Genomic DNA, 288,358 nt, shown 5'->3' with positions numbered 1-288,358 from the left:
ATTATCCTAATTTTCTGTTTGACTTGCCCCTCATTGGGCTGCTTGGGCTGTGGCCTGTATCCACGCTGGGCACTGCCTCTGTGCCAAAGTTTCTTTCTCTTGGCTGTCCCTCTTTTTATCCAGACCTGTGTGGGTCACATAGCAGGGAGGGGAAGGGAGTCTCCCAGAAAAGGCGTTGGTGGCAGAAGCCTCCTGCTACCGAGGCCACACAAACTCATCTCACGCATGGTTTTCCAGATTTGCTGGGTTGGTGGCACCAGCCAGGCATGGAGGGAAAGCTGCTGCAATGCCAAGCCTCCTCCAGCAGCGCGCGAGATGCGTGACCCCCACACCCATTCACTTCTGTGCTGCCCTGAGCCAGCTGTCAGGCAGAGCTGAACCTGCAGTCGGCATGGCAGCAAAGAGCAATTAACAGACACGTGTGCTGACAGGGATCCTCTTCTGCCTCCCCTTCTCTTACCACCTCCTTGTGTCAGATCTGCTGTCTGCAGACCGAGCTGCAACTCTGGCTCCAGACTGGATTGCAATTCCAGCAGCACCAGGCTGCTACACCAACGTTGCTCAAAGGGGAAACTACACCCTACATTGCTACTGAGAGAACTTCTGGGTCCCCTTCACTGGGTTGATGCCTTAAGTTTCAGCTTTCATGTTTTTCAGATTCTGTGCTGCCTAGGGGTGTAGTTCTGAGCCTCATATTAAGTGCTAGTAAGCTCTCTTCATAGAGTAGGTAAACAAAGCAAATCCTTTTCCTGTTGAAGACCAAGGACAACTTTCAGGCCCAAAAGCCCAAACAACGGTGGACTGAAGGGAAGAACAAGAAGGATGAGACCTCACAACCTGAAGTTGTAATTGGACAATTAAACCCCAGTATGCAAATGGACCAAAACTTATAGAAGTGTGAGACCTCGTGACTGGGCGTCCATTTTGTGCCCATTTTGGGTCCACCTTGGGTAGAGCCCAGGCCAGGCTCCTGCCCTGCCAAAGGTGGATCCTAGAGGCTTTTCAATAAATATCTACTTTATTCTCTAGCTCTGTCCAGTCTCTGTTTCAGGTCAGCCTTCCCAAGGCATTAGGTGGTGGCAAACAGTAATGCCAAAAGTGCCAGTGGCAGGAGAGGGAAAGAGAATCAGATGACAGGAAACAGCTGCACACTTGATGAACAGGAATATATGCAAAGAGCACAGAGCCATTGTTCTTTGTTAGATCTTCACCCCTAGAGCAAGCTGAAGTCTAAATGAACACAAAGGTAGGCACTTTTTTCAGCCATGGAAGGAGGGCATCTTTAGCAGATCACCAGGATACACCATTTTGGAGGGGAAGTGATGAAAGAGGCAGAACTCAGACTACTGCAGCTATGTCTGACTGGGACAGATCAGAGAAAGTTACAAAGAGCACACATCACGACTCCAGGCATTTGAACATACTCCCTGATGAGTTTTAGTGCTTTGATAAGTGCAGGAGTACACAGGGACTAGGCAGCAGGAAAAAAAAAAAAAAAAAAAAACCAACCAAAAACAAAAACCAAAAAACCCCCACTGTTTGAAATACCCAGCACAGTCTAATCCATGGTCTATTGCTAGTTTCATGGCCATAAAAACACGTAGTGATGTCACTGCTGCAGACCTCCAGGACAACTACACCTTAACACTTCACAGCCCCTAGATCTTCCCATGAAAAATACAGAGCCAGAGGCAATCTCCTGTCTTCCAGCTCACAGGAAAGTAAATATTAAGGCTAAAAATACACCCATGACCAGCTCTTTTACCTACATCATGTGCGTGCATCTACTCTGTAGTCTGATGCTAATATAGCTTTCTTTCACTTCTAATACATTTCTGACACAAATGTTTAAGGATTAAAAGTCAGGATGCTTAGAGAAAGGCTTATTACTTAGGGTATTGTGACTGATAAAAGTTCTGCTTTTTAACACTGGTTGCTACACATTCAACACATTCTAGAGGTGTTTTTAAGCAAAAATTTTCACAAATTTGCATGAGACTGGGAGGTAGAGGTTTGTGCAATCCACAAAGTGCCCCTTGTGGAAGTTCCCATGCCGGCCACTGAACCAAATCCAGTAATGTGTCTGTGGAAACACCCCTTTAAAGCAGCACTTCAGCACATCTGCTTTACTGCTGGGGCTGATTCTTGCATGACCCACCTCTGCAGCTTCCCAAAACTGCTGCTCAGTTCCTCCTCGTGCTTCCAGAGTGAGCCATTGCAAAGACATCAGAGCAGAATCCAATGCATGTGCTGTTATATCCAGCACTGCTGGGCAAAACTCTCGTTCCCCATCCCAAATGCCATTTCACTTGACCTTTGGTATAGAGTAAGTGATGGGGCAGAACCCTCCAGTTTAACCTGGCTGTCAGTGACACACTGGAGTGAAAAACATGAGCTTGTACAGGACAGTGGAAGGAATAATTCCAGCCTAAACTGCAAGCTACATAAACAGTCCTAAACTGCTGCGAGCCATGGGATTATCCATCAATGTGAGGCACTGGAGCCAAGGGCTGTGTTTTGTTAGACCATATCTATCATCAGTAGCTGCAGTGTGACATTTCCGATTACAGCTGCTTTCAGAGGAGCTTTGCAATTTTGTTGGGCAGACAAATCTAATCACTGTTTAATACCGAACAACACTGCAGCAGGACATGATTGCTTTGCTTTAATAACATTGTTCCATTAAACTGCTCAGATTTAACCCTATTAGATAGATCTCTGAATCAGAAGCAAGGCTGGCAGGAATCATTGTACGAAACAGAATTTTTTATTTGACTGAGTCACAACTCTCAGAGTTTTATTGACCAGCTGCAGAAGGGACAGATCTTTGTTAAGAAGAGAAGGTACAATTTCCAGAGATGACTGAAACAGGATTTACCCATACTTTAACAAAAAACCTGCATATTTGGGAGCCTAATTGAGGAGATTATTGTGCAGATATTTACCACAGAACTTGTAACCAAAGAAGTTCAAATCTGAGAAGTGACAATGTCTCAACTGTACAAGAGAGCCAAGCTCCTTCATTTTCCTGCTTTTTATGTCCTCCTTTCCTACCTCCAAATTTGCCATACACAGAAAGACAAGCTATCAGCAGGTGACCAGATCACAATCTGTTTCAGGCTGACAGAAGAATTGAGTTATGAGCCCAAGAGCACAATCAGGTAGACAAAACTTGGAGACAAAGCTGGCTCCATTTCCCTGGTGCTCCTTTGAGGAAGGAAGGTCCAGCCCACTCCCCACTCTGGGCAGGAAGAAGCTGGGGTATGGTTCCCTCCACACTAAGCCTTGTACATACATCAGTGCAAAGAGGGATTATTGTAACTGCCCACTGTTGTCCCCCAAGAGCCTCACTCTGGGATCCTGTGGCACGAGTCAGTGCCACAGTCTGTGTCCCCAAAAGCCTTTTTGAGCTGCCTCCATGCTCTGCTCTGCACCACTCCTCACACTGGCTATTTACATATAAACACCCAGCTCTGTTTAAAGTGCACCTATCCAGGCTCACAGGTAGGACACTAGACTGGGATCCAGGACCTCAGAGCTGCTGCCAAGCTCTCCTGCTGCCCCAAGCAAACCCTTTTGCTGCTTTATGCCCCTGTCACCCTGCAAAGCTGGGGGTGTGTACTCTTTTCACACAAGCCACTGAATTTATGGGTCAAAACTACTACCTAAGAGCTGGACATCAGTGAAACGGTGTTTCTGCAGCCTGGAGAGGAATGACAAGATTTGTCTTTACAAACAAACCCAGGGTCTGCTGGTAGATAAAACTAGCACTGAGAGATAAGAGAAGCAATGGGAGGGATTCTGCTGATCGATGAATGGAAAAGAAGATACTTGCCTTTACAAGCAAATCATAGGTTTGTTTGTAAATGAAATTTAATATTGAAAGATGAAAGCAACAATGGGGAAAACCCCATAAATCCCATAAAAATTAAAAATTAGGGGGATTATACATTAAAAGGGGAATTTTAGGCATTTTGGGAAGTCTGTACCTCTCAAGTACCTCAGCCAATGGGGAAAGAGAGAGGGAAATGCAGCTGGGAAATTAGGATAAAAAGGAGGTTGCATCCTCCGAAAAACTGAGAGAGACCCCAGGGGAAATGCCCCATGGCCTCTCCCTTTATTTGAATAAAGTAAAAGGACTCCTCTGTCTCCTTTTCGGACATAAACCTCTGGTTTCGTGGATTAATTTTCTTAACAGCATCACATTTGCAACACCCACATTTGGTGAATTCCAGAAGACTAAACATTCTCCAGAAACTGACTATTCTGAAGTCATTACCCAATACTCACAAAGAATTTGGGACCACTGAAACCGTCCCCTCCTTGCATATTACAAGAATGTTATTTGTTAGTAAGGGCTTTATTCATTAATCATACATAGTTTTGAGATCCTAGCTTGATTGAGACTACTTAAATACCACTTTAAAATATTATTCTTGTATTGCTTGTCAGTTAGAGTACTGAAAAATAACTGAATGCTAAACCAAAAGAAAATCCAGACCTGAACCTTCTGCTGAAGAAAGTCATAAGGAACAACTACCTAAGTGATGTGTAAGGAGATATCTGTAGCATGAGTTTGAGGTGTAAATGGAATACCCAATATAATAGATAGATATTGCTCCATCAGCAGTTTCTGAAAATTTATTAATTTATAATCCTAGTTTTGCCAAGGACAGGAGAGCCGAGCAAGATGGGATGGACTTGCAAAAAAAAGCAGTTGCTACAGTTTTTCTGTAACAACAAAGCAACAGGGAAAAACAACCAAACAAACAAACAAAACAAAAAAAAAAAAACCCTCACAAGGAAACAATTTCTTTTATAGCCCTGTATTTCACAACAGCTTTCAGTGTACCCCCATGTCACTAAAATATATTGTACTGAAAGAGGTTCCCATCCCCTTTCTTGCAAATCCCAAACACCTTCACCATCGGAACTGCTCCCCTTAGATTCAGATCCTTCCCAAGTTCATTTAACCTGATTAATTTCTAATGGCTGTCACGGGTTTCTTCACCCAGTCAGTCAAAAGCTTCTACACTTCAAAACACCAGTCACCATCTTCCCACTCCGGCATAACCCAGGACTCAGGATCTACGGAAATTATTCATCTGCATCAGAAAGAACTTGAAGGAGCCGTAAAAGAGATTGATCCCTGGCAGCTGCACTAAACTTGAAAGCCCCTTCCCGGCTCTGAAGGAGAATTTTGACCTGAAAAGGGGTCTTGAGTGAGAAGCCTCAAAGCGAATAAAATATCAGCCTGTAAAACCAGCAGTCACTAGAAAACTCAGGTGATCTTTTAATGTAGGTACACCTCTAGCCTCAGGCACAACCGGCATAATTACCTGCCACCCAGTATTTCAGCTCAGGGGCTGAGATAACAGGCTGTGCTTCCCTTCCTTTGCCCTAAACACTGAGCAAGCCTCCAGAAAGGGTCTGCCAGTCCTTCTGTAGTCACCAGGCCCTGTAGCACGATGCACAGTGTGTCGTTTAGCCTCACATCCCATACGTATTGCCATGCCATTAACATTATATTTTCTTATCGATTCAGCTCTAGTTACAGCTGCATCTGTCCTGGGTAACATCTCTAATAAATCCCGTGGTGAGAGGAAAGCACCCACATTAATCAGCAGCACTGTTCAGTACAAAGATTTCTAACCAGAGGCAAAATTTATCCTGAAAGCAGAAGAGGGGGGAGAGAAAAAGAGGGAAGCCTTCCTTTATCTGACTGCAACTATGTCCAGAAATCCTTGGAAGCAAGAAGAGGACATTCACGGACATACCATTGGTACAGCAAACACTGTGAAAGCATTTCCTGCTGCCAAGATATGTGTTGGCCAAGGAGGGAGGTTACCAGGGCACAGCCACGTATTGTCATGCAAATGTGCCGAGTTATTGAAGGCACTTCCCAGCAACAGCCGCATTTTTTCACGAGTTTGATCCCAGCATTGAAAGAGGAACAAAACAACCGCATGAACGTGAAGCAGCATTAGTTAAGCCAGAATCACCAGCTATCCCAGAGCCCGGCGAGCACCGAACCTGCCTTTGGTGAGTTCCGCAGGCTTTACTGCTGTTTATTTAAATGGGAACGGGAACAGAAACCGGCCCGTGAGCCCCGAGAAACACGTGAGGTGCTTTATAACTACACTGCATTTCACGATCTATAAGTGACACTGAAAACAGTGGAAGAAAGTGACGCACACGGCATCACTCCGAAAAAAACACTGTGCACTTTTCATTCACTTTTTGCTATCTGGTATTGCAAAGCAATTGCAACTTGCAAGCGCTGATTTTGAGCTGAAAATTAAAATGCACAGTGGCAGAAAATGCAACTGGACACAAGCTGTTTTTAAGAAAAAACAAAGCAGCACATACTTGAAGCTCTACCTTTATAAATCCACATGATTTCTTGCTGTTTCTGATCGTCACTGCTGTAGCTTGGTTTACTATTTTTGCCCCTTTTCAGCTAAAGAAAGTCATGGTTTCCAGCATTGTAAATGACTTAACAGCAGAATAACTGGTGTTCAAATTTCCTCACTTGAAATAAATTACTAAGGTTTTTTTCACAGAGGTACCTGTAAACAGGATCTGTCAATCAGAAAAATTCAGGGGTAAAAGATGGTTTGTTTGCCTCCACAACAGAACCAGTCACACACCACCAAAGCCTTCAGAATAAAGAGATACGTGGCACTAAAAGAGTCCTCTGGTCATGACTAAATCAAAGCTTTCCTGTAAATCCCTGTCAAGGTTAATCCTTTTCATACTTAAGTTACCTTTCAAATGCTTTCCTAGAAATAGAGGTAGAAAGTGCATATGGCACCTATTGATTTAACCAAAGATCTTTACGGACTTACCATTCCAGGCTGAAGTGAAGAAAACATGAAGGTGTGTTCATCCATTTGTGCGCTGCCCTAGCTGACCCAAATCAGGGTAGGCTAAACTCATGTTACCTAAAGGAAAGGAAGGAAATTTGTTCGACTGATTTGCGAAAAATGGGGCTGTTCCTCTCTGGAGAAGGAAGGGCCAAGAGAGATGGAAGTGACAGAGGCTGAGAGTTCCTTTCTGATGTGTGCCCCAGCAAAGAGCAGGAAAAAGTTCCTATGAGGATAGGAAAGAAATAAAATGATCATCCTTCAGATTTGTACCTACTGGGAGAGCAAAAAGTGCCACTGGAGGAAAAGACAATGCTGGAAATTTGTACATTGCTGCTGTTAATAAGGCAAAACCAGTATATTCTGAAAGTTAAATCAAGGCAAGGGAGCCATGAAGAGACATGACAATGGCAGAAGAAAGAGAGAGGGCAGTGGGGCCCAAAGCCTGAGAACACCCATTGTGTTAAGGGAGACAGAAGCCAGAGTGGTGCCTGGGGATAACCATGAGGCAGGGACAGCTTGGGCTAGCCCTTAAAAAAAATCAACTTTGAGCAACTATATGCATGTCTGGGTTTATCCCCATTATCACATCCCTCCAGACAAGAGAAATTACTGTACCTTTACAGAGAGTGGAAGAAAGACTCCACTAACTCCCCTGCGCAGCTGGATCACCAGTCCTGAGCTGCCTAGGGCAGTCCTGGTGCTCAGAACATGGCAGAAAACTTAGCAGACTACCTGAGAGAGTTTCACAGCCCCGTACCACAAATGATGAACTTACCTGGCGCTTCCAAGTGACCCTTTTCCTCCTGGAGCACATCCCTCTGACACACTGCTCAGTTTCATCGGTTCCAGGGGTCTACCCCCAGGGAGGATTTAGCCCTGCCAGTGCTTGTCCCCTCTGTTCCCACAGCAGCTGCTGAGCAGAAAACCCTAGGGCAAGTGAGCCCAACTCCTGCTGTGCCTGTCCTGGCAACCCAAAGGGTAAGGGATGGACCGTCCCTGGGCTGCAACACCACCAGCAGGTCGAGGCAGGGGATTCTGCCCCTCTGCTGTGCTCCAGTCAGACCCCAGCTGGAGCACTGCATCCAGCCCTGGGGTACCAAATGAAAAAGTAATGTGGAACTATTGGAGCAAATCCAGAGGAGGTCCATGACGCTGGTAAAGAGGGCTGGGCTGGAGCAGCTCCCCTTTGAAGACAGGATGGGAGAGCTTGGGTTTTTCAGTCTGGAGAAGAGGCTGTGTGCAAACCTCACAGCAGCCTTCGAGGATCTGAAGGGGGCCGACAGGGAAGCTGGAGGAATACTTTGTCAGGAGTTGTAGTGATAGGACAAGGAGTAATGGCTCCAGAGAGGGGAAGTTTAGGTTAGGTATAAGGAACAAATTATTTGCTGTGAGAGTGGTGAGGCACTGGAATGTGTTTGCCCAGGGAGGTTTTGGCTGCCCCATCCCTGGAAGCGTTCAAGCCCAGATTGGACAGGGCTCTGAGGTGTCTCTGCCCATGGCAGGGGGCTAGAACTGGGTAATCTTTAATGTCCCTTTCAGTACAGGCCATTGATTTTATGATTAATCCTACTGAGGACAATCTACCTAAACTAGCCCATATGATTTACGGGAAATACAGAATTTTTAGCAAGATAAGCAGCAGAACTCTGAGTATAACAATACAATTGCAACATCATTACCATTCCTCAACAAGACATACGGTGTACGTCTCTTCTCCCCTCCTCAAGAAAACACCTTCAGCTCCAAGCAGCTCCAACAAGCTCGCAAAGCCCCTGGAGCAGCTGGCACCCCCGAAATCCTTTCCGCTCGCTGCCGGGGAGCGGCGGCCCCGCAGGCGGCGCTGCTCGGTGCGCGGAGCTGACAGCACCGCTGGCTCCAAGCGCCACCTCCCGCCCGCTGTCCCGACCTGCTCACAGCTCTGGGAAGCGGGCAGCCACGAGTGTCCCGGCTCTTCTGAGGGAGGGCGGCTCTCGATGTGTACCTGACAGCAGCACCTCACACTGCGACTGCAACGCTGCACTTTCCTCTCCAACTCTTAATCGCCTGTCTATATTTAGCTTCGCAATTTGACAGAGGAATCCCATTTTCTGTGAAACCCAGACCCCACTAGTTAAGATCTAGAAAGTAGCTACACACTATACAAAAATGACATGGCTTAGATGAATTTACTCAGCTTTTCAAGATGATGAAAGTTAAGTAATGCACCCAACACTTAGAAACACGTCACTACAACTCCAAATAACTCCATTTATAATTTTCTCCTAGGGAAGGAGCAGGCTGTCAGTCTGTTTTCCATGTTTCTTCAGCAGAAAAGTGACTTCAGGTCAAAGCTATCAGAAATCTGGAGACACATCAGAAACAATGACTAGGCAATAGCTCCTGCTCTTTGGGTTTAGGGAAAACCATTCCAGTTAAGACACAACTTCTGAGGAGAGCTAAAACTGCTGTCCATTTACCCAAATCTCAAAAGATTACTCTTAAAATTACTTAGAAATGACAGCAAGTTACTGCCAGGAACTGGCTGAGGTCTGCTTAAGCTCTCTCCACAAGCAACAGCTCCACATGACCAGTGATGAATTAACCTCTCCAATCTTGTTTTAACCCCTCACGTCCTGCACAACCCCATGTGCAATTTCTGTATTTCCAAATCTTCCTGCTGTCACTGTTTCTTCCCCAGTTCTTGGGGAGGACACCAGAGGCACAGCACCACATGAATAAAATGCATTTGCAGTGAATGAATAGGGCACTTCACTAACCTAAGGTTCTCACGTAATAAAAACCCAAACCAGTTTAAGCACAGACAGCAACATCCAGCTGGTGTAGCACTGCAACAGATTTGATACTGCAGGACAGTGATATGCCACAGCCACGTGCCTGCTCCACTTGGAAAAGGTCCTGTTTACATGCAGTTTCCCAAAAAAAGCAAAAGCTGCTAACACACTAACCATTCAGAGACAACACAAACTCAGGTAATGAAAATTTATTCTTTCAGTAAGTCACAGCCAGCTCTTATGCGACCAGGGCAGAAGCTGTCGATGATTCACTAAAAAGAGAGGAGAGAAAAGAGAGAAATATTAATTGCAGAGGCAGTTTCTCAAACTAGTTATAAAAAAACCAAAGCTTCAGTTAAAAGTTTTAACTATCAGTTAATTAGTACCAGCAGCTAAATCACAATTTAAAAAATCTTATGGCCTATGATTTCACTCTTCCTTTTACAATAAAAATCCTAGGGTGACAGCACAAAACCATATCTTTAAAACCCAGGCTAGCTGCACTGGACTCTCCTTAGAGAAACAAGGCTAATCCTAACATCTATGGGAATTCTATGGTGGTTACCTCTCCTAGAGAAAAGCTACAACTTATTTTCCTTTTTGTCACAGCTACTAAGCCAATTTTCACTAGGTTTTGAAAGTGACGTGAACTATAAAAGTACTTGAGAACCAAGACCACAGTTTAAATGTGTTATAAAAATTGCCTGGTAGTGACTTAATTTGTTGGAACCATGATTTTTATTCAAGAGTTACCAACAACAGTCATTTTACCCAGGTGTAAGTTCCACTGATTTTTCATTGATTATTTATGAAAACACTTGTTCTCTGCTGCCTGGTATGTAAGACACACCTATCACAATGCATCCTTCATCCTCTGAATAACAGCCTCAGCACAGTTTAGAAGACCTTGAAGTCTTCAGTGCCAAGAGGAATGCAGAGAAGACTTACTACTTCCAGTTGGGTGGTAGCACTCTCTTGGTTTTGTAGTAGCGAGCCAACCTATGGATCCTGCTCTCAATCAGAATCAGACGGAACTTGGCATCTTTGTCCTGGAAAACAAAGTTACATTACAACCCCAATGTTACAACTACTTGGACTTCTCAATGTAGGATTCAGATGAGTTTCAGTAAAGCAAATAATCCAAAGCTACTGCTAAAAACTTCACATTTCCATTACCAAACTTTCAGTAAAGTCAGAGCAGGACTAGAAGTACATGGTTTAAAGATAAAATCCTTTTCACAAAGACCATTCTCCTTGATCAAAACACCTCCCCAGCCCCAGAAGTTTACTCAGAGGGGTGTTAACAGCAGAGTCTTTGCTTAGTCACGCTGCACACGAACTACTGCGTAATTGAAAGTCACAGACACTGAGTTATCTAATTAAAGGAGCACTCACCTTTCTATTCCTCTCAAGATGCTTGCGAACAGCAACTGCCTTCTTGATCAAATGATAAAGATCCTCTGGGAGGTCTGGGGCCAGTCCCTTTGATTTAAGGATTCTCAGAATCTTGTTGCCAGTAACAAAGCGAACCTGGGCAACACCGTGGGAATCCCTCAGGATCACACCTGAAACAAAGACCTACATCTTACACTGGAAAGAACATACACCAACAAATCTTGTCAAACTGACCTTACAGTTACAAGCTATCAAAAAAAAGGTGTTCTCTAAGTTAAAAACCTTTCTAGTGGCAACTGAAGAAATAGACAATGAGTGAGTAAAATACAACTTACAGAAGCTGAAACACTTTTATCTGGGAACACTTAGAAAACAACTGACTCCCTCATCATGCCCAGGCAGGTAACACATGAGGTGCTCATCTTTTCCAATACTACTTGAAAATTTTTAACAGAGCTCATTAAAGCAATGTCTTCAATCACACTATGGATCCCTCTAGAAGGAATTAATATTGCTTTGAGGATTACAGTAATAAAAAAAATAATTTACACAGCACCTACTTATTCTGCATACACAGCTCATGACCATATAAAGCTGTGTCATGGCAACACTTCAGCTGTGGAAGGTTTCAAAGCCCAGAACCAGTCCATGGTGCAGCTGCAGTGCCTGGCTCAGTAAACCCAGGAAACCCCATAGGGCTCTTGGTATTGTGTCGGGGGCTCCTTTTTAGGAGCTTAAATTCCCCGGCATTCATTCCCTGGCCCTCTGCAAAGCTCTGTGCCAAACGCAGGAAAAGACGGAGTCTTCAAGGTTACATGCTTCGTTTATTAGTTCTTATCTTACAATTTTCTCAGTGTCCAAAAGATGTTTGCCGCGGCTCAGACATCTGGTGACTCCCCTTGTCTTTGGGCTGTCCTTATCTTTTATACTAATTGCTACGTATTCTTTATTTACTATTTATTACCAATGTCTATCACTATTACTAAAAAGGTCATCTTTACTCTGACCCAATCCTCACTAACTACTTTGTGCCAACGTCACTGCAGAAATGGAGTGAGGGAACAAGAAGGAAGAAGAAAGAGACAACGCCCTAAATTCTCCATCTTGCCCCATTCACTTCAATGCCAAGAGTCCCAAACTCACTGTTTTTTCACCCTGTGATACACTAAACTACTATTTTTACACTCTTGTGGCCTGCAATGCTTCCTGCAGTGCAAGAAGCCTCTCCCATGGACTGAAATCAAATGCAGTGTCTCTCTGAGCTCTGGGCTGGGGTCCCAGACCCCCCTGCCCAGGTCCCTGACCCTCCAGGGCAACCAAAGGAATGCCCTGGACTCCAACAGTATTGGAAAATCTCCTCCAGGAAACTAGGCACACCAAACCTCCCTGTGACACCTATTTATGGCCATTCCTAAGGACAGGCTATAAGATGAAACAGATGCTTCAAGTCTTCCACTTGAAACAAAACAAAACCAAACCAACCCACTCCCTCACCAAATATGCTCCCTGCAAGAACAACACACATAATGTCCTAGTGCTGGAGTTGCTGAATCCTGAAGGACTAGTCCTAGGACTCCCAGTAGTATCCGCAGTGAACACAGGTACACCAGAAATGCTTGTGTTTTCTTAGCACATTATTTAATATAGGTTGAAGGAATAATTACAATATTACAGTCAGAAAATGTGGGTTTGTCCTCATTCAGGAGTGGTTTATAATCCTTACCAATTTGGGAGGGAGTCAGACCTTTTTTAGCCAACTTGTAGATCTGTTCCTTTACATCATCAGAAGTAAGTTTCAGCCACTAAAGAAAATTAGAAAAAAAAAAGCCAACTGATTAACTACTACTTAATACAGAGGCACAGGCAGGCTACAAGAAAACTTTTAACAGATGGTAGAAAGAAATTCTTTGTAATGCTTGAAAAAACAATCAAGAACTGAAACTGCACTTTTAATGATATAGAAATTTTAAAGCATATGATAAACCTATACTGCTAGAGAAATGTCATGGGGGAAGGAAGATACAAAGATGAGAGTCTCCATTTAAAACATTCTATAAAACCCCCAACCAACTGCTTTATTATCATTTCACTTTAACTGCCACACCAGAAGCACAGACAGTTAAATGAAATGATGATACAGACAAACGTTACAGACAAAAAAAACCCCAAAACATTACTGCCCTGGAGAAGGAATTCTTTACCTAGGTCCTTTGAAAAATACAAAACTGAGACCCATTTAGCCACTTCTCAGTAAAGTACCTACACAGAGAAGTGAAAAATCAGACTTTAAGTACACTAATCAATTATAAAATGAAATTAACCTAGGACTGTGCCTTTTCTATTAATTCTATATTAAACAACACAGATAAAGCCACTGCTTCCATGATTATTAATGGGCAAACAACACAAACTAGCTATGATAGCCTGACTTTCCATGAGCTATAAAAGCTCCTGGGTTTTTTTTTTACTTTTTAGTACTGAGACAGTATGAAATAGAAAAGCACAACAAAAATGAACATGGAAGTGCTCTAAAGTTCACCATTTAAGACAAAATATAAATAAAACTAAGCAAAAAAATCCCCACAGGATTTTTTTAAACCAATATAGCATTTGATCACCTTAATTGTTATTGCACTGTTGAACCATTGACAGTATTTCAAACAGCTTCATAATACCTTACTTTTAATGGTATCTATTTAATTTCAGGTTCTGTGCTTATGTTCTCATTTCACTGGTTTTTATTCCATGGTTTTCCACAAACTGTTCTGCCAACAGAGAGATCCTCCAAGAAATGATCTTGCAAAGGAGGATGGAGAAAGCCATTTTAAGTGGAAGTACCCTTGAAAGAACTAAGACCAGAGCAAAACTACCTCATTTAGTCCCCTACCTAACAAATTAGTTTTAAGTATTTTTGAAGACAATCGATTTACTCCAGAATTGCAAACTCTAGTGTGAAAACAATGATTTTATCTCTAGGAATTACCAGCATACAGACTCGAAGTGTTTGAAGAAACACCTCAACAGAAAAAGGTACGGAGACGAAAAGATACTTCCTTGCCAAACGAACCGTCTGGACAGGAAAGGGCACTTGCTTCCTAAGTATACTAAGGATCATCTGAGAACCACGGAATTTCTAGGGTTGAGGGACTTCCGGAGATCATCTAATCCAACCCCCTCCCCAAGGCAGCGTCAGCTAGAGCCGATTACAGAGGAACGCAACCAGGTGGGTTTTGAATGCTTCCACAGACGGAGATGCCACGATCTCTCTGGGAAGCCTGTTCCATCGCATGCCAAGCAAGCATTTATGAAGGCCACAGTTTGAAAGTGATGACGCACAATACTCCAGATCTCGTTTTCCTTCCCTCCGTGGGCACCCCGAGCTGCGCTGTGGGTCCCGGAGCGCTCACGGGGCGGGAAAGGTTCTGGGGCAGTTACTCACCGTGGGCACGCTGCGCCTGTAGGGCAAGGCCGACTGGGACAGGCCCTTTCTGCGGGGAGAAGCACATTAGACACTCAGTGCCCGAGCTGAGGGACCTGGCCCCTCGGCCGCGGCCCGAGCCTTCCCCACCCCGCCGCCATGTCCACACGGCCGCCCGCCTCCCTCGCCAACCCCACTCACGCCGGAGCGCTCCCCCTGCATCCTCCCGGCCCCCGGCCCGGTTCGCGGCACCCCCCGATCCCCCTGAGCAGCCCCGGGCCGCCCCCAGGGCGCCGCCCCGGCCCGGCCTTGCGGCTCACCCCGGAGCGTGCATGCGACCCATGATGGCGCCAGGGCAGAGCGGGGAGAAGGAAGGGTTCCGCCCGCCCGCTTCCGCAGGAAGCGCCGGCCCCGCCCCCAGCCGCGGCAGCCAATCAGCGGCGCCCGGCCGGCGCCCCCTCCGGCCCCCCTCCGCTCTCCGTCACAGAGCTGGCCACGCGTTGGGTTTTATTCCAGAATAGTGTTTAATGTACGTACAGGAGAGTTACGGAGTAACAGCCAAGCCGCCCGGCGCGGGGCCATATTGTACATATTTATTATCGTTTAATTAAAGTATTTGGTTCTCAGAGATACACAGACGAAGGGAGGCGCCCTGCTCTCGCTGCCCTCCGGCCCCCGCGGCGCGGCACCGGACGTGGGGGAGCACAGCGGGCCCCGGGTCAGCGCCGGCCTTAAGGCAGGTGACGGGGGGTTCTACACAACCATACACTCGTAAAAACAGAGAAAACAGCGTTTACCAAAGGTCGCACATGCGTCCAGAGACAGGCAGCTGTAGGTCATACAAAGGCAGTGATAAAAAGTTCAGTGCAAAGTTGGAGGTTAGTAGAGGAAGAGGTCCTAGCGCAAGCTGCTGCTCTCACATACCACCCCTAGGTCTGGAGGGACAATTACACTTCTGGCTGCAGGTCAAATGGTGCATAAAACATTTTTTTTTCTGTTCATTAAACAAGATATAAAAAGCTGTTAAAACTACATTTTCAAGCTACTTAGCATACTGGTAAATTCCATCCCAATCAAATATTTCTCTCTTTCACATCCATCTTGGTATTTCTATGTAGTACAGTAAAATCTTATTGCAACAATCAGGTTTTTTTGTAACTGAGAATAGTGCAAAGAGGTGCAAGCTTGGTGCTGGTCCCCTACACGTGAGGAGAGGTCAAGGCCAAATCCCATAGACTACATAAAATCCATGACTATAAAAAGCTCCAGCCAATGACAGTTTTGATAAGGAAGGGAAAGGCACAAAATGAGTTAAGCTATGAAGAAGATTAAATCAGAAGTCAGGACATGTGCTAACAATAATACAGTACTATACTTTTTTTTTTTTCCCCCAGTCCAGACAACTGTTAAAACTGCAAAACATTTTTAAAATTATTTTAGTTTAATTGTATTTTGTGCTGTAAGACACTGTGCTTTAATAACAAACTGCAAAAAAGGCAGTCCATATTGCTTTCACTTTATCTCACAATGGAACGTTTCATAAAAACAGTAGTCTACTTTCCTGTGTTTCAGTGACTTGTGATTCTAATGATGGAATGGAATAAGTCTCAAAAGCATCAAGTGAGCAGGAAATATATCTAGTTATACAGTTTATTATTTACAGGCTATATACTAAATGAAAAATATGCAGAGGATGCCTACAACTGGGATTTGTTAGCGCCCATTAGTATTGGCCCAGTTTCTAACATTCAAGATTAGCTTTTTAATTGCAATAATTCTTATTAAATTGGACCATGAATCATTTAGGCACCAGGAGATTCAAGTTCACTTCTCTCTTCTGTATTGAAGGGAGATTGGTCAAGAACAGGACAAGGAAAAATTGGATTATAAATTAGGTTTTTAGTGTTGGGTATATTGAAGGCTTTCTCTGTATTGTGTCCTCATTCATGGTTGCATATTTCACTCTAAAAGTTTGTTTCAAGATTTTATACTAAAGAAGTGTGCAACTTTAGAGCTTTGTTTACACAGAACATGAACACCCTAAATCCCAAGTAAGGTGAACAAAAAGGTGACACCTGTAGTGCAGAAAGGCCTAATCAAGTAATCAGTGGTATTAAAGGGAGATAGTGACATTTGCACTCCACTGTCACAACACATTCAAATCTAATGTTCCTTGGAATGAAGTATTTTAGTGGGAGTAGTTCTAACTCGGAGTGAGAAACAGTATTGCTGTGAACTGCTAAAGGAAAAAAAAAAAACAAAAAAACAAACAACTAGCCAAGTTCCTCTCTCAAAGTTAATTGAACTAATTTCTAGCCTGCAATTCATCCAGCAGTGGTGCTTTTCATCTAGAGACCACCCTTTCTCTGGAAGCACAGATACAAATGCCACTTTGGATTAGTGTTTGAAACTGTTCCACACTTAATCACTGCAGTATTGAAAAGTTCTAGAAATTACAAAAACAACCCACACTGAGAAGCTGGACACATTTGCTACGGTACCACATTCAGCCAGTCTTCATTCAATTTTTGGAGACCATGGGTAGAAGACGGAGTAGAAAAAACATATTTAAGTTGAACAAATTGTGAAGATCAATGTAAGTGATGCTATTTGTAAATAACACATCCTGGGAAAAGGCTTCCAGCATACAAGGTATCAAATATGAGAACGTTCCCCCTTTATAAGGAGCTGAAAGTTAATATGTATACATATTTAAATACCAGAAATGAGGTAAAAGATAAGCATTTGAATTATAAGGCACCACTATTTACAACTACCACTATTGGCACTCACTCCAATAAGTGTCAGAGAAGCATGAATCTGGGATTAAATGTAATGCTAAGGAATTTTTCCAGCCCTTCAACCTTCATTTCTACAGGTGTGTATGCAGCCACCAAAATTTTACCCGTTGCTGTTTCTGTGGTGTCTCATTAGTAATGGGAATGTAATCCTCAAATACGCAGTTTCTTTGATGCTCTCCAGCATTGTGTCATGGATGACACAACAGCGGCAACAAATTAAAAGCAAAAATGCACTGCCATCCACAGGCCTAATGATTGAGTTATGGTTCAACCAACCAGCATGGTCAAACTGCTCATCTCACTTTCACTGATGGTTTAAAAACTCCTTCCTTTACCCACAACTCTTAAATGTTTACAAATGATGCTTTGATAATGTCACATGGGTATAAACCAGTTCTTTTTGCAATCCTCCAAATTAGGCTACCTGAACATTGGTCCAACGTATCTGTTGAAATGGACAGTCTCTTGTTTTAAGATGAACAGGTTATCTTCAAGTAGGAAGATGCACAAAGCACAAGTGAATACAACTGTTCTGTTACTGAGTTCACAGATAGGATACAGCAGTCAGTCGATACCAGTTAACAGTCTCCTTGCTCAAGTTGAAGTCCTTTAGTGGGAGTGTAATTCCACCCAGGAAGAAGTTCTCACGTAATGATTCTGCACTGAGCACACTTAACTGGAGCTCCCTCTGTTTCAGAGTCTCCACGCTGTATCCACTGTACACGAGCTAGGAGGTGAGAAGCCAAGAATTTTCTGGTTAGCCAAAAGAAATTACCCAGACTGCCCTTTCTTCTGACTGCCCAGCCACTGACAGATATCTGAACTGTACATTGTGACCATTCAGTACGTCCCTTTCTCAGACAGCGGACTGAAGGACATTCCTATTTTATTTTGTGCTCCCAGTGTTAAGTGTTTAAAAGGACTGGTGTTTTTTCACTGAAGTACTATTTACACACCAAGACTTCTGAATTCATTTTTCTCTACATCATGAGTCAGGGAATCCAGGGCAGGGGGATTTTTAGTTTAAGATTCCTTACCCTCTCCACATCACTCTCCTCAGAGTCAGTCTGAGAAATTTCTGCTTACTTGTAATAGCACACTGACTTCACAAGTTGCTTTATAGTTCAACAGGGTACAAAGTTTTTGAAAACAGTTCCTTTTCTGTTTATACATATTCACAGATTTTTTTAGAAAATACTCTAATTACTGCTTAGAATAAGAGATTATAGCAAGCTATAGGAAGTTGTCACATAAATTTTAACTTGCCATTTCATTGAAAGTTGGGTTTCTTGTCTTCCGGGAAATTTTGGTTTTGCGTTTGGATGTTTTGTGTGTGTCTGGAAGTAAGTAAGTTTTCACGTAGGGATTTGGATCTGCACCATCTTCTGTAACCTACAGCCAAACAAACAGGACAAGTTAGAAAACTTATCAGTGCATAAGTATTTGCATATTTATTTTCAAGTGTCTAGACTTTGTAATCAAGCTAATCAAAAGGAACAGGTAGTTAAGCTGGCAGCTGGAAAATTTGGAAGAAAACAGAGTTTCACCATTCCTGCATCAATCTAAGTCAAGACGGTAATTGAGAAAATGGAGTTTTTGGCAGTGAGTGCAGTATCTCCACTTACCAGGTCTTTGATGTGCATCACCATGATAAATAGAGTGCTATTTCTATAGGATATTGATAGCTTCACTTCTCCTCCCACTTTGCCTGAGGTAGGACTTGATGGACTTGTATCTGAAATAACAGACAATTATTTCTTCTGTAATAATGGTACAATTTCATCACTACTACAACTGACTTATCACATATGGGAAAAAATACAAGCCTTAGATCAAGTTCAGTTCATGACTTTATTTCTAGATCCCTAACAGGGGCAAGGCTATAAGCTTTACAGGTTTTTGCAATCTCTTGCAAGAACCAGCTTGGAGGTTTGGAGTGAAAACCTGAGTAATTTAGTCAAGCCATAAACGAGCCCCAGTGATCACACACATTATTGCAATTTTTGATATGTATGTCCTTGTAACTGTATGTAGATATATTTGGAAAGACAGTGATGCAGTTTTCAATGAGAGAAAACTACAGTTTCTCAAAGAGTCACACTGTAAATGTGCTGTACTATATCATCCAATTTATAAACATCCCCTACCTGCAGGTCTGGCTAGTCCATCTATTCCTTCCACTTTGTCATCACGAAGTAACGGATGGAAAAAAGTATAAACAAGATCACACTAAATTTGGAAGAAATGTTACATGTTAGTTTAAGTGTTAAAAAGCACCAAAACTTGAAAACTAGCATTTGATTTAAATTATGTGTACTCACTTCTGTCACCTCTGGGGAACTGTTCATCAGGCTCTGTATGTAGCTGTTCAGCTCCACTTTTCTTTTGGCTGCTACATCTTTGATATGTGTTCTTCCCAGAACCATCTTATTAGGAAAGCTACATGAGAAGAACAACACAGAGTTTTCAGTTAATTTATTAGAAGTAAGTACAGTAGGATTCCATTGTCATTTCCATCCTGAAGTGCTGACATCCATTTTGGGTTGGTGGTGGGGGTTTTTTTTGTTGTTTTTTTTTGCCAATCCCAAGTGGAAACACAGCATGCCAATAGGTTATGACACTCCAGAAAGGCAAGGAAATATATATAGGTAATTATTATATGTGGTCTGACACACAGACCACAACACTGAGATGCTCCTTTGGATCTCCTCCTTAAAACTAAGAGACAACTATTTTCTCCCTTAACTGCTAACTTCGAGGTTTAGTTTGCCCCTCAATAGCTTTGTCTCCATTTCAAGTTATTTCTTCCTCCACCCAGCTGGGAGCAGTTTTGCTGCTTTTGTAAAAGTGATGAGCAAGTTAGGAACATACCCTGGTAACTTCCAAAGAGGAAAGAGAATGCCAAGTTTGTTGTGGAGCTCCTGGAACTCATCAAATGTTCGGAAGACAAACGTTGGCTCAACTTGCCCTTCTCTCAAAACTCTCACTACATAGATCTGCCCAAAACACAAAAATAAAAGTAGCATATATAAAAATATTATAAAATGACTTAACATATTTGTCTTCATTATCAGCCCTTTCTCCTATAGTAATCCTTCTCCTGAACATATATCCCATTATTATATCCTTTATTCCACTATTTGCCTTTCATAGTAGAGTTACAATTATAAATACCCCTTAATGCAGAGTAACATCACATCATCTTGCCATAAGGTAGAGCCACAGCTGAGAGGAGGTTGATGAAGGTAGGTAAAGCTGAGCTTTGCACACTCTCCCTTTAAAGCCTCATTGGAAGTCCATACCAGGTATACAAATTGGTAACACTGGTGCAGGATTACATCAAGACATGTATCTGTGCGGCCAGAACTACCACAGAACCTTTCAGGTGTATTTTTTTCAATTTAATTCCCTCCTGATTCTAAATGATTCCACTTTTAAAGTGACAAATTGGTGGGAAGATGCAAGTGCACTGCATAATACGAGAAGAATTTCTTAAAGTATTGTGGGTACAGTCCCAAGATACATTTACATTATTAAAGGGAAATGAAGTTTGAGAGCTGCACAGAAAATTCAGTTCAGTGGCCTCATTTTATGGGTAGAGGGGTTAAACTTAAAACATAATTTAACTTTAAAAAACTAGATCATACTAACAGTTTCCTGGAAGAGGCAAGGCTGCTTTGTCTTAGACCAGGAATACTCAAATACATTTATTATAGAGTGATTCAGTACAAAGCTCTTCACTTCTAGCATTAGTCCAATTTGTTGGTGTCTTACCAGATTAAGACATTTACAGCAAACACAGATTGGAAAGAGATGTACATTTGCATCTATCAATATAGCTCACTTTATAAAAAAGTTCAGGACTTTCTGTATGTAACTTGAGCTAATTACTCCAGCCCAGCAAATAGTAGTAGAGAAATAAAACAACTAATAAAATTTGAAGGTTGCACATCTGCATAGGAATACAAGCATTAAGTTTCAAAGTGTAACCAAGGTCTATTAAAATCCTGAGGGCAAATTGCAATGATTGGTGCCTCTAGTAAGACTAAGGGTATAAGTGCCTTAGTACAGGAAACAATACTTTCACTTAGGAGGGACAAATCAAACTTTAATGGAAGGTCAGACCAAAATCAGAGTGTCTGATTTAATAACTCCTACTCAGGAGGGACCCGTTTTACAGAAGGCTACATAAAAGCCCATCAGCATGACTCAAATTCCCGTATTTTAAAATAATCTCCACCAACACTACTTCTACCCTTTCTACTTCCTTCTAGATGCCTTTCAAGAGGTGTTCATTTCGAAGGATATTATGGGATGCTAGAAATGCCAGTCTGTACTCTAGCAGTGCTGTTGCTGGTTGACCCTGGCCAGCAGCTCAGCACTCACACAGCTGCTTGCTCACTCCCAACCCCCTCACCAGTGGGACAGTGGGGAGAACAAGAGCAAGAGTGAGAAAATCTGTGGGCTGAGATAAAGACAGTTCTGGGGAGGGAAGGTGACGCAAGACAATCACCACAGCCCACAAGCAGATCCATGCTCAGCCAGTTCCCAAACAGCCACCTTGTAAGACAACATTTTCCTGTCCCCTGCTGTCTTCCTGTATCCCCAGTTTTTATTGCTGACAGTGACATTATACACAGTGGAATATCCCTCTGGCTGGTTTTGGTCAGCTGTCTCTGCTGTGTCTTGTTGGAAAGAAAATACACCATTATCCTCCCTGAGTGAAAACAGATCCCACATACTTACGTAATGCTTATCTGGGTTGTATCTCTTCTGATACGTAAACACAGACACTTGTTTGATTCGGCCGTCTTGTTTGAGAGAATAGGTTTTAGCAGAAAATGACAGGATGGGCTCATCATTAGATGGCAGACCTGAGAAACGCAGCTGGGCCAAGTTGTGAATGAAGAAATTGAACTTTGTGGCAACACTTCCCAGACTGGATTCGATCAGTCTAGAAAAGGAAAATATCAAAACACACAGAAGTGGTTCTAACAATGCGTAAGACTGAAGCCTAAGAAAAATAAACGCTATTTCTTACTGACAAAGAAAAGGTTTTTAAGAGCGTCAGATGGGCTATATAAATAGTATCACATCAACATTTAATAGAAGACCCAGTATCCAAACTTTGGAATAGGTTTTTATTGAACATGTGAAGGCTTTCCAGGTGCGCGTACAACTCTGGAGCCCTGGCAAGACATGGACCTGTTGGAGCAGGTCCAGAGGAGCACAACAGAAATTATCAGAAGGATGAACACCTCTCCTGTGAGAACAGGAGTCTGAGAGAAGGGGGATTGCTCAGACTGGAGAAGGCTCTGGGGGGATCTTATTGTGGCCTTTCATGGGGAGGCCATTCCTACTTAAAGGGAACTTATGCAAAAGATGGGGACAAACTTTTTAGAAGGACCTTGTGAGAGGACAAGGGATGAAGTATATGAGGATAGATTCAGATTAGATACAAGAAAGAAAATCTTTTTACAGTAAAAGTGGTGAAACACCAGAACAGGTTTCCCAGAGAGGTTGTAGATGCCGGGACAGGTCTCTGAGGAAGATCATGTAGTTGAGGATGTCCCCGCTCACTGCAGGGGGATTGGTCTTAGATGCCTTTAAAGGTCTCTTCCTGTGGGGGTTCTTTAGAGAGACCCAGACGTCCGTCGATTGGCAAAAGGAAAGAGTCTGCTCTTTGCTCCGGGAGTGAAATCACGGCTTTATTTTTGGGGGTCCTGCCCCTGCAGAGTCCGGAGCCCAGTAGCTCCTTCCTTGTCCTGATCCCATGCAAAAGACACCGCCCCACCTCCATCCCAGGGCTTTTTCCCAGGGGGGACGGGCCCAGAGGCAGGGACAAGTCACTACCCAATCAGGGACAAGGTGGGAGTGAAGCTGAGTTGGGTTACATTCCAGTGTGGGAGGATGGGCATGGCCGAGCAGGGACAAACCATGTGATACAGTTTCCCAGGGAACAGAAGAATCATTACAAAACCCAATATAAAAATGAAATACCATATAAACCCAAATAATGCACTGCAACATCTTCCTACCAAAACTTTTCTACAATTCTAAGTTGCATGCATGCCACTGCTATTTCCCCTGTAGATCTGAAGTACAGTAACACTTTTCTAACATGTAGCAACATCTCAGTTACACTGTATGCACTCTTCCACTTACACTGGTGCATCACCCCTCCCTCCCCAGTGTGGAAAAGTACCTCTGCAAGAGAACTTATTTACAATGCTTTCTGTCATATACTCTGTTATTAAACAATTTAGGATGTATTCAAAAGGTAAGTGGTAAACAGCCAGACAGAATTACTCTCAGCACTTTAAACCAATTTTTCACACAAGGCCACCCCTAAAATCCTCAAGGTATTTTAGCAAAAGCATTACTCTTATATGAACTGACCTTACTTATGTAGTTCACTGATATTTTATGATTGTGCAGTGTAACTGTTCGACTTGTACAGACACATCTGTGACCAGCTCTAGTACATTTTTTCCTATCAGAAATCTCCCATTAAGAGGATGATACTGGGAGATATTTTAGATTTCCCTTATCCAGTACCTCGTAAAGAAAATGGTGGCTTCTGCATCTGTTGTTTGGGGCTGAAGAGCATCCTGGACATACTTCAGGTCCTGAATCCCACTTAGTTCTGGTAATCCAGAAGAAAGCATCTACAAGGAATTGAAATTTAGTTTTAATGCAATAAACCCAGTGTGATTTTATACTGAAATGATTGACTTAGACCTTCATATTCACTTGTAGCAACACTAAATTGCTAAATACTAACAACAACAGACAACAATTACTTATAATCAGCAGTTATTCATTATTTCTGCTGAATTGAAAGCAGTTAAAAACTCTTTGCTGTCTAATTTGTGTCAGTGTATTAGTTTTAAATTTAGGAATAGGTAGGCAGTAAAAAAGCTTAAAAGATTCCAAAATAAAGCATCCCAAAAAGTAGATCAGATGTTTCTGGCTTTTAAAAAAAGCCTGAATTATAAATTTCTGTAGCATAAAAAGCATAGTTTTTAATACAACCCAGCATGACAGATCTATCAAGTTTCAATTGAATATGAAAAATGATTACCAACGAAAGTAGGTTAAGGAAGAGGCTGGCATGTTTCCTTATCAAGTTGTAAGCTTGGCAACAGAGATCCACAAACAGCTGAAAGCGAATTGTGGGTTTTTCCCCACCATTAATGACATAAGCCATATCTGATGTCAGCACAAAAGGAGCTCGATCCCTGTTCAAAAAGCACAGAATTGTGAGTCCATCATAAGGTCTCTTCATTGCCACATGCTCCCTGCTACCCCCATCCCCACCCGGAGGTGATGATATTTAACATGTCATTAAAGCCATTTCATGGGTTTGGGTTGGGTTCTTGTCCCAAGTTACACAGCACATTCACATGGTACTGGACCTACAGCAAGTCTCCCAGAGCAACAGCTGGAAAGAAAAATCACTTCATTCTCTACATTGCTTAGGTACAGAAAATACCTTTTAAAGCTACCAAACATTTGTGCATGTCCCAAAAACTTTCCAAAGTCGATGTGAAACATGTGCCCGGTGTTCCGGAGCATTATGTTATCATTGTGGCGGTCACAGATTCCCAGGACATAAGTGGCTACACAGCATCCTGCACAAGAGTAGATGAAGTTTTCTGAAGCCTGGAAGGGAAAGAAAATAAGTGAATTGAGATCAAATATTAGTGGAAAAACATAATTCATGTGTTCAACAATCAATCTAAATGAGTGCAAAATCCAACCCAGGCAAAACAGACCCTAAATTTGGGGTTTTTTTCCCCCCCCAAATACTCCACTTCAAATAGTTAGCCTTGACAAAATCTCTTGATATCCCACTCTCCAGCAAAAATTGTTATTTTGTTTTTTACATAAATGAAAGAGAAAAGAGGAGTTGAAGACAAATCACAAAACTGTGTTAGCAAAGAAGAGTATAAGACTTGTATTTCCAATGTATTTTAACGGCATTATAGCCCCCCAAAAATTTAGTTTTTGAACCTCATGTGTACAAGGAGAGGCCACTGTTCCTGAAATACAACTTAGAGAGGCCACTATTCCCCCCTCTCTTAAATTTAAAGAACATTTTTTCTATATCCAATAAAAATCCTTGATGAGAATCCATCTAGCTCCTTTTTTTAGGGGGGATTTTAATTTGCTCTTTTTCAAGTACAGAAAAAAATTATTTAATATATAAACCAAAAATTTCAATGTAAGACCTGAAATATGAATTTTATTCTTTCATCAGATTGTATTTAGCCCTAAAAAAAAAAAAAAAAAAAAAGGTACTGAAAAGTTACCTTTTCATACTCCTCCTCTGTAGGATTATACTTCCGCAACCATTCAGCCAGAGGCTTGTCCTTAAAAGAACCTGTCACTCCATATTCCACTTGAATTTTCCTAAGTGTATCTGAAGCAGGAACAAGCTCTACCATGCCTTGATACAGAATAAAATAAAGTGTATTTAGCAATCTCCTTAAGTTATGCTGCATTTTTATTATTCAGTAGAAACGTTCCTAATAAGGATGAATCTTACAGTCTTAGATCAACCTCCTTCAAAACCCAGTTAGGTAACAATAATTCTAGTAGTCCCCATAGCATTTCCATAGACTATGTTACAAAGTAAACCATGAAACAAATGTAGCAATCCAGCTTAGCATACTTTACTACAAGTAGTTACAGTTGCTAGAGTGCACACTTAAGTTATACTTTGAATTATTAGTTTCAACCACACAACCTCCCATTAGTCTAAGTTGGGCAAAATACTTTGATGGTCACATACTGACAGTGAAATAATCTAGTAGCTTTGTCTGCTGTCAAGTGTTGAAACAGACCAGACAGTGGGCTTTATATGTGGCCTTACTTTGGAGATATAAATTACTAAAAATATTTGTATAGCTAAATCATAAAATGAAAACATTTAGTTGATTAACCGAATTTTGCTTCTATCTTGGAAAGAGTTACTAAAAGTACATCTGTAATTTACATCCATTTTACTTCTCCCCTTTAATCTTCTGAGTATGTTAAGGACACTAATATTAGCTGCAAGAAAAGAAAAGCTACATAAATCCTCATTCAGAGTAGGAGGAAAAGCCATCTGTTTCTCTAAAAAGCACTTCTTATATAAATAGAAGCTTTTTGCTTAGTTTTTCCTACCTAGATCTCCATCTTTTCCATGTACTTAAGAGTTTTGGTCATGCTGTTCATCTGACTGAAGAAATACTTAAGTTACTCTTTATCCTCTTAAATAACTTTGGTTTCTATTGGCTAGATCTAGAGAATTAGCTAAAACTAGCAAAAAACATGTTCAAGGCGCAGGGCAGTATTTGCACTCAGAGTTTTGTGACCTACTTTCAAACCCAGAGACAGCCTCATATTGCCAAGGAACTTTCACCAGCACTACACTAATTCTGGGGGGGTTGTGCATGGCAAGGGTTTAAATATTTCCTCTTTTTGCACGTTTCAGTACAAGAACAATACTCCCTGACTCAACTGCAGCAGATTCCAAACACTTCAGCATTTTGGTTTGCATTGGAATGCCTTCACCATAATTAAATTTCCAGAATAAGGATTGCTACAGCACCATTATTTTCTTGTGTTGCAGTAAGAGCACCAAGAGCAACCTTAGCTTTTATCACTGTATTTGTTTGTTGCACTGTTCATTGACAACAGAATGCTCAAGAGAAGAACATTTAGATGCCACTCAGCCATCAGGAAATTCAGAACAACCTAACTTATTATACTCTCAAGTTCTGAAGTTCATTGCAGTGGCACTGTTCCTTGGCACTTGTGCCCAGAGGTTTTTCACTATCAATGTGATAAGAAATTTAATGAGGGGAGCAAAGACTCAAGGCAGCATCCAGTTTAGCACCTCTGTCTTTTCCAGTTGAGAGACACTTGAAGATAACCATCCTCAGATCCAGTCCCTCCTGCAGCCAGATCTTATCCATGATTTTAATCATTTGTAAAGCCAACATATCTTGTCTCAGATCTTCTCCAACCTTAAATGGAAAAAAAAAAAGTTAACCAATGACAGAGTAAACTCAAAAGTGAAACAGGCTGCAATTAAATGTTCACATGTGGTAGATTTTTATATTTCATGGCCGGTTCACGTGTTGCTTTCTAGATACACAGGAGCAAACTCACAGAATAATTAAGCTTATCGGTCTATGCTGAAATTATTGAGACCAATGAAACAGTGATTCAACTTCAACTTCTTTTCTCCAATACACATGTAAGGCCTACCTTAAACATCACATTAATTTCTTCTCCCAGTGGGTCTGCATTTATCAGTGCAACTTTGAGTGGTACTGCATTGGAGCTGAAGAAAGAACAGGCCTGCAAGTAGATTTAGTGTCAATGGTCAGAAGGGACTATTCCTGCTAGCCCAGAAAACAAGACATTCTGACAACAAGCAGGTTTGACACACAATGTGTCTATTCAGACTTCCAACATTTCAATTGTGGTGAATATGTGCTGCCTTTGAATAACGAGCCCTTAGGCTATTATTTGTTGAATTCTTGTACGAAAGCCAACAGTGCTGCACAGTGATGTTTTATACATTCTCAAGGGAAGAGTGAATAAAATATGACTAAATACTTCATCAGCAGCTTTTTTTTTGAAACCTGGAAGATGTATTAAAAATGTGTATTTTTGAGTTTCACAGAATCTTCTCATTTATCTGCTTTCAAGTCCCTGCACACAATTTAATAGTTACAGTAGAGAAGGAAAGTGAGATGAGCTGCCTCTTAAACACAGGATTAGTTCAAGCGTTAACAAACCTTTAAGTTTTCAGTCATTCACGATGATAATAATTAAGACTGCGGTTGAGGAGATATTGTCAAACCTTCTGTTCTGGAAAAATAATTTACCTGCTTCTCCTACATTATTACTTGCTGGACCTTCACAATAAAATAAAGCTACTGCCTCCTTCCCCAGCATCTCTGGACACAATCAGTAACAGGTAGCTTCATGTGTTTCACAGTATTTACTCACTGCTTGAATTTTATATTCTTGGTCAGTTTCCTCTTTTGATTACTAACGCACACAGGACTTTTTCATGCACTTTGAGTAGTCCCCTGTTCTGCTATAACCAGGATTGCTGGTCTCAGGACACAGGGTCTGAAGATGTAATAAGTTATTACAGATATATGTCTATATTTTTTAACCCAGGTGCCTTTGTTGGTTTGACACTGTATTTTTACACATTTTATCTTTGCTCAGCAAATTTTGCTGCTTTATTCAGTCAGCATTTTTGATTAAACCCAATCTCAACAGCATAAAGAACTTTCAAGCACTTGAAGTGATTTTTCTCATTTGTAAAAGCTTTACCTAGATGTATTTTTTACAAAAGGGTTTTGAAACCCTGAATGTGCAGTACCTTAATATTTAACTCTTTTGCCACAAGACTGGGATTGAGAGGCAAACGGCATTTGTTCTTCAAGAAAAACAACTGCACACGCTCCATACCGTTTTGCAAGGCAATCTGTAGACAAAAAGAAAATTCAGCTGACATTTTCCTAACTGAAGCATCTACAGAAAACTTCTGGACAAAGTTACCCTGAAGGCACTATTTTAACTCCTCAATGTCAAAGGAATGCTAGAATAGCTAAGATGCTGGCTTAGCTATTAAAAACACCTAAGCCTAGCAATGTAACACTCATCACACATGTTTGTGGGGTTCTTTTTTGATTGAACCACATGACAGCATCCCACGCCATCAAACTGTAAGCTTTATTATCAGCACAACAGTAGATATCCTGTTCCTTTGCATGATGAGATTATTCTTCAGCAGTAATAGTTTCAAATTCTTTTCCAGTTGATCAGACACAGAAACCATCCTATACTACCTTGCCATATCACCTCATCACCATATGTTTCAGGTAACAAACTTGACAAAAGTATCAACTTCATTAAGCTTTGCAGAGCAACAGCTTCATAAATCTTCCTATAAATTTATATAACATTTTTAATTTAGACAAAAATGACAATTAAGTGGATTAGTTTTGAATTAAAAACATATATACACACCTGCCGAGCAGATCCACTCGTTTGCTTTACTCTTTCTGCTACCATTCCAAAGAGCTGCACTAGCCTGGTCTGCTTCTCCAGCTCTTCCCTCAGCCTTTTTCCACAGACTGAAAGAAAAGCTCCAAGAATCTGCTCATACCTTACACCAAACTTTGTATCATACAGTGTATCCTTAAGAAGCCTGAAATAAAGAATATAAGTTAAATTTTCCAATAGAAAATACAACAAACAATGCAATGTTAAGACATTAAAATATTTTAGTGAATCAATACTACCTACATCTGAATTTAATGATATACAGGAAGAAAAGACAAGAAGTTTGTGCTTTGTAATGGCACTATCTGTTCTTTTATTAAAAAAATCCAACCAACCAGGATCTACATTCTGTATAATCACCCTTCATACAGTCATTGTTATGTTACTGAATGATGATGTTAAGAAGGATTTTTTATCTGGAAATATTCATCTTGTGGCACACGCATTACAGGAGCAATGGAACAAAGAGCCCCTTACCAGTACAGGTAGTGCGCAATCCGAATGTTTCCCAGTGCCCGAGCCAAAAGAAATTTCACAAGAGCGCTGTCAAGGTAGGTTTCATACTTCAATGCCTAAAATACAATGGAAATTACATAAATCAGGTCTGCATTTAATTCTTGATGAAGACATACTTTGTGACGAATGCACAGACAGAATTACCACAAATACTTTGGACAGTGACAAAGTGATTATTTATTCAAAATGTTTCCTCTACTGTGCATTACAGTTAGAGGCACACAACTGCACTTCTGTTACTAGTCAGAAGCAATATCTTCAGGTTTTCAAGAACCAGAAAAATTCAAACCTCTGTGTAGGTTGAAAGTTTTACCTGTACAAACTGAGGGAGGAAATCTGTTAACTCATCATCACTCAATGTCTCCATCCAGTTCACAGCCGTATTTCGTACTTCCTGATCAGCAAACCTAGAAAGTCACCACAAAACCACATCAAGTTCTCTCTGCTCATGTAGGATTTTTTCTTATTTTTTTTGAGACCAGCTAGATAGAAAAGCAACTATATAAAGTCTTTAAAAGCTCAGTAAGGGACCTACAAGTACAAGACCCTTCATCACGTAAGAAGCAACTGCATGTGCATGTCTAGGACAAGCATATTCAAAACCTCTCAAAACTCTGGATGTATAAACTCCTGTCGTGTTGCATGTTAAACCTCAAAACCCTAACCACTGTTGCTGTGCTTTCACTATATGACTTAGTTAAACCTACATCAATCAAGTAAGCACATGGCTCTTTAAAATTTTAAAAATATTTAACTTTTGCTGCAAGAAATTCAGTATTTTTTTTCCACAGAACACTATTCCAGGATGTTCTACCAAGAAGTCATTTAATGCTGACCAAAACACAAAGAGTTTATTGACACTTTGGTTTTCTTACTTTGAATCAAGTAGTTCCAGTGCAGCTAAGGGTGATAAAGGAGGCCACTGCTGAAGTAATGAATATATTTCTGGAAGACTTGCCCAGTCCCAGTGAGGGGCACTAACCAGTATTTTTGGTAGGCTATTAGGATGGCTATGACAATAATGTCTCTTCTCCCACAAAAATTCTTTATCTTCTTTTGACAGCCTGCAGACAAGAGCATTTCAGTTTATAATGCATATGACAAACCACCACCTGAATAACCCAAATGCCACTTATCGTTGTATTCATACAGATAATTTAACACACAAAATGGAATGACTCTGAAATTGCTCTTTCCTCCACAAAAGTAAAACAAGGAGGCAAATAAAGCCTCAAACATTAAGGAAACATTTGTTCAAATTTATCATTTGGGCAGTACAAAATTAAGTTCTAGTATAATCTGAAGTAAACAAAAGACATCAGTGTTAGTTTGGTAGATGAATAGGAAAGGCTGCCAGAAAAGCTTCCACAGTACACGAATAGCCACTGGTGAGACTGCCACTGCTTCCTGGAACTGAGGAACTGCCAAGCAGGAACAGGTGACTGTAACAGGCAGGCAAAAGAGAAGCAGTCTTGTAGCAAGAAACTATTGTAGCACCAGCCATGCAAAGCACAAGGAAATTCATTAAGTTAGTACTATGATTTCATATGTTTAATTCAATCCCTTGTTTAAGTCTCTACAGGTCTTCAAAATATATTAAAAAAAGTTACAGAAACTTAAGAATATATAAGCATTCCATACCCTAGTTACAAATTGTCATGTGCAAAAAGAGCCCAGCTGGAAGAGATGGACGTACCCTATGGTGCTATCCTTGGAGAGAATGGCAAGAAGACGTTCTCTCAATGGTTTTTCTAATGTTTCTACAGAATGATGCACAGTAGTCTTTGCAGCTTGAGGCATTTTATATTCAATATCAAATGCATGTGATGGGAAGTCAATCTAAAAAAAAAAAAAAAAAAAAAGAGGATGCAAGTCCTTAAGAAGAGAAAGCTCACCCTTCCAGCCATCTCAGATGTTTGGGTATCTGAACTTTTTAGTTACACAAGTGCAATAGTCCCCAGATACTGTTTGCTGAATATTTTTTTCCATCTCAATTCCTCTACATGACTACAGTTCCTAAACGTACAGCTGTGTTATTGCACAATGCAGAGGCTGTAGCACTCCTCAGAAGAGAAGTGAGAATGCTTAGAGCAGAGATAATGACAGAACTGTTCAAACCCCCACCAGAGGTTTCCCAACCCAACCACTGACAGGCCATGTTGAGACTGCTGAGCCATGCCTAGTAAGGCACCTTCTCTTTGGAGGGAAATTTGAGCTCTGAATTGAGAAAGAGAGGTGCTTATGTTCTGTAAAGGAGCAGGAATGGCTACTGCTTGTGTCCAGACAACTCCCATCTCAGCATGCATTTCTACTGATTGCTTTCAAAAACATCCTCTCCCAGTACTAACAACGTGTAATGCCAAAACGCTTCTGATTTCTCTTACTTCCAGACAGTTATTCAATAACAGCTTTGTACAGACTTCAAGGAGTTTCCCATTCTTTGCCTTACATTTTAGTAATCACTATTCTATACTGTGTAGGCAGTGTAGGCACTTTCAAATATTACTTAGTAGTACTTTCCCTCTCCCCAAAACATTCATCTAATATGACTTACAAGTCACAATATTCCAACAAAGCATGGAGTAAATCAGAATTATGTATCACCTGCAATACTATTCTTTCCATATTTCCTTTCTTACTGGCCATCCCTGACACATGATGCGGGTGCGATGAGGTCCACAGTTGCAACAGCTTTGTCCCACAAGTTAGCAATCTGAGAAAAGAACATGTACAGGTTATTAGTATCACAGTCCGTTTACTTCACCAAGGCATTACTTGTCATATTAATTTACTGATTTTTCACTGGCTGTCATCTGTACTTTAAGTGCTTTAAAGCGGTGCACACACCTTTTAGGTGGAAAAGGCAAAGGAAAAAGTTCAGTGTTGATTTAGTTGACCGATAAATTAGGTGGTCCCTGTTCTTTACGTCAGAAAAGGAATATTGTTGCCTCTGAGAAAAAAACCGAACACAAACACACACTATCATGGGTTGGTACAGTTTTATTCTTAGTTATAGAGAAATGTAGAATATTTTTCCCTGCCAGGACCTAAGAGAAAGCTAGCTAAGATATTGGTAGCTAGTTTAACTAATGAAGATGCCAAGTTTGGGAAGTCCCCATTTAAAACTCTTATCTCCGGCAAATCACTCTCTTTCTGTCGAGATGGCCATGAGGTAACATCCTCAGTAGCGGCCAGGGCTGGGCCTGGCCAGGCCTCCAGGAGCTGCTGCCTGCATGGGGAGTGGCCCGGGCTGGCTGGGCCCCTTTCCCTCTGTCTGAGCCCTCCTTCCCTCAGCTGAGCCCCCCTTCCCCCGGCTGCTGGCAGGGGAGAGGGGACGCTGCAGCTCGGCAGTGCTGGCCACATGCCCAGGGCCATGGCGGGGGCGGTGGTCTAGGCCATGGCCCGGCTTGGTGGCCACTGGCAGTGGAGAAAGGAAGCCTGCAGCTTTGTGGCCGGTCCGAGCCGCGCCACCCTGGGTGAGACCGAGGGGGAGAAGAGAGGTCCTCTACTGGCTTCTCCTGTTGGCGCAGCTTTGCATCTCTGCAGCCCCGCAGCCCCGAGCAGGGAGCACATGGCCACTGCAGGCTGGGCACATTTAACCCTTTCCTAGCAACATACAGCTCCTGAAGTACAAGACTTCCTTGAGAGAGAAAAGAAAGAAAACAGAGGGTATGTAGAACAGACACCGCATGAAGCCAGTGGATTAGAAGTGAAAGAACTGATAATATTATTGGAATAAGATTGAAGAAGTGGACATTTTTAACTGGACTTCTCTGGGGTAAACTATGGAGAAATAGACTGTTCTCTATAGCATCTTAGTGTTGTTGGGGAGAATGCTAACTCTAATCAAAACCTGAGGACTGATGTGATTGATATTTAATTGAGAACTTTAAAGTCCTCACTTCTGGGTTAAAATGAGGTCTCGGCCTTTAAGATGAAGACGATTTTAGACTAGAAGTATTTGTAAAGTACCCCAGATACCCTGAGACGCCTTGCTGATAGAACATCACAGTCTGCAAAAACTCCAGGCAGTTGCAGATGTGTGACATTAGAAGCCACTGGACTATTTTGTCTTATGGCAAACATTTCCATGAAACCCTAGAGAGACTATTCTCCTAAAGTAATGAATAATTATGTTTAAATAGTAAAACTGACTGAAGATCACAAGTTGTGTCTTTCTATGTTGTTTTATAAGAAAGTTAATAGTTTGTAGAAAGAGGGAAGAGCGTTTTAAAGTTTCATTCTGTTTTGGTTTAGGTTTTCTTTTCCCAACTTTCTTTTTTTCATTCGTTTAGTGTGTGTTGATAAAACTATTTTGTTCATTTTTAAGCTTGAGCTTGCTTTGCTTTTTGTCCTAATCTCTCTCCTGCAGAAAAAAGAATAAACACTAAATTTAGCAAACAGAATTTAGTGAACATAAAACCACTACACACACACACTCCTCTCTGCTTCTAGAAAAAAGGCTCAGGCATATGAATCTTACAGGCATTACCATTTGCTTGGACTTCCCACATTACCAGATTCTGCAAGGGCATATCAAATTACATTTGCATTTGTCAATGTATTCCCAACATTAATACCATTTCCAACTGTAGTAGAGCATGACAGACGACACTTCATAGATCAATAAGTGTTGAATGTTAGGTACAGAAAACTTCTATGAGTCTTGAGCAACATTTTGATTTTAAAAAAGAGGAGCTTGTCATGCTAATAAAGATTACCAAATCATGCCACTAAAGCACAACTGAACAGCTTATTATTTTTAATAATTCTCCAATTTAATACAGTTGCCACAGCCTTCTGTTTCATCCTGAAGTAATGACATTTAAAGCCACTCCAGATGCACTTCAGCAGAAGGAATTTTAACTTGGCCATGGATTCTTCCAAAACATACATGACCAGTTTCGTTCTCCCCATATTTCAGTTAGTTTCAAGTTTTAGCTCCTTCCTGCCATGGATGCTATTTTCAAATGTAACTGGAATATTTGTCTACCACCTTTAATTACCTAGGTCTGGATTTAATTTATGAGGACTGCAAGTGGATTAGACCTCTAAGCATCTCTACAGCTGCTACATACAAGTTACTCAGCAAACTCTAGCAAAACACATGCCATTACAGTGCTCTGCATAAACTGTATGGTTTTCTGCCAAACATACTCCTATGAGAACACCATGAAGACAAGATAAATTTGCAATTCAAATCAAAAGTTGTTCTGTGAAATGCAGTATTTAGATAGGAGGCTGAAGTGCATAATTTAAATAGAAGGTTGAAATAAGCATCATTAATGAAAAGAAATACAAGCTTTAGTGAAGACTGAAAGCAGCTGCAAGCCATCTTTGCAATGCAGGAAATCCTAAACTCTGTGACACCCTCAAGCTGTTGGAATCATCACCAGACAAAAGAGAAAGCAGAACAAGTTAAATCCAGAACCAGAGGACACAGAGCAAACAAAACAGGCTCAAGCAACACACAGCAGTAACTGCCCAGGAAAGATCTGGCTGCTTTTCTGCAGCCTTGCTTGACAATTTAAACTTCCAGTAAGACCTAGAAGTCAGCAGCACACATAAATAGGAAACTTTAAGCATAAATGCAGAAGCTGTGTTGCAATGGTGTGATCGCTTCTGCAACATGATGTCTAATTTGGGCAAATGTGCTTCGAGCCTACTGGTTAATGTCTCACTGAGTAGCTGCCTGAGTGATAAGCATTTTGGAATGCACTTTGTAATCAAAGTTGGAAGCACAAAGCAACTTGAACCAAGCCAGAAACACTCAGCTTAGGAAAGTTACAGCAGGCTTTTCATTCTTAGTGAAAAACGTGTAACAGCATCCAGCAGCTGTATTTGAAGGAAAGCCAGTTCAAACCAGAAATATGCTGTAAGTTTAACACACTTGTTAATTATCCCTGTATTTTAATTGTTTAAAATAAATCTAGCTCTGAATCAAAAGAAATAATTTTAGAATATTCTAGGATATAATCATCCAAACAATATTCAACTTCCTCCAGCAGTAAAGATTTTTCAGCCAATTAGATGAAAATCCTACAACACAGAACCACATTTTGTCCTCTATTTAATGAAATGTATTTTTTCTATATCACTGTAGTTTACAATTCTTACCTTTATCATGGCCTACTATATTCAATATCAGAGAGGCAATTTCTATAGTTATGGGTGTGGAGGAAGTTTTACACAGAGCAAATCATATTGATACTCTTACCCATGTTTTGGATACTTACCGCCTAAAATCAAAAAGAGGTAGAGAAACCTGACCCAAAATTTCTGGGCCCTTTCTCTGCCTATTTGAGTCAGGGGAACTCCCACTACTTTGATTTAGGATTCCAAACAAAGTCAGACATAAGAGTGATTCCAAAGGCAACTGTGAAATCTGGATGGGAAAAATTATTCTACAAAATAAAAGTATTAAAAATAAGTCAATTAGAAAAAAGGCAGCAGTTAGTAAGTTACAGGCTTATCCATATACTCCATTTATGCCTCTTGCTTTCAAAAAGTCAATTAACATTGAAGAACAAGTGTTAAATATCCATGCAATCATATTTCACTCCACTTCATCTCCCACACCAATAGCTTGTAAAACCTGCTAAATTGCATGCCTGCACTGTTGTCAGATTTCGAACAACCCTTTTTAATCTCTGTCTATTAAATCACATTCCTTGCACAGAAGGGACCTGCCCAGCATAACCAGTTTTCCCACTCCACTCACTAGGAAGAGCACACAGAATTCCATGTTAGCCACTTCCTAACTTTTCAGATTGAAAGGGTCAGTTGACAATGGTTTCCCAACCAAATGAAAGAGTCTATTAAGAACTACTCAAAGTTAAATTCTAAGTGGTACAAAACCTAAAAAGCAAGCAGCTGAGGAGTATACACCTCACTGAGCTATTCAAGCTTCCACTTTTGTTTACATTGCTTTTACTGCCTAAAAATGTTCTTTCAGTTTGATTTCTCTGTAAAACATGACAATTGCAGTATAAAGGACTACACTGTTGTCAGCAGCTTCTAAGCAATCTAGCAGACCTTTCACTGTAATACAGTAGCACTTGCCAACAAAAGATCTGACAATTAATCCCATGCACTACCAGAAAAATAAGGTAGTTGGAGTACTCTCTGAAGGCAGGTGTTCTAGAAACTCTCATTGCTGGTCTGAAATAATTTGTTGACCACAAACTTTCAGGGTATTCCTTAGGGTCTATCTCTGACCTTTAAAAACAGTCAGGAGAGTAGATACGGGGCACCATGGAGCTCACATGATGCTTCACCTATGACAGGCTGCCTGATAACTCAAGTGGCAGAGATTAAGTTCTGCACAGATAATGAAAAATGTTCCCCTTTCAGTTATCACCTGACATTATCTCCCTATCTTTTCTCTGCATGCTCTTCCTTTTTCCTTTCTACCCTCTGTGTTTGGAAGAAAAATTGATTCAACTTTCATGTTAGTAAAAGTGAATTGCTCTCCCTCTCCATTTACATAAATTGAGCAGTACATACAAGCAAGTTTTATTCTTTAATGCCTCTCCAAGCAGCACAAGCCATTCCCATTGCAAGGAAGGTTACGACCTTCCCAACTCCCGGTAATTGTATGCTACAAACAAATTAGCACAGGCACTTGTCCAGCGCTTCCATTCCCCCTTTTAAAATGAGTACTGAAACATCATTTGGAAAAATATTTCTGATTTTCATCAGTAAATTGTTCCTTGGATGCTTGAAATGGAATTAGAACCAAGAATTGCTTGAATGACTGTATTCAGCAGCTAGGTAAAACAAAACATTTTACTGAGTTTTAACAGGCTAAAGTCACTTACAGTTCATCCCATTTAATCAAGTAGAAGAAATTCTTGTACGTGCCAACCTTCTTGGACTGAACAGGTTTGAACAGATCTTTTCCATTATGGGTCAGAGAACAAATCAAGTAGTATTTTTCATAACTGGACACGGAAAGAAAGTTAAACATAAGAACCCATTAAAAGATTTTTAAAAATCTATAAAAGGAGGAATTTTGCAATAAGTCACTTACTTTGACACCCAACTAGAAGAAATTCCATGAGCAGCAAATATTGTGAATTGGAGATGTTCTGTGGCAGTCCAAGCTTCCTTGGTACTCTTACTCTCTTCTGGAGAAATTGCTGCTGAACTGCTACAGGAATTCGTGTGGAGTTGCAGAAGGGCCTCAACTGCTCTTGTTAACTGGTCTATACTCACTTTCAGAGGATTTTCAGGTTGCAGTGAACCTAAATGATATTTTATTTTGAATGCAGTTCTTCCTAAATTATCCACCTCAAAACAGGTTTTAAATAAAAATTGAAGAACTTCACTCACCAGGGAGGCTCTTGCTATTGTCATCACCACATTTTAAGGATACCTACACAATAAAGTCAGAGGAAATTTCAATACTGAAAATCCTTATTAATTTTCCCCAGCTATTAAGTATCTTACACAGAAATTATGAAGTATCTGAATTAGACTCATGTTTAAGTTTATGTAATACATCTTTTCACTCAAAGTTCCTCAAGAGTTAACTAACAGCATCACAATTTCCATATGACGCAGCAACTATGCGCCAAATTCAAAAGCTCATTTTTTGTCAAGTCAACTGTTTTGACACTCTTTATGAAGTCCAGAAAGACAGTACATTCAAATATTCTCAGGATAATCTAACTTCTCTAGGTAGAGATAAAACTAACTCAGGACTGTTATGGATGAAAGCAGAGGTCATTAGCTTATTGCCCAATAATTTAAATCTGAACAGCTTTAAACAGTTTTTCTTGTTTGTGGCATTTGGTAAGGTACCTTTTATTGGCAGAGTTATAAATTTACTGAATAAAAAAAAATCAACAACTGAGGAAACAAACAGTAAGGACTGTTACTTCATACTATCTTTATTTGTTTCTTGGTCTGATATAATGGAAGTCTCAACATGATGCAACATCATAGCAATGTCTAGTATCAACAAAGACACTGTTGAAACCTAAAGGTGACAAACAAATCATGGGAATTCATTCCCTTCTAATCAGGAAGGGTTTAATTCCAAATTCAAGTCCTGATAAAACTAAACTTTTTAATGAAAACTAAGCTTGTGGTTTAAAATCAAACCCCAGTGAACTTCTAACTTCCTTAAACGTTTGCCACAAGTGTTGCAGAAGAATGAATGCTCTCCTTACACTTTTCATGTACAGATTGAGCATCTTCAACTTGAAGTTTGAATATCGAGATTTCACATTCTTACAAAAAACACAGTCACTTCTTTCAACCACAAAGAACTACTTTTAAAAAAATAAAATCAAACAATATTTAACAAAATATTAGAATGCAACAGTCTCCAATATTTATAGAAATTTTGTTTCTGAAAGCAGTCCTACACACCTTCATATACATTACTGTGTAAGCCGGTGTCCATCATAAAATAATTGCAAGGTTTTTATTCATAAAACCCCACCTTTTTAAAATTCTACTGGAGCAATGTTATTTTGGGGAGCTATTTGTACACTATGATCTAATTATTTCTACAGCTTTCTCCTACCAAAAAGCAAACATTGAAAAAATATTTATACGCTGTATTTCACTATGTTGTCTTTACCTCTTCTGCACTTCCCTGTAAGAATTTTAGTCCTTGTGACAACTATATTTATCTGTCTTCTGCTCAGTATTACAAATACATCACTGAACTGATGAAGCCAAAAGTAAATAGAGCACCATGTGAATTGCCACTCTAGTAAGGCAGCAGAACAACAGAAATAGCATTATAAGATTATTCAGCTTTTTTATTTGCACACTTAATGACTGTTTTTGACAACATAACATGGGACCATCCAGCTCAAGTGAACCATTTGTTATAAGGCAGTTGCATCATCAAATTCTATGCTATTTAAGAGATTTTGGGTTTGTCTTTATGCTCAGGAATGCAGGACCATGAACGATTAAGAGTTTTAAGATGCGATTGCCAGTTACAAACACTACTGGGAAAATATATTATGTCAATTCCTCCTTTAAAGAATAACTGCATTAATTTTAGACAGCATGAGCTCCTGTCAGTTCCCCTCAGTCAGATTTAGTGGCATCTCCAGTGACACAAGTTTTTAGTTATAGAACCAGAAAACAGTACTTTAAAAGCTAGTTTTTAAACAGTCACTCTTTAGAAAAGGAAAATATTCCCAAAGCAAGCGATTAATGCATTAACAGCAGAGAGATGTCAAAATAAATGGAATATGTCAAGTAAAATAAATAAATAAATAACATCCAACAAAAAATCCCAACATAACCCTGACAGAACTATTGCTGCTATTCCCAGCTACTAAAGACTATGAAATAATATTTATCAGTTAAAATATGCAATTTACAGAGTGAAAGTTTACCTCAGCATTTTTAATCCTTGGGAGATTAACAGCCCTCCTGAGCTTCTTCACTGATTCCGTTATTGCAGGAGTCTCTACACAATCCAATGTAGAACAGATTTTTCTGACAGTCTTAATTACATGATCTACTGCTTTATGCTGGTTCTAATAGGGAATGTATGAGAGAACAGATTGATCTGATCACAATTGTGAAACCCAGTATTGCTTTAATGTTTTTTAATGAATTGCCAAGAAAATATCACTATGAGATGCATATCTCCATTACATTAAACTGTGGCGTAATGACTGGAATAAAGAAAATCCTCAATATTGAGAACTTCCTTATGAATACCAAAAACACAGTAATACAGTAATACACACCATAGAATGGGGTGCCAGGAAACATTGGGAGATTCCCAACCATTTTTCTATTAAAGTGATGGCAAACAATTATTTTCTAATGAGATACTAAGCTCACTTTCCCTCATGGCCTAAAAAGAATGTGCAATTCAAAGAAGAAATTTCAATTAGTGTGTAGGAAGCAATGCTAAAGAAGCTGTGTTTCAATTTCAGCCCACAGATATAGAGGTTTAAATTATACTGACACTTCTACTACTTACACTACAGTACTGCTTCCATGATGGAAATAATCTTTTTTACTTCACTTTAATATACTTTTGTAGGTTACTTAAGACAAAGTTGAGCTGCTCCTAATATTCACCTCCTTCTACTCTTCCAACAGAAGAAAAGCTACTTGAGTGAAATCTGAATTAGTCTAGGTATCCTGAAGTTTGTTTTTTAATGTAAAGAAAATCTTAAAGATTTTAAAGATTTAAAGACCCAATTTTAAAGAACACATGTAGAAAATTAGAATACTTGCTTCAAAATAATGGCTTAATTTTTTAAAGGCTTAATGTATAGGTTTCTTTCACAATAACTTCTGAGCACTTACAACTAAATAAGAGGAATAATTATTGCAATATTCTCTCAGTAAGGTGTAAATTGATTCCCAACCACCACTCTCCCACACATTCTTGTGGCCTTTCTACAACTGGACAGTGAAGAAGCCATGAAGGCATTTGAATCAGAGAGGTCTTAAATTGAGAGTTACCTGGCAACAATTAACTGTTCCGGTAAGAAAATAACCACAGAAGTCAGAAGACACTGTAAATATTTAAGCCATTCTTCCAAAGCTAACAAATTGAAGGTAACAGCTTCTTTGTGACATGTAAAGAGACATTTCCACTGCTATTTTCCTCACAGACTCTCAAATCTCAATAAAAAGACAACTGATGACTTTCAAAGCTTTCAATAATGTGAAATCAAAGCCTACATACAATTTATTTATGGATTACCCTTCTTCACATGGATTAGCAAGCTTCAGCTACTGAATATGTATAGGAATTCACTTCAGGAAGTAAAAAATTTCAAATGCAGAACTGTTGCTATTTGGACCTAACTATCACCACCCACAAACTACAATTCCCAACCTCAAAAAGACTACAAAGAGTAGAATGCAAGTCTGAATCAAGATGTTTTGCATTCCTCATCTCAGCCTGTGAAATCACAGCTAAACAAAGAAGCTGAAGCAGCTGCAAGAGCAAAGCAACAAAACCACCACGTCAGGGAGCACTAACAGCTCACTCTTCTACAAAAAGGTTGTGTTCAAAACTACCCTTGAGAATGTGGTAAATCACCATCAAGGGAATTAAATAATATTAGGAGAGTATGGAAATAGCAGACAGCAACTTGTTCAGACCTGCATTCCTGGAGAGGCAAACACAGTGGAAATGAAAATTATTGCAATTAAGTAATTAATTTCAAGACTGCTCCTACAGAAACTGGTTAAGAAATACAGTTATCTAATGTTTAAGCATTTAAGACTCCGAGTTACATTACTATCAGCAGTTAAAAGCAGCTTCTCCTTTGAGAAATGAGCAAAGCAGGTTACATCCATAAGCTTTTGCAGATGGGATATTACTACAAAATATTCAAGATTCAAGCTGCTTTAAGCTACCTGTCATACACTGAAAGAGAATTTTTTTACAGAGTATTTGAAATTAATTTAATAACGCAGAAAAAGACATTATTTTGCTTTGTGAAGAAATTACTTGTATGTTCCAAACATGCTTCATTTCTAACTCCCATTGTACACAACTATTTCTGCTCTCTATTATGCAGATTTTTATCTGTTAGTAAATACATCCTTCATGGCTGTCAACAATAGCCACAGTCAGAACTCAGGCCTCTTCCCTTCTCTCCTGAATTAACCTCTTTCCAGCATGTTTGAGACAGAGGCTATTTGGTACCCCAGGACTTGGAAGATACATTTCTAGCTGTGATGATCAAGTAATAACTGGTTTGCAAGAAGAGCCAGGAAGAACAGAAATCTAAATACCCATGCTTATAATTTCACGTTTGACAGCTTGTTTAGATTCTCAGTTTCCCCAAGAAAATCTGCAAGCTTTTTTCCCCAGCTACCTTATCAGTGAATTTGGTCATACTACTTTTGGTTCAGCAATAATCTACAATGAACTTACCCCATTCTTAAGGGCTATGGTAACTTGCTTGTGATACACCTCAAGAAGCTCTTCAATGGAAGACCTGCAAGAAATAATAGTTATTGAACAAGTACAAGCACAAAACAGAACACAACCGTGGTGAGGAATTCAGCAATGATCAGCACTTGATTATTAAAATAACCACAAAACATTACCTTATGATGGGTTCTCTGAAAGGCTTTTCTACTTTGTAGAGGTGTTTGGTTAGATGTACAGGTGTCCTGTCATCATCATCCTGCAATAAAATATTAGGTACTAAGTCCAGTTCTCACCCTTCTATAATATGCATACCATTTTAGAAGATTCATTACTAACACCTGGGGTGTTGAAAGGCAAAGATGTAAAGTGATCTCTTCAAAGGGGAAAAGAATAACTGCTTAATAGTCTGTGAAATGTGTACACGTGGGGACAGATGGAAGAAACAGCCATCAAGAAACACCCAACTATGTAGATACCAAATACTCCTTCCTTCCTCTTTGATGGTGATGATTAAATATGATGATACATATTTAATTGATTCAAAAACTGTTCCCAACTTTTATTTAACTCTGAAATTTGTTCCTTCTTTTTCCAAGCCTCAAGTTTAGACCAACTGCTTGCATGCTTTTTCCAGTATAAAATACTTGGTTCTAGTAAGAGTCAATATCCATATTTACGTAATTTTGCCTTGTGAAAATTCAGTTGCGTATTTCACTTCCTCATAGGATCAGCATTTCCAACACCAGGCAGAAATGCTAATTTGTCAATCACACAAGGTGGTCACACCTTGGGCCCAGCACTCTCTCGCAGACCAGGAGGTACTCACTGTTCGTGCCAGGTCGCTGCATATCCCGCTGTGGGTCAGGAGCTGCAGTTTGATGTCCGTGTCCCACTTCCGGCAGTTCTGGATGTACTCGTGACTTCCTATGCAGTGCTTGCTGTGAAATAAAAGCAAGCTACAGCCACAACCAAAGCAGTGCCTTCCCAAAACCTCACATTCCAGGCAACACCCTGTTGCTATGAAGTAAGGAAATGGTGAATCAACTCCACACCATCCTTGATCTGATTTTTACTTCTGCACAAGTTTTTATACACTACTGCGGATACACGTACTTGTGCTAAAGCTCATAACAACAGTGGTTAACACTGAAACCAAATATTCTAACCCAAAAAACTAATGGGGCTTTGTAAACCATTAGCTTTGAAAAAAAATTACAACAACAACAACAAAATCAAACCAAGAAAAAAACAAAAGCCCGCAAACCACAACTCCCCCCCAATCCCTTTTTTTTTTTTAGTTTCTGAGATTTGAAGGGTGGTCAAAAGCTACAAGATGTATCTACAGAAATGCTCTAGAAACATGCATCTGCATTAGAACAGAGTTGATGACAACCTGCTTTGCTGTATCCCAGAGCAATTCCAAAAACTTCTGATCTTTGTGCAAAAAGTGACTCCCTTATATTTTAAAAGTTTCTTTCACACATTTAATCACTAGAGATACACTTTCCAGGAACTGTGTCATGAAAAAGCATGACATTAGGTATTAATGGAAAAGAGTTTGCTTACTTCTGTAAAACTTCTTCTTGGCCACAGACTTTCAGGATATAGCTGCCAATGTCCACTTCATTCAAGTCATCATGCACCCAGCAAAGTGCCTGCATTATTATAAGCTCAACAGGGGAACTCACTGTTTAAAGCAATTACATCCAAAAGTTAAATACAAATCTACAGTGAGGGATATTAACTATTGTTCACTCAGAAATTGTAGTAATTTAATTAAATTGATTTTTATACTTGTAGAGAAGACTTTCATGCTTCTACTGTCACCTAAATGTCATAGTCTGCAATCTTCACTTTTCTCTCACCAAGAAAGGTATCTTGTAAAACTTGCCTGCCATTACAAAATGCCCCCAAAAAATCTTTTTAAATTAGGATACAGTGTAGTCACTTAACCAGAAGTAAAAACACAGTCTGCAGGACAGCTTTTTTATTATTTTTTTAATTATAAATTTTACCCTTTTTAGCAAGGACTTTATATAAATAAGTGATCCTAGTGACACTTAAAGTTTAAAATCACTGTCTGAAGAGTTGGAGATGGAACTCCTCTATTTGTTCCACTTTTGATGAACTGAATACCAGCTGCAGCTGAGGCAAATCCTGCTGAAAGTCCTTTTCCCTTTTTCCTCTCCACTTCCTCAGGTTGCCACTTAATACAGAGCAGATCTCAGCATCACCAAGCCTTTGCAAAATGCAGCTCTTAGCTACCAGTAATTTTGTATCGGGCTCCAAATGTTTTTTGGAAAATAGTCTTTCTTCCATCCAGCAACTACAGAGCAAAAGAATAATCTCAGTCAACCCCAAAATCCATTGCCCCACAGCCACCAGCTGTCACTGACTAAAAATACAGATATGTTTGAACGACACAAATGTTTAAATACAAAATACTCTCTAGCCTTCCCTACTCAGCTTCTGATGATTTGAATCATCCGTGAACAATATCACTAAGTGTCTCAAAATTCTGTTTAAAAAAAAGGCTGTATAAAAGCAATTTTATATTTTGTCAGTACCTTCAGAATGGGGTCTTTTCTCCCTCCAGGGACCTCCCTCATTTTCTCAATTTTTTTTAAAGAAAGAAATAGTACTACTATGATAGATATGGAAGAGAGATAATGCCACAACAATATTTTCCACAAGACAACACACGTGCTTCATCTCATTAACAAATACAAGCACAAAGGTAGCTGATTGCATTTGAAGAATGTGTGAAATTCAACAAGGAATGATAGGAAGTATGAATTCAGAAACACTTTAAGTCATCAAGACTGTTTAACTTATTATTGGGTGAAATCGCTGTGCTACCTTCAGCAGAGAATATATCTGGTAGTTGATAGAGAAGAAAGATGCAGTGTAGTTTATGCAGGGACAGTTTCTATGCTGTAGTCACAGGCTGCACTGCCAAAGGTCTGCCAGCCCTGCAAAGCCCAGTGCTGACTGCAAAAATGTTACCACCGTTTCCCTGCCATACATCTTATTCAAAGACATTTATTCCTTGCTGACACACAATGTTTGCTCAGGCAGAGCAAACTTCCACACAAAGTCTAATAAATGAATGCAAAATGAATCCAAATAAGCTCTGAAGTTTATCCATTTCCCTCCTGAGTCCTTTCTACAAACTGAGTTGTCAGAGCACTGAGAGGCTGCTGTTCCCTCTGAGCAAGACGGAAAGCCACACTGAAGTAAAGCTCTAGCATCAGGATGCTGAGGTATACAGCATTTTGACCGAGAAGGAATTAAAGGCAGAGAATAACTTTAAATACCCCCTATTACTAATCATATACCTGCCTTTCCCCAGCTATGGAAGTCAAGCAGTTTAATTGTGATTAGTTTCAGTGTCAGAAAAAAGGAAGGGGTAGAAAGTATAAAGAAGAAAATATGTGGGGTTAGAATGCAAAACACATTCCAAGCTATTTAGAAAAAAATACTAGAAATAAAGGGCTGAAGCCCTAACATTTTAGTTACCCTACCAAAGCCTTTTTTTAGGAAAGGATTAAGCTTGTAATATTAGACAAGAGTAGTCTTAAGGATTAAGTGCAGAAACCCTTCCTAGGCTATATTTACAATCCACCTGATTTCATAACAAAAGATTATTAAATCACCACAGAACAAATGTAAGCTCCAGCAAATTAATATAGAATTAAATCACTGATGCACTGAGAGCCTGGTTTTCCAACAGAGCAACCAGTTCATGTGAATAACAGAATGACTCCAGGTCTTTTGAGACTAACCAGCTCTGAAGCATCTACATTGTTAGAAGTTGAGATCCAAATGATAACCCTCACAAGTGACAAGAGATTACAGAAGTATAGAGGCAAAAAATTTTATTACCAGTTATTTTATCACCCACAACTGCCAGAAATTGACAGCGTGCAGTGACAAATGCAACCACTGTGCAGTCAAGACTTCACAGAGAATGTGAATTTTTATGGTACAACCAGGCAAGCCTCAAAGGTCCAGCCCAAACCAATATTTCTGGTTACCCACAAAATTGGGACAGCCAGTTGTGGCACGTCCAACAGTATTATTTTAGTGTTTTTGTTCATAAGCATGGACTGAAGGCAAGCAATAGATAGTTTTAGTATTTGTTCCTATTTTCCAGCAGCAGTTTGCCTGAATTTTTAGACAGCCCACAAAAATTTATTTTAAAATATGTTAGAGTGCTGAAATGAAAAATAAAACATTAAAAATCTCTGTCCTGGTGTCATTATCCTCTCAATAACTATAAAGTCAAAAGTCTTGAAAAACTGCTTTCTTCTATCCAGCTATGGACAGAACAGTGCTTCTGGTTTGCTGGACTTTCCTTTTTTACAGTCAATAGTTCAGTTTGTCAATTTCTAAATAATTTCTGATGGAGACACTGATCCAGAACTGGGCTTTTCCTCAGTTACCTTTTCCACCCATGCCCCTGAGACCCAGGGATTACAAAAACTGAAAGGCGTTGTCCTAGGCTGAGTGTACAGTCTTTAACAAGCACACTCCAATTCAAGAAGCAGGAACATACCATCGCATGTGAAAGTCACTGGTTGCTGGAATTCTTCAATTTCTATTGAAACCTTAATACTGGCACTCTCCCCACTTATATTTCTTTGCAGCATGATTGGACTCAGCACAAAACCTGGGTTTGTTTGCTGATCAGTATAAGGAAACTTGGTCCTCAGTCTGGAAGAAGAGAAGGTTTATGAAACATTGCAATGGAGAAGCCCAAGACTAAAGCAAAATAACATGGTAATAACCACAAGGCAGAAGAGTAAAGACTACCTTTGGTTCTCTACCTAAATTGCATGTACAAAGCACCATTTAATTTTTCTACTCTCAACAGGACATTGCCCACAATAATTATACAAGTAATAGTTAGACGGGAAAAAATCCTAGTATGTAATTAGGCAGGTTTTCCACATAGTTTAAAATATTTAATAGGCAACTCTTACAGGACATATCCAGCTTCCAGAAGCTCAGCTCTAAATCAGTTCTTAACAAGGTAATCCACACTATTTTCTAAAAGTTAGTTTAGGAAAAAACAAAAACAAAACAAAACCAACCAAACAAACAAAACAAAAACACAAACAAAAAAACCCCACACAACTTCTTCATGTTTCAATTTTAGAAGTCTAATCTGAACTTATATACCATGCAGAAGGTAGCTATTCCAAGCCATAGAGGTTGAGGAAGAGGTTTTTATTTAGGACACAAACAGTATTGGACATTTACCTACAAGTGAATAAACCATACTTGGAAAGCTGCTTTTTAATATGGATAAAATAATTTAACACTAAATTTCTGCCAATATTAAAGTAATACTAGAGGAGATTAAGAACAGAACTCCTCTATAAGGATCATTTATTTAATCATCTTGATTCTGGACAATACCAAAATTCTCCAGCAAGAGTTGTCCAGTCGAAAGTCCACCAGTATTTTAAACACTGGGTCTTGAGAGAAAGGGTAACAATTAGATTTAACCAGAAAGTGTTGCAACAAGCCTAGCCTATGTGAGCTTTGTCCTAATGTTGTTCATCAGTATGTTCCCATATATATACGAATTTTCATTGTTTTTGCAGAGTTTCCTTTTCATGTCATAAACATTCCTATGCTAAAAATCATAGATGCTATCATTGAGATTCAAAGATCTCTATTTAATTCATTATTTCTTGAATTTTGATTTTAAAAGGAAAAAAGGCAAGAGGAGTTTGTCTTCTCTGAGAAGAAAACAAAAAAATAATCTCTTGTTAAATTGTGGCAGTAAGAAAAAAAACCCCACACAATCTTTAAGGAACTTACTATCTGATCTAAGCAGAGACAAGTTTAAAGGCTTTATGTTACAAAATTCCAGTTGTGAAAGCAACAAAAATAAAAGCACTTAAAGGTTGGAAATTTATTGAGTGATAGATTTTGTGAGGTGTATCAGCTAATAAGAAAAAAAAACCAACTTCAAATTCTTTCAACAGAACTTGTAATAAAAAACCATCAAGATACAGAAAAATATTTTGAGGATAAAAAGGTTTTATAAATAAAAGGAAAAGTGAAAGTCACAGGACCAAAATAAGAAAGAGGACATATGGTAATACAATAATCTTAGTACTGAAGATTTTAACAATTCTGTTTCATTCTTGAAAAAAAATTAAACAAATCAGGACAAAACCAGGAAAAACTGAGATAAGAAAAGGAAAAAGGATACATACTGAAATTTGTCCCATCAAGCAAGAAAAATAGGATGGTTCCTGTCAAGCTAACTGAAAACTAATAATTTCCCTTTTTTTTCCCCCTCTTCTGAAAGTTAATTCATATTCAGTCATTTCTTACTTCGTAACTGCTTCAGAAAAAGCTGACAGTTCTTGATTCTGCCCTTCAACTGCTTGGAGAAGCACATTTTCTGACAGCATGCCAGTGGTCCCATTGTCTTTCTGCAACTCAAAGATAATACAGCATTTAAACAGCTGCAAACATATTCCTAAAGCCAGCAAAGCCACATGCAGGTGACAGATTTTCGTGAGTCTGAGGTTTACTATTAGTTTTACATCTACTTCTGTATGGAGAAAACCATATATCACTACTAACTTGAAAAGCATAGATTCACTGGAGCAGTCACTCCTTGACAGCAGGTCATTTATTTGTCAGCACCATTATCAGTTAATATTAAGTTGCAAGCAGTTCCTGAGCTCTCAGCAGTGACCTGTTGTATTTGGATTTGGCTAAATTCAGCTGAACCACAGATGGAAGAAAAACATATTTTTCCTCCAGTTCTGCAATTCGAATTCAATGTAGTTTCCGAAAGAACCACTACATATCACTGGTGCTAGTGATTATCTCTTCCTACAAAGCAGGAAAATGCAAGTTGGACACTGGAAGGAAATAGCATTCAGAACATGAAAACTTACAACTAACCCCATGGAATCAATTTACCACTGTTCTAATCCCTTATGCCAAATGCTCCCATCACCTCCCAAACCCCACAATCTTTAAAGTACCCAACCCCCCCAAAAAAGGCTGCAGTTTCAAACAGCAAAATCGAATAAACTTAAAAAATCAACAAAACCAAAATGACAAACACAACTGCAGCAGGTTTTAAATCCATATCTGTTTTCTGATCCAATTCACAATATATCCATACAAATGCTGGAGTGAGCAAAAAGCAGAGAAAAGTGGGAATTAGCAGTGGAACTCAGTAGTCCACAGTCTAAAAGCCACCATTAGCCTGAAGGATTCGTGAAGCTCCTGCCAGATCTTCCCTGGAATAAATTACTTGACCAGTTACATTTTTCATCCAAAGATTTTACAATGCTTATGGATACCTTTAATCCAACCACAAGACCAGGAACAAAACAGACTGCACTACAGTTTTTCTGAAATCACCACAATTTATTCATATTTGAGGCAGTGATTAACTACTTAACTAGTATGTGGGTTATTTATTATTAGCCGAAGTAGTCAGCTAATTTCATTACAGTGTATTAGACAATATAGTTAAATTAGATTTTCAGAAAAAGGGTCAAATCTTACAGAGTCACATACTGTCAGGTCTTCTCCTTTAAGCAGTTTTTTCCCTTCAAATTAACTTGTTTAAACAGTACAGCATAAACTTGGAAGAGATACAACCTATAATTGCCAGTTGAATTGTATTTAAACCTAATTATTTCAGCTAAAATATTGGTTGCATGAACACTGATCACTGAAAAGAACAAATTCTGTGTAATTGGGGGTTAGCCATACCACAGGAGACAATTAGAGCAGGAAGCTGTAAAGCCACAAAACTTGAAATAAGCTGCAGGACCATGCATAATACCTTAAATTTAAAAAGGTTCTTCTATTGTAAGATCTCAGACAAGTTTATCACATAAAAATAAAAGGCAGCCTCACAAGACCTGCTAACCTGTGCAACTGTATCTAGTAAACACACTCTAAGCAACTGCACAACAACCAACAACATCAAAAATCACAAGGAAACAGGCAGGAAACATAGCCAGGGAAAGGCAAATACCTCTTTGGAACCTCTGCTGGTTGGCATTCAACATAAAACTGAGCCACTGCAAATCAAGAAGCTGCCTCTACAAATGTCAAATTAAATTTTAAATCTCTTTAAGGAATACTACAAGTAAGTACACAAAGCACTATGCAAACGTGGGATAAAGGCACTAACCAAGGGGCCTATTTCAAATAAGGTCACACCATTGATGACACACCACTTCATGCTATAATGTGACACTTTCAAATTCCTTACAGAAAAACTTGCAGGTTATTCTACTGTTAAATTCAAAGTTTAGGGAGCTATCAAGGCACGTCAATACATGCAAGCTTAGCCGGGGTAAATAATAAATTCTAATCTAATGAGCAAAGAAAAAAAAGATTTGGTTATCCATGGTTCACCTCAGGGTCACATTTGGCTAAGGAGAGAAACCTCTTATTATTAAAAATATGTAATGATGGGAAAGCCCTCCTGGTAGAAAATTAAGAACAACAAACACCTCCTTATTTTTAGTTGAATTTCAGTATTAATTTATATTGCTTTGGGGAAAATAATTTCAGGACAACAAGCTCTGAAAAACTAAGAATTCTATTTAAACCCACTGGACTCAGATGGGTCTTGAGCAACAAGTAGAATTTTAATTTCTTTAACTTCCATTTGGGCCAATCTAGGAGGTGCAATAGCTATCAGTCAAACAGGAAATAACAGGACAGACTTCAGGCCAAATGAGATAAACAGTTCATGTCAGCACAGGCTGCAAAAATAAAAGTGATCTGTAAATACAATTAATCTGAACAATGGCAAACAAACCCAAACCCCAATAAGTTAACAAGAGTCAAGTTAAATAAAATTCCATGAGTATACAAAGCCACAAGACTCAGCAGCTCCGTGGAAAGCAAGAGAAAACAACACATAAAAGGACAAAACGATGCTTTTTGTCTCTGCTTTCAGAAATGAGTGACAAACACTGAAGTATTTAAAGGGGGATAAAAAATGTATAGCTACTTCAAATATGAATACATACATTAAATAGGCAAAAGTAAGAATAGACACAAATAGATACTTCATCAAAACAAAGCAATCTATTGATTTAGGGACTAAACAGATGTATAGTCATAAGTTTTGATAGAATCAAAATACTAATATTTTGTTTAAAGAGGCAGTGAAACTGAGTTTTAGGAAGAGCCTGAGGGAATGATCCAGACTTGTTAAGATGTAAGACTTAAAAATATACTTTGAAGAACATATAAACCTGGGGTAAATTAGGTAAAATACAAGAGAACTGCCAAACATAGAGGTTACATAGCTCAGCTTCCTATTATACTGGGTAGGAAATTATTTACACTAGAAAATAAAGTAGAAGCACAGGCAAAAGAGAGACTATCCAAGTTACATTTCCAATTGAGAGACTCATCTTTAAATCTGTTTAATTTCTTCTTTACTAACAGAAACAACCCTGCTAACTTAGTCTTTTACCATCACCTACCTTCATAACACAGGCTAGATCTCGAGTGTGATGCCAAAACAAGTCTGGAGGAGCACAAGTGGAAAGTGAATCTCAAACCTTCAATTGGGCATTCACTGCAGAAGTCTGCTATAAATAGAAGTCTGCTATAAATTAAGAACTTGTTTGACGAAGATGGTGACTTAATAAAAATTGACTACAGAATTGATGTTCTGTCAATTCTGATGTTCTCTCACAAATAAAGCAAATGAAATAAAAGAGTTCTAAGCAGGATGCCCCTGCCTGTAATCAGGGTTTAATCATGCTGATGTACAAGGCACGTGGTACGCTGTGCTCTCACACAGAGACCTAAAATTCTCAGAAGTCATCTCCAAAAAAATAAAAAAGGAAAGAAAAGTTCTCACACAGAGCTTGCAACGAAAGCTGACAGAAAGTCACCATCTCTTGTAGCATATTGAGGTAAATATCAAAATGATTCTTTCATCTTAAGTATCTGCTGTTCCATCCTGAAAGAAGAACATTTGCTAACAGTTAGTTACAAATGTGTTCTGCTGAAAATCAGATGACTGATGAGAAGGAGCTGGAACAGCCTTTAAATCAAAAGTGGTAGGAATAAAAGACCACATTGTGAAGGCAGAGCTTGAACTTGATTTATGAATCGGTAGTCAATACATCCTGCAAACAGCAGGAGACTGGACCTTATGAATAGGAAAGACCCTTTGAAATCCTACATTCTTGAAAAAAACCCTGGAATGTATAAAGCCAGATTTCAATCAGCAACAGTCAAACATTACTTCCTACAGACACCACCTGAGAAGCACTGATCCAAGGTTACTCAGTTATTAGTCAGGAGCTAACTACAGCCAAAATTACCACTGAAAAACTGACAAGCACATTGCCAGATGACATAGCAAACTGAGAAGCAAACTGCTGTAGAGCCCAAATTTACATGCTTCTCCAATACAAGGAAATAACAGAGCTAATGTATCACAGCTCAACAGCAAGTGGGGAAAAATAAATAAAATTTAAGACAGACCTAAGATCTGCACACATGGCACGGAACCAGAGATAAATGGATTTTTTTGGGTTTCAGGGTGGTTTTTATTCCTTCTCCGTTGGCATTCTATTGAATTTTTGCCAGAATACTGACTCCTAACCCAGAAAAAACAGGAAATCCTTCAAATGAGGGGCCAAAAATTTCACTTCAGTGGAAATTTAGACAGCCTTTTATGTCACAGTCTATTAAATATTCCTATTTCTGAGAAAAATAAAAAAAACTCCTCCAGTTTGGGAGGTGGGGACGGAAGAATTCAGGAATTATTCGGAAAATATCCTTGAGCGATAACAGTTGGTTTTGTATGGCATGTCCCTAGCCTATTAAAAACACCTAGAAAGACAATACCCAAGATTTAAAACAGCTGTAAAACAAAGTCTCCAAAGCAAACAAATCGTTTACTTCCCGTTCTCTAACCAGTTTCTACAAATACAATTTTTTTGGCCATTATCACCCCTGCCAGGGTGCTGGCTTTTCCACTGAAAACTTCTCCACTTCTCTTTCTGTATTTGTACTCCCCCCCCGCAAAAAAAACCACCACCCCAAGACCCAGAAGTATTCATATCCATTTTCTAGTGAACTGACTAGTATTTTAAAACACTTTTTTCTTTCTTTTTTTTTTTTTTTTGTGGTAGAATTATCATAGAAATAATTAAAAATATAGGAAAAGTTAATTAACCTACAGTCTTTTCCTGGACTTGGGAAAAAGTAGGAAGCCCTAATGGGGTGTAATTAAGCAGATGAGACTGTGACAGCATTGATGACCTGCTGCACAGTTTGGTTTTGACACAAACTGCCATGTGCTCCACGTTCAAAGATATGAGTGCTGAGAGTTTGATCATGAATGTTTCATTAAAGTAATCCTAAAGAAGAATCTCTGAAACATCTTTTTGCCCTGCCTTATAAAAGTAACATCACACAAAGATGTTTTGCCTTCTTCTAGAACAGAAGTACAGTGCTTCTGAATCAACAGCCACTCTACCACCCAGCACAGTAAACCCACAAGCTCTGTCTGGTATTCCCACACAGAAGGAAAGCTTTCTATCTACAAAAGAGAATTATTGTGGTCTTGTAAAAGGCAAGATAAAACTTTCAGTGCTTAGCTCACCCCCATTTTATTTCATAGATCATGTGAATTGCTCATAAAATTGAAATATTTATCAATACGATTTAGAAGCTTAATTGCACTGAGTATTATTTCTATTTCTTACTGCAGTGGTGAATTGAAAAACAGCAATTTCCTCAGTCAATGTACAAGGATTACACAAGGGTAGAGGTATTTTGGGAGATAGTTAAGTAGTAATGTTCAATTTTCTGAATAGCATTAATACATATGCCATAACATCATATTATTTGGACACTGCTCAAGCCAAATAATACACATAAAGTAAATAACAGACCTTAAAGTGTCTTTAAATACTGTTGCTAATCTTTACTGTTAGACTGCAATTTAAAGATACTGATTTACATACCTGTGATGTTTGGCCCTGTAACTTTGCAAGCTGAGTTGTTCTCATGTTCAAGGACTGACTCCTCGTGACTGCCACTCCAGAAGATTTCCCATTAACCTTTCTTTCCAGATGACAAGTTAGTAACAGCTTTTCTTCTAACAGAACAGCATCCCATGGGTCTTCAGCAGTCATACTTGAAACCCTCTCTCCATCATCCTCTGCCTCGTTTAAAGTCTCCATAGTGTCCACTTTTGGTTTACTCAGAGGATCCAAATCCAACCAGTCGAATTTACTGACGTCCCCGCAGCTCTCCGAGGCTGGCAGGTTGGACACTGCAGACTTTATGGAAGTCATTTCTAGGTCCGTGCTCGACTTCCCATTTCTCAGGAATTCCGAAGTGCTTGCAATTTTGTCAAATACTTTTGCCATTTCTGGTGTGAGCATTGGAGGGTATAAAGTTAGGCTTCCATGTGGATGGAAAGATGGGGTAGCTGCCAGTGGGTATGAAATGTATTGTGACTGTCTCGGAAGACCAAGATAAATAGGTTCTCTAGAGGGATAGGATGACATACTTGGACGGAATCCATTTTGAAATACACCAGTCTGTTTTGTGTAAGAAGCTGAGGTGTAAATAGGAGGTAAAGTGCATGTCACAGGTGCTGGTATTCCAGGTGCCCACTGTCTCGTCTGACCCGTGGGCGCAAGATAAAACGGTGAAGATAAGGATGGGCTCAAAATAGGACTTGCTGGTAATGTAGGTGCTTTACTAGATTCAAAATGGTCATCCAGCAGCAGTTTCTCTAGCTCAGCATGAGTAAGCTTCTCTATGTCAATGGTACTTAGTTTATCTTCTGTGCTCTTGGCATCAGACTCTGGAAACACCATGAGATCATGGTCCTGCTTGTTATGAGTCTGTGCTTTTTGTATGGGGCTGCTTAAAGAATGAAAGGTTTGTTTATTACCAGCTACACCTCTTTCTTTCTTCATCTTGGCTAATGCCTCAGCTTCCATCTGCAGTGCCTCCTCTTTGTCCACATCTTTTGACCTTGGGGCTGACAGAGAAGGTGAGGAGCGCTGTTTGACTCCATTGCTGCTGGATATCTGGGCCATGCCGCAAGAGCAGATGTTCATGTAAAGCAGCAACACTTCCCTTGCGCTGGTTGTCTACTCTTGGCTTCAGAGTGGATTTAGCAGACCTGAAAAGGAAACATTAGAAACACATACAACAAATCATACCAGGACAATTACTAAGTCACACACCACCAGCTGACAAAGTTGTACATGTCCTTCAGAAATCCAGGATGTAAAATTTTGAAGAGGCCAATCTTTGGGGTTTTTTTGGGAGGGAGGGAGTGTCAAACTTAAAAAGAAGCCACACAAATAAATTCACGGTCTTTGAATTATGCAAGACCCGTTTATTTTCTTACTCTGCCTACTGGTGCTAGTAAGCACTTGGTTTCTTTTTTGCACCACTAGACCCAAGACACACAAAAGCGACCCTCAGGTACGTAGCAGTCTTCAGACTTGAACAATTACACAGGTGCAATCTTGGGAGTAGAAGTCACTCTAAAGATTATACAAATATAGCATTGATAAAGTCCATTATCAAAAGGACTTCCACCTTACTTCACTAGATTACAAAACCAGACCTTTCAAACTGCTGTACCATGATTATAATGGTCATCATGACACTGAAGGACCTCTCTTCCTTTGGAAAATATTGTACTTTACCCTCTTAACAAGAAAAATAATGGTTATGAAATGATATTTCTTGGACAAGCAAAATAAGCTTTTTAAGTACAGCTGCTCATTGACTAATCTCTTTAACAGCCCTTTACAGGAAGTATCATTCACTACTAGGTAAGAGAAGAAACTATAAAAGGTCACTTTTGCTTAAGGCCACCACCAAGAAAATGGTATTTTACATTTCTCCAATTCCAGTCTTGTGCTTAGGACTATGATACAACTTCTCATATTCACCACAATATCTCTGCAGACTCTTTATTAAAATAACCTTGCAAGAGATTACCACAAGAACTGTGTTATTTTTCAGCATTACTTGTGCTTTATTCTCCAGGTTTTGCACAGAGCTGGGTCAGACCTGAGCCCAGGAGATGTCTTCCAGCAATAGCCAGTATGCACATCAAGCAGCAAGATAAAAATCAGGAATAATGAGTTTCTGCTAGGAGGGTTACATAATCAGCAATCCTCATTAAAACACAGTTTCACTGAAATAAATGAGCCTTATAGATGGAAATCATTCTGAATTTAAGTCATACAGCCATCTACAAATTAAGAATTCTCTGCAGCAAATAAGGCAGAGAACTCAAAATTTATGCTCTCTTTCAATTCACACCCATTAGAAGGGTTTGGATGTTATATAGGGTTTGTTTTGTTTGGGGGTTTTTTTCCCTCCTTGAATCAAACCAGCAAGATGTGCTTCAAACAAAGTGACTGTATTTCTCTGGACTCCCCACACAGACAGCAAGATTCTTAACAGATTTATAACAGATTCTTTAAATTCTTTAAGTCTGGCCAAGCTTTTGCTTTATCTACTTCATTTCAATCGCTTATAGTGTGAAGGACAGACATCTTTATAAGAGGTTCTATACATTTCAGCTCAGTCTGAAGAAAAATACAAGTGAAATCCTTCACAAAGCAAAATTAAATAAAAAATTATATTACAGTTACCAAGACAAGATTTAAACAAAAAAAGGTGGCTTTAGAAAGACTGAAACATTGACAGATTAACAAAATTATAAAACCCTGAAAAACAGACAACTCAGGTCCTGGGGCATAAAGTCTTAAGGAGAATCTTTGGAAATTACAGGTATGAATCCATTCCACAGCATAATTACATAAATATTCAACACAGACAAAGTCTACAGAAAAAAAAAAACCAAAAAAAACCCCAACAAAACCAACTGATACAGATCCTCTTCTGTACAGTACTTGAAGCTGCAGAGTTTGACATCCATTAAAGCCATAAATATTGCCATTATGAAGAAGTCTTGCCTTGTCTGCTGCTTACCCTACCTCCAGAGCTCAGTGTAGAATACAATCAGGGAATCAATTAAAAAAAAAAACCCCAAACTATTCTGCAGATCTCCTTTACAGACAGCGCAAGTGTCTGGTCCCATTAATGGCACAAATGGGGCCTTCAATTACTTACTGCGCTCCTGTTAGCAGGACGATCATACTAAAGCTTCTCCAGAAGACATACTGAATATTTCGTAGATCATCTAAGCCTATCAGTCACAGATAATATCCTAATGAGAACTCTCATATACTTGACACCACCTTCTCAGACTGCCTGGAAAGCTAAACCAGCTTTAATCTCTTCATTAACTTACAGCTGGTTAAAACTGCTATGTCAGATTTTTAGATGCAAGAACACCTTGACTCATGAAGTCCTCTCAAGAATTCTTACTTGGCTTTTCCAAGAAGCAGCAGCCTGAGGTAAGTGCAGTTTGCAGTTTTCAGAGTTTTGCTGCTGCCTAAGGATTCTAAAGAGCAACAGGGGCTTTTTCCCAAACTTTATTCAAAAAAATAAAATAGAACCATGCTTTCCGAGACTATGCAGGACTACTTGGGCTACAACTTACAAGATTATCAATCCATTCAGGTGCTGCTTGACAGTTACAATGGATTTTTTCTTAAGGAGATTAAAAAAAAAAGAAAAAGAAAAAAGAAGTCTTCGAAGTATTTATATATAACAACAGCCAGCTCTTAAAGAAAAAAAAAAAAAAAAAGCAAAAAAAGCCTTATTTTTCTGCTGAAATAGATGGCCTTGATCTCCATATCACCAAGCAGCCTCTTGTTCACAAGGAGAGTCACTGCTTGAGAAAGTCACAACTGCAGATAAACACATATTCCTCAGTTCTCAAACATGGTACACAGCTACCACAGCACTTTCATTCACAAAATCTAGAGAATCCCAAGTCACTCAATAACTGCCTGTTTATTTCACATTACAGTGCTGTACTTCTGTCAGTTTGTGACAGCACATTTGCACTGTCAAATCCAGTGACTTCTAGCATTCAAGAGAGGTTATTGGTAGTTGCTATCTGAAAAACTGAATTTTAGCCTTGTTCTTTGCAAGACAGTCCCAACATTATACATACACATGATTGCTGTATTCAAGTCCTGTCCTTGCGAAACTTCTAAAGTTAGTGCATAATTTTCTGTCAAATTTCATAGGCACGCTGCAGATTTTTTTCAGTTTGACATAAAAAAACCTGATACAAAAAAAATGGATAAAATTGCAATAATTTTGGTGCAGCTTTATCCTGCATGCCAGTTCTAAGCAGTAAATTCATATAACACATCAGAAGAAAAGCTCCCTAGGCATAAGCATGATTAAAATACTGACAGACCTTCTTTTAAATGGTAACCATACAGCATCAGTTAACTTTTTCACATAAGTTTAGCTCTACTTTGAACCTCTCACTTTGCAGCCCTCTAAGTTCAAAGGCAGGGAGGGAGCAGAATTTAAACTTTTCCAACATTTACAAAGAGAGGGGCAAATTCCATTAGCATCATCTATCAGCAGGGAACCCCTCAAACACTCAGAAAAATAAGCTTCATTTCAAATCCTGAACCATTACTGACCAAGCTATAGGAACTCACCAGAAGTTTGCAACAACTGGAGGTTATTGAAGACCCAGAAGTGATCCTTACAGAGCTAGGACTGCTCTCATCTGAACTGCTGCTCCCTATTTTAAGTAACAGTAACAATCAGTTTTCAGCTGTCAATCTGTTCACCTTCAAGAGCGCTCCTCTCACCAAGCACTCAAAGAATGTGAGAAACATTTTATTTTTCAAGGAAAGCTAGAAGCAATTGAAGAGATTATAACAGAAATTCAGAAGTGGTATTACTTGTCCCCTAATTTTGAATTTAAACAGACACATTCGTATTTGGGTGAAGTGGCCACATTTCTGTTGCTCTAGCAGAACCTCACCTACTTCCTTTAAAAGTGCGTCTAAAACCTCAACCACACAATTCATCTACAGCCCTGACCAAGGATAATGTCTCCTGCAGTCAGATTTCACTAACTTGAAGCAGTATTTCCTTTCTCAACCAGTTGTGATCAGACAGGAGTCTGCAGACCTCTTAGGCTCCTGTCTAGCAGTCTCTGCAAGAGCAACACTTCCTTGGTAACAATTTTATGTAACTATGTTTACAGTCTAAAGTTAATTTGATCACTTAAGTACCTGTGTATTGTTATATAATTTTGTATATTGAACATCATTCATTATTTCAGAGGAGTAAAATACTCCAAAAAAAAGCAGCAAGAAAACTTATTAATAACCAAGAACCAAGAAACTGCAAGATGCCTGATGATCTCCTTCAGATCAAAGTCTCTACATGGAATGGAAATTAATTTTAAACCAGATTTTCACTTAGAGAGACTTACATTAAAAACAAAACAAAAACAAACAAACAAAAACCAACACCAAAACAAACACATATACACTAGTCTAGCAAATACATAGGCAGAATTTTTCTTTCCAATAAGGAATTTACAGTTTTCTGGCAAGAAGCTTCTGGGAACCAATATGGAACATTACATCTCTACCAGGACAGACTCCCAAAATCTAAATTAGCTTCCTATCTTAATGAGCAAGGGATGACTTCATCAGACAAATTGTTTTACCTTAAACAGAGGTATCTGCTCATGTACATGTTAGCATTCTTCTCTATTTCAGATGGGTTGCACAGCTTTCTTTTCAAAAACACCCAAGGCTTGTAACACCCTATTTATAATTTGCTCTACGCAAGCACAGAACATATTATTTGGTAATTTCTTCACAAGAAGTATTTATAACTATCAGAAATCAGTGCACATGAATTCCCAGGAGTCCAAGCACTAAATACAGAAGCAATGATAACAAGTCAGGCCATTTCCTGCATTCCTTATAAAGTAAGGACCTGGCATACAGTAGCCAGCACTTCCTCAAAACAAGTGCAATTTTCAAAGTAACTCTGAGGTTATTTTGCCATTAAAGAAAACAAAAATAAAAATACTTGAAGGATTTGCCTCACATTGAATCATAGCTAACTTACAAATTAACAAATCTTGCCTGCATACCAGAGACAGTAGCAGTTTTATGGGAAACCAGGGAAAACTTAGCAAAATACGACAGCGGTAATATACTGTGGAAAATACTAATCATCTGCAAAGGAACTCATAGCCAGACATTTGCCACAGCAGGAAAACTCCTTAGCAAAAAAAAAAAAAAAAAAAAAAAAAGTCACAAGAACTTTGATCTTCAGAAGCTCTCTCTGCCAGATGCATTCAGATTGCTACAAACTGAGAAAAAACTGAGCACATACTCATGACGTGACTTCTTGAAGTATGGCTGTTATTCTTTTTAAATAATGTTACATTTAAACTGGAGGTTGTCTCAATAACAAACTGTTCTGAAAGGTCAGTTTTAAAGCTATACAGTTCTATCACACTATCTTTCCACTAAAAACTTAGTAGCTTTTTTAATCTAGTCATTTTAGCAAAATTAGCAAGTGCCTTCTTACAAATGAGATTAACAGAAAATTGAATCCATTTTGTTTCAGCTCATATCTACAGAACCTTCAAAGACTAGCTCAAATACAGGTGCAATTTTTAATTGGGCACAAACCCAGAACCAACACTCATTTCATTTGTTTTGCTCAAATCATTCAGATCATAAATACCTAAGCAGGAACCGCATCTCCTAACTTTGATTTTGAAATTTCTAAAAAGTACAATTTCATCACAAAACCTTTGATCCCAAGAGCTAGGCAAGAATAGGATGTTTCTAGCACTAGAACAGGAAGTCTCAGCCTTTAAGGTCTTTCAACATCAGCAACAAATGCCTTGAAAAATCCAACCTCAGCTGTTTCAGTGCTTATGAAAATTTATGAACTATTGAAATCAATTTTCACCCAGGACACTGCACAGAAATATGGCACACTTTGTAGCTGCTATTAAATTTGAATCTTCAGGTTTTGATCAATGTTTCAGGAGAGACAAAGCATGGATGTATCTCTCATGATGTTCTAGCCAGATCTCAGTGAGGGCAGCTAGAGATACCTACAGATCATGTGTTTCCCATGGCCACACTCTTCCCCGCAATGCTTTGCACCACTGGCCACTGCAAGCCCTGCCATCAGTAGATGCGGATACATGCAGATTTGGTACAGCAGGTTTGCAAGCTTACTGAGCACATTTCTGCTATTATACTCCACCCTTCAAATTTTGAACCAAACCACCTATTTAGGTCTGTTAAGAGATGGGGGTCATAAAGATAATCAAATTCCATGTAAGTATCACGAAAACAAAAACCCTGGCCCTACCAAGAACACTGGGTGTCACAGCTAGAAGAAAACCCCATCATGAGCTCATATCGCATGAACACTGCAGATTTATCAGCAGGATAAACTTTATAATTTATTGAATCATGGCAAGAAGTCCTTAAAGCCTATCAGCGGAAAACACAAATCAACAGGAAGCTTGGCATTGGTTTCATCAGCTGTAGAACTACTCACAAAACTTTGCATCCCTTTATTTCTTCTTATCCTGTTCTCAGTTCTCTAACAGCATCCTCCTATTCTGTTCCTGCTCAGTATTTTCTATATCCATCCTATTCTGCTCCTGCCCAGTATTCTCTGGATGCAGGTACCAGAAAAGAGCAAGAATGAAACTGATGGCATCCCAGGCTATTTCATTCCAATGCGCTTGGCCAAGATAGTTTTTTCCATGCCTTAAAGCCAAGCTCATTACCCACATTGTTTGACAAAGGCTAGGAATTCTAGCTCTGCTGCAATGTTTCTCCTTACAGAATAATGCTTTCAATTCCACTCCTCCCATTTCAAAAGTTTTCTTTTAAAAACTTTGTACTGGCTTCCTTACTCTACAGACACCTCTTAAGCTGTGCTTTTCTCCACGTCACCCTGATGTACACAATCACTCCACCAATCCCGCTTTTCAAAGGCTGCTTGAAAACAGTCATGCAATCAAACTTTTATACAGAATCAACATTAGCTGCCTGCTTAATGGCAGGCTTTTTCCTATTCTTTAAGTGAGGCTATTATCCCAAATATTTTGATTCCCCAGCTGAATAATCGGTGCAGTAATTCCTGACTTGCAAAGTAGTTTTATTCTGGGATATTACTTTCATGGAACAATTAAGACTGGAAGGGACCTTAGTCATTCATGCAGTGTGGGACCTGACCCCAGTACAGCATGACAAACTACCTGGAGCATGTAGCTAAACTAGTATTTCCATTAATCCCAAATCCCAGTGGAACTAAACAGAAGACAGACAACATTTTAAACTACACATTCTATTTTATCAAAACCATAGAAAGTGTCTAGTATAGAAAAGAGAAAGGGAAAATAAACATCTGTGCTGTCTGCTTTAATTACCACAACAGAGATGCCCAAACACCTTCCATATAGTTCTATAATACTTTGCACCATAGACAGAGGACCATGTTAAAATCCCAATTTTTCCTAAATTATGTGCCCAAAGCAAGCCCCGCAGACACCTTCCTAATGTCACAAAAACATGTAAAGACAACAAAAGGCAGGAGGCTCATGATGCAAGGTACAAAGGCTGTTAACACAGGGAGATGAAAACAACCCTCCCCGACAGAGATCTTATTTTACTCCCTGTGCAGTAGTGCACAACAGACACCTTCGACAAAATATCATCAAAAACATGCATGGAGAGGAAACACTGACACCTCAGTTCTGGCCTAGATTTAACTCTGTATCACTGTATTAGTATCACCCTACCAGTCAAACCCAATGCAATTCTGCTGCAGTAGCCAAATTATTTCCACCACTTGCTTCAGCAGCTGAGTTTCACCTCAGGCAGGAAATTTGCACAGTTTCAGTTATAACCAGCAGATGCTTCTTAGTCACACACCTCATATTCATAGGAGATCGAGCAGAAATGCTGATTACTAACTGACAGAACAAATGCACCGTTCATGTGTACCTCCATGCTTTATCCATTAGAAAATACTAAATGCTTATTTACATGTATTGATTCAACAATTATGGGGTTTGCTTTTTTTACAATACACAGGTAGAGAACTGAACAGGATGGCTACACTCAGACCAAAGGTTCATCTCATCCTTATCTTGTCTCTAAAGGTGGGTTTGGAAATGCAAATAGGAAAAAGCTAAACCAACACAAACACTTCCTCAAAATACCCTTCTAGTCTCCACTAATTTGGCATCCAAATACTTCCTGAATCCTGAGGTAACTTCTCTAAGATAAAGACTCTTGATGGACTTTTTCATCAGGAATTTGTTCAGAGGGATGCTGAACTCAGGCAAACTTCCAGCCCTCACCTTGTAACAGCAATGTCACCATGCTCTGGTTCTCTGCTGTGACTACAGCCTAAGGAGAAGATTGGATCAGATACTGAGGACCTGTTCTTGATCAGTCCCCTACAAACATCAACTACAACATTGAAGCCTACAAGCTCTATTATTTCCTCTGGGTCACAATGCAGCAAACAACCTCCAGATCTGAACTAGTGACATTCCCTTAGCACAAACACCATAAGGTCCTCACACACTACAAGTTGTGGTTGGGTTTTTGGAAGTGATGTTTTGTTTGCAACTTCAAATTACAAGTTTCATGAAACATGCAGACATACCTTCTCCCTCTTACTTCCATTTCTTCCCTCTGAAGTGACCATCACTTGGACAGCTTAATCTAAGGAAATACTTTCAAGCTGCATTTCTACAAAGTTATAGACTGAATTAATATTTCTCATAACTTTTTAAATGTGACCTTTGACAAAAGCATTTCATTTTAAATTTTTTATAGCTTAAGTGAGGTTTATCATTACTGGCACGTTTTGAAACATTTCCTCCTTCCTTTCCCAGTCCAGCATGGAAATAACTTCATCATTCTTCTCGCAAACTTACATCACACAAACCTCCTCACCTACAAAGGGGGTGGATGATGCTATATTAGATGACTGATTTTATTGACCACCATTGATAAAGACTGAACCCTGGTTCTGGTAATTAATTACACATCCACATCTTCTACTTAAAATAGAATTATATGTTTACACAGTTACACATCCATAAAGCAAACAACTTACATTTGTGTAATACTCTCTCATTTTTAAGCTTGTTGTATTATCTTAAAAACAAATAAATGCCAAATAATTTCTGTACTGACTGCAGACACTAAAAGGCAATACTTCTAACACCACCCCCACCCCCCCAACAGAAGATCTTTACTTGAATGTCTTTAAGGCTGATGTTATATTTTATGAATTTTAGTCATGTCAGTGTTGGACTTAGACTGGCCTACCCACCAGCGCTACTTCACTGCAATTTTCAAAGCTTCCATAAGGCCACCTTAAGACTGTTTAAGAGTTTAAAAGACAAACAACATACAATCCTACTCTAATAAATTTCAAATCTAGCATTCATTTTTCTAAATAACCCCATACCATCTGGTTTTGGTCCCACATCAAAGCCTAAGACAACAACAAGAAAAAGCCCTCCACACATCACCTCAGCATTTTTACTTCTTAAACAAGATTTTAATCCAAGTATCTTCAGCTAGGCAGCAAATACAACAGCAACACTGAGTAAGAAATATCACCACTTTCAATTAAGTTTGAGAAGCAAGAAACAAAGGAACACAAAACCATAAAGTGTTTGTTTGTTTTTACTTGACATTTTGAAATGCATCATTTTCCATTTAAGGCATTCCATTTTCTTTGTTAATATTCATAGAGCTACTCAAATTGGATAAAAAGAACAAAATCATCAATTTCAATACAATTATATGTCCTGATTAACCTTTATGTTTGCGTTCTCAGGGATGACAGCAATAATCCACAGGTAAGAGGAACTTCAAGTGTATGAAACAGGATTACTATTGCACTGTAATTAAGACAAATCTATTTCATCAAATCAATCCAAATTTTAAATATTTCTTAAGATATCCTTTGTATTTTTCATAAACAAGCATCTCGAAGAGACGTAAAAGCATATTCAAATACAACATACCATTTAAGAAGATGAGACTCTAAATAACTTATTACTTGTCTGGTTTGTGGTCCCTATCCCCAAAACGTTATTTAGCTTCAAGTATTTGTCCTTTCTGTCTGTGTTCTCTCCCTCTGCCTTTATTTTCTATGCAACTTTCTTTTACTGTCCCCTTATTCTTACCAGTTTTGCTCCAATGTGCGCTTACAGAAGAACAAACACAACGCCAAAAAACAAACAGCACTTGGTGGGAATTATAATCCCTTTCTCCCTCTCCCACAAATGTGCTAAGTGAGGCAAATTTAAGCAACTTCTCTTCCTTCCAGATGCATAAAGTTTTTTACAGGCCCACTCTCAGTGTTGGAGGAATGAAGCACACAACTGCCTTCAAAATCAACAAAGCTGTATAAAAAAATACTTTTGTCTGTCTGATTTCATTTCCCCTGCCCCATTTCTGCTTCCCCTTTGGATTCTTCATAAATCATCCATCACTACTACTCCTGAACACAGATTATATTCAAAGCAAGTATTGCACAACATCTCGTACAAACGTCAGAGATTTTTTCTTAAATTTTCAGTTCCCTTTGGGAAGAGATCTGCATTAAACATGCAATTTTATTAGTTAAAACCTCTGCATCTCTCCCCTACCCCAAATCAGTTTAACTGTGCTACGCTCTAATATCAGGCTTGTAAATAAGTAATACAATGAGTAGAAAGACCACCAGAATCTTCTCTTCTTCCAAATGCTTTTCTTTTGGCTGCATCTTGCTACCACATCCTTCTCCCAAGAACAGCATAGCTGAAGTGGGAGGTTACTTGTGCTAACAAAGGTGCAGCAATACCTTTTTTATTGCGTTGATAGAGAATAATAAATTAGATCGAGCCAAGAACAGCAAGGCAATCATAAACTTCCATGTACCACTAGAAATACCGGCAAAGCTCCCGGAGGAAACAGCAGAGCTGTTTAGGGATCAGCCTTGTAAACATCCAACTTCTCTGGAACCACAGCAACGCACCAGCCCGGGACGAGCGAACCCACTCCAAAGCCAAGGGGATGAACAAAAAGGAAATGTAAACCTGGAGGGTCTCTGCAGAGACGGCCAAGGTTCCCCCTACGCCGGGCACCTCCCGAGCTCCGAGCGGTGATAGCTCCCCGCCACCACGGAGACTTCACCCCCGGGTCCAAAAAGCACCTCTGGCACCTGCGGAGCGCGGGCAGCACCTCCGGACGGCTCCGCGCCCCGAGCGGCGCCGCTCCAGCGTTCCACACACGCAGTTCCCGGCTGGAAGCGCTTCCCGCAGGCAGCGCCGCCGCTCGGCTCAGGGAGCCCGCCCGGCTCCGGGAGCGGGACGGGCCGTGCGGACCGCGCTGCCCCGAAGCCGGCCCCGCCGCTCGCAGGTGCCGCCCGGCAGCGCGGGCAGCCCCGGCGACCGCGGAGCCGCGCCGAGGCCGCGCCGGCGGCGGGCAGCGCCCGGAGGCCGAGGGTCGCGGCGACCCCCAGGAGGGGCGGGCGAAGCGGGGCACGGCGGGGAGCGGAACGAGCGGGGCACGGCGGGGCGAGGCTGGGACGGAGCGGGGCCCGCGGCCGGCCACGACCCCCGGAGATCCCCCCCGCGCCTACCTCGGCCATTTCCTCTCCTCCCTGATACTCCCGGCGGGAGCGCTCCAGGCTGCGGGCAACTCCCCCCGCTCCCCCGCGCTGCGCTCATTTCCGCCCGGCCGCGCGGGGCGGGGCGGAGCGGAGCGGAGCGGAGCGGAGCGGGGCGGGCGCTGCGCCGGGCCCGGCCCCGGGGCCGCCTCACCTGAGCCCGTGCCTCCGCCGCCGCCGTGCCCGCAGCCCGCGCCGGGAGCCCGTCCCGCTGGGGGCGGCTGCCGGGGGGGCCGCGGGGCCGGGTGGCTCTGGGGTGACTCTCCGTCATTTCCTCCCCTTATCGCCCGATCTTCCCAAGAATGCTCGGCATGACTGGGAACTTGCCTAACGCACCAGAAATGTCCGTCGAGGGTGCTGGAGCCGCGCTGCGGACACAATGGACTTCCTCAGCCGCCGGCAGCGGGGGAAGGGTCGGGACGCGGCGGGGACGGGGCCGAGCAGTGACGCTGGAGAAACCGGGGAGCCCCCAGCGCGTGGGGCTGAGCTGCAGGGATGAACACCCCCATGGCTTGCCCGTGGACGACTCCGTTGGTTTGGAGCAACAGGTTCCACTACACAGAATTTTGCTTAACTAACTTCGGAAACTACTTGGCCGGCAAGAGCAGATCCCTGTTGTCAACTCCAACCTTCCTGACATACCAACACGTTTCAGAAAGACCAGATATTTTGGGCTGACCTTCACAATAGCTTCAAAAGAACGAAATGCTTTTGGTATGCCCAAAAGTATTGCATGTGGGACTTCATACAAAGTTTAGACAATGGGCCTTTCATAAGATCAAATTAAAAGTTGTCATGGACATGTAAATGCAGCAGTATTATTTTTAATGTAGTTGTAAAAGAATTACAGAGAGAATAACTTTATATTCCATCCACTCGGGGATTTACTTAAAATAAACAAAGAATTCAGTTTATGCCTTTTGGTACTTTATTCTGCACTTTTAGCACACTGAAATTCTGAAAAATACAAACACTTAATGAAGCATAGAAGACAAGTGAAAAGAAGACACGTCAGTTTAGAAGCTACAATATAAACGAATTATCAAAAAATAATCAGGAATACATTGCTGGCAGTCATATTTTTACTGTGGATATACATAACCATCATTTTAGCATCTAAGCATTTCCTATTGGATAGACCTTGACTTGACACCATTAAGGTCAATGAAAGCCCTTGCAGGTGACTTCAACACAAGCAAAATGGGTACTTGGAAGACTGACACAAATTGAGTTCCTGCGGAATAATCATAGACATGACTTTAATTACATAGATATAAAAAAATTACCAGAGTTCTTACTACCCTTGTGATCTAAGCCATCAGGAATTTTTCTGGCTGACAGTTATTAGGAATAGCAATTAATCCTTTCTAATGCCATTCCAGTTTTGACAACCAATAAGCAAATTCTGTTCCAATTTTGAACACAGAGTGGAGCATCAGTAGAAGAAATCTATTCAAAAAAAATAAAGCTCAAGGTTCCTTTCCAGTCAGTCTGTCCAAATACACCTTCCTTTCAGATTGCATTTTAGACTTTTTGTCCTGGTGGTCGTGTCTCCTGGCCATCTCCTCTGCTGGGCTCCTGTGGTGATCCCAGTCAGGAGAGTGCTGTATTTGGAGCAATTAGTGACCCACATAAATGATGCTTTACAAAGGCACAGTGTCTTTCTGACTGGGATCCTGCTACAAACCAGCTCCATGGGGTTTGTGCTGCTTTCCCCTTCACGTACAGGAGACATTAAACTGCTCTCAATTGCACCTATGACTCACTGGCCGTATGGTTTAGTCCTGGGATAACCATTCGCCGATGTTTCATCCTTTGCTAAGTAAAGAAGCATTAACCTGCTTAGTCGGAACAAAAGGCAGTTGCCACACCCAACAGTTTCAACAAGATCATGTTGGAATGAGATATCTAAGGTCCCTTCCAACCCTAGCCATTCTATGATTCCATGATTACGGCTATTTGATTGACCAACCTCCATCATGTTATTACATAATATGTGATAGTAGGTCAAATATGAATCTTACTAGTTAAGATAGGAAAGATGATTTCATTAATTCTGTAGATTAGTGATGAATTTTAGACTATTATCAAGCCTGCCTATCACTGTCACTATAACTGCAAGAACTGTCAGTGCTTTCACTTGGAAATGATTTCCTTCTTGTCAAATTTTTTTCTTGCTACTCTACATTTAAAAAAAAATATTTTAAGCCCATAGTTTTTAGCATTATCTCATTTTTGAAAGGTATTTTGAAGGTACTTTATGTTAAATAAGTGCTGATTTTATATTATCTCACTGAATACAAACTGAGTGTGCTATTCCTTCGCTTTCACGGTCACAGAATCATTAAGGTTGGAAAATACTTCCAAGATCACTGAGCTGAACCTCTGACTGAACACCATGCTGTCAACTAGACCATGGCAATCAGTGCCGTGCCCAGGGGTGGTGATTCCACCACCTCCTTGGGCACTCTTCCAGTGTTTGACACCACTTTCAGTGAAGAAATTACTCCTGATGTCCAGCCTGAACCTCCCCTGACACAACTCGAGGCCATTTCCTCTTGTCCTGTCGCTGAGAGAAGAGACCCACCCTCACCTGGATACAATGTCCTTTCAGCATTGTAGGAAGCAATAAGGTCTCCCCTGAGCCTCCTTTTCTCCAGGTTAAACAACCCCACTCCCTCAGCTGTTCCCCAGACCCTTCACCAACTTCATTGCCATTCTCTGGACTAGCTGCAGCACCTCAATGTCTTTCCTGAATTGAGAGGCTCAGAATTGGACACAGAATTCAAGGTGCCATCTCACCAGTGACGACTCCAGGGGGACAATCCTGCTGGCCACACTATTTGTGATACAGGCCAGCACTTTGTACTGAAGAGCAGCTCCAACACAAGTATTTTTGCCTCTGCTTTCATTGTTTCTCAGCTGCATCCACATTACCCAAGTACCAGGTATCAGGTGCACTTGGAAGCAGTATCAGTCAGTTTTAGAAACAGCACTTGTATGTCAGATGCCACATAGCCTTACCATATCTGGGCAGCCACAGCAGCTCTCCTTCAAGAAAGACAACAAGTTCACCTTGGAAGTTCAGCTTCCAGGCAAAGTGACACTATTCCCTAGAGAGCTGAGTCAAGAAGGGACAGGGGCATAGCCTGCAGACTTGCTTAGGAATGGATGATTACAAGTTACCCATTCCCACATGCAGAAATGACGCTAGCTTTAAAGTATGTCTCATACAGGAAGTTATTAATGTGCCCATGTAAAAGCAATGCACAAAGCGTGTGTCTCAGCAGCCTCACTGTCTTGTTCCTGTGTGTCTTGTCTGTGATACACAGATCAAATGCCACAGTTGCACTGACAGTTTTCAGGAGATAAAACTATGATAAAAATGATATTTTCATTTGATAAAAATACGTATTGTAAAAAACCCACAATTTATTAAATAATATTTAAATGAAAATTTAAATTGCATACCACAGACAGAATAAATGAGAGAATGTGGTCAAATATTTGGAGAGAATAAATGCTATGCTTGCTATGCTGATAGTCAAACATCCCAAAAGAACTGACAGACACCAGATGCAAAAACCAAATCAGCTTGTGTAACTAACAGTATTGACACTGGTATTAACTGGAAAAATAACCAACTGTCACTGGTAGATGCTTTTTCAAACAATATCTAGGATACAAGGAAGCCTGAAGTACACCTGGATCAAAAGGATGCCTACACATAACAAAACTGAACAAATGTGTCGTGGTGACTATAACATATGGGAAATAAAAAAACAAAAGAAAAACAATCCACACAAAACTCAAAAAACCTGAACACCCACCATAAAAAAAAAAAAAAAAAAAAAAAAAAAAAAAAAAAAAAAAAAAAACAAACACTTTAAAGCCAAAATTTCCTAATTTTCTTCTAAGCATAAAATGCATTTATGTTCCCTCCCAATTTAGCAGGTGAATGCCTTGAGCTACTGGAATTGCTGCTTGCCTTTAACTAACTGGAAGGAATAAACTTCACGTATATTGTTAAGAGGAACCTTTTTGTAAATGACAAATTATTAGTAGGAGCACAGGGATTATTAAAGGACAAATGTGCTTCCTGTGACAATAGGAAGATGGAGCATACCCTACCAAGGACAAAAACGTCTTCACAGAATCCATGCCATGTACCCAGAGCATGGTTTTAAATCCACACCCACTTTGTGCAGTGTGGAAATCCCCGGGATTTCATTCATTGGGGTGTGGACTGCAACACAAAGATTGGATTTGAAAGTAAACCAACTCACACTATGCAGGAAACTAAAATCATGCAATTATATCTACAATTCTAGTATGAGGCTGCTCTTAGCATGGCTGCTGGATTCAGAAATGTTCGAATCAAAGACAAAACAGCTTTTACCTTGTTATATTTATATCTATCTTGTTATATTTTCTTAAAGAAATCATGTTAAATATACTGAGAAACTAAGCCTAAACGGAGTAAACACTAAAAATATCCACCAATCTTCAGCTAATCAAGACACTAATCGCCTCAAGGTGACCTCTATATATTTAAAGGCAACAAGTTTTAACAGCTAATTTTGTAACAACTGGTAATTTGTATCAAAATTGCGGCCAGGGGTTAGTATTTGTAAACTTTTTTTTTCTCTGCAAACCAGCAGAGGGAGACAGGTTCTGTTTTACTCTGAAAGAAAACAGAAGGTTGTATTACTTCAAAAACTACACCTCCTGAAAATTCGCTATCTTTTCCTACCTTAGGCTTGCAATGCCTTTTCTTGGTCATTTTGAACTCTCCTAATAATACTCACTTTTCTTTTTTTTTCTTTTAAATGCTTATCCAAGCTTAAAAGGCTATTGCTAACATCTGAAGATGTTTAATCAACAGCATGTTCCTATTAATACTTCATGATGGATTTCTCTCAAGGAGAAAGGGGATATGATATCAGTGTTAACAATGACCTAAAGAAAAATTAGGCTGTGGTTTTGTTTTTGTTGTTTCACTGTCATGCAACAGCTTGCATGTGTTTGCACCATGTCTAAAGTCTTCATATGGCTCACAAAATCTAAACAATTATTTCAGCTGGCTTTACATATGAGTTACATATTTAAGGACTAAATATAGGAAGAAAGTTCTGTTCTAAAGTAAAAACCACAAAAACAACTCCTGGTGGTTTCAAGTGCAAGTAAAATGTTCTCTAGGGTTAATTTCTTAGGACCTAGGTCTTTCTTCAGGAAATGGGAATTTAGGCATTACAAGCCAAAATGTTACTACAGATCTTGGCACAGAAACTTAGGTATGTCTCATATAGTTTAGGCAACATTCTCTACAAAATGACATAACAGGTCATTCATTTGAAATTAATGAAGTATTTTTCATATTTGCCCATAGTTTTGCAGATAAGTTATGTCCAGAAGAGATACTAGAACAGGAACCTGAACAGAAATAATTTTACATATGTCACTACTTGTTTTACTGTAAATAGTCTGTGATAGTCTATTTTTTTTTTTTTTTCCCATAAACTTCCTTTTGCAGATAGTTTATTTACTCAGAAAAGAAACTATAAGAAATGCTTTTTGGATAGAAAGTGTTCTAAGCAATATGCATGACTCTTATAATTTTAAGTAAATCTTAAATAAAATGAAGTTTCTGAATATTCCTAAAAAAAAAATGGAAGCAGAAGAGTTAGAAAATGCATGCAGAAAGTGTAAGTGCTGCAGTGTACTCAGGAGGTACTGTGGGATAGTTTTTAGTCTGCAGTGTGTTGTGCTAAGGGCTATTACTGTAAGAGTGGTGCCAGAAAAACCTGTGTGAGAAACTGTGGGCAACAGGATACATGCCTGGAAATAACAATCATTCCTGGGGCAAAGATAATTGAGGTAATTGGGAAGCCTGCTAGTATTTAAAATCCCAATCACAACTAGTCATGCTTAATCAGATATCCAGAGACAGAGGATGATAAAACTGCATATGGAGTACTCACTTAGATTATCCCACGTCACGAAGTTCGAACAAGCCAAGCAGCACTACCAGTAGGAGTCCTATACAGGAGAGAGACTTCCACAGGCTAAGAAAGGGGTTATAAGGTCTTTTCCCAGCTGCCCATATTCCTGTAGCTCCATGAAAGATCCAAGCCCTTCCCAGCAAAATCTGGTTTTCCTTTCTGGTACAAGCTAATTGCATGAAGCTTCTTGTAGCTACCCTATGTTCCTCAGTAACAAAATGTCACAGTTCTTTAATCATTGCAAGCCCATGGAAATATTCTACTATTTTAAATGTATTGAAAAATTCCTTATGTCATGCTTTTACTTGTAGTCACACAGTGTATATTGGTAAAAAATAAATTATCCTATCAAGGACATTCACTGAGGTGTTTTCATGTCCCCACCCCTGTCCGAGTCTAAATCTGTCATGGCTCTGGCCCTTAATCCTTGTATTTTGGGATACAGTTTTTTGTAGTTTTCATAGGGGAAATTAAGCACACAATTCTCTCTTCCCTGGAGAACATTTGTAAAACCAGTTTTCAGGTTAAGTCAATGATCCAAATTCTGGAAGCAGCAGAATTATAAAATCCTTGCCAATATTCTTTGGTTGGTAAATAGGCATCTTCTACTTAGGGATGACAGTTATGTAACAGTAGATTACCGGCACATTATTTAAACAGATTTATTGCTTTCCTTTGCTGCTTGTATTCATGAGTAGAATGACACCTGTGCTTGAGGGACTAAACTGAAGAGAGCTTTAATGAAAATTATCTCTGAGTTTGGTGGAAAACCTTTCAGACAGGATTGCTGTGGTCAGCCCCTAGAAAAAAGAACCCTACAACATCAGAGGCCAACAACATTAATACGTGTCACAACTCACTGAACAACTTACCACAGAGTTTGTGTGCATGGGAAGGAAAAAAAGCAGTGTGTGGTCATGTGTGCACAGTTCACTGAGAAACTTCAAGGAGGGGCGGGGGGAGCAGCTGATGGACTTACCACACAGTTCTGGCCTTGTTACAAACCCCATCTTTGTGGCTACATCATTCAACAGAACAATTCCACCAAATGTAGCAGGAACACCCAAGTGTGGGTATGCACAGCACATTGGGAATGTCCCTTCCAATCTTCCAGGGTGCCAGAGAAATCACCTGTCAAGATCACCTTCTTAGGCTCCACAGTCATCCTCCTGCAATGAAGCAGTGACACATCAAACTGTGGAGAAATATAGCCCTTGTCCTAAGAACACAGGCAGTGCCGAAGCATTTGGAAATATTTATGTTAAGAAAATTACTTATTTTCCAAACATAAATGCAGTGTTAAGCCTTAAAGAGTAATGGCCCTTTGCTCGAGATATATACTGAAGAGCAGCTGAAGGATTTGGAAGAGGATATGGATAAGGGAATGAAGCCACAGTATTAGCCAATTCTGCCTGTGATACCATACCTTCAAACTAAAACCTTCAAGCGAAAGAGATTAGGTTTAGCTAATCTAAAAACTAAGAGATTAGGTTTTTTCCTAATATTTTTAGGAAAAAATTCTTCACGAGAGTGGTGAGGCACTGGCACAGGTTGCTCAGGTCCCGTCCCTGGAAATATTTAAGGCCAGGCTGGATGCCGCTCTGAGCAGTCTTGTCTACTGGAAGGTGTCCCTGCCCATGGTAGGGGTTTGGAATTAGATGATCTTTAAGGTTCATTCCAACCTCAACCGTTCTATGATTCTATGATACCTAATTTGCCACAGTGAAGCAAGTATCTAAGATTATGTGTGTGTGTGGTGAGAGTGGTCGAACAACTCTTAAAGACCTCTAAATCAAATCGGTTTTAGCTATCTTGTTTTAACTAAATACCAGGCCTTTCAGAAAAAAAAAAAAAAAAATTAAATTGTGTATATGTCACCTGCAAATGTTACTTCTAGTAGAATACTGCATAGTCTTTTGGGAGAGCAGAAATTCATTATCCAAGTCAAGAAACACATCATCAAGCATGATCTTGGTTTTGTGTTTAAATCAATGGAAGTTGTGCTCTTTTTTCACTTAAAGAATAGCATAAAAAGAACAAAATTATCTTTGCCTAATTCCACTAAAACCAGTGGATGGATCCACTCGCAGTGCTTCAGCATTCCCGAGGGTACCTGGCTGAATACTTAACCCATGGAAGCTACATATTAAAATACCACACTAATGAAAAGTTACGTCCTCCAGCTATTTATTCACTCTCTGTGCCTCGTGTCCACCTTAGTCTTACATTATTAAAAACAAGTCCTGGTCATTAGGTTATGATGTAAAATGCCCACCTCCCATGTAATATTAAAAACCTTTAAAAATCCACAAGGTTTAAGTCAGAAAAGTGAGAATTTTTCTACAACCTGGTAGCCTTTGTGAGATTTAAAACCTGAATAAAGATTAACTACATTTTCCTGAAGCAGCAGAGAATACACTGATCATCCCCTGACCTCTCTCTTAGGTTGAGAGATACTTTAACAGATTGTTCTAAGGACAGACAGAAGTATACTTTTTTCAACCCTGAAAAGATACAAAACATTCCCATCCTTTTAGAGAATTCCCTGGATATTTTTCAGGATGCACACTTTCACTAGAGGGGGAAAGTACAGATTGGAAACAGATGGGGCTTTTTTTTTTTTTTTTTTCTAAATAAATTGACTGCTATCATAAATCCCACACTTTGGAATAATCAGGCTAAAAATCCTATTCTCCATTCTATTCTCCATTCTACCACTTCTGCGTTCTTATTTTTTCTAATGTCACTGTTTCATGAGCTCTGCAGCCACTGCACAGTTTTCTAAGGAAAAGGACAGATAGCCTGACAGCTGTAGAGGGCTTACACTGAAAGCATTTGAAGAATCCTTCTTTAATCAGATTTTGGTGGAAATTAAGCTTTACTCATGTTCTATTTGAACTGAAATTAACAGGGTTGATCTCAAGGATGACTAAAGCATCCCTTGGGCCTTGGAACCTGTGGAAGGAAGGAAGGAAGGAAGGAAGGAAGGAAGGAAGGAAGGAAGGAAGGAAGGAAGGAAGGAAGGAAGGAAGGAAGGAAGGAAGGAAGGAAGGAAGGAAGGAAGGAAGGAAGGAAGGAAGGAAGGAAGGAAGGAAGGAAGGAAGGAAGGAATAGGAAGGAAGGAAGGAAGGAAGGAAGGAAGGAAGGAAGGAAGGAAGGAAGGAAGGAAGGAAGGAAGGAAGGAAGGAAGGAAGGAAGGAAGGAAGGAAGGAAGGAAGGAAGAAGGAAGGAAGGAAGGAAGGAAGGAAGGAAGGAAGGAAGGAAGGAAGGAAGAAGGAAGGAAGGAAGGAAGGAAGGAAGGAAGGAAGGAAGGAAGGAAGGAAGGAAGGAAGGAAGGAAGGAAGGAAGGAAGGAAGGAAGGAAGGAAGGAAGGAAGGAAGGAAGGAAGGAAGGACTACCTGTTTCTGTGACAATGTGTATCACAATACAATTTGTTGAGATTCCATCCAACCCCTAAATAAAGAGAATTTCCAGCAAGCCCTGGAGTATTTTCAGACACTGAAAATCAGGCCACATGGTGGGATGTGGTTAAGACCAGAACTGGAGTATCCAGCTTACCACAGGCTGTACCATAATTATGAGATTGTTTCCCAGAAAGTTCTTTTTAACACTAAGTTACTTTAGAAATACTAATAATGTTTTAATTTCTTTTCAGATATCAAAATTCAGAGAATTCACTAACCTTTTGGAGTTAATGAATTACATTCTTCCGCTGCTTCCCTTTATTCCCTTTCTTAAATAAGCATATAGGTTAAGGAAACTCAGATAACCTGATAGATTATGCCACCATCTACAGTTTCAGTGACCTAGCCCAAGGTGTTTAGGGTGAAAACAGACTAAGATCCTGGAACTCATTAGAAACCACAAATTTAAAATTAAAGAACAAATATTGTGTTACGCTCTCAGCTAAGTGCACACATGGAGATTAGAGAGGACTAATAGAGCATGACTGGCACCTTTGCAAACACAGGACTTCAAAGATAAATACACTGCCCAATGGCAAAAAGTAGACAGATGTGATGACAGAGGTAAAGCTTGTATTGAAAGCTTCTTTCTTTTTTTTTTTTTAACCCATGTTTAAACTGGATATCCGTCTGTGATCATTAAGCACTGGCAAAGAATATTTTTGACTGTTGTAGTAAGGGAGGATTTCAAAGAACGTGACACCGATGTTTTCACTTGCTTTGAAAACTCTGAAATCATTAAGTAACTTGACTGCTGTCTACTACTCTACCACAGTGGTATACAAATCAGAATATTTTGATGCAAGACATCAGTTCTTGTCACAAATTTGAGTCCTATGAGGGATCCAGTGCCTGCAGTCATTAATGTGAAGGAAGTTTTGCCTTGACCAGATGATAAAACCTTAAGACTGTATCTAAGAAAAATTCGTGTGGTCATTTCAGTGGGTAAAGTTCCTTAAAATCTCAGAAAATGGTATCAATCTAAAAATAACATGGGAAGCAGTATTTGTTTCCATCTGAGCAAGTAAAGCAATCCATTCAACATGGAGACCACATGATTTGTTGGGTATCCTAGGGAAGGATGATTCTCCAGGAGGACTTCCAGGGTGTCCCTGTGTTTCTTTGGACAAGAAGTTTTGGGAAGAGGCTTAGAAGAAGAAGTGAAAAGGGACTGTTGTGGGACAGGCCTTCCAGCTCCCTCGTAACGAGAAAACTGAGCCTGCTCTATTTCTAAAATGCAATTATACAGCTGCAACCTGAGGCTCATAGAAAGAGTCTGATAACACTTTTACAACAAGGAACACTTGCAGAGCACTTCCAGATAGCCTGATAAAAGCTTTTACTTCATATATTACACATTTATTGGAGGGGGGTTTAAAATACTGAAGAATGTGGGAATGAGGCCAGGAGATAACATCAACAAAGAAAATAAGGTCCAGAAGAACTGTTGTTGTCCTGATCTATTTCATAACTCAGTCTGTCCCTCAGACATTTCCATCTCCACTGCATTCCACGACTGTAAACACTGCAGCAATTGCAGCAAATACCATAAAGAAAGGCAGCATTAGCTACTGTAGGGGTTTTAGTATTTATTCTCTTTTTGTGGGAGGGAGAGATTAGGACAAAAAAACTAAAGCGGGCTTAAGCTTAAAAATGAACAAAAATAGTTTTATTAACATACACTAAAAGAACAAAAGAAAAAAAAAAGTTGAGAAAAAAACCTTAAACTAAAACAGAATAACACTTTAAAACACTCTTCTCTCCTCTTACAAACTATTAACTTTCTTATTGAAGAACACAGAAAGACACAACTTGGGATTTTCAGTCAGTTTCACTATTTACACATAATCACTCATTACTTTAGGAGAAGAGTCTTTCTAAGATCTTTTTATGAAGACGTGTGCCACAAGACAAAATAGTCCAGTGCTCCTAATGTCACACATCTGCTGCCACCTGGAGTTTTCGCAGACTGTGATGTTCTATCAGCAAAGCTTCTCAGTGTGTCTGGGGTACTATTTATGAATACTTCTAGTCTAAAATCATCTTTGTCTCAAAGGCTGAGACCTCCTTTTAACCCAGGAGCGGGGGCTTTAAAGTTCCCAAATAAATTTCAATTACATTAGTCCTCAATTTTGATCAGAATAGCATTCTACCCAACGACACTAAGATGTTGCAAAGATCATTTCTCCATAATTTACCTTTGAAAAGTCCAGTTAAAAATGTCCACTTCTTCAATCCTATTCCAATATTATTCGTCCTTTTACTTCTAATCTAACTGACTTAATGTGGTGTCTGTTCCATGTACCCATTGTTTTTCTTTCTTCTTTCTCTCAAGGAAGAGTTGTGCTTTAAAAGTTCCATGTTGCTAGGAAAGGGTTGAATCTGCCTGGGCCTGCAAGGGCCACATGCACGCGGCGGCGGGCTGCAGGGCTGAAGAAAAATGCAAAGCTGTGCTGATGGAGGAAGGTGGTAGATGTCCTTCCTTTCACCCCTCGGTCTCATCCAGGGCGGTCTGGCTCGGAGCTACCACAAAGCTGTAAAAGGGCTCAATCCAGGCTGCTCCCATGTGGGCAGCAGCTCTCAGAGGCTTGGCCAGGCCCAGCCCAGCCGCCCAGAGGGCAGTGGGGCCCGAACTGGGCTTCCCCTGCTCTGCATGCAGGCAGCAGTTCTCGAAGGCCCAGCCAGGCCCGCCCTAGCCGTCCGGCCGGCAATGGGGGGCCCGACCTGGGCTCCCCCTGCTCTCCATGCAGGCAGCAGCTTCCGGAGGCCTGGCTGGGCCCGGCCCGGCCGCCCAGAGGGGCAGCAGGGCCCGACCCGGGCCCAGCCCAACCGCCCACGATGTTACCTCATGGCTGATTCCAAAGAAAGAGGGAACAACTAGCAGCAGATTAGTTTCAAATGTCCCCTCCAAAGTTGCATTGACACATCCCATTGGTCAACCCAGCTGCCAATATCCCGGCCAGCTTTTTGATAGGTCCCTGTCCTCCCCCGCTCCAAACCACTGCACGGTCAGGGCAGGGAAAAACACTGCACATTTCTCCTTAACCAGAAAACAAAATTGTGCCAACCCATGATAGCTACCCTTAATCCAATGTCAACACCAGAGAAGTAGGCAGCAAGCAGCTAACCAGTTCTAGGAAGTTCTTAGGTGTTGGTTCACAGGGCAATTGTTTCACTTTTAAGTTGTATTAGCAGGTTTGAAATTTTACTGGCTTTTTATCTCCAATGTGGCTGCTGCTCCACAATCTGGAAGAACTTCTCTGCTTTACAGTCCATGGAACACTTGGGTTAATATTTCCCTATTTCATACAAGAAGTATGAACACAAATCACCACAAAATATTTCACATTAAAACTGCCATTAAGAAAGAGTATCTGAATAATTATAATGTGATGGTCATTTAGTTGCACAATTGATTTGAAGCTGGGCTTTCAAAATTATTTCAAAGGTATTAATTTTCCTATAATTTAGTATTTCATTACTGCTCCTGCAAAAACATATTCTTGAGAATATTAGTTGCAGGATAATGCGGCAATCTTGGTTTTCTTCCTCCACAAGGTTTTCTGTTCGTTTTACTTCAAACTGTCCTTCCCCTGCTCCCCCTCCACTGACCCATGGCATGAGTTGATCAGGTGAAGCACATAACTTTTCATCCAAATTAGATACTGTAGATATAGCTCTGCCGGATGGTTTGGATGGAATGTGGACGCGAGATCTCTGAAGTTAGGTTTTAGAAGATATGGTTTATTATAAAGGGTAGGAGCCTTGCTTAGAGTTGCCAGGCGCAACTTGTGGCAAGGCCTAGGAAGTGGGGGAAGGGAGAGGTAGGGAGAGGAAATCCCAAGAGGAAGGTCCTAGGGAAAGGGTGCCAGGCAAGACAGCATCCAGCCCCCCGGGGACCCCTTATCCGGGGGCTTCAAGGTGGGCTGGAACAAGACTTGGGCCAATGGGGTTACAAATAACCTGATACTTCAGGGGAGGGTTACAGGTGTGGGATGAACCATACATTGGTGGGTGAGACAGAACATTCTGTTTGACCTTTGGACTTATCTGTGGGTAAGGGACATTGTTTAATCAAGGGGGGATTACCTTCAGCTGGCCATATAATTGTTTTCCAGACATTCAGTAACTAGGACATCTCAGACATCGAAACTTGCTTTCGATTTTATCTCACTTATAGGTTTCATATTCTCAGAATCTAAGCAGTCATATTTATAAGGCTTTCTAGTTTCATACTCCCCCACAAGATACATTCAGTAAAACAGCTAGTTACGATACAAAAGTGAGTGTCTGTCACTTGTCTCTTTTGGAGCCACTGGCTCCGTTTTACCCAGGCTAGCTCAAGACTGTGACAAGACAGGAAAAGTCCCCTAGGTCCAAAAAACCCGGGGAATGGCAGAGGGGCTTTTCCCCTTTATCACGAGAGAGAGACACCACGTCGATGGCGGAGGAAAGGAGTCAAGACTTGGAAGAGGGTGAGTCCAAAGTCTTTATTCCGTCCTGTTCGGACATCTGCCTCAGCATCTCTTGCCAAGTCCCAGCCCGGGGCCTCGTGGTCTGGGCTTATATACAGGGGAGGGGCTAAAGGAGGGGACAAACCAACACGCAATGAAGGATAAGGTGGGAGTGGAACAGGGTTGGAGGGACATTCAAAGGTCCCAAGGGGGAACGTAGAGGGAAGAACCTCCTTGGTTCTCGCCCTATCATTTGATGTCTTTACCTGAACTCTCCAGAAGCTGGGTGGAACAGCTGAATGACAGACAGGGCCCACAAGAGGAGACTGGGAGGAGTGTGGGAGGATTGACAGGGAAGGGGAGCAGGGAAAAACCTCAGGATATAACATTCTCCAGGAGAGCAGGGGAGTACAGAACAAACCATTATAACATAAAACCCAATATAGAAATAAAATGCAATATGAAAACAAATAACACACAGCAGCAAGTGTCTATATAGAGTCAATATTTTGAAATAAAACTCAAGCTATGCAACAAAATGCTATCCTGATCTGAGATAGTCCAGGATACATAATTTCTTTTGAAAGAATTTGCATTATGATTTACTTCCATTCCTCTGCAGCATCGAGAAGCCTGTGTTTCCAGTTTCTAGACACACAGCCATGCAGAGGCAAGAAAATTACAAACAATGCTCTTTGAAATATTCTCACCCAGCTTTATTTTTATGAATACTTTAGGACGTGAGGAAAAATATTTCCAATGCTGCATTAAACACTTATGAATTCACAAAGAATAAAGATCAGTGGTTGATAAAGTACAAAGGGTGATAGAAGCAGAGTGAAACAACTTTTAATCTGCTTTTATGTTCAACTGGGGTTTATGTAGGTCAATGCAAACCTTGCAAATTCCCCTCCGGCACATCGTTTGTAGAAATCTCTCTTTAAAATTTCATCAAAGAAAGGAAAAGTTGGGATGATGTCCCTTTCTGTAACAAAGTCACTGCTTGCCACAGATTATTTACACAACTTGCTTATGATACTACTTCTGAAGAGAAAGTGTTTCATCTCTGAGATAGACAAAATGTTTCCTTATGGCCAAAGTCCAAAACAACACAGGATGGAGCAGAGCTTGCAACCACATCCTCCCATTCTTGTAACATGCAAATTTCCTCAGCAAGTTTTTCAGGAATAAGATAATGTTAGGGTCCAACAGGGACACCAACAATACTTTTTACTAAATATTGCTCTTTTTTTCAGTGTGAGAAACAAAAACCCATCCAGTCTTTATAACTCATTGTTACAATGAGCACGCAGATATATTTTTGGTGCTTTGTTTTCAATTTCCAAAACTGTCAGTATTGTCAGCACTGCCCTACAGATGTCCACCAACATGCATGTTTCATTTCAGCACAGTGGGATGAGACAGTGGACAAAAGGGTGCTTCATGCTGGGGAGAGTCTAGAAAGGCTGGGGAAATGGCTTCCAGACCAAAATACTCTTGCTACCCTCTGACTCAAAGATTCAGTCTTCAGCACATTCCCCATGGAAGCGCAGCAGGGGAAAATGACTCAGGCAGAGAGGGAACTGGGGATTGAGAGACACTTCTCCTCAAACAGCTCTGTGGTGTAGAAAAATGAAGGGCCATGAATCCTGGTTTAAATCCTCTGTTTTCTTATTTTACTGAGGGTGCATGTTTAAAAACTTAAAGGGAAACATAAATTCTTGGCCTGTACAATTCATGACAACACAAGGCAATAGCAGTTTTCATCCACAGTGCTTAAAGAACAGAACTGTACCTTTCACAACACACATAGGAAAGAGAAAAGTGCACCCTGAACTTTAATCTCTTAAATGTCTTAAAGATAAATCAAGATTCCACCTCATCTTTCCCCACAAAGCAGTTAAATATCTTATACTTTAACTCAGATTTGCAATCCAGCCCAAAAGGGGGTATAACTCTTCACAGAGCAGAAGAGAGTTGAGAAATTTCAGCATGCAATACCAAGGAAAGATGGGCACCAATGTTCAGCATTGAATCTGCCACAGGATTTCACTGCTTTTTTCTGCTATGAAAAATAGTGACAATTTCTATTTACTTCCAGCATGCCACTCTTCATGGGAATAGACCTGCATGTCATATTTATCATACATATGTACAATGTTGCAATGTAACAATTCCTTTCATTACATTCTGTTATTTTCCTAGCAATCCCATTATTTCTAGTACTTGCTATTTTGATATCCACTAAGCATTGCACTAACAATACCACAGAACCTTCTTACTGCACATCTACAATCTTAGCAAAAAGAGAAATAGATTAAAAAACCCAAGGCTGCCTTTTCTTCAAGACAAGTCAGTTTACATTACTGACATATCATTTATTCCTTCACCACCCAGCTACTGAATATCACGAGATACTCTGCAGATAGGAAGAAAAAGGTTTTCTTTCTGTGTTGTTCCTCTAAGTAATTCCTTAATTCTAAGTCATCAGCAAACCTTCTCACATCATTTTCTGCCCCCATTTGGGAATTTTATGATAACACTGAAGCACAGAGGCTGGGTATAAATTCCTAGGAAATACCACTGCTGACTCCCTCTGCCATTGGTCCAAGGTTTATAAAAAATAATAGCAAATAAACTTCCTCAAACCCTTAAACATCACAAAAATAAGTCCCTCACGCTGACTGCCCCTTTTTGCCCATCAGTAGCTGGGCGATAATCATGTGCATATAGATATGACAAGAAAGAAGCTGGTAGAATTTTAAAAGACAGACATTTTTAAAAATTACTGCCATGATCTCGTAAATATCTGGTGGATACTTTGCCTCTGCCAAAATTTCAGATGCCACTTATCACTTTGTGATGAGAGAGGCATTTATAAACTGCAGATAAGTTGAAAAACAAAAGTAATAAAATATTGATTTGCATGAGAAACAAATAAAAACTACATCAGGAATCAAGTGCTACATTCTCCTTTAGTGAGACATTTGTATTATTTCTTGTTGCATGTGAAATTTGTGTTATATATATGCACTGTATGTCTGTTACCACAAACCTTTTTGTTCTACTTCTAAAAAATATTTCCATTATTGGAAATGAGAAGCCAGAAAATTGCTGTAATACACTTCCTGCTGCAACCACAGCAGTACGTACCTTTTACTTCCTGTTTTTCTTGCTGTTTGTTATTATCTCCTTTTCAATGCACCCTCTCTTCAGTTTAAAATACCAAAATTGATTGTGACAACTTAGATGTCTTACCACCTTCTTACACAAGGTATCATTCCTCTTTTGCCTTCTTTTCATGCCTTTTCCAGTGGCTTCAATCTGAGATTATCCTCATGTCCCGTACCAGTATTAATACTTTTCTACACCTTCAGAACAGTTCTCCCTCAACTTTATTCTTTACTTCTAAATATGTTATGGGTCTCAATTCAGTTCTAACTCTTAAGTATTTTGGAGGGAACATCATGCCTGTTTCTCTGAACACATTTCCTTCTGTGTTTTTAAAGCAAATTTTTTCAGGCGTGATTTGCTCTGGCAAAGGCAGGTTTGGCAACCACCAATCACCTCCTTATTTTCCATGTGCCTTAGCATAGTTTAAGAATTACCAGCATCAGAGGGGTCATAGACACAGTCCCAGAAAGCTGGGGATGCACCTACCCAGAGGTTTTCCACCCTTCCATTAAAGGAGTTTCCAACCTGATATGAAATAAACATGCAAATATTTGGAGTGAGAAAAATAAGTAGCACAACTAACTAGGCTATGGTACTTATCAGTTTGTGATTGAGAGAGGGTCAAAAGAAGCCTGAAACGGTCAAAGCTATGATGGAAATCTCCACTCCAAGCATCAGCCTTGACAACAGCATGGGCCCTGTGAGAAGAAAACAGAAATTATTATCTTTCAGCCGTTATCTATTTGTTTCTAAAGCTACAAAATCACAGAATAAAAAAAAGACCTTCCACATTCTTTCAAATCCAAATTCACCCTCCTCCAGTTTAAAACCAATATTCCTTGTCCTATGACTGCCTGCACTTGTAAAAAGTCCCTCTCCAGCTTTCCTGTACGACCTTTAGCTACTGGAAGGGGCTCTAAGATCTCCGTGGAGCCTTCTCTTCTCCAGGCTGAACAATCCCAGCCATTTTAGAGGAGACAGCTAGCTGGAAAACAGTTGCAGCTCCAGGAAAACCAACTTACAGCTGCCCTGATCCTCAGTGCACGCACCCTCTGCCCAAACATGATTCACTGGCCATGAACACGTGCACCACACCAACCCTTTGCACACCTGCACTGCAGTGGCCATGGGTGTTTGTTGAAAATGCATCAATTTTATAATTAATTTTTAATTAATTGTTTTAATCAGTCATAATCGGCATGTTAATTATGAACAGTGAGCTAGTCACTTTTAGCCAGTATGTATGGTATGCTTCATTGAATGAGATCTGGGAGAGAGTGAAGGATTGTTGAAATTGGGTACAATCACAGAATCACAAAATAAGCTGAGTTGGAATGGACCCACAAGGATCATGGAGTCCAACTCCTGGCCCACCAACCCGAGGAGTCACACCGTGTGCCTGAGAGCATTGTCCAAATGCTTCTTGAACTCTGCTAGGCTCAGTGCTGGGACCAGAAGAACAGAATTTATAGACCACACAGATGTTTTGTAGAAATCAGAGCATAAAGAAAAAGTTAATGAGGACTCAGTATATGTATGTTGGAAAGTCCCTAATGGACGAAAAAGATACAAAAAAGACTAAAAATATGGACTGATTAGCATGAACAGCGAGAAATCAATACCCAGTAGAGGACAGAATACTAATGAAGGATTTGTCCTGCTGAACACAAGGCACATTGCACAGGAGTCCCATTCTCCTGTCCATGCCTAACCCACTTGGATACCGTGGGGGGTTGTGTCACATGTCTTGCTAAAGTCACAGTAAATGGCTGTCAGTGCTCTTCCCTTGTCCCATGAGGACACTCCCCTCCTCCAGGCAAGGTTCATGTTTGGTCCCACCACAGCTTATCCTCGCAGATGATGTCACCTTGTCATTCTCTTGCCTCCAAGCCACCTTCTGGCAGTTGTCTGAGAAGGGCAGGTTCTTCCTGGAAACTTGTAGGAAGGCTCCTGTACAGGAGCCTCTGGTTCTTCCTACAAAGCAGGAATGGGTAAACAAGGAGGCCACAAAAGCGGAGAGCAGCTTTGTTCTTTATACAACCCTTGGCATGTTGTTGCTGTAATCTTGTTGAGGGGATCCCACAGGATGAGGAGGCTCCTGAGGGGAGGTGGGGTCCCTGTGCCCAAGGAACAGCCTTCCTCGCAAGCAGCACCAGAGTGAACCCCAGGAGAGGGGCCCTCAGCCCCCATCAGCCTCTCGTGTCTCCCACATCTGGGCATAAATTAGAAAAGAATGCTGAGTCACCAAAAAACTGTTTCTAAAATGCACTGTTGCACAGGAAAATGATTTTCGAATCTGGAGCAGTATATCTCTGTGAGAGAAAGGGAAAGCTCCAAGTAGTGTCAGCCTGGTTACTTTAACAACTTTGCAACCACAGATATCACCATAGACAGTTTACATCCCCATTTTATTTTCACCTGCATTACCCAGAAGCTACAGTTTCAACTACCACTCTGCCTTCATTATAACTAACCCTCAACCCCATGGCAGTTTTCAGTTTCTTCCCTAGGCTGAGCAAATCCCTCGATAATTTATTTTTATCTCTGATTTGTATAAACTATTGCAATAGCTTCTTAAGAAAACAAAACTAAACTAAACTAAAACAAAACAAAAAAAAACCAACAAACCAACAAACAAACAAACCCCCAAAAACCCAACACCAAACCTTAACTTGTACCTACTTATCTTGCAAATCAGGATAACAGAAATACAGTGCACAGTGATGAAAGCTTTTCAATGATTCGTACATGTCAGTACATCTCTTTAAATAGGGGTACAGGTTTACAGTATTGAGACATCGTAAGAGGTTACAACTAGAATCTACACTTATTCCAGAAAACACTATTGTATAGAAAGTGCAGCGTGTTTGCTGTAACAGCTAGAATCTATCTATCCACTAAAAATAACTTTTCAGTATTTTTCTGAGCCCTTTCAGAGCCGAGTAAGTGCTTAAAGCCCACTGAAAATAAGAGCAAAAAACCCACCAGGTACCACAGCTTGAAACCAGGTCGGAATGAAAATCCACAAATCAAACCCCAAGCTTACACCAAGCATTAACACATGAGAAGGTCGAACATAATTCCCATAACTGTTATATCTGCACGGGTGTCAAGATTTTTGTCCTCTGAGGGGAAGGGAAAACCAGATCTGAATACAGCTAAGGTTAAATGAGTGAATAGAATAAGGAAAAAGGAACAGACCTGGGAAAGGATACCCGGGAATACATTTAGAATTCCCACACGGCAGCTCACGAGCGGACACGGGGCAGTGCCCGGCGCAGCGAAGAGCTGCGCACAGGACGCCGCTGTGGACAAGGAGCGAGCTGTCACTCGAGGCACAGGGGTACCAAGCCTCAAGCACGGCGCGGCCCCAGGGACCACGCCGTGTCCCGCCTCCCTCACGCCGGTGCCTCCCTCACGCCGTGTCCCGCCTCCCTCACGCCGGTGCCACCCTCACGCCGTGTCCCGCCCCCCAACCACCGGTGACGCCAGCGGCAGGCGCGGGCCCCGCCCCGCGGGGCCGCCACGTTCCCCTCTCGGCGGCGCGCGCGTCACGGTGGGGCGGGGCCCGCACGACCCAATCGAAGCGCTCCGCGACGGCTGCCTCTGGTCTGCGCCGACCAATGGGCGCGCGCCGGGGGGCGGGCGCTGTCCCCAAGGCAACGGGCGCGGGGCCGCTGCGGGGCTGTCGCACCGAGCCGCGCCGATACCAGCCAGACCCGCAGCGCCGCCGCAGCACGCCCGCCGGAACCCCCGCTTCGTACCTGCCATCAGAGTGCACCTCGTCCTTAGGAAGCAGCGGCTCCTGTCCTGCCGCAGCAGGACCCGAAGGTAGCGCCGCCCGTCCCAGTGCCCCCGGCGGCGGCGCGGAGGCCTGGCGGCGGGGCAGCCGCTCTCAGGGTCGCGGGGGGACGGAGGGGTCTTAGCGCGCTCCCGCCGGCCGAGCTGGGGCGCGGGGTGTGGCGGCGGAATCGCGGGGCTCGGGGCTGCCGGGCGTGCGTGGCGGGAGCGGGCGCAGCTGAAGTTTTCCTGGAGCGCCCTGGCGCCCGCCGGAAAGGCTGCTCCAGGTGTGGGGGTGTGTGTGTCCGTGTGTCCGTGCCCCCTCCATTTGTCCCTCCGTCCCCCCGGCCGGCCCGCGGCTGTGCGGGATGTGACGGGGAGCTGTAGAGCACTAGCAGAAATAAAGGCAGAGCTGGCAGCGGCGGCAGTTGCAGAAATGTTGAGCGGTTCGTAATTGCACGACCGCAGGGAAAACTTGGGCGGGAGACTCGACGAGTTTCACTAGAAAGGGCACAGCTCCTCAGCGTTACTGCCGTAGAGCCAAAGAACGGTTTGGGTTGGAAGGGACCTTAACGATCATCTGGTTCCAACCCCGTGCCTTGAGCAGGGACACCTTCCACTTGACCAAGCTGCTTAGAGAGCCATCCAGCCTGGCTTTGAACGCTTCCAGGGATGGGGCATTCACAATTTCTCTGAGCAACCTGTGTCAGTGCTTCATCATCCTCACAGTAAAGAATTTTTTCCCAATATCTAATCTAAACCTACTCTGAGTTTGAAGCCATTCCCCCTTGTCCTGTCACTACATGCTCTTTTAAATAGTCTCTCTTCATCTTTCCTGGAGGCTACCTTCAGGTAGTGAAAAGCTGCAGTTAGGTCACCCTGAAGCCTTCTCTCTTCCAAGCTGAACAATCCCAACTCTCAGCCTTTCCTTGAAGGAGAGGTGCTCCATCCTCTGATGAACTTGGTGGTCTCCTCTGGACTGGCTCCAGCAGATCACTCTCCTTCCTGTGCTGGGGTCCCCAGAGATGACCGCATCTTATCTATGCTGTTACTGTAGTATGTCTGGAGGAACTCAGGAAAGTAGTCCAGTGCCAGGCTGGCTGCTGCACTCAGAGAAAATTCCAAAAGTGGAAAAGTTAGAGAAGTAATGTTTTTTGCTGAAATGAACACGGCTAAGGCTTTCAAAAGAGGTTTGCATTTGGCAACACTATTTAGTAAGCCGGTAGGAGAAAAAAGCCTTCGTTGTTTGACTTACAAGTATTTGCTGTGGAAAGATAACATCCAGTAGTTTAAACATGAGACCATCACAGTCTCAACAGTGAAGTGCCTGTGCACCCATGGTATCAAGTTCAATGTGGAGGTTTGTTTTGGTTTGGGGTTTTTTTTGTCATTTTGTTTTCTCTCCGTGTCAAGACAAGTCCTGTAGCTGATTTAGTATTGGTGCACCTCTAGTCTGAATTCTGAAGTGACTGTCCCTGTCAACCAAACAGAGGAGCACAGGGAAGATTCCTACCATAAAGACTGGATAGGAGCCACTCAAGGACTTTGAAACCAGGTTTTGTGGTAACCTTTATGGACCTCTGCTTAAAACTCACGGAAAGTTTATGGGAGAAGTCCACATTTCTGCACTTAAGATCCTGGTATGTTTCTTACTGTCATTTACTACACAATGATCTTGTACGGTCACAGTGCTACATCCACCATAGGCCACAGATTACTACCCTGATTACATACAGGACTTCCTAACTGTCATCATCTATTTTGCCTCTTACTTGCTTCTGTAATCTCTAGAGTGGTAGCAGTATTTTGTTTCAAAATAAGAAAGATAATTATATTAAAAAAAATAACATAGGTTTAAGCAAATTGTGCTGATTAAAAACAATGTGAATCTCATTCACTTTTAACCAAGAAATTTAACATAAACAAAGAAAAGGGGGAAATATAATTGTAAATTAATATTGCCTGTTGGGTCTGCTTGAAATTTCTATTAGCAATTGGATGCAAAGGCATCTGATGTAAGTTTGTTATAACACTGCCTGATATACTGTTATTTGGTATCTGAAATTATATTAAAAAAACCCCCACTGGGCAAATGAATGAAATCAGAGTCAAAAGTCATGTTACTATCAATAGTTTTTGCTCTTCCATATGTGGGTTGTTTGACAGATGGAAGAGCAAAAGAAACTGCATTTCATTAAAACCATTTTAGTAGTTTTCAATTGTAAAAATTATTCTTCATCATAGTTAATTCAGGAGAAGACCCCTTTCATGACTGCATTTCTCCTGCTAGTCTTTATAAAACTAGAATGGGATGTTGATGCATGTTTTTGTTTCTAAACAAGTAGAAATCAGTAGAAATTAGCAAACTGTGAACATAAATCTCCTTAAGCAGCTATCTTTAAGTGCCTAAATATTTTTAAATCTGGCTCCACATTGTTAGATCTAGATTTATTCTGGATAACTATTTTGGTTTTTTGGTTTTTTTTTGAAGGGGGGAAAGGTACCTTGGACTCCTGGGGTATTCAGGGCTTACTTTAGCATGATCACTTGTTGACTAGAGCAAAATGCATATTGTTAGAATAGTTGAAATACTTTTTGATTTGTGTTAGGGTTTGAGCTAATTCATTGTTTCCATATAGTAGCCCATTTGAGGTTGCTTTTTACATCAGCATTGCCAAAATTGCTGTTTCCTATTTATGAAAAATGAATTTATGAGGCTCCAAGTGTACTGTTGTATTATGTTCTGTATGGGACCTGAAATCAGAGTGCGGGAAGCTATACTTGTAGCAGTACTTTTTTTTTTTTTTAATTTCCTTTTGAAGTTGATAAGATTTTTATCAGGTATATGTTGAATTTGGTACAAGTTTATGCTTGACTGTTGGCTTCATAAATCTTTTTCTGAGCCAACCTTGTTGGAAAGAATTAATAAAACCAAGCAAGTTGCTTTGAAAAACAAGGCTTATATTTCAACATTCTTCAGTTGGTAAGGTAACTTTGTAGACAGTGCTATCTATTTTTTTTGAAGCAAGGGTAGGGAAATTCCTTGGAGGCAGGTGATATTATAAATATGTGTATGTATCTGTGTGCACAGAGGTTTTTAAAGGATGAACCATTAACATTGCAACAAGAAGAAGAAAAGTTTTCAGACTTCACTTAGGACAGAGCTAAGCACATGTAGCATCAACCATACAATTTGCTTCTATGCCATCTTTCTTTCTGGACGTAGTTGTGTTGTTTTGTGATATTATCCTATCCACTGTATGTGGTTTGAACATAAAATTGCTCTTTCCCACTCGAGCATTCATAGTTTGTGTTACTATCGGGTGACTCACTTAATAAAACAGCTGAAGTGCATTTTTTAAAAGGAGGTTCTTTCAGCAAATGTTGTACTAGGCACAGTCGAGGCATGCTGTGTTTTCTGGGGAGCTGAAAAAAGCAGCTGTTCCATCAGCCAGCTTTTAGTTGTAAAGAGAATTAAGCAACTTGAGTGCAGTGAAAATGGAACAAATACAACTCAAAAGAATTTAAGTCAAGTAAACAGGATGGGGAAAAAGGATTCTGCTGCCTTTATGTACTTAAATAATACTGTTTAATAAAGAACTATTTCCATGCAAGATTAAAATGCTTCTTGAAAAAATAAAAAAGGTCTCCTGGTGCAGAGAACTGAGTGGGATGTGCTCTAACAAAAGATTAGTACAATGTGACCAATGTGAAACCTGTTGGATATTGGCCAGGGGAAAAAAAAACACAAAAACCAACATCTGAATCATGGGGAACAGCACTGAGAGAAGAGAAAAGAAAAATATTTGAAGGATAACTTTATATACAAAATTGTATAGCAATAATAGCTGATTTAGTTAGTAGCTTGCACGTTAACTTCTAAAAGGATCTGCTTTCATTTGGTAAGGGAAGGGTGCAGGTGTTTTTGTGTTTTGAATGTTAACTATTGCAGCTTGTAACCATTTCCCTTTGCATGACATTCCTGCTCGTGTCTTCAAAGAGCAAACCCTGTGTAGGGGACTGGTGTCCAAATGAAGAGACACCCTCACCATAACCAGAGGTTTACAGCTTAACAAAGTGAGTGCGAACAGGTTTTTCTACTTGCTTCTCAAAATTGCTGCCACATGTCAGCTGTGCTTATGCCAGATTAACCTCATTGGACAAACAGTGTGAAGAAAATGCATTAACTATTGATTCATACCTTGCTTAAGGTATGATAGCTTAGGGCATCTGTGCAGCAAGTGCTCCTGAAAAAACAGGGGGGAACTAACACTGTTTCCAAGCAGAATTTGGCAGAATAATAATCTGTTTCTGCCTGTTTAATGTAGTTTTTTTAGGGTTCTGTAAGTGGATCAATTTATAGATTTGCAAATAAATTTTAAAGAAATGGAAAAAGTCCATGGAATGAAACATTTCCTGTTTAAACTGTGACACGTGGACAAATATACTGCTGTTTCAGAGAGGTGAGAACAGATTGAGGATGCTAGGTGACTGGAGCAGACTGATGAGGGAATACTTTACATCTCATTCTAGTACTGAGGGTGGAATATTCTTAGAAAAATAAAAATCAGTAGATATATTTTATCTATTTCCTGGTTCTGCTTTTTTCTTTTTTTAATTCAGCGCTGCCTGTAAATATTTTCATTTCTCCAGTGTACAGCATAAAAATAGGAAGTCACATTGTGGTCATGACTGTAGAGAACATTACAGTTATCCTACACATCTGCACTGTGTCTCACGCAGGTTTAATTATTCCATATCATATCGAGCAGGCATATTGTGAAGTTTGTGAGTAGGTGGGTTTATTTGTGTATTATGTGAATCCAGATTTATGTTTTCATTGCCCATCATGGTACATATGGATTTGGCAAGTACAGATGTGTGATGTGACATTTAGAGCCTTGTGCTGTCTTGCATCATAACCATCCACTGTGCTTCTACATGTGCAGACATGGCATTCTGATATCACTATATTGCTTTGCCTCAGTTTTAGAAACTGACGTGGGGTGTTACTTATTTAAAAATACTTGTGCTTTGCTGGGAGGGTGATGGAGATGTCAGTACCTGCATTATGCTGTTTTCTGGGCAATGGATGCTAAGTTAATGAAAAGTAAGTATGGGGGTTGTATTATAACACTTGGCACCTGTATAAAATAGGTGTTTAGCAGCTTGTGTTACTGTTGCTAGAACAAACTTTAGAAGTAGCATTTTGTAGTTACCTCTCAAAGGCCTGTAGCTCTTTATAATTCAACTTCAAATTCAATCCTGTTTCTTTGATGTTGATAGAAATTTGTGATTAACAGATAATCAAGATTACTGGCAGGCAGCCTGCAGCTTTTCTTTTCCATTTGTATTTTTCTGTTTGTGCAAGTACACTGGTGACTGTTTTCTGCTGACTGTCTTGTTCTATTGGCTCTCGCTCCGTTTTTTGAAATACTTGGAGAAGTTATTTTTCCTTTTCCCTGAAATCTTAGGATATTTGCTTTGTTTATGAACTACAGTATTTGTCAGTTCTACAGCACTACTTTTATGATTAGTTCTCTTTATGTACTACAAGTGGGAATGTTTGTTTATCCCTTTTGTAAAGATAAGATTGATTTCTGATACCAGCAGATTACAGTTGTGCTACCTTTACATCTAGATGGGCTGCTTTTCTGACTAAAATCACTTAATTTCCAGATGACAATTGTAACATTAACTCTCTCCATCTGTCTTTGAGGAAATAGTCAGCTGGGCAGATCCATAACAGTTTTTATTTCTTTATTAAAGCTTATAGAAGTAGGAAGAATAGTAATAGTAGTACTACTACTAATAATAATAAGCCACAGGGAAGGAGTGTGTATGCTGTGTATTATGTACTGCTGATGGCAGTGAGCAAACTGACACTGCTCCTCTTCTGCAGCACCCTCTGTGATTGTTCACTTGGTGGCTCTAGTACAGAAGAAAGCCACATCTCTGGGTCAGACACATGGATGCACTCTAAATGCCTGGGAAGGGATGGGCATCCAGGAATGGGTTTTCAAAAGTCCTGAACTCTTAAAAGCAGCTGGCATCAGGCTGAGAGTGGAATGAACGCGCTTGGTGGACCACAAAGGGGAGCCCCACTTTTCTTCTCATCCAGCCTTTTCTCACTCTTCCCTACAGCTGCTGAACTTGAGAATTGTGCTGAGTTTTTCTGGCAAGTGATTAATGTTAGATTTTGCAATGGGCCTGGTTTCTTTCCTCTAATACATGTCAGAGTAGAAGGTGCTCAGTGGCTCAGGTGTGACTGGCACACTCTAAAGGTTGACTCACGTCTTAGTCACCTGTTTTTCCTAAGGAAATTTTGGTGAGTATAGTCTTGGACTGTTAGATACCTAAATAAAGTAACTCTGTCTTCACTAGGTAATTGTTTTTTATTCTAATAAATGTATTTCCAATGTACTTGTTATATCACAGTTGGGTTTCTCAAAATACTGTGGGAAATGCTGTGTTAGGCACAGTTGTCTGCAAACAGCTGTGGTGATAGAGATATTGTTTACTTACCCATTTTGGATTCCTCTGCTTTTAATTATTCCTGGTATGTGTGAATTTTTTTAGCTTGTTTTATCAAAAAAGGTACAATAAAAACATCCACTGCACAACCTGAAGCAAAACTGCCTGATGAAGTCTTCTCAGCTGCCTATTACATCAAATAGATATGAAGAACATACTGTCTTTCCCATTATGTGTGACAGCATGTAATTACAAAAGTTAAAAAACCCCATTGCCCATGAGCACAAATTCCACAGAATGTCAGCAGAACCAATGGCACTTATTCTGATTAGGTCTTTTGTTTGATCCACTCTGCTGATTATTGCAGAGGTAGTTGAGGATGATACAGCTCCAGCTGCCCATCCCAAGTCTGGAGGTGATTAGTGCTCCCTCGTATGGTGTTTGGCAGACCAACATGGTTACTTATATCTCGGTTGTTTCAGCTCATCATGAACATTTTATGTATCAGTATTCCTCAGGAGCAAAGAAAAAGTCTGAGAAATCGAAGTGTTCATAAAATTCTAATCTTCAGCCTAAACTGGCAATCCTTGTCTCCACAATTGTTTATGTTATTAGAAGTTGTAGCTTAGGAGCTTTAAGAGGTGTCTTTAAAATGTATCAAAGACCAGATGTCATAGTTGAAAGTGTTTGCTTTAGCAGTTGCTGTAGGCAAAAAATGAGTCAGTGCCAGACCTGAGGGAAGCACCTGAGTTTCTGGCTTTCTGTGCTTCTCTGCCATCACTTGTTGGGCTTGAGCATGCTCATGTCATAGCCACATAATGATTTTCTAAAACACTGTTTATACACCTTGCATAACTAGAGCAGTGTATAATAATAATAATGATAATAAATTACTTACTATAATTTTGTATATATGAAAATATTATGGTTGGAAAAATAACCATCTATCAGGTTCCAGATTTTTAGTATTATCAGAAGGCTATGCTGTTAAAAATGAATACTTCAAACACGCATAACCTTTTTAAAAATGTTTTTCAAAATGCTTAGAGTGTGTATAGTTATTATATCCTTGATAAGTATTTTTGGGTTTATTAGCTTTGTTTCACATGCATTTCCTAGACTTCAAGCATACTTACATCCTTTCACTTAGAAATTACTAGACAGCCCCATTCATATTCTACAAGAACTTCAGCAAGTTGGGGTTTTGTTTTACCTTTAGTACTGAGCTGAGTCTTGACATCTACATCAAGATTAGGTGACTTGAAGACCTAATATTTGTTAGTTATTGTCATTATCTCCTGTGATTAAATGCTGTTGAAATAACAAACCTAGGCACAGCATTTATACAACAATATTCTGTAATAAAAAACAACCAAAATACTGGAACTTTGTAATTTTTAAAAGCAGTGGTGAATAATTAACTCTTTCACTCATCAGGTCTGTAAGTCCCTGCAAGCCAACAGTTTGTGTAGAGGTGTAGAATTTAACTTACCAGTTCCAGCAAATCAGTCTGGGTCTGGTTTCTTTGTTTGTTTGTTTCTAGGCAGGACTAGTCAGATTTGTGAATCTTACAGCAGTGCTGACATCCAATTTCAAATTGGATCAAATTGGATTGCTCAATGTGGCAGCAACAATAGCTCCTGCTATCCCATCTGGTAATGATCAGATATTAGTTATTTTTAAAATTACAAGTAACAGGTATTTGCAGACCATAATCCATTTAGGCTCCTTTAGCTGAAGATGTGATTAAGAAAAAACAGTTTTAGAAAATTCTTCTAATTCTTGAGTACTTTTGTTTTCCTAGCAGTTGAATAAGGGAGAATAAAGGGTGTCAACAATGCTTAATATTAAGTATGTACCACTATCAACATTTATTGCCATAGTAAAGGGCAGCTTAACCCAAGCAAAAGCAATATATCTCTGTCAAGTACCAAATCATGTAGTCAGGAAAACTGGCACTGACACAATAATTAGTTTATCCCTCTCACCCCTCCCCCTAAAAAGAGATTTGGTGGTGATGGACGTAAATACTTTTGACAGAACTCGCATGACTGCTAAAGCACTTACACAGAAATTCTCCTTATAGCAAGTATACTTTCAATTTATTTGACTGCACATTACTTCAATATTATGTCTTAGACATATCTAAGCTAAATTTAGACAGTCCTTGAGTTGCAACTTTCACCTTCTAGGAGGTGATTTATATTACCAATGTAATACTGGAGTTTACTCAAATTTCTTCTAGAATACCCATAGACAGTGGAGTGTCACAGTCTGAACTGACCAAATTATCTCAAGAGCCTGACTTTGCTGTCAGATGCTGGATTACCATCATTAGTTTTTTTAGCTGGATTCCCTGTACTCACTCTATCTAATTATTCCACCTTTGTAGCTTCTGAATAAATTATTTTCAACTAAGTTTGATAGAGGGGAAGAAGACAAAGGTGAAGAACTCAAAGTGCTCAGTGCACATCAAATTGTGTGTGAGTTAGCTCCACCTAAGACACTAAAGAAAGGGTGCTGAAAACCAGCTTAATGAAGCCCTCGTCTCAGCAACAATTGTAGGCAGCAAGAAATCTGGTCATTTTTCAGGAATCTCTGTCTACCTGAAATACAGATATAACATGGATTGTAAAATATTCTTCCTGCAAATAAATTTTGGAGGGGATCTTGACTCCAAATTAAGCAAAGTATTTCAGTGTTGAAACATAAAATCTACTGGCATTACTACACTAAGATCTGATTTAATGTCCCTAACAATCTTTAGGAGTATGCCAATAAATAAAGTCATGATCTGAGTAGGAATGTCAGTATTATGTGAGGTTTGACCATCCTAAATAGGTGTTCCCATCTGTTACTGATAATACCTCAGCATGTTACAAACCTCTCACCATTTACAACTTAGGTTTGGCATGTAAGTGGAAGCCAGTCTGAAGAAATCTGTTTGCCTAGGAATGGCCTTTAAAAATTAAGGCTGTACTCACTTCTTTGAGTTTTCATATTCCTTGAGAGCAGGACATTGTGAGGAAATGTGTTATTACAGGTATCTATGTAGGAATGGAAAAATATTTTCCTCAATACAGTAGGATAACATGATGTATGTTAATGCTTGTGACCTGGTCTCATTTCAGATGAAGAGGTTATCTATCCTGCTCCAACACTGTCTTTTGCTGATGACATGTCTCCTAATGGCCTTGGAAGCTGTACCTATAGACATAGATAAGACAAAAGTCAAAGCAGAGGGCCATGTAGAAGGAGAGAAGGTAGAAAATCCAGTAAGTATAAAGAAACTGATCTGATTAATTATGTTAATTCTGTAATCTGGATATAGCAAACTCCTTTGGAAAGAAACTAATATTCCTCAGTGTTGTCAGTGTGTGCCATCTCTACTATGGGGAGGTTCTGTTTAAGTCTGCTCTTTGTTTTTTTTTCAATGAGCTGCTGAAGATGAGGTGGCACATGGAAAGAATTCCCAGCTTACAACAGGAGGAGCATACTGTTCCACAGAGACTTTTACTTCAAGTGATTGGGTGGTGCCTTAGAAAATTGTACTCACTGATTCCGGTTCAATGTTTCAAATAGAATAGTAACAAACTCATTTTAAAAAGCCACACGCTACATTAGTGTGACAGATGTTTGTGTATTACAGAGATTCCTAATCACTTTTCTCTTCTTCCTTGTCAGTTGCTGAAACAAATGGATCATAAATTGCTATTGGGCAATGATGCAAATCTGAAAACACAAAGATATGTAAGACAGCATAGTGCCTGTGTTGCTAAGATTAGATTGTCAGTTTGGTAACTGTCTTTAAACAAAACTAATTAACTATTTGCTTGTCAGTATAATCTTTCCTCAATTCCTCCCCATTTTCTTTTTTTTTTTTTTTTTTTAAGGATACAGGACTTTATTATGATGAATATCTCAGGCAAGTAATAGATGTCTTGGAAACTGATAAGCATTTCAGGGAGAAACTCCAGACTGCTGACATAGAAGAAATAAAGGTAGGTTTAAAAAAACCAAAACAGTTAAATGGAGGTTAACTAAATCCATAATCATGAGCCATGTATGTTGTGTTCTTTCTTCCTTTAGTTTGTGGCTCTAGGTAGTTGTGCATTTCCCCTTCAGGAGCTAGAAGTTTAGGAAGGGACAAGCCGGAAACAGTCTAAAGTGACAGTCTTAGAGGAGGAGATTCTGCCTTTTGTGTTCCTTTAATCCCTCCTGTTGCTGTTGGCAGCATGTGGTATCTTTTCCTTCTGTGCTCTATCTGGTGTCACCCACCCTTGGAGATTCCTCTCCATTCCCAGGTTCTTGCAATACACATCAGTGGCTGCTGCTGCCTTGTGCCATCCCTCAAGCCTAACAGCCGTCCTTGAGTGGGTGAGGCACTTCGTGTGTCTCTCACAGTTCTTTTGAGCTCAGTTGAGAATATTTGATCAAGAAATTTGTCACAAACCTTATTAGGCATTACTCCTTCAAGGTTATGGTCTTGCTCTTTGGACGAGCAAGATACTTAGAAATTCTCCTTTCTGAAAGCTTTTAGGATACCTCTCTGCTTTCATAACCTCAGGCATAAAATTTTTGAATCTGCTCTTTGAAAAAATGTTGGGATTCTTACAGTGTGGGCTACAGTATTGCCAGAGACTGCCATTAGTCTGCTGTCTTGCAGCTTATGTCTAATGGAAATCCTAAAAGCTTCTTTCTTCCAGTGTTTATGCATGACTTCTTTGTTTTTTGACAGAGTGGAAAGCTAAGCAGAGAGCTTGATTTAGTAAGCCACCATGTGAGAACACGGCTGGATGAACTAAAAAGACAAGAGGTAGCAAGATTAAGAATGTTAATTAAAGCTAAAATGGATTCTATTCAAGGTAAGAATACAGAATTTATCTAGGTGAGTTAACAGATAGAATTGTGTTAGAGAAATGTCAAAGTCCAGCAGTTGTGCACTGTTTGTTGTCACCAATAATGACTAAACTGTATGAGTGTCCTTTCTGAGCTGGCCTAGAGCCATTAAAGACCTGTCTTTATAGGAAACTGGGGAGAAGAGAAAAGCCATCTCTGTTTTATAAATAACTGTGCTTGTTTCTGTCACTGGATTTTTCAGATACTTCTACCTCTTGTTTTCAAACTCTTATTTTTGTAATGCATCAGTTCGTAGATTACTCATAGAGAACCATTAACATAGTAGGACTGTATTTAAGAAAAAAACATGACACTATTTCATATCCTTAGGGGGTAGAAAATGAATTTTTTTTGTCAGTATTTTACTGTTATAAAGGTGTTTGCAAGTTTTTGAGGGGAATCCCAAGGAATTGAATACATAATTCATCAAATAAAGTACTCCTAGAATAAGGATCTGTCTTGCAGGCTAAGCTAATTTAGATGTGGCAAATAGACTGAAGAAGTGTGCACGTGCAAATAAATGTTCATGGGGATGTTGTTCCTGTTGCAGACAAGCAGTCCAGTGACATCATGGTGACATTCATAGCTAGGTGACAGCAGCTAATGATATCTGGGTGTGTACACAATTGTTTTAGGTATTTTGAAGTTTAATGGACTGATTACTTCTACCCCTCTTTGCTTTCATAAATCAATAGCAACTAATGGAATGTGTTTCGGAAAAATAATTCCCCCCAGCACCTCAGATCTTACTGTGTAAATGTGAAATCTAACATTTGGGCTCAGATTATCGCAGTTCAGAATACTCGGATGAGTTACTAAGATGTAAAAACATTTTGCAGAGCTTATAGTCAGCTTTGCCCAAGAGTGCTTCACATCATATACAGGTATGGCTATAAAAAATACGGCTATATAAAATACAGCTGCATCTACACACCTAGACAACATCTTGGAATATGCACGGGGGAATTCTATAGCAGCAGCAGGCAGAGTGGTTTGACTTGCTTTTATTTGCTCTTGTAATCTTTTCCCTATAACACCACTCTTCTGTCTGATCTAAAAAAGAAAAAAAAGGCACACAAACCCCTCCTCTTTACTTTCCTCTCAGCTGGATCAGGTTTAAAAAACCTCAGACAACTAGATCTGAGATTATAGTCAGCATATATTCAGTCCTCACACAGATGTGTTTTTAAACAGTTTCATGAAGATCCTACTTGACTGATCAGTACAGGCCAGAGGAATGTTAGGTGTTGGGTCTCAGATCATGCAGTAATGTGGCAAGTAAATGGTGTCAAATAGAATTAATCTTTTCCCCTAAATGTAAGAGATGGAGAAAAATGGGTTTGGGTGTTGTTTTTTTTTTTACTGTTACATTTCTAAAAATGTTTCAAACACAGACAAAGACACATATTTAAACAGAAATTATGATCTCACCAGGGAGGAATGATGATTGAAATCTGCCCTGGCTAGTGTTTGCTGTTTTGTGTTAACACAAACACAGCATTGATTGTAAAGCAGATAGATTGTGAAAGAACAGTATGTTCAAAAATGGGTTTTCCAATTTTTTTTTTTTTTAACAAATAAAATATTCTTAGCTAAACCATCTAGTAAAAGCTTGTCACAACTGTTGTACTTATCAAAGCATGCATTTCTTAGGAAAATGTTATTTTTTAGCATTAGTGTTCAGAGACCGTGGTAACAGCTAGAAAAGCTGTGGCAGAAACCTGATGTTCGTGCATTGTGTGTTCATATTGGTGGGTATCACAAGGAAGAGAAAATGTTTCCAGCTTTTAGACTCCACACCTGTCTCTCCACTGTCTTTCACTTCTCTTTTTTCCACAAATGAAGTTTGAATATGTGCTTATTTGATTTGATACAATTTTACACCATATTGTACATAAATCTTTGGCCAGATGAGTGTCATTTGCAAAATCTCCAGGGCAGTAGAAGAGTTCTCCCCATGCAGGAAAAATATTCAAGTTGTTAGCTTTGGTTGAACACAATTGCAACTATTTAGATAAAAGAGAATAATTTTTTTTTTTTTTAGCTTGTAAAGCTCAAATTGATCTTACTTTCCCTTGCTGAAACAGGAGCTGTAATTTGTGCATGTAAAATGATTGTGTGCAATGCAGCACTGACCCATCAGAAGGAATATAGTGCAAATTGCTATCAAGTGTGTCAGCTTCCTCCAGGAATAGCAATTTTAGAAATGTTACTGTAGTTTCCTCCAACAACGAAAAGATTATTCAGTCCTCAGGGAACCTCAGGCACTTACAAGGCATAAGCTCCCACATGAAAGACTTCTTGACTTTTCTGGATTTTGAATTTATTTTAATGTTTTACACATGTAACTTGTTCTTCCAGACACTGGTATAGACCATCAGGCTCTCCTTAAGCAGTTTGAGCACCTGAACCATCAGAATCCTGACACCTTCGAACCTAAAGACTTGGATATGCTGATCAAAGCAGTGAGTGCAGATATGAACTACTGTGGCGGTTGGGGTTTTAATTATATTTTTTTACTTCTGGTGAAGGGAAGTCCTTTCCTATATACAACATTTTATAAATGACATGCAGTTTTCATTTTCAGAGAAAAGTCAGTTGTCTCCATGCACACTTGAAAACTGTTGCCAGTGTGCATGATGCAAAAGAGTCCATAAGTTTTGGGATGTCATCTTAACAGGACTTAACATTATATGCCAGTACAATCAGCTTTGGGAATAAAACACACCCTTCTGAGAGCCTTTAAATTAAATACAGGTGATATAAGAGTACATTTTTTCCCAAGTGTTTTTTTTCTGATTTCTGTTTCTAAATGATATTGGAATCTCACAGAATGATGTAAATAATCATCTCTAACCTAACCATATGAATTTTGGGATCTATTATGTACACATCAAGCTGAAAAACCACAGCAGAGTAGAATTTGAGATAGCAATATTAAAAATTGCTTATACTGGGCATAGCATTCAGTGTCTGTTCAGCAGATTCAGTATCAGTCACAGGTGTGTGGGGTTTATTCACGGGATGCAGTTATGCTAAGCATGGCATGGCTTTTTATAACTGCTAGAGAAAAACAGACTTCCCAGGGGGAAAAATGTCTCCGATACAATTTAGAGAGAACTACATGTCTGACATGTGAATTTGAACAGTTTTTTTATACTTTCAAAATAAATTGAAAGATAATTTCTGTGTGTTTTTTTTTTTTTTCCCTTGGAAGATTTTATCTCCTTTTTCTGTAGAATTATTTTTTATAGAGATACTATAATTTTTCTAAATATTTCTGAACATCACTTCTGGGAAAATTCTGGTTGCCTTGGAGAACCATATCCTTAAAAGGGGTGTTGTTTTTTATGATATATTTTATTGTCTTCTCATTTCTCAGCTAAGACACTGACAGGGTATAATGGATACTTAAGGGGGTTTTAGCTTTGGAATTATTTTTTAAAACATACAGTGAACCTGAAAAGTGAAATGTAGATAATGGAGAGACAATATCAGGTGTAAACATGCACTACTAAAACATCTTTTAATACTTTGGCCTATATGGAAATGACACAACTTTAAACTCTATACAAGAACTTGTCAGAAATTCTCTTCTCATACCCGTTCTCTCCATTTAATTGTGTGGGGTTTTTAATTTAATCTGTATTAAGCTGCAAACTAAGTCCTATTACTAATGAAGGCACTTTTGTCATTAAACTGTTGGATAAACTGCAAATGTTCTTATTCTGAAATGATCTAAGAGTTAATGGTACTGTTAGTGTAGGACTTGATTAACTTGAGTTCATTTATTGCACACTGATGAGAAAGGACACCTTGAAGCCTTCTTAGAGCACCATGTAATTGCAAAAACTGTCCAACAGATGAACCATTACAAATTAACTTCTGAGAAAATGACCAGGGGAGGAGAGATGTTTCTGCATCACTGTCATATGAAAGGAACCCCCAGCCAGTCTGCCTTGAATGGCAAAATGGCCAGCCTGATCTGAACAATGCAGTGTTATTAATGTCAGATTATGTTACATAATCATCTGTCTGCATATATCTGTATTTTTAGGCTACAAGTGACCTGGAAAACTATGATAAGACTCGCCATGAGGAGTTTAAGAAATACGAGATGATGAAAGAACACGAGAGAAGAGAGTATTTAAAAACGCTGGATGAAGAAAAGAGGAAGAGAGAAGAATCCAAATTTGAGGAGATGAAGAAAAAACATGGAGATCACCCTAAAGTTCACCATCCTGTAAGGCCACATCCTATTCTTACGTGACTGGGTGTGAGCTTTCTTTTCCAGAGAGAAAAGGGTAATACACACAGGGGTGTATTTTGTTTGTTATCATTTGCCTCCTCCTACTGACATGGGAGCAGAGAGTGGGCACACTGCTGAGAGCATTACAAACCCCACTGTACAAACCCCACTGTATAAACTCACGTTCTTTCTGTACAGATTGTTATTTGCTGCCAGAATTCTTACAAAGACACTGAAACTCATAAGGAAGAAACCAGAACAGTATTCAAAACTGTAGGGATGCCTGCATGGTATGTCTGGCCTACAAGGAACTGCATCTCCGTACCACAGATTTACTCTAGGAAAGGCAAAATAATTCAGCTCCCTTCAGCTATTGTTTCTGTGTGGCCATGACTGATCATTACAGGTGCTCCTTTCCACAGTATTAGACCTGACCAAAAGGGAATAGAGGAAAATGCCACTGATTCCATTTGCCACATGACTAATGGGCAAATAAAGCAAGCTTTTCAGAGAAACCGTTATGCAAAGGTTAATGCAGGGAAAATGACACTAAATTGTCTTTTGAATAGTTTTTCTTTGTAACCAATCTATAGGGAAGCAAAGATCAACTGAAAGAGGTGTGGGAAGAAGCAGATGGACTAGATCCTAATGAATTTGACCCCAAAACATTTTTCAAATTGCACGGTAAGAGGTTTAGTTTTAATCTGATGAACTAGTGAAGTGACTTTGTTACATTCTGCTGAGGACAAATTTGTCATATGTTAGGATGAAGTCTTATATCTCAAGCAACTTGGATGAATCTGAATAGTACAGAGGAGAAAATCTTTGTTATTGTTTGTAAATTTCAGGCAATGTTTTAAATCAAGTTTAAAATTTGAAAACATTCAGAGTTTTGTTTAACTACTCCTAGAATCATGCAGGCAAAACCCAGTAGTGATTCCTTAGGGAAGTGTGGGTACTTAGAGGGCTGTCCAAATCTATAACTTTGCTTGCACAGTATGTATTGGGGAATAAATCTTCAGAGGTTTGTGAAGGGGCAAAACCTGCTTTCTCATCATCTCTGCAGATAAGTACCAGACGCCCCTAATCTTTGGAGTGGTCATAGAAGGGCCAAGCCTCTTCAGAAGTTGCAATATTCCCTTGATAAAACAAAACCCCTCTAATCCTGCCTCTAGATTTCAGAGGAATGGGCAGCTAGAAACAATAAGTAGTAACAGTAGCAGAGATGAGGATGCATCGCAAGGAACACCTTGCTTTACATGTGGTGATGTCACCTTGTAACCTTATGTCCTGATACTGTTAAATGCTTCATCATAAAGTGTCCCTAAGTAGAGCCTGCCTGACACTAGGCTGCAAAGGGTTGAATTTGTATATACAGAATTTGACTAATCTCAAAGATGATGATTTAGATAAAGAAAAGCATTCTAGTTTGAGTTTAAACTTTTATCTCAGTTTATGACATATACAATAAGCATATATTACAGAATCATAGAATGGTTTGGGTCCAAAGGGACCTTAATGTTCATCTAGTTACAGTTACTAAATCTTATCTCTTCTTTCTAGAAAAAGATTTTAAAAGATAGCTTTCTTAAATTTTTTGGTAGCTTGTTTTTGCAAAATCAAAACAGAAATAGCTGAAATCACCTGTTACCTTAGGGCTTAGTATATAGAAAACTTTGAAGCAATTACACAAAAATGCTGGGTAATAATTTGAAGCGGATATTTTCTTTCCATTTCAGAGGTAGTGTAACAGTATTCAGAGCACAATGTAGGGTAAAAAAATGGATCATTAATTATCAAGTATTCTCCTCTCTGCATTTGTCATAAAAAGTCATCTTACACTTATCTCAAGTGCTGCACGTATATATAGATTTTCATGCAATTTTTAAATTTTTTGAGGGGTCATATTGTCAGTTAAAGTTTTTCTGCAGAATCTTGTTGCTCCTGAGTCTAATTACAAATTTAGTGGTTAAATGGGGACAACTTGTTCTCAGCAATATTTTTTGGCAGTTGCAGTCTGCGCAATCCTGTGGTGACCTATTTCAGTTTGCTGATCTAAGAAGTAGAGAGATTGCTCCAGACTTGTCCAACCAACCAAAAGTGAAAATAATCTCCAGCCAGTGCCTGATAAAAACCTAAACAGAAGAAACAACCTGTGTAACAAGCTTCTTGTTAAATGTGTACACTGATCCTTACTTAAGTCTTGGAGATTTATTATGTGTATGACTTTCTATATGTACTCAACTTGTATTTTTAAAACTTCTTTTTGTAGATGTCAATAATGATGGTTTCCTGGATGAGCAAGAATTAGAAGCTCTATTTACTAAAGAGGTAAAAAAAAAAATTCAAAAGCTTAGTTTCTTTCAGTAAATGTTTACAGGGGTGTCTGTTTTTCCCAAGTATGTTTAGGGGCTTTGGACTACAAAATAGAGTATTCATGCTGAGTTTCATGCATCCTTAATATTTCTACAAAAGTGTAAAACCTATCAGCAGGCAAAATAAAGTAGTTGAAGCATAGGAGTCAGACATCAGAAATCTAGTGCTCAAGTATTTCTCTGCCCCAGGCTTGCTGGAGGTTCTATAACTAATCTGCACTTACCTGTGTAAATTGCAATGTAGAGAGCTGCTCTCTCTAGATGCAGCCTGATAGAGGTTCTGAAGCTGGACACCTGTGCTCATTCAGTGTTCATCAAGTTCATATCAACAAGTGTTCATCAACAAGTCTGATGAGAAAAAAGGTCCCACTTGTGTGACTTGGCTCGAGGACAGCACTGTGGAAGTGGCTACATAAATTTCATATATTTTATGTCTGCCTAGTTTGAAGCTCATGTGCATCTGATAAAGTAGACAGACTCTTAGTTTCTTTAAGCCTTGGTTTTTTTTGTCTGAAAATTTAACTCTGGTACAATAATTTGCCATAATCTCTTTCACTACGATGAAGATACAGTGCAGTCTTTTTTGACAGATGTCTCACTGTTTTATAGTTTTGTAGTATAAAAACTAATAGCTTGGGGCCTTAAAATTGCCTGTGGCTAGGCAAGTGAAGCTCAATGCCTAAGAAAGCCAAGTAGAAGCACATAAGCATGAACTCTCCAGAAAGACATTGTGCAAGAAGAGAAGCGAGCCATTAAATCTGGCACTGAATTTGTCTTGTGATACCCTGAATGCTTATGGGGTCAACTGCATGCCCTGGTGAAAAAGCCACTCTCTCCTATTCCAGAAACCACGTGGAACCTCTGCCTGCTTTGAATCAAATGTAGGATCAGACTGTGCACACTGAGGTCAACTTGACTGTAACATCCACAGCACTGAATTGTAACAGACCACATGAATTAACTGAAAACTTCATTCTTTTGAAAGAAAGACTCACTTGTTGCTTAAGTACTGTGCTGAAAGAGGAAAACTGCACACACAGAGAACATCTCACACCACTTTTCCAGATATGCTCTGCCATTTGAATGAGCAGCCTTTTCTTCAAACTAACATGTATTAATTTTAAATTTCAGTTAGAAAAAGTTTATGATCCCAAGAATGAAGAGGATGACATGGTTGAAATGGAAGAAGAAAGGCTGAGAATGAGAGAACATGTAATGAATGAGGTGAGGGCTGATTCCCTTTTGTGTTCAAAAAATACAGTTCTCCTAACATGAAGTGTTGTCCAAGTGCAGCGGAAAGGGGTGGCCGGTCACACTGAGTGATGCTTGTGCTGGGATTCATGCTTAGTTACAATTCTCAAGGCCTGTCCCTGTGTTCTGATGTAATGCCTACTGACTAGTTTTTATTTAAGGAGTTCCGGAGAAGGAATTGTTCTATAGCTTCCGTTGTTTGCAGATACTGAGGTTCAACAGAAATTCCTTGTGAGTTGTGTGTCAAACAAGGAAGGCTCTAATCGTGCTTTGGCACTTGGTAAATGGGTAAGATTTAGGTGTGAGAAGAGGGAGTAGAGCAATGTCTTCTTTCATACAGTTTAGCTTTGTCTCTTTAAAAGGGGGCTCGAGCTATCACCTGTGAAAGTGAAAACCTTCAACTGGGTCTGATAGGTTTTCAGCTCAGGAGACACAGGAATGGAAAGAGAGTGTTCTGAACCAATGTGTTTTCCACCCATATTTCTGTATTCAACTGTATTCCTTAAACTTGAGGAACGGTGCAAGGCTGGTCCTTTATTAGTCATAAAGGAAAGCATTTCCTCCCTTCCCTTTAAATGATTCCAACACAATTCAGTTGGGTGGGATTTATGTTTTTCAAAACTTCCCCCTCCAACAGTAGAGATAATTTTGTAACTGTGAGTCAGAGTAATTACCAGAAAGCTACCAAAAAAAAAAAAAAAAAATCATCATACATTCCACTACTAGTATTTGGACTGTTAGCACAAGTGTTTCCAATAAAGCCAGTGAATTTTGAAGTAAAATGTCAGGATTTACTCTGTAGTTTTATTTTTGTTAAGCTATGTAAGTTGTGAGAGAAGTTTTCAGAAAATGTTGCGGCTACTCCCTTGAAACTGGGACATTTTAAAAATTGAAAATGGTTATATTTGATTGATGAAATTAAAACATTGGCTTCTCCAAAACCTGTCCTTTAGATTGAGCTTAATTTTTTGCTTGAAACAGGTTGACATCAACAAGGACCGGCTAGTAACTTTGGAAGAGTTCCTGCGAGCTACTGAGAAAAAGGAATTTTTGGAGCCAGATAGCTGGGAGGTAATGAAAATGTGTTCCAAGTACAACATACAGCACCATTACCAGCACTTGGAGCAGGAAACCAAACGGCATGTCTGTGACCTTTGGTTTTTTTTCAGCTCTGCTCTGGTATGTTAAGCCCCTCAGCTGAATGTAGCATTCAGCTGCTGCAGCCTAAATGTAATGCAGATGTGAACTCCACAAAAGGAAAAGGTCTGGCGCCACCCCGGGGATTGGGAAGAGCTTTTCACACTTGCTTTTCAAATGGAAATGGACATTCTGTTTATGAATCACTTCAAAGGGAAGATAAGAGCTCAGCTGGAAGAAAGAGGATATTTTCATCCTACATCTAAATCCGTAGTAGAGCTTTGTTGAGAAAATAGCTGAGAAATTGCTATTTTGCTGTTTTCATTGAGTGTACACAGTGTCATGTCTCTCTGTTTTGTTCAGGGGATTTTTAGTGAACTTTAGGGAATTTCAGTAAAAAAAAAAACAAAAAACCCATGCTTTCCTGTCTAACATTCATACTTGTATGTATTTTCTTTTAGACGCTAGATCAACAGCAGCTCTTCACTGAGGACGAGCTGAAGGAATTTGAAAATCACATTTCCCAGCAGGAAGATGAACTTAGAAAGAAGGCAGAAGAACTTCAGAAACAGAAGGAAGAGCTACAGAGGCAGCATGATCAGCTTCAGGCTCAGAAACAAGAGCTTCAACAGGTACACCTGTGAGGACAGCATAGATTTGTTTTAATCTTTTCTCTGTCCTTATATGTGTAATGGCTCTTCACAATTCCCAGCTCTGGAGGTTTACCTCTATTTCTCATATGAGTCCCAGCTGAATTCTAAACTAATGGCACCACAGCAAAACACATTCTGGTGTTCTGAATTAAAGCAACTCGGCACTATACCCAATAAGAAAGAACTTACATTACTGCAAAATTTGGTGTAGATGTATGCATTTATGTCACATCAGAGAAAGCTGACAAATTCAGCTGTTTCAAGTTTTTCAACTGTTGTATTTTATTTCTCACCAGGTTGTAAAACAGATGGAACAAAAGAAACTACAGCAAGGAAATTCTCCTGCAGGACCAGGTGGAGAACTGAAAATCCAACCCCGTATGTGTCTTTCTTATAGATACACAAACTTTAAAATAAGATCTGCAGAGTAAAAGTCATTACCTCCATATTTTCTGTTAAATCTATTAACTTAATGCAGCTTTAATGCCCTCTGGGGAGGGGTTCACTAAGCTGCCTTTCAGAGGGAAGTATGTAACTTTTCTAAGTACTCCTGAAATCTCACTGCTTTTAAGTCCATGGTAGGAAACCAGAGTCCTAACACAAGGTGACCAATGGGCAGAGAAGGAGGATTGTGTTGTGTTAGTCTAAAATACTGAAATCTAGAGCATCCAGGGAAGAACAGGAACATACAAAAGACAAGGTCCCATGATCCACGGCTGTATTGCAGTCTCAGGCCTCAGAACAAATCAAAGCATTTAAAATCCTCAGTGGCCAGTTTATGAGACCAATTAAAGGTCTCATAAAAACATGATTTATTTCAGAAAGAACATTGTGTTATGTGAGAATATTTCACAGAAAGCAGAAACAACTTGTAACCTAAGAGTTAACACTGACTAATAGTGCAGTCTGTTGGGTCTCAATCCAACTTCATTGTTAGGCACACAGAAAACGCTTGATTCCACTTATAAACCAGAAAATAGAAGATTTTGCTTGAGTGTCCCTGTGCTAGAAACATTCATTTAGAGAATCTTCATGTTTGGGGCCAGTTTACTGAGAAGTTACAGATGGTTCTGTTCTTGTTTTACAGCTGGTGAACACAAAGCAGGAGATGCACCGCAACACCCAGCAGGAGGTGATCAGCCTTTACCACCAGGACATGTCCAAGAACCAGCTGTCAGAACTGATCAAGTTCACCGTTAACCACTTGTGCCTCAACTTTATAACATCTTTATTATTTGGGGTGGGGAAAGGGTGGGAGGGGACAGGAAATCAGAGTGAAACGTGAACTTTCTCCCTCAGACTGTAAAATCATTGGGAACGTTACAGATGAAGTAACAGTCAGATCTGATTTATAAGTTAAATTAATTTTCTCTCCAGTGCATCAGTGAGGAACACAAGGGGATCATGTAGAGGCTATAACAAAGGAAGAAATTAAAGAAACCATTAATACTAAAGGTTTTTATGGCCAGGGGACTGAGCTGTGGAACTCCTCTCTGACAAAGAGGGAAGAGATGTCTACCATTCTGTGTTTAGGCATGAATCAGAATCTACTCAAAGAGGAAACAGGGAACAGGCCTGGATGTTAAATTAGATCTAGTTTGATATAGAAACTCTTTCCAGAAATGCTGAAACGCAGAGGCTGGGGGAAGAAAGACTGTAGATAAAGGCCTATTTCCAGCACTACCGAATCCTTTCTTCTTTGAGACCAAATAAAAATGAAACTTCTTAATCACAGGAAATTTGCACTTTCTAAAATTTAAACACAGCAAAGAATTATATGGAACAGTGAATATTTTTCATGTTTACAGAAACCTAAGAATTTCACTGAAAGCCTTCAAAAGGAATACTGGATTTGTTGTGTATTGATCTGAACTGTTATCCTTTTTGAGATTAATTCTGTGTAACAGTTGAAAGCTCAACTGGCCCTTGGGACAGTGCTTTTGTCCCTATTTCTTTCATCAGATGCCAGCTGATCTCAAAATTTTGCATGTTATTAAGTAAGCATTTTATGTTGATGGAAATATCGTGCAAAACAGAACAAGACACACTGTCTTTTTCTGTGCAGATTATCCTACCTCCTACAATAAAACCAGATTTTTCAAAGTGCACCATGTGCTTCAGAGAGCTCGTCTCAGACATGAGTCTGGGATTTGTTAAAGGTTTCTCTGTTGACTCTTACGAGTCTTTCAGCAGCTGGTCTAAGGTTATGAAGTGTCCTAAGCCAGGGGTGCTACTTGATTGTATTATTTTGGTATTGAAACAGGATAGGTCCCTAGTATTGCAAACCAAGATTTTACAAGAGTAAGTTGATTTTTATGTCAGTTTTGTTATAATGCTGAAAAGTTGTGCCAGTGCCCCTGCTTCTCACTCATTTCAAACTGAAACTATCCTAAAGTGTAAACCCTGTGTGGATTTCCTTGCTTGCTTGGGTTTTTGTGGTTGTTTTTAATTTGTTTTGTTTTTTAAACACGGGTTGTTCTGATTGTATAATGCTGGCTTTGAATGGTTACACATGCCTCTGCTAGCATCCTTTACATTTCCTTCCTGTTCTGTGGCTAACTGCTCAGTGGCATTAAAAGAGATGATTTGGGGCTCGAGCAAAGAAACAGAAGCACGCCTCTCTTACAGAAAGGTGTTCCTTTCAAAATAAAACTTGAATATTTTAGGCAAACTCAAAAAAACAGGGGGCAGTTGCTAACATTTCATATTGACATTTGGGAAATTTCTCACTCTGAAGAACATTGATAGATGGAAGCCAGGCACATTCCTTCCATGATCAAGGCTTCTTTCATCGGATCTGGGCATATTCACATTCTCCACACAGTGCAGCAGGACTCAGTGCGAGAACAGGTTAGGTTTTCTTATCTGTTTTGTCCTGTTAGTTGTCATGTTGCATTTCCTTCATTTATACCACTCAATTTGACTTATTTTGCCTTTTCTTTTTGTTCTTTAGGCAAGTAGATTACATTTTTAGTTTGCAAAACCAATGTCTCCACTGTTTGTCATTTATGTGCAAATCTAACAACAGTTTGATTTTGTCTTTGTCTGGAGACTAAAGTGTCTTTCAACAGCCTCATCTGTTTGCAAAGAGGCCCAGACATAGTTACAGCTACATAAACTTTCTCTGGGCACAGTCCTGGCTTTGGGGTTGTAGCCTGATAATGGGTAACAGGGTGAGGAGGGAAACAAAGAGGGAGTCATGCAAATGTCATGGTAAAGGTGAGAGGAAATCTTACTGTTTTCCCCATCCCACATGAAAGTTTATAGAGGACAAGTGCTACAGCCACAAATGCTTGTAGAGATTCAAGGACTGAGACCTTTAGTGCAAAAGCATTTTTGCCATACAAATCATTCCTTCAGGCTACTTCTGCCTCTTGACAAATGCCATTAAATGTCATGATGGCTTTGTAATGTAATGTTCAAGCTTCAGTTTCAGTGCAGTCTCTCACATTTGATTGTAAGGTCCTAACTGCAGTTGGCGATTGTCCCCCTTATCCCATTTACTTGGAAACATCCAGAGTTTTGTAAAGAATTGCTGTAACTTGGGAAGTAGAAAGTTATAACCACAGAGAAATAAGGGACTGGAATATCATGGGCACAAGTGCTTATACTTGTATTCTGCTTTTCATTTAGACAACAAAAATGTGTCTCACTTTCTACAGACACCAGCTCCAGCACAAAGATGCAGAGATTCAGTTTTGTATTTGGCTGGGTTTTTGTTAGGAAGATGAAGGGGTAAAATTTGGTTAATGTACAAATTCATATCTCCGGTGCAATATATGTAAAGAAAAAAAAGAGCCCTGCTCCATACTTTGGATTAGTTTTTAACTGGATTAAATGGAAACTCAGCACAGTGACAGAGGTTTAGTGTTTTATTTTTAGTGGGTGAGCAGGAAGTGGGTTTCTGCTCATAGAATCCTAGAGTGGCCTGGGTTGGAAAGGACCTTAAAGATCATCTTGTTCCAAGCCTCCTGCTATGGACAGGGACACTTTCCCAAGACCAGGTTGCTCAGAGCCCCATCCAGCCTGGCCTTGAAAACTTCCAGAGATGGGGCATCCACAGCTTCTCAGGCAATCTATGCCAATGCCTCACCACCCTCACAGTAAAGAATTTCTTCCTGATATTTAATGTCTAACCAAATATCTAATATAATCCTGCCCTCTTTAGTTTGTAGCCATTCCCCCTTGTCCTGTCACTACATGTCCTTGTAAAAGTCTCTCTCCATCTTTCTCATAGGCTCCCTTCAGGTAGTGACAGGCCAGCTAGGTCACCCTGCAGCCTTCTTAGGAGTCCTTCCTATATGCCCTCCACTGCTTGCTTTCTGGAAAGATGTGAATTTAAAATAATATGCAAGAGATCTTGCATCTTCCCTGTCACCAGCTGCCTCATTGCAGTAGCTGTTCATTAATTAGGTACTAGAATGCTCAATTTTCTATATTCATAAAAATACAAACCAAACTAATTAAAATCCTCCTGTGCCACAGCATTGCAAACTTGTAACACCACCCCACACTTCCCTGACTTGTTCACATTCAAAACAGAAATCCCAAGGAAGGTGAAGTGCGTATGAGCTTAGTAAAACATTTTCCTATAGGTTGCATTCTATGCCTAGATTTTGCGTTTGTAGACAGATGTTTGCCACTTCACTGTGTGAGAATGGCCAGGGCAAGGTGTGTCTTGACATCCACAGGATCTGATGCCACATCCAGCCACATTAGAATTTTTCATCTTGTGAATTTATCTGGATTGGGAAAAATATGATGTATGGTAGGGTTTTGTAAAGAAATGAATCTTCGAACTAGGGCTTGTCCTTTGGTGATTTATGCAAAACTAGGTAACAGATGCCAAGAGCTGTCGCTAAAGGTTGGTCCCAGTTGTACCAAGGCTGTGAAATGAGGGTTCCATCTGAAAACAGCAACACTGACTATAGTTTAGTTACATTTCTAAAAATGAATTATTTTTACATAATGACAAAGGAGGGAATGAATTTGAGTCCTGTTTTTTATGCATCCACAGACAGTAAATATCAAAACCATCTGCAGTTACCCTAATGTTACTTAATGCCTTAAAAAGCTACACTTGCCAGAATCAAGTTATATCCACTAGTAACAGTTTTTATAATTATGCTATCAAAAAAACTGTGCTAAATAACACCCTGTCTACTTATTTGTAAAGTACACTATCAGTGAGGGAAAGTGGTAATTTTTCAGTGGTAACTTAGTCTCTAGACCCGATGTATTTTTCAGTGATGGTGGCAGGAATAGAGCAGCACACCAGAACTGACCTCTCCATTCTTTGCCCCTTTTTTCCATCAATCCAAGCAGCTGTTAGCCTGAGTGACTGCACAGCAGTTGCTGCTCAGTCCCCATGCAAACAATTTGTATTTGCTCAAACATGTATTTCCTTAAACACATAATAACTCACAGCTGGTATCTCCTGAGAAACTGCCCACAGAGCTATTTCTGTGTTAAAGAAGGTTATACAGCGCACAGTTTCCCCTCAATATCTCATTTCACACCCTCTCTCACTATTTTATCATTGCTGTTAATAATATACTGAGAAGAGGTATATTATTATATTATAGAAGAGGTATATTTTTGTGCTCCCTGTCACCAGGGACACGGCAGAAAGTGGGGTGGAGGCACAGGCAGCCCTCCAAACTGTGCTGTGCTCATTCCAGGCTATCCCAATTCACAAATGCAGGGCCCACCTAGGAGAGGATGAGCCGCTCGGCCATGGAACAGAGCCCTCAGCCAACTCCTGTGCGCGGAATTCCCATTGACAGGAAGGCACAGCACACTGCAGCAGCCCTGAGTGCAGTCCCTGAACCCATGCCAGGTTGTGCAGACCTTGCCAGTGTTTTTAGTGTCGCAGAGAAGCGATCCAGCATCTGCTACAGCGCACAAGGATTTCTCACCCGAGAAATACACAGAGCTGCACGCCATTTCCTCACTAGAGGGAGCCTCAAGACAAGGATTACTGAGCCCCCTCCGGAGCCGACTAAGCAGCAGAGCTCTGGCATGAAAGAGGATGTTCAAAAGGGAATGATCCCTCAAAAGCCGAACAACAGCAGCTGCCATGTTTCAAAAGGGTTTTTGTTTTTTCCTTCTACGGAATGTATTTCTTAAATTATGTTGTTTGCTTTTGAAAGAGACCCTGAAAGTGCAAATGAGCACTAAGCTAATGATGTTCTTGCTGACTAGACACCCTTGTACCAGGCTTCATCTCCAAGTGCAGTACACCACAACTGAAGATTAGTAGGTATTTAAAACCCCAACATACTGACCCTGAAAACCTACTGTTTACATTTACAGCTTGAAACCACAGTCCTAGAGTAGGATCCTACATATTACTGAAACAACAAAAGCCAACATCTGTACTTTTTCTGGAGAAAACAAGATTATACAGGTACCAGCTCATGGTCACCCCTGAGGCTGCTCAAGAAACAGCTTCTTTGGAGGCAGATGCAAGTTGTTATTTTTTCCCTCAGGAGTTCTAAAGGTAAAAATTGCATAAGTTAAAGCCAGCTTAGGGATACTGCTTCACTTGCTCTCTGAAGCTCCCTGGGAAGTGTGATCACCAACAAGCAGCCATGAAAACTCATAAAAATCAACCTGTTAAATATGAGAACTCAGATCAAAGAACAAGGAGTTGCTATCCAGGTATACCTTAAATTTATGTGCAGTTTCTCTTTATCCCTACTTCAGTTGTCTGTGTTCAGTGTCATGTTGCTCACTTCATGTAAAGCCACAACTCAATTTCAACTACAATAGCTTTATAATTCTTAGCTTAAACCCCCCCTTTCTATGTGTTTTACTTTTTAACAAGAGGAAAGTGCTGTAAATATTCATTTATTTATGTTCACTGAGTATTATAAAATATAAAGGAACTTAAGAAATCACATACAGTATTCATAGTCTATCTGTATTTTAACTTTCTACTTTGTTTTCAGATGAGAAAAATAACCAGCCAGTTATCCATCCTGATGAGTAAGTTTAGTTCAATCTATAGGTAATGACAGTATCATCATAATAGTCTTTATTAATTTATCTATTGATTATTTACAGGTACCAAGCTGCACTTCAGTTGGCTCAGTCTTTGAATTAACAGCTGCTTTTCTTCCTCTTGGGCTGAGCTTTCCTGCACATTAAGCACTATCAACCACACCAGTGGCTTCCAGTGTCTGAATTTCAGTTCTGACTGTATTACAATTTCTTCACTGAAAACTGTTCTTGCAGAGGGTTTTATTCTGACGCTAATGGGAAGGATGCACAACTGCAGCCAGCACTGGAATCCTCCTTCCCATTACTGTGATTTTACCCCAGATCCCAAAAGCAACACTCGCACAGCTTTGCTCTCATTTGCTTAAAAGCAAAAAAGTTTTCCTTTGGTTCCTTGGCAGCGGCAGTTGGGCTGGAGATTGCTAAGCCATCTGTGCCTGACGTGGCACTGCAGACCTGGGCCCTGCCAGCTCATGCATGTTTCATCACGGCTCAGCTTTCAGTCTAGACGTGTCCTAAATGTTTCAGATGTCTCTTGGGCTCCTTGGAACAAAGCCAGGGTGGCACCAAGTGTGCACAGAGCATTTTTTTGAATTTGAAAACAAAACAAAATCCCAAACAAATAAAAGTCCCTCAAAAACATATTGCAACATAGTAGTTATAAAACATGGGAAAAATAGAGCTGGGACTTGAGGTAGTGCATTCACATCCTGCCATAAATGACAGGCTCAATAGATGCAGTTTGTCCCAAAAAATAGCTAATGTACATCCTCCTGCTCATGCCTGATGCACATGTGCCATCAGCAGAACTTCAAAGTGATAACTCCCTTGAGCTTGATGACATGGTTCATTATTAAACTGCAACAAACTTACGGATCTAAATAACCTTTTCACAAACAAATTCAGAGAACAAACTTCGGAAGCTTCCTGGCTGTAGCTGACTCTCAGTCACATTTTTGGCAACACTGCTGGACTAAAGGCTATTTAAATAATTGCAGCTTTTCAGTTAAGAGATTACAACTGCTCATTTTAAAGCAATAAGGCAATAAAGCACTTCAATGTACTATCACAGTCCAGTATGTAAACCTTTGTAAAGTGAAGAACCAACTGTAATAAATACGATAGACCAAATTCTATAAATCAAAATTTTAGAATTTTATTGAGAGACAAAATGACAGTCTCGGACAGCCACAATTAAAAGGACAGCGTCGAGCCCGGGATCAGCACTGGGTGAACACAGCAACACACTTAGCTAGTATGTCACCCCCCAAGTTCACCTTTCTGGTTTGGCGCCGTCTCTTTTTATACACTGGATCGCTGAGAGAAAATCGGGACTCCGAGGTTCCCTCTTCCGAGGCAGCCTCATTAGATATTCATGTTCAGGTTCTGATGTTTTGAATGGATTTTTTCTGGAAGACAATGTCTTTGATTGTTGTGTCCAGGTGCTATGTAGAGATGTTAATATCGGGAGGAGACGGATGAGATATCAATCTGATGTAATCATTTGGTTCTCTGGGTTCTCCATCTCCCTTTTCCGTTGTCTTTGTTTTCCTTTTAACGATTCCCGGCAGAGGTATCCTCGTGTCCCTTTTCATGTAATTCTTAGCATAGTTTCTTGTGTCCCTCCTGTGTAATTTCTGGCAAAAGAAATTCCTTGTACCCCTCTCCGTGCACCTTTTGTTTCAGTTAACCCATAGTATACTTGATTAGAAATAAAACTTATATTTATAGGGCGTGAATTACATCTTATATCTTTTAACACGAATTAACTTTAGGACATACATCACACAACTCACATTTATGAGTTGGGAAGAAAAAAAAAAGAAAAGGGGAAAAAAAAAAAAAAAAGCAAACTCCAGCTTATTTTAGGCAGGCACTTGCACTGTGTAAATGCAGCTCACTTCTTCCCACATCGCATCTCAAGGCTGCCCAGAAGCTGAGCAGGCTGTCCCACCCTTAGGGTGAGCGTACATCCAGACAAGGGTATCCTTTTTCCTTTACAGATCCTCAAAAAGTGGCATTGTTCAAAGGAAACATAGAAAATAGCATTTGGAAGAAGCTCTTCTGATTCACGAGCTTGTGGGCTTTCATCCTAAACCATTACTACTGCAACTTTTTATCTGAAGTATGCACAAGAGAGGAAGGTACATTTTCCTCTGACACACAAAGCAGTGTTGTGGGAGAAGGCAAAGCAATTCTGCTAAAGAACCAGGGGGATCTGAAAATTTTTCAGCTTCAGGCACCCATAGAGGGCAACGGCACTTTTGTGCACTATTGGTCACAGTGATTGGATCTCCCTAACCAGGAAAATCTAGCACATCTTGGGTATTCCTCCAGTGGAATTTAACATCTGCACTGGTGCAATCACAAAGCCCATTCTTTCCCAACCCTCTTCTTTTTGCCTGTGCTCTGGGGTTCCAGCATGGCTTCCTCTGGGGATCATGGTGCTCAGTGGCTGGGAGAGGGGGACACCCTCAATCAGCACCTTGCTGTGCTCTCTTCTCTTGATAAATCTTTCTATAAATCTGGTGATTTGCTTTTTTAGCCCCACCAGAGCTGGATGCAGTGCAATGTTTAATGGACATGCCAGCTGCTGTGAAGGCTCTTCGACTTGCACAGCCCATTCCTTCTTTCCTGAAGGAATTGAATTTGCTCTTTCAGCAAAAAGACGATGAGTAGCTCTCAGAAGGATCCTCTGCAGATCCTGAATATAAAGACAAAGATCTTTTACTTGCTGCTGGAGACAAAACTGCATTGCGAAGACAACTGACTTCCATTTTCACAACCCCACAGACAGCCCACTGCTGATGCTGCACATTCAAAGGGTACTGCAAGGAAATCCTCTCCGTTTGCAAGGTGATTCTCTTACCCTCTGTCCTTTGGGCAGTGTGTTTATGCTTTTCTCTTTGGTCTACTTGAAAACACCTGGAGTGGAAACACTGCCTTTAAACCTGTGCTAGCTCTGCCATGAGTCAAACTGGCTCTAAGTCTGCCCTGGAGGGAGGTCAGTGCAGCTGTGTCCTGCATGTCCAGCTTTATAAGCACTGACATGCCAGAAATAGAGAGTTTTGTGAGGGCTGGGCCTAAGGAGCATCACAAGTACTGCTCCTGATAAGATTTCACAGGATTTGTCACAAACTATCTTAACAAAGTATTTAGGAAAAAAAAAAAACCAAACAACCAAATGGAATCCCACACAGATCAGACTGTTGCACTATGAGACCTCTACAGAGCACTGCACTTGCAAACCAATGCATAAAAACAGAAGAAAAGTGTAGATGTAGATCTAAACCTAGCCTGAGGATTAAATTCATCTTAAAAAAGTGGAGGAAGCCTGAGAATTTCAAAGTGTCCATGTGTTGAGGGTTAAGTCTCCTGTAGAACTTCCCCCGCCCCCCCCCCCCAAGTTGCTAGGAGACTAAATGCTGAGTACTTAACCTGGACAAAAGAACTGATAACTTAGTTTTGGGGGAGGGGAAAAAAAAAGCTCCCGGAGAGAGCTGAGGGTGGGGGGATCTCGCAGCTCTTTTCTTCTGGGGGGAGCACCGATCGGGCCACGGCTGGCTGCTGGAGTCCACGGGTAACGGAGGGGTCTGGCCCTGGGAATTCTACCATCTGTTGGAGTATCCAGGAATTCGGAGTTTCTTCGCTGTCCTGCTGGATTTTGGGTGAGCCCGGGTCCAGCCGCTGCGGCTTCTCCGGCACTGCCACCTCTGCCTGCCGAGGACACCCCCTGCCTGCGGAGGACAGTCCACCGCGCCCGGCTTCCAGCCATCAGCGCCGGAGCCTCCACCGTTTGCCCTCGGGGTTCTTGGTTCTGTTCTACTATTGTTATAATTGCTGTTGTTTTTTTGTCTGTCCTGTTATATTTACTAGTAAAGGACTGTTATTCCTTTTCCCCATAGCTCTGACTGAAAAGTTTTATTTTTAATTTTCCAAATTATAATAACATGGAGGGAAGGATTCAAATTCCTCATTTCCTAGAGAGGCCTGCCTCTCCATAGCAGACACCTGTCTTTTCAAAACCAAGACACCATGGCATCTATATTCCTGTCTACCCTACTGAGAATCAGAGAGCCTTATCCATTGAGCAATGGTCTACTTATCTTTGAAGGTTTTAAGAAACTCTTAAAAGGAGAGGGGGGAAAAAAAGAAAGAAAGAAAAAAATAGTTCTTGGAGTTTGTGAAGTGTTTTCCTGAGGAAGAATATTTTAATAGGATGACACTGATCCTTTAAGGGAAAATAAATTGATTATTGCTCCTGCAGCAGGGAAGCTACTTGTACTTTGTAATTCCTAAGTTTTCAAATTGTGCTGGCATAGCTGTTTCAGGGACACAAGAAGGACTAGAAAGGAGAAGCTAGCAACTTCATAAGCCAGGGAAAAATAAAATATGTAATTACATGCTACATTTGTTAGAGAAGCCTTGTAGTTGGATGAGTACTAAATTAATACAAATAAATGCATTTTCATAGCCAGAGGACTACAGGTCAGTTGTGTTTAAACTGTCAAAAGAACATTATTTTTTGTATTTCTTACCAAGACTGAATTCCTCTTGCTTCCTTTATAAATAGCCAAGTACATAAAGACCAGGAGATAAATAATCAAGTTTCTTTGACCTCCTTTTCACAACTTTATCTGCTTGTTCAGCAGTAGAAAATACTCTATAGTTTCTCTGTGTGCAGAGACTAAGTGGTTTCTGACCTAAAGAGAATAAAATTCAGTGGTTATTGGAGGAGGATATAATCAATGTCAGACAAGAGCTACTGGGCCATTCAGGCTACTGCTTCTACCCTTATCCTGTGCTTCAGGTGACACTACAGCTTTCCTTTTTGTCAACTACTTTGTTTTCAAAGTAGTATACAAAGCCAAGAGAAACCTATTTTTAAAAAGAGTAATTTCTAAGGTTCTCAGGCATGTAAAATAAATCTCTGTTGTGCTCTCATTGGGAGGGCAGTACAGAGCACTATTTGATGCAATTTGTAGGGGACAATCTCGTTTCTGTTATACAGAGTCACTTGGGCCAGGAAGGTGTAACTCATGAGCCACTGTGCAAGCACAGTTCAGCCCTGGAGACACTGGTTGCAGCTTTCTATCAAATTAATCCATGCAGTGCTCCACAAGATGCATTCATTTGGCATGTTATTTTTGCTCTTGAGAGTCTCTACAAAAGCTCCAGCAAACAAGTATAAATAAAGGTCAAATTTTTACTTGGGTTTTTTTCTTTGTTTGGATTGTTTTATTTTGAGTGAGTGATGAATTTTATATTATCCACTATTAAATGCTAAAAGTAAAGTGGTTGGGGAAAAAAATAAAAGCCACAAATTGAGGTTCTGTTAGCTTTCATGCAGTCATTCCATCACCAATGTGCTTTCCATGAGATCACATTTGACAGGAAAAACTTTGCTTTCCTTCTCCCCTCTCAACCACAAGATGTAATTTCATATTTGCCCTGCTGTAAAATGTTGTAATGCATTAATTTGGTTTATATTTCATCGGATTTGCAATTTTTTTGCTATTTATCTGTCCTGTGATCTGTCCTTGCCCAGCAGTGCCCATTGCCCACACTGAAATGTAACCCAACCCTGTTCCCCTCCCACTTCTCCCTGATTGGGTGGTGTCTTGTCCCTGCCTCTGGGCCTTGACCCCTGGGGAAAAAGCCCCAGCACGGGAGGGGGGAGCTCTCTCTGACACCGGTGAGCCATCAGGACAGGCTCCAACCAAGCAGGGCAGGACTCGAGAATAAAAGCTGTAATATCCCACTCAGTGATAGAGAGCAGACTCTGTTACTTTTGCCATCGGCGGTTGTCTAGTCTTGTGGGGTAATACAAGAACTGGCACCTTATGTGTGGCTCGAAGCCACAAAAGGTTCCCAAAAAGCAGGAAGAACCACTTGGGGAGTATGTGGCTGAGGAATCTCATGCAGATACGAGAGTCACGAAATGTAGCCCACTCACACAGATACACAGACCCGTCAGGCTTGGCGTTCGCTGTGGTGTCTCCGAAACACAGGATTCTACAGGCCAGGGCTGCAGTTTTCTCCTTTGGACTTAAAGAACCCATCAGAGTGCTGCAAAGAAGCCCCCCAAATGGCAAGCTGCTCCCAGGGAAGGTGACCACATGTTCATGGAAAGCTGACCCTGGGATCAGAGACTGGAAGCTCTTTTTGCACCAAAAAAGGTCAGTCTCAGGCAAAAGGAGTGATTGGGAAAGAAAGGAAAGGAACGCTGGAATTTTGTGAGTACCACTTCTGGTTTTCTAAGGGAAAATCTTTTTCAGAGGCGGTGTTCCTCAGGGAAAAGGGTTTTTCCTCTTTCGGGGAAGGTTTTTGCTTTCAGAGTAAACCTTCAAAGTGCTTTAATAGCACGCTTCTTTTGGCAGCCTGGGCGGGGTGGAAAAGGAAACTGTTTCCCCTTTTGGCTTTTTTTTTCTCTCCAGCGAGGTATTTTTTTCCTCTCGGTTTCTCAGTCACCCTAAAGAGGACACAGAAACTCAATATCTGAGCCAAAAATGGGTGCAAGGCTGTCCGTGTCTCAAAAAAGAGTCTATTACCACATTTTAAATGCCTTGGATGATGGCAGGACCCATTGTTCAAAGAAACAGCTGAAAAAATTAACTCTGTGGTTGTTTTCTCAGTTTCCACATTTATCATTAGAGCAAATAAGTTTCCCAGAATTTTGGGAGGCTATAAGGAAAAAAATAGTTGAATCTGGCTTCTCTAATAATAAAGAAGATGCAAATTTTTAAGCTATAAAAGGCAAAATTAAGTTTGCATTGCAAAAGCAAAATGAAAAGGGAAAAAAGCCAGTTCTTCATGGATTTTCCCCAGCTTGTACCTTTGCAGGCAGACCGAGTGCTCAAACCTCCCATCTTAGTGGTCCCCAGGTTGGGGGGTCACAAGATGGAGGGGATTCCTTTGTCCAAAATGGCTGAAGCCATGTGCTCCCTGAGTCATTGAAAACCGATATAATCATGGACAAAGACCCTCTAACTAAAGTTAGAGTTAAAGATAGAAAGTGGTATGTTTATTCACCGGCGGGCGGCACGGGAGTCATCTCCGAAAGGCGTGGCCGCCCCAAACAAGGCTCTTTGCTCTCTATTTATTTTCTAAGATCTTACATACAATACATATGCATAACCCCAGCACCTCCCATCCCCGCTCTGTATTGACATGAGGCTATTAGTCCTTCACATGTGCGCAATTCTTCTCTTGAACTGGGTCGGTGGTCTCGAATTGGGTCAGTGGTCTCAAAGGATGAAGTCAGGAGAGTCTTCATCAGGTCTCTGTGACCCTCTGGCACGATCCAAAGTCCCCTGCTTCGTGACTGATTAATACCAAGTCCAGGTGCTAGCCATTGTTCTTAGTGGTTTCAATCTGTTCTTATGACGGTTCATTTACTCCACTTTTTCTATAAACAAGCTCATAATATAACAGTTAGCTCTAGTTTAGGCATCTAATAATCATTAACCTACAATTTACTAATCTAACTTACATCTTGAGCAATATAAATTGCTTCTAACTCTTAGCTAAAATCTTAACTCTTTAAAATCATGTTTCATTTCCCCACTCCTTCTTCAAAGTTAGTAAATTATTTTACTAATATGTAAATTCTTCTTTATCTAGTAAAACTGTGGTAGGGGTCCTTTAAAACTGTACTATATGCTCTTAATGTTAAAGTTAAAGCTGCTAGTCGCTTCAACATTTTCCAATTCCAAAAAAATATTATAACAAACAAAATCAAAATTATACCAACTAAATTAAACAAAACAATAATCAAATAAACCAAGGTATTGAGCAAACTGGTTGCAGCTGGTGACTACCCAGAAAGCACATCCCACCAATGATGGGATGGGCCTTCTACTAACTTTTAAATACTTTCTGTATAGTCTCTGTGGCATGATGCATTGTAATCAAAGTTCTCTTTCTTTCTATTTTTTTTTCTTTTTTTCTTTAATCCATGATGTTTCAATAATTGTGCAACTAAAGTTAAGTTCATCTCTATAGGCACAGGCAATATTTCTTGAACAGTAGTCAAGTTTACCTTTATATGTTGGTGGGATGCAACATGTGCCTAATAGGAAAAATCACATTCTTCAACTTTGACAAAGTTACAAATGCACAAGTTAAATTAAGTTTTCCTACACAGTTGCATTTGTAACTTTTAGCATCTGAATCAGAGACTTACAGGAGATAAAATCATAAGCTTTCCCTTGGCACTTATATTTACCAGTCACATTATAATGCAGTGGTACTGCATTAGCTTTGGCTATAGCAATGATCATAAATGCCACAACTTTCCAGGCTATACCTATTTGATTACCCATTACAATTACAAGTTTTTCTATTTTTCAAAAATTTATTATATTATACTTATCATTTATTTTTCCAAGAAAGTTTTAATTTTAGTTTATTGTCACCCAATATAACTTTCCAGAGTTTCTCAGGAGCTTTCTTCACTTGTGAGTGATGGATCCAGGTGCTTTGTTCCTTGATCTTGATTGCATTAAAGATGATGAGGAGCACTTGGAATGGTCCCTCCCACCGTGGTTCCAAAGTTTTTCTGCAAAAGACTTAATATATACAGAATCCCCAGGCTATACATCATGTACTGGTCCATTTAATTCTCTGGTTTGAGCCCCAGTTTTATAATTTGCTGCTTAATTTCCTGCACAATTTTAAAATAAAATATGGCCCCCTATCTAAAAACATTGTGGCTGGGACTCCAAAGCACGGTATTATTTCTTATAACACTGCTTTGGTTACCTCTTGCACTTTGGCAGTTCTGGTAGGGAAAGCTTCTGGCCACCCTGAAAAGGTATCTATTAATACCAAAAGGTATCGGTACCCTCCTTTCCTGGGTAGTTCTGAAAAATCAATTTGCTATTGCTGCCCAGGTACATATCTTTGCCCAAGCTTTGGTTTAAAGATATTTTTGGGATTAGTTTGGAGGCAAAGGCTACATTGGCAAGTCACCTACACTTTACAAATTTTTAGTTATAATTCTGTCTTTTAAATAATTATACAAATCATCTATTCCCCAATGTGTTTTTTCATGTTCCTCTTTCACTAATGACTATAACATGTAAAAGGAGATCATAAGCCTTCCTTTATTTTTAACTGTTCTAGCCTATCCCTCTTGTCTTTTTTTACTGTGTTTGGCTTACCTTCAATAAAAATTTGCTCATCTGGAATTAAGGCTGCCTCAACAGTTTCAACAGTTACTTCACCTTTAGCTGTTTCTTTTGCCTTTCTGTCCACCAGCTCATTTCCTTCCTCCAATTCAGAGCTCACTTTTTGGTGTGCCTTGATATGCATGATGACTATCTTTTCAGGTAGCTGGACTACCTCCAACACTTTTATTATCTCTTGTGCATGTTTAATACTTTTTCCTTGTCAATTCAACAGTCCTCTTTCTTTCCAGATGGCTCCATGTGCATGAAATACCTACCCCAAATGCATACCTTAAGTCTGTGTAGATATTAACTTTCTTTCTTTTTGCCAGCTCTAAAGCCCAAGTTAAGGCAGTTATTTCAGCCTTCTGTGCTGAGGTGTTGGTTGGTAATGGTCCAGACTCTATTACCTCTCTGCTTGTGGTAACCACATACCCAACATACCTTCCACTGATTACATAGCTGCTTCCATCGGTGGACCAGGTCTCAGTATTCTCAAGCAGGGTATCCTTCAGATCCGGGCAACTGGAGTAGGTGGCTTTGATGGCCTCCAGGCAGTCATGGATCACTGGTTCTCCCATACTCCCGCTGAGGAAGGAAGCTGGATTCACAATGTTAGTTACCACAATCTCAACATCATCTTGTTCTACCAGTATGGCTTGGTACTTCAGGAATCTCTGTGGGGAGGGCCAATGTACCCCTTTCACTTTTAGGACTGCAGACACTGTGTGGGATACTGGCACGGTCATCTTCTGGCCTAGGGTGAACTTGCGTGCTTCTTGGATGTTCACTGCCACTGTTGCAATGGCTCTGAGGCACCCTGGCCATCCCTTAGCTGCTGCATGCAGCTGCTTAGGCGACTGCCCTGCAATACAGGCCCAGGTTTTGTGCTAGTATTCCCAAGACAATACCCTGCTTCTCGGATGAAAACAAAAAGAATGGTTTACTCACATCTGGAATTTCCAGGGCTGGAGCTGACATGAGGGCCTTCTTTAGCTGGTTGAAGGCTTGTGTTGTTTCTTTTGGAGATCCCTGCTCCCTTCTGTGATCAAGGCATACAGAGGTTTAACAAACAACCCACAGTTATAAATCCACAGTCTGCACCACCCTGTCACGCCTAGAAAAGTTCTCAGTTCTTTTACTATCTGGAGTTTTGGGGTCTGGCATATTGCTTCCTTGTGATCCTGTCCTAAGGTTCTTGGTCCAGTACTAACCTCGTAGCCCAAATAAATAACTGTTTGCTTCACCATCTGGGCTTTCTCTTGGGATATGCAATACCCCTGTAGGCCCAAAAAGTTTTGGAGGTTTACCATCCACTCCAGACATGCCTCTTGAGTTTTGGTAGCTATCAGGAGGTTGTCCACATACTGTAACAGCTGTCCTTCTCCTGATGGAGCTTCCCAGGATTCCAGATCTTTTGCTAGTTGTTCTCCAATCAAGGTGGGCAATTTTTTTTTGAACTCCTGCAGAAGCACTGTCCATGTGAGCTAAGTTTTTTTTATTCAAATACAAAAATTTTTTTGGCTGTCTTCATGGAGAGGAAGGCAAAAGAAAGCATCCTTTAAATCTAAAACAATAAACCATGTTAATTCAGGTGTTAAACAAGCTAACAAAGTGTAAGGGTTGGGAAGCAGTGGGTATAAATCCTCAGTTATCCTATTAAAAGCTATGATACATCAGGCTTTTTAACAGGAAGAAATTTCAATCACTGGGCTAATCCCTTAACTTTTCTTCAGGGGGTATTGGTTAACTCTGACTAGTTCTTGGTTTGGGGTTTTTTTTTTTGTTTGTTTGTTTGTTTTGTTTTGTTTTTTTACGTAACTTGCACTGGGGGTGCATTCTTTGCTCTCCTGGTATGTTAGAAGCTCAAACCCCAAAAAATACCTGATCTATTTTCCTGTAAATCTCACCTTCACTTTTAACTTTAGCCTCATTAGTTATCTACATCAAGCTTAACAATTCCACATATTGTGGGTCCTCAACCTCCAAAGTAATCTCTCAATTTTTAAATAATTTTTTTTTTTTTACCTCTAATAATTCCAATAGATCCTTACCCAAAAGTGCTGATGGAGCATTGGGCATATATAAAAACCTGTAAATTCCCCATTGTTTCCCAAGTTTATATTTCAATGGCCTACAAAAATAGGCTTTTTCAGATTGGCCAGTTACCCCATTTACCATAACATAATCATCTGTTATTGGTATTAAAGCTTTATTTAACACTGAATATGTTGCCCCTGTGTTTATCAAAAACTTCATTTTTTTTCTTTGTTCCCTAGTTTCATTATAACTAGAGGGTCTCCTAGGGTAAGATCCTCCGGTCCATCTCAGTTTTTCTTAACATGAGCAACCACTGCCTCCCCGTTGTGATGTTCTCTTCTTTGGTTTGTTTCTGAGTCCGTTATGCTGTAGGAACCTTTGGAAAGGGCTCCTCTTCCTCACTGTCACTGCTGGGCAGTGGGAGAGATTTAAGAGTAAGTGGAGTAGTCAGAGTAGGGGGATAGAAATGGAGTTAAAATAAAAATTGCTTTGGTTAAAGATGGAGTTGGAGTTAAAGCTGGAGCTAAAGTTGAAACAAAAATTGTTTTACTTAATTTGTTAAAATCTTTGCTCTAAATCAGCTTGATCAAGGAGCTGTTGTTTACACTGGGCACATTCTCTGTACCCATTAGCAGAAGAACAATAGTAACATCCTGCACAAATTTTACACTGCAAAAGCACCCAGGCACAGTGACAACCTCTAGATGCACCAAAAGCTGCAGGAAAATTCCCAAAAATACAAGCTATTCCATTCACTTCTTCTTGACTTTCTAAATTCTCCACAGCCTGTTGCTCCTAATCCAGAGCCACTAGTCTTCCAACAGACATCTGATATAAACCTTCTAAATACATTCTCTTATTTCCTCTGTCTATCTACCAGTTTGCTGAATTCACAAACTCCTACAAGTCAAGCCCAAACCACTTAGGTAAAGGAATTCCTTTTATTCCTCTGGTCAGATCGAGTTTTCAGACCGAAGTTATCCTTATTTTAATTCCAACAATCTACAAACACAGTCTCCATACCTAAAATCACAACTAAGCTCTTGTCAAGGGTTTCTATTACTTCGTGGCAAACTGGTCCTGCCTTTGTCTGTCCTCAATCTACTTCTAAAACATTCACAACTCAGCTCTCAGAGGCTAATCAACTCTTTCACTCAGCATACGCTGCACTTAAAACTTTTAACACAAGATGGATGTTGCCTCAAAAATACAGTTACAGTGAATAACCAAAACACACACACCACAGTCACAGCAGGGAGGGGGCTTTAAGGGTTTTCATACACCCCACTCACTTTGTTTTCCCCCGGCCATTTCAGTCGCCCGCAAACGGAACTGCGGGTCCAAACTCCTCAATCACTTCGTGCTGGTAGCATGTCTCAACAAACTCTCTCACAATCTTTCTCACAGTCAGGACACATTCACACAGTGTAACAACCACAAATCAGGATTTGCCCTTACAATTGCTAGTCCCGGATTCTAGCAAACTGAGCCCTCTATGGCACAGCAAATGGCAAAATCCCCTTCTGCCAGCAACAACAATCCGAGCCCTCCATGGCCTGGTACAACAGTTTAACAGCTTTCTCTGCTGGCAACCAGGTACAACTGACCAGAAACCAATCCAGCTTGCAAGCACACTGCAGAGGCACAAGTTGCATGTGGAACGTCTCCCACGTTTTACCAACAGCCTTTCCTGACCATGCGTACGCCTTCCAGGTCAAATCACTTACAAGACAGACTCTTACAAAACACAACAAACACATGCACCAATAATTCTTCCACAGCCTAGACACGCAAACCCACAAAACACAAATCTGTGCACACTACACACACACCTGGCGCGCGCGGAGCCGCAATCAGGATTTTCTGCGACCTATGATGGGACCCTTCACGTCCCAAAACTCAGGCTAGCCTCTCGAATTATGGATGACCAAGGTACCTTTAAACCACAAACTGACAACAGAACGGGTTGTCCTACTGCCACTGTTGCCCCCACCATGGGACACAGATTATCAAGGCACAACAAAAACCGACTGCCGCTCCCCACCACGGGACACAGGTTACCAAACCAAACCAAGCCAAACCAGACTCTGCAGAGCTGTCACAACTTAGGCATGCGTTGTGCACGAGATGTCTCTCAGTGTCTTACCAACTGCCTATACCAAAAAGGTACCTATTTTTCAAGTATAAACATACCTTTTTGTCCGGAGTTTTAGTAGTCAGGAGTTCTTGTCTGCTGCTGGATGAACAGGTCGGGCAGTGGAGCCCCTCTTCCAGGAATATCCCGTGGGTGCCCTGAGGGGGACCTCCACCCGAGCTGGTCTCACAGCCGAGCAGAACCTTCTCCTGCCTGGCTCGCCAAATTGAGTCATTGAAAACCGATATAATCACGGACAAAGACCCTCTAACTAGTTAAAGTTAGAAAGTGGTATGTTTATTCACTGGTGGGCGGCCGCATGTACATAAACATACCACTTTCTAACTTTAACTAGTTAGAGGGTCTTTGTCCGTGATTATATCGGTTTTCAATGACTCATCCCGAGCCATGAGGAGTCTTTCCCTTTGTCTGTCCCTCCTTCTCGCAATCCCTTCTTCTCCCCAGACCCCTCCTTCTCTTCGGTGCCACCCCCAGCACTGCCCTCTCCTCTGACTCTGCCCCCTACCCTCAAATCTCCACCCTCCGACTCCTCCCCATGTGACTCAAGCCTCCAGCCCCTCCCTGCCCCTGGTTCCCACGGTTTCCCCGCCCACAGTCCCAGTTCCCACGCCCTGGGGGGGGCGCAGCTGGGAACCCAGAAGCAGGAAGTAATCCCAGCTTTTCTGCCACCCCTTTCACATACCAACAGTCAAAAAGAGGGGGTGTTGTCCACAGCAATTGGGACCCCTTCCCCCAACTAGCGATTCAGGGTTTATGCAAAGCTCAGGCCAAATTTGAATATGAAAGAGAATACTTTTGCAACCGTTTAAAAGCAAATTTAGCAAGGAATACTACAGTTCCCTTTGACCTCCAAAAAGATTTACTTCCGGAGCTTTGGCAAAATCCTGAAACAGCTGTTGATAATAAGAATCTGCCAATTCAATTAGCAACCCAGCCCGATAAGTCTTTCCAACCTTACAGTAAAATAAAGCAACTTCCATCAGAACCTTTAGTAACATTTGTGGAGCGATTAACCTGAGCTATCGAGTTACAGGTTAAGAATGAAGGACCTCAAGAACAGGTCCTGGAGGAGATGGCTCTGGCTGATGCAAGTGAACAGTGCAAGGCAGCTATCCTCAGCCTGTCCATAGAACCGGCTCCGACTTTACATGACATGCTCCAGGTGTGTTCCAGGAAGATTCCCTTCATAAAAGCTCATCAAAACCACAGTTCCAGAGTCAAGCTGCCACAAAAAGCTGCTGCTGCAGACACCGTGCCTCCTGTACCGGTGCCATGGCCACCACCCAAGAGAGGAACAATGTGTCTCCTGTGTGATAAGGCTGGACATTGGGCATCTCAATGCCCTTTAAGGAAGCAATTTCTGGACTTCAGGGACAATGGGGGCAGGAGGTCTCAAAGGTCCAAAGGGAATTAAAAAAAAAAAAAAATAGAAAATGTAAAAGTTAAACTAAATAATCCTGCTTTAACCAGTTCTGCCTTTCAGGAAAAGTCACCGGATATGATAGTAAAGGGTCCAGCGACCAGAGAAACAAAAAGTCCTCATGATCAGGTCACCTGGGGTTGTGGGTACGCCTATGTGTCCACTCCCCCAGATCTCAAGTAGGTTCCAGCTGAGTGGGTGAAACCTTTCATCCCTAAAACTGCAAAGCCACCTGCAGAGGCCCCACAAGTGGCCAGTGCTGCCTGGAGGAGGAGAAAGCGCTGAACCTTCTCCTTTTAATTATCATTATTCCTTAACAGTGTTTTTCTAGACAGTTTGTTTGCACTAAAGGTCATTTTTCTTTTGCAACTTTAAAGGTACTCAAGGTCCGAACTCTGAGCATCTCCCACGAACTGAGGCTTCCTCCTTCTTAATTTAATAAGAAAAGGGGAAATGTTGTAATGCATTAATTTCGGGTTTATATTTCACCCGATTTGTAATGTTTTTGCTATGTATCTGCCCTGTGATCTGTCCTTGCCCAGCAGTGCCCATTGCCCACACTGAAATGTAACCCAACCCTGTTCCCCTCCCACTTCTCCCTGATTGGGTGGTGTCTTGTCCCTGCCTCTGGGCCTTGACCCCTGGGGAAAAAGCCACGACACAGGAGGGGGAGCTCTCTCTGACACCGGTGAGCCATTGGGACAGGCTCCAACAAAGCAGGGCAGGACTCAAGAATAAAAACTGTAATATCCCACCCAGTGATAGAGAGCAGACCCTTTTACTTTTGCCATTGGCGGCCATCTAGTCTCGTGAGGGAATAAAACAGTAAAATCCTAGAGGCTAGAAAGCAGCATAGATTTTGCATTTCTACTTGAGGACTGTTAGCATCAAACCTTGGCCTGCGGTTGACATCTTTACTAGTTTGCCCTCAAACTATAAATCTTCTTTTTCTGTAGCAAAGAAACAGAATGTTTTAGCTGGTGGATGACGGTGACTGGGTCACCGCTTGAGTCAAGTGCTTTATTGCTATTATGTTGATAAGAGTCATACTTTGGTCTTATTCCTGCTGCCAGGAAAAATCTTTAGAAACACCCTTTTGAGAAAGGGCAACATTTCTCCCTTTTAATAAATCAGTGTGACACACTCTTTATGTACCTATGTAAGTGCAGTGTCTCACTGAGCCCAGGTAGAGAGCACCCAAACCCCAATACACACATTCTTTTGCTCTCTTACCTCTGCAATAAATCACTCTTGTCTCAGTGTCACGGGAGTATTTTACCGCAGCAGCTTTTTGAAGGAAGATTTTCTCTTTTGCTTTAGCAAAGTTTTCTGTTTTCTCCGTGAGGCGAGATATTTCTACACAGACTGCAGTCAACAGGACTGTGTGTCTTGGACATCCCATATCAAATTTTGCATCTGATAACATCACACATGTTTAGGACAAGCCCATCAACTCACTCTTGCAGGCAAACTGTATTATTTTATAATTATTTGTTACCTCTTAGAAGTTAGTTTTAATTTGGGTACAGTTTTTGCAAACACTCAAGCTTCTTTTAGAGTGGCTGGATAAAGGAATAAGAGACCCCACAAAGTTATTAAAGGTATTGGAGTCTTACCCAAAGGAGATCATGTCTTTAAACAAGTATTTCTGTACCTCAGAAAATTGTGGATGTTTTCAAAAATTTCCACCCTGCTGTGCCAATGAATGAGCTGTAGCACAAAGTAAACTTTAAAAACAAACTAACAAAACTTTCCTCCTCTATCTCATTAGGGATCAAGCGAAACCTCACAACAATTGCTGCTCAGTATCATTTCATTTATTTAAACTGTTTCAGGAAAATGAATGAAATGTGGGTGCCAGCCCACCATTGTAGCCAGGCGTTCTCTGAACTGCATCCAGACTTTTAAAAGACAGTAAGATGACATCTGTTGAATTTAGCACATTTTGGAACAGTTTCCCTGAGGGTCAATGTGAAAAGCAGTGATCACTGGGTACTGAGTAATGAGAACAATATTACTAAAAATTTTTGTGGACTGGTGTAAATTGGGAAATACTTTTAAATGCGAGATTGTGGGGTTTTCGATGGATATACTAACTCCCTTTACAACGGGTCAGTGTAAGTACATTACTATTGCAATGAACTTAATTCCTGCCTGCTTTGTAGGAGAAGCTTACAGGGCTGCTAATTAACTGCATCTACTAAGCAGCAAATCAAAGGCACATCAAGTCTTTATAGTTTTAGAAAAGAACAAAACTACAAAGGCCATTCTGATAATATCACCCCTGAGCATGATCCTCACCTCAGCAGGCAAACATCACTGGAACATATAAGTGAGAGTATTCAGCAGCTACTTGGCCCTATATTGGCAACAGAGCTCCAGGTTTGGGATCAGCAACATGCACATGGAATGGGAAAAAAGAGGCAGAATCTATATTATCTACCACCACCACAAGTTGTATTAATAGTTTTTAAACCAAGGTTTTTTGTTGTTGTTGTTTGTTTGCTGTTGTTTTGTTTTTGTCATATAGAAGTCAGCTGAAGATAAGGGATCTCTGACAGTCCAGAGAGGTGCAGAGATAAAGAGAAGGGTTTTGAACACACAAGTTTCACACTGGGCCTGCTCAAGGCCAAGTCCAAACAATGGGAATGAGGTAATAGAGAGTTTAGCTGTCTCTTCAGGTAATTATTTAACAATACAGGACATCATGGAAATGTAGAAATTACAGTTTGAATAGTAAAACACAAACCACATAGCCATAATATAACACGTTTATGGAGTGGTTTTGCTGCCAAAACATTTATTCATTTCCCTCTGAAAAAAGAAAGTAAACAATCCAGGTCCATCCAGCCAAGAAGCAGTTCCCACTTTGGAGATAAAAGTGCATTACTGTACATTCAAATGTTACTATGATGTGACACTTCAATTCTAGATGTGTGGAAGGAATAGAAAATGGGTGAGTTTAGTTATCTTGTTTAAGGGACTATTTCCATTTGAGGAAAAGACATAGAAAATAAGGACTGGACGAGGATAGGTCTGGTTTAATCTCCTATATAACTTGCAAAAAAGAAAATAGAGTGAAGAATGTAGGTTCAGATGTGAGTTTTTTCTAAAGACGAGACTTTTGAGGAAATAAAATTTAAAATTTGACTTAGCTCCACTTAGAAAATGGACTCTTCATTGAACACAGAGCTACACGTAAGAGTAGAAACACTTGTGATACCATTGAAATACCTTGAGTGTTAGTATTATAATTCAAGAGTTCTGACCATGGGTCACAGGGCTGTGGCATGCTGAGGAGCTTTTAATTCTATTTTTCTCCTTAAACAAGAGTACAACAGAAGTGACACGCTTTTCAGGCTACATAAAATAATGAGCAAAGAAAGTAGGAAGAAGAATCAATTTAATTAATGACAACTTTGGTGTAATTTAAAAAAGAAAGCATGAAAGAAGAACCTTTCAAACCAAATAATCAAATTTCACTGCCAAAAGCATCCATTTAGTAAAGCAGGTGGCTTCTGAATATAGAATATCCAGCCAACACTAGATAGAAGAAATATGTGAGAAAGTAACAACTACTTCCTACAAAGTCACTTCTAAAGACAGATACTGACTTTGGATAAAATATTTGTTTACTTATGCTTTAGATAGGAATTTGCCATCATTTTACACAAAGAAGCTGTTCTCTGGGCACTCTGCTCCATCAAAATCCATACAATTTGTAATAACATCACCCTGATCTTCCTGTTCATCTCACCACTTCTTTTCTCTACTTATCCCATGAGAGAAACATCACTTTGCTAATTTTTATTCCTCCAGTTGTAAAGATAAAGTAGAACTAACAACTTTATTGTCTCAGTTACTATAAGCATACACTCATCAGGAGACAATGAAAACTTACAATCAAAGAAGAGTTTATGTTGGAAAAGAACCTCAAGATCAGCAAGACGAACTGTTAGCCCAGCACTGCCAGCTCCAACACTAAACCAGGGCAGCCAGCAGCACATCCACACAGGTTTTAAATACTTCCCTGGGCAGCCCATTCAAATGCCTGAGCACCCTCTCAGTGAAGAAATTTTCCTTAATATCCAACGTAAGCCACCCTTGGCATAACTTGAGCCCATTTGCTCTTGTTCTGTCCCTTGCTGCTTGGGAAAAAGACCAACACTCACCTCACCTTTCATGCACAAGGCAAGGCAATGACATGAACATTCAACAGAGTCACATGCCTCAGCAAAAAGGATTATACAATATGCACCAGGGCCATATTCTCCTAAGCTTGAGAAAAGGAAATAAAGCAAGATTTTTACTCACAAGGCAGAGGAACTAGTTCCCAGGAGATGCTGAAACTGAAAAACATCACTACTGCAACAAAGACCCCAGCCAAGGCTATTTGAGACAGCTGCCCACTCCATTAACCTAATAGTGCCCAGCCCCAAGAGGGAAATCCTGGTGCTAATGAACTCCCTGGCAATCCTTCTCAGATTTGGAGGTCCAGGATTTAAAATGGGAGCTAGAGTTGTAGTTCACTGAAGTTAAGGGCTCCTGTTGCTGGCACTGATGCTCACTGTCAATTCCAGTGTTTCAACTCCACTCAGGGATAATACTATTGTGAATATAACAATAATGGTATTTATAGCCTGTGCCCCCTCTCTCTTGGGCAGAGAGCAAAGGCAAAACTTATAAGCAATTATTGGCCACTTAAAACAGTGAATGTACAACGAACAGCCAGGGGAGGAAAAGGGTGGCAGCCCTGCTCCCAGTGAGGGAAGGGAAGAGGGGACAAGTTTGTCTGTGGGGCCGCTGTCACGAGGAACCCCTAGGCCCCCTCCAGTTCTGAGGGCATTGTCATTTAAAGGGATTGCTGTTCAGCTCTGCAGTAAGGGGGCTGCTTAGGAGACCCCACGGGGTGGTGTCATCTGCATTGAAACTCCTGAGTAAGGCAGGCACAAAGGTCTACAGAGGCAAGTGACAGAGAGGGGCTGCAGGGTCTGGTTTTTGGAAATTCTGTTTAAACTGAGTCACGGCCCTGTGGCAACTCATTAAAGTCACACTATAAACTAAAACAGGAGTGCAAGCCAGAAGAACATCCAGCATATTCTGCAGGCACCCAGCAGTGCTCAGAGCAGGACAGAGCAGTCTCTGCAGCCTCTCAAGAATGTCTTCTGCTCTTTTAATAGTTCTCCTTCGTGGGACGTGGAGGTTTGTATCACATATCTTTCTCCCCTTGCTGAATCAAAAATAGCGCGCTGAGTCACAGGTTACAGGCAGCCAGGCAGTCCCCAGCCACACCAAGTATGCGTCCCTGTGGGCTCCAGCTCCCCCAGATCTCCTTCTCACAAGGCTCTACTCACCTCCTGCAGCACCTCTGCCTGAGTAAGGGCTGCAGGGAGGAGAAAATTTCCCTCTCTGCTGCAGCATGTGCTTCCAGCCGGTTGGCAGATGATGTCCCTGGGTCCAAAAATAAACTGAAAAGGGTGGGAATTTTTCTGCTGCCTTCCAGGATGCTTGGATCAGGGCTGTCAGGTTGGAGATGTCCACCTTGGAATGGGGCAGCTGGCCTGGGATGAATGAAGTTCCCCATGGGAGCATGCCCTGCAAAGAGCACTTATCCTGCCCATGTTTAGTGGGAATGCCAGTACAACACTGAGCACAGGAAAAGGGAAAAGGTGTAACCAGGGAGCCTAAAATGCAGTGATTTTGAACCTTAACCTCTTCTCCTTAGCCCTATTATGAAGAGCTAAAACACTTCCCCTTCCACTCAGACCTGCAAAAAGAATAGGGAGCATAAATCCATGGTGGTTTATCAATATCCTGTTCCTAAGACTAGGTATTTCCAAGCTTTGTGCAAATACAAATTTGGCAATTTCACAGAAGTTTTTGGGTTTCTAGTATCTATTTTAATTTTGTATTTTACTCCCCAAAACATGCTTGTGCTTTGCCCCAAATCAAAACTATCTGTGCTAGCACACCTACAATAATTACCTTCAGGGGGGCCTGAGATATGACGAGTGGAAAAGGAGGGAAAACATGAAGAAATAAATTCAGTTTTCAGAGAACTTGTTAGTTTGATATTATTAACTATTAGTACATAACTAACCACAAGGGTCAGACCCCAACAAGTCCTCCTAGCACTGCTTCCAACAGGGCTTTTTTGTGACTCATACCTTGCTCAACAAGCAACAATATTTACCCACTGGATTGAGCAATGCTGATCATGCCCAGTCTGCTGTCTCCCTTCACAGGGCAGCCTGAATTTTGACATTGACCCTGTTGCTAATCTATGCTAGCATGTAGACCTTGGCCTTGTTAAAGACTCTCATTCCAGCCTCTCATATCTGCTTTTCAGGGCTTTGTTCTCTCATCTCAGCATTGTCACACCTTTGCTGGTGCTTCAAAATAAAATAGTTTATTACTGCTTGACACTGTCTTTACACTGTGTAACTTTTGGATTTTAAATGTATTTCTTTTATATCCCTGACTCTTTTTTCCCCTATAATGCCATCTCTTAAGTTCACTTATGGCTTGTATCCATTTTATAGGGACGTGTCCCACTGAAGTTCACTGCTATAACACTACTTACCATGTGCCTTGGGGGATAAAGAGAGGAAGTTGGGCCTTGTTATAATCTAATTTTGTATACATATGTTTTGATTTCATTAGGAAATGCAACATGAACTGAGATGTCCAGTGGCTCACCAGCAGTCACTACAAGTATTTTAAATCCACGGCATATACGTGTTCTGCACGTATTAACCACTTCTGTGATCCTTCTCTCCATCCAAGCAGCTCCACAAACTCCAATTCGAAAGCACTGAACAGTATGAACCTGTGAGCACAAAATAGTAATGGTCTCCTGAAGCACACAAAAGGCAATTCCATGGACTCAGTTGGTTCTGTCACAGCCAAAATTCATCACTGGGCTCCCTCTTGTATCCATGTCCACACTTCAGCCAGAGCAAGCCATGAGCAGGTGATGCAGCCTCCAACTTCCCTCACACCACTTTCTGTGCCGAGGACACGTGGGAGCCACAGCTCTCCCTGGCTGCTCAGCAGGATCCAAACTGTGATACCACCTACCAAAAAGCAGATGTAGGCTGAGAAAGAAAGTTCAAAAGCCCACTCACTTCTGAGTTCAACTATGGAAAACACAGTGTTTGCTCACTGCTAAGAATGAGGACGTTTTTGTGTCAAGTGATAGCACTGGCGCCTTCTTCAGAGCCTTCCGATGGAGAATGGGGGTGGTCAGCACAAGGACAACTTTAGGGACAATTTCAGACACCTGTCCCAAATACTTCATAAATGACAAAATGAAAGTATTCCCAAAAAGAAGTAATATCCTTAGCGCAAAATAAATACGCTTATCCTTCCTTGCTCTTCCCCCAAAATTTTATATCACAGCAAGCCTGAGATTCAAAATCACCAGCACTTTGATTCAAATAATTCACTATGGTGATTTAAACAGCACAAATCCTGCCTTCCTCATAATATTATGATGCCTCTTTTTTGCAAGTCTTCAGAAAAATCAGGCATATTTTTGAAAAAGAAGTGACACAAAAGATGGTCCTGACAGCAGCCCAGGGAACAGAAGCTGTTTCTTACCATCTTTCCCCCCCATCTCACAGGGAACAAAGAGAATTTTCCACATCTCAGCCTCACAGATGTCGCTAGAGGACACAAAAAATACTCACAGAATCTGACTCTACATAGATGAAGTCTGAACAGCTTTTTATTATTTACAAAGACTTTGCTTATATAGGTTCTGAACAATGACCAGGGACTGGAGAACAAGGTTACCATTTCTCCATCCCACTGGCTAGACTGAAAGTCAATCAGTTGTCCCTCATCAGAAAGCAATGTAAAAAACACTGATTGTTTATAGTACAAACCGTGAGAACTCAACTACAGAGCTGTAAACATGTCAAAAAGCTCACATAATATTGCAACACACAGATTTCCCTGAGGCAAAAAAAGTTCCTGAAAATAGTTGCATGGTATTGCTGCTGAAACTGCTTCACATTTGGGTCAAATCTTGAGATGAGCTTTAAAACGCAACCAGAGCTGGAGTGGTTTTATGAGAGAACCTTAAGGTGCATCTTATGCATTGAAATAAGGCACCAAGGAGACTTATGGAGAGGCCAAAGACTACAAGTCACTGGAAAGCTAACAAATATTTTGTGTTTGACTCTTGTGAGAACAGAGCAGTGATTTTGTGGCAAGTGATGAAGAACGAGGAACTTCCAAAGGAACAAAGGTGCCTGGGAAATGCAGGGAGCTCGACTGTACGTGCCCTCTGACAGGGAATGGGAGATGGAACAGGGCAGCAAAAAAGGGAAAGCCAGAAAATAATGTGACAAATCAACTCGGTCTCACAGAAGAAATTTAATCATGTAAGGCATTTAGTCATGCCCTATTTAAAAAAACGGGGGGTTATGACTACAAATATAAAATGTGCCTTTCCAAATTCTCTTTGCTAACTACTTGCTAATGCTACTTTTACTGTCATTTTGTTGTGAAACTCATTTCACATTTTCAGAGCTGTTCACAGAATAATATAGGCATATTGGAAACTGAGCAGGCATTTATTCCTATAACTGGCAGTCTGATAATGCTTCATAAAACCAAAATACATTAACAACAAAAACATAACCAATATTTTTTCATCTTAACCTGATATTGATTTTACTCAAATACTGATTGTTTTATTACAGATGCCTGAAAATATTCCTTAGTCACTATGGAAATTTTCTTACCCTTTTGAATCAGTTTGTCATATACTACACTGACAAGGCATCAGAAGTTTGCCATATTATTGCCAACACAAAAAATTTTAGGTGCCTGTTGTGAACTACATAACACACAAGACTTGATACCAGATCCTCCTTGAATAATTATGTTTCGAGTAAGTTAGTGCCTCTCTGCACAGCCTGTGCAACCAGGTGTGGGGTCAGTTCTGTGATGCTTCCTTAAGTTTTATATGGACATGATATATTTTTTTACCTGCGTGGCTAATACTGGTGCCATCTCTTAATAACCCTGTGTAGAAATAAACCTGCTGTTGTTACCAGGATCTCCAGGGAGTGGATTTGCAGGAGTGGGCAAAGGGGAATTGTTCCTGTTGTCACTGTGGGACCAAGAGAGCGAACATGGCTCCTTCATGTTTGCTGGCAAATGACAGATCTTGGATTCAGCTAAAAACCAAGGCAGGCACCAGCTGCATAGGGAGGTCAGTATGAGATTGGAAAGGGAATTGTTTCCTCAGCAGCAGTAATATTTTTGACACAGCATCCCAGAAGTGACCACGCTGTCTTATACAGTGCCCCCCTTCCCCTAAGCACAAAAAAAAAAAAAAAAATCTCGGTTTCTTTTACAAAAGGGAAAGGAGTAAAAGGTTTTCCCTACTGCATGCAGATATATTTTTCAGCGTTCAGCACTGTCCTTTCATTCAAAATATGTAATTCTATTTTTATTCCCTTATTATCTAGCAGAATTCACCATGACTCAAGGGAAAGGTTTTGTACTGAATATCTTATTGCCATGTGGCTTGGGGAGAGGGAATGTTGCTTCTCTTCATTTCAAAATTAAAATGCAGATTTTTTCCTATTTATAATTAATTTCAACTGTATATTATCTGCTACTGCTTTGAAAGGCAGATCATTGCTTACACTCAGAAATGTACAGTACAAAAAAGTATTCCTGAATGTTTTATTTGGAAGTGTAAAGGCTTTTAAAAGAAACAAAAGTAAATATTCAAATACATTTCATACTGCATGTGGTAGGAGTGGCTCCATTCAACACAATATGGATGATGCAAATCCAGCAGTTAATTTCTTTGAGACATACAGTATAATGTAGAGACACTTCCAGATCTGGTCTTGTGTCATTGCCTGACCCTTTTTTTATCATTGAAATCCAGCCTACTTTATTAATTATTAATATTTTATGTTGCTATATTGATTGTTCAAGTTAGAAAAAAACCAAAACACGAGTTAAAAACTACGGTCTTGCGAACACTGCAAGACCCTAAAAACTGCAATCTCTGAGGATAAATATACATTTAATTTTTGACAAAATGTGTCATTACCTGCAGTTGAATCAATGCAGAATGATCGTGCAATTAAATAGTCTGTATTGAAATTTAAAGGTGCAGACCATGATTTTCCCTACTCCCAGTTCTGCTTGAAATCTCTCACACCTTTAAAAAAATATAATTAGCTTTAGATTTCCCCACAATAAATAACACCAGAACATACCTTGTGCTACCAACCTGAATTTTAAAAAAAAAGTAAGAGGCCACCTCAGTGTTTTGAGTTCATGAGATCTTTCAGACACAAAGCCCTAAAACAGAGTTTCCCAGTCAGACGGCATCAGGAAGGCTCTTCGCTTATGGTAAACTTGGGCTTTAGTTTGACAGACCTCTTCCTAATTGTGCCTTTAGGGGACAGTGGCATGGTGTCCATAATGCTCTTGTCCTCCTCCAGCTGCCTGGCAGTGCATGAGGGGGTGGGTACTTTCACTGTGTTGCCAAATTTAGAGTAGTCCACCGAGTATCGCCCATCTTCCTCCGCCACAATGGGCACAAACCTCTGGCCCCAGAGGATTTCATCTGCCAGGTAGGAGGTCCTGGCCTGGGTGGTGATGCCGGTGGTCTCCACCACCCCTTCCAAGATGACGATGATCTCCAGGTCCTCGTGGTGGTGAAGGTTCATGGGGGAGATGTCGTAGAGGGGGCTGTTCTTGTCTATCACGTGGTAGATGATGAGCGGGGACACGAGGAAGATGCTGTTGCCCCCTACGGGATTCTCCATCTGGATGTCGATCTGGTTGAGGGGCACCACCTCTCCCTCCAGGCTGGCGGTCTTCTTCACCACCTGCATGCGGATGGTGGCACTGATGATCATGCTCTTGCGGAGGTCGCCCACGCGCAGCATGAAGCAGAGCCTGCCCTCCCGCAGGGCAATGACCGCGTGCTTGCTGAAGATGAGCGTCTCGGCCCGGCGGTGGGCCTGCGACGTCTTCATGAAGATGCAGCCCAGCATGATGGCGTTGATCACCAGCCCCACGATGTTCTGCACAATCAGCACCAGGATGGCGGCCGGGCACTCCTCCGTCACCATGCGCCCCCCGAAGCCGATGGTCACCTGCACCTCGATGGAGAAGAGGAAGGCGGAGGTGAAGGAGTGGATGCTGGTCACGCAAGGCACGAAGCCGACCGCGGACCCCGCCGCCCCCTCCGCGGCGTCCCGCTGCAGCCGGGTACTGTGGTCTAGGTCCCCGTGGGCGAAGGCGATGAGCCACCAGACCATGCCGAAGAGCAGCCAGCTGCAGAGGAAGGACATGGTGAAGATGAGCAGCGTGTGCGGCCACTTGAGGTCCACCAGGGTGGTGAAGACATCCTGTAGGAAGCGCCCCTGCTCGCGGATGTTCTTATGGGCCACATTGCAGGCGCCGTTCTTGCCCACGAAGCGCGCCCGCCTCTCCCGCGCGCGGTACCGAGCGTGATCCGGCACATCCTCGGCCAGCCGGGTCAGCACGTACTCCTCGGGGATGATCCCCTTCCTCGAGAGCATGGCTCCGCCGCCGCGCACCGCCCCGGGCAGCGGGGGGCGGGCGGAGGGGCCGCGGAGCGCCGGGCTGCGAGCGCCGGTGCGCGCTGCCGCCTGCAGCCGTGCGTGCGCCGCGGGCACGGGGGCGCGGCCGCGCCCGGCGCCGAGCGGGGAACGGAGCCAACGCAGCCCCCGCCGCCGCCGCCGGCCCGGGAGCGCTCTCCGCAGGAGCTGGGGGCGTTCCTTTACCTTTTCACCTTTTTTTTTTTTTTTTTTTTTTTTTTTTTTTTTTTTTTTTTTTTTTTCCCCCCTCGGGAAGAATGGTTTCGGGCCGCGGTTTGTATGTAAACATTTGATCCCGGACGCATTTGCCGCCTCCCATTAACGTGGGCTCCTTTGTGGGATGGCTTAGTGTCGGTTGATTATTCCGTGAAATGGGGGGAGAGGGGGCGGAAAAGGTACTGGCCAATTTCATAAAAGGAGTTTGTAATAATAATAATAATAATAAAAACGACATAGATAATAATAGTAACAACACAAAACAACAACAATAATATTGCTATAACAGTAAAATAATAATAACAATAACAACAACAATAAATATTGAAATTCACTTGCATGTCTTTCATTAAGTAGGAGGAAAGCATTCATCTGATAAATCGGGCAGGCACCAGTAGAAAATTTACTTGAAGAAGCTGGATCCAAGGATGTAATGGCTAAACAGAGACTGGGAACTAAAGGGGCTCAATTCCACTTAAAATTTCACCAGAGTTATTTAGAATAAACAAGTGTGGGGGTTGTTTTTGGTTTTGGGTGGTTGTTGTTGTTGTTGTTTACCCTGCAGAGAGGAGACTGTGACGTGATGTGAGCTCTGGCTGCTCAGGAAAATTCTACAGTCCCAACAGCAGCAAAAGTTAAAATTAAAAATCTGACTGCAAAGGGTTAACCCTTAGTGAAATGAACTTCCAGACAGGCATCAAAATCCTCGGAAACAGCAACAAAGGGAGGCAGGAGGCTAGAACCTGTTTGGGACACTGGGATGTCTCTATGGATATAAATACATACGTGGGCATGCTTATGAGGATGTATCCTCCTGACAAAATGCATTATTTAAAAACATTCTGATGTGGCTTCACTGCTGTGTAAACAGTAGCATTCTCATTGATGTATTTACTTCTTCTGGTTTCAATATTTTGTTTCTGTTTCATTTTAGACACTAACATTTTGGAGTTGCTACAGCATCCCAGGATATTCCGGAAAAAAGCTTTTTCTTTAGTACCAATGGATTTGTGATTATTTTCTCGTTGCATGACATGTGTCCATGGACTTTCCCTTTAGTTTTGGCTCTAAGTGCTTTGGTACACACTGTAAACAGCTCTTGGCACTGATTCCTTGGGCAAGGCAATTGTCCAGTTTATGTCTGGGAATCAGCCAGTTGGGGTTGAAGTTAACTTTCACCACCTAGAGCTACTTAAAGCAGCCCACCTAGGGATTTTGGAATAGTGGTTTGAAGTAATCACTCTGAGCTCTCTGGGCAGTTGTTACAGGTCTTGTAATTAAATGTTTACTATTACTTTAGACTATTTATTTTTATGTATGAATAGTGGCATGTCCTTGCACACGTCATTTGCTTTTGGAGGGGTCAGTTTCCCAGTCTGGTTCATCTTTCTTGCTGCTTTGATAAATAAAGCTAGAATGGCAACAAGGTGCCCTGGCATGTGGCTGCCGGGCCACTGAGCTTAGCCAAAGGTGTTCCCCCTTTCTCTACAACTCTTTATCTCCTAGACTCTTTTTGTGTCCTCGGTGTGAATGTCACCTGCAGCTTCACTTTTAGTTTGTTAACGACGCAGTTTATATGACAGTGAATTTTTTTAAAAAAATTGGTGTTTTTTTTCATAAAAACCCCATTTTTCTTTCTAAACATAAAAAAAGGAAAACCCATAACCCAAAAGGATGAAGTAAGCTGAAGTTTTACTGGTCAGATGTGTAGTTCTGCAGCTGATGGCAAGTCCTACTTCCAGCATTTTGCAGTGAGCATAATCAGGCTTACAACCCCAGGCAACTCATGGGCAGCGTTTTACACTCTTACAGATAGACGTAGGGATTCAAGAGGCAGTCCTGACTTTTGTGCCGTTTTTCCTCTTTTTTAACCGTGGTCTTAATTCTGTGCATTTTCCTCCAGAGGGCGGTACCTCCATAAATGTGGAATGGATAAAAACCTGTGTCGGGGGAGAGGGTTTTAGAGGAAGAGTGAATTGCTGCATTGCCTGGTACTAGGAACGACCCAGGGAGAGGTGCTTTATGAACACACCCACCCCACTGCCTCTAGGAATCCTGGACTCTAGAACAGTGCTTCCTTGTTTACACTTCTATAATGGGACTCTCATCTGCCAGCTCTTTTTCTTCATCTCTGAGCACTTAGGGGCTGAGATGGGATAGCAAAGCAAGTGGCTTCCGCTGAAGAATTTCTAGAGCTGTCTTCATGGATCAAGTGACAGATACTCAAAAGAAAAAAGTGACAGATCTTCTGAGTGAGCCAACATATTTGTGTTAAGAGCTGCTGAAAAAAATTTGGGCTCATGGGAATGAACAACCCCGCTCTGTAGTATTGAATCATGAGGGGTAAGATCTTCCACCCACAAAATAGGTTTTAAACTTCAAAACATCCCCTCCCCCACCAGTTTATTCTAATTTTAATGGCTATCAAGCACGATCTTATGATAACAGTCAAATTAAAATTTAGTTGTTGCCATGATATTACTCTGCCTTGAGAAGCCAAGTAAAGCTTCAGAGGCTACAGAGTGTTAGTCTGACAGAAATTAAGCCTCATAAATCACCTTGCAGTACAAGTAGGTAGGCAGAAGAAAACAGGTCAGAGTTGGTTATGCAAAGCCACAAAGGGAGGCATGAGCAGAGCTGGGAGGAGGGCTGATGAAGCAGCCATGCTATGTTTCCTGGCCACACTAAGACAAGGGACTAAAACCTATAAAGCTTTTTGTAGAGCAGAAGCATTTATACGAAGCAACAAAACCCCCTCTGGTTGCATCTCCATGGGCAGCCTATCCCCTAACACCTTTGGGATTGAGACAAGTCCTGTCCCTCAGGAAAACTGAAAGTCTGGCCTTGCCTGGCACTGTCTTGCAGCCATTGCAGTACAGCCCTTAGGGATGCCTCACTGCCGTACAAACATATTTGTGAGCCTGGTTTAGCAGTGACTCCTGTCTCGTGGCAACAAGGTTTATTGACTTGGATAATGTCAGCAAGCCTCACACCACAGAATAACGTTCTTGGGTACTGCTTCTGGTCACTGGTGAGACTCTTAATCCTTTGGAGTTCGGGGCAGGAACTCCCTGGCCCCATATAAACAAGACCAGATGAAATGTGCTGTCTGACTGGCAGCTGAGAGTCTCCCTGTTCACACGTATTGATGCAGCAGTGTGGTAGCATTCAAAAGATGAGTAATTGTTGGATATGAATGAACTCACCCTACTCTCCTGCAATGCTGCTTTGGGAAATACAAGCCGCATTTAAATTGGAAATGTACAACACTTGCACTTTTGAGTTCTAATTCCTTAATACTACAAGATAAAGTACAGCCTCCTTAGCAAGATGCTGTCTCCTTTCCTCCCCTGTATTCCATTCTGAGTGAGGTTGTCAGAAGCTTGTGGAATAGGAGCGAGTCCAAATTGCAGTGTCAAATCCCAGGCACTTAATTAAAAGCACATGAAACCTCACTTCTCTGCCTCTCTCCCCATGCCATTAGAATCTCTAAGGGCTCCACAGATGGCTGCAGAGCCTCTGCAGTGTGAGTTTGCGGTGTCCTGCAGAGTGGAGTTTTCCTAAGCCTTTACAGGATGACTGCCTTACACCAGTAATGGGAAGCCAGGAGACAGCAGGCCCAGTAGCTGTAGCAGAAACCTGCTCTGTGCCTTTGTGCTCCCACCTCTCCTCTCTCAGACCCAGTGGAAGCCTGGTATTACAGGGTGAAAACACACCAATAGCTCTGCAGCCATTCTTTTTTGGACACTGCCCAGCAAACAATTTCCTGGAAGAGGAGAAAGCTCCCAACTACCCTTTTTCTCTCTTGAAAGGTAGTAGGCAATGACAGAGCTCATGCCTTTCATCTGCTAACCATATCCAACCTCCTGACTTTTACCACTGCTCATTCTACACTCTCCTCTGGTACCACTTACCTGCCCATCATTATTGCCCAAGTAACAGCAGGGGTATGTTGCAAATGCTCTGCTCTGGAACTGGTAACACAAGCAGCAAGAACCGTTCATCTTCCCTGGCTGTCTGCTGCAGTGCTAGAAGTAGTGCCTTAAAATATCACATATCCCATGAGAACACCGAGCTGTCTTTTTCTAGAGAATAAAGCTTTCAAAAGCAGGTTCCAAACTAATTGAGCAGGCTAAAGAGAGAGAAAAAAACCCCCAAAAAGATAAAGAGCTCTCCTAAGCACTAGAAATCCTTTAAATAGGGGAAGTAACAAAATTTTAAAATGGATGTAAAGTCAAACTTGCTGTAAAAAGAAAAAGTGAAAAACTAATTGGAGCTTTCCATTGGGTTCTTGACATTCTCACCCTCTATTAAAGAAAAAGTCCCGGAATGACTCATAGGGCAGGGATAAATAGCTGTTTAGCTAAATTAGAATAATTTCAGTGATTACAAAGTTACCCTAAGTGTATAGAATTTATTGGTAAGGGTCACAGTAAATCTAGAGACAGCACAACAGTGGGTGAAATACATGAAACTAGGAGATGATGAGTCAAGCTCTCATGGCCCTGAGCTGCAGTGAAAGGTTTAATGTTGTTTATTTACCAGACTTGGAGAGATAATTTCCAGATGAAGTGGTACATTTGCACTGGTCTGGAAACACTGTACATTAAACACTGATACTTTTATCACAGCCTGCCTCCTCTCAGCTTCTTCACAGTTTGGGATGGAGTCTGCCTCCATCCTGCTTGGAATCAGTGTAACAGTATTCAGTGGGCAGAAAGATGGAATCAGATCATGATTCATTTCTAGACAGAATTAATAGATAGTCTAAGGCACAACTCAGGCACTATCAATAAACCACAGTATAAAAAATGTTTTATAGATTTTTATATTTAGATATTAAAGCTTTACAGAGTTGTTTGATTGAAAGAGATACAAGCTTTTGAGAGATACCTTTTGTATATAATTTTTCCTTCTGCATTTAGTCAGTCACAAACATTATCTACAGTAGAGCTGATACAAAAAATAACGTGTTAATAAATGATGGGAGGGGGTCAAGAGGTACATAAAAACTCCATGCTGGTTAAGTTTGTTTGATGTGTATCCTCCTGTAGTTCACCATGTAGTTTTTTTCAACTATATTTCATAATTCTTTGGCAGCAAATAAAAAGAAAAGTAGTAGTATACAAAAAAAGTAAAGTACACAGATAATTCATTAATGCTTCAGATGGAAAAAATGGCTCATTTTATTAAAAAAGGAAAAGCTCAATTTATTATGAAATAATATTTATTTACAGGTATTTTACATTTTTAGAAAATAATAAAATTGTATTCTAAAATGCTTTATTTATTTTTATTACTTATCTGCTTGTACAAAAGAAGCAAAGACACTGTCTTCCTGTTCTAGCAGAACCTCAGGCTTGTCATATTCCAAAATAACCCCTCTCTTCATTACAATAACCAAATCTGAATTGAGGATCGTGTGCACACGGTGCTGAAAAACAAATAAACAAAATGCCAGGTCAGCGTATCTCTCTATTCAACATATTCCACAAATTAATTTTCCTATGCAGTTCAAGTTTGATTAAGGCTACTCATCCTACTTTTCATCCCAATTTCTGTGTAAATACTGTAGATAAATATATAGACCGAGAGGCAGGCGGATACTCAAGTACTTAAAAAATACACAAGTACTTGACTATGAAGAGTCCTACGAGTTACCTTTCAAATGTCCCCAGCCCAAAGTTCTGCTACCAAGTGAAGCCAAAAGAAGGCAGCCAGGCAGAGTAGGAACTGGGCAATTGAGTTTGGAACTGCCTGTGGGAAGTTGGGAATTCTCCCAGTCCTGGATTATATCTGGGTCTGGGGTGGTTCCTGAGCTTGCTGTGGTTTGTCTATTTAGGAAGCTGATCTAGTCAGTTCTACAAGACTTGAGACAAGTCCTCTCTTGAGCTTTCACAATTGTTTTGCATCCATATCCTTTGGAAAAGACATTTCCATATTTCCTCCGCACTGTATGAACAAGTAAGTACTCCCTCCTTTTGTATGCTCTGAGCTGTGTTGCACAGTTTTATCTGATGCCCCTTGTCCCGTGGCTTTGCAGACCTCTCTCACATGTCCTTACATCGTTCTTCTTCCAGACAGAAGAGCCCCAGGCTGCTCAGCTGCTCCCCTCGAGGAGCAAATCCAGCACCTCCAAAATCATCCTGTGCTTCTCAACATTTTTCAGTTGTGATGTATTGTTCTGGGCATAAGGACACTGCAACTACACACAGTATTCAAGATATGTGTGAACTATGTTCTTTGAGTTCAGCCTTCTTTTTTCTAACCATCTTTTTTATTTCTTTATCCATACCACATTTTTCTATCCTAACTCAAGCCTTACCTAAATGTGGTAGCGGCACGCAAAGAGATAACATGGAGACAGGAGGTCTGCAGCGCAGAGTTGCTCTTAAAAAACTAGAGCAGAGCAAAGAGCGAGCCTGTTTATTTCTTTTATTTTTATACATTTGTGGCTCTGGTTGTAGATTGGGTTCTGGGGCTACTACTCTTTTACTCCACTGGCCAGACCAGTTGTCAATTACATTATTTTCAGGCTAGAAGTATGTAAAAAAAGGTCAGGGAATGAAAACAAAAGGTTTGTTTACGCTCCCATGCGTGAGAAAAGCGAAAACTAATATTGTGCAGAAACTAAAGAAACTGACTCCATCTTATAAAGAAGTAGAAGGCGTTAAAAAAACTCAGAAAAACCAGGGTGACACCTAAATAAATAGCATGCATTTTTTCCACCTTCTTTTTAAATAAAATGCTTCAGTAATTTCCATAATCCCTGTCAGATTCAATCTCCTTTGCCTCTTCTTTTAGCTTTTATTCCCCCACCATTTATTTTTGGGTTAGGTTTTTGCAAGCCTCTTCATATTGACAGAATTCCACTTGTTAATGTTAACTGCAAATGCATGGGTTCTTTTGGATCTGCATTACTCCTTCAGGGATATTTAATCTCAGAATATTATGGCTGTTACACAGTTGCTCTTCACCCTTAAGGCTCCTAATCAAGTCTTGGGAATCCTCAGTATCAAAACAACTCTTGTATTTCCTTCTCTGGCTTTCCCTAGACAGATTTTCCATAAAATAATCACTGATGGCATCTACAAAACTCCTATCTACTGCAGTTTCTATGACATCTATCCAGTCCACAGGCAGGGGGGAAAGGGACTGAAATATCACATTCCAGTTGAATTTGCTGCCCTTGTCTGATCTCTTTCAGTGTAACACAATCAGTGCTGCCACTCTAGTAATTGTGAGTAACATAGAAGATAATAGAGAGCCAGCATGATAATTCGCACTATTCCTATTCTTCCTAAACAGAAATTAGAAATGTATGGCTTTTTCTGGGAAAAACAAAAACAAAACCAATACAAAACAAAACAAACAAAAAGCCCCCAAACAAACAAAAACAAAACAAACAAAAAACTCAAAACCAACAATGCAAAAAAAAAAAATCAAACCACCAAAACCTCTACTCATGGCACTGTGCTATGTTTCTACTACAGAATGTTCTGAATACAAACCCACCTGCTGTAAACCACATTTGCAATTAGAAGTAAACAAAAACATTCACAGTAAGTTTATTCCAAGATGTTTGTTTGAACTGTGCAGTTTAAAATTCACTAAAGGAGTAATAAAATAATAAAGTTTTTCCAGCCTGTCCCCAAACAAACTGAAAAAGATATATAAATGCAGAATACACTGCAAATCTGAATTTTCATGCAGAGAAATCAGGACATGTCATGGTTATGATTCCTTTTTTATTCTGGATGGATACCATAAGATACATCAGGCCCTTATTACACATTTGCTAGGTGAAAATAAATGATGCTCAGAGATTCCTGAGCATAGATTTCTTGTGTTAAATTTTTAAATGTAAGGAAGCAAACTGACTTCATTTCACCTGCCTGAAATATGTCTATTTACTTGTTCTTAGTTAAATGATTATTTTAGCTTGATGAAACTTATTCTTATATTTCACAGCAAAGTACATGGCATTTTACATTCGCTTAAAATGGGAAACAGAAGATAGCATACTTAGATTATATACTTTTACAGGTAACTTGACTTAGAATGTAGTGCAACACATTTAAGAACGTACTCTTACGGATTTAAGAAATTTAAAAATGGAAAAGCAAGCTTACATTTAGACACTTAAGAAAAAGATTAACGGCCTAATGAACATATTTATTAACACTGACAAGAAATGACTATTGAGGTATTTCTGATCCTTGTTTGCACTAGAAATGGCAGCAGGGTTGTACTTACCGCTATTGTAACCACAGTACGGTCAGCAAACGCTGTCATGACCACCTTCTGGAGAATGTTCTCCTAGGGAAGGAAAAACATTTGGTGCTTTTCAAACAACACAAGTTGCTTGATAGACACAGACACTAAGAAGGCTTAAGTAACCACTGACTGTTCCATGCTGTTATTTACTGTCCATTGCAGAAGTGCTACCTGTCTGAACTAAGCCAGAGCCCCTGGTATCTTCTGCCATTCCCACTGCCTCTGGGGTTCAGCAGACACTGGAGCTGTGCTGTGGCCCCAAACTCCTGCAGTCCTGGCCTCAGTTTTACAGTTAGGAAATCCAAGGTGAATTCTGGGTGCTGCCATGCTGCCCACGCAGCCTCTGTGGCACGTCCTTCACCCCACTGCAAGGCCAGGAATGTCCCAGCACGATGGGGACATCTAACACCAAGGGGTGGCAGGAACAAGCGAGGGACTGTGCTGTACCTGGCATATTTAACAGAGGAGATGATATTTAAGATGGCCTTAACATACATAGCTCTCACTCAACAAGTACTCATCCTTTGCTATTTAGGAGACACGTCATTGCATTCCAAACTGCCTGGAAGTGTCACAAGCACAAATACCTTCATCTGCTATTAGCTGCTCTTTAGAGAAGTGTCTCAAAGGAGGGACTCTATCCTCAATGAACCAAAATTCAAAATGTGTTTTAACTGGGCTGTGTGGACTATAGTCCCCTTATTGAAGCTCATACACTAGCACTTTACAGAACTAAAAATTGTAGCAGTTCTAACAAACCCCTCCAATTCTATTCTTTACTTAGAGCAGAAAGAAAACCAAAATATCTCCTGTAACAACCTAACAGCTGAAAAAAACCCTACTATTTATTTGGCTAAAACCCAGTCACCGCACTATTACTGAGTGCTTAAATATCTGCCTAGAAATTCCAGGCAATTAATGCAAAAATCCAGTATGTCTTTTCTGTGTGTGTTTATTTCCTTGACTCTGCTTTCAAGCTTTTTAACTTCCTGCCTTGTCCTGCCAACCATGCTGGGAAAACTTATCACTTGCCAATTCACCCTTCACTGACCATCCCAGGTGACCTCCCCAAGTTTTGTTCACTTTAGAAACACCCACTGCCAATTAAAAAAACACACTTCATTTTCATAATGCAATCAGTTCTGGAATAACTATTCAATCTCTAGTAAAATGGTTTAAAAGCTCTTTAGATTTGTTAGCAGTGACTCACAACTACCTGGGCTTGTAAATATGTCTGCACTAAATATGGTGTAAGCATATTACAGCATAGACAGAATTGGTCTCCGCCTTTTTCTTCACGTATCAGTTGTCTCCCCCTCAAGGAAAAGAAATCAGAAGCGCTTCAAACTCACTGTTGCCATGTCAATAGATGCTGTGGCTTCATCCATGATGAAGATGCTCGTCTTCCTCACAAAAGCTCTTGCCAGGCAAAACAGCTGCCTTTGACCCTGGCTGAAGTTTTCACCCCCCTCTGTGACTATTGCATCTGGAAGTGATACAGCAAAATCAGTACGGTCAGATCAGAATAGAGCATATGGTTGGAAAACAATGTCTCACTTTCAGCATAAAGTAATACTTCCTGGGCTTACAGCTGCTGTTGACACAGTTTTGCCTGCTTTTTTCCAGTGTTCAAAACAACCAGTACTTTCGTCTCACTATATTCTGCGTATCTGTTAGACATCAAAGTAGCTGAGGATGTTTGAGAGTGAGTTTCTCTGAAACATGTGCAGTCCAGGACACTGCACCCCTACTCAAACCAGCATCCCTCATTTCTTTACCCTAGGGCTGTATAACTTATCATTTTAACAGGGTTTATTGGTAGATTGTTTGGTGTTTTTTGGTGGGTTTTTTGTTTTGTTTTGTTGTTAGGTGTTTGGTGATTTTTTTTTTTCTGCATGGCCAAATGATTCACACCTTGAAGCTTTAGAAATCTTCCTTCTTGAACACAACTATTGGAAAATACAAAGGAACGTGTTCTAGCTAACACCTGATTTGTTGACTGCTTATTTGAATTCACGAGACCCATAAACCTCAATGTTTCAAAACAAAGACATACTGAAATAAAATAATTTTACCATTGATTTGAAAAGAAAGAGGATTCTGCCTTGCAAGTACAGTTGGTAAAGGAATTATATAAATATAGGACATTTGCCTGCAGGCATTTTTTTGTCACCTTCTACAAACTTTAAAAGCTCTTTCTTCATCAACTACCCTTCTAATAAATAAGAGTGAAACAGGAATATTGTGAATGCTGGAAACAATATTCTCAAAAAGAAGTCTCATTACCTAGGCCTCCAGGTAGTGCCTTCACCACATGCTTGAGCTGTGCTATTTCCAGTGCTTCCCAGAGCATGCTGTCAGTGCACTTCTTCTCAGGGTCCAAGTTAAACCTGCAGCATGGGTAATTCAAGAACATCAGTCAATAGAAACTGCTGTAATGGATTTATTCTTTTAGCATACTTAGAAACAAACCTGTAGATAATCAGAATCATATGTTGAAGATCTGGGCCTGATCTGGTCTATCATTGCTACAAATCCACTGAATTTCCCAGACTTAACGTATATGCCAACATGATTAAGATGAAAATTTGCCTCTCAGTTGACCAGAAAAGGGAAAGCTTCCTATTTAGTGGATATCTTTATGGTTTTGTAATTTATCTTATTCTGTAGAAACTAAAGAAATATCATGTTTTACTAGAAAAAGCTATGACTATACTCAGTTTAAATTAACATTCAATTTTAACAAAATTGGCCAAAATTCAACCCTCCCTCCTTTAAAATACGTCTCTTTGTTCTTCACTGCTGTAGAAACATTAACAGAAGAATCAAGCCTCATACTGCATGATGAAATTCAAGTCTTCACTGCAATTCAAAAAATCTTGGATTTATGAACAGATGAACATTATTTTAGCTTGCTGTGGCCCAGAAGTGACAGCAACAAATGTGAATCTCACATCATATTACATTAGCATATAGAATGACAATAAAAGATTCAATGGTGCATAACACTATTTTTACGTTTTACTCCTGCTGTATGAGTTGTGAAAATTTGATGCCAGCCTAAATGCATTTTTTAATAGATTAATTCATATCAAAGGAATACAATCACATCATCTTCTGATGTGAATGAATCATGGTCTATTCAGGCATGTCCTGAAGCCTGTACCCTTTTCAGTGAACTCTAATCACTTGCAGAAACTAAAACTGCAGGCGATGTAACTGTGCACTGAGGATTGCACTGTTCCTTCCTAAGGTAAATGGCGCAGACACAGGGAAAGACATTTGTTGGAAACTGGAACTTTTGGCCATTCTTTCTACTGCATCATCTTCTCAGAGAAGTAGGAAGAGAACACACAAAAAAACCCCCAACAAAAAAGGTATTCAGAGCTGCAGACGAAATGGCTCAGAAGAAACACAGAGGCTCCAGGATAAAACAGCCCAGTCTCCCAGTACTTCTCGTGTTGTTCTTTTGCTTTCTCTCTGTCTACAGAAATTTTTTAGTCTGCATTTTTTACATCTCATATTTTAAGGCAGACAGATGAAAACAGATATAGGAGAAAGAAGGTCACAAGAAATGCTGGGTGGTTATGGCTATTTGATCAGTCAGCTAAACTGATTACTAAACCCTGGAGGAATAAATATTGGCTTTCCTTGCTTCCCAGGCATAGGATGTCTTCTGCCAAGTGTCCTGTCCAGGCTCAGGCACAGGGAAAGGTTAGTCTGGCAGGGGTAAGGTAAAAACATAGACAGAAGACAGTGATGCTCCCTGTTCCAGCTGAGGAGACTGAAATTGAACAGCTTGGTATAAAAGTCATTATATAGTGCAATTATAATATATAATGCATATTGTATGACATATAAGCGATTACACGGGTTTTGTTTATTGCCGGTGCTTAATACTTGCCGGATTGTCCCACTGAATAAAATAGGATCTTGGAGAATGATTGACAGCCTGGACCTCAACGTCTGTAAGGGCAGCTTCGCGATATCTATGCCATCAATGATAATCCTCCCTATTCAAAAGAAAGAGGACGGTGTGTTTCTTGTGCCACACTGCTGGCACAGCAGCTGCTGGCACAGACATGGCTCACTTCCAGGTTGAAAGGCAGTACAGCAGGAACAGACCTTGTATTGCATACTCCCTCCTTCACTAAAGAAACATGCTTTGACTAAAAAGCAAGCACAGCCTTCTTGAGACTAAGCTGAGCTGAAAAGCATACAGAGTGTACATGAAGTGTCTTAGGAATGATTAGATACACTACTTAATTGCTTGACCAGTATACATCTATCGAACAACAAGCTCAGACACTCAGACATTACTCCAATCAGGGATTAATTACCAGGGGCAACAAGCTTTTCAGAAAGCCAAATTGCTGTTGGGCACTATGAAATCTTACTTCTGAGTACAACTGTCTGTCTCTGCATAGGGGCTCTGTGGGTGATGTGGCTGGGAAACAGGCTGACATCTTTTTGGGATGCATTCTGTGAGGCGTATGGACACGGCACACAGAGCAGGAAATGTGGCAGGAAATTCCAGGGCAGCAGGCCAAGCTGCAACCCCCAGTTGCTGAGTTTTCTGGGCCCAGTGGATCCTATCTGTCCCTTGAGCACAGATCCTTCCTCACATTTGAACACATTGCCCTCTTACGCTTTGCTCCTGCTGTCGTGATTTAACAGCACAAAAGGCTGTTGTCTGTCACTCTTGGACTTTTGCTTCTATCAAGCAGAATTTTTATTGATCTGCCTTATGAATGGCACAGCTGTTAGGTGACAGATGATATCAGCTTTAAAGAGGGCCAGAGAGCGTGTCCTGCAGATTTGAAAACCACACTTCAGAGCTGCTGTTGTTAAGGAAAAGACTACCAAAGAACCTCCAGGAGCTAAGCTTGAGTGACACATAAAAGCGTTATCTTACCCTCAAAGGTGTCAACCATTCTAAAAAACGCAAGAGAGAAGGAGGATTTTCCACTGCCTGTTCGGCCGCAGATCCCAATCTATGACACAGAAAGGAGATGAACATCAGGCAATGAAAATACAGGAAATGGATAAGATCTGTACATGACACTTCAGATGAGAGGGTGGTGGAGCTGTTCTGATTCTCTTCTCCGCCTGACAGATCAGTCAAACTGAACTAGCCATTACAGAATTGCTGGGTTCCCTTTTTGTCTTTTAGGGGTCTGAGCATTAAAGGATAAATCAAGGCCAGTCCTGTAACAGGAACAACAGGAGAGTGGTAATGAGAGGAATAAAGACAAGAAAGTCATGTGAGAAGGACAAAAAGTAGGTCTAGCACTGTAAGGGCTCAGTGTCACTTCTTTTGGCACTGTGTGCTGACAGGAGGGCACTGGGATACTGAGAGAGGGGTGTTTGCCTCAATACACCAAGTTAAGAATCCCCCAGACTCCTTTCCAGTGCACTACATTGTTTGAGAGAAAAAAAGAATCAACTGTATTTCAGTCATCAAAACAGTCTGTGTTATGTTTTAACTCTGATTTATGTGATGTGCCAGTCTAAAGAGCTTCTGAGAACAACTGCAGTTCTTTACCTTTTGTCCTGGTGAGATGTGGGCATTGACATGCTTTAGCACTGGCTTTAAGTTGCTGTCATATCGGACACTGAGATTCTGGATTTGGATCTCCCCTCGGTCTGGCCAGTTCTGGGGAATCTGTGAGGAAGCTGTACCACAAGTACAGGAAATAAAAAACCCCAGCATCAACCCTATTATAATAAATTAGTTGGTTCATTAGGTGATTTACTAAATTTTTCATTGCAATACACTGCAAAAGTCATTAAAATTTCAGCAAGCTCTTTCTGCATGCTTCACAAAACTGCACTTACAAAGGAGCCCTTCATAATTTTCAGCTTCTGTTTTGAGAAGGCCATTGATTCTTTTCACTGCCCCTAGCTGGATCTCCATGTCAGCCAGGTTACGAACCATCCAATTCAGATAGTTAGACACCTGATGTAAAGCAAATACATGACTGAATCCCAGATTTTAGTAGTTTGCATCACTTGACCAGCATGCAGTTTATATTCCTACACAGGAACGCCTCAGTAAGTGGAAGTTGTGAACACACTGGATGGTACAACACCAACAGGGAGGCAACAATGACTAAAGGTTAAATTTCCTAGCTGCAGTGCACACATACTTTAGTACTATGGAGATCTGATCTACACCAACAGAAAAGAGGGTGGGGGAACAATAAAGACAGGTGGAAAGACATAATTTTGGTCATTTAAGTTTGGACAATCTAGAATGACATACCGGGGCATTACAACTGATGCACTGAAAATGTATTCTTCACAATGCAAGACAATATAAAAAATTATGATGCAACTTGTCAATGTTTCATTGACATATTTGAACTAACACCTTGATAAGTTTTGATCTCAAAGCTGAAGAAAGCATACACTCAAATATGTCAACCATCACATATGAACTGAAGTAAACACATGGTTTCAGTGATGTTACAGTACCCACTATAGATGTACAGACACCTTCAATCTTCCTGTTCATCTTTTGCCCTGAGGAATTACAAAAAAATGTTTGGGAGAGACAGAAAGGATCCTGAGATTCTTACCATAAGAGCATAGGTTAGTCCCAAGCCTACAAGTCCTGAAGTGATTTTATTATACAGGCAACTGGTAATAGAAGTGACAGCTGCTATGAGTACCACACATGCTCCAATGTACTCCTGAAGGAATATGAATAAGCTCCATCATTATACATCTACAAAGGGTTAAAACGTTCTCATAACTTTGTATACCAAATAACAAACCCACTGCACAATTTCGAAACACAGGCAGAGAATCCCATGGAACTCCACACAAACTCTGCCTAGGAACTCGTCACTGCTTTTAGCAGGGCTGTGCTGGGGAAGTCAACACAGACACCTTAAGCATGTAACAGAGGTGGCTGAAATCATGCAGCTGATGTTACCTGGGACAGGAGGGAAATGCTCATGTATCCCATCTCTGTGGCTGATGATGAACTGCTGGGAGGCTCTGCTCTTGCTGCTGAGTTTCTACCATCCATAAACTGTTTAAACAAACCTTTCGTGCACAGCACGCACTTATTGCCTTAAGGACCTTTTTCTGCTTTAATTTAAATCGTTGATGATTTGATTTCCCACAGACAATTCTTTGAGTAAAACTGCATAACAGACTAGAAAACAAACTCTGTAGGAGGGAAATTGTAATTTGTCTGTGTTTGAACTGTTTAGTGATATAGGCATTGATCAGAATTAGGGACTTCAGGTGGTCTAGGCCTGAACATATACAAGGGTAATAATATTTTATTCAAGTCATATCCAATACCTGAACTAAATTAGCAAAAGGCACCAGTTAAGAAGGAGTCCAAATTGGAGCTATAAAGTGTGACATGAAAAACTAATTACCATACATTTAGCATATCTAAAAGAAGCCCATGTTACCAGAACAGCATTACTACACACACATTTAAAATTGTGGTACAACATTCCACAACATAAAATTCCTTGACTTGCTTCTTAGAGAATTATTTTTAATAAACCATTTCTCATGCTAGGCCTTTTAACTGAGCAGCAAACAGGCCACTGAGTATCTTTGGTGTTATTCAGACGAGCCCAAAACAGACTCAAACTAATCTACATCATTCTGCTCGTTAGGAGAGCTTCCAAGATATTGAAATGTTCCTAGGGAGCCACAAGGCAGAGGCTGCTGACACTGACTGACACGGTCCCACAATGACATGCTGGCTGGTGGCACAACTCAACTAGCTCTGATCACTCTTCACACACAGAGGAGCCAATGTGACCCGTGAAAACTATTCCTGTCTTGGGAAAACAGCTGCAGACTACAGGGAAAATTCATACCCCATTCAGTGTCCAGGATGGGTTGGACATATGTTCATCACAGTCAGAGAAACATAGAGGGTAAAGGTATAGCTTTGAGATGAGGCTGGAAAACTGCTGGATGCCTCATCAGATTACCTGGAACAAAGTCAAAAATTCCTCATGTATACACGACAATAATAATGTACTTGCCATGCGAACTTCCAGCCAGCGATTGGCTGCTGTGAGGAAAAGGGAGGCAATGTTGTTGGAGTCTGTGTATTCCAAAAGTTTTTGTCGGAATTTGGCTTCATACCTAAAAAAAGGAAATGAAAAAAGAAAGGAAGAGGAAAGGAGAAAAAAGGAGTCAGGCCTTGGGGGTCTCGGAAAAATACAAAGTAAAATTTAATTTCTGGGGTATGTGCTTACAGACAACTTGGCACAGGGTATAAATCAGCCTATCAATAGTTCAAAGTGACATTATTTGTAGTAGTGTATTAGACACAGGTGAAGTATATTTGTCTAGTATTTTGAGAACTAATTTATGGATATTATTGTATTGATTACTGTATTGAAATTCTGTGGGACTTCCAGATCCCCCTGGGCATTTTACCAATGTATTTTATGACATGGCAATTGAGAGTGAGAGAGAAATCTAAACCTAAAATATTTAAAATATGTATGAGAAAAATAATGCATGCATGTACTTATGAAAAGAAGCATTAATGCTGCAGAATTCAGTTTTTCTCAATCATATAAGCTCAAGTTTTAAAGTTTCTATTACCATAGTGCCTAGAAATTGTAACAATTTAAAAAGTATAAACTCAAAGAACTTCCCATTATAGTAGCACCCACATTAAAAAAAAGTATTTGTCCCTATCATTAAGCAAATGGAGCACTTTGGAAAATGGAAGTCCAAGTACATGGTGCAACAGAGAGTATCAGATTGGAAAGAACTATTTCCCTTCCCTCAAGGAATTAGCCACAGTACCCAAAAGAGGATGAAACACAAATAAGCCTGTTTACAGTTTGTTATAGTGAATTTGCACCTACTCATCTGAATAGCTGTACCAATGAAATCTGCCATGAATTCAGCAGGTATGGGAGACTATTCCCTGCTGGGATCTTGGCAAGTGTGCAAGTCAGCCAGTCACCCCTTCTAGCTGGGCATATTTAATTGCATAGTTGTAAATTAAAGTGATGTCAATAATCAAGTGTATCAACAATTACAGCTAATAATGCACAAGCCTGGCACAAAAGATTTTTCCAGGGTAGTGATATAAGCTCAAAGGCCTGAAGATCTAGTTTAAGCACCCAAATCTTGCCTTTTCCTCCCTTTTATTACATGATCAAGTTTAATTCACTTGATCTCCCTCTCTGAAACTTTATTTTATCTTTTAGCTATTATGGCTCTGACAAGCACAGATTATTTATAAACTCAGCTCTCCTAATACTGATATAGAAGAATGCCTGCATATGAAGTACATGGCTTATAGAAGCTTTCAAGTTTGTTCACTGCAGAGTAACTTAATCCTTCTGCTGAGCACAGTAAAATAATGACTTTACATAAAAAGTTTATGATTTTGAGGAAAAGAAATAATTCAGCTGTCTACAACTTAGCCATGAGCTAAGACATAAGAGACATGTCTGCTGTGTGCAATGGAGAATCATGGAATGGCTTGGGCTGGAAGGGACCTTAGAGATCATCTCATTGCAGCCCTCTGCCATGGGCAGGGACATCTGCCACCAGACCAAGTTGCTCAGAGCCCCATCCAGCGTGGCTTTGAACGCTGCCAGGGACAGGGAACCCACAACTTCTCTGGGAAGCCTGTGCCAGAGTCTCGGCACCCTCAAAATACAGGGTTTTCTCCTAACATCTAATCTAAACCTACTCTCTTTCAATCTGGAGCTGTCCCCTTTGTCCTGTAATTATATGCCTTTGTAAATAATCTCTCTCATCTTTCTCACAGGTTGTCTTTGAGTACTGGAAGGACGCAATCAGGTCACCCCAAAGCCTTTTCTTTTCCAGGCTGAACAAATCCAACTCAGCCTTTCCTCACAGGAGAGGTGTTTCATCTCTAATCACCTTGGTGGCCTCCTCTGGACTCACCCCAACAGCTCCACGTCCTTCCTGTGCTGTGACCCCACAGCTGGATGCAGCACTGCAGGTGGGTCTCACCAGAGCATGGCAGAGGGGCAGAACCCCCTCCTTTCCCTGCTGCCCACGATGTGGGCTGGCTGGGAGCTCACTGGTGTGTTTGCACAGCAGGATGGTTGTTTCTGAAGACATTAGTGTCACCATGTCAGAGCTGGGGAGCCCTTCCTTTCCTCAGGGCTTGCTGTCCTCAGCGCCTCACCATACAGACATGGGCATGCTGCTTCTGGAACCAATTCAGTCACATTTAACTCTCCTATCTCTATACCATGAGGAACTGTGTGACGCAGATAGCCTCAGAGAATGTGAGCTATGCGTCATGAGTCAGTCATGCATATGCACGTGGAACAGGAATGCAAAGTTACCACAGTTGCTGCATTGATGCAAAAATATCAGAATTTCTCTTCAGGAAGTGTCCCCACATTACCAGGTCTTCAAGAATACAGACAAGTCTTTGCAGAATTCTTCACATTTGCATTTTTTTTATGGTTTAGCACAAATGCTATCTGAAGTATCAAAATAAACCATAAATCAGGCCAGGGCATCTGCTGAAGGTGTTTTTGTAGGTGCAGCAGTAGCCGTCTTTCTGAACTCCCCCAGGTTTTTTGTACATTTCTTTCCATATGCATTCCGAATAAATCCAAGGCAGAGAGTAACCAAGGGTAAGGACACTACAGGAACAACTGGCCCCTCCTAACAGAATGAATTCCTGAATTAGTGTTATTTTTAGGGATGCTCACGCTAGCAAGTCTAAACTCCACTCCTGCTAATATGTTAGGCAGCTGAAAAGCTCCACAGTCCTAAAAATAACTGGCTCAGCAGCTGAGGCAGGCAGACAGATGGAACACAGAACTCACTAAACACACATGGCTTGCTGGGTCAGACACCTCACTTACTGCAGGATTTAAGAAAAAGGAGGCACCAAACACAATTCTTTGACAGAGGAATTAATTCCAAAGTGATGGGAAGAATCAAGAGGGAATGCTCTGACAGACTGAAAATATTAGCTAGATGGCATTGAATACTGGTTTCTGTATTAACACCAGAAAATATACAGCCATAAAGCTTCAAAGATCCTCTTGATCAAGTAGAAGAATTTAGGAATGAGAAAAGCAGAAATTAAAAGAGAAATTGATTTTCCTGCAAATTGAACATGACGTAAATACAAACTATAGAAAATCATTAGTGCATAATGAATTAAATATTCAATAACAGTAATTAATAGAAAACACTAAGCTGCTCTGCCACTCTTGGGTAAGCTACCTTTAGTCAAAAAGAGACTCTTAAATTGGTTCTTCTTTCTTTATTTATAACATATTTAAAATAGTTTAAGTTACCTTTGTGCATTACTTCTATTATAAAATCACAATTATATGTTAGGAGGAATAAACAAATACTACTGTTTTAAGGATAGAAGGGTAACAGTAATAATTAAGAGATAAAATATGTAGACATCATTGACATGAGAATCTAGTGGAAAAGTTGACCACGTTTGAGTCAACTGGGAAAAGACAAGAATAGCCCTAGTGAAGGGCAAGCAGGCGGTAAGCTCAGCAGTGGTTCTATTGGTACCTCCAAGGTATCAGCATACTGACACATATACAGAACCCAGGCACTTTATCAGCTATTCCTGGGCTGCTCTCCTGGGAGCTTACGTGGACGGAAAAACAAACCAAAACGAGCAAGGAAACACTTTGTCTCCAGCTTGAGTATTTCCAAAATCAGTGTAAACACACACATTTTCAGCTAGCAACCTGAAAAGCAATGTAGGGTGCTACTGTAGCCTCTGAAGTCACCAGCATGCACAACTCATTTGACCAGGACATCAACACAGGTTATTCTGTACCAAGTAGGTGCATATTAGTTCTACCATGGAAACTCTCCAAGCCCATCATCTCCCACACCAACGCTGTGCTAATTGTGGGCTAATTTAGCTTCTTAAATACATTTGCACTCAAGTTCATTTTTCAGGCTGCATGCGAGTGTCTGGACAGCAACCCTAGGGCAGATGATCCACATGAGCTTATTCTTTTTACAGTGATTCCTCTACATATACAAAATGCTTAAAAATCTTCAATGTTCAACAACCCCCCCCTTGCCCATGTTGTGAGGACTCTGGACTTGCCAGGCAGAACAGTTTAGGATGTAACATTACTTCACTTTTGAATATCCATGTTTCTTAAAAAAACCCGAATACCTGAAGGCTCGGATGGTGGTAAGACCTTCAACAGTCTCTGAAAAATGGGAGAGTAATGGTAGCTGAGTGCTGTCATCCAGCTGCTGCAGGTCCCTGGAGAGGGTTATGAAAAGAATTTTGTAAAAAACCAGTTTTGCGCTGCAGTTATTCTCTTGAATCATGTTCAGAGAGTCAAAAGGAATAGTATCACAATACCTATTTATAAGGTAATATATATTATATGTGTGTGTGTGTGTATGTGTGTATATATATATATATACACACACATATACACATAAGGTTCAGGCAGATTGCAAAGCAGTGACTGCAGGGGAATGAATTCCCCAGGAGGATTTTTCTTTTAACATTTAACTAGCCGCAGTTCTGAATGGGTCTTTTCCCTTCACTGCCTTCCCCCCTTTCTCTGATATTCCTTTTTCTCGTACTCAATTTTTTATTGATTTCAACACCATGCTGTCTCACCATTGACAATCAATTTAATGGAATGCTGCAAATAGGAGCTCAAGTTAAGCAGAAGACAAAGTGCAATCCCAGATAACAGCATTTCCTGCTGAGCCAAGAGTATCTCATACACTCAGTAAATGAGAGTCTGCACTCATTATTAGGTTGCATTTCTCAATGTCATATTTAGTCCTCATATCACTAAAAGCACATGTAGGGAGAAATCTATTTAGTCTCAGTTTCTCCCAGCAGGAAGTAAAGTGGTTGCAGACTCCCCCTCAATCTCTGCATATATGAAGGGATATGCATATTTTTCACTGCTGCAAAGATTTTACAAGACGGAAACTCATCTTAGAAGGAAGGTTTCAGATACAATTAAAATTTTCAAATTTTTAAAAACTATAAGGCACCTAGATGAGGAGAGGAGGCTCGTGAACACTGGATGCATAATGGCTAGCAGTACCACCATGGCTACACTGCATTCTGCAGCCTCTCCTTTACTTAACCTGCTTCCACTTTCACCTGGACAGGCAGACTTCGGCTTCCCTGTCCTGTCACCACATTTTCTTGGTTGTACCAAGCACACAGCCCTTGGAGGAGGACAGAATCCAGTTGGATTTTCTGTGTCCTGAGAACTCCAAAAACCTTTGATCATGCACAAACACCCTGTTCATGCCTCCCAGAAGTTCTGCTTGAAGAGCTGCCAACAAAGACACTTGTAAAATGACACATTTACACTGTAGTGGATTTGTCCCATTTGCAGACAGTGCCACAGCCTTGAAAGGACCAAATTTAAATATGAAGCACCCCTGCACTGCAACTCTGCAATGCACTCCTGCACTGCAGGAAATATTTCCATGGCCAGAATGGGGATGGTCTGTGCTCTCACCGGGATGCGACTCGGAAGTACTTCTGGATGAAGTAGCACATGATTGCCAGGGGAACCAGGGCAATGAGGAACATGGGCGTGACGTATGAGATCACAGCAAGGGCAGACACACACAGCAAGGTGGAACGGCTCAAGCACTCCAGGGTGGCTGGAATGTGCTGGACAGGGAAGAAGAAAGCACACAGAATCTTCCATAACATGCCAAGTTGAAAAACTTAAACACTTAAAACATGACTTCATTTTCCTTTCTTCTGCTTCCTCAAAAATTTTATTCCTTGTGTATTTTAAGCACGTTAAGCATACTTGTCTTCTCTCGAATTTTCCACTGGGTTTTGGGGACATCTGAAAGGATCTCTGTTGGGGCTCCTTCACATCTGCATTGTGGAGCACAATCCTCATGTCAGAGGATTACAGATGGGATGCGATGGATGATTTTAGCATCTGCATAAATCCTATGAACTGGCAGGGCAGTCTGGGGTAAGTAATGGTAATTTGAATTTCAGTAATTTCTATTCTGGGCAATAGCATTTGCTTTTTTCTCATTTCATTTCCTCAAATGAATGTGTTTACCCACTTACAAAAAAGTAGATACTCTTTAATTTGGGGATATCACTACTGATTTATTTTGCTTCCCTCTTCTATACAGGACATCTCAGCAAAATAAATGTTTTTCAATGTGCATGTAAGATAAGGAACTCATTCAGAACCGAGAAAATCATGAGGCAAACCAAAACAGTTAAAATTATACTTCATCTGTAAGCTTCACCTAGATTAAGTCTGTAGTAAATGAAACCACACTTTTTCAGATTAAGATAGGCTAACATGAAAGCTCAAAAATATTGAAACAGTACCTGGTCGATGGTATTGCAGTCAGCTGAAAACCTATTCAATATACTTCCCAGAGGTGTTGTTTCAAAAAACCTAAAATGGTACAAGGAATGGCAAAGGTTGCAATACTGATATTAGAACTGATTCATGAACCTAAGATAGGTACTATATCACAGGAACAAGCAAATAAATTGACAACCATAGTAAAATTCCACATTATTTACCAGTACCTACAGCTTTCCAATTAAATGAAAATGCCTTGAATTTACAACCGCAAGCATGAACCTACAACAACTTAGAACCCTACAACTGCAACCATGTCCTCAGCTTCCTCTACTGCCTAAGCCATGGAGATCACATGATTACACTTGAAAAAATCCTTTCAGATTTTAATTTGATGCCACTTCTACATGAAAAGTTCAAAACAAGTTGAATTGTAAAGCCTTACATCTTTCTGGGAACAGAAAATTGTAACAAGAACAACTACTGTTGGAATAATATATTAAAGTACATTTGGATATGCAAAATGCACACTACGTTATTGTTCTGCTACTATTAGCTGCTCCAGAACTCATGTGGAACCTGAAGTCTAATTTTATCCTGAAAAAAAAAAAATCTAAAAAAGAGTCTGAGGTTTTTCCTGTGTGTGATTTTTTCCATGATTTCTAGGTCAAATATAGTTAGCTAAAAAATAAGAAGTTTTTTTCCTAGAGCTGCAGGTTTAAATCAAGCTACACCTTTCCTTTCATGCACAGGAAACAAAAACTTATGGATGACAACCAAGGCTTTTGCTGGAACAAAGAACATCCCAGTGTACTTCAATGATGCCTGTAATGGCACTTGTCTAAGCTCATTACCTTTCCTAGACTTGCACAATCACTGCCTGACAGTAAATATTTCCAGTGATTAACATGATGAAGTCTGCTATGAATTGTCTGTACCACATCTTGATCAATAATTGTGTTTTCTCCATAATTAAAAACTGCAAAGAGAAATTAAACATGCAAGGAAGTAAATCTCTGAAGTCACAGTTGGGCAGGAGAGGCATTAGATTTCTGCCTAGGAACTCAAGCAGCCTGGTTGCCATTTTCAAAAACTACTCAGAAACTTGACACCTGGTGATTTTACACTGATATCTTAAAAAATATGCAATGCACAATAACTTCTTAGTAAAAAACTGCACTTAGAAAACTGTCTTGAAGTAAAGAAGACAAAATGACTATAATAAAATTTCTATTACAATCAAAGAAATACCTCATTGGAGCCAAAATAATTTTATTTAGTAAAGAAGAGTGTAGCCTTTTGGTGACTTTCAAGCCAGTCCACTCCACTGCTATTGATGTGACAAGACATAATACGATGCCAAGGCAGCAAAGAATGCTGAAAACTTTTGAATATGGAGAATGGTCAAATTCCTAAGAAATAAAGAGCAACACAATTGTTCACTTTAAATTACGTTTAAAAATTATTGTTAACACACAAGCACAAGAGTGAAAAAATGTGATAATATTTCCTTTTTGCTCCCTAAATTAAACTGTCCGTGATTTTCGCCCATCTCAAATCATAATTTATTATCCTTTGGAGAGGGAAAGGTTTGCACGAAAATAAGTGATAAATCGGAAATCTAAAATCACAGAATACCATAGAAAGCCCAGGCTGCTGTGAGAATGCAACAGTGCAAGGAAAACAAAAAAGAATTTACGTATCAAAATTAGTTTAGAAACCCAGTTTTAGGTATATCAGCTGGGTGACTAAAATTCAGTGAATCTAAAAAAGGAGAACACACCAAACTTAACTTCATTTTACTTCACTGTGCATGCAAAAATGCCTTGAGCTTCAAAATACTCTCAAGTGGCTCTTTTATGGAAAAATAGCACATTGCATACAAATCTTAGAACAGAGGTTGACAGTGGGAGAACAGCCCCAGTTAAATCATAGGGGGAAGGTGAACAAGGCAGTGCCTACCATGCACTGGGAGCAGTTTTTTATTTCAGGCTCTATCTTGATAGAAATGGCACGCTCGGTCCAGAGTGCCAGGCAGTAGTCGATGGCCACCATCACCGTGTGCTTCAGCAGCTGGGACAGGAGCAGCAGTGGCAGCAGGAGGATCCCTGCTGCACTCAGGTACTTGCCACAGGCTCTCCAGGGCATCTTGGCTCTCTGATGCAGCACTGAAGACAGGTTGTCCTCATCATCACTCTCTGTTACTTCTTCTGCAAGGTGCAAGAGAAAAGGAGAGCCATGCTGACGCACATATCAAAGGGACTGGCAAGTGGTAGCTACAAACCAGGTCTTAATATCCAGGATAAAGGGTGGCTTTAAAGTCAAATTACCTGCTCAGGCCTGCATGTATCCAGCTGCTAAGCTGAATAGTAAGGCACACTAAAAAGATCCAAAAACCCTCAGCACTTGGTGATCAATTTCTTAAACCACATTTTTGCAATGTGAAAGCACTGGCTAGATAAAAATCAATTGCAATCTTTTTCCTGTAGAAAACCTTAAGCAAATATGTTTAGCCATTGACAGGTGAAGTTCACCCAGCATATTGTTTAATAGTATTCTTCATTATTAAATCATATTTGCATATAAGAAAAAATCTCAAAAGTCTGCAGGAAGAAATGACTTGTGAATGCTTGCAATCATTCTAGTCCAGAGGTCAAAGCAATGGAAACAGCACTCTAATAAATAATGACCCACATGAAAAATGTTATGTTCTCTTGTCAGTTTGAATGGTGTTAATTCATTCTAATATAATTTAACCGTGAAACAATAATGTACTGGCAGTGGGCTCAAAGGGTGCCCTTTACCTTCATCCTCTTCATCATCTTTCAGCAATGCTTCCCGGGAATACATGGTCCTCCGGAGATTTGTTCTTTCCAAAACAGGGTTTTCCTCAATAGTTGTTTCCTGAAAAAGGGATAGTTCATGTGTTTTCAACCAGAGAATCAATACAAAAACATTGCTACTTGTGATAAAATGGTTTCCACTCCGTAAAAAAGAAAAGTGAGAATCTCACAGCAGGCAACTGTGATTGATTTGCTACTTCTGTGTAAAATCAAAGAACATAAATTTGATATCTAACATGCATTTCAGGCTGTCAATCCTAACCCTCCTGGAATCTTACCTTGGACAGTTATCCCAGAATTAATAAGAACTAAGATTAATATCTCATTCTTCTTGCGTTATAAGTATGAAAGATAAAACATCTTTATCATTTAAGGAACTTGATACAGGCATATTTGAAAAGCTTCCACCCGAGGCAACAAGTAAATTCAGGCATATTTATAGAACCAGTTGTCAATATTAGCAGAGCTTTTTCCTAAAATGGCTATATTTATATTCCTTAGGTGACAATATTTTGATAGAACTTCCTATCAAGAATGGAATAGAACAGTATCAAGAAAATATGAGATGTCCAGATGAAGGAATTTATCTTAAGAGATAAATAATAATGCTTATACTAATACTACATTCATATTAAGTTAGATATCATACACAGCATGTCAATTCTTGTTAAAGCTTTCAAACTAAGGCAAGAAAAGACATTTTCTTGCATATATTGATTGCCCTGCCCATCAGAAACCTTCTCCAGCTCTTGGTCTTGTCGATTCATTAATGTCTTCCAGTGTTCAAAGAGCTCAGTCTCTGATTTCTGAATGTCCTTGAGTGTTCCTTCTCTCTGGATGTTACCATCTTTCATCGCAATTATCTAGAAAGTCAGAAACACAAGTGGTGAGATAAATAGCTGGGAGTGTCTATTTATTTTAAAGCTATACTGCTGTGCTTTGACAGGATTTTCTCTTTTCCTAAATAAATAATATTTTCACAAACAAAACTGTCTTCTAAAAAGACAGTGACATTATCTCTCGACTCCATCCTCTTCATTCAATATGCTGAAAACAAAGAAACTTCCAGCAGTCCATGAGAAAAGGCTGCTTTTAAGAAGGAAGAATGGGATCCCTGTCAGCAGACAGGGGGGCACACCACTCTTCCTAAATACAAGTCATTAGCAAGATAAGATTTTAGAGTTCTCTTACCTTCTAAAACAAAACAGCTTTTAGCAAGACTTTGAGTGCAGGAGGCTTTGCCCTCATTCAGGCAATTAGATATGAGCATACTGGCTCCTTCTCTGATACCATGGACTGATAAGGAAGAGCTAGGGGATTTGAATCCCTAAAGCTTTAAAAGCATAAATAGTGGACACAGTTTGAAAAAGAAAAATATATACGCAAGACAAAGTCTGCAGGGAGCAGTGTCCAGGTTTGTGTCAGTGTAACTATGTTATACACACAGTATAACTACTACCACTCCTGATCAGACAGGGGCACCTGGAAAATGAGGAATGCAGATTGCAAACCCCCATCATTACAAAAGAGTTAATGCACTATTTACTCTTCTCTCTCCCTGGAAACTCAGAAATTTCCATGGGCAGGGAGTTGGGCAATTAACTATTTCATTTATTGCTAAGAATTTACACAGAGAGAAGGTAAAAATAAAGAAAACAAGGATCTTTTCGTGATCAATTTATTCAGGGAACCTGCAACTGAGATAGACCTTGAATTCTTCTGAGGGTTTTATTGAAAAGATTTAGAGGGACCATGACATATATTTCAAACTATATATTTTCTTAAAATTTCTTAATAAAATAAGTATTCCCTCTTCACTCATTTGAGTAAGACTTGCTAAGGATTAATGAAACCTACACTTAGGGAAAAAGCATGGACTATTTTGTAATAAATATTTTTTATTATAAAGTTCATACAAATCCTTCCTGTGCTACTGTTCGAAACAGTGTATTTCATTAAAAAATTACACATCTAGATGATAATAAAAATAAAGCAGTTTTTGTACAACATCTCCTAAACATGAACATCTATAAATGGGTCTTACTTTCTCAAAGAAAATTAAAACAATTACATTGATGAAAGGCCATAGCTGTAAAAAAAAAATTGAAGATACATAACGATAAGGAGGTCTTGGGATATATTTTTCATAGCAGAAAACTTCTGTATCCCAAGAGACAGTAATTTGAAAACCAGGACTGTGTTGAGGACAGTGGTAACTCTAAAGGTAAACAACTGAGGGACGAGGTCACAGCAAAGACCATAAATAACAAATACTGCCCACCAAAAACCCTATCAGAACAAGATGAATGTCTATCTGCAACTTTATACCAAGCCAATATAAAGCTCAGGAAGCAGCTGCAATATGATTATTTCTTGAGACCAGGAAACTGTTGCTAGAGCCTGTGCAAGAGATGAAAGAGAGAAGTCTTGCTAGGAGGTATAACCGCAGTCATCAATCACCATGGGCAAGGAGACCTGGGAGGCTGGAAAACTGCAGGAATAAGTGCAAGGCCAGTGGGAACTAATGGATTAAAAAAAAAAAAAAATAAAAATCCAAACCTCCAAAAATTCCCTCTTCATCTTTGACATTTCCAATTACAAACTGGTATAGAAAGCATACCTCCAGTTTGTTTTTCCTTTAAAGTAGAAGATACGAAAAAGAAACCTAAGAGAACAATCAAATACTATACATTTCTTAAAATCTTGCCCACGCACAAAGGACAAACATGCTCTTAAAACATTATATACTAGTACTGACCACAAGGAAATATTGGGTTTTTCCTTATATTTCCATACCTCTCAATATCCACGTTGCATAAATGCACCTTCTCCTGTGATAGCAGGAATTCCTAGTAACGTCCCAGCAGAGGCAAAGGTGTTAAACATTTCACTGTTTTGAGATCAAAAAATTAACCCAAATTTTCCAATATAACTAATATTTTGGGATACTCAATATATTTTGAATGTAACCTGCTTTCTTAAGAGTATTAAGTAGCAGCTCTACAAAAATCCAACCTATTTAGATATTCCAAGCTGGGAATCTCAAAATTATGGCTCCCCTAACTGGCTGATTTTCAAAAGATCTTTATTAGATATCTTCTCACTGAACTATTACTTGGTGGAGAGATGAAGTGAAAGCACTGTTTGCAGCAACACATGTTCCTGCCGTGTTGTTGCCTCCTCTGAAGAAGGGTCCTTACCCAGTCAGCATGGGGCAAGTACTGCAGCTTGTGAGTCACCAGCACAATGGTCCGCTTGTCCTCCCGCAGCATTTTCAGGATCCCTTCTTGCATGAGATGGTCACTTAGGTGGATATCCAGGGCAGAAAAAGGATCATCCTGTCATGACGATAAGGGGTCAGCTTTTGGAGCCAGAACTTACAGGATCCAAGGAAACTGACAGGTTTTAATGCCAGTAAACCCAGGTAGATCCACAGAGGCACACAAAAGAGTCCATCAGATCAAAACTCTGCTGAGGAACAGTTTTCTTAATTCACAGAACACCAACCTTTGAACTGTGTTTTTGCAGAGAGCACTGAGTAACGCCAGCTGTGTCAATTCTGCAGTTCTGTGGGATTTTCTGTGACCTGCTCCTCTCCCCAGGTATGTTCATGGCCCACACAGCTGCAGAAGACAGCTGTCAGGCTCCAGACAATGTGCCAGTGGCGGTTTGGGGCAGATACTGCATTACTGCTCCAGGGATAGGGACAAGCATATTTCTATTTCCCTTGAACATCTCTGCCTTCAGTTGATTGGTTTTGTTTTGGTTTGGTTCTGGGTGGATTTTTTTGGTAGGTTTGTTTTTTGTTTGTTTTGGTTTTCTTGTTCATAAATCAATGCTCTACTAACAAAGAATCACAAAAAAAAAAAATCACAAAAGAAGCAATATTGATCATTTTGCTGACTCAGCTGAGATGTTTGATTTGAGACCTACATTATCTTATTGAATCAATCAATTATATGCAATTAATTTAGGCATAAATTAATCTGTACCATCTTTAGGGAAACTTGTTTACTTAATCCTATTTATATGGAATCACAAACCTTGTGATTTGATTTGATATTTCTGCTTGCAATAGTGATACTGGCTGTAAGATTTACTTAGTGTTACTATTCCATACTATAATATTACATTAAAACCAGGCTTCATTAAAAGTCAAAAATATCTGAAATTATCAGTAAGGTAAGTATGACCACTCAGATTTTAATAAACCAAAGTATCACAACATAAAGCATCTAGAAAGTGCTTTTGAAAAACAGTAACTTCATGATCCAGAATTTTCTCTCAGAAGCATGTGTGCAACTGTGCATGCACTGTGCTCGCTGAGCAAGGATGTTGTCGGCTCTGCTGCTGCACTCTTCTGACCTGACACAGACCTAAACCTCAGCCACATGGCATTTATACTTGTGAGAGTGAAGTTTCGTAAGTATTTCTTTACAAAACCAGCCTTAAAAGAACTGAGTGTTTGCTAATACTAACATATAGGATTCCTGATTATTTTCTAAATATTAATATGGAAATAAAGTTTATTTGTAGGTGTTTTTCCATTGTCAAGCCCCAAGAAAACCTGCTGCTATTAGAAGGTTATTGAGTGTCTTTCACAGAAGAATAAAAAGGGCAAAACCAAGTTACAGACCAGTAGTGGAGCTGCTGATTTGCACTGCTCCCTACTCTCCTGCACTTTGATTATTTGCCTGGAAATGCCCTACACATGAAGCAAGCACAGGCTGATCAGCCTAATTACAGGGAAAGGTCTAAACAACCTCCCTTTCTTTTAGGGATTACATCTAATGTGTTCAGCTTTTCTAATCCTACGTGATTTATGTTGCACTGTCATAACAGCTGGATTCAAACCTTCTAGAAAACTGAGGTAAAGAAGGAAGTCCTAAACTGGAAAGCCAGGAAGCTCACTACAAGTGAGTGTGTAGGATGCATCTGTTTTCCCACCTGTGAAGCTGTTAGAACCTGCTGTCACTCTTTTTCCATAGCTGAAGCTGCTACAGGATAGACAGCATGCAGTTCAGGGTGCAAATGCAGCTTAATTTCTTGCAGAAAGGAAACACCCCAGACATGAGACAACATTAATTTTAGGCCTGGAACAGCTTAGGAATTTCATGAATACAATTGAAACTACTACATTTCTAAGACCCAAAGATAAATGCAAGGGTTAAATTGAATTTTCAACATTGTGAGAGGACAAGCATCAGCATTTCAATGTGCAATACCTATCTGCCTGCAGCATTTACAAAACAGCTAGCCCGCTTCCTTCCTGCAGGCTAGCTGACAAGAAATGCAAAATACACACAGTGTACATTTGGCTTGGCTCAGCGAAACACAATGTTCAGCATGTAACCCATGAAATACTCTAAATGAAGAAGCAGCTCGTGCTTCTGCATGGAGCATAAACAGAAGGTCACCTACTCACCAGGAACACGACATTTGTCTGTTGGTACAGTGCTCGTGCCACGCTGATCCGCTGGCGCTGCCCTCCAGACAGATTAATACCCTGGAGATACGCAGGAGAGAAACAATCAGACAGTTAAAGAAAACATCAACTGAATATTCATATTCTTTATTCTGATTGGATTATCCATAGAAGACTTTTCTGGGCAGAGGAATTGAATTTTCCAAAGTGCGGGCCTGTAATGGATCCTTGTGTTTTAGGGGGTTCTTTTGTTTGTGCCAGTGCCACTAGATGCTAGAGTAAACTGTTTACAAATCTATGATTTCTGTTTCCTTTCTCGTCACTCCCTAATCTTCCCATATGTGATAAAGCCATTGATTAAACACCTGCCCTTCTGTAAATGAAAGAGCTCTTAAAAATATATATATATGTATTTTTATTTTTCTATTACTTCTAAAGAAACCAAAAAATATCTTGTTAAGTCAGGATATCTGCAAGAGCAGCTGCAGAATAGTCAAACATTCTGATAGCAGCACATTTAAATCATTGCATCTCACATAAATGACAGTGTTTCCATGTTCACTGAGCAATGAGCTTTCAGACTAATGACCCAAACATACACTTAACTAAAAGATTACCTTTGTTACCAAATAAGCTGTAAGATTTTAAGAACCAACAAAATAATAAACCCCCCCTCTATATGTTCAAACCAAAAATAGAAGCCTGTAGTTGTTTACTGACCCTCTCTCCGATCTGGGTTTGGTCTCCGTGAGGCAGAATGTCAATATCAGGCTGGAGGGAACAAGCATCAATTACTGCTTTGTACCTGTGGAAACAAAAAAGGCAACAAAATCCACACAGATACTGCTGGAGAAGCACATTTCCTAATTGCAAAGGAAAAAAAATTAACCAGCTGGAAAAAATCATACAGTGGAAAACATATTTGTTAGCCACTAATTGTTCTAATGGGATCTCTTTCAATCACAGGCAAGTAAGTAATATTTCAGCTAAGAAAAAGATCTTAGGTCAGCTTCCCAAACAAAAATGTTAAATAGTTAAACCTATAAAAAACAAACTTAACTTCTTCCAAGGTATATTGCTATTTTTAGCAGTTGTTTTTCACACCCAGGGCCTTTGTTTCTTGTTTCAGTATGCAAGGATGACAGGAAAAAAAATAAGTGTAGGATGTAAATACATAATCAACCACTTCTTTTAAGGGTGGGGGAGTGGAATACCAGCAATTATTTCTAAATATTTTTAAATGTCTGGGTGGGTATTTATACTGAATAAAATGGCAGCCCACTTTACAAACAATATTCCCACTCCCAATCAGGTGATGTCTTTCCAGGAGAGGCAAACTAGTCTATCAGGTGAGAGAACACTGCATGCTAGCTAAACAAACATGGTCCTTGGAAACGGAAACATTTGTACACTTGAGTTCAAATGAGACAAACCCTGTCCCTTGTGCCACTCAGGAAAAACATAGTCATAGGGGGAGGCTGACACATTCAGGCAGGTGCAGTAGGTTTGTTCCTACAGGGAGATGGGGACCCGTGTGTGACCCACAAGACCCCAATATTTATGGAAGAGTCAAACACAACAGTGCTGGAACCTGTTACCTCTGTTTGTTAAAAGAGCTTTCAAATGTGATATTCTCTTCCACTGTGGCATTGAGCAGCCAAGGTTTCTGGGATGCATAAGCTACTGCACCTCTTTTCCTGGGAAAAAAACAAACACAAGAGTTCCCATCTTACCAGTGCAATAGTTGCTTTTGGAAACCATTTTCTTGTAAATGGAGAAACTAGTAATTAGTTTTCAAAAATGCTTTCCTTTCTTTCTTTAGGACAATCAATAGCTTTTCCATCAAGAAAATACTTAAGAGGAGAAATTTTCAACAGAATACTGAAATTGTTTACCCAACTGAATTTCACTTTGCTCCCTCTTCTCCTACAGTGAGGCGGAGTTTGGAGAGTCTAGCCCAATAAAGCTGCCTCTTAAGCAGAGTGGATGGCAGGAGGAAAATTACCAAAGACTAAATCCCAGCTCTGTTAGGATAGGTTAATTTAAAAAAAAAAAAAAAAAAAAAAAAAAAAAGTGTAGCGGATCACTAGTTATTGCAATACACTTCAGGAGGGACATTCTAAAAAGAAAAGTATTTGAAAAAGGTCCAAGCAACTCCACACATGTACAAAGGCAACTTTTCCCCCCATTCTAAGAAGAGAACTACAGTTAGAAAGTAGATGAATAAGTCATTTCCATGCTTATAAAGGCAAGAAAAGAGAACACAGACAAAAAAATATTTGCTAAATTTGCCCCAGTGAAATGGCCCTCATAATGCACCATGAGAAGGGACAATTTACCAGGTACAGTCAACAGGATCTTACTCACCATGCACATATTATTTCACAGAAATTATTATTATTATTATTACTATTTAAAAATAGAAGTATCTGCCTGCTGGAGAATTTGTGCTTTTGTTGTCTGTGGTGCATTAAGGATCCCAGTAAGGCAGAGCTGGGAGAAAGGCAACATCTTTTATCAGAGCAACTAGTACTGTTGGAAAACTCACTGGCATACCAACCTTTCTACAGAAAAGGGCCAAAAGAGGGACTATATGCCTAAAAGCATATCTATTTTCTTCCTAGTTCAATCAGCTAATCCAATAAAAAGATAGGACTTCCCACCCAAATGTGGCTTTTGTCTGCTGGACCGCCATTATGGCAGCCTGTTTCTAGTTGGACCTGAAAGCAATTCAAACCATGACTTGACAAAGTACATTTTATTTCTCTTTATAAATTAAGGTCATTTGGCCTACTCATTTTTTTCAGGCTTTTACCAATCTTGTTTAGAAACCACAATAGGATTCAATCTTTGTTGATGACCTGAAAGAACACGTAATTCCACTATTCTGCTACACATAATTCCAAGTTGAAATTTATGATATTTCACTGGAGTTTAATTATATGCGTTATGCATTTTCTTTACTGGAAAATGAAACAGAAATAGCTAAACAAAAGAAAAAATAAAAACAAAAATAAAAACTACAACAACAAAAAAGACAGAAAATATTCCCTAGGCAGTCCAGCCCAGAGCCCCAAAATTTAACTGAAAGAGCATTCAGGTCTGTCTCAAGAGAGAAGCATTTTTTCCATTAGTAAGAAATTTTCATCCCAATAATTGAGAAAAAATTGCTCTGAGCATTCCAAGATGAAGATGTATTCCCTTCCCCTCCTTTTCATTGCTTGAAACTGTGACTTTGCAGCTCTTAATTCTCAATGTGATCAAAAAGTGACTGCTAATCTAGTTTTTGAAAAATGGCAGAAAAGTTTTGAGGAAAAAGCTTTTACAGCTTTTGCAGAAAGTGTTCCTTGGTTGAGTGAAGATATGGGCCCTGCCAGTGTGATGCACTCCACACTGGGAACCAGCACAACGTCTGGAAATACCACTCACATTTGCATTATGTTCTACTTTTAGGACATCAGTGAGAATTCATTACTGCAAGGAACTTGGAAACAGGCAATGAGCTTGCAAAAACTGATTATGGGCTGAGGACTTAGTAAGTTCCTCTAAATTAATCCTAATTGGAAACTGACACTAGGATGGCATATCAGGCTGATCATATTTTGACATAAACAAAAAGCCTGCAAGTGCTTGCAAGCTTCTTTTTCATGTATTTGAAATCTATTGCATGTCAACAGTGCTGCTTACAGTAGAGAGACAATCAAAAAATTGTTACAAAACTGTGAGAAACACAGAAATAGCTGAAAATCCAGAGAACAAAATATTCTGTAATGGAGTGTGCAAGACTTGCTCTGAAAGTGTGCCTTCAACATACAGAAGGTTTCACAGTTTTAGGACTGAACACAAACTGATGGTTTAAGGAGACAAAGGCTTTCAAGGGACTATTCTGTGGGTGGAAGGGATGGCTTCCCGTCCCCTGTCTGCATAAATAACCACGTGTTTTCAGCAATGGAGTGTTTTCTCCCCTCTGATAACACAATAGACTAACCATAGCCTCTTCATTAGCTCAGAGATGCAGACAGAAAAATTCAGCCTTGCAATGAATAGGAAAAACCTTCCCTGAGCTCTCTGAAGACTATAAGCTTTGTCTACTATAGAATCAAGCCTGTTTACTAATTATGAATCAGATTAATTGATCAGAAACAACACTGTCAAAAGGAACAACAGTCACTTCTTTACAGTGTGGGTGACTGAGCACTGGAACAGATTGCCCAGAGAGGTTGTCTCCTCCAGTGGAGATACTCAAGAACCATCTAGACACAATCCTGTGCCATGTGCTCAAGGGATGGCCTCCTTGAGCAGGGAGACTGGACCAGATGACCCCCTGTAGTCCCTTCAACCTTACTCTTTCAGTCATTCTGTTGTGAAGATTGTTTGTTTGAAATTATTAATCTATCTCTACTTTCACATTTTCTTTTGAGTCCAGAAGGCACAGTAGATCTTCAAGATCAAATACAAATAGTTTAGAGACATTCATAGATGATTTTCAGTCGAAATCTGGGATGTTTGCAATTTTTAAAAGAAAATAGATGCACTTAAAAGCAATGGAATTAGGATTACGATGATAGAGGAAATAATATATTGCAAAGCCTTTCCTGTGTGTTTTGGGATTGCTGACTACAGTTTTATCCTGATTACTTTGTGCAATTCATTAACTTCCACTATCAGTCAATTCAAATTCAAATGTTTTCCAGATATGAGAGAAACCATGTACTGTTCTGTATTATCACTGCTTATGCAAAAAATATGCTTCTTGTATCTTCAGCCTGATGAAGAGTATTGGAGCATTCTGGTATTGCTCTAATGCAATTCCAGTTCTCAGCATTCAGGAAGAAATCTTTCTGCCATTGTTAAACTTCAAGGGTCACCTGCTTGTTCTTATTTTAAAACTTGCAGTAGCTGCATACAGAGACAGCCAGTTTGTCTTCTAAGGGGCAACATTGAGCTCATTAAAGTGCAGAGACTGCTGAACAATGTTCACAGAGTCACAGAATGGCTGAGGTTGGGAGGGACCTCTGGAGCTTCCCATTAGTTTTCAAAATGTTGTACCTGAATTCCATGTCAACAGGAGATTCTTTCTCTGGGCTGTAGAAAACAAACACAGGGGTTTTAAAAAAATTAAATTATTTCAGACAGTGCAAATAATGCCACAAAGTAGTATCACTATGCTATAATTAAAAATACAGCAAAATGACTGCATAACAGAAATAAAGCTCTTTTTATGCTAAAGTTCTCTGCTACGTGATATTGACCTAAAAAAGATACAGTTAAATCTTCAGTTTGGAGAAGTGCTAAACAATCTTGTAGAAAGCCTTCAACATCTATGAGTAAATGTTCAAGACCTCAAAAGACTTTGACCCAAAATACTCTTCTGAGAACACCAAAAATGTTTTACAGGATGTTAGTGCAACAAAACCACCACAGGTATTCTTATGGCACTTAACCAACTAGGATTCCCAGAGCACATGATCATGTAGGTAATTATTTCATCCAGTCTAATATTCTTTCCTACTTTTTAATACTTTTGCCATACTGTCATGCATGTTATCGCCATCCATTTCTATAACAGTTTCAAACATGAGACTGTCTAATTCTGATAATACTTCTCTTGTATCTTAATGGATTCAAATAGTTTCCCTTCAACTTGGCCCAGAAATTTCAGTCCCTCTGAACACAGAAAGGACTGTAAGATTCCTAAAATATCCTTTACCATGAGGCTTAGACACGAGGTACATGAAAGTTCCTCTTATACTACACACAGATGGGAGCAGCGGTTTTGCAGGACTCAGTCTGACAACCAGGCAACAAGTAGGAGAAATAAAGTAAATGGGAGAGAAGAAGCTGGCAAATCTAAAAAAAAAGTTGAAGAATCACAGAACCAAGAAAATATTCTGGTCAGTAAAAGCCACACAATTTAGTCTAAGTCTAGGAAAGGGAGGCCATATGACACTGCTGATTTCAGTAACAAACTTCTCACTGAGTCCAGCAGGAACAGGACAATCTCTTTTACAAGATTTATTATTTTGGAGGTTAGTGCCCCAAAGTCAGAAAGCTTTGTTCTTATTTTATTTGGTAGATATTCCCCAAATCAAAGCTGAGCTATGTTAATCAGGTAAAAATAATCTCTGCGCCTACAGATAGACTAATCTTTTACACTCCACACTTCTCTGTGTGTGCCTGAAGAATGGTAGTTGAGAAAACAAACGTATGACAGGATATTAAAAAAATGAAGAGAAGGGTAATGGGGAGAATTTACTTTAATAAATGAGACCTTTAAATACTTGATGCCATTTTTCAAAGTGCAGAATAATCTGGTTCAGATCTTCAGAGAAAGATTTTCAAAATCATACTAGGATTCAATTTTCAAAATCTCCAAATGGCAATGCTTTAATAACAGAAATCCATCTCTTATTTTCATAACTTGCATAAATGGTTACAGAAACTGTACCCTGAGATAATGCAGTTAAAATTTCACTGATTTTCAGAATTCTGACACTACACCTTAAGCACAAACTATAGAAACCTTTGGGTTTTTTCTACTGCAATCAATTTAGCAGGAAAACAAATAATTACATACAATACCATACCTGAAATCTTCCCCCGTCTCACTGTCAGAAGTGCAGCTACATCACAAATAGAAAGCAAAGACTGTTTACTTAAGTGAGCACAAGTAATCTGCCCCAGAAAGAAAAACTATTAAATTCCACTTAGTGCAGAGGTGGCAAACATTACTTATCACAGGGCTGCAGTGCAGCATCTGTTCCTTCCACACAAACTGACTTGATTTCATCAGGCAAAAAGATTTGGTGACCCTTTTTTACCTTATAAACATTAATTTGACTCAACAAATAAAATCACCTCCACCCTGTCCTGGAGGTGCTGGCAGAACTGAGAAGTCCTTCTATGATAAGAATGCAGTTCCATTATATAAAGTTCATTTTCTAGGAAAACAAAATGATAATTCCTGATACTGGCTTTTTGGGGTTTTTTTGTTGGTTTTTTTTTTTTTTCCAAGACAGTGACTGCACCTTTCCAGCATATAATGGGTTCATGTGTACACCAAGTCCCATCTTCCATCTTCAGCTGCCACGTACTGTGTTCTGTGTCAGCCCTATCCTTAGGGTGAGATGCACTTGTGTAAATGTAGACAGGTCCAAAGGACAGACAGGTTTTGGTTTTACTGTTTTTGAATGAGCACAAAGATGTTCAGAGTTGTTTTGACAGGATGACTGGGCATATTTATTACTGACGCTAAATTCAGTTCCATTCAAAAGAGCGAAAAATCTGTGTCAGATGATATAAACAAAATCAAGGAGGAACAAAGTCTTTCATGCTTTAAAGAGGACAGTCTCCTTAACTTTGTGCCAACACAACTTGCTTATAAATATCTAGGAGAGAAAACTATACCTTCAGATTAAAAGGTTTGTTTGAGACACTTCCATAAAGTTTATGCATAATAAGCAATGACAATATCTAAATCAAATTTACTGTACAATTTGAGAGCACCAGCCAGCCATCAGTACCTTTACTCCAAAGGTCTGTGTACTGAACAAAGCCGTTCCACAGTAAACTCACACTCAACTAGTCTCAAGTGACCATGTGAACTCAGCGGCCCATTCTCCAAAAACCCACAAGCCTATTGAGTATCATTAACTAGAAACACATTCTTTACATGAACTAGAGATAAGCTGAAATAGAAAACATCTTCTCCAGCCCTTCCATGCACAGCACAAAGAGACTGAACCAATTGTACATCAATTCCCTGATCACTGTTTCTGCTCAGTAGCAGGAAAACAATTATTCTCCATTTGGAGCTTTAGCTCAAACTTCTCAACCCACTTTTCTCCACTTGTTCTATCTCTTCTTTTCCCCTTTTTCTGCATACTCTTGGCAATTAAGGATGCCTTGATCTCCTACCAGTGCTGAAATGCTGAAGTAACATATGGTTGATAATGAGGTCTAGATCTAATTTGTCAAGGTATTTAGATGTCTAACAACGCAAGGTGAGCCTACTGAGATTTTCAAGCCTTCAGTTTTTGATTTCCCACTTAAATAAAATTAGCTACTTGGATGTTTCTGAAAACTCCAGTAAACGTGTATTTTTTTAAAAAAAAATTACTTTGTTGACATAAAAACAACTTTGATTTTTTTGATTTGATGAAAACAGTCAACTCCATATTAAGATGAATACCTACTGTTAACAACCTTAAATCTCTATCTTCCTTCACATTATAAGGACTCAAGGTTCACATGCAAAAATGTACGCTCTGTTTAAGACAAATGACATAATTATGTTTGAGCAAATGATTTCCAAATTAGGTCAGTTTTCTGGTATTACTTACTCCAATAAGACTTAAATTGGGTCTATTAAAAGTGAGATACCGCCCAAAAGAAATTAGCATGGCATATACTATATTTATTTACTCAATAACAGGTCAAATCATTACCATTTACCACCTGCACAGAATGTAAACAATTATTTATCTATTTTTGTTAAATCCTTAATCATATTATAAAATATTTATACTGAGATGTTCTCAGGCTGCTTTGCACAAGAGGCATTAATCTAAGCTGGATCTTCTGGACACACAGTGTAACACAAACAACAAAAATATCACAAATGAGCCATGGCTCACCTCTTATCATCTCCCTCCTAGCCCAGGAATAAATTACATTATTTTAAGGGATTGAAACAAATAATTTTTATAAGAAACAAACACAAATGATACACAGTTACTCCTGTTTTATTCATAAAGTATGGGGGCAAAGAGTAGGGAAATGACTTGTTATCCATTAGACCAAAGGAAGGGCCAAGAATAGCATCCAGATTTCCTGAGCACTGAGTGACATGTCAGCAGGATACATCCTTCATCTTCAGAGCTATCACCTTGGAGGAAGGGAAAGGGAAGGAAATTTGGATGAACTAATTCAGGCCTATTCTGTAACACAAACGACTGAAGCCAAGCAAGAAAGAGCAGTAACAAGGAACTTAAGTCATTTTGGTGACACTTTTCATTGTCTAAGCTGAGGCTATGAGCCCTGGTGATTACTTGATAAGCCTACTCCTTGAACCTGGGATAAGGTTGCATGTTCCCGGTCAGGCATTAGTATTTGCTTATCAAATTAATGGAGTTTTCATCTGATAGCTTTACAACGCAGGTGGGCAGCCCACACTGGCTGCATCCATCACCTGAATAGACCACAGCACATGGCAGCAGCTCTGAAAGATGAGACAACACATAATCTGTCCCAGTGCAGCCAGTACTTAGAGTGCTCAGATTGTTTCAGCCACAAGTCCCTTTCTACATATCTGACAGATAGCACAGCAAATGTGATAACAACTGAATTTCACCTTGTGATACTTAGGCACATATAGAAGACATGAAAACCAGCCCTGACCTTTCTACTCTTGTGAAGAACATACTTCTAAACAAGTGCTATTTAAAAACAGAGCACAGTTCCTGATTAGAAACATCATGTCTTCTGTTTTAGGTTAGCATCAGACATTCAAATTACACTTCTTAATCACTTTATGTCATCTGTAAAAAATTACAGCCTTGCTGAAATGAAATTAGTTCACTTAATAAGGCTGCAGGGATTCTATATGGCTCCTCACCACAGTCTGATTTTCTGCTTAGGGAAGTATATTCCCATGGATAGATCACCACAATCTGGAACTTTGGCTACTGTTCTTGTTTCCCTCACTAGCTGAAAGGGTCATCTTCTTATGTTTCATTTTCCCCACCTATAAAATAGACAGCCTTCCTTTCTTGTACTATTGCTATTAAAGCACGTGCAATTCTGAGCAGTGTGACTGGCTTACACATGAAGGCTGGATATAAATCACATCTCTTGACAAACACCCAAGGAATTTAGAGAACTGTTCTACAAAATTGCTGCAGGATTCATTGGGTAACAAGGACCCTCTGTCCATCAGAGTGTGTAGATTGGATTTATAGGTAGCCTAGTTTTCCTTCATTCCAAATCAACTGGAAATAAAATTGTTTCTCTAGGTTCTTCTGCAATTTGTTGAGCTTTACCTACAAATAATCACAGCCCAAAGGGCAAAGTGCAGTCTGTATGTGTATGAAGTCTGGTACTGTGAAATAAACAGGCCAAAAATGTTCACACACATTGATCAAACTGTGTATTAGAGATGACAGGAATTTACTGGAAACCATATACAGGAGCTGCAATATATTTCACCATCTGTCACCTCACCTGAGGGTCAAGAGAAAAAATCCAAACAGAAGCTGTTGGAGCCCAGTACCATTTTTTTCCCTGCCTTCAAGGCCAATAAGAAAGCTAGACACAAGTAGAATCTCTAAGTGGCTATCAGAGTCCAGGTCTTGTGTCCCCTTGGGAAAGGAGGAAGGACATGCCTGACTCACTCCTGCCAGATCAGGCAGGATACACTGGGGATGACTCTGAGGTCACTGCCACTTGAAAGACACTCTTCAAATTCTCAGGCATTAGCCTGGTGCTGGGATGGAGCACACATCTGAGCCAGGCACTGCTCCCAGTGATCGAGGACCTTTTTACAGCTCCATGCAAAGACATAAGCTCAGACCTGAAACTGCAAACATCATTCTGTATCTGCACAACACATCAAGCTCATCAATTCTAATTCCAAATTACTTACAATTTCACCCAGGTTATGTTGCTGGAGTGCAGAATGCCCAAGAATGGTTGTCCATTTCTGTTAATAGAATAGGCAGCTTGTTTCACCCTAGCTGGGGATTCATTCTGATCCCAGGGTAAGATTTTTATTTTGAGTGTGTATCTAGAAAATCCCCAAGTTCCCAGGAGAGATTTTGGGCTTTTTTTGCTGTATTGGATTATGTAACCTAGAAAGGTGTATTCTATTTCATCTGTTGAAGGCTGTTCTTTTGGGAGATGTTTTGTTCTTCTCTTGCCCCTCCAGGGGAGGAAGGAGGAGGATGCCTCCTGATAATGGCCCAGCCATTAAAACCAGGTGGGGCAGTGTTTCTTATCTCTTTCACCACCCCTCCATCCTCCAAGGGGACATCTTCTGATAATGGGCCTTTAGGGCCCACCAATGACATGACACATTCCATCATCCCATTGGGAGATGCTCCACACAGTGGGGGAGGAGCCAACTGTTCCTAGCTAGATAAAAACTGGGACTGAAGGACACAAGGTATCCTGTTTTTCCACTGGATCCTGGAGGAAGACTGGACTCATCTCGCCACCACTGGATTTTCTACAAGACCATCTCTACTACAGAGAACCACATCTGTTACACCAGGAGGATTTATTTGGACTGCTTCCAACACCCTGACCACCAGGGTGCCAGGTCATATCCCCGACTCTGTCAGGGTTTTTCCAGGATCTTTGTTTGTTTCCTTGCCTTTTTTTTTTTTTTTTTTTTTTTTTTTTTGGTACTACTACATTTGTATTTTCCTTTTTATTTTTAATATTCCTAGTAAAGAATTGTTACTCCTATTTCCCATATCTTTGCCTGAGAGCCCCTAACTGCAAAATTGTAATAATTTGGAGGGAAGGGGATTTATATTCTCCATTCCAAGGGAGGCTCTACTTTTCCCTGGCAGACAACTGTCTTTCAAACCCAAGACATTTGCATTACCATTCTAGTCAAGCCAAATTTTTAAATTAAATTAGAATTTTAAATTAAATGCTCCTACCTGCTCCAGGATATGATCCCAGAGATCTTCTGCATCTCACCAAGTATGGCCAGCAAGAGAGATGACTTACCACAGCCCACCTGTCCTACAATCATTGTTAGCTGACCTGTGAGGGTAGAAGGTATACATAAGACTATGATTTACCAAATAACTATGGAAAAATATTCTGTTTATCTAATGTAATTTTGTACCTTGAGGAATTCGGATATCAATATTGGACAATGTTGGAGGACCTTCAGGTGTCCAAGTGAAAAATCCATTTGTAATCTATACCAAGATGGAGAGAAAAGATAAAGAGAAACTTAGCTTTACAGCTCACTTTTTTTTCCAACAACAGTTCTTTTTTCATTACACTGAGGACAGGAACAGACTTAGCCTTTGCCCAATGCAGGAGATGGATCTTCAAGTGACTGACTTTGTAAAGGACTGTACTTCCATGGGCAGAAACCTCTGAACTCAAACAAGCACTACTAGACTATTAGAAAATTACAGTGAATGCATGAGGGGAAAAAATGTTGTCATTTAGAGTTTCTCTTGTTCTGTTGTTTGTAAGGTGGGTACATGTAATAAGTGAAATGATTACAACACAGTTAAATTACAGACATGCCCAGTTTGCTCTCTGCAGAGCCCTGAATGTCACTTGAGACACAGTGCAGTTTATACAGCAATTACACCACTCAAATTCCAAGCAGATCTGCAGAACCTCCCATGAAATTAGATGTTGCTACCCATTACAGCATTTTCCTTTGTATTTATGCCATGATTCTCAGATAATCTAGGTTTTGCTAGATACAGAAATTGTTTCATTGAAAAAAGACTTAAACCAGGAAACAATGTCTGTTCAGACTTTAAATGAAGATTTCCATGGTTACTGTGAGAATCAAAGAATGGGAGTCAACTTTAAAAGTCTACATTTATACAGGACCATCTTCTCTCACTTTTCCAGGGCCACTTCAAAGCCTTTCAGCTATACAACAATTTTTCGTCTAAGAAGAGTGGAAGGGGACACTTTTATCACAACCTTGAGAAAAATTGATACTCCTATCTTCAGCAAAAGCGAGCGTGGTCCTCCCTCTGGATTACCAAAGGCAACCAGAGGATCCTCAACTAATGCCCCTTCCTGGGCAATGAGCTGCAGACAGACAGAACTTGCACAGATTGCCTGACCCAGGTGCCACCAGTGACAATGGTGTCAGCAGATGGAGCCAAAGATTATCCCTGGACCTGGCTTTCTGTTCAAGCCTTGCAGAGATTACTGCACTGGCCTCTCCTTTGTGACAAACTCCTCTGTTGTCACCCTAGGCAGCCTTTTGACCCAGCACCGCTCCCAAAACCCTCTTTCATATATTCCTCTTATTTTCCTGGAAGTCTGTTCAAGAATGATTCTGCACCAATCCAGCATGTCTAAAAAAAACCTGAAAGCATTACCACTTGTCCTATTTAGTCCCATGAAATTGAATTATTCATCCTCTTTTGCTGGAAATGCAAATGTAATAGCAGACTTCCTAAATAAACAGCTTCATCACTATAACAACCATCAGGTTTTTTATTACTTCTGGCCATTTCCACAGCAAATCAAGAGCATCAAAGTGGCATGGGTAGTTGTAATTTTTTTCTCCAGACAAGTTAGATCTTTGCAAGTTAGTTTTTAATTTCATCTGGGGAAAGGCTACAAGAAATTCCAAAATAGGAAGGGAAGATCATGATGAGATTATTTTGGGAATGTCTAGAACAAATTCTTGATTTTCTTCATCCCATTATTCTATACAGACCCTGGAACTGGAAGAAAGAATCTGGCATACATAAAAGGTTGGGTCAGATGATCTTTTGAGGTTCCTTCTCAGAACTCTGTTCTGAGTTAAAATTTTTGGACCTGAGAACAGGGCTAATGACTTAAACACTTGAAATAGAAAATGGCTGGGTGAAATCTAGAGGAATAATTGCAACTAATCACAACTTAGATATTAGTAGTTAATTCTTAAAAAGGAAGACAGATATAAGAAAGGTGGAGATAATCTCTGATAAGTGCACAAGTGTCTGACAGCTCACACCAAACGCTTGTTCTCGAATTTGAAATTGCCATCAGAGTACAAAAGTAACCATTAGTGAGCTAATATAGAGTGACCTTCATATCACCTTTACACAAAAATCATCTGCTTCTGTGATGTTAATGGGTCTTCTCATGTGAGAGCTGTAATTGTTCCAGTCCTCCCTGGCAGGCCTCTTGCGGTTCACAACCTTGAGTGGCTGTGCAAAATCAGAAAGACAGAAATAAGCACTAATTGGTGGCAGAACCAGGAAAATGTCCTAAACCCTAGCAACCATTGTATGAATGATACAGTTCAGGATATTAGAATAGAGGTTTTGAAATTGCAAGAAATAATAAGTAGGAAATGGAAAATTGAAAAATTTATTCTGGGTACAAACAACTGCAGCCGCTTCACCGGCAATGAGACAGCTTTACTCACCACTGCTTGGTACTTGCTGTGATTGTCTGTACTTCTTAGCTCTGAAGATTTATCATGCTCTTCTCCAATTTCTTCACTTGACAGGAATTCACTCAATTTCTGCACACTGAAAGGGAAAAAGTCCACAGTCACACCTCAACCTTGGAAGTAAAACTTTTGTTCACTGCAATGTTTATTACAGAGCAACCCTTCTGGTATTTCAGCTGCTGTCTGCTGCACAGTTTGTTTACTTTGTTTTGTTACAGGTGTATAAAAATGTTCAATGGGAAGTTAGTGCAAGCAAAATTTCAAAACCTGTCCTGTAGCCTATTAAAAGTGGTATTTTAACAGTTTGTGCAGATGTTCCTCAAGTCCTGTCTCTTCCAACACCACCATAGAGATATCACACAAAAGATTTTTCAGGCATTTGGTGGAACACAGAAGGGCTACAACAGTGGCTTGTTTTGAAGTCACTCACCCAAGTAGAATTAATGTCATTTATGCTGATCAAGTGTGGCCCAATCAGTCCTACTGAACAGTCTTGTGAAAGCTGTACACCTTGAGCCAAATTCACCCAGCTATGGTGAAATATGATGTGCATAAGGTAACTAGATAAAGGAATATACCTTAACAGAATGGCATTCAACAAATGAGATATAAAAGGAATCCTGACAACCAGCAATAAAGAAGAAGGCATAAAATTTTCACTAGCTGCTTCAAGATTTAATTACCTAAGAGATAATGTGCCTTTATTAAGACATTTAACAGATCAGGGCATCAATTTTATCTCTGTACCTGACTTTATAAAATGTATGCCTAATCTACTCATAGGGACAGCAAATGAAATTTGTGAAAGAATTGGATTGAATCATGAACCCAACATCAAAGGAGCTCAATTAGCTGGAAATAAGTTAACTATCAGTCTTCAAAATGATAAAGTGCCAGAAGGCCTAAAAATAAATTTATGGACAAGAGCTGAAAAAATTGATTTCAATCTTCAGCCTTAGGGTGACTGGCAAGAAAGGAAAACCAATGCCACTGAAGCATTGTGATACGTGGTGATCTGTTAGGATGCCAATCTTATAAAATAAGAATAAACCTGCCAAGATTTATTTTGCATTTCACTAGCAGGGGTTTCTTCTTTAGAACGAGACTTAAGTTTCTCCTAAAAAGTTTATGAGACCCTCCCACTGATGCCAAAATATTGTTGGATCCAGACATTATAGCAGTGCTTGGGGCAGACTCCCTGCACAGATAACACTTGTCCTGCAAGCAGAGATCAAAGTCACCCGGGCACTCCCTAGGAAAGAACTGGCTCTAGAGTTTTACTGTCAACCTGCCTGATTGCTAATGACAGCTGAGGACTGAGATCAGTGGATCTCTTAGTGGATTCAGTGGAGGGAATTTAGCTAGAGTAGGTACTACAACCTAAGCAACAAAAAGGGGAAGAATAACTATTTGGGATGGGATAAGAGGAATAATAATTAAGATGGGATCAATTTTTGATCAGAATTCCTTAATGGGAAGGTCTTTTATCTCAAAGGAAGTGATTAGAAGCTCCATTGCTAGAGATATTAATATCTATTTGGACAAAGCTCAGGAAAATAGGGCTAGGAATCTTACCCTTGTTGTTCAGTGAACCAAACACTTAAAAGAATGCTTCAAATGTCTTTAAACTGAATGATGGTTTAGATGCTGCCTATATGGATTTGATATGCAGCTGCACCTATATTCTCTGCAAGAAAATTACACTGATATTTGAGAATTTGCCCTAAAGATAAAAGGAGCAGACAGAGAAGTCCCCCATGTATCTGCTCCAGGGTCTAGAGGGTTAGAAAGAGAAGACAGCAAACATTCTCAGACCATGCATATCCAAACAAGAGTATGTCTATTAAACCATCCAACAATTTGATTTTATTCCCTGATTGTGTATCCAGGTGTCTGTATGCGCTGCAAACCCCAGCCCAATGCTCTACATAATTCTGGAATTACTGCTCCTGAGGCAGTTACTGAAGAAACACAGTAGAGCTGTGAGAAATTCTTGTGTTAGAGTCAACAGCTCTTATTTCAGGATGCCAGACTGTTCTAAACTCTTAAAGAAGAGTAAAAGGACATTCTCTGCAGACCTCTTGCTGACGGCACAATTCCAATATCTCCACAGGGGAACTTCTTTTTAAGCCACAGAAAGGACATATTGATTAAAACATGATTATTTACACAGCTGACTGGAAAGATGGTTTGATATTAAACCCGGTAAGAGACATAATGCCACTCTTGCTGCTTAACCTTTGCTGATTGGAAATGGTACACTGCACCCTTTGTCTTTGAAGACTCACATTGAAGAAATACACCAATTGGCTCCTCTGTTTTAATTTTCAGTGGCAGAAACACTCCCTATATTAAAAACAAAAACACCCAAACAACAAAAACAAAAACCAAAACCAAAGCACCACTATACAAAGAGGTATCAGAATTTGTCACCTTCCTAAAGGCTTTGAACAGTTGCCCCTCTCAGAAGTAGACATTCAAGCCCATAACTTGGAAAATTTTCAGGGGTCCTGCATGGAACGGAAGTTTTAAATCTGTTAATGACAATCCATGGGGATGCTTTGCAATTGGGCATATGTGTAATCATTCAAGACACTGACAAGGTTATTGATCGACATCATTGTCCCTGGTAGCATCAAGCACCAAAGACTGCAGCCAATACTCAGAGCAGGGTTTGTGAAGTGCCTGAGAAGCAAAGCCAGTAACACTCTCTTACTATCCTTTACATGCTGGTTTCACTGCTGGATCATCTTCTGCTCCACTGAGTCCCTTGCTTTCACTCCAGGGGAAGCTGTCTTTGCACACTTGCTAAAGCCAGTTAGACTATCTCAGCCGAAAAAAGTTGAAATACAAGTTTGCCAAGATAGGTCACCTTTACCTGACCAGCTAGTTTCATCAGGAAGGTGTAACAGTAGGACAGAGTTGCAGCAAGCAAACAATATCTTTTCTCAATTGGTGCAAACTCAACTGTCTGCTTTTTAACATTTACTAAACTATTTAAGCAGGCACATTTTTGCATGGCTTGAAAATATCTGGCATGTGCTTCCAAAATATTCCTCTGAAGGGTGAGGTACTCCAGACAGCGGCACCACCAGCACCATGGAAAAATGCACTCTGGAACACTACCTGGGTGATACAGACAGCCAGGAAGGGAAGGGTGATGTCAGCTTTGATACAGTTTGATTCCTGCCACAAATGGCAGGGCAACAGCCTGCCAACAAGAAGATATCTCCAGAATAACCCGTGAAGAACTCCCAGCTAGTAACAATTAATACTTGGCTGACACTAATCACTCTCAAATTGTTCCTGTGGCATTAACAAGAACAATTCATTTGCAAAGAAATCCTTAGACAAGCCAAAATAAATGCCTGTTGGTAATAGGCAGTGCCAGTGTGGGCTCCCAGGCACTTTGCTGGCTGCAATCTTTGCACGACAATTTGCCATGGCTCTAGGGACTACCACAGTGACTGCAAAACATTTCCTGCCAGCTGCTGATGCTCTCAGATTTCACACTACTTAGAAGAGAGGACAAAGCTGTGACTTTGCACTATCAGGGAATTTTCAAACACTGAAGGCAATCTCAGCCTCACACTGCAGTCTCCCTTCCATCTCCAAAGCAACACAAAGGCAATTAAGCAAGAGCTGGTGTCCAGTATCTGTCCCATAGTTTAAATAAGCTTGGCAGATAGCTTCATTGGAGGTCATAAAGTTGTCCTAATAAAGAAGGAAGCCCAAACTCTGCTTCCCCTATCAGTCAGGTAGAGTTACACCACATAAGAAAAAGCAATAGGAGGTTTTTACACTAATCTGCTGATACTCAAAACCTCCAGTGAAACTGCAATTCTACTGGTTCTTATTTGGTTAGCTTTTGAACACTCAAATTAACATGCTCATCAGAAAGTAAAAATTCATCAAGGCTGGATTAGACATCTAGTCATTAACTTACTGTGACTCTTAGAAGTGATTTTTAAGGTTTTTTGTTTGCTTGTTTCAGTCTAATTCTGCCCCAACAGGCAGCAGCTGAAAAACAAGAGATACATGCTGAAACACATGTCCTTCTGTGATTACCTTTTACCTTTCTAGATGCTTGATGGAAGGGAAAAAAATGTTGGGAAGCAGTTAACAAGAACAGATAAATAATCACCATGATTATTTCTAAACCTGAAATCGTAAAATGAGCAATGGACACATTCTCAGAAACTGGGTAGGTGGTAGCAAAGATATTAATTTCACAGTTCTCACCTTACTAATGCTTTGACAGTGGATCTAACCACACTTGAGAGCAGGAACAGTGGAGAGACAAGGATATGAAACAGGGAGAGGGAGGCAAATGCCACTGATGGGGAGAAGTCAGCCTTTCTCGTCAGATGAGCATGGACCACAAATGTCTATAAAGAGACAAACATCACCATCAGTGCTTTGCCATAAAGAAAGAAAAAGACTTCATATTTCACAAACATTTCATTTACAGAATCTTAATTCATACTCTCTTAACAGTTTCGGGGAGTGCAGCATGCTCTGGGCTGCTTCTCGTCCCAGAAGGCAAGCGGGCTTTTTCCATACTCTCCGAGAGGAACTGCAAATGTGTATCAGGTTTGCATCCTGTTCTTCTCCTTTCTCAATTCCACATCACTTATACTTGAAAATGCAGTCATAATTAACACTATTTAGAAAAGTCCATACTTACTATAAGTACAGCTGCAATTGGTATTGCTGCATTCATAAAGACTGTGAAGGGAAACACATAGGAACATTTAGAAAAAATTTTCATTCAGACATGCTAAATGCTAAAATATTACTAGCAATGCTTTACAATGTTGTTTTCTACACTCTTATCCTGCATGTCTGTCCCCTCTATCACAACCTGAGGATATTATTTAATCCTCACCTTCTCATTTTGACCTTCAATCAACTTTATTTCATATAAGTAAACTACACAAAGAACATAGACTCTAGAGCTAAAATAGATTATAAGTACAGTTGTAACAGAAAAAGGCTAGACATTTCTTTTGTGTTTAAACTGTGCCTGTCCTTTTCTTCTCTCAGATATAGCAATGTTCAAACAGTAAAAACTCTCCCCAGTTACTTCATCTGAAATGTCATTGTTCGACTCCTCTGGTTGACTGTTTGACCATTTTTTCTCAGCATAGACCCCTGAAGGACTCTATATAGTGTCAGATATTTCACTTGCCTACATTTAGATGACCTTTAATGAATCCTTGAACACATTCATAAATTCTGTACTCATATAAAATAGCTGAGTTATTGCATGTAGCTCTAATTCCTTGTCAGAGAAGAGAATTTGAAAAGATGTTAGTGTGTGCAATGGCAAAATAAAAGCTTAGGTTTTGAAAGACTAGTATGTATTAAAGTCTAGAAATGCATAGTTTACGCCTCATCCCCAGGAAAAAATAAAAACAAACAAAAAAACCCCAACAAAACAAAACAAAAAACCAAAACCCCAACAACAAAAAACATCCCATATTTTTCTGAGAAAAATATTCTTTCTGCGTTGGAACACAAAACAGCTCTCGATGTCTCTTTAATGGTTCTACTTCCTGACCAGTTTTCACACTTTATATCAACTCAAGGTAGTTACAGCACAGAAACTGTAAAGAAGGGAAGCTTGCTGCCTGCAACTCTGTCCTTCTGAAGGCCATTAAATCCTTCCCTTTGCAATGTGCCTTTGAGACTGCTGCACTACACAGGTTTGCTTTTAGGGGTGAATCTGGTGAGAGAAACTAGCAAAGCTGATCAGCTTCTCAGAGATGGATCCTGCTCTACTCCTGTTCACAGTACAAGATCATACCTGTCAAATAGGAAGCTGGACGGAATAAATATCTCGCCGGCTGCAGTTAAGACATCTAATCTACTTGGTGGCTCCCAAGAAGCTGATCTGAATTTTATTATTATGTCCAGAATAATAAAATGTTTTCTAAAAAAACTATTTTGTAGCTAAGACTTTATGTTTAATTAGTTTTAGTCAAAAGGACTTTGTTAGTTGAAAAGGTGGACTAAAAACTGGGAAAAATGTTCAGTTGGTCTGGATATTTTAGTAACCACTGTTATTTTCCTCTGAGAAAGCCTGGAGTTATTTTTCTTCTGCCAGATTAGGCAAAAAAAATCATAGAAGTAGGAAAACCACTCCTTTCTTTCTCTGTCTTTCCTGAGTTTTAATGCATACTAAATCCTGTAAAGATGTCACTCAACTTTGATTCTGGTGGGGGCATTTCATTAAAATACAGGAAGAGATAATTTCTGTAATAGCTCTTTTAGTACACATGAATGATTCCATATACATATAGTCTGGATCCTGGCACAGGGGTGAGACACACGAGATCCAATTTCCATGTGGTCTTGAAATGAGCTTTTCTTGTAGTCTAGCCAACACTGCCCTGAAACTTGTAGGTATATTTTCTGTAGTCCAATGCAAATCTATTCCTTATAAATAAAATAGCTCCAACTACATTCTTTATTTCTGTTAGCAGCTATGTGCACTTAGAAAAGAATTCCAGAGTCTATTCCACACTGTTAAAAGAACTATATATAAAAATCTCTTTTCTGCTTTCTTAGTGTTCTAGTATCTGTCTGCCTTCTTCTAGATCACAAATAGATCCAGTAGTGGTCCTCTACTGCGTTTTATTTATTTTTTCTAAAGAAATTAAATCATGTGTTCACTACAATATTAGCTAATATGTTTTGGGCTGATTATGCCTCTCATTCTAATTATATTTAAGGTAAGAGAAAAGAGAAAATTCTCCTGTATTTATATTCCCCTTTTAGTCTGCAAAAGTGCAAGTTTGCAGAGATAAGTGTAATTTCTGCTAGAGTCTGAAGGTGTAAAGGAACTCATAGGCCGAAACAATAAGATCCTTTTCAAGACAAAATTATAAGCACCATCAACATAAAGCTGCACTTCTTTACCCCAAGCTGAGAAATTACCTCCTGTGTCTTGCACAAACCTAAATATCCCACATAATACAAAATAAGAATGCAATTGCAAACTTGGAATGTTTCAAAGAAGCATCAGTAAATATTTAAAGTTTTTCTAGTAACACAAATTCTTATGTCTTTGTTTTACAGCATAATCAGTACCCCTGGGATGAATACACTTTTTCCTAGCTGTTGCAAATGGATCTGTGAGGATTTAAAATCCAATAAGCCTTCACAGCCCTGCAGCTGAACCCTTGGCCCTGACTATAAACAGATTTTAATGCCACATGAAACACTGCAGACAAAGGGAACCCATGTTGATCCGGGTGTAAGACAGAGCTTCTGGACTCAAAGTCTGCAGGAAAATTCTGTTTTATGTTAAAGCAGAAACTCCTCTCCAAGCCCACAATGCTTAGGATCGCCAGAGAGAAAATCTGGTCTCAGAAGAGAATAAATACGTCAATTTAATGTCAGTTAAATTCAGTGGGATCATGATCTTTCCCCCTTAGAGTATGCTACCTATGTGATCATAAGAACTAGGCTTCCTTACTATACCAGGAGATATTTGTACAGGTACCTAGTAGCACTCAAAAACTTCTTGCTAAAATTTTCCATTTCATTAATGTCTCACAGATTATATATTCTTCAGTGGGACTTTACTAATTATTTCTAAAATATTACAGTAGCAATTATATAGGTATTGCATAAAATCTCCTCAAATACAGAGTTCAATTTTCTGTAGGGCTTTTCAAAAGCACAATAAAGTCTTAAAGCAGCTTGAAAAGTAACAGCAGAGGAAAGAATCTGGATATAGAATGATGAAATTGCCAGGATGCTCACATTTATCTTTCCAGGATATAGAAATGGTTTTAAGAATCACTTCTTTTAACAAGAAATCCAAGTTTTTAGTAAGAACATGTAAGTACTGTCTGTTGGAGCTTCAGCGCAAAGATAATGCCTGTCACATATAATTTATATGCTCTGAATTGTGCAAAATGCAGAAAAAACCCTCAACAAATAAATTTCAACATCAGTTTCCTCTTGAATGCCATGCTCTAGAAGAGAATATTGCTGGCTAAATATAGTCTGTGATACATTTGTCCCTTGAAAGCTTTTGTCCAGAAAAAGCCAATTCTTTGAAGCACTCATTTTCTCTTTTAGGCATATTTCTCATACAAGCAAAGTTCTACTGAATTAAATGGAGGATCTGACTAGATGGAAAGTGAGGAGTACACATCAAAGCCTAAAGCAACTGAAAAAACCTCAACAGAGAAATGGTAAACTCATTAGTAGCTAATAATTCAGTAGCACTTAGCTGAGCAGTGGATTAAAACGAAGGAACAGACTTACTGGATATGGAGGTATAAAGGGCAAAGGACTTGAGGCTAGTCATTTCTTTTTGTCTGGTTTCCTCCACACTGCTGTGAAATATGTGTTCCCAAGCATAGAGTTTAAGGAGCTTAATGCCCCGAAGCATCTCATTTGTCTTCTTCAGTCTCTCGTTGGAGTACTCCTGTAACATTTACACAAGCATTTACCTGGAGTACAATAAAAACACCAGTTCCCGAAGCATAAAGGATGGCAAAAATTATAAACAGCCCCCTTGCACAGTGCAGACACTTCTATCACGAACAGCACTGCTCTCATCTGCAGGAATTTCTAGGTGACACTGACACTATGACTGGATGCTGCAACAATGAAGGAACGCTGTCCACATTTCTGGAAGAGTACATACTGTTGATGGGAAGAAATTCCTCTACACACAGGAAGATGCCCAAATAACTCCCATTACTACCCATGATCTGTGGTGGAAGAGATTTCAGTAAGCTCTGGCTCCATTACAAGTTGCTGTGGCTTCCTTGGCAGTGCAACAGTTACTGAAAGGGGGAATAAGGTTCAGAGCAGCTGGGCATGGGAATGCCAATGGAGCAAGGTAACTTTTTCAGCAGTGATGCAGGTGATTCAAGTTGTAGACAATCCAAGTGAGGGATCAAGGAACAGCTTGTGTCTTAGCAGACCTCTAAGCTCCCCAGTTGAGGCACATACTGCGGGATTTAGGACTACATGGAGTTTGTTTAAATAAATCAGTTTGATAGATTTCCACATCTAGGGTCCAAGTGTGGATGCAACATTCCTACTTCCTTTCCCCTTGGACAGTTTGCCCTGCACAACTCACTTATCTGTGCACTGCCCAAAGCTACTCCAGTCAATGACTACTGATCATCTATATTTGTAAGTTAGAAGGTTTTTAAGTTTTTTTGCTCTTAGGGAACCATACTTGCTGAAAAATATAAACCCCCAAAAATATGTATTTATTACTTACACTTACAATCTCATTTTCTTGAACATTATGAAATGTTTGAGAAGCAATTCTGAATCAACATCCATGGTTAGCTTTGTAATTCCAAGCATGGACTAATGCATAATTACCAAATGTGATATTTATATCATGAATCAGTTTGAAGACACTTACCAACGTGCTTCGCTGGGCCTGTGAGAGTTTTGTTGCTACAAAGTACTGAACAGGTGCAAGGACTATGATTACTGCTGCTCCAATTAAGGCACTGATTCCAAGAAGGTAGTAGAGCAGAAGAACTCCTACAATTATCTGTTGGGATAAAAGAAGGTGAGGGAAAGATCTTGGCTTTGCTTGGAGTATGCACCACAAAGACCAATTTCAGGGTAAGGGATAATGTTCAACCAACAGCAGCTGCAGTTACAGCCACTCCAAATGTCACAAGTTCAGCATTGATCACAGCCAATGTGATTAGTCAGGGCTTCTCTCAGAGACCCAGACACCCACCCAGTGCTCCTCCCCAGCCTGGGCATTCTCTATATTTCTGTTCTTGTATTTCTCTTTACAGATCAAGATTTTTACTCCCAACTGCTTCATCATGGGCAGATTCTGTGGGCACTCAAAATACAGGAAAGCATTGTACAGTGAGAAGCCACGGCAGAACACTGACTCCCTGCTTTCCCTCACTATTGGTTGATTGTCAAGGACATTATGGGACCACCTGGCTCTAAAAGAGACCATCAGCTTCTCCTACAGACAAGGAGAAAGCTGTCCCAGTTGGATCCTGAGGGAGTTGCTAGCTCACAGCTGCTTTTCCAACGCCCATCCTAGCTACTGGGGGTCAGTCTTTGCAATAAAAATCCCATGTTTCCAATCGGTTAAAAATTTTCCCATTTTCATCTTCTTTATAATGTGATAATACAGGAAAACTTTTGAAATACTTTCAGCATGTATGAAAAAATAAAGAAGAATTGTATTTGAAAAGAGCTGAAATCTTATGGAACATAATTCTGTATCAGGTCACAAAGTATGGAGTCAAGAATAAAGAGTACACAGATAACATCTGCGCTCTGGGGGACAGTATCTGGCAGATGGGAAGACTCTCATTAATATTCCTGAGAAGGCAAAAATAATATTTCTTTTAAAAGCCTGTGTAATGAAACACTGCTTTTCTTTCATCAAAATCCCAAAGCTCTTCTCTGCCAGAGATATATATCCAGAGCGAAAAGTTCACCAATAGATCTCATTATTTTGTCTTGATTATTTATTGAGGATGGCAAATACTTTCAGCCAGAAACTGCATTGTGGGCAGTTTTGAAAGAGACAAATGTCCTTTCATTACAAGTGTAAGCTATCCCTACCAATGAGCCAGAGATATGAGAATACAGGATTTTTTAATAAACACAATGAAATCAAAAAAGAGTGTTTATAAAATGGAGGCATGGGGGGAGGGCCTTTATAAGACCTCATTTTGCTCCCAGGATTTGAGCTGAAACTACTGAGGGCATCTTTCAACTGATTGGCATCCCTGGGCCTCTTTTCATGGATTTCAATAACATTCAAACAGTAACTTAAGGCAATGATAAAGCTCCCATTGACTCCAGTCAGAGCAAAGATGGGGCTCAAATTATCTGTCTGTATAGAAAACCTAATTTGTCATGAACAGCTATTACAAAATCTATGGCAGAGGCTGACATGTTGATTGCTAGATTAAGAGCTATAAAACAATTAAAAAACCTGTTTTAAATAATAATGGAGTTTGTGCAATGTAGCATTAGCCATCTTTCAAGCAGCCAGTAATTGTTTTCACTGCCTTATAAAACAAGGTATTGTATAGGTACGAATGAATGCAATGGAAAAACATTTCGAACAAGCCTTTGTGACCAGCTTGACTCACTGATTTTGGCAAGGAGTGCATCACCCACAAAACAGGAGCACGCTCCAGCACTGATCATTCTCATCTGGTAAGGAGCATCATGGGGGGCGGGGGGGGGGTGGGTGTGGAATTTTATATGCAAGTAATTGTATTTTCTGCAGACTGTCAGGAAGTCTTTATGAATCTGTGACTTCTGGCCCATTAGAGCAAAATGTTGTTACAGAATATGCAGTGGAATTGGATTAATTCTCAGTTGCACTAAAGCACTCTCTACACTGAGCTGCCAGAGAAGTCTTAGAAAATAAGTGTACGTGAAATTGGTAGTTTGTACATAGTTTGTCTATAATAATTGATACCCTAAACATTATCATTAAGGGGGGTGAACTCTTCTTAATGCTTCATAGCTCTTCAGCAATATCATTTTAGCAGTCTACAATCACTGACTTATTACTGTGCTTCCAATAAAAGGAACAAAAGTACCCTGATATCCAAATTATTACCAACAAACTGCCAATATGTAACCATATTTAATATGATATTTCCTTTTAATTTATTTTCATTATAATTATCCTCTTTTCCAGTTAGACATCAATATTAGGACATATTCCTTGATAATTTCCCTGCCCTTCCCCCCCAGTTTAAAATAATCTGGTTCCCATTTTTCCTCCCCTACCCATAATTTCAGGGAAACCATGCCAAAAAATAAGTCAAGTTGCTTTCTGAAAAATTCCAGATGATAACTTCTATATCCATCACCCTCCTTTAATTCTAGAAAGCAAAATATTTTAAACTGCCATATAAGCTCCTCCACAGTAGATCAGAAAAACTAGTCCATACCTCTTGTGCAGGAGTAACTGCATTGGAAGAGAAAAACACCTTTATACTGTGTGAATGCAGCCACACTGTGACCTAAATATGGCTGCAATGACCTTAAATCTTAATATTTTAACAGGTATGGTTTTGTACATCTCACACATGTAGAAAGCACAGTTAAAAGAAACATCAGTTAGTAAACTGCTGATTGTTTACACCCTATTATGCTCACTATCCTGATTTGATGCTTTGTGCAAGTCTCGTGGAACTAGTAAGAATTTTATCAGAGATTCAGACAGCTTACTTCTTCCTCCATGTCTTACTGCAGTCTCAGCAGCAATCCACCCCCACAACCAGAGATACTAAAAAATCTGTGGTAACACAGCAGCTTTGAAACACGTGGCAAAAATGTGAAGATGCAGAGTATTTCAGGAGGACACTTACTGTTTTTTCAGAGAATGAATACTCCCCAAGACTGAGACTACACAAGAAGATACAAGATGAATTCAAGGACTCACTATAACTGACAATAAAAGACTTGCACTGCCCTCCTCCCCACATATTTTCCTCAGTGAGGGGAAAAAAAACTCAGTGTAAATAGCTAAATTAGGGTGGTTTGGGTTTTTTTGTTTTGTTTTGTTTTTCCCAGGTTAGGAAGTTAATTTGGTTTATCACATAAAATCAGGTCTTCAAATCATCTGATTAAGAGGAATTGCTCATCTGATCTCTAGCAGCTTGACAAAAACATCTTGTATTCAACAGGAATAATTACAAAATCCACCCCATTTTAGTAAATATCTTTATTGTCAGAAAAAATCCTTATGGCCAGCAGTTTAACACTTCACTCTTTAAAAAACATTCATACAGTTTATCCAGTTATCTGAATGGCTGGCTTTTCTTCCTCATTCCCAGCTTTTCAATATCATTCTCTTATATGCTTAATATTTTACAGAGGAAAATCACAAGTATAACATGCTGATGGACAAAAACTCCTAAGCAACACCCCTAAAGCCACATTATAAACTGCCTGGAAATATGATCTGCCAGTTGCAGTCTATACACATTTAATTTCTGGATAAGGGCAAGCAACCCAAAATGCAAAGCTGTTGGGTAGATTACTTGCATGTTTCTGACTTACACAACAGGGACATCAGCCTCTGTGTGGCGCTGGAACCAGACTGTCTTTGTGACATGAACATAATGAAGTTTTAATCGTGTTTTTGAAACTAAATTATATGTCTAGAAATGCCAAAATCACCAATAAGTGAATTTAAACTTGACTGTCTCTTCTGTTTGTATTTACTGCTAGCACTGAAGCACACCCCCAAAAAATGCACCAAGCAGCTGGAAGAAAGAAGGAAAACTTGCAGGGTACTGAGTATCAGATGAAACTTCATGCTTTACTTCCAGCTTTTTCAGAAAATTCTTAAATAGAAGTATAGGGTGATCCAAGTGGGAAAGGAGACTGAAGGAAGCAGACTGGTATTTATATACAGGAGGCCAAAGACACCAGAGGATAAAGCAGGAAAACCATTTTGCGTAACAAATATGTTATAACAACAACAAAACAAACCCCCAAAACAACAACAAACTGTGGTGTTTCTCATCCAAAAAGCAGCAGTAGTCTCAAGGAATGTCCAAAGGATCATCCCTAAATAATCATATTTATGCTACTTCTTTTTCTTCTGCTAGGATTCAGAAGACAGATTGCAGTATCTTCCAGTTAACTTCCCTGATGTAATAAATGAATGCACTGCAATCTGCTGCACCCTATAAATTCTTGTTACAAATGCAAAGCTTTTTTGGCAGCAGCCAAGATCCTAATACAATCATAAGTACCTAAAGTCCAGTCACAGATGTGGAATTTATTACGGGCAATGTTTCTAGATGTCAAAATTTTCTTGCTTGAAATTTTATTTCAAGTTATTCTTTAACTTCTTTAATATCCCACTTTCATAAAACTCACATGCAACAAACCACTGCAGACTGACGTGCATTAAGAGCAAAAGCACATTAAATCACCTTACCTGCACTGGCATAGCCCAAAGGTTAGGGCAGAGAAAGAAGAACCACATCAACTGATTTGTGTCTATAGCAACCAGGTTACAGATCTGGCCTGCTGTCATCTCCCCCATGGACATGTTAGAAGTTGAAAGCTGCATGATTTTATTGTATATTTTTGTCTGGAAGAGAGATCAGAAGGTACTAGGATATAGAAATAAAATGAGGCTTCTAGCTCCATCTAAACCCCAGTCCCACCATGTTGAGGGAAAATAATATTTCCAGTAACTTGAGTGAAGAGAATAAATTCGGCCTTTTACATTATTTTGTAAAATTTAAAGCTACTATTCTTCTTCAGTGCTGTTACCTGCATTGTGGCTGTCTAAGTACTCCCTTTTTGCATCCCTGTGCAGCAATAAGAGAATGAAACCTTTACTGCCCAAAAATGCCCAAGAACCACATCAGCAGCTATAATTTATACCTTCAGCATCTCCACAGAGTGGCCCTTCCTGTAACTAAGACATTATTACATTCAATATACAATCCTCAGTGTATTATAACCCTTGTTATTTTTCTCTGGCAATTGATTCAGGTCCCATCCAACCTCAGAACAATGCTCCTGGCTGAGAACACAGCTACATTTTGCTTAGAAAACTCAGTTCCATTACAAAGTTTAATTCACAGCCAGTCAATGTCACAGGTACAAGTCTCTACTGAATTAAGCAGTTGCCTCAGTGCAGAATCAGGCACCAGGTATAAAAATAACAGTAGAGAATAATGAAAGCATACTTTTACCAGCTAGTTTGGTAAAAATCAAATAGGACACACTGAACAGTGGCAGATTTACACAGGACAGGAAGACAGAAAAGATTTAAAGAAAAAAAATATAGAAAAAAAGTATAAAAATACTGGCACAGAGACTGTCATTAACACTGATCTGCTGCTTAAAGTGTTGACTAAAAAATTTCCAATTTGAATAGCCAACTGACATTATCTGGACCTCTAATATCCAGAACAGCATATACAAAGCTTTTCTTGAACAGAATTTATTTAGCATAATTTTCCAACTATTCTTCTATTGCACTTGTTTGGGTCCTTGTATTTTTCAGTCATTTGCAGCTCTTCCACTTGATATATGATTTTTTTTTTTTTTCATACTTTTTGGTCAAATTTTTTCTTCGTGTAGAATTTTTCTACTTCACTGTAGTCAGGCAAAACCAATGGATAGAATCCAGAAGCCCGTCAGCTGACAAGTGCTTCCAAGTGTAAGATCAAAAGGGAATTAAACAATTAGGCTGCTATTGAAAGCATCCATCCATCATGGAGACTCCCCACAGTATCCATGTGGCTCAGGGGATAAACAGTGTAACTTACAAGTTACACTAAGCCTAGCTTTCAGGCTGTCACAGGGTAGGTTTCAGTCAGTGCCTTTGGCAATGTCACACCATAATCTTACACCAAATTCTCTCGTTTCCAGGCACACAGCTTTGTATGCTACATCAAACGTGGTTCTGTAGTTGTCAGTTATTCAATGATTACAGACCTCATTTTTGCAATCTGACTTACGTTTAGTGATGGCAGACTCCACCATGCCAGGCAGACTTTGTGGCATGTCCCATGGAATAAAGCACTATTCCATGCATTGGGAATGCAACCCATCCTTCTGTCCAAAATATATTTACCATACATTCTAAATACATGTTTTTGCATAGGATGTGACGTTACCAAAAATGCCTTTGAGATAGGAGAGGTGCAGTTTACAGCAGAACTACTTCAAAAGTCACATTCAGCTTTACTGTCAGCAAATTTTTTATTGAGGGTAAGAAGAAATACAGCATTGGATAATAAAAATAAACATTTATATAAAACCATCTAAATAAGATGCAAAGGATACAAAACTCAGGGCTAACACAATTTCTAACAACAATGGTACATTCAATACATTTCAGGAGGGAAGCATTTCAGAATTTAACAACTATATAATTTATATTTACAACTACATTAGGTTAATTAATAATATATTGGGTACCTGTATTGCGCCTCTCAAGTTGATTCCTGTTTCAATTGCAACATAGTATGATGCTTGCAGAAACGTCCTTTGCAATAGAAGGGCAAAAAATAAGAGTACGGCCAAAACATAAGCATTGGACAGGAACTCTTGCGATGAAATAAAGAAAACACCAAGAATTTTAGTCTATAAAATAAAGAAAGTTAGAAATCAGGTGTAATGGCAATTTAACTTCCTACTTTGCATAATTAATGAGCAGAGATAATCACAGTTTATTACTTTGAAAGTGCTCACAACCTTGTCTGGAACCTCCCAGTTTATCACTTCAAAGAAACAAACTGTCTCATAACATGCCAACTCAGTAAGCTTCACTTAAATGCAAAATGAAGAATTTCTGATATCCTTCCAAAACTCTAGGACACTGAGTAGCTTCATATGGTTGTTTATTAAAAGATGTGAACCGCCCATCATCAGAAAGGAAGAGTTAACATCCTTTGGGAAAAATTACTCTCATTATTTTAACACCTTAAGTTACTGAACATTAAAAATGACCTTAGGAACTTGTAAAAAAAACAAAACTCCTGGAACCATGAAAATTATTTTGGCCTGCAGCATCCTGTTCACTTTTATTTATGGTCATTACCTTCTAGAAAGCTCATGAGAGCACCATAGTGCACTTTGAAGCATGTCTACAGCTTAATGGGAAAACAGTGCATTTATTTCAGATTATATTTAACAAGCTGACACCTGTGGTGCCACAAGTTGAGAGGTTGGCTCACCATAGGGAAGCCTTCTGTAACTAAAATGTCTCCATCCTCCCCTTTCTCCCCTTGGCTCTTTCAACCTTTGATAGCTGGACTGTGCTTCCATTAAAGGCACAATTAGCAAGAGGACTCTTTCTATTTCCTTTCAGAGAGATTCTTGCCATTTACACTCCTGTTGTATCCCTTGCTCAGCATGTTTTTCTTGCCTACATAATTTCTTTGCTGTTGAAGTTTTCACAACTGCTATAACACTTAATCAGCTATATTTCACAAACTCTCAGTGTCTGTACACTTTACTAGATCTGATCTGCACCTTGCAGTTAACTTTATAAAAACCCCATATGGTAAGTTCATACAGAGGCAAAACTTAGTTTTTAAAGCTGTTCTTTTGGGTGAGCCAGCTGGAAAAGGAACAAACTTCTCCATACTCTTATTTATGTCCAGGTTGCTCCAACCTGCATGCTTCTGTTGCTTACTGTGCACTAGCTGGGGAGCTAACTGAATCTCTTCCTGAGCCAATTCAAATCATTGAGATAAGAAAATCAGCCTGGAAAAAAAATAATACACCAAATGAACTTAAAAAAGCAACCAATCAGTGCCAGAGATCTAAAGAAAAGGAGAAAAGAGAAGCAGAGGTAACAATGAATGTAAAAGGAGGAAGATTTTAAAATCTTTATTAAATGCAAAACTCTGAACAATTACTGTATATGTCAGCAATTATAGTTCAGATAAAGGCACCTTTATCTGCTGTTTTACCTATTTGCACTCTAAGGGGATTTTAAAGCCCTAATTTATTACTTATCCCATAGCAATTCAAATAGGCTACAGCAGCATTTTATACTACAAATAGTCTATAATATACTAAAAATTAGTTTCTCTTCCAGCTTATGTACAGTATAACATGTTCAGGCTTTCAGTGCTGTCCTCCATCCACATCTGCCAGTCCTGCTAATATCTGTAGCTAATACCACTTTTTACCTTATGTAAAAGAATACTTTTTTGCCCCACAACTATTTGCCAAATCATGCTTATCTGGAAAGAAGTTAATTTCTGGTGCAGCACTGATTCCCAGCAAAACATTATATAATAGACGAGGAGGGAAAGTGAGATGAATATTCTCATTCTTTCTTCTAATATTCCCTTGAGAGAAATAAAGGACAACCATATATACATAAAGATCACACACTTGCTGATAGCATCAAGGTGTTTGCCAAGTCTCAGATGCATTATCAGGCCCTTATGGATTACTGAGCATAGCAGTGTTTAAGCTACAATAGCTGTCAACACACACATGTCAGCCTGTAGGAACACAGAAATACCTGAACACTTTCTGAACCTTATATGTGCCATATATAAGGCACAAAACGTTGTTTGAGAAGTAGATGGAAATAATTAGATGTTTTATTTTCAGAAATGGCTGTGGGAATATTCAGTGTCCCATCTTCCTGACAACTTCAGGGTAACACCAATTCTTAAAAGTTGCTCTAACCAGTAAAAGGCTGAACAGAAAGTGACTAATTAAATGTATAAAGACTGAAGATTCATACAATTTTAATGTCAATACTGGCCTTTTTGTTACACTGAGCCCTATGACTTCTAGAGCTTTTTAAATCATGAGTTTGCTGCATCTCTGAATGTGTTATGTCAGCAGCTACTCCTAATACTGGAACTGCTAATCCTAATGCTGCAACATGAAAGACAGTGCAAGCAAATTATAAAGGTTATCATTCTGTCAGTCTCTTCTTGGGTGTGAAATGATTAACATTCAGAGAAATCCGTGTCATAGGAATGTTTTGGGGTGGCTATAAATATTGATACTGGAGTTATAAATAAACATGAAGAGCATGACAGAATTTAAGATGCTGTCGTGCTCTGACTAACTACAGCACTAACTAGAGCAGTTGTTAATACTGCCTATGACATCCATGTGATCTGAGTTACAGCTCCATGGTGGGTTCCATCTGTCACAAAGGACCTGAGGAACAGAACAATTATAATATCTCTTTGCCTTCGGTTTCACAAAGAGAATTTCTGTTTGAAAGATACAGTTGACTCATTACAACACTTCAATCTAAACTATTTAAGATGTAGCTGGGTAAGAGATGGGGAAAAGACACCCTTCATTGCACACACAACTTACATTGCTTATTTGATTGTGTCCCATTGTGTGGCAACTCTTTCCATTGTGCCCTCAAACTCAGCAGCACATCAAGCACCAATACTGTTTCCTCCCCCACTTATCTTTACCTTCATATGACAGGATTTTAGAGAGTTTGTTTCTCACTCCTGTGAGGCTCACAGGGATAAACTATAAGGCAAGGTTTTCTTCTTTTGACTCATCAGAAGCAGGGATATAACATTCTGAGCAGAAGAACTGGTTTATTTCTTTCCAAAACAGACCAAGTTGGCTAGGTATGTGAACACACATGGGAGCCCTCCTGAACATCCCAGTCTGCTTCCAGACAGCTTGACTAGAAACTCTTCATTAGAAAGATATTTCATCTCATCCAGCAAAAGCAATTTTCAAACTTAAAGGTAGTTAGACCCTTACCAGAAAAAAACAATGTCAAAACATAAGGAAAAGCCTCTTGGAGACATTTTAGCAAAGCTAAATTATACCCTTAAGTGTCACTTGTGGATTACAACCATCAGTGAATAATGCTGTTAGGTGATCCCAAATTGGTGTCAATGACAACAGTGAGGTTACTGCTTAGTTTGTGAGTGAGGATAGGCTGGATGAAGCTCTGCTTATGACCGATCAGGACCAGACATGAACTTTTTCTTTTTCACGGAGAAGCACTAGCTGATGCTTTTATAGGAAAATTAAATAGGACAATCTGCAAATTATATCAAATCACAATTTCAGCTGAAAAACTCTTCCAAACAAATTACTGAAAAAGCAGAGCTCAAGAGCTTCCACAGTACTTTGCTGCAACATAATACTATAGTCTTAAGTTTCTCATTTCCTGTTTTAACTGGTTTCCACTGAACCTACTTGCTCTAATAAAGTTTCCAAATATTAGGATAAGGATTGCAAAATGGACAAAGTTAATTTTAGCCTGAGGCCTTTGTTAAATTTTCTGTACTGCAGCTGATGGACTTCAATATTTACATTGGACCTAATCCAAAGTGTACTTGAATGAATGGGTATATTTCCATTAGTGTCAACAGACTTTAGAAATAGTCTTATATCAGACACTAAGTGAGCTGCAGAAATAAACTGATCTATCTCATAGAAATCTAGCTTGAGTGACCTCATCTTCTAAAGAAAAGATGCTTCCTGAGTTACATTTTTACTTTTAGTTAATCAAGAAATATCTGCTTCTTCTTGGAGAACATTCATTTAAATAGCATCCTTTAAGAATGGGTTTCAGTTAATCTTTCAAAACTAACCTCCCCAAAGGCACTAGAGAGAATTCTTGGTCACAGTTAAATTACTTGGCATTTTCTGATGATGCCAAAAGTCTGCTTTAATCCTCTTAGATATTCCTCATTTTTGGAAATGAAAAGCCAAGCCTATTAAAAATACACTTTTCCTCTCTGAAAAGGACTCAGTCACATCCTTGATTCAATCTCTACTCAAGAGAGCACCTAAATTCCTCATGATATCGATGGGATTCTGGATATTCTTCACTGTTCTCTTGAATGAGGTTATTTTCTAGAATGTAAGGCTGACTAGATGCATGGCTCACATACTTTGCCCCCAAAAGAACCACAGAATGGGTCAGGTTGGTAGGAATGGATCACGGGAGGACATCTAGTCCAACCTCGCTGCTCAAGCAGGGTCATCCCAGAGCACATTGCAAAGAATTGCATCCCAGCTGGTCTTTAGTATTTCCAGTGAGGGAAACTCTACAACCCCTCTGGGCAACTTCTTCCAGTGCTCGGTCACCTACACTTTCAAGAAGTTTTTCCTCATATTCACGTGGAACTTCTGTGTATCAGTTTCCGCCCATTGCCTCTTGACCTATTGCTTGCCAGCACCAAGCAGAGCCTGGTCCATCCTCTTGAGACCCTCCCTTTGGATATTTGTATAAATAAATCAGCCTTGCAAGAGATGCCCCAGTCCCTTAATCACCTTCATTGCCCTGCAGTGGACGAACTCCATCACAGCATAAAAAAGGATACCAGGCAGTACATTCACACTGGCGCTTCCAGCATTCACACAGTGCAGAGTCACTTTCCTTACTGAGGACAAACAATACACAGTCACAGCATCACTTTTTCGACTCCTCTCTTTTGACGACATTTTGACAGTACCTGTGGGCGGATGGTGTTATTTCCTTTTCCAACATTGTGAACAATCCCAGAGATGCAGAGCGGCCCGGCAAATCCAAGCAAGTCAGCCAGAATACGGAATGTGCTGCTGAGAAGTAAGGGTCTTCCAAAAGCACAGCACAGAGCACGCCAAATGGATCTGGATCCTTGGGGAGATGACGATCTTTTGTTCTGGTCAGAATTAAATTTAAATTAGTAAGAATTATGTTATACATTACCCTCAGGTGTGATAAAACACTGGTATTTTTAAAGTATCACTGCTTTAATTCATTGACAACCATTTGTAATCTCTCAGGTAGAAAGCAGAGGAACTACAGCTATTGTTTCTTTTTATAGAGTCAGAACAAAGCAATAATTTGCACTTCCCTCCATGAAAAGAACCATGATTTCTTTCCTATCCCTAATAAGGGATCAAGTGAGTTGTTTGTGGCCTGCTGAGGGAGGAAAAAAAAAAAGAGGAAGGGAAGTGACAGGTTTTTGTTCTGTGGTGAACAGAGACTGGAAGCATACACTTTTTAGGCAGGATGTAAACAAGTTCTCTTAAAATCCTGTATAAGCTCAGCTCTCACTGAGGAGTGAAAATTAATTTGAGCCAAGGTAGTTTCAACCCTGAACTCTCCTATGGACAAACTGTAACTGAAATAACATGGAAAAAAAATAGCCCTGCAAGGCCTAATTAATACTGACTGTGTAACTGAATGTTTCCAGGGTCTTATTAGGAGGAATAATAGTGTTCAGTGAGCACAGTCCATGACTACTTTCCACATCAAAATAGAGGCCGTACGCATTTTACACACATTTAACCAGCAATGTGTTTGACATGCACATTTGATTAGAGAAGCTTCACTATTTGTACAAGATACAACGGAGAATATGGTCTCTTGGTATATGGACTGCTATGCCAATGAATACTTCATTTGCATCATATCTGTTTATATCTCTTTGTGTCATGCTTCTATGTTAAAAAGTAATGAAAAACACAAACTCTGGATATAAGCATACAGACAAAATTCCACGCTTTGCATACCTTCTGTGCTTCAAAAGCCTCATTAAGGCGGATGTAATTGGTCAGAGCTCTCATAGCAATGGGAAGCTTGCCTATGGTTTTCAAGTCTATTGGTTTCTTATGGGCAGTCTTGATGAATGTGTTCATCCACCAGTATGTTCCTTTGGATAGCAGATTCACAAATGGCTGCAAGAATCGGACACCAAGATCCTGGAGATCCTCAGGAGGTTTAACTTCTTTCGGAGTTTTGAAGAAAACATACCTCTGAAATCCAGAAAAAAATCCAGCAGAATCACGGTAAATGCGTAAAAAATACAAGTGCACAAAGAATAGATAAGGACACTGCAGATAATCAATGAATCAGTCTTGGTTTCCTAAACCAAATCCAAGTAAAACCGATACAGCAATCCAGTTTCCTCAGGTACTGAGGATAATCAGAGGCATCCAGTCTAGAAATAAATAATTACCAGTCACTATGACTCTGCTTATGGTGCAAAAATTTGCATGCTTGTAGGTAAAAAAAACACCCTACAGAATCAGAATCATCATGGACGGAAGATGCCTTCAAGATCATCCAGTTCAACCACCAAACCAGAACAACCATAATCACCCCTACTCCCTATCTCCAGACACCTCTGGAACATTTCCAGAAGTGGTGACTCCACCACCTCCCTGGGCAACTTATTCCAGTGTCTGCCCCCTGTTTCAGTGAAAAAAAAAAAAATCTGATAACTAATCTGAACCTCTATGGTACAACTTAAGGCCATTTCCTCTTGGTCTTTCACTTGAGACATGTCAAAAGAGGCTGACCCCCTCAATTATTTAAACAGTACAGCCCCAGCACTACTTTGAGTTCCAGGCAGCACAATATGAGACACAGGAGCTTAGGTACAGCCCTGTGGTCATCACTGGGATTCATCTCCCACAACTCACTGCTTTGCATTTGTTAGCTCAAAACATGGAGCTACAGCAAGAAAATTTACATGGGGATATTTCTTTCCCTCCAAAATGTAATTTGTGCACAGTTGGTGAGTGCCAGCTTAAGGGAACTTTGGCATTTATGTATCCAGCAGTCTCCAAAGTCTCAGTTTAGATTAGGACAGCAGACACTGCAGAGGGGAAAAAGAAATATAGCTGGGAGGAGCACCAGTAGCCCAAATAAATCACTTATTGTGACAGTCTCCTAGAAAATGAGAGATGTTATCGTGTGTCTAAGATTCTACCAGTCTTCTCCTGCATCAGAAATACTTGACTGTCATGACTGAAACAGAATAATTAAAAAATTTACAGCAAACTTGAACAGATGAAATTGATCTTAGACTAACAACAACAGAATCTGACATTTTTGAAATTACAGATTCATCTAGCCTAGTAAAATAGTATTAACTGTTGATTATCAAATAGATTTATTTCCAACTGGATTTTTCTTTCTCCTTAGTAATGCATTTTACACCAAGTACCTAGAAAAGGGAATAATAAAAGAAAAAGATACCAATAACTAAAAAAAACAACCAATAAAAACCACAGCAGGAGACTTCTATCATAGTTACTTACCCTCACCCTGATGACATTGATTTCTACAGCTAGTAGCATTCCATAAAGAACAACCAAGAGTCCCGTGAGGCAAAATCGAAGCTGAGAAAATCCAACCCCATTATCACAGAACTTCACAAATTTGATGGTTTTAGTTATGAAAGCTAAAGTCCAGTAGAACAACAATGCTGTAGAGAAAAAAAAAACAAACCAACAAACAAAAAACCCCAAAAACAAATTAACCAGCTCCATAGTTGCAAAAATATACAATGGATTTATGAAACATAATTAAGGAAGAATACAACAAAACATATAAAACCAGAGAGTGGCCTTTCTCATGTCAATCAGAAGCCTAATTTAATTCCACAAACATTAAAATATTAAGATAATGTTAGTTCTAAATGCCTTTTCTATTAGATTTAGTAATATTTCAAAAGTTTCACAAAGTGAAGTCACCTGAAGGAAATTTCATCTGCTGTAAACCTGTGTCCACATGATCAGCTCAAGGGAGGGTATTCCTCCAAAAGTGAAGGTGCTTGTGAATAATGTTCTTCAGATTTGGTTAATGCTACAAGACTGCTACGAATGTGGCTTGAAGAAAAATTCTTTGCTAATCTCTGGGATGTGTCAGGAACAGATACTAAAATACTTTGTCCAAACTGCAGCTGCATTACTGTTCAACACAAATTCCATATATATGTAATTCACAATGTAGATAAAGCAGTCACATCAAGGAAGGATATTCTGGCATTCATGGAATACAGCTTTCACTTTTTAGTGTTCTACAAAACCTCTTGTCTTAACATGCTCATGCTACCATCAGCTAACAAATAATCCCTGGAGTAAGCTCTGGAGACTTGGAAGTACTCTCCATACCATTAATCACACCATAAGCCAGCTCCTGTTCCCTATTCTTAAGGAAATGCCTCCCAGGGTTATATTCTTTTAAATAAATCTTTCATTGCTGCTGTATATGCCATGGTGCAACAGATGGAATGAGCTCCAACTGCCAAGAAAAGCTTGGATGTGTTTTCCAAGTGTCTCGCCAGAACACCAGAGAAAGGCTTCAACCAAGGCATTAGCAACTGTAAGTCTAACTTAAATATGGATAATCATCAGGAAGTTGCATACATTTCAAAGAACTGGTGGTGTTCCAGATACCCTGAGGCACCAGAAAACTCTCTGGAGATGTACTCTAGGGCTACCCTTTCCAAGCAAAGCTAAATTCAATGCAGATAATCCGTGTGAGATTTGGGACTGCCAGTCTTGCTTCTAGAGAAATCAAGTTAAAAACCACTCCTTTAAAGGCAGACAGAGAATGGAACAATACAGGAACATTGTGCATTAGGACATTTGCCAATGGAACATCTCTTCCTCTAAAATTAAGAGGCGAGTTCATAAAGAACTGGCCTCTGGAACACTCTAGAACTGGAACACTCTGAGTGTCAGAGTGGTCAGGCATTTGAGCATGGCACTTCTGTGGCCGATGCAGTTGCAGAGAGGGTTTAAAAGATATACTTACCAAATTTCTCTTATAAAACTTGAGCTTTTTTATGTGAGGCTTCCTACCATCTTCCCAACGTAGTTTGCTTCTCATCCTGTTTCAGACTTATTCCTTCCTTTGAGGCACTATCCCTCCCTATTTGCACTACTTCTGACTATAAAATCTCACTTCATCCAAGAATTGCATTCCATGCTGTTCTACTCTTAATCACCTTCATCTGTAAAACCTTGTTTTGTCTCTTTCTTCCAACAACAGGCTGAGAACATATCCCTCTTGGAATAAAAGGGACTTAAACATTGCACACTGAATATATCCACCAGTGGAAGACTTCCAAAAAAAACCCCAAGCCATCAGGCATTTATGTATGTCTTGGAATTATGAATAAGAACTAGCAGAGCCATTCTCCTATTTAGGGTTTAAATAAGGGTCTATATGACCTTTTATTATTATCGTTATAACATTAATTTATTTTTTTTTAAGAAGTATGATAAAGTGCCAAACACAACATTCTCAGGCTGTAAGTGGCCACTTGCTGTCACACTTCCGTAGAAGCATTTGAATTTACTTAGCTTGTCACTTTTGAATACAGTTGTATCTAATCTGACCTGGAGAATGTTCACAGGCCACTCAAGGGTCCTGGAAAAATACAATTGTGGCTCTACTCTTTATAGATGATGCTTTTAACATCTGGCTGGTGAGTACATTTTGGCTGAGAGTTTTTAGAAATTATCTCAGAGAACTTCCATTGGTCTTAACTACAAAGTGATCACACCATAGAGGCATGCTTACATTTACTGGATTTATTTAGGCCAATTCTAGATGCCTAAATGACCTCACTTTATCTTGGGCCATGTAAGAGACCTCAACTCACAACACCAGGGTGTAGATTCTCGTCTGGGCCACACCCCTGAAAAATAAGGCAATGTGCAACTCAAACTCTTCTACACCTTTATTGAATTAAGCCCAATCTACAAAGCCACACATTTAACTGGATGGGATTTATTGATTAACCTATGCCTCTTTGGAGAGAATTTTTTTGTACTAAGCGATAAGCAATATTTTTATGCAGGAAGTTCCATTTTAAAGAATAAACTAAATTCCAAGGGAAACAACTACAATGTAATGAGACAAAAATTTTGAATAAGAAAAATAGATTCTGGTCTAGTAGTAGTAAGGCAGTCATAAAATTAAGATTAGTTTAAAAAAAAGGACAATATTTTGAAATTAAAAAAAATGTGTTCCCACACTACCACCCGTTTCAGATTAAAACCCTAAAGTCCTGTTGTTATTTCATTGTTTTATCCTACTATTAATTTTTGAGGTTTATTTATCCTTAAAACAAAGAAACTAACTTTTCATTTGTGTATTTTAAACATCACAAAAGCAGCAGATTTTCCAATCCAGTATGAAAATTATTCTAAAAGGAGTCCTACTTAACTGTACAAATGTTATGTGACCATGAAGCGCAAAGAGCATCAAAATTAGCATTATTATGAGAGTGTCCTGGTAAACAGCACTACATGGGAACAGCTACATTTGCTGAAATATAATTACAGACCAAAATCATACCAAGAAAACCATATTCAGACCAGATCAAGGTGTTGCAATAGTTAGGTCACTCAACCACATTCATGAACTCAATCATCAGCTTCAGCAAATAAATATTCCAAACCTTGTCAACTTTTTTTGATGAGAAATACTAAGAATGACTACTTTAAAATAGCCAAGTGCCTGGGCTAAAGCTAAAAGGCAGGCTCAGGATCAGTAGAAGAATTTTGACTCCTTTTGCAAACCCAAGGAAACACACTAATCCCCATGTCTGTCAGAGTATCTGCCTCTTACTTGCTAATGAAGAATTACAAATGGATTTGGTTTCTCTAAGGTACAGAGTGAAAAGGATCTTTAAAAAAGAGCACATCTCAAAATTTCATGGGATTGGAAAATTTCACCCTGTTCAGAATTAAAGAACAGACCTTTAAGAGTCCACTGCACTGCCTCAGTGAGAGCTCCCCTGCTGGGTTTAATAGATTTTGGATAAGGCTCTCTTAACTTTGCTTTAAACAGTTATCAACTATTTGCAGATGTGAGCATCCACCCTGCAGCTGAGGCAGATGACACCCTGCAGTTTACTGGAAATTCACTCATGCTCAGAAGCAGCAAGATGTCACATCAGCTCTTCTACTTTGCTCTCCGCGTGTGCAACATTAGATCTGTTCTACATGAGCCCTGTTTCCCGTAAACCTAGCAAAAAGTTTATTACCAACTTTAGCTTTCCCTCCTGGTTCTTATTTACCTCATAAAATAAGGCTCTAAAGCAAAGCTGCTTCATGGCCACACTGCACTCTGGTGGGTTGAGAGCAGAGTAAAGGTATAATTTCACTATCTATACTGGGCTCATTTGCACAAAGTGCTCATTGCCTTGTCCCAGATATCAATACAGAGTAGTTGCAATTAAGATTGAAAGATGACAATCCTCACAGTTTGTGCAGTTAAGAACAAAGGATTGTAACTTACAGAAATGTCTGTCTTAGGACAAATAAAAGAAAAACAAAAGAAAAAAATAAAAATCAAAGACCATCAGTGTATGAAGATTTTGGACTAAAATTCAAATCAGACTAACAAAGTGAGAAAGACTGTGATAGTCTAATTTTCTCTTACACCCAAGAGCTATTAAGACCAGATTTTCTGAGGGAAATTTCCAAGTTCCTTGGAAATTCTTGCAAAATTAAAAATCATCCATAATAAGCAAGTGTTGATATTTGTTGGGACAACTTTTTAGGATTCAAGTATTGTCCAAAGTTTATCCAGCATCAGCACTCTAAACACTAAAAAACATTATCATAAAAAAGAAATCTCTACTGAGCACAAATTATGCAAAAATGGGTAATCAAGTACCAGCTGTAACTTTGTGGTACCCTTCTCAAAGGCTTAACAGTAGGAATGTGCTAGTGACACTAAATTATTTAAAGCTGCATTATACAACTGAAATAACAACAAAAAGCCCAAACAACAAAACAACCAAAAAAACAAAACCACAAAAATCACTGCTTGCTTTACAGGCAACAGTATCGGGCTACCAATGCTTCCTGTGAGAAGGCATTAAAAAGACTGTTGACATGCTTAAAAAACAACTGAATGACCTCACCTGTTCATAAAGGACAAAAAAGATCCTACTTAAAAGAAAGGTACAAGAAGAAAAGCAGTCCCAAATAAGAAGACATAAAGGTTGCTACACCTCAATAGAAACCTGTCTTTGGAGAAGAACTTTTTTATTAAGGAGTTACAGACTCCTTCTACAGAACAGGATTCTCACTTATCCCAACATATATTAAAAATAATTTTCAATATTTAAAAGCTTTCTCAAATCTAGTTATAACCGACTTTTCCTCACCTGACAAAAACTAGAACAAAACTTTAATACACAGAGCTACAACGGTACAAGAAAATTTTTAGCAGGATCTATTAATACAGAAATCCAGCTCAAATAAAATTTGATGAGCCAGGACCACCAAAGAAATAACAGGTAACAGGATGTGATTAAGCATGTAGACATTCCCAGCTTGCAGTCGACTTAAACAGATGACAACATGAGAACAAATTTACGACTGTCAGTAGCAATGGATTTTCTATAGCTATAGTTTATTCACAGTCTTGCAAAATACAGAGTAAACTAGGTAGCTCTCATTTATAGCATTTTTCATTCAAAAGGCCTTAAGGCAGTTTTCAAAGGGAGTTTTAAGAACATGAAGCTAGAGTAATATATCCATGACCAAAAGTCAGGGATGTCATTCCTCAACTCCCTGCATATTTCAACAGTCCATGCAGATGAAGATTTCTTCACTCTTACATCACACTTACACACAACAGGTTGACAAGCAAGGGATTTGGATTCAGAGTTAAAAATTTCCCAGGCTACTTTTCCCACAAAAGTTTTTCCCAGAGAAGTCTTTGGGTCCCTGAGAACACTACACAGAACATCATTAGAAGCTGACAGCATTAAAAATAAGGAAATATCTGAGCATACATAGAGGGATAGCTTTGGTCATACGAGACTGCAGTGACCTGTCACCAAGGAAGAAGACACATAGCACCGCAGCCACACTTCCTGGTGCATAGATTTTGAGACATACCTATTAACAGTTTGGGGAAATTGGATGTTTCAATATTGTGGTAATAGACGACTGATGTGATGGCTGCCAGGAATGCCATTCCAGCCGGCATGTACAGGTGTAAGTGGCGGGATTCAGAAACCCTTTAAAACAAATAAATATTTGTTAAAGTCAAACCTCTCAGCTATTTAAATGTTTCCCATTTAGTTCATTAATTGTACCCAGCTCTGAGGTAAGATTTTCTAGAATGAGTTATGGATGCAAACCCCTCCAAGTTTTAATTAATTTTTTTTCCTAAATCACACAGTTGAATTTCAAATTCCTCTCCTGTGCTGAAAATGAAAGGTGTGAACTCCTATTTCCTACTGAAATCAATTGGAACGTTGTTTAAATGAGGACAAGCAGCTCATCTCCAAAATGAGAAAAGTTAATTTAAGCTAAACTAGTTTGGGACCTGTCCATCAAAATATGCAGACAAGACCAACTGACAGCACAGTTCAAGATTTTCTACAGAAGCATTTTGTGGAAATGTTTCATTTTTTTCAGTTTAAAAGAAGCAACAGCACCACAGCACAGGAATTACTTACAGTGAGGTCTTCAGCAACTGCAAGCCAACAAAAAAAACCAAAAAAACCCAAACAAACAAACAAAAAAAACCACCCAAATCAAAACAAAACAAAAAAAACCAAACAAAAAAAAACCCAACCAAAACAAAAAACAAACAAAAAAACCCACCAAAACCCCACAACCTAAAACAGAATGAAACACCCTTATGTTTTTACTATAAAGCAAAATGGTGCTGATGCTTTGCTTCAGGTAGCAGCAGAAGAGGTTCTTCTAAATACAGCTTTTTGGGAATACTGGAATTTTTGGGCAATGTTGTTGGTTTGTGTAGCATTCAATAGAAACGTGGTTTCCCTCCTCTTTCCTCCTATTTATTTTCTCTTTCTCCCTTTTTCTTTCATAAAAAAGAATTGAGTGCCCTGTGCTATCAGGGGCTACAGTTTGCTCTGTCTCCCAGCCAGCTTTACCAGAAGAGGCACCAAGACGACTTCAGGACACAAACATTTAGAGAAATGCACAACTTGTCCTTTGAATGGATTTCTTTTTGCTGCATCAAACACTACTTTTGTCGAGGTTGGAGAGACAAGAAAAGCTGTGCTGGGAGGAAGATGAAAGATCATCACAGGACGTCATATTTCTGAGAGCAGAACACTCCACATGTCTAGCAGAACCACAGGAGATCAGGACAACCATTTCCTGCGTCTCTGCTCTAGAAAGGAGAGCCTTCCCTCAAAGAAGATCATGGTTAACTCTCTAGAGCTGGCTGGAACCATGCTCACAGCCTGTGATGAACACTGAATTCCTCTTGCTGACAATAGCTGGATGTCAATACAGCAAAATGAGAAAGGATTCTCTGAAATTCCTAGTAATGCCAGGAGGTTTTGTACACCAGGGCTGAATTCTCAGCAAGGACAAAAAAACCCAACAAGAATAGATTTCTTCAGACAGCCTAAGCTTCAGTAGGTAACACTGCTTATTTCACGGCTGCTGGAATTCTCCTATGTAACTGTACCTCCAATAGGCCACCTCTATTGCTGAGATGCCAAAGACTTTAGCATCCAGTTGCTGTCAAAAGGGCTCACCAGCACGATCCATTTTCATTCTTAGAAAGCTGATGGGTCTCAAAACTCTCTTCTATTCACTGGAGCCCTCACCAGCCTGCTGCATGCTCGGGAAGCAGGACTGTGGGTTGGCACACCCCCATCAGAGCTCTAAGCTTTGATTCCCATCAGGTGACACCTATTACTTAACAGCAGTGTTCTGAGTCAAGTTAAATAGCAAATACACATAATGAGACGCACTGCAAACGAGAAAAAATATGGAGAAAACTCAAAGCAGATTTTGCTCTGAGCATCCCACATCCTGATAACTCTGAATAAGCAAGAGAAAAATTCCTAAAAAAAAAAATTGACACTGACAAACAACCTATTTATATATGTTTAAGAGAAGTTAAAATAATAATGATGACATAATTTTCTACACCAGAAAACTGCAGTGCATTTCACACTTGTTGGTGGATACTTGTTATATAGATGGCGAATTGGGGAGATTTTGTTCTGTTTAATGAGGAGATTCTATTTCATAATCCTTGTGAAAAATCACACCTCTCTTCATAGGAAGAGATCATATTCATTGTTAGATAATTAGCTTTTTTTCATAATAAATTACTCTCCTGTATCTCTTGTTTCACTCGGAATATTTTTTTCTCACAGATTTCTGTTTAGTGACATCCTAAGTAGAATAACAGATGATGGCTCATGCACACATCATATGAGTTGCTCTGCTCCAGGTAACATAGGAGATACAGTGCACAATCATCAGAAGAAACTCTGTGATGTGTGACATAAGGCCCAGCAGATTAATTCCTTTTATTTAGATGAAAATAACTTGGTTTGGGGGGGAATGGTGTGACCTACTGTGCACATGGGAGTTCCTCCTAAGGACTGTATGACTGGGTCCTTGGACATAAAACACATCATGAAAATGTCACCATCTGCTTGAATCATTATGATTTATCTATGACTACTATTTGGAAAAACAGTGTCATTAAGCTGAACTAAAAATGATTAAGGTCAGTTGTGTGTGTGTACATCACTTGGCAAGGTTTATGGAATTTCTGATACAAGATTGGTAGGTTAATCACTAAGAAAACAGATTATGTGTTCATAACTACAAGGAATATGGTTTAGATGAGAATTTAGACAGGGAGGAAATATTCACCCTGAAACCTTTAAATTGCTCAGTGCTACCAGGAGAAGGCAGACGTACACTTACCCATCAGACACTATGCCCTCTGCAATTTCACACACCAGCACAAACAAGAGGATAAAAGTCAGTATCCAGCGTAAATTGTGGCCAGGAAAATGAAGCCATGTGCTGTGGTGTATATGTACTTTGGAACTCTGGCTTCCCCATCCTAAAAGAAAAAAGAGAATTATAGAGAGCTTTCTTAATAAGAGTGACACACAAATTTCCTGCTTACAAAAACCCCAAAACTGTATATGTAACAACCTTGCATACCAACATTGACACAGCTGTGTTGTTAAACAAATACGTATTTGAATATTATCAGAACTGTGCTCTCATTATCTCACTTCACATGAAATAAAATCAATAATTCAGACAGGACACAGCCTTAAATTCCTATACTTCTTGCAACTTACTATCAAGTAGTTACATGCACTAAATATTTTTCAAATCTATTCACAGCTTAAGTGAACAAATCAACAGTTTGACAAATAAACGCAAACACTATAATAAACGCATTGCTTCTTTCCCCTTCAATTACTTTAAAAAGTTAAAATAAAAATAGAAAAGGAAAAGGTGTGAAGTTTTATCTCGCTAAAAATTAGTAATATTGAGAGATTCCAGATAAATGCCAAGAACCCTAAGCAGCTCTTCAGCTGACCCCGTTTTCACAGTCGCGCTGGCTGCTATTTCCTCACCGGACCTTTTCCCATCCCTACGAGCGTTACTCCAACCCGTGCCGTGGCTCTCCGCGGGCCGGTCCAGGCTTTGGAAGAGGGTAACCGGAGCAGTGAGTAACCCCGTGAGCTGAACCACCGGGCCACCTACCGGCCCCGCCGGGCTTGCGACATCAAAGCCGTCTCAGGCACCGCAGAAGCCAGCGCCGCGGGGCAAAACCTGTAATGGGAGGGGGGTGCCAGGAGGCTGTGACCCCGCAGTAATTGCTGGGAGCAAAAATTCATAACGCAACACTTACTTGTCACGTTTCCTGGGTTTTATAGCACATTTATTTCTGCTTCCCGCGCGGCTAGTCAAAACCGACAGGGCAAATCCTGCGGTCTCCTCCAGCATCACCCGTCCCTGACCAGCCTGCGCAAGGGCTTTCACCTGCGGCGCGGGCTGCCCCGACAGACGGAGATGAGCCCCGCTGCCCGGGCGGACAGCAGGCGGTGCGGGGGCAGACCGGGGAGAGGCGGCCGCCGGAGCATCTCGCAGCTCGCACCGCATCCCAGCACCAGCGCAGCCTCCCCGCGCGGCTCGGGGGGCAGGGCCAGGCCAGGGGACATGGCAAGGGGAAGCCAGGCGGGTGGGGGGAAACGCGGCACACGCGCGGCAGAGCCGGGGAGGGAAACCCACGGCGAGACAAAGCCGAGCGGAGGGACACGGCAAAGCAACACCGGGGGAAGAGGGGCAGAAGGAAAAGGGGGGCAATAAGAGAGGCACAGGCGGAGAGGGCAAGGGAGAGCCGCAGGCACCCACCGATGAAGAGGATGGGGAAGGTGATGAAGAGCAAGAAGACGTGCGGCACCACGTTGAGAGCATCCACGAAGCAGCCGTTGTTGAGCACGCCGTGGTCCACGTTGTAGGCGGTGGAGTTGCCCTCGTCGCCGCAGAATGCCAGGGCCATGGCGGGACCCTGCGCGCAGCCGGGCGCTGCCTCCTCCTCCGCGCACATCAGGCGGGGCCGACGCGGCCGCAGCTCTGCCCGCACCTGCCGGGAGCGGCGGCGGCCCCGGCCCCGCGCTCCGCCCGCCCCGGCGCTGCCCCGCCCCCGCCCGCCCCACGCAGCGCCCCCGAACAGCCCCCGAGCGAGGCGCTGGGGGAGCGCTCGGCCGGGTCGTGGTGGGGCGTTCCTTCCCTGACGCGCTTGGGACCGATGCGAACGCACAGTGACAGCCCTGGGTACCCCAGAGCACCAGAGTCGTGTCCCAGGGCTCTCGGGGCTCGGTATTGAGTGCTTTATGCATCGTTAATATGACAGAACATTAAATATCCAACAATAAATTAGCGATGACAGAGGAATTACAGATTACGGGTAGTGTGTTCTTTCAACCTTGTCAGCTTTTGCTTCTTTTCTCCACTATGCTAAAGATATTATTGGATTAAGTTGCGCATTAAGCCATACAAAGGAGTCTTCAATATCATATCCTGAACAGCTGTTGTGTTCGTGCCTTACCTTTTTTACCCCTAAAAAGAGTTAAACCCTAACTGTTTTTCCCTCTCCATCAAGACTGTCTCAGTCTTTGAGAATCATAAATTTGAGTGGGCTCCAAATCACTCCCTAACCATTTTTCGGTACACCAAAATAATCTACAAATCAAACTTTCCAAAGTAGATGTAGGTTCAGTTGAGTAGAAGTTAGGTTCAGTTGAGTCAAAGCCAAACAAAAACTCTGATTGAATACCTCTCTGCTGGGGGATAGCACTGGAAAGTAAAATGTGATGTGTATCGCAAATCTGCACCTGGCACACACTTCCCAGCACAGGCTGAATCATTGTCCAAGATTCAAATATCTCTGGTGTGTAGCCATGAAATACTCAACAAAGAGATGCATAACCAAATCATTTCCCTTGGAGCTCCTTTCATTCCTAGCCATACTTTCCCATTGTTTTGCTGAGTATGTAACACAACTTGCTGCACCATACAAAGAGAAATGCAAACAAATAATGCTCATATATATCCAGGCTTCACTCTTCAGAATGCAAAGGCTACAAGGTGGCTAAATGCCTTCAAGGGAAATGAACCCATAAACGAAAAATTTCCTTCTTCCTTCAACATAACAGAGTACACTCAATTTCTAGGACTGACAGCTTCACTAATAGACCTGAAAATTACTTTTGTCATGCTGCTTTTATTGATCTTGCTGTTGGACAGGAACAAAGAAAAAGAAAGTCTCTGCATGGAACCTTATTTCCTATATTTGGCCTTTTGGAGCTACAACAGTGTGGTTAAGAATAAAAATGAAAAGACAAACCCCAAGCCAAATCCAGTGCATATGTATTCTCAAATGTGAAAGTTACACCCACACCGGAAAGACTATAATTATTTTAAGTTTTGAACAGAAACCAGCATTCATTTGAGCTTCTGGTCAAGCTCAGCTCTGTTATCCTAATAGTTATTTAATAAAGAGTATGAGCAGTTTACATGTGGATAATTAAAAATCATTTATATTTTAGCATTTCCTGAGTTCCCAAGTGACACAAGTTCTCTGTGCTACACATGAACAAAGAGAAACAATGAACTTTTGCCAGTTTACATTCTGGAGGCTGAAATCATGCTTAAGATTTGAGGAAGAAAACTGTGGCCAGAGAATTTAACACAGAAATTAAAGTTTGCCAACATCTCCAAAGAAATCTAATGACTGAGCTCACATGCCCAATCTCTGCATATTTTCTGAACCTTCAGATCATCTTCCTTTACTACAAGGTGTCGATCACATTTTTTAAAAAGTGTTTCTCAACAAACCATCACGAAACTCTATGGTTTTGGATTTGAAATGTATTTTTTAAATGTTTTCCAGACACATCTTGGATTACAAGTTAATGCGGTGGCTTAAAATTAATGTTCTCAATTCAGGTCTTACAAGAGATCTGCACCTATAACAGAACTAAAGTTGAGTCAGAAATATGTTGGCACCCTGAACAGAAATGGGGAATTAATGACTTAATGAAATACAGAAAAAAAACCCAGACTGACAGAAATCAAAACAGCTGGTAAACTGAAATTAGTAAGCTGAGTATTCATAGCAATAAACAGGGACACACACACAAATGCACACACAAACTCTTTAAATAACTCACACTTCCAACAACAATGTTCCAAGTTTGTTCCTACTGTCACAATGAAATGAAGTGTTGGTTTTCTTGTCCCCTTTTTTTCTTCGTGTTAGAGCCGGGATTAATACACAGGAGTCATGGGTTTGTGTTTGGACTCGGTGTTTATTAATTCTTATCTATATTACAGCTTCACAAGTTGTGAGCTATAAGTAGCAAGTGAGAAAACAGATGTAAAATGGAATACTTCTCTATCTCCACAAGGTCTTTTCAAGGACATTTCATCCAATTAAAATGCCACCTAAATTATTTTTACTTTAAACCCAGTAACTAACTACTTGAAGTCCGCAATGTGGACCCCACCACTCAAACCCATGAAGAAGAAGGAAGAAGAAGGTGAAGCAGGAGGACTTAGACAATGCCCTAAATCCTCCATCTTGCCCTGTATATACTAAAATCTTAGATTTAAGTTTTTCACCCTGTGAGATCACACAATACTATTCAAGCGACATACCCACAACCCCAGTGCTGTCACTCAACTTTGGAAGTCTGTTCTGTGGCCTCAAGTCAAATGCAGTGCTTGCTTGGGGGTTAGTGTCTTTTAGAACAGAAAGCCTGAAATTTTCAATCTCCAGGGTTCCAACAATCAATTGCATAATCTGGACAAATACTGGTCTTACTTACTAAAGCATCAAATATCAATTTCTTTTTCACTCAGAAATGGTGAAACAGCCATTTTGTGACTTCACAAAATAATGATAAGACATAGCTTGATCCTTTTCTTAAGAAAGGCATAGATGTTGTGATATATGTCCTAAAGTTAATTCGTGTTAAATGTTATAGTATGTAATTCGTTCTCTGTAAACTGCAAGTTTTATTTCTAATCGAGTATATAACGGGTTAACTGGGACTGAAACAGCATGGATAGGGGCAAAAGGAATTCTTTTGCTAAAAGATTGCACGGGAGGGACACGAGAAAACTTACACGAAAAGGGACACGAGGAGACTTCTGCCGGGAATCATTAGAGGAGAACACAAAAGGATGGAAAAGGGAGACGGAGAACCCGGAGGAACAAATGATTACATCAGATCAATATCTTATCCATCCCCGCCCGACATTAACATCTCTACACCATCCCCGGACACAGCAATCACGACATTGTTCTCCAGCGCAAATCCATTCAACTCGCCAGAACCCGACCATGAATATCTAATGAAGCTGCCTCGGAAGAGGGAGCCTTAGGATCCCGATTTTCTCTCTGTGAACCAGTGTATAAAAGTCGACAGCCCCAGACCAAAAATGTGAACTTGGGGGATGACATACTGACAGAGTGTGTTACCGTGTTCACCCAGTGCCGAAACCCCGGGGTTCGACGCTGACCTTTTAATTGTGGCTATCGGAGACTGTTATTTTGTCTCAAAATAAAATTCTAAATTTTGATTTGTTGAATTTCGTCTATCGTATTTATTACAGATGTGATTGTGATGTCCAAGGACTGAACCTTCCTACCCTGACTATCTCTGCTGGTGCTCTGGGCTTTGGAGCAGGTCACAGAGGAATAGTTTCTTTCTCAAAACTGTAATTTCATGAAATTTTGTGAAAGCAAAATTCCTTTTCAAAGCACAGAAAAGGCAAAGTAACTATGAAACTAACAGGTAAACAGCCATGTTTATCCACGTGTTGCAAATGCAACCTAATTTTCCACTAAAGTCCCTTTACATCTTGTTTCTCTTACTCCTGACTATTTCCATTTCACAAGAAGTTTCCTACTTCATTATTTCAGTGTTTCTATTAGAAATGAGACATCAAGCTAGGTGCTGGCAGCCACTAGCACATTCAGTATGTGACTGGAAATATTTTGAAAGAATTTTGTTTTTGTAAAACTGATTTCCAGAGAGACAAGGGCAATATTTCTAACTCAAGGAAAAAACACTTTTTACGCTTGCCTTGGAATTTGACTTTGTCTACAGGATGCAGACAGCTTTTGGTTTTGTAGTAAAACACTAACTCTTCCAAATTCAGTTGTTTTTAACAGATATTCATTTATGTGGGAGCTTTCATTTTTTTCTTTCCTACTGAGAGGAATGACAAGATTTGTCTTTACAAACAAGCCCTGGGTTTGCTGGTAGACAAAACTAGCACTGAGAGATAAGAGAAACAATGGGAAGGATTCTATTGATTGATGAATGGAAAAGAAGATACTTGCCTTTACAAACAAACCATAGGTTTGTTTGTAAATGAAATTTAATATTGAAAGATGAAAGCAACAATGGGGGAAAACCCATAAATCCCATAAAAATGAAAAATTAGAGGGGTTATACATTACAAGGAGAATCTTAGGCATTTCGTGAAATCTGTACCTCTCAAGTACCTCAGCCAATGGGGATAGAGAGAGGGAAATGCAGCCGGGAAATTAGGATAAAAAGGAGGTTGCGTCCTCCGTAAAACTGAGAGAGACCCCAGGGGAAATGCCCCATGGCCTCTCCCTTTATTTGAATAAAGTAAAAGGACTCCTCTGTCTCCTTTTTGGACATAAACCTCTGGTGTTCGTGGATTAATTTTCCTAACACTACCTCTATCATTTGTTTCTCACTCCTTTTATTCAACTGCTTCACACTGACCTCTCTTTTTCATCAATGAAGTGCTCTTTTCCTAAAAGTCATGGTTTGCTGCTGTAGATCACTCTGCAGCTTTGTTCTTTTGTTTGCATCTAGAAACACAGACAGAAAACCCCCCAAAGTTTTGAAAGTTCTGAACAGCCACAGCCCATGTTCAAAGTTATGATAGATAGGTATATAAATTTAGGCATCATGCAGGAAAATTTCACTTTCCTGTGTGTTTTAAAGTTATTAATGAAACCAATTATAAATAGGAAATTTTAGGAAAAAATGCAGACAAAGCAAATTCTCATTGTGACTTAGAATTAGCTAAATGATATGCACTAAACAATTACTTCTACTTCCTATTAAATTCTGCTCTTGGAAGAAGAGAGGAAAAGCAATATATATGTGTGGGAAGAAGTTACCAATCCCTTTTTGAAGCGCATCAAGAAAGGTTGAGGGGAAAAAAGGGGATTAAATCACGCCCAGAGGAAAGCGTTATTTTACTCCTGTGGAACAAAGAACTCCATTCTATCCTTTCATAGAAGATATCATTTGACCAAAAAAAACCCCAAAAAAGTCTAAAGTGCTGCTATTAAAATTCATGCAATAAGCATAATCATAGAAGCCTAGAATGTTGCGTATGGAAGGGACTTTAAAGATCATCCAGTTCCAACTCCCCTGCTACGAGCAGGGGCACCTTTCACCAGATCAGGTTGTCCAAAGGTCCATCCACAGCTGGTTTGGCCTTGAACACTGCTGGAGATGGGGCATCCACAGCTTCTCTGGGCAACCTGTGCCTGTGCCTCACCATCCTCATAGTGAAGAATTTCTTCTCAATATCTAAACTAAACCTTCCCTCTTTCAGTTTAATAATAGTGCAGAGATTCACAGAAATAGTTGTTTTTCTCTAAATAAACCTTATTAATTTTTAATTACTGTCCCTCATTAAAAATTAAGAAAGAACTTATGAGTAAACAGATCTATCTTTGAGTGGAAACAAAATACAGACTCTTTGTTGGGCAACCATCTTCAGGCAAACACTCAGACAAGTGTTTTAGATTGGAACAACTTATCTTTTAAGTGTGTTCACATATCTTGTGGCTTCAGCCACACCAGCAACCTCTATCATTAAGTCATTTTATGAAGCACATTCTCCAACATCCAATATAACATTCAGCCAATTAATCTCTCATTGAACCAGCTCCTCAGTTTAACAGTAGCTTCCTGGTTCAATAGACCCAGAGCAGTGCTGACTTGGCGCCTGAAACCTGGTGAAAAATCTCACTTTTCTGTTCATTCTCTCCTTTGCAGATTGACACATTTGGGGCTACCTGTCAGAACTCAGGGTGAATTACCTGAAGGGCTGCAGGGTATTTCACTTACCAGGTTGACCTATGGATATTCCTAATGGTCCCCTGCCCTCTTGAATCACCAGGAATCTCCACAACAGCTATAACCCACTTTCTATCCGCTCCTGACTACCCTTGTGCATGGATGAACTTTTACAATCTCTGCATGATCTTATTGATCACCTCACACCTTAGTTTCATCTCCAGTATCTAAATGGTTAATGTCTTGAGTACTCCCTGTGTAGTACTTGTAGTACAAGTGTTGTGTTTTCCTCAGGGGAATAAGTTGAGTGCTGTGAACTAACCCATGCCAATAAACAACTCACGTGCTGGCTCCAGTGTGGTGTTCTTCAGCAAACATTATTTTAGTTACTGATTCAGTTCAGTGCTGTTATGATGCTTGCCTTGTATATGGACGCTTGTATATAAAAGATTATTCTGCCTGTTTATACTAAAAGAATTACGTGCACTAAGAAATAACCATGACAAATATCCAGCATTAATTTCCAAAAGATATCAGGGCTAAAAGTCACTGGCCTTTCTTGGAACACTTTCAAAAACCACAAATTAGACTGAAAACTAAGATTTTAATTGCTTTTTGAAGATTATTAGAAACAAACCAAAGATATCATCTTTCCTTTTCAGAGTACAAATTGTTTTTCTGCTCATGCATACAGAGTTTTAGTTAGTTGATTTGTTTATTGACCACCAGGAATTGTTCCAGGCTATCCTCAATTTCTCCAGTGGGTAAAATCAACACAGCAATTAGAGAGAAACAAAGCTATCAGTTCAGACTTGGACTTGGAACATATTTATCTGGTGCTGCCCTTTGACAAAATTATGCAGAAAATTAACAAAAAGGATGCTATAGTTTAATGGAGTTTTGGTGTTTTTTTTAATTTTTTTAATTCTAAAATTTTAAATTTTAAAAATTTAAAAATTTTTTAATTTTTAAATTTTTTCTATTTATTTTTAATAGGTTGCAATGTGGCATTTATTCTAGCTCCAAAAATAATGACAAAAAATAATATCATGGGCTCATAAAAAACCCCAAAATCTGAGTATGCACAAAATGTTTGCTCCTGTATAGCAAATACTGTTAATTCCCTGTTGTGATTTATCACATACCTAATTAATTTTAAAAGGCCTATTCCAGGAGACATTTCTCTTGAGTTCAGCCCACATGTAGACCACATTTGGGATTTTCAGAGACTCAAGAGAGTTAAAACAATCAATACCTATAAAAAATAGAAAGAAAATCAATTTAATAGCTTAGTAACTGAACTTACAGCCAGTAGTATTTTTTTCCTATCTTTTTCCTATTTTCATGATGACTTGAACCTGGAGTTCATTATCTTTTGGAGTAGTACAGTGTTGTTTTTTATACAGCAAAGTGCTGTACCTGGATTTGTAGGTGTGAAGCTCTGCAGGAAATTAAATTGGCTATGACACTCTTACCTGGCAGTAGTAATTCCAGAATATCCTCACTTAGGGCAGATGTCCACAGCCTCAGGCCTCAAACCAGCCAGAGATCCTCTGCTCTGGGTAACTATTCTTTGTACTGTCAGTATTTAGGAGGAATTGAGTAGCTTTTGTAAAAAGGCAAAAAGTAAGAGATAGCTGTACAACTCCCTCCAGTATTGAAATTTGGCATTGTTTTTCACTCTCTACAGCAAGAGGACAAAAAATGAACATAGTCCATACATTTGTATAGGAAAGTTAAAAACTTTCCTGACAACAATAAATAAGACTGAGTACCAAACCTTCAAAAATCCCCTTAAGCTGAGCAAAATAATGCAGAGTCAATGAGGCTAAAACTATTTGCAAGTTTGGATCACATTTAGTGTTTTTTAGCCAAAGACAGAAGGGAAAATTCTAAAGTCCTCCTCTAAAGGAGCAAAAAGCAAATAACAGAAAATAACACCATGGCAGTCACATTAGGACCCAGGAAACAGGCTTTGCTGAGACAGGCCAGACTTCCAGCCTCTGGACAGCAAATAAGCTGTCCTTAGGATTCAGGGTCGTGGAGTGTTTCAGCTGTTCATGCAAATGCCACAGGCTCTTCACACTGTGAATAGTGCAGAGGAGTCACCTCAAGGCCTGCTAGTGTCCTGGTATTTTGAACATACTCCACTCTTACAACTAGGAATTCCTTAAGTGGCTAAAGTAATGGGTAAATGGGAGTAGTGTATATTCAGATTAATTTTAATGTGTTACCTGGTGCATTTACAAGTTGTCTTTTTAAAGAGCAAATAATAGAAACAAGAACTTTGTACAGCCACAACATCCCTCTAAATTGAGTGTAGTAGAGATTGGATTGAAAATAATTGAGAGATTACACTCCAGCAGCATTTAAAATAAAGTGCTACAGCTATCAGCAGTCCTGGCTCACCAGGTTGACCGGAGGTTAGAAAATGTGACACTCATCTACAAGAAGGTCAGGAAGGAGGATCCAGGGAACTACAAACCTGTCAGCCTGGTGCCAGTGCCTGGGAAGGTCATGGAGCACATCATATGGCACAAACAGTACAAGGAGGGGATCAGACAGAGGTTCATGAAAGGTGAGTCCTGCTTGACCAACCTGATCTTCTTTTATGAAAAAATTATCTGCTTAGTAGATGAGGGAAAGGCTGTTGATGTTTCCTATCTGGACTTTAGGACAGATTTCGACACCATTTCCTACAGCATTTTCCTGGAGAAACTGGCTTCCCATGGAGTGGGCAGGTGTACTCTTCACTGGATAAAAAACTGTCTGGATGGCTGAACCCAGAGACTGGGGGTGAGTGGATTCCATCCAGCTGGCAGCTGTTTCCAGTGCTGTTCCACAGGGCTCGGTGCTGTTCCCAGTCCTGTTTAACCCCTTTATCAGTGATCTGGATGAGGGGATAGAGGGCACCCTCAGTCAGTTTGCAGACACACCAGGCTGGGTGGCAGTGTTGATCTGCTGGAGGGCAGGAAGGCTCTGCAAAGGGATCTGGACAGGCTGGATTGATAGGCTGAGGCCGATTGTATGAGGGTCAGGCAGGCCAAGGGCCGGGGCCTGTCCTTGGCTCACCACAACCCCAGATGGTGCCACAGGCTGGGGCAGAAGGCCGGGAACTTGCTCAGAAGAAAATGACCTAGGGATGCTGGTGACAGCAGCTGGACATGAGCCAGCAGTGCCCAGGTAGCCAAGAGGGACAGTGGCATCCTGGCCTGGATCAGCAATAGTGCAGCCAGCAGGACCAGAGCAGGGATTGTCCACCTGTACTGGTGAGGCCACACCACGAGTGCTGTGTCCAGTTTTGGGCCCCTCACTGCAAGAAGGACACTGAGGGGCTGAAGTGAGTCCAGAGAAGGGAAATGGGAGCTGGTAAAAGGTCTGGAGCACAAATCCTGTGAGGAGCAGCTGAGGGAGCTGGGGGTGTTCAGCCTAGAGACAAGGGGGCTCAGGCAGGACCTCCTCACTCTCTGCAACTGCCTGAAAGGAGGCTGTAGCCACGTGAGGGTTGATCTTCTCCCAGTAACAAGTAATAGAGTGTGAGAAAATGGCCAGAGGTTTAGTTGTGCAGGGGAAAGTTTTGACGTGATATTAGAAAACATTTCTTTACTGAAAGAGTCTTCAGGCCCTGGAACAGGCTGTCCAGGGAAGTGATTGAATCTGCATCCCTGGGGTTATTTAAAAGCCATTTAGATGTGGTGCTTAGGGACATGGTTTAGTGGTGGACTTGGCAGTGTTGGGTTAAGGGTTGGACTTGAGCTGAGAGATCTTTTCAAAATTAAATGATTTTGTGATTCTGCTTTTATTCTTACGTAGGATTATTCTCACGTAGGATTATTCTCTCTCTGAAAACAAGATTATTTAGAGGTGGGACAATATTTAAGACATATCAGGAATCTGATGCTAAGTGGCACTTACATGCGCTATTATGATACAAGTGGTAGCAAACAATTCTAGGTAACCACATCAGTTCAGGATATAAAGCAGCTGCAGATCTCTCTATAAGAAATGTTCTGAAGAAAGTATGAGCTATTGGTAAGAATATGATGTATCTATTATGTACCTATCATATAATTAAAAAAAAAATCTACACTGTTGTAAAGAAAAAATGTTGGAAAATTTCCTTGTGTTCTTGGTAATGGTTATAAAGAGGATAATTCCTGTTTCCTTCAGAAGCAGTTTTTCCCCTCAGCACATGTATTAATTTTTCCCGACTGGTGATACCACAAGGCTGAAGATAATGTTTTATGTTGTAAATCTCTTCTTAAAAGAGAAGCCATATTCTTTTGTTGTAGATTTTCCGGAAAAAAAAAAAAAAAAATCTCAAATCTGAATGTTTTCTTTTCATAACAGCATATGTTGCACTGTCTGAGTCTGTAGCATCAGATATGAAAACAATGCTAAATGGTGAGTGCAGTCATCAATTTGTAGTCTGCAAAAACTGTAAACACAACTGTGATTGATAGAGCGGAAATCCCAGCTCTATCACAGGATATGAGGATATAATGAGAATTGACCAGTAACATGAATGAACACTCTGTCAGGTTCTATAATTTTTTGAATAAATAGCCTGTGAGAACCGTTTGTAAACATGGTAGATAGAAATGCCTTTCTTTACAGGAATTAGTTTGCAGAGAGTTTGCAGAGTCTGTTTGGGTAGTGACTCATCCTAAAACAGTCTCAGGTACTTATCAGCCTAGGTCATGGCTCCCAGTAGGTACCTGGGCAGCCATGTGCTGGCACAAACACCCTTGGCTGCCCCCCTGATGCTACCAGGGGATGTGTCAGAACCATCCACGTAGGGCATAATTCCCACACTCTGATCTTCCCTCTCACATGGATTTATTCCCGATTCTCTCTTTCTATCATGGCTGTAGGTAGGCTTTCTCAGCACACTTTCCCCAGGCTATATTTGTCTCCTGTGATAAGGCAGCAATACAAGCCAGTGGAAACATTCTGCACGTCTGCATTTTGGCAGCCCTAATGTGAAGGGTGATGTCAAGTGCTCAGCCATGGAGGTTTTTCACGTGCAACTCTCAGCTGTCTGTTTTCATCTGCAGCATAACAGCAACGCATTGGAGACAAGAAAAACCACATCCAGCTGGAGAACAGAGAACACTGACAAGAGACGATCCTCTCATGTGTGCCAGGGACACATCCTCAGGACATGCTTGCAGTAACTGGGCAGAAAAAGTAAGATTGCTTGTTATATGTTCCCAGTCCTGGAACTGGTCATGGCTTCTTGACCAAACTTAAGTTCTGAATGGACTGTTCTTTTTACCACATGATAAAAAAGGACATGCCATTTCCCCATTTGCTCATAGTTTGGGCAACGAAGGATCAAGATGTTGTAAGATAAGGAAAGGATCATACTACAACTAGATAAAAACTCCCCTCTCTTCCACAATTAGGAACACAGCTGACTGGAGTGATCATGTCATTAAGAGACCATATCAAAATTAAAGAAAGAAGAGTTGGGATTTCATCCTTAGGTGTTATCTACTTCCTAGTGTAATAAATACAATAGACCAAATTCAATAAATCAAATTTTAGAATTTATTTTGAGACAAAATAACAGTCTCCGATAGTCACAATTAAAAGGTCAGCATCGAAACCCGGGGTTTCGGCACTGGGTGAACACGGTAACACACTCTGTCAGTATGTCACCCCCCAAGTTCACATTTTCGGTCTGAGGCGGTCCATTTATATAACTGGTTCGCTGAGGAGAAATCGGGACTCCGAGACTCCCCCTTCCGAGGCAGCCTCATTAGATATTCATGGTCGGGTTCTGGTGGGGTTGAAAGGATCTTCTCAGGAGAACAATGTCTTGATTGCTGTGTCTGGATACAGTGTAGAGATGTTAATGTCGGGCAGGGACAGATAAGATACCGATCTGATGTAATCATTTGGTTCTCCGGGTTCTCCATCTCCCTCTTCCGTCGTTTTGTTCTCCTCTAACATTCCCGGCAGAAGTTTTCTCGTGTCCCTTTTCATGCAATTCTTGGCATACTTTTCTCATGTCCCTCCCTTGCAATCTCTAGCAAAGGAATTCCTCGTGTCCCCCTTCGTGCTGTCTCAGTCCCAGTTAACCCATGGTATACACGGTTAGAAATGAACTTACATCTTACAGAGAATGAATTACATATTATAACATTTAACAAGAATTAACTTTAGGACATATATCACACTAGGAAAATGAGGATGTCCCTCATATAAAAGTCACTTGCATTGACCTAGTGCAAAGAAGGGTAAATATTTTGTCCCTTTGTAAAATTTATAAATCTAGCCACTTTCCCCCATCTATTTACTATGGTATTTTAAACATCTATTCATGTACACATGGGTTTAAAGACATCATTAGAAAAGGCAATAGCAGGTAATTTTACACTTGAGAAGATGTCTTGGTTTGAAAGACAGGTATCTGCTAGGGAGGGGCGGAGCCTCTTTAGGAATGGGGAATTCCAATCCCTTCCCTCCAAGTAATTATAATTTAGAAGATTAAAGAGGCTTTTCAGTTAGAGCTATGGGGAAAGGAATAACAGTTCTTTACTAGTAAGTATAACAAGACAAACAAACAACAGCAACTACAGCACCAATAATAAACAGAACCAGGAACCTTGAGGGGCTTTGTGAAACAAAGCCCGGGGCAGTCTGATCTCTTAGGCCCCTGAGAGCACCAAGCTGGAATGGTGGAAACTCCCCAGCAGGCAGGGAGGTGTCCTGGCAGGCAAAAGGTGGAGGGGGGGGGTGGGGGGCGCGCGTGTCCCAGCAAAGTGAGCAGTGTTGAAGAAGCTGCGACAGCTGGACAGGGCTGGTCCAGCTCCAGCGGGGCAGGTGAGGAGCTCCGAATTCCTGGGCACTCCGGCAGATGATGGATGGTGGTAGAATTCCCAGGACCGGACCCTCCGTTAACAGTGGACTCCTCAGGAAGCTAGCCGTCGCCCAACCATCCTCTCCGAAACCGAGAGCAGAAGAAACCACCCTCAGCTCCCGGAGCAACCCCTCACCCCACCCCCAGCCTTTCCCTCCTCCCCAAAGTAAGTGATCTGCCACCCTCATACTTCTTTTGTGTAGGTCAAGTACCCTTTAAGCATCAGTATTTAGTCTCTTAGCAACGTATGGGGGGGAATAATTCTATAGGGAAAGGAAAAAAAAACCCAAACAAAACTAAACCTAACCCCTAACAGAAGTGTAATAGTTTTAATTTTGATAACTGGGCAGAAACAGCAGTTAATGTGGTTTCACATTCACTAAATTCTGGTCTTTTTAAGTACTCACTCTTTTTCTGTGGGAAAGAGACTAGAAGAAAAACAAAGCAGGCTTAACTTTAAAAATGAACAGATAGTTTTATTATCACACACTAAAAGAATGGAAAAAGAAAGTTGGGGAAAAAAAAGCAAAACAAAACAGATTGAAACTTTAAAAACACTATTCCCTCCCCTTACAAACTGTTAAGTTTCCTACAAAACAACATAAAGAGACAAAACTTGTCATTTTTAGTCAGTTTCACTATCTGACAATAGTCTTTTATCAATTCTCTAGGACAAGAGTTTCTCTTAGAGTTATGGATCCCACTGACAACCTAGAACAGTTCTCTTGTGGGTTTTTTAACTGTCACAAAAACAACCACCCAGAGAAACCTGCCTTTGTGGCCCCTCCCATTAGCAGGTTCCCAAGCTGCTTATGGGTCATGGCTCTTAGATTTCTGCATACTGGGGTGTCACCTTTTAAAGATGAATAACTCTAAAAGCAAAGGGTTCTTCATCTTAAGGTACAGAGATATCGTCTCACTTTTTCACTGGTGCAGAGGGCTTCTCATCTCTATCTCTGTTCAAGCATCTTATAGGGTGATTATTACTTAGTCCATCACAAACACTTTTGCTCTAATCCACACACAAATCTAAACAATCATCTCCCTAAATGCTAATCTTTCCTATGATTTAAAGGAATAATCTAAATATGGAGTTCATTTCCATGACTCAAATAAGAATGGAACAACCAACTCTTTAACCCTTGTCCCAATAGTCTTTTCACTCTCACTCTGCTGACTTCATGCTGTTTTCTTTTTTATGTTCACTCTGTTCCTTTCTTTTCTCTCTCAGAGAAGGGCCAAGCTCTGGAAGCTTCATGTTGCTAGGAAAGGGTTAAATCTGCCCAGAGTCTCTTCTCTCCTGCGGTACCTTGTGGTATTGGATGTTTAAGGTCAGCTGGTGAGGGAGGAAGAACTCACGAAGAAACATCAGAGATCAGAGCACTCAGGCAGTCTGGAATTACAAAAAACCCAGGCAGGATCATGAATGCCTTTTCGGCCCACCCCTTGGTGTAAATCGGGGTGGCCTCAGCCTAAATGGTGCCCATAGCTCTTATCAGGGGCCTGGCAGAGATCTCTCCCTGCTCCAGAGAAGTCTGAAGAAAGTAGCTGTTGTAAAGCAGCAACCTCTCCTTCCCACCCCTGTCACCCTGGTTTTTCTGAGTTTTTTAAAGCCTTTTGATTGTTCATAAGATGGAGTCAGTCTTCTTAGCTTCTGTACAATATTAGGAGCAGTTTTTGCCTTTTCTCGCACATGTAACATAAACAAATCCTTTGTTTTTCATTCTCTGTCCTTTGTTTGCATATTTCTAACCTGAAAACAATTGTAACTGGCAGTTGGTCTGGCCATTCGGCTGGAAGATGATAACTCCAGAAGCCAATCCACAGCCAGACCCACAAATGTATAAAAAGTAAGAAATAAACAGGCAGAGGGGCTCTTGGCCTTGGCTCAGCCTTGGGCTCTCTCGGAGGAACATCTCTGCCCTGCAAATCTCTTGTCTCTGTGTAGTTGCTTTGCGTGTCGCAATCACACCCCCCCACCCCAGGAGCCGATGGAATCTGGCCAGGCCTCAGGCCAGCTCCCCCAAAAAGGGGGGAGGAGCAGGCCCAACTCGATGCTACCTGTCTCTTTCTGGCCAAAGACAAGAAGGAAAAAGGCCTTCTTACAGGAAATCAAGGGGTTTTATATGGTACTTCCCAAAATCGTAGCTAATAATTTCCAGTGGTCAAAACAGATGCTAATATTCCAACTAACCCTCTGATAGGTTCCTGTCTTTTCTAAAGCAATTCCCAGGTCCTGACCCAGAAAATCATTCTACATTCCCCTATAACTAAAAAACCAAACTGTACTAACCTATAACAAGAAGTTATCTGTAAATTCTGAAATGACTGGTGAGAAATTTCTACTTTAGCTGGAGAAAAGACTTGTGTGTCCTCTCAATCTGGATTCTTGCTATGTACGTCACTCCTCTGCATTTAGATGGAGCTGCCTGATTTTCCACTAAGGAAGAATATGCAATTTCTTCTGTCCTAGCAGGTTAATGACATTCAGAGGTCTGCTTCACCACAATTCTTTGTGAATAATCAAACTGGGAACTTGCATTTCTCTTTCTTTCCCTCTCTCCTTCCTTGAGGCTGGAATTGCTGCTAATTAAAATCTGTTAATGCGTGTCTCCACTCTGAAAATCCCACCTTTTATACTGAGGGGAGAGGGGGCAGGAGAAAGAATTAAAAAGTACTAATATTTGCCAACTTATAATCTACTTAGTTTTGAAGGATAACCCTGAGAAGTTATTTCACCCTATCAGGGAAATACTTACTACAATATTTTAGTCAGAGCTTAATTTTCTCTCGAGTGTATCTAAAAATGTTTTATATCTAGTATTCTTTGCACTCTGTTAAGTGGCATTAATCCTCAACACCCTCAAGCTGTTGCCAGCATGAACATGGGGTCTCAGTGCTAAAGCACCCAGAACTGTTTAGGGGAAAGGGAAGTGAAATAATTTTCAGGAAAAGTAGTTTGAATGCTTTTGCTTTTATGTGTGTATGTGTAGCTTTGCATAAAGAATAACCATTAGCAACTTTCCCTCTCACTTCCTTACTGTTTAAAAAGCCCTCATCCTCAAAAAGGCTGTCTGAGTTCTATCTCGCTCAGTTTATATTGGGAGAATCTCAGTCTCTTTCTCCCAAACTTTACTCTAAGCACCATATAAACAAACTCTGTTAGAGCTATTGGAGACTAATGAGTTTTACTGATGTTTGGAAGAGAAATGGTGAGAAAAGATAAGATGAGGACAAGCCAAGAAAATGGGCAATGGGAGCTGGTGGGAGGAATAACCTTTAAAGATCATTTGAGAAAATGAGGAGAAACTAAAATTCAGTATGAATACTAGAACTTTAGTTTCTATACTAAGCATGTCCAGGACTAAGGCATCAATTGCCTTCAGATTTTGATGTCAGTCCTCCATCCAGCCAAACACTTAAGCCTGACTAGGATTATTGAACTCAACCTATGTCAATGGGATTGGCTAATATGCTTAAATTTAAGCACGTATTTAAGTGCTTTGCTTGTTCCAGTCTATGATTGCTTTCTAAGTGGCAAACATCTATCAAGCACAATTCAGGTGTGCAAGGGGTACCCAATGCCAATCGTGCAGCAGGTTTTGTGAATCATGAAGCAGCTCTCTGCAGGTCATCAGACTCCACAATTTTTCCATGTAGACAAACATTCTGAGTTCAACAACAGCCATTTAGACTTATATATCCAATATATAATATACATTGCCAGTCTGCAACTTACGTAATTCCTTAAAACTTCCTTCTGGTGGCTTTTACACTATTACTGTATGTATCCATCATCATAGTTTGGAGAACACTTTTTTCCTTAACTGTAAGCCATGATCCTCTGAAGCTTCACATGACAAAACTTCCTTTCTAGAAATTTTATTGATTGTTTTTCCTATGTCTGTCTCCACTTCCTCTTTCATCCTAGATTTCAGTAGAGACCAAAAATAGCCCAAGTTACCTTGTTGTAAATATAAGTAGACCCTGATTCTCATCAAAGTGGTGTGCTATAATCTGTGTCCTTCACTAACACATCAAATGTGGATCTAGTGATAAAGGAAAAAGTATTCCAGCAGAGGCAAACCTTCAAATGCCTTCCTTAGGAAGAAGGAAAGAAAGCATCCTAGTCAGTCTCCTTAAAAAATTTTGCATGACCTGTGAAACAGCCCACCTGGAGCCACCTCAGTTTTCAAGTCTGCAGAAAAGAAATTTTGAAATCTGTTCCAGAAATTTCTGTCAGTTAAAAAAAACCCCAGAAACCTCATGATAACAAGGACAATGGCAAAAGATAAAATTGGCAGACAGCAGAAAACAGTGATGGTGGAAGTTAGTATGAGGATCAAACACATACTACCTTATCATAAATTGTTTACAAAGGACTCACCTGATTTATAATCATAAAGGTCAGGTTCTTACATTTAAGACATTGGCTTTACTATGCTAGCCCTGGTCCTTAGATGGTGTAAAGGTTCATATCAACAGAGATTCCAGGAGGATATTTCTGTGTTGAAAGATGGCTAAGAATTCCACAGCAGCTACCCAAAATCTCACCACACTTTATCAGGGTCAACATACAGCTGAAGCAAACAGGAGGACCTGTACCAACTATTGAATATCAAGCTCCTTAAACCCAGAAAGGCATCCTTTGACACAAAGCCATGATTTTTCTGGTTTTTTTTTGTTGTTGTTGTTTTTTTTTTTTAATGGTGAGAGGGATTATAACAACTTATATATATACAAAGATTACATCTCATATTTGTGAAATGCTGGGACTATTTGAAAATGTGCTCCCCAAAATAAGTTAATTTTTTAAAAAAAACTTACTGGAGTATGTACATGCATACACCCCTCCTAATGTACATTTGTTAGTGAATAGAGCATTTGTTAAAAATCCATAGCTTCTCTGAAATGTATGCACAATTTCTAAAAGATGCCATGGCCACATGATAAATAGTAGCTAAATTATTAATTAGCAGAATGGCAGTAATAAATAGATCAAAGACCTGCCCATGCTAATATCCATATAAGTAATAAACCATGGTATTTCCTATCCTATAATGAATACCGTGGTTCTGATCCATAGGATCTCATATTTTTTGCCTGCATACAGGCACGTACAGGCTCACAGAGCAGATGTGAAAGTCACAGGTCTCTAATGTAATTTATGCTCCAGTTCAGTAACTGTGAGTGGTTTGCTAAAGACAACGTGGCCAAGAAATTCCCAAGAGAATAAGAATGGTTGTTAACAGTTCTGAGAAAGTCTTCCTCAGGGTTATTATCCCATAGAGAGAGAGAGTGGGGTTTGGTGATCTTAACCAAACAAACAGCTCTGAGAAACTACGCATATTCCCTCTGAGATTACAGCAAATGAAAAACAAAAAACCATCTTCTCTTAAAAGCGGTTTGAAGCATTTGTGATACTATCAGTGAAGTACTTGGACTTCTTCCTGCTTTGTGCATCAGGTCACAGTTTCCATACTCCCAAAGGAAACAGCACTGGCTGAACAAGAGAATCTTGTTATCTTTTCAAAAGGTAACTGTTATCTTTTCAAAGCAGGCCTTGTTGAACAGGGGTGAGTCATTACACATGTAATGACTGACAGCCAACAAAAGAACAATGCAGTAGCAACTCAAAATGGACACCCCTGTTTAAATTATTTACACCTGGGACACTGCTCACACACATCAAAGTAACTGAAAGAGAAGTTGCTTGAAAAATGTATTTTCCTGTAGCATTTTCCAACCCCTTGAGCTATCTGGCAAATGAAAGATGGGATGCAGTTCTAGGGCACTGAAAGTCAGAAATACAGTAAAAAACTACCTGGCCAATGGTTTAAGATAATATTAAGATTTCAGAAGTGTCAGGCTCCTTTCTCCTGACACCACCTCCTTACATGCTTAAACCAACAGAGGTTAAACTCTCAAAGCAACACTTTCTTAATATACCTGGAATACTGAGCAGGAACTATCTCCTCAATTGCCTCTCATGCATTTTAAGCTGTATCCAAGCAAATCAAGTTAACAGGGTAGATGGGGAGGAGAAAGATAGTTCTGTGACTAAGAAGTAAGGCTACAACTCAACTGCTGGTACTCCCACAGATTTCCCAGCTCAGTCTTCCGTGCTCCTTCTGTCTCTGAAAAAAATAACACCAGTAGAACTAGCTCTAATAACTAACATCTAAGTTTTGTTGTGTTGTGTTTCTCAGTGTGCTCAGACAGTGTTTAACATAATCAATCACTGAAGTTCTTTGCTGGTGCATTACTGTGGTTCTCTATTTGCTGGTACAAAACATTGGAGCAGCCCTTGGGAGAACACTGGATAGCACCACTCATCTCTCTGATGCATTGTCATATGGTCCAGATGGTTGCAGTATGTAGGCAACTGGGAACCAAAGCAGCAGGACAAGTAAATCCTGCTGCAATTTCCTTCTGGCGCTGATCTTGATGCCTTCAGCAATTTGATGAGTTTGTGGTTAGGAAGTCTAAAGGCCTGGGTAGATGAACTCTTAGACCTAGCAAAAAAATACACTGCAGCACTTGAAGTAGCTTGCCAGCTATCAGATTTGCCCCCAAAAGCTGTGTAAAAGATTACTGCAGCTCAGCCAAGGGAAAATTCCCTTCTGCGCAGAGAGAATTTCCAGTTCCACAAGGGTGGCAATCTCTTGCTAGTGACAAGAAAAACTCAGAAATCTGTGTATTTCAGCAGATTAACTGTTACTATGATGTACAAACCCAGAGACAAATAGGAAACTATACTTCTTCCATTTGGCAAATGCAATTTTATTTCTGGATTACTTTTAAGAGTTCAAGATTTTAAATATTCTAACATATATACCCTGCCACACACATTAATTGGCATACTGGAAGAATACTGCAAATAAAGAAGGCAACATAAGTAAGCATCTGCATATAAGTGCAGAGTTCTCAGGAATGTAATTGTTATTTTTATGTGCTGGAGAAGAAGACTTCCAAACCTTGAAAAGGCAAGGCTTCAGTGGGAATTTGATATGCCAATGAACAGTCTCTCAGTAGAACAGGTGAGAAAAATCTAAACACAACACAAAAAAACAGAACACAAACTGGCAGATACAAGAAAACAATGACATTTCTAAGGAGATGTCTCTATAATATAATTACTAAGTCTACAACTGTAATAATACTTAAAGCCAAGCTGGTATCAATTTTATGGTCTTGAGGAAATTTACTCAAACCTAAGGCACAGTCACCAAGAGCAGAAAGATGCACTTGGTGGCGCCCTGCACAGTTTAGTCACATATAGAGGCTCACTGAGTACAAAGTACAAAACAGCAGACTGTGAATCACACCCAAATTTTCCACCCATGACCATATGAGGGCGGAATTTTTGCCATCAATACAAATACGCAGGAATATGAAAGTGACTACACATAATGATTTTATCTGAGCTACTTGCTAGTTATTTATTCTGCTGCTTCAGAAGATTCTCTATAATGTATGAGCAACACAATCAAAACTATTCCTTATAATGCTCGCATTCCTGGTATTCCCAGTTCTTCCACCAGCAGTGTTTTTATGCTCAAAAAACCATCACAACTGAGACACAAAAACAGACATAAAGAAAGCTACAATAATATGAGAACAGAAATTACCTGTGTACCCCTTTCCCATGAAAATCACCATCTAGGAAGCAAAAATATAATTCTTTTCACCCCCTAACTGGCCTGTGAATGTGTATTCACAAATGTTGCATTTGGGAACAGACATCTGTGTTCTATCTTCATTTGTCATTCCTATTTCCAGAAAACTGAAAGCTGATCTGCAAATTTGGCCCCTCAAAATTGCAAAAAGAGATTGAGCGCTCACAGACTGAACTATGCTGGTCAGCAGTTCTTTTCAATCATCTTCCAATACACATTCTGCTGTATGTCTACAGAATGACAACAAATTATTCAAATTATCTGAAGAATCTGATCTCTCTAGTTCATTTTACAGGTCAATCAATAAAGATGCATTTCATGTGGTTATTGATTTCCTATTAATTTACTGAGCAGTGCGTTTCTGCTGAGGAAAGATTCCATTTCAATAGCTGTAGTCATCCTTAAAAAAATGTCCTGTGGAAAAAAAGAAAGATAGTGAGAAACATGCTGTTAGCTTTCATGCAACTTTTCATCTTTCTAGTAAGCACAGTTTTTAAACTGGATCTTAAGTAGTTTTGATTTGTATTATAAGTAATAATTGCAAAGACCCACATGCAACAAGAAACTTTACCTTGGTAGTTCTAGAGGTCTATGACTGTACTTACAGTGATTACACCCACAGAGAAACCATACAGAATAAACTGAATTTCTGAGACAGGATAATTTCAGAACAAACCCATTGTATAGGTGTATGACAAATTAACAGAGACAAACTTCAGTGAAAACCAAACACTCATGAATATTTGTTTACAGGCACACTGTGAATAATGCAAATGGAAACTTGTTCTTTGGACAAGCCTTCACAAGAATATAATTTGTAGTTGCTTATAGACTTATGAACTCACAAAGCCACAGCAGTGGTCCACAGATAAGGAAAAAACTTTAAGTTAATCCTACTTGTTTAGACAGGGCCTATTTATTTAAGTCTGGTAGGTGATTAGTGAATTCTGAAGAGGATCTCCGAGGGACTTCATGAAGTAGAAACTAAATACTTATATTTTAATAACACAGGCATGGCAAAAGCCCAAAGAACACTCCAGCTCCAGCATACCAGGAACAAAAGCAAGGATGGCAAGCAATGCATAGGCAGGCACATGCTGAAAAAATAACGCAGCCTCACAATGGCTAGTCGTATTTAGCCAGGTGTGCTATTCACCATGAGGGACACTGCAGTGGCTACAGCTGCAGGAGATACCCTTGTCTGTACACAGGTGCACTGCCTTCAAAAACCTTTCTCTGTGTGTTGGGACTGCCTGCTGATGAGGGTATGGTAGGGCTAAACATACAAGATATGAAAACAAAAATAAGTGACAGTTATTTCCTTGCCCGTTAGCACAGGTATCGAACAAAATTTCACATCAATCTACAGTTGGTGTTAGCCAGTAAAACTGATTTACAGCAACTAGCACTCCAGTATTCTGCATAGAACAAGAGCCCAGGTTAACAGTGACTACAAAACCTTGCTCTGCCATTTTACTAGGTAATAAGGATATCTTCAAATCTTCTCCTTCAATCAAACTAGAAAACATGGGTTTTGCTTTTGAAACTGTTTGCCCAAAGTAAAGCAAGTTGTATGGACTTAATACCTCTATCACACTTGTAGCTGTAGATTCTTCACAACTATACTGATCATCTTTAAAACAAGGATTCTGTGAACTTTGCCAAGACACCCAAATCACTTAATCTCTTTTGAAAATTTTACATAAGTTTGCTTAGACAAGAACAGTAACTGCAATCTAATTAAAAAAAAAACCAAAAAACAAACAACCCAAACAACAACAACAAAACACCAGCAAAAAACCCCAAACCAAACAACAGAATTAAATGTCTGTTTGTGATGCAGGATTCTTACGGGGATTTGTTTACCTAAATTATGATCTATGGGAATATAGTAAATGATTCAGACTAAAGTGTAACCTCTAAAAAAACCCAAACCCCAAATCCTCAAATTTTAATCTGAAAGTATGATTGTACAGTCACGTACAACCAATTCTGAGAATCACAATTTTGCAGTCTGGGAACCACTGCTGTAATGCATGACAGCTACTTATAACTAACAAGTTAGCAACAATGTAAAGTAGGAGGTTACATAGTCCATAAGGAGAAACTTGAAAAGTTGGGGGGAGGGCGCGGGGGGAGAGAAGCAAACTGGCTGTTGTTTCTTAGCTTTTAATCCCCAGAGTAAAAAGCTTATACACTTACATTTCATCATCATATTCTTTTGGAGGTGATGCTGCAATGACTACGTCAATCCAATCCTGAAAAGAAAAAGCACAGGCAAACATCTGATGCTAAATACTGCTTTTAGAGGTGGTCAGTGGACCACCATAGAATGCCAGATAGAGAATCAAGGAGGTATTCTATTCCTGGAAAACCACAGGGAGCAGCAGCAAGGTCTCTGTTAAAAATTCTATAGGAAGACCTTTTATAGATTGACCTGTTTGATTTGAGTCTTGAAATTAAAGAAGAAAATCTACTGTTGCAACAAGATTTTTTTTAAAAAAAGTTATTCTAACATTCATCCTGTACTGGTCATCTGAGCAATGACTACAGTTCTTGCTGTGGAAACACTCACTCTAGCTGAAGGGCAATGTTGCTCGTACATCAAGAAAACAAAGATAAACTATTATCAGAAAATTCCGTTCTGCTTGCAAGTATTTCAATATCAAAGAGTGATTCTCTTATGTATACATATAAAGGTACTATAAACGCTCAGACTGTAATGTGTTTAAATACCAGTCTTGACTGGCTAAATGCCATGAAATCTCCTAGTAAATTATACACGTGGTTTTCAGAGATGCTACATTCCATCATCTTCTGCAGATTTTAGCTTACTTTTAGAGTACCTGACATACCCACTACTTCTGGTGTTTGTAACCTTGTTTGTGTTGATGTGACAATGTCATGATAGAAAAGTAGCTCTCATATGAGCTCTGTATAGAGAATGAAACAGTATTCCAAGGTTACTTACCCCACCCATGTTCCAAGCTTTTGCAAGAGTTGCCTGTGCTTCAGCCAACTTGCTGTCAATTAATATCTTGCCATTTACAGCCAGTATTTCATCCCCTTTCACTATGCCTCCTGGGAAAAAGACAAATGTGTTATACATAAGCAAAACAAAATTCTAGGAGTCTTCTGTGCCATATTTCTGCAGTACTGCCTGTTGTTGTATATTATTTGGGTTTATATTGTATTTCATTTTTATATATTTGGGTTTATATTGTATTTCATTTTTATACTGGGTTTTGTAATGGTTTCTTCTGTCCTGTCCCGTCCCCCCCCCCGCCCCGTTCCCCTGGAAAATGTATCATCCCGAAGTTTGTCCCTGCTCCTTTTCCCCACCCATTCTCCCACACTGGAATGTAATCCAACTCTGTTCCACTCCCACCTTATCCCTGATTGGGTAGTGGCTTGTCCCCACCTTTAGCCCCTTTCCCCCCTGGATAAAAGCCAGGAAAACCAAGTGGATTGGTCTCGTGGCTCAGGGACAGGGACTGGGCTCCTGACCCAGGTGTGGGCAGGACCACAGGAGAAAGACTGAATAAAGCCCAGATTGCCCCCCGAATCAAGTGCAGACCCTTCCTTTTGCCATTGACGGAGACCTGATCTCTCTAAAGGAAAAGGCTCAAAGCTGCTCTGGGATCTTTGGGGCTCTGAGGAAAAATCCTTCCAACTGTGGTTTGTCTTTCAAACTAGCCGAGGCAAAAACAGAGCTGGGGCTCCGAGAGAGACTACCATAACTGCCTATAATGAAACGTGTTCTCACTGGATGCAAAGGTCTGCACTAAAAATTGTAGGAAGTTTGCAACTTCAAAACACAAAAGGAATTTTTAAGCATGGCAAAGCCAAAGTAATCTCTTATTGATCATGACCAGTAAGAAACTAGTTCAATATGATCTTCTACATTTGCCTGTTTTGGTAATACAGCTATACAGCTTACAAACGGTGACTGACTGTAGGATGTTACTATTATGCTCCATCCCTGGAAGTGTTCAAGGCCAGGTTGGATGGGGCTTTTGAACAACCTGGTCTAGGTAAGGTGCCCCAGCCCATGGCAGGCGCTTGGATGACCTGTTAAGTCTCTTCTAGCCCAAAAAATTCCACAATTCTATAAAAATGGCAAAATTAATTAAATTCCTGAAGGAATAAAATGACACTTGTAAAAGGTTTGCATGACAGTCATTTCTTTTCAAGTGTATGTGTAGCGTTTGCTCCTTAGAACTGATTTTGACTTGCCAGTCAATCACAACCAGTTAACTGGAACTGGATTTGAAGAGGTGGTAAGAGGACAGTCTTAGTTATGAGAGATCCTGAAAAGAGTGACAAGCCAAAAAGAGCACCAAGGAGATCAGATGACTGAGATGTTTTCACAGAGAGAGTGACTTGAACTTAGGTGCAGGCTGGGACAAGGACAGCAAAGACGGCATAAGGCAATACTGCCCTCTCTGTTGACCTGGTTGTTATAAGAGTTGTTAAGAAAAAAATGGCAGATCCTTCCCACCAGATGCAAAGCCCAGATGTGTTGGTGAGCACGATCTTGTGCCTTCAAGAGCTAAGCTTCAGAGGCCCTGGCCTTTAGTTGGGTTTTGGGAATACAGCCAGCTGCTTAACTAGAAAAATTACTATTTTAAGTAGCAAAAAGAACAAAACTAAGCAATGTAGTGTGCAGCTATGGTCAGGTAATTGTTTTGCATGTGGAAGTACTAAAAATGTCATTGCTTGGAAATTGTGAATTTAAGCAGCACATGTGGGCTGCCCTTAAACTTGAGACAGAACTTGTGTTCTTGGGCAATCTAAGTGAGCCTTTAAGTACCAGGCTATGAAATCAGCCAACCACTCTCAGCCAGTGTAAGGAGACACTTTGTAGCAGCATTCAAATTCCCCATTGCTACTCACCATGTTTGTCCGCAGCACCATCCGCGTAGATGGCGGATACAACTATCTTTCCAATTGGAGAATCAATTCCTCCCTCAACTGCAAGGTCCAGTGATCCTTCCTATGAAAAAAAACAGTTACAGTTCAGAAAAGTCCATTAAGTTTTGCTGTTAATCTCTCCTTCTTCCCAGTAAGTGATGCTGTACATCAAATGCTTACATGAACCTTTTGAATATCAATCAAGCAACACATTATTTACCTTTTTTATTCGTAATAGCCGTACATCTTTTCCCATAATCTGGTCTGGGGTAAACTGTGAAAAGATATAATGATTAATCATTTCCACTTTGGAAACATTAAAAAAAAAAAAAAAAAAAAAAAAAAAAAAAAAAAAAAAAAAAAAAAAGAGGACCTTTCCCTCCTCTAAAATAGTGTAAGAGTAAGATCAGAATGCCACATCACCTTTTCCTGCAAGAACACTTCTGTTCAACATGACTAGAAAAGACAAATACACAAGACCCAGAAAAGCAGCAAGCAAGAATCTTACCTACTCCCAGCCCTCAAAATCAAGGATTTACCTATTTGTCCCAGAGTATTTCATAATAAACAGTGAGGCATGTTTAAATTCTCTCCTTACCATTGAATATGGATCAAAATTTTCCACATACTTCTGGAAGCCCTGAGAATAAAATGATATTTAATTGCAAAACCAGCAACGCATTCATACACTTAACACAAAAATTCCATCTTATTTATTAGTGAGAGAACATGTAATTCTGTAAGCTATGAAAGAAGAGAGTAACTGGAGAAAAGCCCAGAGAGACAGCAAAAGTCCACTCTGACAGAAGACATTTCAAAACCTCATGACAGACCAATAATTTGAGTTGGTCATATGGAGCATTTCTGAGGAAGAGTTTACCACCTGTCAGCTCCACAGTTCCTCTCTATACCTGACAGAACAGAAACAAATCTTGAAAGCACCATAGGCAGGTATGTTCTGCCACACTCTTTGGAGCAACATTTCTTGGGATAATCAACATGTTGGATGGTAACAGGAATGACAGGCTCCAATTCACCTGTCAGCAACATTACTCCACACTGTCTAGGTTTCAGGATTCTTTTTCAGCCCCCTTCTCTCCTTGATGTTGGGTTTCAGGGAGCTGGCTCCATACCACAAGCAAGAGCAGGACAACAATATGATTTTTGTTTTCATATGGTTCTGTGGAGGACTTAAAAGTTTTGTCAGGGAAATGCACAAGATGATACTGCAGTTAGGCACAGCAAGATTTAAGCTCTGAGAGGACCCACAAAACTTAGTGCTTAATCCTTGTCAGACCAAACCTGCAGGGAAAAGCAGGAGTTACCTTTTCTGCAAAGATAGGAGTTCCCACACCAGCAATCAGGAGGCAATGGTGTTTGAGTGGCAGTTTCTTGAGGAGGATTAGTAGCTACTGGGTGAGACTTTATGGTCAATGCTGGGGATTTATGAAAGCTGCACTTATCCTGCACACTAATGTAAGGACTTCAGAACTTCAGAGAATCTTTACTGAGGCACCTAGCTCCCACTTTTGTAGCCTCAAACTGCAATCACCTGGTGATAAGGGAACACAGCGCCACACAACCCTTTGCAGACACAGCAGGCAAGCCAATACCTTACACAGATCAGTGGTTCAGTGCATGACCAAGTTTGATATATTCCTTACTGCTCTATTTTTCACTGGATCCATTGGACAACAAATACTATTCCACGGTCAGACTCAGCTAAGCCTTTCTCCACTTGTAAACCAAACACACAGCTTGAGTTTCCTGTGGTATATTTAAGGGCTGGCTGTTAAATGGCAAAGCTGCAGCAGAAAATACTAATGCCTCCTCTGCTATACTCTATCACCTTTCAGTTGCCCAATTTTGATGTGACTATGAACCCTCTGGGGTCTGATCGCACCCATAACAGCACTGCCTTACATTAAGCTTGTTACACTCTTGTTATTACAACTTGTTAACATTTTTAACCAGATAAATGGGAATTTTATCACAGACATCATCAAGAGTAGAATTTCATCCTGGGGGAAAACTTCAATCGGTCATTCATTAATTTACAAAGTGTATTAATATAATGAACCATTTAACTAAAACTGTAAGAGAAACATTTTACAATGAAAGCTACCTAAGCAATTTATGCTTTGAATTATTAAATTTGTACTGCCCTTCAGTATCATGACTAAAGTAGATATCTATGGGCTTGGAACAAGTAATTTAGAGAAAAGAACTCCAATCTCAGCCAAGTCACTAAGTCATTATGTAATCTAAATGAAATCAGTGAACTTTCTGTCCCAGGTCGTCCTCATGAAAAACAGATGTTGCCCTTGAAGGATGTTTTCCTGGGAAAATAATCTTTAAACAGGAAAACAAACAAACAAACAAACAAAAGAAACTACACAAAAACAAACACACAAAATAAAAAAAATCACCAAAAAACCAATCTACAAGCAAAAGTCATAGAAACATAGAATATCCTGAGCTGGAAGGAACCCACAAGGATCATCAAGTCCAACTCCTGGCCCTGCATAGAGTGACACCGTCCAAACACTTATTGAGCTCTGTCAGGCTGGTGCCTCTGGGAGCCTCTTCCAGACACCCTGTGGGAGAAAAACCATTTCCTAATATTCATCTTAACTGTTGTCTCCTTCGGTTCATATCACTATGTACCAGAGATATGATCTGGATCCAATAATGTACAAATATTGCTAAGACAGAAAGAAGTCATGCTCTGAACTGTAACAGATCTTCCCTGAAATGGCCACCACAAACTGAGAGGTCAGAGAGTGTACTCCATATCCAAGAAGGGGGAACCAAGGAACACCAAGTGGAAAGCACAGTCCTAAGCCTACCCTCCCACCACTCAGGATGTTTCAGGTGAAAGAGAAAGAACATTCAAATCACTTCTTGACTTACAAAAAAACATTCAGAGAAATGAGCATAAGTTGAAAACGGAACACTAAAATATTTGATTGCACTGAAACAACTCTCTTTCTGGACTTCCAGATGAAAGCTGAAGTTACTATTTCAAGAAAAAACAGCCTCCAAAACACAAGCACTTAAACTAATGATAACTGCTTTCCTGGTTTCTAACAATAATAATCAAGAGCAATTGAGACCTGAAATAACAACAACAAACCACAAACAAACACACAAAACCCAAGCAACAACAAGAACAAATATTTGAAAGAAACTCACAACCAGAAATAACTAACTTTTTGAAAACCAACTCTTCTGAGAACACAATTGTTATATATTGAGAACATACTGGCATTTACTGGCAAATAAATAATCTCAAAACTGGATCTTTTTTCCCATCAGTTTTCCTTTCTAGATATAGATTGAAACTAATTAAAAGAAGAAAAAATTATTATTAATGTTTTACTGCTCAAAAGCTCACACTGTGAGCTCACTGCTGTGTGCCAACTTTTCATATAACGTCAATGCATTTAACTTAGCTTGCACTAACAAAGGGGTTAGAAATGCCAGAAACTGGCACATTTTACACTAGCGAAGTTTAGCATAAAGTTCACTTCTTCAAGGAACCATCTATTGAACCACCAGCCAACCAAAGACAAAGAGATGAAAACTTCATCATTATGACAGAGGAAAGCAATGAAAGTAAAAATGCAGTGGGAAAATCCTACACAATACAGAAAGGCTGAATGAACAAGGCTTTCCACCACCAGTTCCTCTGATTTCCTACCAGTAACTATGTTATGATGATAGCTTTATTTGTTGAACTGATAAAGTATTTTATTACTGAAAGCACTGCAGCTGGACACTAGAAGATACAACAAAACCTTAGGAATATCAGTATCAGATCAGTTACCAGCATTCAACTATCTTAAAGGTTGCACTTTAGTTACAGAAGTTTCAACCTGAAGGATTTATTCTCATTCTTTTTCTGCCTAGACTAGAAGCAGCCACACTTAAAGCTTACAAAGACTAGCAGTTCTCATGCACTAGGGTTATATTGCATCTTCTGTTTTAGAAACTGAGCAACAGAACTGGAAAGGAAAGTTTTAAATCTATGATCAGTCAAACAAGAAGTACCACACAAAACACAGAAAATGTTATTTTACTTGTTTTTTGTTAGATCTAAATGATGAATTGTAAACCACCATCCTTTTAAACATCTCTTGTGGCTGCAAAAGAAAGAAAATTACCAAACCAGGTATTAACTTTTTGCTTTAAATAAGTATCACCTACTCATAAATTATCTTACTGCTTATTTTGCTCTCCTAGGGACTGAATCACACTTGCACTTATTAGTGCACTTATTTCAAAATGAGAGAACACACAGAGTGAAATAATACTGAATGCAAAGTGGAAATAATTCTACAGAAACTAAACAAATAATGCACAATTCCACACAACAAGATTTCTTAAAAATATTTTTCATGACTGTTTTTATAACTAATTTCTAAAAAACAGTGCTTGGGTATCCTATCCATGATTTATGAGAAAAATTTGAAAAAAAACCCCAATCCTAAACACAGCAAAATGGTAGACTATAATTTCTAAAATTTTGAGAAGTCATGATAAATAGATGTTTTGTGCATTTAAGATTTGCTTTCCAACCAGGGATTTCCTATACTGAAGAGGTGAAGTCTATTATTAAATGGATTTTATTTTATTTTATTGTATTTGGCTTTGAGGTCTTAAATTCCACAGTCATTCTGTTTTTCTGTCACTTCCACTATTCTAACAAAATGGTATGCTGTAGTTTGGAATCACTTAAAATACATCAGCCTACAAAAAATTTCAAAAATGAAATGGGCTAACCCCCATATTATTACACAAAACACCACTGACACTTCCCCAGCCTGCACTCAAAACCTTGCAGTAAATAAGATAATGCATTTGAGTCTTCCAAGGCAAGAAAAACTTTCCACAGACCCAACTCTGGCATTTACCTTTTCAAATGCAATTTGCTTTAAAACAAATTACAATGTATCACTTTCACGAATGCTTCTCTCAGTATCCTATAGTCCTACTGTTTCTTGGAAAAATATTCTAGAGTCAATGAAATGTATTTTGTGTTTAATTAATACAAACTACGAGGGTTTTATCTTAGAAGACGTATGTGTAAGTTTGGAATGATTTTCCACAAATCTCTTTAGAACCTCTCTTAAAGCAAAAGAAAACAAAAGCAAGCAAGCAAACAACAACAACAAAAAAACCCCACCACAAGAAACCCCAACAAAACCAGAATTTTCAACACAGACTGTTTTGGTATGGCTATAACCAATACTAACTGAAATTTCCAATCCTATACCATCTTGCCACATGGTCTCTAAGCACTTATCGTGACTTTAATCCTGCTTCAAATCAGGCTTCAAATATTGTAAATTAGAGGAAAGCTTAAATACTATTTTTTCCCTTCAGAAATTCATCCAGCTGCAAAGGAATAAGGAAGGAAATTTTTTTGTAGCAGCAGGTGCAGCAGGGCCTTGTAACTCACAAAACAGGATGTTTTTGATAGATGGGAGAGCAGAGACTAATATTCCTGGTGGTTTTGCATCTATGAAAATCTCAGCACTAAATAATAACAGTCCCCTCCTGTTCTCTGACCTAAAATTTAATTGGCTTTGCCATGAGTATATTCCAGTTCACTCTAGTACAGCACATACTGGTTCTGACTCAGAGCAGCCTTCAGTTTTCAAGGCCACACTTAAAGTTTAAACATCTCCCATAATTTCCCTATTTTTAAGTGAAACAATTTCATTTTCATCAGCTGTTAAAAGACCTGGTAATTCTGACCTGAATTTAATTAATAAGATTAATAAGTCACAACAGAGACTTGTCTGGCCCAACTACCTTCCAGATAACAGAAGAATTTTACCCATTCTTGCATGCCTATTTTATTCTTAAGTGCATGCTTTTTCATCTTCTTTACTAGTCAATTGCTTGAATATAGGCCAATTGGATTAATTGCTTGAATCAAATAAATCCATCAGCCTCAGTTTCTTGAGCTTGGTACTCAGGACAGTTAAGTTCAGGTGAAAACAAGTTAGAAAAAGTGGTGTGCATTATTTCAAATTAAGGCATAAAAGCTGGAGTTCCATAAGGTGTGTGAAATCTAGGAAGATGAGAAACCAGACAGCAAATGGTATGTTGTCTCTGGTGATTCTGTCCTCCACTAAGAGAAGAGGAACTGGTACTGTACCTGAACAATGAACTTAAACACACACACAAAACCACACATAGCAACCAACCAAACCCCACTCCCCTTCTGCATGAAATCTAATAATAATTCTTATACACTTCTGGAGACAGGCAGGTACTGTCTTGTTTGTCTTGTCATACACTGGCCCTTTCATTTTTAACTAACAGGAGTAATCTCCCTCTTCAGTATCCATGCAGGTTTTATTTCACATACCACTTGTGACTTCATGGCAGGGAGGATGAATAAATACCCTCTACCCTGTCTAAGTCATCAGTGGAAGTAAAAGGTATAAGGTCTACCAAACCAATTTATAGACTGATCTTTCTCTTAAAGTCCTACCAGAATATTGCTCCCAAGGAAATTTTGATCTTCCAACTAATATAAGGCAGTTTGGGAAGGAAGATGATTGAATCTGAAATATTTTAGCAGACTTGTGATTTTGAATATGTGCATGCATGCATAACAAATTGTAAGACATTTCCCATGGAGGTAGATCTTGTTGTCAGTTTCTTAAACTACCCGGATGTAGGCATTAAGAAAACAAAAAAAAGTGCCTTTTAAAATTTGTACCAGGACTGTTTGATTACACATAAAGGTATTATCCACTTTGCAAACTAGTTCACATATACACACTTCTTCAAGAGCTAGATGATATTAACTGCAGATAATGACTGTTCATTCCTCCCCTAAGGGATTTCATATTGCTTAGAGATGTTAAATTACTGAAGACAATCAAAATGAGAGCTACAACTGAAGGAAATATCTCCACTGGAGGGATCTGAATTTATTTTTAGCTCATGTGCCTGCCTTCTCTTAAGCAACTTATTAAAACTGCATCCAATTACCATTCATTCATAATGTAGGAGCTTCAAGATGACTGGCTGTGGGAAAAGCAGCTAGTAAGTATCACTTAAATTTGTTTGTGTAAATTTGTGTAACTGAGAAAAGTAAAGGAACAAGAGTATCTAAATTACTAAAGTAATTTAGTAATTACAAAGACAAAGAAATCCATCATGTTTTAATGAAACAAAGCTAGGAATATTGTGCACATAATTTATTACCAGAAATAGCTTTTAATTAAATAAATGCAACATAATTTTGGTGGTTTTTACCATCACTTACTGTCTTACAAATGCATGTATATGTGTCCAAACATGGGGATGCAACAAACACATAACTGTAATACTAACAGCTTAAGTCATGCTGACCCTCAAGAATAAATACTACTTATTAGTCCACCAGCTATTTTAGGTGAAATTCAAGGACTGTAAGCTGGGAGTTATCATCTGTCTGAGCAATATTTCCCTTTTTTTTTTTTTTTTTTTTTTTTGCTCAGCCTTGGCTTACCTTCCCTCATAAACTACAATTCCCAAGAATGTTACATGGTTGGTCTTAAATGTTTAGCCTCTGACTTTTCACTTGCATTTGAAACAGAAATGGAAAAGAAATAAGAAAAAGAAGCTGATTGTGAGTGAACTTTGCAGTCATACTGTACGACCAGTATATTGGAGTCTGATATAACAGACTTTTCCCCCTGGAAATTAAAAGATACATTTAAATTATATATATATATATATATATATGAGATAAATTATAAAATAAGGCATATATCTTCAAGTATGTTCATGACTGTTTACAAAGGAAAATAGCAGTTGACCTGATTTTTATTATTTCATTTCTGATTAATTCAGAATTTTTAAAAATAAAATCCAGCATTTGAATAAATGAGAAATAAGATGTACAAATTCTAGGGCTTTACGCTGCCCTAGAATTATGCACCCCTGTACAAAAAATATCACTAAAAGTGGCTTTTCCACCATAGAAAAAAATGGAAAAATACTGTTTTGTACTTACCATTAGCGACTGCTTGAAAATATACAGGAATTTTAGTTAGCAGGAAATGGGATAAAGATTGATTCTTTGAGGACATGCCAAAGAACAGAGTCAAGACAAAACCCCCACAGTACTGGAGCACTCAGAAAAAGGATATCAAAAGGCTTACCAGGGCCTCTGATTTGATTGTTGGCCTGACCACGAAGTTTGGGTTAGGATGCAGCATAACTGGTTTAGAGACTATTGGTACCCCTGGATGACGGTGGGTAGGTGGACTTGGAGCAAGTTGCTATGGAGTTAATTTAAGAAAATTACAGTTCACAACCTAATTTGTGCAAATCCATCATTTCACCAAGAGTCCTCAATTCAAATGGTTTATCATATAGAATTTAATGACACTAATACAAAAAAGAGCTGACAGAATTATTTTAATTACTGCTTATAAAGTCAATAAATGAAAAGACAGATTCTCATATACAAGCAGTAGCTTGTCACCTAAATTCTGGCTTCACCAGCAGGATTATGGAAAAATCTCAGCCCTGCTTTTGGCATTTTTCCCATAAAGGCAACAAATGAGAAGGCAATTTCCCATAAAGGTGACTTCTGAATGAGAAGTTAGAGGGGGAAAAAAAAACCAAACAAAAAAACCCCCAAAACTGCTAAAGTTGAATGTCAGAATACAGTGAACCCAAAGTAAGATTTTAACTAATCCATGGCTAAATGAATCTTTTAAGATGAAATTCAGCAGCGCTGCAGCAAGCAGCTTTCCATAAAGAATTTCAAGTCAAATTATCTTGATTTAACAGCAAGGGTTTGCTAGGTTAATTCCCTACCCTTTACTCCACAAAGTAAAGATACCCAGAAACATCTGAGACCTAATCATTCAGCATGTCCTAGTCCAATCCTACACTTTCTCACTCAGCCAAAACTCCAACTGACATCAAGCACAGTTTTATTTAAGGAAAGAGTTCAAAACTGAGCCCTGTGGATTCCAGTTTCAGACTTAACTCTGTCCCAACAACACTTGGGACACTTTCCTCAATGTTTCTCATAGGAAATGTTATGTATTCCAGAGATTGTTCTTACGACACAAGCTGTAACCTCTGAAATTATTTATCTGCTTGCAGCAAATGGATAAAACTACTTTTTTGGTGGTGGGGTTTTTTTGTTTGCTTGTTTGTGGGTTTTTTTGTGTGTGTGTGTTTTTCCCCTGTGGGGTTTCCCCCCCCACCATCCTTTCCTTTCTTAAATAATTTTTAAAAAGGTTCAAATCAAATATTTGAAAGTCCCTGTGAATATCACTCCACAAATGTTGTTCCAAACTGCAAAATATCATTAAGCATTCTGAACTTAGAAGAATCAGAATCAACAGATTACAGATACCAACTTGTTAAGATGCACTGGAAGTACATGATTCCTCCTGGAGTTGCACAATTTGGCAACAGATTTTTCAGGAGTGCAGAATGGATGTTGGATAATTCTGACTCAAAATCAGGGCAAAGATATATCAAACTACTCGTGGTTCTGAGATGAAACTTGCATCTTAGCACTCATAATATTTAAAAGATAGTTTGAACCTAGCAATTTTTGCCTCGATGGAAGGATAAAGCACATGTGGTGTGACGTACAGACATTCACAGCATGCAAATATGGACTGCATTTTGCTAAACTGTTGAAATACAAAATCCTTGGACCATTAGGAGTCACTTCAACCACTTGTTGCCATCAGCAGAGCAACATATCCACACAGATCATCCCATGTGCTGAATTTTGAATAAATTGGCCCTGCAGAGTGAAGCCCTTGACAATTCCTTGCCATTAGCATTACATGGGAAGTTCATGAAACTACAGCCATGATAAAACAGACGTGACGTACCAGTGGGTTGCTTGTCACAGGGGACGCTTTGTCAATGTGGGAGGTGTTTCTTACAACCTAAACAGCAACACACGTAGTACTAGATTCATATAAAATGTAAAGCTAATATTAATTTTTTCAGAAAAAGACAATTTTTACCAGATATTTTAAGTTAGTTCACAAGAATATCTCTTGACAAGATTTTTATTCCTTTTGTCAGGTTTTGTTTGAGCTGAATTGGAAATTAAATTATCTGGGTTAAAACAAAAAATGGAGCAATGTAGAGACGATTTACCAGATTGAGCAATATTAGAAAAATGAACTTACGGGACAACTACAGTTGTCTTATTTTTTGGCTTTAGCAGGCATAAACACAAGATTTTTAATCCTCTGTAACACAAATGCATTGATTTTGCTTATCTGTGGGGTTAAAAACTGATTTTGTAAAAGGTAGCAAGAATAAATTGTCAAGCTTTGTATTTTTCTCCCATTTCTGAAACTACATTAGAAATGCTGAATTATCTATTCATAAACAAAGCAGCTTTGGCTCAATTAATTATACTAAGAGCCTAGTTATTTCCTCATATACACTAATTATCTTCCGTGAAAACTGACATTAATTTTAAAGGCTAGATTATTTGTTGTTACCTAACATATTTTTCTTAATTATGAATTTATTTTCTCTAACTGAGCTAGCAATGACAAACTGCCAGAAACAGATATTAGAATATAGTGATTTGGGATCAGATCAGTATGGCAGTTCCTATATTAGCCCTTCCATCTGAATATTCTCTGTTCTCTTTAGAAGAGTGTACTTCTCCTCTCAACACAAGTATTTTGGACACTTTTGTCATTTCACGCCATTTTTATTTTGCAAATAACTTGGGAAACCTTCTATCCATAAGAACATATGATATTTCCATTTCAGTAGATCTAGCATATTCTTGACACTTCAAATGTATGAACCACATAGATCAAGCACTGTTAGAGATCCACATAAGTTTACAAGAGAATCATGGGTCACATTGGGGCATTTATACACAGAGAGAGAATCTACCAGTTTCCACCAAGAAGTGATAAATTTGCATATCTTTCCCCACCCAAGGAGAATCATGCAAATACAAAGACTATTTAGTGAACATGCCAAACCCCCAAAACACAACAGTGCAGCCAGTCAACCCATGCAGAAAATTGTAGGAAGGAAGTCACCATATGGGATCCTCTTCTGCTGCTTGAAACAAGTAAGAATCTTTTGCCAAAAGAACAAGCACATGCTTCTCACTACAGTGCTTAGCAAAGGGAATTATGATGAATCAACTTCCATTTCTTTCCTAAAGTGAGATTTGGCACAAGATTTCATTCATTTGATCCTCTTCTGGACTCAGATTGCAATAAGGAGAAAGTCGATGTTTTCTCAAAATACAAAAAGTCAAACCAGGATACCAGCTCTTGCTTTTCTATTTTACACAGTTCTGACCTTTTAAAAGTTTGACTTTTGACCTTCTGTCTTTGTGTCAACTTTCTTTGTCCACTCTTCTCACCTAACAAAGCAATTTGATGACACATTTAAAGAACAAGTCATTTTCACTACAGGGTCACTTTTCTCAAATTTAATATTTTTTTTTTTTTTTTTTTTTTTTTAACAACTGATACAATCTGCCCAGGACATCTACAGGTAATAGGGCTACAATGTATTCAGGCAGGAGAGCAAACTTCTCCTGACACTAAAAAATGTTAAAAAGAAACTACCTCTGCATTGCAATCACTTCTGAAAATGGGCTGATTTGAAGTGAAGTGAAAAAATGAAGAAACCACCTAATTCCCGCTTTTAATATTGCAAGGGGCCGAAGTGTAAATCCAGCGGACAAAGAGGGTGATGGATCAGGGCAGGGAGGCACACAGGGGAACAGAAAAGGCCGCATGCATCCAAACAGATCCCGAGGTCACCTGGGAAGGTGGTGTTACCAACAGGGCTGGCCCTTGTGGAGCATTTGAGGCAGAAGGTGGATGAGCTGGTGGTGCTGGGGTAACAGTGGGGGGTGGCGGTGGTGGCGGTGTGCGCTGTTTGGGTTTGTCAACTTCATCTAGGTTTATGTCATCGAGATCTGTGGTGTGCAGCTGTAGGCCCCTGGCAAAGCGCTGCATCGAGGTGGCAGAGGGACAGGCAGAAGGACGTCCACTCGCCAGCTACATATGACAGAACAGAAATCTGCCTCAACACTGCTGCCTGCCCTAGAACACTGCTCAGCCCAACTGCTCCTCCACAAGGAAGATCTTTGCTTCACCCACACAGAATATACACAAACATCTTCTCTGAGCACTCCTTGAGATTCCAGTTTAAAAAGAAGAAAAACAGGAGTGGTGTGACAGCAGCTCTTGGGGTAAGGGGGTTGACGAAACCCCACAAAACCCCTATGGCATGAAGTTTTCAGAAGGCAAAATCACAGGACAAGCCAAGATAACACGACTTTTGCCTTTCTGGCTCTTATGAGGAGAAAGCAAGCACTCCTTGCAAAGGTGATTATTTGAAGGAAAATAATCAAAGACAGGCCCTGAGATTCTATATCATTAAAAAAGGGAAAGCGGTTACAGTTGTCTAAACATAACCATACATTAGCACAAAAAAGGAAACTAAGATTAAGCAGCTATCAAAACAAAAAAAATTTAGTGTGCTATGAAATTCAGAACCTTGAAGGGCTTGAGTTCTTATAATCTATGTTAATCCACAAAGAGTTTGAGATTTTATAATTTATGTTAATCCACACCAGATCTATCGGAGTACTAAACAACTTCAGAGTTTGAACACAATAAGCAGCTCATCCAAAAAAAAAGGATGTGCGTGAGGAAGGAGTCTACATATGCTGTTGGAGTTGCTAACATTTCTTTTATCAGTGATCAAACTGGAATATTTGAGAAAATTCAGTAATTTTGCTATTTTGTACACTCACCTGAGGAAACCTTACAGAGATAAGCTGACAGACACATTTATCTTACTCTTATATGGCAACACTTCCTTCAAGTGGGTAACACTTCCTTCAAGTGGGTAACACTTCCTTCAAGTGGGTAACACTTTTCACATTCTTATCTAACATGTTCATGGCTAGGTGATGAAAAATAGCTATTTCTTTGGCAGAGGTTGGGATCTTGAATGCTCTTGTTCCCAAGAAACAGTTCAAACTTCTAGCACTTGAATATTTTTCAGCTGCATTTACCCTTAAGGAGCACTCAGCTTCTGTGTTTTACATGTTTTAACTGCTTAAATAGGTTTGTACAAAAATCATAATAGAGCAATTATATATAATTTAGTGGAAAAATTTATGGAGTAAACACAATACATAGTGCTTGTCTTAAACCCAGGCAGAGATATGAAAATATAACAGTGTTTGTAATCTGTAATGTTCCTTCTTACTCTACAAAAAGTGGGACAAAGTTCTAGCAGGACACAAGCCGCCAAGTTTGGATAGTGAGAGAAAAACTCTGCATAATCATTCCACTAAAGACCTGTACTGAAAAACCACAGGGATCTGAGCCTAGGGCCATAAGGAACAAAAGATCAGCTGCTTTTTTCAGAGCTGCTCTGTGCTGACCTGAAGAAAAACCATGTGAGTGTTCCCCAAGGTCCTTTTTGTGGTTGCAGTTTCTTGGCAATCCCACGGGAGCTCAGTAGATTGCAGTGTTCCTCTTGGAATTGGCTTTCCTTGGAAGACAGCCAGAGCAACAAGATGGTGGGAAAGCCTCCCTCCATGCCTAAAACCATCATGCTCTACTGAACAATCACTAACTGTAGCTCCCCTGACTAAAGGGTCTAGTTAAAGCACAAGCCCAAACCCTATTCCTTGTGAGTTTCCTATCTTTTTTGTAATTTTCTTATCCCGTTCCTTTATTTCACACAATACAAGGAAACTTCCAAGAACTCATCATCAGTGATGTTCTTATATTCACATAATACTAAAAAATGCAGCTGGATCTAGCTTTTGTTACTGATAGCATGTCCCACCTAGCCCAAATATTTCATGAGACAATAAAACTGTTAATTTAGTGGTAATAATATATTTTAAAAGGACAAAATACAACCAGTTCATTAAAATAATATTTAAATCTTCATAAAATATAGGAAAAGCAATTGCTATAGATTGTAAGTCATCAATTATTGACTTTTACTCCTCCCCTTAGAAAGAAGACTGGAGGTGAAAGAAAGACTTTTTCACTGGAAAACCTATTGCTTTTAGGAGACAACTTTTGGTTATTTAGAGATCATACAATATATGGAAAAGCTAGGATTTTACCTCAGGAGACTCATTCTCCACACAGGAAATCTGTTCTAAACGTGTTTGACAAAGTCTTTCCACCCAGTGCTGCACCTTTTCTGATTCTTCCAGGTCTTCTCGTTCTGTCTCAGATACCTTGACCATAGCATTGGTACATTAGAAAAGGTTATAGGTATGGTCATAATACCAACAGGTTTAATAAGTATGAAATGCCACGTAAAGTAGTTAAAAAAATTACAATAATACTTTTAAGAAGTATTATTTTGCTTATTTTGCAGTTTTTCATTAAATTCATCACTACACATGGACACAACTGCAGAGCTATCCTCATTTGGGCATAAGCAGACTAGAAATAAGCAAATGTGGCAAGAGAATTTGGCAGTAAAACAACTTTCAAAATTTCATTATCTTTGACATAATTCAAAAAGTGTTCTGCTAAAATAATTCCACTAAAAATCCATCTGTTTTTCTTTCAATACAGCTTTGCGCTTGATAGATCACAACATACCTCTTGTACAAGACGATTTATTTTCAGTTGTTTTTCTTTCTCCAGCATTCCTTCTTTCTCTTTGGCAAGTTTTTGCTCAAACTCCATTTCCTTTTTATTCTTCTTCTGTTCACAAAAACTATCACTTTTTGACTTCTTTTGTTCTTTCCCTTTCTGGGAAGGTTTTTTAACAAAAATTTTTACATCAGCTAAAACACCACCAACTTCAGTTTTGATACATGAGTGTCTGTCTTGAAAAATTAATTACTGTCTATGCAAGTATTGGGATGGTTTTTTAAAAGAAAATCCGAAGTCCATTTACCCATCAATTTGCAGGAAATTCAAACTCCTTGGAGGGCTTGTGCCCCCTAACATAAGCTAGATGATATCAGAGAATTCAACTTTTTTGTTCCTCTGCAAACTCCAGGGCACACAGGCCCACTACAAAACTGAATATTCAAACAGTTGTGGTTTGGTCTTGACTTGGCATCTCTCTCTGTTTTGGCATTTATGGATATATATGACTGATTGCTTTCAGGTGTTGACAGATGCTCATGTATAGGTAGATGTGAATAGTCCATGCATACAACAGCTTCATGCATATGCCCTAAAATCAGCATTGCATCCCCTAACAAAACTGAAATAAGAAATTATAGAGGAAAGGTTTAGATCAGTGCAGAAACTGAGTTGCTTCCAAGAAGGAACACTGCATCACAAAGACCATGTAGCTTCTACAAGCCCTGGATAAAATCTACTCAGATGAGCTAACTAACACAGCACAAAGTGACTCTAAAATTTTAGATGTAGGATACAAACAAAGGGAAAAGCTACACAGTCTTTTGGAAACATCTGTTCTCCCATTGTCTTCAAAACACATACTGCTCCTTATTTCTACTTCAGTGATGGCACATTTCTGCTACCCTTTCACATTTGTACAAGTAGGAGATAGTTCATTTTGAAAATGCCATGTTCTCCTTTTATTTATGAAAAATCAAATAGAGGAGCAGGTGGCCACTTATTGACAATTACTGCCCCTGCCAGAAAGGCTGTGCTTCAGATTTTATTCTGCTATCATCATCATCAGCTATTGACTTTTCGTGTTTTGAATTCCCAAAAACACCATGAACTGCTTCACATCGAATAACATTATTTGTCTTCCTTTCACCTTTTGCATGTTAATATTGATAACAAAACCTTGAAAAACAAACATTTTCCCTGGAAGCTACAAAAGCCAATTCCCCCAGTGAAGCAGTTAACTGAAACTTTGTACTGTTGAGTTCGGTGGGATGTGGTTTACTGCTTCATGGTTACATGGTGGTGTAGGGAGGCGAGCAGGGGGAAAAGGAACCCCAAAACCAAAAAAAATCTAGCTTTTCACACTGGTGTTTTAACACAAACCTAATTCTGTGGTCATTTTGTTCAGGGATAATTAGTTTTTACCTTAACAACAATTGCCAATATCATCCTCTAAAAAATTCCAAGGTGCATTTAGTACCGCCTGCCAGATACAACATCAGGCAGATCAACTTGTTAGGTATCAACATTTGAATAATTACTGAATTCAGAGGCACACTAAGCAGTATACAAGGCAAAGTCTTCCAGAACATGAACATATATCTGAATGTCATAGCTGCATTCACAGCATTCAGATATAACAGGATGATTCATCCTTTCCTACATTTTTCTCTGTGAATTCAGTTTACTTCCTCTTATAAATATTTTTAGAACAGAGTGAAATTTTGTTTTTAGAACAAAAAAAAATCATTAGCAATAGGGAGTAAGATAAAAATTTATCACTGCCAAAAGCAAAAGATTAAAAATAAACCTTTTCAAACTTCTAGTGCCCACTGTGTGGTAAAGTTCAACAGGAATTGTGTAAGATCATTAGTAAATGAAGGGGTATTTGGACGTTCTGTAAATCATGGTTGTCAGCAGCACACAAAACATTACCTACCTTCTTTGTGTGAAGATTTTCCATAACATGCATTAATAATTTTCTGATAAAAATCCTAACTGCCCTGGCTTTCACACAGCTTATAGATCCATGATGATTTACAGTCACTAGCAGTACAAAAAGACTTCGGAATGCATCATCTTCTCCTAATCTCTTTTAACAGGAACAAGTATATCCTGGGCATACACAAGGTCAAAGTAATAGTCCTAAGCAGTGATACAAATCCTTCATCTATCTGAAACCATCCTGACCTCTGAAACCTTGAGTTCTTGCCAGATAAAAGCACAAAATCTTCATGGCTCTTTTACCACAGTTAATTACCAAAAACCTCACCACCAAAGCACAAAAAACAATAGCAATCCCCCTATAATATGGCTAAAATACATTGCAAGAAATAAAGAGAAGGAAGAAATAGCAAGTATAAAATATTATTTGAAACTCTCATAAATTCCAATACTTCAGCAGCACCTCTACAGACACAGAAGTATTCTATCAGCTTATAGATTGTTAATTGTTTTTTTCATATGTGCATGCCTAGAAGCCTTTTTTCTTCAGCACTCCTCCTACAGGGAGATTTGCTATGTAATTTTTGTCTCTGTACTGTTTTTATGTACACATGATTCTGAGGACTTTTGGAGAACATGAAGACATGCACTACCCACCTGTAATGAGCACCTTCTGCAAAGTATTGTTATACAATTCCCTCTGCACATGGCAGAACTCAGAGACTGAAGGACTCAAAAGTACAAAGTCCTAGACACATGCATACCAAAAGTATCCTTATTTGTGCACATGTTAAAAGAAGGAGCATTTGACTATAAAGAATGTTTACTAATAACAGAGAAGAAGAAAACTGAGGAATTCCAATTCAAACACACACAGAGCAAACAAATTCACATTTCAAACTCTGTACCTTATGTATTGTGGGAAATTTTCCATCATACCGATAAAACCATCCAAAAGCTACAAAAGGTAAAGGCAAAGTTTTTTAAAGAAGAGCCAAGGACAGGCTTGTACTCAGACCAATCCATGCTGATATGTGTAACTGATTAAAATTTATTTGAAGGCACAACACCAGAGGTTTGATATTACATGACAAGTTCTTAGTTAAATTCTTGAAAAATGATCCTAGTACATTTAGTCATAAGTTTCCCTTATTTTAATGATACATATTTTATGTCAAACAAAGAAAATACAACAAGTAGTCTTCATACAGAACCACACAGGCATGTGCATTGCTAAGATTTCTGTGGTCACACTCCTACTTTACAGTAGTTTTAGTGAGCCTTATGAAAATTAAACAGGTATTCAAACTCATTCAAGCTTGTGGCAGAACATGGCTTTTGAGGAGACATAAAAAGCTCCATTTCCCAGGACAAAATATTTCAAGCCAAGTTTATAAATGTTATAAAAATATATTGCTAAGTAAAAATGTACAAGAGTATATATGACCATAACTTTATATAAGAAACACTGCTAACACAGAGCACTCAATATAGTCCATGTTTCTGCAGGGTTGTTAGATTTCTTATCAAGGTATCTTTAGATGCAATGACAGCAGCACTGTCAAAATCTTTCATCGATTACTAAAGGACCGCACATATTGCCCTAGGAAAACCAAATGGTCAGTTCAATGTCAAGACTGACTGTCAGGAGGAAGTGAGACACAGGAAGAATCTGAATCAGGATAGGAAGTCAGGGCTGAGTGGCAAACCTGTTTGTCCTGCTTCATGTTCACTTCATCCATGTCATCTGTTTCAAGCTGGTCATGTGCAACTCCCTTTAAATCTTCTAGAGAAACAAAGGAGGAAAGGGGTGAGGGGACAGAAGTGACAGTAACTGGAGGTTTCCATGAAATGAAAGAGAGATCAGTAATGTGCGACTAGAAGTCTCCGCGAAATAAAATTAAAAAAAAAAAAAAAAAGTAGTTAGTGGAGGGATGTTTGTCTACAGAATTGTTAAAAAAAAAAAGCCCTACTTCAATTAATCTCCAACTTCCTCCAGTCCTGAAGAGCTGTTAGAATCTACATGTGGACAATTAGTTTGCTATGTCGTGAAGGGAAACCTGCAGAGTTCGGTGTCTTTTCCTGTAACAGAACCATCAGCAGACTTCCCCAAAGTCACACACAAAATAATATATCAAAATAACATCAGGTTAGGAGTTGGCCCAGGTCTCCTATGAACTACGCAACAAGCACTTTCCACATTTTTCTTTGTACAATACAATTTTAGTACACTCTTCACATACAATTTGCAGCTTCCAATTTATCTTCTTAACTGCCAGCTAAGCTCCAACTGTCTTAATTCCCTTTGGGCAAGTAAATCAGAAAGCCAGCAGCATCCTGGGCTGCATCAAGAGCAGCAGAGCAAGGGAGGGGATTCTGTCCCTCTACTCTGGTCTACTCTGAAACCCTTTCTGGACTGCTGCATCCAGATCTGGGGTTCCCAATATAAGATGGATGTGGACCTGTTGGAATGGGTCCAGCAGAGGGCCATGAAGATGATCAGAGGACTGGAACACCTCTGCTATGAGAAAAGGCTGAGGGAATTAGGGCTGTTCAGCCTGGAGAAGAGAAGGCTGTTGGGAGACCTTAGGTCAGCCTGTCCGAAAAGGGGACAACCTAAAAGGGGCTACCAGAAAACTGAAAAGGAATTTATTAAAGGCTCATGTAGTGACAGGGCAAGGGAGCACAGCTTTAAACTAAAAGAGGAGAGATTTAGATAAGGTATTAGGAAGAAATTCTTTACTGTGAGGCACAGGAACAGGATAGCCCAGGGTAGGTGGCGGATGCCCCATTCCTGGAAGTGTTCAAGGCCAGGTTGGATGGGGCTCTGAGCAGCCTGGTCTAGTGGAAGCTGTCCCTGCCCATGGCAGGGGGTTGGAACAAAGTGATCTTTAAGAACCCTTCCAACCTAAACTGTGAAAAGGTTGACAGATAAACACTGAACAGAAACAACATGCAAAAAACAATGCACCAAACCCCCAAGCTATAGAGGTTGATGCTTCAAATCATTTCTTAAGTAAGCCTTGTTATTTTTATTTTTCCTGCTGCTGATTGTTAGAAAATGTGACTATTTGAATGGATGTAGATTTTGCAAGATAGGTACCTGTTAAATAAGAGTTATTTAATTCTTCTATCATATGCTTCCAGCCTTCTAAAAATAACCAATTCATAGCTAGCTTATCTTGAAGAAAAACTGGTGGTATATTCCATACAGCTCAGTGACATGTCTGAGACAAACAGAAGGAAGCAAGTTGATGTCAATTACTTACTTTTGTGTTTGGAACGAGGGGCTGAGTGCACTTCTGCAGTTACAGTTTTTAGAGACTTGGGTGGCTCTTTAGGACCCCAGTTTTCTTCCCACTCCTTTTTAAATTTCTCTTCCTCTGCTGTTATCCTAGAGGAAACAAATGCAGTTAGACATTCTGAGTACAAAATCAACAACATATATTCATTACCATTATAATTTTCAGCATATTTGTTTTCCTCTTGAATATAAAGCATAATAAACTTCTTCTTGCTCATAACTTAATTCCTTTCATCAATCTGAGTAATTTAGTAAGTTACTAAGATAATTTGCAAAGTACAGTGTTAGATGTTCTTATTTAACGTTTAGACTTATAAGCCTGTTATATAAACACCTGCAGAGACACAAAGCCATGAGTGACATACTACTGTACTGACTGTCACCTTAAACGAAGTAAAAAAAACATTCCTCACTAAGCAATTTTTCATTTTTTGGACAGGAATTACTTACTAGAAAAACTATCACTTTCAACTGAAACACTAAGTGACAGAACATCTACCTTATACCTGAATCAGATGTGACACTGGAAAATTATACCTAAAACAATGTGTCTCCTCTCTATATTTTTAAATACATTTTGATGATTGTGTTCTAAACACATAGTTCTAGGTTGCCATAAAAAGTGACTCTTCCCCAAAAGAATTAAATACTGCTGAAATAGAAACCATATTAAATTCCATACTCTAGGGAAAAAAGGAGCGGGGAGGGAAGAGGGGAATAGATGGGTACAGCTAGAGGATGGGGGTGTTGCAGAGTGTCACATTTCTGGAAAAGAGCATGCAAAACAAGTAAATTACCTAGTATGGCACCATGATCAGAGAAAAAAGACATTTCAAACAAAAATTCAGCAAATACCGAGTATGTCACTGCAGAAGTGCTGAATAACCTAACAACATGTAGCTTCATATATGTTGCCTTAATTGGTACAAGATCTATTCTTGACTATAGCCTTGAACTGATAATGTGGTGCCAAAATTTACCAGGTCTTAGATATATATGATGCTATTTATATTTAGATTATCTTTTGCATCTCTAAATTAGCTAAAGTAAATTGAAAAAATATTCACATGGAGTCAAAACACTCTTAAATCTGTAGTTGACCCCACCATTTAAATTTAGAGACATTGTCAAGGAACAATGGACAGAATGTTTTTTTCCATTAATTTTAGTTTTAAAAAGTTGGTGTTACAACATAACTTGCAGTACATAGAGTTAGGGACCTCTGCCATTTGGGCACATTTGAATTTTTTTCAAAGATAAGATACCAAAAAAGCACAAATGGAGTTTATGCAAGGAACTCCTGCAGAAAGGATTTTTAAAAGAAGGCAAGGCATCATCATCACAACCAATTAATATGGAAAAATATTGTATTTTAGCCTACCACAACTGTGCATTGCATCTCAGCTTTAGATTTCATCTAGGTTCCTGTACTACCATCACCCTCTCCCTCACCCAGGAGACTGATGCCAACTTAACAGTTTGGATTGTGATATGGAAAAGCTTAAAAGTGCATGAGCAACACTTAATTATACAACAAAGTAAAAAGCTGTGCTAGACTTTACACTGAGCTGCCCTCAGGACATGAAAACTCTCCCTGGGTGAGTAAAGATGCTCTTATTGCAGAACAACACGGCAGACATCCAACATCCATTATAAGACAGGCAATCCAGATTTGAAGAACAGAATCATCCTTCACCTGTGATGGCCTGCTTTTATAGCAGCTTTCCGCTATTGCAGGAATTTCTATAGTAGGCCACAATAAAGAACAGGATGTTATCAATTTCCTGGGATCAGAAAAGGGAAATGCATAAGAATTCATCCATGTGCTGCTGTAGAGCCCACAGCAGGACTGCTAGAAGATTCTTCTCTCTTGACAGCTGTGGAATGTATTTCTTTTTGCACCTCACAAATTCAGAAATCCCTGCTCTTTTTCTATCAGAAAAATTTAGCTAATAAAGATACATGAAAAGGGACTTAAATGAATTAAAACCCCCTTAATATGTCAAAGGGGCAAAGCCAAAGACTTGGGAGTCAATCTTTCCCTAAAAGGCTGAATCAAAACAAATGTTTTCCTGCAACCTGCACTTTCATGTTATTTCCCAGCATCATTTAGAAGGAAATTTAATTACTGTGATAACAACTGGTTAATTTCAAACTTCCAAATGTAAAAGAATAAGTTAAAAATATAGTACTGATCTGTTTCTTAGCAGTACTGCTTTTTTTTTTCATCTTAGAATTAAATGCAGTGTTTCAGTAAACACTACATTTACAACAGAGTAAACAAGTTCTAGGACACAGAACTACCTTAATCTTAAGTTTCTCTATATATTAATAATACTTTTAAAGTAAGCACTCAACTTGAACTTCACATTGAATTTATTTTTGCCGTAAGCCTCATGTTTATAGGTGCTGATTTTCCAATCAGTTTCCTATTCTTTAACTGTGGTGTACTTACTCATATGTACTGGATCCTACACTTAGCTAAATGGAAATATTACAGAGTTTTATTTGAAAGCAACATGCAGCATGTTTTCAGCCAGATCTAATACATAAGGAACCCTTTTCCAGGTGGCACATTGCCTGTGTAAGGTTTTTACTCACTGCTCTATTTCTCTGCGATACCTCTCTTCTTCCTCTGCAGCCTTCTGGGAAATCTCCAGCTTTCTTCTATAATAAGAGGAATTAGGACAACATGATAAAAATAGTATTTTCTGAGCAGAAACCTGAACAAAGTGTGTCAGCCCACCATTAGTAAAAGATACAGACAGTAAATACCTTTGTATTGGGCAAAAACACTCTGTTTCGAAAGTCATCTTTAAGATACCAAAGATTCAGTACAGTTTCCTAGGAACCCTGAGGACATTCCTGAGCATCTGGGTAATAAGAGCATATCATCTACTTAATTCTTCAAGTCACTATCTCCTTCTGAGGCAAGACTATAGCATGGTTTTGTATAAGTAAAATTTCTAACTGTCTTGCTAAAAGTAAGGCATGAGTGAATAGCATCAGAAAACTAATGAGTATCACACTGAATCATTGGGGTAAGACAGGTAGCAGAGGGACCCTTCTGCTCGATAGCTTTGAATGATATCAGCTTTGAAAGCTAAGGACATCAAGATCATCACAGAACAAATATTTTATGAACAGACACTCTGCAAAAGCAAAACAAGGTTAATCTAAGTTGACAATATTCTCACTTCAGTAAGAAGTATCACAGAAATAATTATGTGTCCCTGTTTTGCCCTCTCCAAATCCAAGCTAAATTTTTCAGACTGTCCTATAGAGAATTCTCACAATCTCTCTTTCTCTTGCTGCTCTTTGATGATTTTGTTGGTCTCCAGTGCAATCCTCTTCTGATGCATTAGCTCCTGGCGTTCCTGCTCACGGAGACCTGCTTCTCTTTGTCTTTCTTCTTCAGTCATGAACAGCTCCTTTCCCTGCAATCAAAACCACCACCCCAATCAGCTGGGGAAATATCTAACGAATGCAGTTCTTCTAGGAAATAATTCAAACCAAATTACATAGTAGCACATCTGCCATTTCTTCTCATTGCTCTTCCTGAGGAACACACCCTGAAAGATCTTCAAAGATCTGACTGCTTACTCCAAGAAGCTATTCTAGTTTCAGCCTCAAAGTTATTAAACACCTCAGAAGAGATTTGCCACCACTAAAACCAGCAACAACACCATAGGGGTCACACCATGCAGAGTGTGTCACCCAGAAAAAAATTCACATTATACTTTCTTGAAATCTCACTGAGCAATGAAATGCCAGAGAACAGAACACTGAATTCCCAATGTGAAGACAACTACACAGTTACTGTGTTTTAATGCTCTTATGCCTGCCTGACTGCTGCAGAAATGTGTCATCATTCAGGAACCCAAACACAGGGAATGTACATCCCCAAAGCACTGTATAGTTTATCTATTTCAGTTAATTTTGTTCCTGTCCCATTTGCTTTATTAAGACACCAGCACTCTTTTTTACTCAAGAAAGATATTTCCATACTGCTATAGGTAGAACAGTTTGATAACATTAATCTAATTTTTATTTCTGAAATTAAAATTCCATGTTAATTAGGAAGGTAGGATTTTTCCTGTCTCTAAAGCACAAAAGAAGATGTCTTGAATAAAACCAGGCATTGAGGAATGTCTTTGCACCACAGTAGCGAAACTGTTTCCTTATGCTATCTGTTCTCCAGAGGAAAGAAGAGACCTGCAAGGTGAAGGAGTGAGGAACAGTAGAGTTCCATGGCAACAATTTGCCATTTTAAGGATAACACCCCAGTGATGCATGCTGAGGTAGATCTCACATTTTTAAGGTTGTTAACATATCTGGGAGTTGAAACTAAATCCTTAGGATGTTGGATTCCTGGAGCTTAATCAACTAGCCCAGAGTATTTATTTAAACAATGTCTACAATGCCTTTGGACAACTTAATCTTCTGTTACTGTAAGAGTAGATGAAATAAACTATTAATTCCTGAATGTAGCTACACAGTATACATCAGCCCTTAGGAAGTAGCTGAAGAGACTTATTAAATCTTTTTTCCCCACTTAATTCAGTTGCAAGGCAATTAGAAAGGACTGCCTTTGATTAGTCTATGGAACTTAATTATCCTCTTGTATACAACCACACTATTTCTATAAGAAGGATTAAAGAAGTAGAAACATTAACACATTTATTGAAAGTCACACTGAAGTCATATGGAAGATTTAATTCATTTCAGCTGGCTTTAGATTAGACCCCAAAGGCTTATAGTTCTGTTGCACAGAGCAATGGAAATGAAAAACTGAGCGATTTTCAGTGTGTCAATACATTAATGAGATCAGATAAACAGTTAAAAAATGAACTCATTTGGAATAAGACTAAGGCATCAGCCATTCAGGATTAAAAATTAGTTGTCTCCAATCCAATTCACCTTTCATGTTTCAGCAGAAACAGGTATCTATTAGAACAGAAGCTCTCAAATGTGAGAGACCATTACAGTAATTTCCATTCCTTGTCAAGAGAATGGTTTTGCACTGGTCCACAATCATGTTTGAGAATACTTTGTGTGGCATGAAAGAATCACACGCCACTCAAAACTGTCCTCGTTTGATGGAGGTATAGATCTTACAAAGAAACACAGCTTTTGTTTTTATTAATTAATTTTTACCATTTATTTACCCACATAGCAATTTCTGCTTAAAAATGTTCTGCTTTTACAAATATACTACTTACAGCGCCTGCTACCACGGAGATAGTCAAAGTACGGCTACTCTTGAGCACTCTGACAGCCTGCAAATTAAAACAAAACAAAAATCAATGTGAATGAAGTGATAAAAAGCCAGTATAATGCTGGCTTACACAGCTGGAATTTCCAGAACTAAACAGAGTGGTAGGTATACAAATCTCTAAATTCCCATATTCAGTACAAAAGCCCTTGAGTCAGGAGCCCAGTATCAAAACATACTTTTTGTGGACAGGAAAACAGGACTGATGTTTAATAAAATGACAACTACTAATCCAGGGAATTAAGACTACTTGATTTTACCTCTTTATGATCCACATTAGAAAAGTCCACTCCATTCACCTCAACAATCTGATCACCAACCTAAAGAAATTAAGGCAAATTTTAGTACAGATGCTAAGTTAGTACATGTATTAAATGAAAACATAAAGAGAGGTGCGCTCTAACACAACCAATACAACAATCATGGGTACAGGCAGAGCACAAGGGAAACAGACTGGAAACTGGTCAGGCTTGCACGTCCTCCTGCACTAGGATCTCCTATTGCCACTGCTTGCAATCAAATCCTGAGCTTGAAGGAATATTGGTCTGATCCAGGTCACTCATGCTCTTAAAATTTTAGAAAACTAGCTTTGTTTGAAATGTAATCACCAGGTATTTCTTTCCCATGGGGAAAGAACCCATGACTTCTTGAAGCTGTGAATACAAACCAAGAATTCCTTGTGATACCTACCTTGGAAGGTGGCAAACTTACCTCTAAGCCCACCTCTGCTGAAAGAGAGCCTGGCTTAACATTGCTGATAAAAATGCCTGGTTTTTGTGTCGGACCACTGGAAATACTGGAAATGCAAAAAACCACAACCATTAATTGGATAATATTTATAGAATAATATTTATGGAATAATACAGTGAGTAGTTTTAGCTGTTTCCTCATAATTTGTTTTTGCTTAAAGAATATTTATGGTATTAGCCAACACTGAAACAAACACCAAAACTAAGCAGTACACAGTCAATGTGTGATAGGTTTATCATCCTATTGCTTTATTCTTTATACCACAAAACTGGTTTTAAAGAAAAAGTTCAAAGAAAAATATTTGAGCTTCTATATTTTGTCTTACATAGTGAAACTTACATGTATGCTGACCTACACTGTCTAAAGGATTGGGAAACTAATGATATTTGAAAGCAAGCAAGTAACACAGTGAAGAATTACTAATTATTCACTGAACTGCAACATACTTTATGTATAAAACAATGTTATTTTGTTCAGATATTTATCAGAAGCAAGAAGGATGTTTCAACCAGAGGCCAGCATTTAGCTCAGAAACATTAAGCTGCCATCTAATCTGGGCCCAAATACAGAAACTACTTTTGTAGGCTATATATCCAACAAGTGATGATCAGCCATCCCCTCTGGCTTGTAAATAATCTTTAAAAAAACTTTACATCCTCCAAATTACAGGAGAGAAAAGTCCTTTCAATTATATATTTCTAATTACATACGAAATCCTACAATATCCCTTGTACTCCAAAACCTCCATAAGTATTGCAAAGACAAGAGTCCAAGAATCCCAGAATCATATTTCTAAAATATCTTGCAAATTCAACATTAATTTTAGAAACTGGATATAGCTTTGTGATGGTTTTTAGTTCTGAAAAGGGTCAGAGAAGGCAGGGAGTGAACGTGACAGTGGATAGTGCTGGAATTTGCTACATCACGGAGCAGCGCTTTTAAGTATTTGAAACTGTAAAAGCATTTAAAAGATCCAATTCAATGACAAGTTGTACCAAGGCACTTTCCGTCTGCTCTTATTTTTAAAGTTTTTTTTCTTTATGATAAAACTTTTAACACAGGCAGTTATGCTTTGCCTAAAAATATGTAATATATGCCACAGATATCCTGCTGTTGCAGTTTGCCTTCCTGATCCAGCATAGATCTTTATTTTCCTGACATAATATCAAATAATTATGGAAATAACTGCCTTGAGTGTCTCATTTAAAAAACAGTGACATTAAAAATTGTGTACCTACCTGCATCCCATTCCTTTTGTGCCAATCAAGCTAATGAAGACTTTCTTCTCTTTATTTTCTCTCCCTCCAGAAGAAGCAAGTCCAGCAACACTGCCCTTTCCTTCCTGTAGAGGGATTAAACAATGCTGCAGATGTTAATTCTGTTTTGAATTCATATCAAGACTACTATAAAATTTCACGTAGCTAGGATGAATCCCAGCCAGCATCAAGATAAGATTCAAGGTCCCATTCAAGGCTCCAAAGTCCTATCCTGCCGGAAATGAATGTGAAGTAGAGTAATTTCAGTGGAGCTGAGGTGAAAGACTAAACTTATCTATTTGGAGATTACTTAAATAGTCAAACTTTGTCTTCAGAAAAGGGTGAAGGAAAATTAGAGGAAAGTGATATGGAAAAATAGTAATTTAGATGTTCCCTAACAAAAAGCCTGGAGAAATACATGATAGGGCTTATTATTTAACTAAGTCTTTCTTCCTGAAAGCAAAAGAACACTAATTGTGCTGCTTCTTTTCACTTCTGCAAGCCTTAGAAGTCACTTGCATTCAAAGTTGCCATTCCTCCACTAATATGCCTAAAATAGGCCAAATAATCTGATGAAGATTTACGCAGTAGAACTACAGCCTGGGAAATCAATAAGCTCAAGCAAAATGAAAAAGCAGTGAACGAGTAAAAGCAATTTCATTTGTGTCCTGCCCTTTCCTTACCTAATAGCTCTAGAATCATTTCACATCACAAAAGATATTCCTCACAGAATGCTTCCAACAAGATATTGCATTACAGTAATGAATACAATAGCTTCTCTGATAAGGTCAGAGAAGAAAGTGTTTCAGAACCACTACAGATTCCCCAGAAGACATTTAACAAAATATTGATCTCTTACCCCAGACTCTGACACAAACTGATCCACATATTGCCATTTAAGGGGTTCATCTGGTGAACTGAAAGGAAAAAATAATTTTAAATAATGGGACAAAATAAATGTCAAGGTATTCCAGAAGCTCCTTTGGAATGGAGCCTTCTGTTTTGCATCCACAATTTTCTTTGGATACCATCCACATTTGGTTTATATTCCAGCAATTTAAATAGAACATCCAACAAATGTACAATTATTTGGGCTAGTAAAGGTTGAATATAAAATTGATAAAGCCCTCTCAGGTGAAACAATTTTAGGAGACTCAGAAGAAGACCATAAAATGAACCGTAACCTCTTGAGGAAGACCATAAAATGAACCATAATCACTTGAACATCTTACACAAGTGTCTATGCAGAGTGACACCTCCTCTCATTAACGTTTTTCAAACATTCCACTTAAAGATTCAGCTTCTCAACAAAAATTGGAAGACCAAAACAATTTAAAATTTTTCTAAATTCTGAAGCCATCATCAAATGCTACATACACAAAGAGGCAATGGAGCTCTCTGTTAAGCTAGGTGCATTGATAATTAAATTTCCAGATGTCTGTGACAAATGAGGAAATAGAAATGAGTTCGTTTAAGTAGGCAATTGCTATAAAATCAGATTCAGCAAACAAGACATCTGCCTGTTCATTAAAAAGGATGTGACATTTTAATCAGCATTCATACATTTTCATAATTAAACACAGATTCTTTGGATAGAAGAGGCTGTGTGAAAATGAAGAATTGTTTTCAAGTGAAAAGCCATTACCTTTTGACAGGTATCATGCCAATATCTGAAAAGGAAAAATACTTGGTTAGGTTTCTACAGACCACAAGCAATCTATTAAGAGCAATCTTTGGTGATTTTTTTGTGCGTTACTTACGCCTAACTTTTATGGACACAATTTTCTTTGTACGAATGAGGTTTATGACTTCTTCATGTGTGCATGACGAAATGGAATATCCATTTATGCGCACTATCTCATCTCCAACCTCAAAAATGGAAGGGAGAAGAAAAAGTAATTGTGAATAAATAATTTTTAAAGTTTTTAAAATTGGATACAATCTGGCAATCATTTTAATGCAAAGGTTAGATAATGTTGATTCATGAATACGTTCTGAATTTCAGGTAATGTCCAGATCAGACTTACCTGTATTTGTTTTGAATTAATACCAAATGCCAAAAGAGCAAATTAATGGCCAAATAACAATTTTATAAATACTGTCTACTATACATCAGATTTGTACTTCACAGATTACCTTAAAAACAAGAGCCTGTGTCTTAATTCAAATAATTTTGGATTTATTTTCTTATTTTGTGCTTCAGAAGTTCAAGTTCGCTTTTACCATCCCTTTTCTGAGATACCCTCCTTAACATATTTGATCAATAGGAAACTAAACTTGGTCTTATTATCTTGCCTGCTTCTGGACTGAGAAAATGCACTATTTTAAGGGATTTTACCTCTTTGTCTTTGCTTGGGGACTTCACTAACATTTATCGGCAATCGAACAGCAGCATCCCAAGGACATTCCCTGGCAGCGTTCAATTTAATAGTGTAGAACAGACAGAGTGCTTTCAGCTACTTCAATAAAATTTCAAGTTTTATTTATCAAAGTTTCTCTTCCTCTAATATAAATCCAAATTTGATATGCTATGACAACTAGAGAGAATTTTCCAAGTTTTAATGAACTCTGTCCAATGATCCTCTTATCCAGGTAGGCCGAGAAGAAATCAGTGATGAAGATACTGCCTATTTCAATTAAGGTAGTGCCTTATTATCTACTCAAGATTATCTGCACACTGAAAAATGCCAAGTCCTGGCTAGAGCACCATAAGCAAGGACTTTTTTTTGGTGTGAACCACGTGATGTAGCTGTATGAAAATTAGACCATGGTTTCTTCCATTATCAGTGCAGCTCAATCCACTGCACAGTAAAATATATAAATGATTACCAGGAAACTGCCTTGACAAACCATCAACAGTACCATCTTATACCTCTGATCTCCACATGGACAAAGCCAAATATGCTGGGTTTACTCCTCTCCAGCAGCATTTCCTCTGAACTATTGTGAATATTTGTTATGAAAAATGTATTTGATGAAACTTCTCTCGTTAACATCAACAGCACGGGATTTTGTTTTTAGTCAATGGAACTTTGGAAGCATCCTCACAAATGTGCCTGGTTTAACGGCAGCACTATCCCTAGTTAATGACTGCCTAAAACGTTCCTTTTCAAGACTCAGGTGTAAAGCTCCCAAATGTCATTTTAGACTTAAGTTTTCCATGTTGGTATCTGCATTAGGCTGATTCCAAGTTTCAACAAAGCTAAAGCAACTGTATTTTTATTCAACAAAATTTGGGTGGAATGCATTATCAAGCTCGTTAAAAAACTAATCTACAATTACTTTCTTGAGAAGCTCTGTGCTTTCATTTTATATGAAAGAAGTGAGTGGAACTGGAAGTAGAAACTCCTCAATATAGCCTGTGTTCTAGAGACTGTAACACACAAAGACATGACATTTGGTGACAAGACATTAGGCATGCTGTCACCTTCTGCCTTTTTTCATATTGTAATAATATTTGTTGAATCTTCTTACTGTGATCTGTCCAACTGAAAAAAAAAAAAAGGTACAAAGGAAAACCCACCAATGTAACTTGTTTATTTCTTTCACAAGCGTTTCTAATTCTTCTGGGAAGTGTCTCAGGCTGTGCAATATTACAGAAAACATTAACGTGTCCACCCTACCATCATTGTTCACGTGTCACACTTTCTACTGAAGCTGAGGATTTTTGTCTGACACAGCACAGCATCAGAAGGCTACAAAAGCAAAGAAAACTGTCCCGCAGAGCAGAACACACTCGCAGAGACAAAACAGGACTGTGGTCCCTAGCCCCTGACCAGCGGGACATCCACTCCCTCTGCTGGGCATCCAAAAAAATCTCACCCAGGGCAATGGCCTGTGCTCCTAAGAGTTTGACAGTCAGATTTTTAAAATAGTCTTTAGTAAGGGCAGAAATGGGCCAGTAGTGAAGACCTCTGAACATATAACCTGTGGTAAAAATACAGAATCAGACAAGAAGAGCACACAAGGTCTGCAGTTTATAGTTACACCCCTGATACCTCTTGCTGTCGCTCACTTAACCAACTTGTTCCAAAGATTCAAAACCACATCCATCCACCCCATCAATTTTCTGTTGATTTCACATATGTGGGGGAGGGGGGTGGTGGGCTTTTTGTTTAGTTTTCTTTTAGTTCAGGACCCCCGCTTTACCCACATCTTCCACACTGTAACAGACCAGGGAGCCTGGGTTTGCACAAGTTTGGTTTACTGTTATTGACTGCAATGCCTTAACACACAGAAACCCCCCAGGTTTAGGACTTCAAATGACAGCTTTCACAAAATGATAATGCTATCATGGGACTTCTGTATCCAAAGAAATTGGGTTCTGAGGATGTCAGCATTCACTGAGTCAAATCTGTTCCCATCTCCCCAGAGGCACTTGCAAAATTATAAATGCACACAAGACCATATTTTACTTTTTCCCCCAGTATGGGAATGAGCTTTTCCCATACAGATATTTTTAACACTCTCCTTTATTAGAATGTCATCTTATTTCTGAAACACAACAGTCTTCACTCAGCCTAATGACATTTGTATTGTTGACAGACAATGACTGAAGCTGCTTTATAAATAACCCAATCTAGGCTGAAATACAGGAGATGTATAGGCATACAGCAAACTGCTTCTCTTTAGGATACTTGAACAGCTTTTCCTGAACAATGGTATCCAATATTGGGGTAATTAATAGCTGTTTTCATGTATTTTGTTACTTTTGTACAGGTATCACTGTACACCAAGCTAAATAATCAGAGCTGTAGAGATAAAAGTCTGTGGGACTGAGCAGAGTAGAACAGTAACAATTATTTTGGTATTATATCACAGTTTCCCCTTTCCCTATCAAACAGAGAGATGACAGACTTTTTAGAAAAAAGATGCAAACCTAACTTTTCTGAAGTAAAATGCCTATTATTTCTAACTTTTAACATGAGAAATATAATATTTAGGGCTTCTAGGAAATTGAAGGGCTTCATATAATAACATCAACTGTTTCAAATTTCCCATTTGGTATACTGCTTCCACTTTCATCAGTCACACCAATCTCTTTCTATTCAACAGAATCCTCACACACAACTATCAAAAAGCAGTGGCGGGGGGGGGGAGGAAGATGAAGTCCATTTCTTAATAGAAGGACAAAACACCTGTGCCTTTTAGAGAAACTGTAGTCAAAAAAGGGTGAAAACTACAAGTGCCACAGAGAACCTTCATTATTACTTGGTCATTTTAATGTCACTTGGAAAGTATTTCAAGGAGAAATCATGCAATTTGAACTGGAAATTTTAAAAGCAGCAGGATGTAAAACGGATGGTATAATAGAAAATCATTATACCTTTCTCAGACCGCATTTTTGGGATTGAAAATGTGTAGAGATTTTGTTAAATAAAGCAGGTGGGTGAAATTTCAGAAGCAGTTGGCTTTACTGTGAGACAGCAATTTAGAACAATGGGCTGCCTGTCAGGTCTTGTTATTCAGTGAGGTTCAGAAACTGCCAAGTGCCACCTATTATTCAGGCACTTTAGACTGAGCTTTAACACCACATACCAAAAACCAGAACACAGGCAGTTACAGGAGCTGCAAAGCACCATCTGCCCATATTACTTCATATGATATAACCCTAACAAATTCAGAGTCAGTCTCAAGCATTCTTCTCCCTTATTGTCTCTACTTTGTCTGCTAAGCCCTATGTTCTGAGTTACAATAGAGTTTTTACAATCCAGCCCAAAGGTCCTTTAAAATCCCCCTCACTGACACCAACATGTCCCGCGAGAAAGCATGAAAACTGACATCCTAATAGGAGCATAACAGCTGAACGTCACTCCTTATCCAGTGATCGTGTCAAAATGTCATTCTGAAACAAGCAGAGAAGCAGAGCTGCAACACAGTATTAACACAAATGCATTAGATTGGCAATTTAAGGCAGCGGCTATTAAGTCCTTCATTGATCAGCATCATTAGTGCCTTCCAACATTTTCCAGAAGAAAACCATACAAGTGACTGGTCTTGATCTTTTTCACCCATTTCTAGCAGCTGAGGAAGGAAGCAGATGGAATCTCCCCTACTGAGCTAACCACAGCCCACAGCAACTCCTTTGTCTACGCTTCCCATTCTTGCTGTGTAATGTAGAGGATGAGGTACGTGAACTTCCCTAGTGCAAATTCTGAGATGGTGCATCCAGGTCCTTTTCTGCAGTTACCCATTGGCAAATCCCATGCTTAAATTAGGCTGACAACACATAGAGCACAAGGTTTGTGCTGAGTTGTAACATCCTCTCAGTTCTAACTAAATACAGAACTTGTGGTTTTATTATAAGGGGTTTCTGAAACATCCCCCGGGATGCACCTGTCATGCATGCCAGTCATAAACCTGTGCAGAGCAGGCTGAAAGAGATGGAACTAATTCAAAGGTGATTCTGAATGGGATATGTAGGTATGAATGCACAAACAGAAAGGCATGCACATGCACGCAAACAGAAAGAGGAACAGTTTAAATTTTAGAAAGCTTTCAGCATGAGTGACACAAACACAGAAACTTAACTTCAACTGCCTTGTTAACAGGTATTTGTTTTTATTTTTTAATCTAAGAGATTAGTGAGGTAAAACTGAAATGTATCTACAAAGCATCTAGCTTAATTAATGTAATGAATCACGCTAGTCTAATATATTTTGGACTGGCGTTAAACATAATCCTTAGTCATCAATACTTTCAGCAAATATTCAGACTTGACAAATTAAAAGTAGCCCAGCATATTAGCCTTTCCAGTCAGAAACTCAGACCTTTAATATACCTTATCAGATTCAAAGTCTGATTGAAAGATGCAGACTTTTGGCACAGCATTTTCTCACTTCTCTTTTCACTAAGCAATGCCACATTCAAAAAGAAACCAAACACACAAAACTACTTTCATGCAAATTGCATAACTATTGCAGTGTTTCTACACATAATTATTTTTGCCAACCTTAATGCAAGCACACGTATCCAAAATTCAATCACAGAAAGTGCAATTCTACGCAGTACAGAGGACACTGGGAATACTAAAAAGTAAAAAATAAAAACCACTTTTCCACAGTCTAGAGATCTTTCTTTCCATCTGCTTACATATAACTGTTGCTACTTATGAAGTATAAACATCCCAGAGAAACCTTTAACCTTCAAAAATTATCATATCCCAAACAAGAAAAAAAAAAAGTTTTACATATCATTAAAGAAAGCAAAGTTAACATTTTTAATGACTTGATTCACCACTGGTATGATGTTATATACCATGGCATTGCCTTACGTATCTTAGGAATTCTATTAGAAGGCACAAAGAGGGTCTTAGCAAAAGCAATTTCTAAATGTTAAAGAACAACCCTTAGCACCTAATATGAATAGAATTTTCTTACCTGAAGACCAGCATTGTCTGCCTGTCCTCCTCTAACTAATTGGGAGATGAAGAGGCCACAGTTGAATTCCACTCCACCTCTTACACTTAATCCAAGCCCTTCAGGATTCAAACGATCCAATCTCACCTCTTTCAGTTTTCTGCAAAGATGGAAAACACTTGAGTGTTCAGCTGCATAACAGCTTGTCTCAATAATGTTTTATATGAAAGTTAGACTTTATTTTCTCTTATATAATTTAGGCATTAAAAAAAGCAAGTTCACTGAAGTTTGGTTGGATGTGTGTTAACTAAAACGATCAAGTTCTTTCATACAAAAAGACATTTGCAATAACTGAAACTGCTTTAGAGGGTTAGAGCTATGAGATATTATTATTATTATTATTATTAAATGCAGGGAAAATGAGAAATTATTGGTTTTGACTCCTTCATTCTACTTTTACTAGATTAAACTACTTGGCAAACAATACAGGTAGCTGTGCTTCTAGCAAATACAGCAAAAGAAAAAATAACTATGCCAAGCTCTACACAGATGAACAATATTTCATTCTGAATTTACCTCAAAACTCAGTATTTCCTGCTTACCTTTTTCTTTTTTTTTTTTTTGTTTTGCATTTTCTTACCGTGATCGTTTGGGTGTAAGCTGATCATATTCCACCTGGTGTTTTAATGGGATGAGTGGGCGGATAGCATCGAACAGAGGCAACCTGTTTGGTTCATTAATCACGAGTTTTAGGTCCCCCACAAGCACTGGGAGATTCATAGACCTGCAAAAACACAGTGACAAAACAAATATAGGTAAGCAACACACCTACAAAAAGCTTCATTTTATAAGTTGTTGTGTGCATGGCTTCAAAACTTGCATGTCCTTTCAAGCTACCAAAAAAGATATTTATGCAGATACTGGTTTGATGAAAGCAAAATAGCCCCTGAGAAAGCAAACCTTCTGTAAATAAAGAATACTTGCTTCAAAACATCTGAAATCTTCTATACATTCACTTGAACTTTTAAGGTCATGCACATCACATTTATAAATGACATCTCCAATTTCATTCTCTGAGTACCCACAAGATTTACAGAACCGTTTGAAAATAACTTTCCATATTAGACATAGCTGCCTAATGGATTTTTGTTTCCTTACTAGTTAGGGGTGCTTGTAAGTAAATCTTGGCTACAAGGTCCTTCCTTTCCTGAACTTGGAGAACTGACAAATTGTTTCAATCCAGGGAAAAAAAAAGTCAAATCACAATATTCAGCAGCTAGACCAAAGACTTTGTTTAAATTTCAATTTTTGTTCAAAATCAAACAATTATATATTGTTTTGTTAAATACAAAATATACTCTGTTGTACAGCTGTAGGAGTGAAGGAATAGCTAAGGTTCAGTGGAGCTATTTCTATAAAATATTCAGTTAAAATTTTTCTGTATTATTTGCTGTTCACTTTCTTTTAATTTACATTTCCTGGGATGCAATATTTCTAAGGCATGGGCACTGAAAATACAGATCAGGAATTCCTATATGGGATTAGAGGTCAAATACTTCTGGAAATGTTATTCACAGTGAAGCAGATATTAAGTGTTAACTCCAACAGCAACTGAACAAATTTTTCCCTGGGGACGTTTCATAATGTATTCCCAGGAAGTGATACATCATCATTATATGTTCAGAGAGATATTGAAAATTTTGCCCAAGTCATTGCAATTGTGGAAATTGAAGGAAAGTTGCCACATGCATTGTTAATTCTGTAACTGCAAGAAGATTTTAAATAATTCAGATCTGCTGAACCAGCTGGCTTTCCAAACAAGAGTCTTTATGAATGGAAAAACAATTAGACAGACCTGAGTGAAACTGAATCAGATATGCAGCTGAATACCCCCATAACTACAGGTCGGTGCAAACATCAGATGGAAACGTCTACATTTCACTCAGCTGAGGAGCTTTTAATAACAATATGAATGGAAACAATGTCTATCAGAGCCATTTGTCTATGATTAGTGGAAAATATATTCTCATCTTCTTTGAAAAACAATAGATCATAGGCTGGTGTCATTTGCAACAAAACAAGTCTGAGGCAAGTGGTTTAAATCAGTTCAACAAAAGGACTGGTAATATGCCTATCACCTTTCCAATTTTTTACCGTTGTGTTGTAATAAGCCAGAGTCATTAAGCATGCCAAACAGATTCCAAGACTAATTTTTTCCAGCTTTTTGAAAGACAGTTGCAAAATTTTTACCTGAAAAGTTAGCAAAAAAATCTTTGAAAAGCAGTGTCAGTGAAAACTCTGCATCAAATAAATAAGCATTATTTGGAAATATTAATGAACTTTATTAATGTTCTCTTCCTGTTTCCTAAGAATAGTTTTATCATGCAGGAGGAGCCTCCCTCCACACACCCCCAAATATGAATTCACCAAACTCTTTTTAAAAACTGCCAAATCATAAAACCAAAGTAACTTTATAAGTGATTACAGACATGCTCCTTCTTTGGCTGCAGGTTATGCTGTGAAACCACAAGATTTCATTAAACAGGATAAAACCCTCTTATTTCATCTATTTTCTAGAAGCATATAGAAAACAAAGAATATTTTTAAATCGTGAATATTAATTCTTCAAATTTAAAAACAATAGTAAAATTTTACAGAAACATATATAAAGCTAGATCTTACTGGTGGTACATCCGCAGCACATCATAAAGGTAATCCTTCTCCGCTTCGTTGTCAATTAACAGATTAACCTGAAAACCCAAAGACATTATTGTTAATCTCTGACTTAATAGCCACAAATGCTGAACATGGGAGACTTTCACAGATTCTTAAGCCATAGACCAAAGATTTCATCAAGGAAAAAGAATTTTTTAAAGATTAACATGTTTTTGCAACAGAGCATTACCTCACAATGTCACACAATTAAATTTTCCAAAATCAGTATGACAACAATTAGACAAGGTGGTTAAACCTGATATATTCTGTATGGTAAATTTCCCCTCAGCAGTAGTATTATTACAGTAATATCATATTTGTCTTACCTGATAATCACTGTATTGTTGAATAAATGTCTTTAGAAACCTTTTCGGCCACTCACTAATGTAGCACATGTTGTCACAGACAAAACCACCATGTTGAGATATAATTTTTGTCCTGTCGTCCAAACCACCGATTTCAGGAGCTCACTTATAGCATTATGCAAACTCCTACACCTCTGTTCCTCTTTGCTTCAGCTCTTAACTGACAGAACTTGCTAGTTATTCTTTCCTCCCCCACTAATAGTACCTTTACTTAAACCAGTGTCATATTACTATGCTCGCTCTTGGATAATTACAGTAAATTAAAGCAAAAGAAAACCAAACCTGAATTCTTACATGAGGAGTTCAATTTATATTCAGTGATAGTGAGAACCCTGCTACTCTTACTTGTAGTGAGAGGTCACATCACATTAGTTTTACATCTGGACAAGCCTGATGTTTAGGAAAACAATTTACATCCGACCTAAAGGGTAATATTACTGTGACATGAAGACTGAGAAGCAATTTGCATACGAAAAGAAAGGCCCTTTCTTTCTAGGTTTGCAATGGTTTGTATTATGTTCTAAACTAAATAGATGCCTCATATTCCTTTTGTCTCACTTGGGTTTTTAAAGCCAGCAAGACATCACATACCAGTGGTTTTCTATTACTTGTACCTTCTGGCTCTCTAAAGCCTTGAGCCTTCCCATACAGATGGTTTTCTGTTAATTGCCTCCTCTGGAAAAAGACACTTTCAAAACACCTGAAGGCCAGAAAGCTACTAGCTGGTCAAGATTGCTTTACAGTTATACCAGTGAGTAAACCCGTTTATTCACAGTGATTTTCAACACATTGGATAAAGCCTGTCTTAAAAGGAAATAAAATATTTGCAACCAAAACTTCAGCAATACTATGCAGAGACTTGAAGCAAGGCTAATTGTAAAGGCAAGACTCGAGGTAAAACTAATTCCAGCATCCATTTTTCACTTCCCTGACAGATAAAATACAGAGCTCAATCTCCAAAGCTAGCTAAGATACTGTATGAGCAGTGTTCCACAAAGAGCATTGAATGTTTAAGTGCATCAACCCTACAGAGCAAAGGGCAAAACCATCATAATTTCTTTTTCCTGACAGGGAAAGCAAACATCCAAAATGTTCAGTTTTTCTCCTGATATGCTTGCTGGTGGATACATCCCCATTTCCTCTCAGAAAATGGAGGGCTACATTTAAATTCTGCTATTTCTTCTGACAAAATATTCAGTCTTTCTGTTTGACTCCTGCACTTCTCATCCTACACCAGCAACTTCCTTATCATCTGACAAAACCCAACACCCACATGATTGCGAATATATTCAGAATGCTACAGCTGGGTTAATAATTGTGGGCCACCCCTACTAACGGGTCATTCTCCTCCTGCTGCCTCCTATTCCATCAATTACCACTGCATCATAGCCACCGGCATTGCTTGCCATTTTCCTAATTCTTCAACTCCTTGGGGTAAAGTCTTGTGCTTAGGGGTAAGACATGTGCTTAACCTGGGCTTATCATCAGCCTCTAAAAGCCGACACTAATTTCGTAAATCCTAAAATATCATGCCCCGCTATCTTAAAAAAAAAAAAAAAAAAAAAAAAAAAAAGATCAGTGGTGACACGGAACAATTTGGATCACAGAAGCATTTTAGTATCTATTTCTCAAGAAAATGACTGTAGAGTCATGGGATAGGTGATTTCACACCTTTTAAACCAAGGATATTTTAGACAAACAGTCTGGACACAGCTCTGGACAGTTGGCTCTTGGTGGCCCTGAGCATGGAGGGGTTGGCGCAGACAATCTCCAGGTCTCCCTTCCACCCTCAACCCTTCTGTGATTATTTAAAGAGTCTTCATAGTAGTTGTATTATTGCTAATCCTTAAATATAAGGAGTTGTTTCTTTGAAGAAACTTCAAAGAAGAAACTATATAAGCTACACAAGTTTTGGAAAACTATTGAAGGAAAGGAAAAAACTGGTCAATATGTTTGCATATATTACATATTTTACATTGCTGCTTGGTTGATAGGGAAGCTGACTAAAATTGCTAAGAAAAAAGAAACTAAGGAAAAAAGAAAGAAAATGGCCATTAACAGAGGAAATTTATATCTTGTAATGAGCATCTTCACTAGTGTGTCACAGAAAAAGTAAGCATCCAAAACTGTGGATGCCATAGAGGTCACTAGAAGCAGGATTATACAAAAAACCAAAACCAAAAACAAACAAACAAAAAAAAACACAACAAAAAAACAAACAAACAAACAAGCAAAAACAAACAAAAACCAAAAAACCCCCAACCTGTTTCAATGTCCTCTAAGTCAGATAAAGCTGTCACTGGTATCTGCATTCCAGCTGTTTGCAGCAATACTGACAATACATCTTACGTTATCAGGGGTGGAGTTTGAATGATTTTTGAATTATGGCAGCAATGACAGGGAGAAAGTTTAAAGTTCAAGACAGTAACCACCCACCTAGAAAGCAGAGCCTTTACAGAAATGTTGCACAACCCACTGTTGAGTTATACAGTAATAGGGAATAAGGCAGAAACAATGTTCTAGATGGCTACAGTCATCATTATGGACTATCCATGTTCTTAATGTTTCTGAACCGCAGTCTGACATATAGAGCTTTTTTGCCGCCCCTCTAAGTCCTCCTAACAATCCTTTAGTTAATGTGCTTATTACCAGGTGACAGACACTTCTATAAAAGTAGAATTATATTACTTTGCGGAAATTACATTACTGTGCATCTTTGCTGACAAAAATAATGCTAAATAAAATCAACCAAATCAACCACAATTTCCTTCACAAAACAAACCAAACCGCCACAAAACACGACAGAAAACTTTAATCTGAAAAAGTCCCAAATGGCTTAGCAAAAACATCTTTTACACACGTTAACTATTTTCCTCCTCCTTTTCCTCCTTAATTACAGCTTTTTGAGCGTTCTTGGCTCGCACAATTTTGTGCTCTGTCGAGCACTTATTTAACCGAGTAAATGACAAAACGACTGTGCCAGGCAGCCCCGAGCCGCTACATGTATCAAGTGCGCTTGCACATGAGTGCACAACAGCGCCGGGGAGTGTGTTAAGGTGGAACGAGCATGGGCCGAGCGGGCGCTGCCAGCGCCTGGACTTCAGCACCCGCCCCGAGCAGCGCCGGCTCCAACGGGGTGTTAAATAAAAAATAAACTGTTCCAAGCTCTGAAAAAGCTCGTGCACTGGACAACGTTCCTCTTCTCTCCCTCTCTTTCTAAGGGTTTTAACACCCATCCCCGCCCAGCAGGCTTGCCACCCACGCCGCTGGCAGGGCAGTGCAAAGTCCCCGAGCTTCTCCCTTCCTGCCGCGCGATTCGGCGGGGCAGAGCCGTGCCCGGCCAGGGGGGCTGTGCCGCCCACAGCCTCAGCTCCGGCCAGGGAGGCGGCCCCGGCTGTCCCCGCCGCCTCACCTTGTGCCGGAACTCGCGGGCGACGCGGCGCTCCATGGTGTGGGCTGCGGGCGGTGCGCGGATGCGGGCGCTGCCCGGGACGGCTGCGCGGGCGAGGCCGCGCCCCGGGGCGGTGGGAGGCGCGCCCGCCACCGCCTCCAGCATCAGCAGGGGACGAGCGGCCCAGCACCGCTCCCCCCCCCGCGAACACTGGCCTGGGCTTGCGGCCGAAACGGCGGAGAAAGTAAAGTAAAAGGAAAATAAACAGCCATCCATCCATACGCGGGCCCCCGCCCCGCAGTGTGCTGCCTGGGCTTTTCCCTGGGCTGATTTTT

The 288,358-nt window shown here is 39.6% G+C and overlaps 6 protein-coding genes and 1 long non-coding RNA gene across 15 annotated transcripts; 1 reads left to right on the top strand and 6 right to left on the bottom strand.

The window, feature by feature from the left end:
* Positions 1 to 9,834: 9,834 nt before the first annotated feature.
* On the bottom strand, positions 9,835 to 14,854 carry RPS13 (ribosomal protein S13). The gene is made up of 6 exons (XM_040068332.1): positions 14,774 to 14,854; positions 14,475 to 14,523; positions 12,759 to 12,837; positions 11,036 to 11,205; positions 10,589 to 10,689; positions 9,835 to 9,912 (listed from the first exon to the last, which is right to left on the bottom strand). The coding sequence occupies exons 1-6, from the start codon at positions 14,794 to 14,796 to the stop codon at positions 9,879 to 9,881; spliced, it is 456 nt and encodes a 151-aa protein (XP_039924266.1). The 5' UTR covers positions 14,797 to 14,854; the 3' UTR covers positions 9,835 to 9,878.
* A 111-nt stretch (positions 14,855 to 14,965) lies between these two features.
* On the bottom strand, positions 14,966 to 67,459 carry PIK3C2A (phosphatidylinositol-4-phosphate 3-kinase catalytic subunit type 2 alpha). Of its 3 annotated transcripts, none has more exons than XM_040065953.2 (33): positions 67,356 to 67,459; positions 54,743 to 55,917; positions 49,092 to 49,192; positions 47,296 to 47,453; positions 44,304 to 44,424; positions 43,564 to 43,675; positions 42,914 to 42,993; positions 42,738 to 42,801; positions 40,219 to 40,362; positions 38,186 to 38,228; positions 37,884 to 38,097; positions 37,672 to 37,794; positions 36,088 to 36,255; positions 32,456 to 32,564; positions 31,548 to 31,690; positions 30,727 to 30,915; positions 30,165 to 30,258; positions 29,813 to 29,907; positions 29,300 to 29,480; positions 28,650 to 28,754; positions 27,515 to 27,607; positions 27,141 to 27,270; positions 25,570 to 25,706; positions 24,750 to 24,919; positions 24,339 to 24,495; positions 23,813 to 23,922; positions 22,001 to 22,208; positions 20,126 to 20,250; positions 19,576 to 19,693; positions 19,402 to 19,483; positions 18,880 to 18,989; positions 18,521 to 18,646; positions 14,966 to 17,981 (listed from the first exon to the last, which is right to left on the bottom strand). In XM_040065953.2, the coding sequence occupies exons 2-33, from the start codon at positions 55,850 to 55,852 to the stop codon at positions 17,799 to 17,801; spliced, it is 5,103 nt and encodes a 1,700-aa protein (XP_039921887.1). In that variant the 5' UTR covers positions 55,853 to 55,917; positions 67,356 to 67,459; the 3' UTR covers positions 14,966 to 17,798. The 3 variants fall into 3 exon arrangements, with proteins under 3 accessions (XP_039921887.1, XP_039921884.1, XP_039921885.1); XM_040065950.2 differs by having other exon boundaries at positions 49,092 to 49,198; positions 67,356 to 67,457; XM_040065951.2 differs by lacking the exon at positions 67,356 to 67,459 and adding an exon at positions 66,811 to 66,914 and having other exon boundaries at positions 49,092 to 49,198.
* Positions 67,460 to 88,146: 20,687 nt separating this feature from the next.
* On the top strand, positions 88,147 to 113,151 carry NUCB2 (nucleobindin 2). 2 transcript variants are annotated; one of them, XM_040067135.2, is made up of 13 exons: positions 88,147 to 88,307; positions 97,862 to 98,005; positions 98,624 to 98,731; positions 99,469 to 99,595; positions 101,991 to 102,094; positions 103,687 to 103,872; positions 104,472 to 104,562; positions 106,151 to 106,209; positions 107,385 to 107,477; positions 108,486 to 108,575; positions 109,103 to 109,273; positions 109,591 to 109,672; positions 110,382 to 113,151. In XM_040067135.2, exons 2-13 carry the CDS (start codon positions 97,862 to 97,864, stop codon positions 110,492 to 110,494), a joined length of 1,368 nt encoding a protein of 455 aa, XP_039923069.1. In that variant the 5' UTR covers positions 88,147 to 88,307; the 3' UTR covers positions 110,495 to 113,151. The 2 variants fall into 2 exon arrangements, with proteins under 2 accessions (XP_039923069.1, XP_039923068.2); XM_040067134.2 differs by lacking the exon at positions 88,147 to 88,307 and adding an exon at positions 89,876 to 89,896.
* A 10,232-nt stretch (positions 113,152 to 123,383) lies between these two features.
* On the bottom strand, positions 123,384 to 129,902 carry LOC131378578 (uncharacterized). The gene is made up of 2 exons (XR_009208008.1): positions 125,911 to 129,902; positions 123,384 to 124,866 (listed from the first exon to the last, which is right to left on the bottom strand). It is a non-coding gene; the product is annotated as an uncharacterized LOC131378578 (long non-coding RNA).
* A 9,546-nt stretch (positions 129,903 to 139,448) lies between these two features.
* Positions 139,449 to 142,701, bottom strand: KCNJ11 (potassium inwardly rectifying channel subfamily J member 11). Its single transcript, XM_040067184.1, has one exon. The coding sequence runs from the start codon at positions 142,649 to 142,651 to the stop codon at positions 141,449 to 141,451; it is 1,203 nt and encodes a 400-aa protein (XP_039923118.1). The 5' UTR covers positions 142,652 to 142,701; the 3' UTR covers positions 139,449 to 141,448.
* A 5,019-nt stretch (positions 142,702 to 147,720) lies between these two features.
* ABCC8 (ATP binding cassette subfamily C member 8) lies at positions 147,721 to 221,569 on the bottom strand. 4 transcript variants are annotated; one of them, XM_040067182.1, is made up of 40 exons: positions 221,348 to 221,478; positions 220,697 to 220,765; positions 219,896 to 220,037; positions 217,079 to 217,200; positions 211,466 to 211,632; positions 209,933 to 210,175; positions 208,888 to 209,076; positions 203,885 to 204,049; positions 201,882 to 202,037; positions 197,343 to 197,477; positions 196,220 to 196,382; positions 192,624 to 192,664; positions 192,179 to 192,324; positions 187,910 to 188,015; positions 187,578 to 187,688; positions 185,633 to 185,708; positions 185,442 to 185,547; positions 180,363 to 180,398; positions 178,825 to 178,860; positions 175,374 to 175,472; positions 174,496 to 174,580; positions 173,776 to 173,856; positions 171,551 to 171,688; positions 169,088 to 169,213; positions 168,312 to 168,411; positions 167,470 to 167,717; positions 166,759 to 166,919; positions 165,528 to 165,597; positions 164,677 to 164,834; positions 163,347 to 163,439; positions 159,208 to 159,310; positions 157,765 to 157,878; positions 157,022 to 157,142; positions 156,729 to 156,859; positions 156,099 to 156,177; positions 155,088 to 155,196; positions 153,470 to 153,573; positions 152,536 to 152,669; positions 151,163 to 151,225; positions 147,721 to 148,340 (listed from the first exon to the last, which is right to left on the bottom strand). In XM_040067182.1, the coding sequence occupies exons 4-40, from the start codon at positions 217,167 to 217,169 to the stop codon at positions 148,203 to 148,205; spliced, it is 4,422 nt and encodes a 1,473-aa protein (XP_039923116.1). In that variant the 5' UTR covers positions 217,170 to 217,200; positions 219,896 to 220,037; positions 220,697 to 220,765; positions 221,348 to 221,478; the 3' UTR covers positions 147,721 to 148,202. The 4 variants fall into 4 exon arrangements, with proteins under 4 accessions (XP_039923116.1, XP_039923115.1, XP_058277066.1 ...); XM_040067181.2 differs by lacking the exon at positions 220,697 to 220,765 and having other exon boundaries at positions 221,348 to 221,569; XM_058421083.1 differs by lacking the exons at positions 220,697 to 220,765; positions 221,348 to 221,478 and adding an exon at positions 220,530 to 220,544.
* Positions 221,570 to 241,209: 19,640 nt separating this feature from the next.
* USH1C (USH1 protein network component harmonin) lies at positions 241,210 to 288,124 on the bottom strand. 3 transcript variants are annotated; one of them, XM_040066163.1, is made up of 21 exons: positions 288,045 to 288,124; positions 284,235 to 284,302; positions 282,193 to 282,336; positions 281,574 to 281,712; positions 275,955 to 276,063; positions 275,840 to 275,864; positions 275,054 to 275,111; positions 274,177 to 274,280; positions 272,900 to 272,984; positions 272,449 to 272,508; positions 272,136 to 272,192; positions 270,208 to 270,350; positions 269,515 to 269,580; positions 266,879 to 267,003; positions 265,319 to 265,395; positions 247,637 to 247,678; positions 247,259 to 247,312; positions 247,021 to 247,120; positions 245,096 to 245,205; positions 244,327 to 244,382; positions 241,210 to 242,538 (listed from the first exon to the last, which is right to left on the bottom strand). In XM_040066163.1, the coding sequence occupies exons 1-21, from the start codon at positions 288,078 to 288,080 to the stop codon at positions 242,526 to 242,528; spliced, it is 1,671 nt and encodes a 556-aa protein (XP_039922097.1). In that variant the 5' UTR covers positions 288,081 to 288,124; the 3' UTR covers positions 241,210 to 242,525. The 3 variants fall into 3 exon arrangements, with proteins under 3 accessions (XP_039922097.1, XP_039922096.1, XP_039922095.1); XM_040066162.1 differs by lacking the exon at positions 288,045 to 288,124 and adding an exon at positions 284,594 to 284,697 and having other exon boundaries at positions 241,289 to 242,538; XM_040066161.1 differs by lacking the exon at positions 241,210 to 242,538 and adding an exon at positions 243,301 to 243,400.
* Positions 288,125 to 288,358: the final 234 nt, after the last annotated feature.

Source organism: Hirundo rustica, chromosome 6 (genome assembly GCF_015227805.2).
Source record: "Hirundo rustica isolate bHirRus1 chromosome 6, bHirRus1.pri.v3, whole genome shotgun sequence".
Classification (NCBI taxonomy): Eukaryota; Metazoa; Chordata; class Aves; order Passeriformes; family Hirundinidae; genus Hirundo; species Hirundo rustica.
This window is presented reverse-complemented; position numbering and strand designations above follow the sequence as displayed.

Coding starts and splice junctions, on each gene's coding strand:
- RPS13 (XM_040068332.1), bottom strand. CDS start 14,796: ATGGGTCGCATGCACGCTCCGGG. Junction 11,206..12,758: donor TCTGACTCCCTCCCAAATTG/GTAAGGATTATA, acceptor TCTTTGTTTCAG/GTGTGATCCTGAGGGATTCC. Junction 10,690..11,035: donor ATCTTGAGAGGAATAGAAAG/GTGAGTGCTCCT, acceptor TTTGTTTTCCAG/GACAAAGATGCCAAGTTCCG.
- KCNJ11 (XM_040067184.1), bottom strand. CDS start 142,651: ATGCTCTCGAGGAAGGGGATCATCCCCGAGGAGTACGTGCTGACCCGG.
- PIK3C2A (XM_040065950.2), bottom strand. CDS start 55,852: ATGAACATCTGCTCTTGCGGCATGGCCCAGATATCCAGCAGCAATGGA. Junction 37,795..37,883: donor TCTTCTAGTTGGGTGTCAAA/GTAAGTGACTTA, acceptor TTCCGTGTCCAG/TTATGAAAAATACTACTTGA. Junction 19,484..19,575: donor GTTCCCCAGAGGTGACAGAA/GTGAGTACACAT, acceptor TTCCAAATTTAG/TGTGATCTTGTTTATACTTT.
- ABCC8 (XM_040067181.2), bottom strand. CDS start 221,543: ATGTGCGCGGAGGAGGAGGCAGCGCCCGGCTGCGCGCAGGGTCCCGCC. Junction 174,581..175,373: donor AGCTCTTTTAACAAACAGAG/GTAACAGGTTCC, acceptor TTGTTTCCACAG/GTACAAAGCAGTAATTGATG. Junction 156,860..157,021: donor AAATTATGAAGGGCTCCTTT/GTAAGTGCAGTT, acceptor CTTGTGGTACAG/CTTCCTCACAGATTCCCCAG.
- USH1C (XM_040066161.1), bottom strand. CDS start 288,080: ATGGAGCGCCGCGTCGCCCGCGAGTTCCGGCACAAG. Junction 281,713..282,192: donor CTTACACCCAAACGATCACG/GTAAGAAAATGC, acceptor CCATCTTTGCAG/AAAACTGAAAGAGGTGAGAT. Junction 247,313..247,636: donor ATTTTGATCCATATTCAATG/GTAAGGAGAGAA, acceptor ATCTTTTCACAG/TTTACCCCAGACCAGATTAT.
- NUCB2 (XM_040067135.2), top strand. CDS start 97,862: ATGAAGAGGTTATCTATCCTGCTCCAACACTGTCTTTTGCTGATGACA. Junction 104,563..106,150: donor AACATTTTTCAAATTGCACG/GTAAGAGGTTTA, acceptor TTCTTTTTGTAG/ATGTCAATAATGATGGTTTC. Junction 109,673..110,381: donor AGAACTGAAAATCCAACCCC/GTATGTGTCTTT, acceptor CTTGTTTTACAG/CTGGTGAACACAAAGCAGGA.